At 40.6% G+C, this 217,690-nt stretch overlaps 2 protein-coding genes, 1 long non-coding RNA gene and 2 other non-coding genes across 15 annotated transcripts; 3 read left to right on the top strand and 2 right to left on the bottom strand.

Annotated features, from left to right (window-relative positions):
* The first annotated feature begins 4,410 nt into the window (after nt 1-4,410).
* TET1 (tet methylcytosine dioxygenase 1) lies at nt 4,411-136,555 on the top strand. 7 transcript variants are annotated; one of them, XM_073353481.1, is made up of 14 exons: nt 4,411-4,660; nt 11,387-11,462; nt 22,107-23,933; nt 30,039-30,089; nt 51,188-53,744; nt 57,999-58,089; nt 58,716-58,809; nt 91,410-91,618; nt 93,401-93,551; nt 96,397-96,486; nt 96,889-97,026; nt 113,665-114,004; nt 124,606-127,490; nt 128,973-136,555. In XM_073353481.1, exons 3-13 carry the CDS (start codon nt 22,233-22,235, stop codon nt 125,745-125,747), a joined length of 6,564 nt encoding a protein of 2,187 aa, XP_073209582.1. In that variant the 5' UTR covers nt 4,411-4,660; nt 11,387-11,462; nt 22,107-22,232; the 3' UTR covers nt 125,748-127,490; nt 128,973-136,555. The 7 variants fall into 7 exon arrangements, with proteins under 7 accessions (XP_073209582.1, XP_073209583.1, XP_073209585.1 ...); XM_073353484.1 differs by lacking the exons at nt 11,387-11,462; nt 124,606-127,490 and having other exon boundaries at nt 4,414-4,660; XM_073353483.1 differs by lacking the exons at nt 11,387-11,462; nt 124,606-127,490; nt 128,973-136,555 and adding an exon at nt 123,040-123,131 and having other exon boundaries at nt 4,414-4,660.
* Nucleotides 9,997-10,068, bottom strand: TRNAQ-CUG (transfer RNA glutamine (anticodon CUG)). Its single transcript has one exon. It is a non-coding gene; the product is annotated as a tRNA-Gln (tRNA).
* On the bottom strand, nt 91,532-105,952 carry LOC140914804 (uncharacterized). The gene is made up of 4 exons (XR_012159995.1): nt 105,186-105,952; nt 97,268-97,345; nt 93,390-93,564; nt 91,532-91,670 (listed from the first exon to the last, which is right to left on the bottom strand). It is a non-coding gene; the product is annotated as an uncharacterized lncRNA (long non-coding RNA).
* A 22,611-nt stretch (nt 136,556-159,166) lies between the features above and the next one.
* On the top strand, nt 159,167-201,142 carry CCAR1 (cell division cycle and apoptosis regulator 1). 5 transcript variants are annotated; one of them, XM_073353489.1, is made up of 25 exons: nt 159,167-159,289; nt 160,845-160,963; nt 172,227-172,399; nt 173,085-173,129; nt 174,153-174,185; nt 175,236-175,429; nt 176,229-176,343; nt 176,426-176,618; nt 177,870-177,999; nt 178,282-178,443; nt 179,397-179,622; nt 182,553-182,666; nt 183,881-184,047; nt 184,785-184,995; nt 185,799-185,882; nt 186,761-186,946; nt 189,358-189,549; nt 191,501-191,734; nt 192,102-192,213; nt 193,614-193,696; nt 194,999-195,145; nt 195,450-195,570; nt 196,404-196,589; nt 197,191-197,396; nt 200,088-201,142. In XM_073353489.1, the coding sequence occupies exons 2-25, from the start codon at nt 160,891-160,893 to the stop codon at nt 200,145-200,147; spliced, it is 3,447 nt and encodes a 1,148-aa protein (XP_073209590.1). In that variant the 5' UTR covers nt 159,167-159,289; nt 160,845-160,890; the 3' UTR covers nt 200,148-201,142. The 5 variants fall into 5 exon arrangements, with proteins under 5 accessions (XP_073209590.1, XP_073209592.1, XP_073209593.1 ...); XM_073353491.1 differs by having other exon boundaries at nt 174,159-174,185; XM_073353490.1 differs by lacking the exon at nt 159,167-159,289 and adding an exon at nt 159,623-159,718.
* LOC140915438 (small nucleolar RNA SNORD98) lies at nt 183,643-183,705 on the top strand. The gene has a single exon (XR_012160175.1). It is a non-coding gene; the product is annotated as a small nucleolar RNA SNORD98 (small nucleolar RNA).
* Nucleotides 201,143-217,690: the final 16,548 nt, after the last annotated feature.

Here is a 217,690-nt window from a genome sequence, read left to right on the forward strand (position 1 = left end):
ACGAAGGGGGTCTGACAAAACTGGGCAACAAAATAGCAGGTGAAATTCAGTGTTGATAAATGCAAAGTAATGCACGTTGGAAAACGTAATCCCACCTATCCAAACAAAATGATAGGGTCTAAATTAACTTTTTCCACTCAAGAAAGAGATCTTGGAGACATTGTGAATTGTTCTCTGAAAACATCTGTTCAATACGCAGCAGCAGTCAAAAAAGCTAACAGAGTGTTAGGTAGTAAAATTTCAGGGAAGGGCATATTTCCCAGGCCCTCCTCTGTAAGTCACCATCCCATTCCATTCATAGATATGCTTCCCTGTCACTGTAAATTTGAAAACCTTTGTGGCATACACGTCAGTGCCAAGTCAGCTAGCTTGGAATAAAATCTCCCTTTGCCATTCTGGAACCCCTAGCATCATTATGTCCTTGAGAATGTGGAATGCCTGAAATACAGAGAATGCTTATGTAGTAAGCCACGGCGCTCCTCTCCATTCAAAGGTCTGCAGTTTTAAAACCAAAAGCAATACTAAATTGTCATTTGTAATACTAAATTGTAATTGTGTAGTCTTTTCACTGTGATTCACTGATTGGGGTCCATTCTGCTTCTGGGAGCTCAGGTGATCCTCTCAGAATATACTGAAGCTCAGTTTTACAAAATATAATTTTTTGGCCTTGAGATTCCATAAGGCACTTTTGCCTATAGATACCCTGAACCTGTTTAGAAGCACTGAAATCATAATGCACTGTTTGATTTCTACTTTTACTCCCTTCAACCTCTTCCAGCTCGGCTGTGTAGGCCCACTGAAGCAGGTCCTTAGGATACAGAATTGTCACAGACCAGTCCAATCAGATGCTTTTTCAAAATGAATATATGGAGGACATTCTGGACAGGGCCAACAAGCAGGTGAAGTACCAGAGGGAGAAGGGTTCATGACAAGAGGGAAGGCACAACCAGGCAGCAGAGCAAGAGGAGAGAATTTCAGCACACAAGGAGAGACTTGCAGCTCAGTTTCTGGAGCAGGAACATTGGCTGAGGGAGGATGTTAGAATCCAGCAGAAAGACCTGTTCAAGAGGCTACTGACACTTACGGCCACCAGAGTACAGGCTCCTGCTGCACCCAAACTACGTGCTGAGTCCCCTTCACAGTGCCATGTGCTGCAGACCTGGAATATTTTGGACAATTCCATGGTTGGGTGGACCAGACAAGCAGGACTCGATAGCAGCTGGACAAGGTAAATCTGTCCCATGCAGTCCTTCACCCCTACTGCATACCTCCACCCCTGTGCTGACCCCATACTCCCTACATGCTTTCACTCTTGTGCAGCTGGGTACCCCCAGGAATGCCTTCACCCCCCACCCCCTTCGCAACAGCACCAAGTGGGTGCTATAAATGTGGAAAGAAGGGAAAGGGGTGTAGGGGACATGCAACAGTAGGGGCTTATTTGTTGGCACTGGTTTCACTGTTCAATGTTTGGTTTATGGACTTTATTCTATTACTGGTTTTGTTGTTAGTTTATTACTGGGGTTTTGGTACGCTAATGGCGGGCTGGCAACGGTTTTATTTTATTTTTTTTCAAATTAATCTTAAAATATAAAGACTTTTATTTTACTAAGAAATGTTATTACTATTAGTGCATCACATTATATAAAGTGTATTTCAAATAATAAAGATAAACACATGATAAGGGACAACTGGTAAGTTGAATCCAATCACTATTTCTTAATACTTTTATCTACCTCAAGCCATACGCCATACTGTAAATCCACAATTCTTGCCACACATCCCTCTCCCCATTGCATAAGCAGTCATCTCATTCACAAGTACAATGCAGGGGAATCAATCCCCATCACCCTCATTTCATAAGCAGTTATATTGTTCACAAGTACAGTGTATGGCAGTCAATCTCCCTCCCCCATTTTTATATGATGTGGCAGTGCCCCAGTTACTGGAAATATTGTACAAGCACATGTATAAACATACTATTCTCCCTTTTCCATTGGGCCATGCAAATCCATAATGGGGCTGCACAGAGTGTCCCTGATCTGTATTGGCCCAGGTACCTCCTGTGCAGCTGTGATACGTGCACTTTCTGGTTAAGTGAACTGGTTCAGCAATCTGTTAGTGTCATAGGTCCATTCAGAGTCAAATGGCTCGCCATGGGCTTTGCAAAGATTGTTGGAGAAAACAGGAAGCCACAATAATGCAGACAGCATTGATGACACAGGAATCTAAATGGGTCTGCAGGCAGCACCAACAGGATTTCAATCAGCTGAACACATATATTCAGCCATCATTCTGCACAAGCTGAAAGTGTAATTAAACCTTTTTTTTTGGCCAGGCAAAAGAGGGTACATGGGGTCCCCCAGACAGTAACTCCATTTAGGACAATGGCAGTTAGTGGCAATAGTGTCCCAGCCTGTCCATGAATGTAGACTTTTGATAATCAGATAACCCTGGCATCATTAACTCTTCCAGAGAGCCCACATTGACATCCATAAATCAGCAGTTACTTCAGGAATATTGTTTATGCCCACCACTTTTGGGTAAATCACCCAAATCGTCAAACAGTGGTAGCTATGATATCTCCGAAACCTCTGTGACCGCTTTACCCAAGTTGACTTTCCAACACTGAACTGGTTAGCAATGGATTTGTAGCAGTCTGGGATAGCCAGCTTCCAAACAATTATAGACTCGCTTCCTGACCTACATGGCAGCGGCTATTTGTGTGTCCTGACACTGGAGGGTGGGGGTAAGCTGCTCACAAAGCTCCAGAAATGTGGCTTTTCTTCAAAAGTTCTGTACCTACTGGTAGTTATCTGAAGTCTGTATGACAATGTGATCCCACAAGTCTGTGCTTGTTGCCCTGCTCCAGAAAGGCTGGTCTACGTAGGGGCCAGCAGTGGCTATACCAAGAGTCACAAGGAGCATCGGCAAGTTCAAGTCTTCTATGTCTATATCCTCCTCCTCCTCCACCAGGAGTCTTTGATAGGTCAGAAAATGCCACCAGAATGTCCACCAGTGTCTCATGGATACTCTGCCTATTTGCTGAAATAGGAACAAAAACACAAGCAAGAAAAGATCTTCAAATGGTAACTCCTCCATGTTGCTGGCTGCGGTTGCTGAGACCATGTAGACCCAAAAGACAGATTGGCAGGAAGTGTTGGGAACTTTGTGGGTTGTGAAAACTTCCTGTAATGTACGGTTGTACAGTCAGGTTGTTCCACACCTCACCACAAACCAGGGGCTAGAGTGGCCACAGCTGGGAAGGCACTGGGAAGCTTGGGATATGGTGGTTTGACTTGAGTCAGTGTACTGATGAGTGGATGTTGGTGACCCAGGTTTGGGATCTGAGGCCAGAAATTGTAAACCTATGCTTCATGTTTTGAGGCTCTGTGTCACAGTCATAGGTAGTGGGGCTAATGACGTAGCCCCACTTGATTGTCATGTCTTTAGACTAGCCAACTCCAGTGAGGAGTTGATTAAGATGTTATATGGTCCAGGGAGGCACATGGGATTTATGGGGAGAGTGGGACTACCAGAGAAGCTTCTTATTTTTCTCCGTGGAGGGTGGGGACATGACAGAGCTTTTATTTTTCTTCCAATTCCCTCAGTATATTTGCATATCCTCCTCTGGATAGGGAGGGAATAGTAGCAGCTTCTCTTTCTCGATGAGTGACTAATTGAGCACCTATGGATGAGCATGCCATTTTTATGCTGGTTCTGCTATAGGCCATGTACACAAAGATGCATATTTCATAGGCATATGCACATTCTCTCCTTGTTTGAATTAAAAATAATAGGGCAATGTTTTAAAACCAACAATCACACCATCTTGAATACCAACCCAACATTGAACCCCCGGATCTAATAAATTCATGATTTGTACAGGCACATTGGCCATCACTTACTAAGAAGTGATGAACTTTAATTATGAAACCATAATTAATAGAATAATTTGTTTTGTGCATTTTTTAAAACCTAAAGCCAAAAGGTTGGGTCTAAAATGATTTTCAGTGTCCATTTTTAGGTGAAAGCTCCTATACACTGATGGCAAATGCCTGGTTAGAAAACAAAGTCTGGGGGACAAACCTGCAGTGGTTGGTCCCAGTGGAGGAACCAACAAGAACCTATTAGGTCTTTTCCATCTCTCCTCTTAATGATTCTGTAAAGAATTAGTCAATTTCGCTTTCATTGAAGGCATCTCTTGTATTATGGGAGCATTTGCGCTACACATGGTATTCTCAGCTAATTTCTCCTTCAGTCAGTCTCCTGTTATGAGAGAGGGAAAGGGCAGTCTCCTGCCTAAAGAGGCCAGGGAGGGCAGGGCAAGGAATCCCACTCCAGCTAGGGGGATCCAGCTCGCGTTTTGCTTTCTACTAGGAGGGGTAGGTCCAGCGAGAGCATAGCCGAGCCTCCCTCCCAGAGGGTCTGGCCTGGGGAGAGGCTAGCCGTCCGGGGAGAGCAGCATATTTTACTCCCCAGTGCCACTGGGTATCCATATTCCGCACGGGGCTTATTTTGCTCTCCGAGCTCGCTGCTTGGAGGGACACGCCGCGCCCCAAGAGCCATGGAACTCCACTTGCTCCTCTCCAGCTGTGGCTCGCTCAGCCATGCACGGATCGCCCTTTCCTGTTAGTATCCTACTGACAATGCAACAGCCTTGGTATGTATTTGGAATCAATCCCCGGAGCAGTTAACGCGCCCGAGTCGGTGGCAAAGCCCCCTTTTATGCGTGGAGCCGGTTTCCTGTCTGCTTTAGTGGGTTGGTTAAAGTAGAGTAACGACTTATTCGATAGTTCCAAAGTTTAGCTGCAACCTCCTTAGGAGAGACGTGGAAAGTGCAATCAGGGACACCCAGGCAAGCAGCTCGTAAAACTCACAACTAGTCGGTAAGCTGCCTAGGCGGTTCTCTTACGGGACGGTAGAGCTCTGCACGGACGTTTGGGGGGGAAATAAAGAAATATTGGCGTGTATTTAAATGAAAGACAGTTTGTTGGCTAAGCGACTGAGACCGTCCGGGCTCTGCTCGTGCTGCTGCCTTGTTTGCGCTACAGCAGCTAGCTAGAGCCTGCCTGGAAAAACCCGCCAGGCAAGCAAAGCTGCCTTAAACCTCCATGGAAGGGCAGGGAACAATTAAAGGGACACTGACCAGGAGTTTGGGCTCTAGTGTGCCTTTTAAAAAGAAAGGAACGGCCATGCAGCATCCTTTGGAGGTTGCTTTTAAGGTGGGTTTGGGGGTTTTAATCTAAGTAAATCTTTTTTTCTCTCTCTCCTTTCTCTTTAAAAGCCCTGGGGCAAATTCTGGTCTGTTCATTTAGATTTACAGCAGTGTAACTCCATGGATCTGTATGGAGTCTCTCTCGATTTACATCACTGTACCTGAAAGCCTAATTTGACCCATTGTTTGGCTCCTCTCTGCATGAAAAGATTTACAATAGTAGCCCGAGACCACCTCTGACTACTTTTCTACCTCTTGCAAAAATAAACCCCCAGGTATGTCTTGAGTAGGAACAGGGCCAGCTGCTTATTTTTGGGGCTGGCAGGTATTTTACACTGCAAACACACACCCCATAGCACTAACTAGAAAGGGCAAGTCATTTGCCCATGTGCTCAACAAGGCCTCTCATTTTAGGAGCCCATCACAATACAGGCAACTGGAGAAGGATAGCAACTTGCCTGTAGGGCTGGTTCCAGAGATTCCTAAAAGCATGAGCATAGTGAGCCAGCCATTTGCTTATGTGGCCAGTGAGGCCCCTCACATTGAGACACTTAGAATACATGCTGAGATGGAGGGTCAGCAGGGGAACAGGCCCTCCTACCACACTTAATTGTGAGTCACAAGAAGGTAGTTCCTATTGCTGCTGCTCCACAAACAGTTGCGGGGGATTACTGAAAATATTTCCCCTAGAAAGGTGTTTTGTTAGTAGAAAAGGAGGAAGACTGGGCCTCCCCTCAGAAGTTTGTTGCTGTTGAGTTCCAACCTGGAGAAATAAACTGAGGCAGATTGGTTGGATGAATTGGTAGGAGTCAGGAGGTTTGAATTGATGATGGTTTGTCAAGACTGGGAAGAGATCTGGTACAGATAGTTTACTGTGGGTCTGTTGGTCTTCAGGGAATTTAGAGGGAGTAGGGTAGTTTACTGGATAAAATTGATTGGGGCCAGGTGGCTTGTCTGAGAGGAATTGATTGGGGCCAGGTGGCTTGTTTGCGAGGGGGCAGAGGTTAGTACACTTAGAATTTACATCTCTCTACTATCTCAAAAAGACATGCTATTAAAAATGGGCCTGATTCATCCCTGGTGTAACATAGCAGAAATCAGTGGAGTTACACTGGGGATAAATTTGGCTAGTTACAAATTGACACAATCTGTGGAGGTGTTTACATTTATTACATCACTTGTATCTCTGGCTGCATAACAGCTGTTTAACTTAATGAGATACTATTCCTTTAAGGAGTAGAAGGAAGTGTGCATGTAGGCATCCAGAGCAGGGCATGAGCACGCTGATGTCACCATGCACGTGGAGTTACAAGAATCAGGCTGTGTAAACAAACTTGTCAATGGTGTTATACCAGGAATCAATTTGGCCTAATGTCTCCAATTTTAAAAATCTTAATATAAAATTAGGAAATTGTAAAACTGGACAAATATGCGCTTGTAATATGATGCATCTAAAATGCTTTTAGTAAAAACGCTGGTTAGAAGAATGACTTGTAGATTTGTGTCTTTTTAAACTTCAAAGCTAACAAAATTTATATAAAAATGAAGACTTCTAATTAACAGATCTCTCCGGTTGATTTCAGTAACTTTTTTTTTTTAAGCTAAGATTTATTCTGGTTTTAGGAATTCTTCTATGAAATGACCCAAGCTTGTAGGTGCCGCGCTCCTTCTGCTCCCAATCAGTTTACTTCTCTGTCTGGGCGGAGCTGGAGAAGTAGCCTAGTTAGCCCTAAAGGTAACAGCAGCTGTCTCTCTATGCAGCTGAGGAGTAGCATTGATGTGCCCTGAAGGGAATCATGTCTAGTCCTTCTTAGGCAGGAGCTCGACCATATTTTGGGTCTATAAGGATGGACTGATCATGTAAAGCAGGTAATCAAAAAATTAAATGAAAAGTGAGGTGTACAAAATAATTCTTTGACATTTGAGAGCTCTTCACAGCAAACACAAATCTTTGATCTATAATATTTTTGAAGTCTTTATTGATTGTGTGTGTTTTGCTGGCATGTTGCTCACAACTGTGAATGTTTGTCTAAGCATTTGCATTCTAAGCTCTGGTTTTAGTCACTTATTACTTTCCAAAACACTCACCTTTCAGACTTATTTTTTCCAGGCTTAGTCTCTGCCTGAAGGTTAATTTTTTTTTTTATTGTGGTTTATTTAAAGTGGTTCAACCACTTTTTTTTTTAAAGAAGAAAAACAGTTTCTCTGCAAAAATACATGCAATTTTTAAACTTTAAATATTTTTAATGCAGAACTAGAGTGGGAGAAAAAGCCTTATTTCTTAGTGGGGAACAGTTAATTCAAAAGTGCTTTGGACTATCTTAGTAATAACTAAAAAGAAAAGGAGTACTTGTGGCACCTTAGAGACTAACCAATTTATTTGAGCATGAGCTTTCGTGAGCTACAGCTCACGGATGAAGTGAGCTGTAGCTCACGAAAGCTCATGCTCAAATAAATTGGTTAGTCTCTAAGGTGCCACAAGTACTCCTTTTCTTTTTAGTTATTACTAACACAGCTGTTACTCTGAAATTAGTAATAACTGTTTTCAGTTTGAGTGATGCGCCTTTAAAAGTTACTTTGGGCCAATAGAGCAGTTGGTACCATTTTTTAGTACAACTTCACAACATTAGGAGCAAAGGTTGACTGTACTGAACATGGAATAAGGCAGAGCTGCACACTTCTTGTAAGAATGCACCAGGCCATGCTCACAAAGTGTACACATTTTAAAAGGATTTAATGCCAATATTTAAGAGGGTTTCTTTGTTCTTGTGGCACCAACTGTCGTGTCTTCCAGCCTTTTTATCACTCATACCTATTTAGCTAAAATTGTGAAAGGCTTTTGTAGTGTTATTTTCAAAACATTGACAAGTGTGCTTATCAGTCTCATTCACTGTGCATACTGTAAATTGTGGATTGAGGGCATAAACTTGCAAAATGCTAAGTGCCCATATCTCCTATTGAAGTCCTGCAGAATTAAAGGTGTTGAGCAGTTTGGAGGATTGAGCCAGGAATCAAGCAGCCTTGCCTTGCTCAAATAAATTTGTTAGTCTCTAAGGTGCCACAAGTACTTCTTTTCTTTTTGCCTCATCAGGGATGTGATCCTACAAGCTGCTCCACATGGTAGAACCTTTGCACCTGGGCAGAACAGATTTCAGGATCAGGGCTTTGGTGTCTGATCTAGCATGTGCCAAAGTTATTTTTTGCCATGGATTTTATGGGAGAACGATTGGTTCTTTGGTGCACATTGCCCACAGTGCTTCATTCATTGTGCACACAGTAAAGTCTGTAAACCATTTAATTAACCAATTTCTACAGTTACACTATTAGAAATTTTAGGAACAAATTCAGATTTGGCTGCTTACACCAAGTCTGGTGTATTCATGGAGAATAATATGGGAAATATGATGTCATTATGTAAGTCAGTGGTGAAGCCTCATCTGGAATACTATAAAGGACTGGTCATCCCATCTCAAACAGAATATTGCAGAATTAGAAGAGGTTAGGAGAAGGGTAATGAGTATAGGTAGGGGCATGAAAAACTCATAAGAAGAGAGCCTGAACGGATTGGGATTGTTTACCTTAGGAAAAGAAACTAATGAAAGGAGACATAATAATGAATGGTACTGAGAAGGCAGATCAAGAGCTTCTGTTCTCCCTGTCTCAAACACAAGAGCAAGGGGACAGTCAATTAAATTAGAAGATAGCAAATTCAAAACTGATAAAAAGGAAAAAACTCTTCACCACCACCACTCCTGCACATAATTAGACTATGGAACTCATTGCCACATTAGGTTGAAGCCAAAGATTTAGCAAGATTTTAAAAGGGATTGGACATTGATCTGGCTAACAAGAACATCCAGAGTGATACTAAATACTAACAAAAGTCTTGGAAAGGATATCAAAACCATATGCTTTGGGGCTTAAGCCAGTTGTTAACTGATAGACATTAGCTTGAGATGTAATGTGCTGGCCAATTTTCTCACATCTGCCTATTGGGAATGGGCAACAAGGGATGGATCACTTGATGATTACCTGTTCTGTTCATTCCCTCTGGAGCACCTGGTATTGGCCACTGTCAGAAGACAGGATACTGGGCTAGATGGACCTTTAGTCTGACCCAGTATGGCTTTTCTTATGTACTGCAGAATTCTTACATCTTCCTCTGAAGGATCTGGTGCTGGTCACTATTGGAGACAAAATATTAGCTAGATGGACCTTTGGTTTGGTAAAGTCCAGGATGGCAACTCCTATGTTCCTAATTCTGAATTTGGTCCATAATACTATGTACTTGGATTTTTGGTTTATATGAATGTTCCAAGGTATTTTTTTCCCCATCATGCAAATCTCTGACTTTTAAAAACATATGTATACATAGAAACAAAATGTAGTTTCATTAGTGCATCCAAGCATGGTAAAATTAGGGTCCTAACCTAGTCCTTGCCTTGTTTGTGATTGTTTCTGGTTATTTGCCTGGATAGTACTCTTTTTTTTTTTTTTTTTTTTTCCCCTTGCAGCTGTGTTTTTGAGGGGTCACTGCTCTCTTTCATGATGTCATTAAAAGACTGCTGTTATTTAAAGAACCTACATCTCATATAATATCAGGGTTGGAAGGGACGTCAGGAGGTCATCTAGTCCAACCCCCTGCTCAAAGCAGGACCAATCCCCAATTTTTGCCCCAGATCCCTAAGTGGCCCCCTCAAGGATTGAACTCACAACCCTGGGTTTAGCAGGCCAATGCTCAAAACCACTGAGCTATCCCTTCCTCCCCCCACCCCAAAACAAGGTCCCACTGAGATTTGAACTCAGATTACTGGATTCAGAGTCCAGAGTGCTAACCATTACACCATGGAACCAGCTGTAGTTCTTTTTAAATGCTTCCCATTTCTCTTTCTCCTCGTAAAAGATTGTATCTGAAAAACACGAGTGTTCTAAACAAACCTACTACTACTAAAATACTCTAGTATAAAGAAAATAGTATGTGGAGGATTTTTTATACTATATAAAGAATTAACGTAAATTCAAAAATATGACTTTGTGACAGCTTGTCTGTGATTTGGGGCCAAATCCAGCAACTGCTTCTCAAACAGAACTCCCATGGAACTCAATGAGAGTTTTTTGCCTAGGTAAGGACTGGAACAGGGGTGGACAAACTTTTTGGATCAAGGGCCACATCTGGGTGGGGAAATTGCTTGCAGGGCCATGAATGTAGGGCTGGGGCAGGGGGTTGGGGTGTGGGAGGGAGTGTAAGGTGTAGGAGGGGGTGTGGTGTGCAGGAAGGGGCTCAGGGCAAGGGGTTGGGGCAGAGGAGGGGTGCGGGGTGTACAAGGGGGCTCAGGGCAGTGAAGGGGGTTGGGGTACAAGAGGGGGTGCACAGTGCGGGAGGGGGTTCAGGGCAGGAGGTTGCGGTGCAAGAGGGGTGCAGCAGGGGGGCTCAGGGCAGGGGGTTAGGATGCAGGGTGCAGGCAGGCGGCACGGCAGGGGGTTGGGGTGCAGGCAGGGGGCTCAGGGAATTGGGGTGCAGGCAGGGAGTTGGGGTGCAGGAGGGGTGTGGAAGGGGGCTCAGGGAAGGGGCTTGAGGTGCAGGCAGGGGGCTCAGGGCAGAGAGTTGGGATGTGGGGTGCAGGAGGGGTTCGGGCTCCGGCCTGGAGCCAGTTACCTGCAGCAGCTCTGAGGTGGCAGCGGCATGCACCGGGGCCAGGGCAGGCTGCCTGCCCAGGTTGTGGCCCTGCACCACTGTGGAAAGTGACCAGCACCATGTCCATGCAGCCTTTGTGGGTGGGGGCAGAGGGCTCCACGCGCTGCCCTCGCCTGCAGGTACCTCCCCCGAAGCTCCCATTAGCTGCAGTTCCCTGTTCCCAGCCAATGGGCTGTAGTTTGCCCAACCCTGGACTAGGAGAATGAGCTCTTGGTTAGTTTCATAGCATTGTTATATTTATATATGGGGCATTATTTAAATCAGTGGAATCATTCCACATTTATACCAGTATAAAGAAGAGCAGACTGTAAGTATCTGGCATTTGCTCCTAGCATAGTGCACAAGGGGAGGATATGTTTCAAACTTAAACCCTTCCTTTTTTTCCTTTATTTTTAATGTAAATAACAAACCAGCATCAATCTGTAGTGGTCTATTCTAGAATTGTTCTCTACAGGACCCCTCATTTCCCATTCTAGTTCCTTCTACTTCAGGCTCAAACCCTTTACTGCTCCTGGAATGGAGACAAGAGGACCCATCTGGTCTGTCTGCCAGGTGAGTCATCAGAACAGCTTTACATCTCTGTGCAAGGTCCTAAAACTGACAACTTGTTAGATTGCCCCATTATATTTGGACACTGACAAGTTAGTGTAGACATTTTGAAATTAGATTGTTTACGGGCTACAAAAGTTAAGATGATGTAAAGTTACATTAAATTGCCCTTGAGAGGTCATTCCATGTGCCGCTTCTCCATGAGACCCTTTTATCTGATGCACGGAACTGCATTGGGTGAGTTGTCTCTCGCTCATTGCTGGAAAAGGGAGAGTCACTAATGCAGGAATACTGTCAGGTTAAAATAAAACCTTGGGGGGGAGGGGTTAATGCATAATCTGTGCTTACTCATAACACCAGATCAGTAAACAGAAATAATTGTAAATCATGTTTACATATGTGACATTTGACTAGAAACCAGAGGAATCTGAATTTGTAAACATTTGTTGACAGTAAAACTTCAGGGTCACGAATACCAGAGTTATGAACTGATTGATCAACCACACACCTAATTTGGAACTGGAAGTATGCAATCAGGCAGAAGCAGAGAACAAAATAAATAAATAAATAAATAAAGCAAGCAAACACTGCACAGAACTGTGTTAAACGTAAACTACTAAAAAAAAAAAGGAAACGTTTAAAAAAAATTTGACAAGGTAAGGAAACTGTTTCTGTGCTTGTTTCATTAAAATTAAGATGGTTAAAAGCATTTTTCTTCTGCATAAGTAAAGACTTAATATAGCTTTGAAACAATATTCAGTTGTAAACTTTTGAAAGAACAACCATAACATTTTGTTCAGAGTTGCAAACGTTTCTTAGTTCTGAACAACCACCATCCCCGAGATGTTCATAACTCTGAGGTTCTACTGTATCACTATTAAAGCACTTGCTGAATGTGCAGGATTTACCAGCTCCTCCCTGGGTGTGGGCACTGGCTGCTAGTAGGGGCCCTAGTGGTTTGAGGAGCATGTGCCAGTTCCTTTCCCAATGGTCTGATAGCAGGAAATGGTAGGGTTGCCAACTTTCTAAACATACAAAACTAAACACCCTTGCCCTGCCCCTTCTCTGAGGCCTTGCCCCCACTCACTCCATCCCCCGCTCCCCCATCGCTCACTCTCCTCTCCCCTCACTCACTTGCTTATTTTTACCTGGCTGGGGCAGGGGATTGGCGTACAGGAGGGGATGAGGGCTCCGGCTGGGGGTGCAGGCTCTGGGGTGGGGCTGTGTATAAGGTGTTTGGGGTGCAGGAGGAGGCTCCGAGCTGGGGGGTGAAGCTGAGAGGTTCAGAGTGTGGTAGGGGGCTCTGGGCTGAGGCAGGGTGTTGGAGGGACTGGGCTCCAGGCTGGGGGTGTGGGTTCCAGGGTCGGGCCAGAAATGAGGGGTTCAGGGTGCAGGAGGGGGGCTCAGGGTTGGGGCAGAGGGTTGGGCTGTGGGAGGGGGTTCGGGCTCCGGGCAGTGCTTACCTCGGGTGGCTTCCCGGAAGCGGCAACATGTTCCTAAGCGTAGGGATGGCCAGGTGGCTCTGCATCTGCATGGTGCACGTGCCACACTGCATCTGCGCGCAGGCGCCGCACCCTGCTGCTCCCATTGGCTGTGGTTCCTGACCAATGGGAGCTGCAGAGCCGGTGCACAAGGCGGGGGCAGCACATGGAGCCCCCCTGGCTGCCCTTGCACCTGGGAGCTAGAGGGACATGTCTCCGCTTCCAGGAGCCACACGGAGCCAGGTAAAGAGCCTGCCAGCCCCGCCAACTGGACTTTTAACAGCCCAGTCAGCTGTGCTGACCAGAGACGCCAGGGTCCCTTCCTGACTGGTTGAAAACCGGACACCTGGCAATCCTAGAAAGTGGGTGTAGGCAGTACTAGTGGGGCAGAAACTCCAAATTCCTCTCCTCCTGCATGAGAATAAGTGGTGTTCCCATCCCCATTACTTGTTGTTCCCCTTTCAATCTCTCCCTTCATATTACAAACTACAGGGAAAAGGATAATTTGTTAGGAAAAAAGAGTGTGGATGGTAGAACTTGTGATTTTAGGGCATGTGGAGTTTGTGTGTGTGTGTTGATACATGCAAGAAAGGGTAATCCGTAACTTTGTTTGCTTCCAAGTCTCTTCCTCGTTCATCCACCCTCACTCGCTCTACCACACTCAACTCTAAAATTCATTTGCTGTGTTTCCCCAGAAGCCACCTCTCCTTTTCTTGTACCCAAGCTATTCATTCTCCCTTTTTTGTCCTTCAGAGTCCAGTCTTTGAGGTGTTCCTCCTTCCCCGGTCCATTCTCCGCTTGTCCCATCATACCCCTTCTAACAGTTCAAGTCCACTTCTGTTTGGAAATATCAATTACTTCTGGCTTGCTCTTTCCCAGATACCCCCCCAGTTCATCACTTTTTACTGACCATCCCATTGTTTGTGTTTGCTTCTTCCTCCCCCACTATTTTATCAGCTCACCTCCTCTCCACACAACATTTAATCCTCTGCTCCCTCTTTATATTCCTCACCAAAGCATTTCCTCTCTGAATTCCCCCGCCCCAGCCCTCACGTCTCGTTCTGTTTTCCTTCCCATCCCAGCATTTAATAATTCCCCCCTCCCCTCCAACATTTAATTCTTTCCCACGTCAGACCTGCAGCATTTCATCTTCTGGCCCCTATCCCCTACTGTGGGCATTTTAAGCCTTTTTTCCATCATCTTTTATTTTTAGAATCTTATTTTCTTCCTTTGTTTGCCTTCAAGAAATGGGAGAGGTGTGGGTCTCTTGGCTTTTCTCTCCTTCCTCAGCAGAATCTTTGCAGAGAGGAACACACTGAAGTCTTCCTGCCTTGGTCCCATGCAAAATGATGGAGTATCTAGCCTGAACTCTCTTGGCGTGGTGATTGGGGTGTGCATGAGTGCGAAACAGTAGTCTGAGCCTCCCCCACTGAGCAACTGCAGCAAGGGAGATAAACTGAGATCTTCACTCACCCCTCCAGCCCTGAGAAAGTTAACCCTGGAGTCCCCTCTCACATTCTACACTGGGGGAGGTAGGGGGAGGAGGAGATGCAGAGTTAGTCCAAAGTAGCTGGCTGTAAGGGGGAAGGGAATTCTTGCAGATCTTTTTAAAAAAACAAACAGCATGTATGTGTGTGGGGTACTGGTTACTACACATGCTGGGGTATCAGGCAGTCCCCTCAATATATCCAGCCAGCTTTGATTGGTTGCAGAGGATTGGCAGCCACTTAGGCCTTGTCTGTATTTAAACATTTTGCCACTTTATCTTTGCTGTCATTGTGAAAGCAGCAAACTCCAAATCCCACCCCTTTGTAGACAGATATACCAGTGAAAGAATGCTTATATCAGTGGAGCGGTATCTAGACTAGGGCTTGTACTGGTATAACTGTATCAGTAAAAATCAGATCCCTTACCTACACAGCTATGCAGGTAGTTTTTAAGTGTAGACCAGGCCTTAGAAGGGGGTAAGTAATAATAAAATACTTTCTTCCTCCTTAGATGAATAACTACTCTGTAGATGAATGAAATATTTCTTCCTCTATAGCAGAGGTGGGCAAACTACGGCCTGCAGGCCACATCCGGCCCGTGGGCCCCTTCCCCGCAGCCTCGGCTCACTGCGCCACTGGTGCAATGCTCTGGGCGGCGGGGGTGTGAGTTCCTGGGGCAGCGCAGCTGCAAAGCCCGGCCTGACCCAGTGCTCTGTGCTGCGCGGTGGCGTGGCTGGCTCCAGCCAGGCAGCACAGCCGTAGCGCTGCCAGCCACCGGTGCTCCAGGCAGCGCGGCAAGGGGGCAGGGCGTGGGGGGATTGGATAGAGGGTAGGGGAGTTTGCGGGGGTGGACAGGGTTTGGGGTGGTCAGAGAGTGGGGAATGGGGGGGGGTTGAATGGGGGCTGTCAGGAAGAAGGAAGGTTTGTATGGGGTAGCAGGGGGCAGTCAGGGGTGGGAGTTCCGGAGGTAGTCAGGGGACAGGGAAAAGGGGTGGTTGGATGTGGCAGGGGTCCCGGGGGGGGCAGTCAGGAAGGAGAGGTGGGGTTGGATGGGGTGGCAGTCGGGGGCAGGGGTTCTGGGGGCAGTCAGGGAGAAGGGGTGGTTGGAAGGGGCAGGGGTCCCGGGGGAGCAGTCAGGAAGGAGAGGAGGGGTTGGATGGGGCGGCGAGGGACAGTCGGGGTGGAGGTTCTGGGAGTGGTCAGGGGACAGGGAGTGGGGGTGGTAGTGGATGGGGCAGAGGTTCCGGGGCGGGGCGGTGGTGCCAGGCAACAGGAGAGGCTGGATGGGGCAGGAGTCCCGGAGGGAGCATTAGAGGGTGAGAAGTGGGGAAGTCGGATAGGGGGCAGAGGCCGGACCACGCCTGGCTGTTTGGGGAGGCATAGCCTCCCCTAACCCGCCCTCCATACAATTTCTGAAACCCAATGTGGCCCTCAGGCCAAAAAGTTTGCCTGCCCCTGCTCTATAGCTTTCCTTATAGATTTATAGGAGGATCAAACTCTGTAGAGCTGGCCAGCCTAAGTTTACAGTTAAGTTTATAATTTCCATACTTTTTAATGTTTAAATTATATAAACTAGATCTCAAACTTTTTCCAAGTGTGGAATACCTTTTAATTTTACCACACTTGGTAAAGCAATCCCCATCCTTTCATGTATTTATACCTGCTCCTGTATTTTCACTCCATGCATGCATGATGAAGAGGGTTCTAACCCACAAAAGCTTATGCTCAAATAAAAGCTTAGTCTCCAAGATAATCTATTAAAAAAAAAAATGACGAGGAGTCCTTGTGGCACCTTAGAGATTATGTCCTACCTTTCAGGATCTCATAACATCCCTGTGACAACTACAGACACTGTTTTTGTGGAAAACTGTTCATACATTTTCAATGTCTTAAATGTGAGATTCACAGAATTTTGAAAAATTCAGTCACTGTCTACTTCTGCTCTTCTTTTATCTCTTCCCCTCCCCCTCTGTTCTGTTTCTCTCTGTTGCCCAATGATTCTCTGAAGAAGCTCCTGTGTTGCCTGGTCTCCTCCACATTCACAGCTCGGGGTGCTGCCACACCTCCTGGCTTAAAGTGGTTTCCATCATATACAGGGTTTACAGTTTGGTTCAATGGCTCTCAGCACCCTGACTATAAAAGTTGTTCCAGCACCCCTGTGCATACTTGTTCAGTCCTCTCCCCTTGTACACCTTCTTTTTCTGTTCAGTTTCCTTCTCCCTTGGACTTAGTTCCTGCTGGGCTTGTTCTCTTCTCCCCTGGACATCCCTCTCACACTAGTGGCTGACAACTCAGGTCTCTGAAAGTAGCTTGTATTTCTTTTACTACTTCTGTGTAGAGCACTGGCCGCTAAGGGCAACAGATATGCTTCCAGCTCCTTGTTTCAAACTGCTTCTATGAGTCTGGGCTCTTGATTGAAAAGAATAGCCTGGAGGCTTGCAAAAGCAGTTGGAAACTAGAGGAGAGCCTGCACCTTGTGATTAATTAGCTAGCTTTCTGCAAACTACTTGCAAGTGCTTCATTGACCAATGCTTTGGGATCTGCTGACATAAGCAATTCTGACATTAGTCTTGAAACTCAGATAATGCAGTCAAACAAAAAATTTCTCTATTACCAGCATTCAAACAACCTCAACTCCAACTCTGGATTTGTGTTGCTATTTTAGGGTTTGATCCAACTTCCACTGAAGGCAATGGTAGTGTTCTAATTTTGTTGGGTCCTGGACTGCTTTTATGCCCTTTTTAACACAAGATGTGGGTAATATTTATTCTAGCATCATGTTTAATGGCTTGCTCTGACAGGAATGGTTTCTTTTTTAATGCAGTGGACAGATATTTTTCTGATTTGGGATATGTTTGGCCTATGTTCATATGGTAAATTTGTTTCATTAGGTGTATATAGAACTATTTTATCAGTAAAAGACTGATATTTGGATGTGCTTACATACCGTGGAGATGTGTGCTTTATCACAGTAGTTCTCAACTTGGGGTCTGCAGACTGTGTCTAAGGGGTCTGCGAAAGGTGGTCGTTACCATAGAATAGTGGTTTTCAACCTAAGATTTCCAAAGGGATGCCCACCTCCATTCAAAAATTTTTAGGGGTCCACAAACACAGGTGCTGGAACTAGGGGTGCTGCTGCACCCCCTGGCTTGAATTGGTTTCCATTATATACAGGACTTACAGTTCGATTCAATGTCTCACAGCACCCCCGACTATAAAAATTGTTCCAGTACCCTCTCTGCAAATGAAAAAAGGTTGAAAATCACTGATTATCAGACCTAAAAGACATCTTTTAGTTTATATTTACATTTATATTACATAGATGACACAAGTACTCTTGAAGTGTTAACATATCTTTGATTGTTGTGGATTGTGTAAGGTAGTATGGAAGACCAGGCATTTTACAACCATTGTATACAAGTAAGTTATTACAGTTTTTATGTACCATTCTAAGACAGAACTATGTGATGAATAGATAACGTTTATTTAGACTTCGTATTTCTTGTGAACGTTCTTTTACAAGGGCAGCGTTGAGCATATTTGGTTGCTCACTGGGATGTTTCTGTTTAATAGTCTATGTCCATTAACTAAATGTTAAGGTTGGTGTCAGCACTGTTTAAGTAATCTTTACCTTGTCATTTCCAAACTATATAGTTGAGATTTTTTTTAAAATAATGGGTTTAAAGTAGGGCTGCCAAGCAATTGTGATTAATCCCAATTAATTTTTTTAGTTTTATTTGCACTGTTAAACATTAATAGAATACCATGTATTTAAGTATTTTTGGATGTTCTGTACATTTTCAAATATATTGATTTCAATTACAACACAATACGAAGTATACAGTGCTCACTTTATATGATTTTTATTACAAATGTTTGCACTGTAAAAAGATAAAAGAAATAGCATTTCAGTTCACCTTTTACAAGTACTGTAGTGCAATATTTTTATCATGAAAGTTGAATTTACAAATGTAGAATTATTTTTTGTTTTTGATTTTACATAATTGCACTCAAAACAATATAAAACTTTAGAGCCTACAAGTCCACTCAGTCCTAGTTCTTGTTCCTCCTTTTAGAGGAGTTTTGGCTTATCAAAGGGGTAGGATATTTTTATCTCAGAATGTCAATATTTTGGAGATGGGAGTGGTGTGAGTTGTGCAGGAGAAGGGTGAATTCTTGATGCTGCTCCTCTTGGGTTGGGTTTCTGAGCTCACTAGGCTCACCTCCTGTCTGAAGAGGAAGAGAGTTTCATTTTAGAAATCCGCATTCAGTGTTCGGGGAGGACTGTGGATGGGGAGCGAGCAATGACTTGTGCAGGAGGAGGGTGAGGGAGGTGTCTTGCTTCTGGAAGGGTGGTTTCTGTGACTGGGCTCGCCAGGATTGCCTCCTTTTACTGAGCTAGGTGGGCTTAATTTGTAATGAAAGAGGTATTGGGGATCAAGCAATTAGGTGCCGGGGATCAAGGAGATATTTTACATTCATAGCTGATGCAGCTAGCTCAGAGGTGCCGTGGCTATGAACTTCTAAATTAAACACTGGTAGGTTTCCTTCAGCTAGGTGAGCCCTTGTTTGCAAGGGAGCATAGATTTTTACCTCAGGGACTTGGCATGTGGCAGGCGAGCCTGAGCTCGCTAGGCCCCTATTCTCTATGGGGTACCTCCCGGAGCGAGGGGTTGGCTGGGGGCAATGAGGCATGGTGCTGGAGGAGGGGCGGTCCCTGGAGTGAGAGGCTAGCTGGGGCAATGAGGCAATGGTGTGAGGGGAGTGGGGTGTGTTGGTCCCTGGAATGAGGGGCAGGCTAGGGGCATTGGAGCACGGCGGGATCAGGATCCCTACCTTTCCATCAGAGCCGGGATGGGAGCCACTTCCTCTTCTCTTTCCACCCTCCGGAGGCAGATTTGGTTACTGTGCCTGACCAGATACTGTCCAGTCCCTCTGCAGCCAATGCCTCGCTCAGAGGTATGCGATTAACGCGGTTTAAAAAAATTAATGCGTTAATTTTGTTTTCAGTTAATCGCAGGCTTTAACTGCGATTAATTGATAGCTCTAGTTTAAAGATGTCTTTTCTTGAATTACCCTTGACAATATTTGCATTACAGTAGCACTGGGTGTGCTAGGCACTGTTGAAACCTATAGAAAGAGACAATCCCTGTCCCTCCAAAATTAGTCTAAATAGATCATACAGACAAAGGGTAGGGTTAGGAAAAACAGAAAGACGCAGACGCGAAGTGACTTGCCAAAGGTCATGTAGCAAGTTCATGGTAGAGTAGGAAAAGAATCTAGGTCTCCTGACAAATTCCCTATTCATCATACCACTGCCTCTGAGTTTAACGTAACCTTAATATTCATATAATAAAGTTTTTTTTATTTAATTGCTAATTTTTAAATTAAATTTAGCACTCAATACCAAAACAATGTAAAACTTCAGTGCCTACAAGTCCACTCAGTCCTACTTCTTGTTCAGTCAATCGCTAAGACAAACAAGTCTGTTTACATTTACGGGAGATAATGCTGCCCTCTTCTTATTTACAGTGTGTCACCAGAAAATGAGAACAGGCGTTTGCATGGTTGTGGATGGCATTGCAAGGTATTTACATGCCAGATACGCTAAACATTCATATTCCCCTTCATGCTTCGGCCACCATTCCAGAGGACATGCTTCCATGCTGATAACACTCGTTTAAAAAAATCTGTTAATTAAATTTGTGACTGAACTCCTTCGGGGAGAACTGTACATCCTCTGCTCTGTTTTACCTGCATTCTGCCAAATATTTCATGTTATAGCAGTCTTGGATGATGACCCAGCACGTTTTGTTAATTTTAAGAACACTCCAGCGCAGATTTCACAAAATGCAAAGATGGTACCAATGTGATATTTCTAAAGATAGCTACAGCACTTGCCCAAGCTTTAAGAATCTGAAGTGCCTTGCAAAATCTGAGAGGGATGAGGTGTTGTGCATGCTTTCAGAAGTCTTAAAAGAGAAAAACTACAATGCAGAAACTACCGAACCACCAAAAAAGAAAATCAACCTTCTGCTGGTGTCATCTGACTCAGATAATGAAAATGAACAGGCGTCAGTCCACACTGTTTTGGATTGTTATCAAGTAGAAGCCATCATCAGCATGGATGCATGTCCACTGGAATGGTGGTTGAAACATGAAGGGACACATGAATCTTTAGCGCCTCTGGCACCTAAATATCTTGTGAAGCCGGCTACAACAGTGCCATTCGAACGCCTGTTCTCACTTTCAGTTGACATTGTAAACAAGAAGCGGGCAGCATTATCTCCTGCAAAGGTAAGCAAACTTGTTTGTCTGAGTGATTTGCTGAACAAGAAGTAGGACTGAGTGGATTTGCAAGCTCTAAAATTTTACCTTGTTTTATTTTTGAATGCATTTTTTACATAAGTCTACATTTGTAAGTTCAACTTTCATGATAAAGAGATTGCACTACAGTACTTGTATTAGATGATTTGAAAAATACTATTTGTTTTGTTTTTTACAGTGCAAATACTTGTACTCAAAAATAAAGTGAGCACTGTACATTTTGTATTTTCTGTAATGTAATTTAAATCAATATATCTGAAAATGTAGAAAATATCCAAAAATATTTAAACAAATGGTATTCTATTATTGTTTAAGAGTGCGATTAATCACGATTCATTTTTTTTAAATTGCGCAATCAATTGTGATTGATTTTTTTAATCACTTGACAGCCTGATAAAAACATACTGTATATTGACTCTGTCCCCTAAACAATTCTGATCTGGAAATCAGACTTGAATTTATTACAGAAAACTTCAGACCAGGAGTTCTTTAAACTTAAAAGTTATGGGGGATTGGGAAGGCAGGATAAGCCTTATATTGAATATTGGCGGCAACAACCTTAATGTCTGTGGAGCAGTCACCACTGCCTACATAATATATTTATGTGACACTGACAGCAAGATTGTGTGCTTTACATATTGCACCATATTCAGTGCTAAGCCTAGTCACAGCATCCCAGAAGGAATTGTGACTCAGAATCCCAGTTCCTCTCCTGCTCTTTTCCAGCTCAACGAGAGGAGAAATAACTTGGAATATCCCTTTTGAGGATACAGGTTACTTTCCTCACCTTTCGCCTGGCCAGGTCTATTGGCCAGCATGTGGGTGAAGAAGCAGTAGCTCTCTCTGGCTGCTGCTTCGGGGTGGGCAGATGTGTGTATCAGGTGATCTGTTCCTGAGGTGTGATAAGAGTAGGTCCTACCTGGCCTTGTGGAGGGAGGTCTTAATCTTCTGTGCAGCCACATGTAACCAGGCACACTCTTGTCCTGAATCATATGGGGGAGGAGAGCTGTAAATTAACCTGAAGCAAGTTGCAGTGAACTCAGGCTTCATTGATATATTTGTGTACAAATAATGAGTCAGTAAAGTGTGAAGTTCCCTTGGTCTTTTGCTCTTTGTCCACTTTAGCAAGATGCCCACTTTGAAAGGATTATAGAGTATATGCTGTGTGTGTATATAATATATATATATATATATATATAACATTAATAAGATGTTAAATATTTGATAAAATTCAAATATTCCAATTTTTGCCTCAATGTTTTAAATATTTAGCTTTAACTGAGACTTTTATATAATACTGATATACAGACTTTTATGATTAAATTAAAAAAACAAACTTTTTTTTATTTCAGATTCAACTCTGTATTATGACAGAGAACAGCAATAAGAGTATGCAATTTTCTGTTGAAGTGAAAAATTCCTTCAAGAGCCCATGATTTTTTCCACTACTCCTTTTACATATCAACTCCTTGATAGACATGGCTCACCACGCCAGACCTTCCAGATTAGTCAAAAAGGAAGAGTTAGGCAAAAGGAAAACTAGTGAAGGCAAAAAGAAATCTAGCCAAGTGAAAAAGAAAGCCAAGAAGAATTCCAAAAAGGCTGTGAGTTCTGGAAAATGCAAAAAGTCAATGCAAGAAAAAAATGATGTAAAGAAAAAGCAACAAGAAAAGAAACCACCTTTGAGTTCATCAGTTAGATTTCTCAGGAGTAGTGTAACTAGAGCTTTATCTGGAACATCTTGGGTAAATATGGAGAAAACAGATAATATTCTCTTTCATAACCAGGATTCTTTAAACTTCAGTGGCTTTACAATGTCTCTTCGTAGCAGATCATTCTCTCATAGACTGTCCCAAACTGCAGTAATTACCAAAAAAAAGAAAGTTACAGCACAGAAAAGATTAGAAAAAACGGACAAGTATGAACAAGAAACCCTTACTATATTGGAAGAAAAAAAAGTTGAAGCTGCTGAAAGGGTTTCAAAACAAGATTCAGCACAAAATGAATTAACCCCTCTCAACATTCTATGTGATACAGACATTGAGCCCTCCATTAAATATGATAGTCAAGATAAAAAGATAGGGAGACCTGAATCAAGTGTCTCCATTTCAAAGCGTCTACCAAGCATTTACAATCCAGAAGTATTAGAGGAGGAGTATGAGTGTGAAGAGCCGCCCTGTGGGTGGACATCAAGTAAGATCAATACAGGAAGCTCAGACGAAAGTTTTACTCAGAATTCTGAGCTTGTTCCGGCACCTTTCCATTCTGACTCTATAATCACCTCTGAATTAAACACAAAAAAACATTTAGAAGATTCAGGCTCATTTGCAGAATCCCATGTAAAGATTAACTTAGATTTGAAGCCTGCTGATAAAGAACCCGATTCAAATTCTGACTCTCTAGTTACCACTGAATCAAATTCAATCGTATATTTAGAAGATTTGGGCTCTTTTTTTGGATCGCACATAAAAACTGACTTGGATTTGGTGCCTGATAATAAAGAACCTGACTCAAATTCTGACTTGTGCTGTAAAAGAGATGATTCAGAATCTGACACAAAAAATGTAGTCACAGTTTGTGAACCAGTTAATCTTGCAGTGCAGCAGCCTGTTAAATACATTGGTAAAGAAACTTTATTTCTGGACTCAGGTTATGTCCCTATTTCATCATCAAACACAGAAAAAAGCATAGTAGCCTTAGTCTCTACAACAACTGCAGTCTTCAAAGAAAATACTGGACATTCCTCTGAACGCTCTATTTCAGGGTTGTCCTCAAACACAGGAAGCTCCGCTCTTACCTCTGACAGAGAGAGAAATGTACATTCACCAACTGATTCAAAACTGCGGTATAAGGATTCTTCATTACAATCAGGAAGTGTTGGAATAAACTTGAACTCAGTTCAGGACAGCAAAAGCAATAGCATCAGTTCTGCTGAGGCTTCAGAACCATCCTCCTTTACAAACCCAGTTTACAGTTACCCTCTCTCATATTCATCTTTGCTCCCTATGTTAGAAAAAAAGAAACGAAGACGGTGTGGGGTATGTGAACCTTGTCTGCGGAAAACTAATTGTGAGGAATGCAGCTGTTGCAGGAAACGCAAAACAAGTCACCGGATATGTAAAAAGAGAAAATGTGAAGAACTGAAAAAGCCACCACCACCAATAATGCTACCTTTTGAGGTAAGCAAGAAACAGAAACAATACACCTTCATAAGATTTGAGGTCCATTTGTAAATTCTTAAAAATATCAGTCATTCTGTAGATTTGGACAACATATTAGATAAAATTTAATCGTAACAGTTGAATATACTTCTCCAGTTATAAGCCTTGAAGATTAGAGTGAGCTAGTGTTTCTGTTGCTCATACCACATGCATTCATATAACTAGAGGTGGGCATAAGTTTTAGTCTGCTGCAAATCTGGTCACACTGGCCAATGTGGAAAAGTAGGCCCAGAGATAGAACTAATCAGGGGCTGGAGAGAGTAAAAAAGATTTAAGTGGAAGGTTTGAGGTGGGCAGGATCATCCCTCACCACATTGTGAAATACCAAGTGCAAATGCCTGGATTTTACAACAGGAGGTTGCTTGCTCTGTATGTGGAATTATAGAAAAACATTTTGGTAATAAAATACGAACAAAACTACAACAAAACCCCCTGGCTCCATATTCTATTCACATTCTCCCTCTAAATCTCTCCTCCTTTCTAATTGCCTGTCCCTTTGTTTCTTGCATCTCAGTCATTCCTGGTTACTCAGCCAGGTCACATACCTCATCCTGCCCATATATTCTTTATTTCCCCAATTTCCTCTCTGGTCCCTGTTCTGTTCCCTCTGTGCTCTTTCAGTCCCAGTGGTCTGTCTTCTTGCTCATCCCTCTCACAAGTTTCTGTTCTCCACTCCCAGAACATCCTGAAAGCCTTCTGCCATTTCTGGAGGCTCTCAATCTCTTTGTCTTTTCTCTTCATCCCCCTGTTCCATCCTCCCTCACAATTGAACCCCCTTAATCTATCCATCTTTCGTCCCCTGAACTTCCTCTCCTACCCTAGCCCCATGAATTATCTGTCCCTTATCAATCCTCTGACTCTAATACATGATCTCACTACTCCCACCTAGTCTCTCCAGTCATCTCTGGTCTAGTTGGTGTAAGTTAAAGCAGGCCTGAAGTTACTCTATTTGATTTGAAGATCAACAAATAACAAGCCAGTGAAGAGAATGGAGTATGGGGAAACTCCCTGCTTCCTACAGCAAAAGAGTAATGTAGCAGCAACATTATGCTCTTCCTTATTTTTAATGAGTATGGACTTAGGAAGACCTTAAAAGAGAGCATTGCAGGAGATGAGATAATAAGGTGATTAAGGCATGAAAAAGGATTTTGGCAGAGGCAGGGTCAAGGAAAGAATGAATTCCAGCTTTTCTGTCAATCTTTTTTTCCAGGCTAAACATGGTTTTCTTTTATTTTCTTCTTGCATAGTCTGACCTTCTCTTTGTATTCCTGCTTTGCTTCTTCACCTCCTTTTCTTTAAGTCCTCTCTTTGCCTTCTTAATTATATCCCCATTCCCTTTATGTTCCTCTGCTCCAGCAGTTTCATTTTCTGGTGTACTTTTAGAAAAAAAGGGGTATATTTTATACTGTGCATATCAAATTGTTTTAAAACTACAACCCAAAAGGCCTCCTTGCCTCTTCAAGTAAATGGCAAGAAATACTTTTGACCTTGTAAAGTTTCAGAAGACTGGGTTGAGCAAAATGTGTACTTCTGCCCTTTGGGAACATACCATTGGATAATTTCTTGTAAAATTATATTTGAATGAAATACAGAGACTCTTACTTTGAATATTTCTAAACAACAAATCCTGCTATAGAATACAAAATTGTTTGAGGAACTGAAAGAAATTGAACAGTATTTCTGAAATATAAATATATGTCAGGGTCTAGGAATGTAATGTAGAGGTGCTGAATCCTAAGGAGGGTGGTGGGGGAGGGGAAGCAGTATCTTGCAATGCTCAAAAGTTACTTTTCAGATAAGAAAAGGTGGTCTTGTGGCACCTTAGAGACTAACCAATTTATTTGAGCATGAGCTTTCGTGAGCTACAGCTCACTTCATCGGATGCATTCAGTGGAAAATACAGTGGGGAGATTTATACACACAGAGAACATGAAACAATGGGTGTTACCATACACACTGTAACGAGAGTGATCACTCACCTTACCTGGTCACTCTCGTTAGTGTATATGGTAACACCCATTGTTTCATGTTCTCTGTGTGTATAAATCTCCCCACTGTATTTTCCATTGAATGCATCCGATGAAGTGAGCTGTAGCTCACGAAAGCTCATGCTCAAATAAATTGGTTAGTCTCTAAGGTGCCACAAGACCTCCTTTTCTTTTTGCGGATACAGACTAATACGGCTGCTACTCTGAAACTTTTCAGGTAAGGTAGACATATTAGCTGCTCAGAAGGGAATCCCTGGCTGGCAAAGGGTTTAAGACTGCTCTGGGAGTAGGTTTTATTTTTCAAGTGGAAGGGAATTGGAAAATGCCTTAGGACTCTGTCCAGGATTATTTATTTATTTATTTTTTTAAAGAAGGGAATCAGGCTAGTTTCAGTAGATTTCTGGTTGCAAGGAGTCATAGTTCTGTCGCTCATATAGATAGAATGTTAGTATTTTCTTGAGGTGATTCACTGGAGAGTGGGGGGATAGCTGTTTTCATCCTTAAACTACATTTTATGCAAGATGTTTTCCCCTCAAAAGAAGGATTCTCCCTTCTAGTTTCAACTAGACAAAGTGCTAGAATTACATTCTACCAATCACAAAATGCACACTGAAATCCGTGAAAGCCTGCATGTGGAATTACTTCAGGATATGCCTTTAAGATACAAAGCATGTCCTTGCTTAGTGCAAAGGAATGATGACTTTTAAGATCATATATGGATTTACCTTTAGAGACAACAAGACCCAGCTGGTAGAGTCCATGCCTGAAGTCTAAAATCTGAGTGCTGTTATGCATGCACAATCAACCTAGAGAGAATAATTTTCACATTTGGAGCCAATATTAGTTACTATTCTGTTACTTTAATTAATTTGCACATAATCGAGATATAAGATTTTAAAACTATATTGGGCAGGCATACATCTCTTTGAAATAACATCCACATAAACTTTCAGGAATATCTTACCTTGAAGGATGTAATAGATTATGCAGGGACATGACATCATGAAAATCTGGTTAAAGCATTGTGGGCTCTAGTTCATAGATTCTATGGGTAGCACAACTGTTTTTTATGTAATACACCTCATTCTGATGGATTAATGACATTTTGTTATGAGTTGGTAGTACAAAGGAAAGAATCTCAAATATATAGGCTAAAAGGTATATAATTTTTTAATATTTAACAAATACTGCGCTAAGCTTTTAAAAATACAATAAAGGTTTTATATTTAACAGATCTCACAATAAATGTTACAGAAATACTTTATTATTAATCAGTATTATTATGAATACTAACCTTTTTAAATTTTGTCTTATTTTCATTCCAATACAAATTGCATGCAATATAGATATTTTGGGTTATTTCACAGCTGTCCTCTAACAAAACAGGTTATTTGCTTTCATTCAGTAGTTTGTTGTGTTGCTGTTGAGTCTCAATGTATGTCTGTGTTGTTTGGAAATGTTGTAGGTTCTACTAAGCAACATTCAGCAGTGCTGTAAATGGTGGTATAAGTTGCAGATCAGGCTCAAGTGGCAGGGCGACAAAGTTGTGTAACTTGCTTTGATTTGGCATTCAGTGTACATGCAAAATAATTATAGTTTACACTAGTTTAGTATTCTATGTGGTATTGAGTGTTGAAGATGAGGGGGTATTCATTAAAGAGAAGCTGTGAACTTGGTATCTAATCATTTTCAAAGAATGATTTAAAAATAGTTCGAACATTGTAACTGCCTCTAAGCCTCTGTGCCATTTTTTTCAATTACAATTTGTTTATGTTAACAACAGGTAAGAAATGTTTTTTATATTAAAGATCCACACAAACAACAGGGGAAAGTGAAACCCAAAACTAATTATATACCAAGAACTCCCAAATGTACATAGCTAACAAATTAGGGGAAAATAGTATATTTCTCTTTTTTTTTTTTTCTGCCAGCCCGAATAATCTTACATGTTACTTCTAATAATAGGGGGTAACTTTTTTTAACTGATGGGGATGGTCCTGCTTAACCTTACACCTTTATCAGCTCTATTTCTTGCTGCACATACAAATCAATGCGATTGCCTGAATTAAAGAAGTGAAAAACACTTGGCTCTAAACAAATGAAAATATGTTTTTGTGGGACCATAAAATCTTAGGTAACTGAGGGTATTAGACAGAATTAAACCACTGCATCTGTATGTCTTTATAATTTTTAATATGGTTTACCAGGTGTATTATAACATAACATTACACTTGACGACTACCTTATGTCACCCTGTCCTATCAAAACAAATTAGGGTTTAAGTAGCTAATATTATGCAATAAACAAATGGCAACACTACGTCTAATTTAACTGATACATTTCAAAATGGATTGTGGGTGCACATCTCCATGTTTACACCTGTAGCGCCCTCATTTACACCCACAATCAAGTAGCTAGACATGCATATATTTGAATTTGTATGTGTTGTTCAACTGTAGCTGCAAAATGCAGGCAGTTCTCTGCTACAACTGCTACTGGATGTAAATTTCCCTTTATTTCCAGAGGCAGTGCACAAATGTACAGCCAGTTTTCTGCCTGAGAGACATTTATTGAAAATTCTTTAGTGAAGTTTTAAGTAAACAATAAATTGTAATGATCAAACTCGGCCTGATGAGATCCAGTCTGTTCCGGAGCCCCCTGCCATCAATCACAGTCTTTTCTAGAAGTCAGTGGGTTTTTGGGATCTAGGCCCTAGTTTATGTGCAATAAATGATTCCCTTTTTTAAAAGAAAAAAAATAGATTTCTGTTAAATCTAGTGAGAGAGGTCTGCAAATTTCTGTCGCTGGGACCCACGTGGAAAGTAGTTTCCTAGAGTACTTAATCCAGTTCTTCCCCTATACTATCCAGGGAAGGTTTTCGGTCATTAGGTCATGTATTAAAAGCAAAGTGGAAGTAGAGGAGCTAGTGAATACAAGCTGATGTGCGTCGAGAGGGGGGCTGCCTGGGGCCCAAGCGGCCTGAGAGCTGCTCTTTTGGGGCTCCTGACAGACTCCCTGAACAATAAAACCTCAGCAACGCGTGTTGAGCACGAGGGCAGGAGCCAGGACGGGGCGGGGGTGCTAGCAAGGGAGGGCGCGTCCCCTTGGGCCCCCGGCAGCAGCAGGCACGGACTGACAGCCCTCGAAGAGTGGTGGGCAGCGCGCCTGCTGCACCGAGGGGGGCTTGTCCAGCCTGGGACCGTGTCCTCGCCTCACCTCCGCCTCCTTTCAATGTCGCTAATATGTAGCCTTGCCTTATAAAGTCAAACTGCGCCGTACCTTGCCCGGGGGAGGGGGTGCGCCCAGCGGAGCCCGCGGCCGGCGCCCCGGCGGCAGGAGCGGGGCCAAGCCGGCGCCCGGCTCCCCTCACGCCGACCCAGGCTTGTCGCCTCGTCCCCACACGCGAGCCGGGCCAGGCTGCTGGCCGCGGGGAGACCGGCCCGGCCGCGGCGCTGCGCTGCGTTGGGGAAGCGAGCTCAGCCTCTCCAGTGCGCGCCGCGCTGGGCCGGATCCGCCGCCGCGAATCCATGTCGCAGCTTGTGCCTGCCCCGTGTCCTCTGCTCAGAGCAAAGCCCACATAGGAGACCCTTTGTTTAGGAAGGGCTAGGCAGGGAAGATCAGTTTGGAGCGGCTGGCCTCGCCTTGCCATTGGCTGGGCCCTTTCTGGAGCTCTTTTTGCGAGAGGCATGCCCAGCACGTCCCCAGCGTTGGCAGGCAGGGGCTGCTGCTTTTAAACACCATGATAATAATACCCAAAAAGCAGCCTCAAGAAGTGCTACACTGTAGAGGGTTCCTCTGCAGAAGGAAGCAAGATGGCCACCTCGTGGGTTTTTGCTGTGAAGAATGCAGAGCCTAATTAAGGCAGACTTTCAGGGGGGAAAAGGGTCTTTCCCTGCTACGTTTTTATAGCACAGCTTTTTGTTTTGGTTGCAGTGACTTTACAGTGTAAAGTCTCCATCAGTTCAAATGCTGCATATAAAGCATTATGGGTATTTACAGTATTACAGTTTTCTAATAAAATTGGGGATTTAATTTTTTAAGTTAAACTTTATTCTGCAATTTGATATTTTTTTAGGTGCTAACTGAAAACAAAAGGCCTCAGAGGAGAAAGCAAAGAGTTTTAAAGGTAACCAATCATTGCTTTAATAATACTTCCCTCCTCTCCCCCCTTCCCATTTTAAACCGTATTTTATTGTCACTTGGACTAGGAAGTCAAAGGGTTAACTGCTGGAAATCAGCTCTTTCCAGATTTTCAGAGGATTAGCTCATTTTAAAAGCATAGAAGGTTTTCTTTTCTGTCTATATATTATGTACATATTTGAATCTTTTTGCACAAGTCTGTAGGATACAAAGCTTACTTTCTTCCAATGTGTTGAAGATTAATTCAAATTTAATTTAGTCATAGCTTAATATTTATATATTGAGAGTAAAAGTTTAGTGATTTTTTTCAGAATATAGGTTTGATGGGATCTGAAATTTAAATACTTGAAGTCAGAACTATATCATTACTAAAAAGTTATATATAGAAATATTTATGCAGAAATTCTTTTCTTATTTTAAAACTACAAAATAGTTAAAAAGGATAGTAAGAACTTGTGTACAGTAAATGAAAGGACCTTACATAAACATGCTATTTATTTTTTATCCTACAAAGTGCACTTAAGTGTGAGAATGTTATTATTTATTTAAACATTGTTTCACCAGACATATATTTTTGCAAAAGCTTTGGCACATGAGGAATTTGGTAAAAGTACAATACAATAAAATGTAATTTTATAAATTTGGACGTTTTAAAAGGAAAATTTCACCTATTTCACTTGATGCATGATAAATGGTTCACAAGAAACTACACTTGTATAAAGGAATTATAACTTATTCAGTAATATAAAATTAAATAAAATGCTCAGATTAAGGAAAGAACAGAGTTTTTGAATTTTATTTGACTTGCAAATGTGTCTAACCTCAGGGGTCTGTTTTAATGTGGAAGCAGTTGAATGTGCATTTTAAAACACCTCCTGCATCTTTTATAATAGTAATTGTGGTAGTACAATAGCAGTAAAAGCTCCACCTTCCATTCACTAAATGAATTAATCAATTATAGAACTAACATGTTTCATTAAATCATAATCATGTGTTAATTTTTCATTTTAATAATTGCTTTTTGTAGAGATATTCAGAATTATAACTTGATTTCATTGTAGAAAATACGTGGTGAAAAATGTTTGGTTGTAGTGTGAATTTTTTTCCTCTGTTGGTGACAATGATGTCTTTACATGAATTAATTTTTATTCAATTCTATAATACTTAGTTGACATGACAAGTTACAGCAATGTTGTCAAAGTGCAAAAAGAACAGAAGTCTGGTCTCTGTCACAGGCAGATACATTGTATTGAATATCTGCCCAGGGTAGGGCTTCACAGTATGTTTTAAGATTTTATCTCATGTTCATTTGTCATTGTCTGTTTCTGATTTGGTGGCAGGTTGCTATAGAGCATGATGGCCCTTTTCTTTCTTACAGATTTATGCACAGTTTTTGATCCTTGATTTTTAATGGAAAATCTTATTGATAATTTGAGGAAATATTTTCATGCATACTATCATATGTTGAGCTTTGGATTGGAAAGTGCATTTCTGCTTTGATCTCTCCTCTGTTGAAGTGGTTGTACAGTTATTTCTCTCTGGTTTTATACTGTACTTTGTGTCTTCTAGTTTTCACTCCTAGTGCATGGTTACTGAATCTGTATTTGGTAAGATTTGTTATTGGTTTATGTCAAGTAGTGTGTTTCTGGATGTGTTTGTCATTCTTCTAAAAGTACTGGATATTGTTCTTCACTATATGTAATACAAAACTAGACTCCCTTTATATCAGCTGCAATAAACTTTCCAAAATGAAATATACATCATGTACAGTCTGATACCTGATACTCTGGTGTAGTAGTTTTTTCTGCCCCTCCTTTTTCAGTTGATGGCATTTGAAATGCCATAATAAACATTTCTGCAGTAACATGTATTGAATTATAACACCAAGCTTTTATTTAATGATTAATGGAAGATGTATGAATCCAGAAAGTGACACTTAAAATTAAATAATAATCTACTAGAAGTTTAAGGAGTTTCCTTGCAATGTGATTTTGACTGTAATAGTAATGTAAACTTTGTTTAAAGGAGAATTTGTAGCTTTCTTTGTTCTAAGGAAGAATATGATAGTTTGTGTTTCTAGTTTTTCTTAGGGTATGTCTACATTGCCCACATTACAGCATGACTGTGGCAGCGCTGTGACATGTGGGCAATGTAGACACGCTTTATTGCCGGGGGAGAGCTCTCCCAGCAAATTTTTTTTAAAAACACCCCGAAAGAGGGGTGGTTACTTTATCGCTGGGAGTGCGGCTCCCGGCGATAAAGCCCTGTCTATACTGGCGCTTTTCAGCGCTAAAACTTTTGTCTCTCAGGGGTGTGTTTTTTCACACCCCTGAACCACTAAAGTTTTAATGCTGAAAGTGGCAGTGTAGACACAGCCTTAGATATTAATGAAATGTAGTGCTTGTAAATATAATTACATGTATGTTTAAGGAAAATATGGATTAATCAATTAAATGTGTCTTTCAGATTAGAGTTGTTAGGACTCCCACTTTTCTTAATAACAGTACCCTACCCTATCTGGTAGAAAATAAATGTCTCAAAATAGGGACATATTTGCTTGCTGGAAATAGTTTGCACTGCTATAAGCATTAATCTCACATATGGGATATAATGTTACACTACTGTAGATTTTGTTTACTTCGATGAATTTACTATTTTTGTACCTTATTGCTACCATTTTGTTATCATATAAAGTCACTTCAAAATTAATTTTTCTGACACTAACATTCTGTTATTTTTTTCATAATTGTACAGATGTGTGAATAAAAATCTAAATGATCTGACTGTAAATTCTAGGAAACAAACACTCACTGAAGGCAAAAGTAATGTGTGTTTGTGGGAATAGCTGTTTAAAACCAAAGAGAGAATATTTACAATTTCAGTTGCAAACATTGCATGATGTCTTCCGACTGAAGCAAATACCTTTTTGTTATTAAATACCTTATGCATTTTGTTTCTGGTACATAAATGGAAGACATATGCAAGAGGACCTCTAACTTACTGAGGTGCCTGGTACCTGTTGATGCACTCATTTACACTTTCAACAAACAGAAGGGTGAGAGAGTGTGTTTTTTTCTTTTACCTATTTAATGGTATTTCTCCCACACTTTGTGTATAATGCACCTTGTTTCACAGTGAGGAAATGTTTACAATCACGCTTTAGTAAAATGAAAGCACAGATCAAAAGAAACAAACATTGAATATGGCATCATATTGTTAGAGAGAACTGCTATTATCAATACAGATAGAAGTGGAACAGTGAGGAACCCATGCACAGAACAGCAGCTGATGAAGAAGTACAATCCATGGTCTTGTCACTAGGTTCTACAATGCCAATGTTACCTTTTGAATGGCCGCAGAAATTTTCTACATTTATCGAGATAATAAAGGAAGAGCCTATGAGAGGGATCCAGAATTCATACAAGAGTCAACAATAATATAAATGCTGCTAAGTGAGTATTACAACTGCATGAATGTACTTTGTGATTTGGGTTTGTTCACATGTTTGTTTATAAACACCCTAAATATATTCCATGTGTGCCAGAAAAGGGAGAACCAGTGATTGCTGAATTCTGTAAAATCAGTTCAATCTAAGCTAAACAAAAAGCAAGCAATGATTAAATACTTAGTACTTTTGGTTTATTTGTTTATAATACTATAAATGTCACATTTCAATGAATGATGCAAATATGTATTTTAACACACTTGTACAAAATGGCTCATTCCTTCCCTATGCATGCATAAGTCTCTGTGTGTCTGCATAGGACCTGTTTTCAAATATGAAGATGACAAGGTTTCTATTAGCCTTGGTCACAGTGCAATTTTAGCTATGTTGCTTTAAGAAAACCCACTTGATACACATTTCTGAGATATAAATGTTAACAGAAGACAAGAAAAGCAGCTGCTAATGAATGTGATCATGCTTTTAGTGATCTTGGATTGAACTAGTCTTAAGCCATTTATTCCAACTTGTGATATATGATATGTTTTTAATGAAGAACGACTGCCAGAATACAGAGCTGAAAGTAATTCATTTTTATTACTTTTTTTTTAAGATATCAACAACTTGATGGATGGAGCCCCACTGTAATGGAATCTTACAGAGGAGGAAGATAGAACGATGCTACACAGTTAGATATAATACTCTCCTGAAAATTACTATCTCACATTTTGTGTTTTTAAAGGGACACTCTCAACTTAAAATCTAGCCAACTAAAAAATATTAGTGAAATTTTCAGCTACTTCTGTCTTTAGATCTCTCAGCCAGTTTTTGTGGCTTCTAAAAAAGTAGTTTTGCTCTGTTTGTATTGTGTGAATGGCACACAAATAAAAGAGAAAAACAATTGAGTATGTAATGCGAAGGAGCAAAACTAACAATATACAAAGTGTTTTAAAATGCACACATTAAAGAAATGGGGAGGGGGAAATTCTTCCTCTAAGATCTTCCATTTATAGTAAACTAGTTGTTGTTTGTAACAATAATAGGTAAATTTTCAGACAGCATGTTATTTTTAAGATGATGGTGTTCTATTATTTTATGGGTTAATTTTTTCCCTCCCTTTACGCTGGTGCTACTCAGTTGAACCCAGTGGGATTGTACTGGTTTAACTGAGGCCGTGATCCTGCCAACAGTTACAAATGTGAGTAATTTTACCTCTATGAACAGCCCAACTGAACCCCAAACACAGATCCTTTCTCCTGTGTAGTGTCCCGTTTACTTCAGTGGTATTTTGCAAAAGTCCACGATATTAGGTCACATTGCAGGGTTAGAGCTGCAAACGTTGCATGATTTTAGAAGAATAAACATTCTGAAATGTACTTTTAAAATTTCACAGAAAATGTTGTCATGATTCTGAAATGGAGTTTGACTTTTAGTATTAAATAAAAAGTAAGCTAATTTGCTGAAAGGAAATTCACAAGAAATATATGTCCAGGCATGGGGAAAGGTTAAAGCTTAATTCACAATTCATGTATCATTAGAAATTCTTAATGAAATTATGTTACAAAATAAACTTAAACTTTTTAACTCAAATAACTGTATTGTTAATGTTGTCTGCACTTATTATTGAATGTTCAATAAAAATGATTGATTCTCTTTTACTTAGCTTGTAAAATTTATGTATTAAGTTTCCTGAAACCGAAGAGCATTTAAAATTTCTTTCCAAATTTCAAAAGTGAGGTGTACATTTTTGTATATCTTTAAATCCATAAACACAAGCTTATGCATTAAAAATAGACATACTTCTGAAAATTGTTTTTGGCATTTATTAATCTTTTAAACTAATATTATTGTATTGACTAAGAAGGCCATTTATTGCCTTCACTAGCTGACCTGGGATGCAGTCAAAGGCAAAACTCCCATTTACTTCAGTGGGACAGATTTCATCTCTGGTGTTTGTTTTATTCCTTATATATTGTTTGGAGTTAGTGTATTTAGTGACAAAATATACCAAGGATTTGATCCTGCAGTTATTACTCAGGCAATGTTCCTATTACTTCATTAAGAGTCTTTCCTGTGTCAAGGCATCAGGATTTAAGTCAATCACTAATGCAGGATATTTAACCCATACAGAGAGGCTTTTACTAAGTAAATTATTTTTTCATAGAATCATAGGACTGGAAGGGACCTTGAGAGGTCATCTAGTCCAGTCCCCTGAACTCGTGGCAGGACTAAGTATTATCAAGAGCCATCCCTGACAAGTGTTTATCTAACCTGCTCTTAAAAATCTCCAATGATGGAGATTCCACAACCTCTTTAGGCAATTTATTCCAGTGCTTAACCACCCTGACAGGAAGTTTTTCCTAATGTCCAACCTAAACCTCCATTGTTTCAGTTTAAGCCCATTGCTTCTTGTCCTTTCCTCGGAGGTTAAGAAGAACAAAATTTCTTCCTCCTCCTTGTAACAACCTTTTGTGTACTTGAAAACTGTTATCATGTCCCCTTTGTCTTCTCTTTTGCAGACTAAACAAACCCAGTTTTTTCAATCTTCCCTCATAGGTCATGTTTTCTAGACCTTTAATCATTTTTGTTGTTCATCTCTGGACTTTCTCCAGTTTATCCTCATCTTTCCTGAAATGTGGCCCCCAGAACTGGACACACTACTCCAGTTGAGGCCTAATCAGTGCGGAGTAGAGCGGAAGAATTACTTCCTCTGTCTTGCTTACAACACACTCCTGCTAATACATCCCAGAATGATACTTGCTTTTTTTGCAAAAGCATCACACTGTTAACTCATTTTGCTTGTAGTTCACTTGTAGTCCCAGATCCCTTTTCACAGTACTCCTTCCAAGGCAGTCATTTCCCATTTTGTAATATACAAATCCATAGAAGTATCTCAAAGCATAGTACAATAAATATTAAAGTACAGTGTATGATATATCTAAATAAATTAAGTGGAATCACTTTTTATTAGGTTTAACAGCCCAGGCTTAAAAGCTATTCACCCACCCTTGCCGTCATGATTCAGCATTTTTTGGGGGGTGAAATTAAATGTTAGAATTTTCAGTGTTGGTTCAGTGGTCAGTAGTCTGTGTCACATCATAGACAGCTGATTATGAACACATATACATACTGCTGTTTCATTTCTGGTGTCTGTCTTGTTATATTTAATCAACATTGTCCAGTTAAACATGACCCAAAGTTTAGTTTTTGTAAAATAAAATTTTCAAGGAACCTATGACTGAAAGAAAAGTTTCCATGAATTCAAAAAAGTTTAATTTTTATACAAATAAGCATTGTCCTGCACTCTTACAGCATTGTTCTTGTGCATAAGAACGTAAGAGTGAAACTAGTTAAAAAGAAAAGTGAAAGTAATTGGTTCAGTCCCAGCAGAGTGCAATAGAAAATGGAAACAGCATGAAGAGTGTGCTAGCTGCTTTAGAGATATAAAAGAATACATAGTCCATATTTTAAAGACCTTTCAATCTAAGTAGACAAAATACAGATGAAAGATGTTGGGAAGTGCAGCAACACACGAGGTAGGTGATTGGTGACAGACACCTTGTCAGTCCTATGATATTTTTTTCATCTAAAGTATCTATAGTCAATCTTTTAGTTTATCTGTCACTGACTTGTTTGTTCCTTACTGAAACTGTAACAATGCCCTCATTTTAACCTTTTAAAAACAGGACTAGAGCATTACTATAAACAGAAATTGTTCAGGCCTGGAAAAGTGTGTATTTGATATCTCTGTTTTTCATGACATAAAACAAGTTCTCTCAAGTCTGCAGATAGATTAACATGCCTAATATGTATTGTCTGTGTGTGAAGTAAATTGGAGCCAAGTACATTATTGGAGTGGAACAAGTAATAAATAATAAAATTAGTGGCAGAACAGAAAAAGAAAAAGTAATGTAACCAGATTCAAAAGTATTTGGATTAAGGAACTAGATGGCTCACTGTTTGGTAATAGAAGGTAGAATAGGTCACTTCTAAGTCACCAGTTCAAATCTAAGATGTACTGACAGTGAATGGTTTCAGAATAGCAGCTGTGTTAGTCTGTATCTGCAAAAAGAAAAGGAGTACTTGTGGCACCTTAGAGACTAACCAATTTATCTGAGCATAAGCTTTTGTGAGCTACAGCTCACATGCATCCGATGAAATGAGCTGTAGCTCATAAAAGCTTATGCTCAGATAAATTGGTTAGTCTCTAAGGTGCCACAAGTACTCCTTTTCTTTTGACAGTGAATGAAAATTGTTTCTACCTGGTGCCAGTTTGGTGAACTATGTACAGTGAATTGTGGCTTCTGTTCCTAGTGAACACAGATCCACAATATGCTGACTATCCTACCTGATTACTTTACTTTTTAGCATTCTAAGTAGACAAGTCAAACTGTGTATTCACATGCTATTGTGATGGACACTATAAATATGTAGACAGAGAAACTAGCTTGAATGGCTGGATACAGAGACTGAACTTCTCTCGCCTCTAGAGGTAATCACTCCAAATTTGAGTTAAAGAATATTAGGAGGGTAATGTGAGGAAATGCACATTGCTACTGATCATACCACATTTCCTTTATGGATTAACAGAGCACTACATTTTCCGGTGTTGTCAGCATCGCTTTTATTTCACTACATTTCAGTTTAGAAAACAAATGCTAAAACGTATAAAAAAAAAAAAACACAGTTGTAAAAAGAAGACAAGACACGAGGTTGCATTAGCATCTCTTACAGTAGAAATACAGTTCTGTGCTCAGGTTCTCTTTTATCCTTGTCCTGAGCTGTGTGTTGGGTGACTGTCAGGGGAGGAGCACAATCCTTTGCTATTTGAAATTCTATCCTGCTCTCCCTGAGGCTTCTCTAACCTGGCAGGGAAGCCACCTATCTACTTAATGTAGCAATGGGTCTGATGGAAATAATTTTAAAGCTCAGTGCACATTTTTAATTCATAATCAAATACAAGTTTTCTCCTTACTGCAGTTACCTTTGAGGGCAATAATTTAGAGTCTTGGGAGCCAGAAATGGTCCAAACTACAGCATAGATACCACTGATACATATCATCATTTAGGAGCTGATCTTATTCATGTCTGTAGTCTCATTGAAGTTATTAAGCAAGAAGGGTAGCCGGATCAGGCCCTTGAGGTCTGATTGTGAGAGGTCCTGAGCACACCAAATCCCCATTGTTTTTAATGGTGACAGGTTTCATAGTGGTAGCCGTGTTAGTCTGTATCAGCAAAAAGAACGAGGAGTGCTTGTGGCACCTTAGAGACTAACAAATAAATAAATACAATTGTTAGTCTCTAAGGTGCCACAAGTACTCCTTGTTCTTTTTATTGTTTTTAATGTGAGTTGTGGGTGCTCAGCACCTTTCGGGATCAGGCCCTTAGAGAGAGAATTAGGAGCTATATGTGAAGAAAAGAGATTGGTTCTCTAATTCATTCTTTCTGAAACCAAATCATGCACAAGGAAATGGTTCCAAATAGTGAAAGAAGCTGGGAAGAAAAATCTCTCTCTCTCTCTCTCTGGAGAGACAAGCTGGGCAAAGATGCTTGCTATTTGAGGAGTATAGATAAAATGGAGATGAGATTGGAAAGCGGGGGAGGGAGGTAATAGCTACAGAGAATTTGTGCTGGATTTTGTAATGGACAGGAAGCTAGTGAAGATTTCTGGGGATTGGCTGATGTGTTCCTAATCCAGGTATGGATGGGATGAAACACTGTATTTTGGGCAAACCCGAAGTTTAGGGGAGTTGAAGGCCATAGAGAAAGAATTGTAATAAGAAAGGGAGGCATCAGTGAAAGTTTTGGCAGAGGGGCAGTCTAGTGTCAGATCTGGGCAATGTTCTGAAGGTGAGTTCAAGTGAATTTACTGACCCCAAAGACACAGGAAGCAAACTAGTTTGATGACAAGCTAAACATTTAGGACCTGACAGCAGGAATGAATATGAAATTTGTGTGGAAGGAGCAAGTAGAATCAGTGTTATATCTGAATACATAGTAGTACCTTTTTAAAATATTCAGATAAATATTAATATGAGGAGAGTCATTCTGAATGGTATTTCCATTCCAAACAATCTAAATATATGAATTGACATTGCTTTAAAAGTTCTGTTCTACCAGATCTATTGTCATTCCACTCATTCCTGGATAGAAAACTGGTTTACTAAGAGGAGACAAAGGGTATTGGAAACTTCAAAGATAGAAAGAGTTTGCTGATAGTGTGGTGTGAGGTTGGTTTTGACATTTCTGTTTTTTATAATATGGAAAGAAAAAATAAAATGTTACATTTGTAAATTAGGAATTATCCTTTTTCTCAGGTAGTGGGTGATCTCATTTGTTATCTTTAAAAGCAGCCAATACCAATATTTTGTCCATTTTGGCCTTATCTTGAGTCTAAATTTCTTCAGAATAAATTATTGTTTTCTACAGTAGTCCTTACTGGAAATGCTCCATTTCAAAATCCAGTATTTCCTCTTAGTCTTCAAATCCTCCATGAGTTGTTTTCTCCACCTCTTTCTTTTCTACAGTCTGTTCCCAGCACCCATTAAGGACAATATACAGTAACCAAAGATTTAAGCAGCACGGAGTGGTACACTGAGAGGTCATTTGCATGAACTCTCTGCCTCCCAGCCGGAGTTACAACATTGACCTAAAGAGGTTGGGAACCGTGGTTTTTATTTTTTAAATACGGTCCTACCTCAGGGGACCTTTTTGCTGAATAGATTTGCCAGCATCCATAACCTTTTGAGTGTTGCATGTCCTAAAATGCTTTGGATGTTTTCCTGGTAGACTGAGTCCCAGATGCAGGATAGGAAAACTTTTAAAAAGGTGAGATCTGGAATTGAAATATAGTTGGAATATTTTATTTCACTGTTTGAACTGGAACGGGGAGGGAAAGAACTAATAATGTGACTCCTTTCCTTGACTAGCACAGGTTTTGCTCCATAGATCACAGATGAGGTACACAGAACTCAATTTTGAATAAGTAAAATCAGTTGTCCTTGCAGGTTTCAAGGGTAGAGTGAGCACATTTATCAACAATGTGGGGATGTACTGGTGTACTAGCTGATTATATTGAAACTAAGGGATTGTCTCCATTTCTGCATCCTCAGTTGCCTGACCGCTCCTCCATACCTAACTTGAGTTCTGGTCCCAGCTGTCACTGGTCTGAGACCTGGTGTGCTACTTTCTGACTTCCTTGTGTGCCAACTGGGGAATTTGAAATTCTAATCTTGTGTTCCAGACCACACCAACAATTTGCATTGTTTCAACACATGCAGAATCAAACAGTGAGGTGGGCAGGTGATATACAGAGGCAGTTGCGTTCCAAGTTCATCATGAATGTCAGGGGCTGCTGCAGGTCATTGCATGGGAACGTGGGCTTGCATGGGCAGTGAGTTGGAAGCTAAAGATTGTAGGCTTCATTCTCCTCTCATTAATAACTTTGCACTGATGTGTCCAGTGACTCAAATAGGTTTTCCCTGGATTTACTCTGGTACAAGTGAGAGGCGAATCAGACACAGAAGCCTGTGTGGGTGTGTCTACACAACACACTAAACCTGAGTCTGCATGATGCACGCTTGCCCATTCAGTGTTTCCAAGCCCACACTTGAGCATCCATACTCCATTGGAAACCTGGGTCCCACAGTCATGCTGGTGCATCCATCCTGCATTATGCAGACCCAAGTCAGAACTTGGGCATATACCGCTGTATCCCAGGATTCCTAGTGCCTTCTCCTGCTGACGCTGCTCTAGGGTTTGGTTCATAGTGGCTTATGGGAGAACTTGTCTGTCTGTCCCACAGGAGTTGACCAGAAGTAGTTTAGGTGATTTTAGCTTGCAAACACATCTGGCCAAGCCATTTTGTGTTTGCATGCCGGAACCTGGCTACCCCAAATTGCTTCAGGTCTGTGGCTAAGCACTTTGGAGTTGGCAAATCAACTTTGCGTGGTGGTGTGGCACCCCCTGAATTGTCCAACTCCATAGTCTGCAGGACACAATAACATGGAGGGGACTCAGGGCACGGGGCTGGCGCAGGAGCTGAAGGTGCCATGGAGCCTGCACTCTGGTAGCCATAAGCGCAAGTCATCGCTCGAACAGCTCCTTCTGCTACACTCACAACCTGAGGTCATGCTCCATGAATCTGTCCACCAATCTCTCCTAGCTCTGTGCAGCCTCTGTCTCTCTTTCCGCCCTTCTTGCATCTTTATTCTTTTGATGCTCCATTTGGTCCTTCTGTAACTCTATGTGCCAATTAGTTTTATCTAGAATCTCCTCCATTAGCTAATCTCGGACTCTCTTTCTCCTTGCCCACAGTGGGTGGGTCTGCTCCTCCCGGTTGCTGATGCTTTGTGTCTGCCCTATGAATGTGAAAGGACCTTGAAAGGAAAGAGAGAGACCATGTTACTATCTGACCATGATTAAAAAATTACATTTTCCACTCTGTCAGAGAGGCCACTTTAATACAAGTTCACAGGATGATACTTTTTATCAATGGGCTTTATTTTATTCACACAAAAAACACTGGCCATTTCAGACGTCATTTGGAGCAGCAAAGAAATTAATCACACATCACAGTAAGATACACATGCAAAATTAAATTTAAATTATTTCTACATCCCCTTCATTTTTTCTGGGGGTGGAGAGGAACTATGAATAGTCTAGTCACTAGCTATGGTTTTTCAGTCCTTTCAGGCAGGACTGATTGAGAGTCAGGAGGTTTCTGATAGAAGCATGAGCTTCTCTTTCAGGCCAGTGGAGGACAGCTATCCATGTACTGGAACAAGATATTTGGGCATCTAGTGGCTGACCAGCACATTTCAGAATGGAGGGGGCTTATAAGTTAGGGGCAGCCCTAGTACATAGGGACTACACTGGATCAAAATCAACTATCTGGGGTTCTTACTCTGAGAAGTTCACTTTCATCACCAGTCAGCAGTGCTGAACATTCGTGGTAAAGTCAAAAAGGTGCTGATTTGACATGGAGATGCAGGAGAACCTCTTTACAAGTACACAGACAGACTGTCTCCCGCTGTAATTTGCACTCTTAATATTAAAGCAAGCAATGGATGAAATATACACTCTGACTGTATTTCCAATTGAGCAGGTCATGTGGAAATTAAGGATGAAACGCTGAGCAGCTGCATTTGAACCAGGAGGTTGCTCGTTCCTGGGAAGCGAGTGGGAAGTGTTGGGATTGAAGGACTGGGAAGTACAGCCCCAGGGGATTGTGGGATAGTGTTGGCAGACTCTACAGACCCGTGCCTGGCAACCTAGACTTGATTTGCATCCATACTGCAAGATGCCTGGGTTTTGTCCTAGATCACAGCGGGACTTGGGCTCTGACCCACCCCCCCAGCAGGGTCTGTAGACCCGAGTCCAGAGGAGTTCCCGACTTGAGTCTTTTCTGCAGGTGGAAGGGAGCTTGGGCTTAGAGCTGAATGAGAGCCTGATCTTAATGTGCTACGTAGACATACCCTGAATGTGTGAACTTCTTGCTGGCCCTTTCTTGCTCTATTTCTGTGAGGCAGGGAGAAAACAGGAGCAGACTGCTGTTTTCCAAATCTCCTATTTGTTTAAGACTCAAGCTTTTTTAAGAGTTCTTTGCTGGTGGGGTAAGGGTACTAAGTACTGCAAATGTAAACTCTGTCAGCTTAAGCAAACTTTCCAGCTGGAGCTGTAGAGTCCATCCTGAGAGTAGGTGGAAGAGGAGCTCTGAGCTCTTATCCTTTTTTTCTTTTTTAAAGTAGAACTAACAAGTGTAAAGAGAAGTGATTGGAGGAGGATAGTTGATCTATTTATTTACTTTGGTTGAATGTACCTTCTTTTATATATTTGAATAGGCAATGGTGGATACTTCTGAAATCCTGGAGGAAGGGAAGGTCATGAGTGAGGGCATCCCCTTTTCTCCCCCCAGTGAAAAACACCATCATCCCAACCCCTTCAGCAGCTCATCTCACCTATATATCACCAATCTGATCATCATCTTCTGCTTCCAAAGGCCTCCTCCACTCCCAGGACAAGTCTCCCCCACACTCACAAACTGACCTTCGTCTCTGCTAAAACACTTCCACAACTCCTCCTCTGTGTGATATTAAGAAATATTCCCAAATGATTAGGGTAAGGGGATATAGAACCTCGGTAATTTTTAGAAATACTCTTTTATTTTAGGAGTACTTGTGTGGCACCTTAGAGACTAACCAATTTATTTGAGCATAAGCTTTCGTGAGCTACAGCTCAATTCATCGGATGCATCCGATGAAGTGAGCTGTAGCTCACGAAAGCTTATGCTCAAATAAATTGGTTAGTCTCTAAGGTGCCACAAGTACTCCTTTTCTTTTTGCGAATACAGACTAACATGGCTGTTACTCTGAAATCTTTTATTTTAATATCGTCTGAAGTTGGAAGGGGTGTCACCAGCTTATACTGGGGCAGCGTCAAAAGAATAACATATCCTCGTCTTGAGGAGCAAAACATTTTGCATGTGAATTTTTTTAATGTATTGTCATAGGGCCCAGTTCAATATCTTAGCAAAGAAGTGCATAGATAAGCCAGTGTACATAGCAGCAAATATGCAGTTTACTACAAGATATAAAAGTTTCAGATTCACTGCCGTTACATAAGTGCAATATAGTTACTTAAAACTGCCAGAGGTCCATGTTGAGACATAGAGCATCAGCTAGTAGGTGGGCCCATAAATTCTAATCAACTGTTGTTCTATATTTAATGGCAGTCTGCCAACAAATCCTGCACAAGCCTCCATCATTGGCAGCAATGTGCAGCACGCTGTCAGCATAGAGACCTATCCCTGAGATACCACCAGCAGTGCGCCAATCCGAGTGGACGTGCAGGGAAAACCGTGTGTTCTCAAATCGTGTGGCAGTAGGTACAGCTAGAATACTGGATGAAGAAAAGTCTTGTGCACAGCTGTTCAGCTCCCACACGCACCAGTTCCCTGTGGATGGACACAATGTGCAAGGGAACAGTTGCACTCTCAAGTCATTTCTGTCATTCACAGGGGCTAAGAGTTTGTAGCATTCCTATGAATACCAGACTGGTGCCTGCATTGTAGCTCCATTGTGCAACACCTGGGCAGAACCCCATGCACCCTGTGAAAGGGAAGGGTCATGTCATTTCTTGTTATATAACTCTTCTGGAGTGTCTGATCCCATTAACCACTCTTGCCAGGATCTGGGTCTGTGTGTTATCTTTTATTCCAGGTCACAGAAGTAATTGTTCTGGGTTACATCTGCTTATCACGGTACCTCATGCTACTACTGTATGTAGGGAACAAAAGGGTTGAAACCAGGATGCCAAGGACCATCTTCTTTTACTACATATCATAGAGTTTAGAGATGGCTCTGGACTCCTGTGGTGAATGTTGGCCCATTCTTTGTCACAATATGTAAGCAGAATAAGTGAAGGACCTGATGGCAATATATCTTGAGAAAATAATTACGTGAACCCTGCTCTGCGAAGTCCTCTGTGACCATTTCTTTTTACAGTGGGGCATAGCAACCTGTGGAATTTGTTTCCAGGGGGCGTTGTGAAGGCCAAAACTATAACTGGATTAAAAAAAGAACTAAATAAGTTCATGGAGGATAGGTCCATCAATGGCTATTAGCAATATGGTCAGAGATGCAGCCCCATACTCTGGGTGTCCCTAAGCCTCTGACTGCCATGTGCTGGGACTGGACAACAGGGGGGGATGGATCACTTGATAATTGCCCTGTTCTGTTCATTCCCTTTGAAACATCTGGCATTGGCCACTGTCGGTAGATAGGATACTGGGCTAGATGGACCACTGGTCTGACCAGTATGGCGGTTCTTATGTTCATATAGCAAGCAAAGAAAAACCAACCTTAATTATTAAACAAGAAAAGCCACTAGAAATTCTGATCACAAGAACAAAGATCTATTGTATTTTTTGACTCTGTGTTGGTATCTTTTCATAAGTAAAAGAGAGAGAAAAATCTAGTGGTCAAATGGTACAGAATTTGGTTATTTTTATTGGAACATATGTCATGATAATTCCAGTTCTTATATGGAAAAATAAGATATAAACCAAACCATGCCAATGACATGATTCATCAGGATCTTTTTTCTGCTCAGTGCATGTGGATAACTTCCAAAAATGTTAGTGGAAATTATGGAGTACAGGAAATAGTTTGATTTTTAGAATAAAACCCTTTATTACTGAGGTGTCTGGGGCTTTGCACAGGCATAGCAGTGCACCTGTGCGCATTCAGTCACTTGCAGGCTTGGGGCCTCTGTGACTCTCCTGATGATTTTCAAGCCCAGCAATGATACTAGGTTTTCTAAAATTATTTTATTAAAGAACAAAATGATTGAGTGTATTGCTGCAAAAGAATTAAAGGTCTGCTCTGAAGAATCATGTAGTTCACATACTGTATGTCAATGGACCTTGTGTGTTGAAGGTGCGAGCTGGTAGGTAAACCAGTCTCTGGGAATAAAAGCAAATTGATATGTTGTCCTGTTCCTTTTTCTGTGCAACTCCATGATTCTTCAGAACATACCTCTCAATCTTGCAATGCCCAAATGTGTGACAATGACGCAGAATGTAAGGAATATAAATGTGTTCATGCTGGAATCTTAAATTGTTGGTGGATTCATTTCTTTAACATAAAGAACTCTTCCTTTACCTCAGTTTCATAATTCTTTGTTTCTAAAGGCAGAAGTGAGAGGACACCAATTTTGTGTAGAACATGGGCAACTTCGGAACTGATGTGAGTGATGTGCTCAAAATGACCAGCAACTGAGGGATATGCTTCAGAATCCCCTTGTCTCCTGTCATAAAGAGACAATGGGCATGCTCTGGTGTGGGATAAGGTATTAAAGAGTAGGGGTAGTTTTTTCTGTTGACTTCAGGGGGACCACGGTTTCACCCCAGGTCTCATACTCAATATGCCCACCTACAAGGACTAAGGTAATTGCCTTAGTGAAAGGGCTACCACTTTCTCTGAGCCTGATTTGCTCTGCTTCACACAGGCCCTTGATCAATTGTGAACCATCTTTTTCAGTTTAATTATTAAGTAGACATTATTCTCTTGTTAGATATTCTGTATCAACCGGCATAATATAATTTATAGTGCCCTTTTGCCTTCCCTAACAATGGTCTCCATTCCTATGACAAACTTTCTGTTGAACAGAAAGTACAGTTTCACCTTTCAGTTCACCTTCTGGTAAAATGAAATTATATAATAAAAAAAAGGCTTCGTTTAAATGCAGTTTCTGGTTCAGATAGATGGTCCGTGGGGTGCAGCTTGTAAGAACATAGGTAAATATCTAAGTTTAATGAAAGTTTGTTAAATAAGGTCTCATTTTTTCATAGCCTTGTTTCCCTAAATTTTGGTTTACTACATAGTTGCTGAATAATCTGTTTTCACAACCATGACCCAACAGGTCTTGTGATGCCTCTGATAAAATCAATGGTGTTATCTATGTGTACTTTAGGGTCCCTGCTTTCTTATCTTATTTTGTTTATCAAAGAGAAAACTGTTTTAAAGTGAACACCAAGCTCCATCTGGTGTCTGAGCTGTAAGTTTAGTTTTGAGTGGTGGATTTCTGGAAGCATTGTCTGCTGAAGTGATCTGATTTAAATCAAAGTGATTTCAGTTACCGAGTAGGACACCTTGATTTAAATAATGGATTTTAATCCTCTTTTGCATTTGTACTTTAGTTATTTTCCTAAAGAAAGGCTCATTCTTATTGTTTGATATAACCATTAAAACATGTTAATCTGTAATTAAATATAGGCTTTAAACTAAATTTGGTACTTCTTTTTACTAACCAGGAGATATACTATATGTACATTTATTTAAGAAATCATATTGCTTAATATAATTTATTCAAGAGTCTTAAATTTTACTTTTTTATGTTATGAAATAGTGAATGATCCATATTTCTTACTGGATGATCATTTTTTACTCAGGATTTGTGTCATGCTGCATTTGGATGGACAGTAGAATTCAATAAACATGCACACAGCAGCAAATAGTTTTTATGATTTAAATAAAACTACCTTAAATATGCTAGATACATAAGAAACTTTTTCTTAAAACATGTTTTGCATTTAAAACTAACGGCTTTATTAAGCAAATAAAGTATTAATTGTGTGTAGTGAATTGACAGTTTGTTTCTGGTCACAATGGGTCAGACTTTCAAAAGTATTTAGGTACTGTGGCAAAGTTCCTTCTGTGCTTTGGTGGGTGTGGCACTTTTTGGCAGATTTGCTCGCCTCAGAGGTTCATGGCAGCCCTCAGTTTGGCGACTTTGCTAGAGGCTCAAACCTGTCGTTCACTCAGCTAACTTCATCACTGTCCAGCATGGGGGAAACAGAAAACAATCCCCGCAGTCTCTGTGTCCCACCTAGTGGGTCAGGGCCAGATCCCTTTTCCAAATTAGACTTTCCCTTCTGGTGTTTCTCACAGACCAGGTCAACTCCTCCTGTCTCTGATCAGGAGATGGGGGGAACCCAGACCCATCCTCTACACCGGTTTCCAGCCCAGGGCCCTGTGGATAGCAGCTGTCTACAATGTCCCCTGTATCAGCTGCGTGACAGCTACAACTACCTGGGCTACTTCCCCATGGCCTTCCCCCAACACCTTCTTTATCCTCACTGCAGGATCTTCCTCCTGAAGCCTGATCACACTTGTACTCTTCAGTCCTCCAGCCGCACACCTTCTCACTCCTTGCACACCCCAAATGCTGGGAGCTCCTTTTTAAACCGGTGTCCTGATTAGCCCGCCTGCCATAATTGATTCTAGTAAGTTCTTAATTGGCTCCAGGTGTCTTAATTAGCTTGCCTGTCTTAATTGGTTCTAGCAGGTTCCTGATTGCTCTAGGGCAGTCCCTGCTCAGGTCACTCAGGGACCAGAAAACTATTCATCCAGTAGCCAGTATATTTGCCTTCGACCAGACTCCTGTACCTGGATCCCAATATGACCAGACTCCTGTACCCCACTGGTCTGGGTCTGTCACAGTGCCTAGTGGAATTTTATGAAGTGCCTAAGCAGGTTAGGTGTCTAACAGCTATTGAGATCAATGGGAGCTAATTAGGTTCTTAACCTACTTAGGCATTTTCAAAATCTGGCTAGGGATTGCTTCTTTAGATGCCTAAGTATCTTTGAAAATCTGGTCCCATGTCTTTTACATTTTTAGAATTAGTATATCTGATTCTTTCCCACCTGGTTTTTATTTATAGATCAGAAAACAAAAACAAGCTTTCCTGCTTTTTCAATTCCCAGCTGGTTTCTCAACTTTGAATAAAATGAAGAAAATATTGTCTCCGCACCTGTTTGCTAAACTCACACCAAAAGTAATTTACGCAAAAGCTTTTCTGCATGGAAACAGGAAGTGTTTCTGAATATTGTAAAGACTGAAAATAATATAGATACTTACTTAATGCAGTACATGAAAGTATGACATATTTATAACATGTGAGTTGACCCCAAAGTTAAAAATGTTTTTCTCCTGATTCTGTATATAATTAAAAATGCAACACTCTTTAACTTATTAAAATTTGAGGAGGGCTTATTCATGTAGCTTTTTTAAAAAAAAGTTAAATTATTTTAATGGGTTGTAGAAAGTTTAGGCCTTAACACAGGTAGTCGTAATTTCAAATTTAATTTAAATGGGTTTATTTTTAAAAATAAAAATGTATTTAATTTAAATAAAAATCCAATTAAAATTAATAATCAATTTCTTAATTAAAAAAGAAACCAAAACATCAATTTTTATCCACCCTGATTGCCTGCTTTAATGTTTTCTTAAATTATATAGATCCTTCCTTCATAACGTAATAGCTTGTATGATGCACATTATTAATGTTCTTCCCAGTATGAAACATTCCAACTTTGTCTCGTTACCTGACATGGCTCCAATAATATATGTGTAGTCCCAGTGAAGATGGAGAACGCATTTAACTTAAAAAAATATTATTAGAATACTGAAGTTAAAATGGAAAAATAAGAAAATTTGCTCAGTTATATTAGAGAATGTTCAGTGGTCAGATAGTGCTCTGCTGAGATACAATCCAAACATTCACTTGAGCCATGTATATGTACCAACTTTCCACTTGTCATCAGGAGTTCTCCATCAATTTGCCACAGAAAAGAAACTTCACGGTGCTCTGTTCCATTAAATATGGTAAAATTCACTCCTGCGCAGAGGGTCTTCACAAAGCCTTATACATTTGAGTCTTGCATAAACTCTGTGCAAAGGCTTAAGGAGAACTTAAGTGGTGTGTAGAGTTTTATATGCTCTGATCCCCCACCCATCTCCCCTGCTTTGAAAATGTTATTAATGTAGACTTTTTGTATTGTCCTCAGGCAGATCTCAAAGTTGAAGCAGTATTTAGCTGAGTGCTGCGAGTTCAGACTCTCTTAGAGCTTTCCATCCAAATTCTGCTGTCAGTTGCAACACTGTGAACTTGGGGTAGAATCTGTCCATTGTTTCAGGTTATCTGAAGTTTCAGGAAGACAGTCCTGCATTGTGTCATGTTTGTGTCACATTTGGAAGGTTTGATTTGCAGTGATTAGGACTAAACATTTTTTATTTTAAATCAAACTCTAAAATTCAGAAGACTTTGATTAAACTGGTGCAGCAAAGGACTACCCTCCTAATACTCTCCCTAAAGTCACTATGGTGTATGATATACAACAGCCTTGATGATGTATTGTGCAAGAGGTATTGATACTTAATGCAGCATTTAACTGGTAAAATATAGTTAATCTAAAATCACCATAAAAGTATTATTTACTGTTTAAATCTCTCTTAGAGCTTGTCTACATGGGAAAGGTCTAAAGTATAATTTAAGGTCTGAATTTAAATCAATATAGTTATACCTGTATAACTCACTATGTGGACACTTAATCAGGAATGAGTGACTTTTTGGGGGTTAGCTTATGTTGCATTAGAAGAGGTTTAAGCTAACCCCCCAAAAGTTACTTTTATGCTAAAATAAGAGTGTCCACATGGGGAATTACACTGGTATAACTATAGTGGTTTAATTATACTGGTATAATTATATTGATATAACTGGTAAAACTTTCTCATGTAGACAAGCCCTTAGACCAGGGTTAATCAGTTATTTTTTGTCAAGGTCAAAATTTCTTGGTCAAGGTATAGTCAAGGTCCAGACTCCAGAGAAAATAATAATAAAATAATAATAATTAATAATATGTAAATTAAAAGATTTTGGGGTCTGTTTAAAGTGTCTGGCGGTCCAGTTTGGCCAGTGGTCCACCTAGAGACTACCCCTGCCTTAGACTTTAATCCTGCAGTGAGCTCCAGAGAGGCATAAGGTGTCTGCTAAAACAAAGTTCATTGCAGGATTGAGGCCTGAGGGCCTGACTCTTGTTACACTAAAGCCCATTACATTTGCATTTATTGCCAGAGTGTTGTAAAGGGTCCTTAGTTTAAGTGAGACTCAAGTCCTTCGTCTTCAGATCTTCTTTTATGGATTGCCTGTGCTACTGGCTATCTGCAGCTGCTCTGTTTGTGAATGCTCAATCATGGCATTCCTTACATCATCCATGAAAGGGTTTAATTAGTGTAGGGTCACTGCTTCTTACCTTACATTTTAAACAGCTGATACAACTATTTTTTGTATTGTTTTTTAGGCAGATTTAGAAAACAAACCAGTAAATGGCCTCAGACCAGGACTCATGGAATGCAGTATATGCAGTCATGGTGAAAAATACAGGGTGAAAACAAATCAAACAGTGCCCTTTGAAAATGTACAGTCTAATGAAAAAGAAAGCATGACAGGCTTAGAAGCAGAGAAGTGGACAGATAATGAAAAACCATCATTTAGCATCTGTGTCAATGGAGATATCCATGGAACTGTGACAGATAATGAACACCTGAAAAATTCTGAAGAAGAAAGAGCAGTCTCTCCCAGTGAATTAGTTGAGCCAAAAAAGTTGTTTGCACAAACCATTAGAAATGGCATTGTAAACATACATTATCCACCATCAGAATCTGATGTGTCACTGACAAAGGTAATTGTAGAAGAAAGGGCAGATTTGACAAACAACTGCAGAGAAAACAACTCCCCTTCACATCAAACAAATACTGCTAATCTGAATAATGTTGTAAGCACTTTGACAACTGGTGTTTGCTGTGCTCATCCAGAAAAACAAGGAAATGTTTTCCTGAGGCAGAAGTCAAACTGTACCTGCAAGACCTTTCAGGGATCTGACAATTCAATTTTGCAAACTAATTCCATTGTGGATATACAGGAAAGGTCATGTTATACACCTGTGCCTGAGAAGGAAGTCCATGTTGAAAAAGGTGCTGTTAAAATACCAAACAAAGAGACACAACTTGAAAACTCCTCACTTCAGCCAACTTTTTTGTCCCTGATTAAAAACAGAAACTTAACTGTAGAGCAGGTTGTAGCTATTGAAGCATTAACAAAATTATCAGAAGCCCCATTAGAAGCATCTGCACCAGATAAAACAAAAAATATTGAACATGCAGAACAAACAACGTCCCATTTACTCCGTAATTACAAAAGGGACATTTCCTGCTCTTTGACTTCTTCTACATTGAAAGAAATCAAAGAGACTTACTTACAGAATGAACAACATCTCTTGAATCGCTGTGCTCGTTCACAGAAGCAGCTCCTTAATAAGGCAGTGTTGTACAATGGCCAAAGTACTGTTTCTGAACCCCATGATAAATCTGTTAATACTACCAGTGGATCATATAGATCATATGTATCCCCAAGAGAGACCAAATATTTATCTGTTTCAGTACCTAATGCAAAGTCATCTTCAGGTCATACTACCAAGAAAAACTCTCTGTATGATAAAGTTACCATTGCTACGTGTTTCAACAATTCATGTAATGCCCATCAAACAAGTAGCAAATTGGAGATTCTGAGCCAGTTTGAGAAAAACAAAGCTTATAATGATCTGAACTTGAAAAGTAATTTTTCAATGAAGGAAGGAGGAATTCACAGCCAGGATGAAGAAGATGTAGCTACACAGTTAACTCAACTTGCAGCAATAATTGAATCAAATCAGACAAGTCCAGAGCAGAAGAATGATGTAAAGACATCACTTCTCAGTCTAATATCACATGAGATTCAGCCAAAACATAACCAGGACCAGTGCTTACTGAAGAAAAAACAGTCTGTGTTTATAAGGCACAATTATAGTTCATTGTTAGTAAAGCAAAAACAGCCAACACATAAAAAAGGAAAAACTGTACCATGGAAACAAAGACACAAAAAGAAGCCTCAAGTACCGGACTATCAAGAAAATAATCAAAAACAGCAAGAGCAGTTGGCATACCAGCATAATGAGTTGCAGGACATTTGGATATCATCAAAACCACTTGGTCGTACCATGCCACGGGATTTGAAAATAGCTGCATCAAAAAAAAAATCTCCCAGAACCAAAGTACAGAAGGAACTGAATCAAAGTACTTTATCATCACAACAAAAAACTAGATTATTTCTTCCACAAACTCAGATAAAAATCCATAGACATCTACCTGAGGTACCATGGGAGAAAACAAAAGACAAGCTGTTTGGCTGTGAAGTAGTAACTGAGCACATCAAAACTGTAGGCTCCAATGACACACAAGGTATTGATCCACTGAAAAGTGACATTGTTGTTACCTCTTCACAATATAATGGCCTGCTCTCCAGTAATCCTATGGTTGCTTCACAACTTAAAACTGAATCGTGTTTAAACAGACCAAGTGAAAATGTACAGATGTTTACAGAAAAATATAGTAATTCTCAGGTACAGCAAACAATGAATGTCATTCAGATGTATCCCTTGCCTCAAACACTTAATCAGTCTAACCAGAGAGCTAATGAGATATCTGATGAAGACCATGCAAATTTTCAGGAGAATGCTGCAGAGCAACAATTGGATCAGAAGTTGCAAACACTCCCAGTTACCTGTTGTGAGACCCATTTACCACACACAGTAGAAACTCTCAGGAATATAGATTGTGCAGGTGAAATTACAGTTCTGACATCAACAAGTTTGGGTACTGAAAACCCCCAGAGCATAGGTGACTTGGGATGTTCTCCGGCAAAGAATACCCTCAGCAGTTTTCTTGAATCTCCTATGAAGTTCCTAGACACTCCTACAAAAAATCTGATTGATACGCCTACCAAAAAAGGACAGTCTGAATTTCCAATCTGTGACTGTGTTGGTAAGTGCCTATTAGGTAATTATTGCATGCAACTTTCAAATAATATATATTCACATCACTCCTCTTAATAGAAGAAAGCACCCTTTTAATATTTTTATGTGCAGACCTCTGTCTCCATGAGGCTCATTGTTTGCTGGGTCCTTGCCAATTAGGCATCAAGGGGAGGGAGGAAGGTGCTTTTCCCACCACCCCATCTTATGTGGGTAACTTCAGTGAGGTGGTTTTATGGGCTTTCTCTGCCTTGCAGCTGTTAAGTTTTAAGTCACCAAATCAGTGATTGGCCTGTGTGTGTAGGGAGTTCAGGGGCATGTAAAGATGAACAGTGGGAAGGGAGAGACATTCACTCATCCCTCCAGTTAAGGGCCATCTTCCCACTTTTGACTTTGTGACCACTGGCTTGGGGCATGGAAATGGGCTCCAGTTCATCAGTCGTTATTGTCGAGGTTAAGAAGGAATTTCCACGTGACAGATTGGCCAAGCCACAGGGAATTTTTTGCCTTCTAAAGACTGCTCGGGGCTGACAAGGCAGGGGACAACATTCATACCTAGAATTTGAGATAGGGCACAGATATGGGTGGTCATGATGTCTTAATTGGTGGTCCTTGTGACTGGTTTGTCCCAACTGTTGTGGGAGTCCTTACAGAAGGATTATGGGTGTCTGTTATCGCAGAGTCTGAGGGCTGGTCTACACTACAGGAGGTGGGGGTGGGAATCGATCTAAGTTACACAACTTCAGGTATGTGAATAATGTAGCTGAAGTTGACGTAGCTAGATCTACTTACTGTGGTGTCTTCACTATACCGGAGTCGACGCTAGAAAGATCAGCAGTCGATTTATCGCGTCTATAGTAGACACGATAAATCACCGGCCGCTGGATCGATCGCTGCTCGTCGATCCGGCCGGTAGTGTAGACAAGCCCTTACATAGGGTGTGGGAGATGAGGCTAACGGCATAACAGTTTGTATCCATGGTGTGGGACCTTGATGCCTTACATAGTCACAGGGCATCCTCACAGGGTGAAGTTGACTGTTTAAGGGTATGTCTACACAGCAATGTCGTCACTCAAGCTCTAAGAACGTGGTGCAACGTAGGGAAACTCTACTGCCCACCCTGTTTCTTAACTGTGGCAGTGCTGTTGATGGGACTCAGGTGCACATAAGGAGTCCCCAAGTACGTAAGCTGCATAATTAACTCATTTGGTGGCAGTCTCAGTAGAACCAATGGCTGCAGTTTGAGAAGGCTTTATATTAATCGACCATCTAATCTGAGAATTGGACTCTCCACCCCTTAGACTGAGTCACATTGGCAGAAACATGTTCTGAAGATAATTAGGACATCAGTCTCTAGGGTCGTCAAACTATTAAAATGAAACTTTGTCATTCTTAATTTTTAAAATGGAATGTTCAGTGAAGGTGTTTTGGTTTGGTTTGTGTTTTATTTGTTTTTGTCTGTTTGTTTTGAAATGTCACATAAAATGTAGGTTTCAGAGGAAAAACACACACAAACCCCAGCCTGTCTGCTGCCAGCTGTGAAACTGAGAAGTACATCTCCAGGTCTTGGAGTGCAGTGTGCTCCAGCACCCCTTCCCTGGAGGATAACTTATCCCTGGCCCCACCCCACCCCCTGCACACACACACACACACACACACACACACACACACCACACACACACACACACCAGGAGGCAGGGATAAAAGATCCCCAGGAGACTGTGGGGAAGTTTTGGGGCTGGCTCCCATTCACAGTACATGCTACCCAGGCACCTCTGCACACGCAACCTCAGGGACGGCAGGGGCTTCCTGGGAGCAAGGAACAGAAAGTAGAGCAGGATCAAATAATGGCCCTGCAGGGAGAGGGAGCAGCAGAGAGCCCAGCTCAGCACAGTTGGGGCAGGGATGACCCCCAAAATCCTGGCAGCTGCGAGCCGCGTACCACCTGTCAGTTTTGCTCCCTACTTTGGGCAAGCTCTGCACAGCAGCAAAGAGGAGCCAGAGCAGGAAGAGGGAGCACACTTGGCTAGGCAGTAATGGCGCTTCCCGCCGCTACACTGGTTGCCTGCAGCACTGCTTCTCTGCCGCTGGGAACTCTGGGATAGATCCAGAGGACTTCTGGGACCCAAGTTAAACCAGGGCCATGTGCACATAGGAAAGCAATAGGGCTTGGACCGTAGGTACCAGCTTAGCACAGGCTCGGACCTTCCAGCCCTACAAGGTCTTGGGACCCTGGGTCTGAGCCCGAGGTTAGCACAGGTGATGTGTGAGTGCAAAGGGAGTTTGGCTTGAGCCCAGGCTTTCACACTGCTGTGTAGACATACCCTACATGGGAGAATGCTGTGGGTAGGGATTGTGGACCCTATAGGCCTTCAAAGCTTACAATGAAAGGACACCTTCCGGACTCAGGGTGGCCAAGGAATAAAGCTGGCTGGAGAAAGGTAACTCTGCTTCATGGAAGAATTCAATATTTTGAAAATGGGTTTAGTTTTAATTCAGAACAACTCCCCCCTGCATCCCCCCAACATTTTGAAATTCACTACAAAAGGGACTGAGGCTGTGGCTCTGGGCATCTCCTTGGCAGGGCTTGCCTGGAGCCAGGAATTCCCTGCTCTCTGGGGTTTTGTGTACACTAGCACTTTTGTCAGGGCTGTGAAAAAATCACACCCCTGACTGACATAAGTTTCACTGACAAAAGTGCCTGTGTAGACAGTGCTGTGTCGGCGGGAGATGCTCTCCTGCTGACATAGCTACCACTGCTCATTGGGGGTGGTATAATTATGCTGGCAGGAGAGCTCTCTACCATCCGCATAGAGTGGCTACATGGGAGACCTTACAATGGTACAGCTGCAGCAGTTCAGCTGTGCCGCTGTAAGGTCTGTCCTGTAGATATAGCCTGTGGTAGTCCACCTGGCAGGCTGACAGGAGCCAAGCAGGTGACCTGGGAGAAAATCAGGCAGATTTCCATGGGAACACTGACAAAATCAAACTGTCTCTGCCGAACATTTCAATTTTGACGAATTGACAAATTTTGATGGAAAGATGTTTCGTTGGAATGTTTTTGACTAGCTGTACCAGGTAACTGTTTCGGTTGATTTGTTCTAAGGAGTGGCATTAAAAAAGTTAACTAAAGTTCTGGCTAGAGGCCTTCAGAACCAACATGGTGTTGAGAGATTTACTGATACTGCTTAACGGGTGGCACCAGCGATATGTAGTTCTTTCATGCTTTCTGACTTTCAAAGCACTCAGGTGACAACGATTAAGGGCATGTCTACAGGAACAGTTAGGCTCTGTCTACACTGACACGTGAAAGACAAAACTTTTGTCGACGACAAGCGCTGGTTTGAACAGCGCTTTGTCGACAGGAGCGCTCTCTGCTCTCCTGCTGACAAACAGAGGCTACACTGCGTGCCTTTTAGCGACATGGCTAAGTGATACAGCTGTGTTGCTAAAAGCTGTGTAGTGTAGACATATCATTAGTTCGTTGGAAGCTGGGGTGTAAATCTACCCTGCAGTAGTCTGCTGCAGACTAATCATCCTTGTGGACTCTGCTGATCCACATTAAAGCTTCATTGATTAGTCCTCTTTGAAAATGAACTAGATCAAAGTACATTAACAAACTGTTAATGTGCATCAGCAGCGTCCATAAAGTTAGTCTGTGGCAGGTTAGTGCAGGGTAGATTCACTCCCCAGCTTGTGTGAACAGATCAAACAATAGAACATGCCCATTGGGGCTGATTTCTTATTCTGGTCCTAAAATTCTGATCTTGTGCATAAAGCACCAAATAGTAAGGAGATCTGTGTCATGTTCCCAGTTCTGCTATAGGTTCCTGTGTGACACTGGGTTTAACTTCTCTATTCTTCAATTCCCCTATGTCTAAAATGAAGTAAGAAAATTTCCCTACTTCACAGGGGTATTGTGAGGCTTAATTCATAAATATTTATAAATACTGTAAATCTCTGATAGAAAGTGCTCTAGAAGTGCAAAATATTGTTATTATTATTATTAATTGATTTATTTATAGTGTCAAGGAAAAAGTCCATCATCAGGTTATGGAAGATAGCAAATTTCACAAAGGTTGCATTTTATTGCTTCTTTAAGAAGAGGCCTATTAATATACTACGTATTAATCATGATTAAAGGCTTTAAGATTTTATGCATTTAATTCAAGGGATAATTCTGTAACAAACTTGTATGGTTATTATTTAATGTTGTAAATAAATTTTGTAAATGCCAAATTTATTTTTCTCATCCTTCCTGCAGAGCAAATTATAGAGAAAGATGAAGGCCCATATTATACACACCTTGGGACAGGACCAAGTGTTGCTGCTGTCAGGGAAATAATGGAAAACAGGTGAGAAAAATCAGTTCACTATATAGTGATAAAAATGATTTATTATTATATAAACATAAAAGAAGAAAATAATATGGTATGGCTGACATTATGTTTGGCCTTTGCCAGCCTTCACTTCTTTTCCCCCCAGTAATTATTGGTACCACATCTTCTCTTTCTGATGTACGTGGAGTGAACTGTTGCATCAACACCAAATGTTGTCATCTTTTTACAGCAAAAGCTATTTCCAGTCTTGCCAAGTTCTGGGTTCTTTCAACTCCCAAGGAAGTCAAGATTTGGTTCTCAAGAGCCCAGTAGGCAGACAGGCAAATATATATATGCAGAAATAGAGAAAGGGGTCAAAATAACGAAAGAATAAATGAAGTTATAGAACACATTCTCTACATACAGAAATCAAAGAGATAATTTCTATTTCCAAAATGACACAACCCTAGTAGCAGTAGTTTGTTGGGGGAGGAAAGGAGGATTTTAAAGTGGTATTTGCAGATTTATTTTTAATGTAAAAAGTGCTTTTTCACATCTTAAAATAGATAAATATTTTGTTTCTTTCCAGTTCCCAGTTTAAACTACTAACAGGTGTTCAAAAGGAGTCTAGTTTATATTCATAAACTTTTTATTTTATGCAGGTATGGAGCAAAAGGAAGTGCTGTCAGAATAGAGGTAGTGGTTTATACAGGCAAGGAAGGAAAAAGCTCTCAGGGGTGTCCGATTGCCAAATGGGTAAGTTTTTCTATTACATTAATGTGTTTACATTTTGACATTATAGTTTTGCAGCATAAATAGCACCTGATTCTTGGCTGAATATCTAGTTCTTCATAGATATCTCCTTACCGTTACAGCTGAGGAAAACGTACACTCATGGTATCGTTTTATATTTTTAAGCTCTGGTTCATTGTGTCGTAATGTAGTTTACACTACAGAAAGACAGAAAGGTGCTCAAAGGAGAAGTGACCAAATCAAGAAAAGGAGGATCATGACAGTTTTTGGAAGGTAGAGTCCCTAGTGAACAAAGTTACTGTGAGTAAAAGAGATAAAGGAAGGCATGGTTGCTCAGGAGAGATGGAAAGCTATGCAATGACGTTTTAAAACCACCTTTCAGTTCTGTAAGTGCCTGAAGACAACAAACAAAGTGTGGTGGAAGTGGATAAAGAAGTGTAGCTTTGAGATACCGTGGCACTCACTACTATCTTTGAGGAAGTGAACTCGGATCTCAGAAATGTAGGTGCTATGGCATTTAGTTTTTACCCTATGATTGTATCACTTATTGTTTTATGGGAGCCAGGAAATGTGGTAACAGAGACAAGTTTCAGGAAAGAGCTAGGAAAGAACTGGTTGTCTTTATTCTTGCTGGAACAGTTAATGGAGGCAGAAGTCTTGCAACTAGGTTTTGGAAATCTTAATGGAGGTGATTTTAGAAATATTTTCATTGCGACATTCAGGACTATGTAATCAGAGGTAGATTTAGAAAGTGCATATTACTTATAATTTTGGAATGACCAAATCATTTTTTTAGACTTAGCACAGCGAGTGTTCCTTATTATATGTACATGTAATGTTTTAAAATTCATCCATTTTAAGTGAATTGAGGACCCCAAAAAAGATTGTCAAGTTTTTTTCATAGAGGAAAATAAATACTCTTTTTCGAATAGTGTCCCTATGATTGTATCACTTATTGTTTTATGGAAGCCAGGAAATGTGGTAACAGAGACAAGTTTCAGGAAAGAGCTAGGAAAGAACTGGTTGTCTTTATTCTTGCTGGAACAGTTAATGGAGGCAGAAGTCTTGCAACTAGGTTTTGAAAATCTTAATGGAGGTGATGTGGGTACTTCACATCAGCAAGTGCATTCATCAGCAGTGTCCGTGGGTCTGCCCCTGCACCCTAAACATGCTTGTGCTCGGATACGAGGGTATATAGGGAGGGGGCAGACCCACCGTCCCTCCAGTTACTTCTCTACTGCCTGTGGCTTAAGACAGTGTCTCAGTGTCTGTTACCTAACTATGCAGCTTGTTATCTCTCTCACTTAATCTTCCTTTCTTTTCTTTGGTATTTTCTTTCTTTTTCTTTGTTTCTTTCTTTGTTATTTAGCACAATTTAAGCTTTGAGGAGTGGGGTGGGCATTCCCTTCCCTTTTTCTTTTGCCCAGTCTGGGCCTTGATCTGCAGCCTTGTATATGGGTTATGCCCAACACCCTGGGCTTCAAACCCTGCCCAGTCAGCCATAGATCTTTTCCCCCCATGAAAATGGACATTCAAGTTGCCTCTGCTGCCTGGGGCAGTGGTTCTCAACCAGGGGTACGCGTACCTGGGGTACACGTAGGTCTTCCAGGGATTACATCAACTCATCTAGATATTTGCCTAATTTTACAGCACGCTACGTAAAAAGCACTAGCAAACTCAGTACAAACTATGCTTTCATCTAGACAGTGACTTGTTTATACTGCTCTGTATACTATATACTGAAATATAAGTACAATATTTATATTCCAGTCGATTTATTTTATAATTATATGGTAAAAATAAGAAAGTAAGCAATTTTTCAGTAACAGTGTGCTGTGACACTTGTATTTTTATGTCTGATTTTGTAAGCAAGTAGTTTTAAAGTGAGGTGAAACTCGGGAGTACTGAAGACAAATCAGACTCCTGAAAGGGGTACAGTAGTTTGGGAAGGTTGAGGGCCACTGGCCTAAGGTCAGACTCACATCCTTTCCAAATGTAAGATCTTCTCAGGTTTTAAAAGCAGATTTAAGAAACTGAGGGAGGACAGACTAAAACTCCTGTTGATAAAGCACTCTGTGAGACTTGGGGTTGGGGTGCGGGTCTGATTCACCCCCTATACTTTGGATCCAGTTGCTCAGAAAGCCCTGGCAACCATCTCTGCTGCAAGATTAAACAAAGATCCTGGGGGCCCTTCAACACCATCTGGACCCTCAAAAAAGAAAAGACCTCTTTCTCCAGAATGGGAATAAGAGAATGGGAAAGTCACCCTATCGATCTGGGTCTCAGGAGATCTAGTGTCCTCACATGGGTACAGCTGAAGGTCCCTCCCCTCCAGTACCAAGGCCACAGGACCAGCTAAGAAGACTATGCTGCATACCAAGAAGCCATCAGGTAAACAGAGTGGCACTGGCATCGGCACCAGACTCAGTGTCTTTGAAACACAAGGACTCCAGAGCCAAGCCAAAACTGTCATCAGTATCATCTTCTGTAGCCAGACATTAAAGGCATACCGATCACACTTCAGTACTGCCTCCAAAGCCACCTGACATACTGACTCCTGAGGGTCTCTATCCAGAGTCCCCAGTACCATCCAGGCTCCTGCTTCATTAGGACCTTTGAATTATGGGAAAGCATGAATCATCATTGCTGAGGGGTTCCAAGAGACACACTCAACCAGAACCAGCTCACCTCCTGGAGCCTACTTACCCTCAAGGATCTTCCCTTTGAGGGGCCCTTAGTGATGCCACGTGTCACTTCATTCTCTTAAAGATTCTCAGGTGACGCTATGCTCTCTGGGCCACCTGCGGCAAAGGGAAAATACAGTAGATTACAGGCGGCTCAATGGTCTCACACAGTCCACTACGAGCACATGAGAACAGCTGAACTCTCTATGAAGAAGCCCAGGTTCACTAAGAGAGGACCAACCTCTACAGCAGGGGTTCTCAAACTGGGGGTTGGGACCGCTCAGGGAGTTGTGAGGTTATTACATGGGGGGGTCCCAAGCTGTCAGCCTCCACCCCAAACCCTGCTTTGCCTCCAGCATTTATAATGGTGTTAAATGTATTAAAAAGTGTTATAGGGAGGTTGCACTCAGAGGCTTGCTATGTGAAGGGGGTCACCAGTACAAAAGTTTGAGAACCACTGCTCTACAGCGAACGCCCAGAAAGCGACATCCTCAAAACAACCATTTTGAACCGTTGGTTGAGGGTCATGAACACCCTCCTGGTTTGGATCCTATGCTGCACCTTTCCCCTCTCCACCTTTATGGGGACCATTGCTCTCATTTTCTATCTTCCTGGGGGCTCATCACCTCAGACAGGAGGATCTTGGAGGTGATTTCTACCGGTTATTCCATCCAGGTCTTGTCCTTACTGCATGCCCCTACCTACCCCATCCCTCTTCAGGTACCCTTCTTACAAGGTTCTCTTGAAGCAGGAGATACAATTCCTCCTAACACTGTGAGTGATCGAATGTGTTCCCCCAGATTTAGTCAGAAAAGGGTTTTATTCCCGATACTTCCTCATCCCAAAGAAAATCCAGGGAGAGGGGGTGAATGGGCGACCAGTTCTGGATCTCAGGACCTTGAACACCTTTGTCTGCTCTCAGCAGTACTGGGTTTACCATGGCGCCGGGCTCACATTCCAAAGGGACCCTGGCCTTGCCCACTCTTCTCTGACCCCCACTCTCTCCTGCGGGGGCAGTGGGCAGAAGCTTGGTCCTGCGGACTCCTGCTGCAACAAGGCAGGCTCCACCGGCAGTCAAGCTCCTCCCCCCCTTCCCCGAGCATGTTACTTTCCCGCCCCTGCCTCTCCCAGCACTTCTCCCGCCGCTGAACAGCTGTTTGCCAGCACGAGGGAGGGTGAGGAGCGGGGCCGTAGGGAGCTCGCCACTTGGGGGAGGAGGTAGAGAAGAGGCGTGGTGGGGCCTTGGGGAAGGGGGTGAAATCGGGGCACACCCCCTCCAGCCCCCTGCCGTGAGCCGCTCAGGGCTGGGAGCACCCCCACGACCCCAGCCCACATCCCCAGCCCCCTGCTTGACTCCTGCACCCCCCTCACACACCTGCAGCCTCCCGCCCTGACTCATTCTTCCTCCACCACGCACCCCCACGACTCCTGCACGCCCCTCACATACCCCCACAACCCCAGCCCTGACTTTTGCACCCCCCCCCCATCCCCAGCTCCCCCATGCCCTGACTCCTGAACCCTCCGCCCACATCCCCACCCCCACCCTGAGCACCAAATGGGAGCTCCTGCACCCCCTCCATTCCCATCTGCACCCCTTGCACCAAACAGGAGCTGCTCCAGGTAAGCACTCCACACCCCAACCTCCTGCCCCAACCCTGAGCCCCCTCCCGCACCCTAACTCCTGGCCAGACCCTGCATTCCTGTCAGCCATTCTCTGTGAAGACAGCATCACACCTGCCTAGCGCTCTGCAACAATCACACACCCTTATCCCAGCACCTAGATACTTAAGAAATGCATAGGGGAAACTGAGGCACCCACACAGTATTCAGAGAAAACATTAAGAACATTCCCACTTCATCACACTGGAGGAGGGGCAGCTCAGTGCAGAGAGAGACGAAGAGAATGGGTTAGAACCAGCGAGAAGGTAGGTACCTGCTCTGTGTGGGTAGGGACGGGGATGGGATCCTGCTTATCCCCTCCCCAGCCCTGCTATGCTTGCAGTTTACCCCCAGCCCCTCCCTTGCTCCAGGGACCAACCGTTGCTCCCACCCCACTGTGCTTTTGCCCCCGGCCCCTGCCTTGCTCCAGTCAGCAGGGACTAATCCTCCCCCCGCCCCATGCCCCACTGTGCTCATCTTGCCCCGGCCCCTGCCTCACTTCATCTGGGGACCAATTCTCTTCCCCCCCCCCCCCCCCCAAATCATTCCCCGCTGTCAGGGTGGATAAAAATCCATGATTTAAAAAAAAAATCTTTTTTTTATTTAAGTAGGATTTTTTTGGTAAAATGCTTTTTGAGGAAAAAACCTATTTAAAGATACATTAAATCTCATCATGGAATAGGGATTATAAATTATGATTCTATAGAATGAGACAATATATTCATGTAATGTTTAAAAAAGTTATGTAAATGAGTTCTAATAGTTCATGGATTAGGGACCCAATCCTATGGGGTTCCACAGGCTTCTGTATAGATTTAGATTAATCTTTCTATCTACCCAATGGGACTTGGTGCTCAGTCTAGAAGATACCATTAGAGATGCTTAGTTTTGCAGTTCTCAAACTGTGGATTTGTGTCTCCAAAGGTAACATGCTTGTTAAAAGCAAAAATGTTTTAAAATAAATAAATAATATATAGAGGTGAGAAATAACAGACCTCAACTTTATTGTCCCTCTGCAAATTTGTGTACACAGAGTCAATTCCTTACCTCTCTCTAAAAGTGCAAAGTTTCAAAATGAAATAATCAAACAATCATTCATTTTCTGATATAGCTGTAAAACTCATCTGAAAAGTTTTCAAAATAAATCACTGTTTAAAAATATATAGTGTACCTTCTAAAAATGAAACCTACATCTATCTCTGAGTTGCGAAGAATATGTATTAAGGTTATAACAACCAACAAGAATGCACTTTTATGTAGAAAAAACATGATTAAATCAAGTCTTCCTGAGTAGTGATTTAAATCATGATTTAAATCAAATTCACCCTGCCCGCTGTGCTCTTGCTCCTGGCTCCTTCATTCCACACGGGGGCCCACAAATATGTTTGGCGCCAGGCCCACAAAAAGTTAATCCGGCCCTGGCTCTCAATGCTTCAGGATGGTAACCCTAGCAGTGATAATTCCCTCTCTGGATCTGGGAGATTGGTTTGTCACCTCAATCTTCAGGACACTTATTTTCATATCACCATACACCCTTTGCACAGATGTTTCCTATGTTTTGTGATTGGCTGGGACCACTAACAGTATCACGTCCTACCTTCCTCCCCAAGGGTCTTTACCAAAGTTTTCTTGGCTCCCACATCCCATCTTTGCCAGATGGGAATAATTATCTTTCCCTACTGGATGAATGGCTCCTGAAAAGTTGCTCATTTCTTGAGGTACAGATAGCAACCAGCACGGCCCTCTCTCTGTTCCACTCACTCAGCCTTTGCATCAACAAGGAAAAGTCTACCATCACACGCGCTGAGCTAATAGACTTCATTGGGGCCACTCTGGACTCTTCCTGCGAGAACATATTTGCCAAAGGACAGATTTGCCACAATGTCCAGCCTCATTTCAGCAATACAACAGAGCCCACAAACAACACAAGGCTTGCCTGAAATTTCTGGGCCATATGGCAGCCAGTACTTTTGTGACACCCTTAGCAAGACTACATTCCTGGTGTCTTCAGGAATGACTGAGAACTGTCTACACTCCCAACAACCATAGTCTATCCAGGCAGGCATCCGTGCCTTGGAAGGTCCTTTATTCTCTAAACTGATGGAAGGATCCACAAAAGGTGTGTGTGGGAGTTCCATTCTTGCAGCCTACTCCCACGAGGATCATTACTACAGATGTCTCCCTGATGGGCTGGGATGCACGCTTCCAAATCTCACAGCTTAGGGGAAATGGACCCCACAGGAATTGATCTTTCATATCAACGAGGGCTGTCAAACGATTAAAAAAATAGTTATTAATTTAATTTAATTTAAGTTTACTTACACTGTTAAATAATCGAATACTATTTATTTACATATTTTGGATGTTTTCTACATTTTCAAATATATTGATTTCAGTTACAACACAGAATACAAAGTGCACAGTGGAATGGTGATCAAAGCATGAGGGGGCATATGAATGTTTAGCACATTTGGCATGTAAATACCTTGCAACACCACCTTCAACAGTGCCATGCGAACGCCTGTTCTCACTTTCAAATAACATTGTAAATAAGAAGCGGGCAGCATTATCTCCCATAAATGTAAACAAACTTGTTTGTCTTAGCGATTGGCTGAACAAGAAGTAAAACTGAGTGGACTTGTAGGCTTTAAAGTTTTACATTGTTTTGTTTTACATTTAGAAGTTGCACTTTCACGAAAAAGAGATTGCATTATAGTACTTGTATGAGGTGAATTGAAAAATGCTATTTTTTGTTTGTCTTTTTTACAGTACAGATATTGTAATATAAAGTGAGCACAGTACACTTGAGTTAACTGTGATTAATTGACAGCCCTAATTATTGTATAATGCAATACTTCCTAATCTGTAAAACCAGTGAGTATTATGTGGTGCAATAGTGAACTCTTTAAGTGTGGGGTTCAGCTTTTGGCTCTAGTTAGTATGAGAGCGTTCTAATCCTTGTCTGGCTAGTTTAACTGACACCGTGCAAAGGTTCTGGAAAGCGATTTTAGGAACTTCTTCCCTCTATTATTAAGTAGAGTTCCGTCCCATATAAAATATACTGTTTTCAGTTCAGATACTTAGGCCTGGTCTACACTACAAGTTTATGTCGGATTTAGCAGCGTTAAATCAAATTAACCCTGCACCTGTCCACACAACGAAGCCATTTTTTTTTTACAGAAAGGGCTCTTAAAACCGATTTCTGTACTCCTCCCCAATGAGGGGATTAGCGCTGAAATCAACATCGCTGTTTCGAATTAGGGTTAGTGTGGACGCAATTTGAAGGTATTGGCCTCCGGGAGCTATCCCACAGTGCACCATTGTGACCGCTCTGGACAGCACTCTGAACTCCGATGCACTGGCTAGGTGTACAGGAAAAGCCCCGGGAACTTTTGAATCTCATTTCCTGTTTGACCATGCAGAGCTCATCAGCACAGGTGACCATGCAGTCCCAGAATCAAAAAAGAGCTCTAGCATGGACCGAACGGGAGATATTGGATCTGATTGCTGTATGGGGAGAGGAATCCATGCTATCAGAACTACATTCCAAAAGACGAAATGCCAAAACATTTCAAAAAATCTCCGAGGCCATGAGGGACAGAGGCTACAGCAGGGACGCAACACAGTGCCGCCTGAAACTTAAGGAGCTCAGACAAGCGCACCAGAAAACCAAAGAATCAAACGGATGCTCTGGGACAGAGCCCCAGACATGCCGCTTCTACGCTGAGCTGCATGCAATTCTAGGGGGCGCCGCCACCACTACCCCACCCCGGTCCGTGGACTACGATGATGGGGTACTCTCCGCCATGCCTGAGGATTTTGCGGACAGGGAAGATGAGGAGGACGAGCTTGAGGCGTGCTCACAGCACACCGTTCTCCCCGACAGCCAGGATCTTTTTATCATCCTGACTGAAATAACCTCCCAACCCAATGAAGCCGGAGAAGGGACCTCTGGTGAGTGTACCTTTTTAAATATAATACATGTTATAAAAGCAAGTGTTTTTTAATGATTAAGTAGCCCTGAGGACTTGGGATGCATTCGTGGCCAGTACAGCTACTGGCAAAGACTGTTAATATGTCTAGGGACGGAGCGGAAATTCTCCAGGGACATCTCCATGAAGGTCTCCTGGAGGTACTCTAAAAGCTTTTGCAGAAGGTTTCTGGGGAGAGCAGCCTTATTCCGTCCTCCCTGGTAGGACACTTTACCATGCCATGCTAGTCGCAAGTAATCTGGTATCACTGCATGACAAAGCCTGGCAGCGTATGGTCCCGGTGTTTGCTGGCATTCAAGCAACATCTGTTCTTTATCTCTCTGTGTTATCTTCAGGAGAGTGATATCGTTCATGGTAACCTGGTTGAAATAGGGGAATTTAATTAAGGGGACATTCAGAGGTGGCCGTTCCTGCTGGGCTGTTTGCCTATGGCTGAAAAAAAATCCTCCCCACAGTTACCCATGAGGTGGGGGGGGCGCATTGGCACTGAGCTGTTCATGTTTGGCTAGCAGGGATCTTCCCTGATACCAGCCATGCAGTGGGGGGAGGGGTAAAGCAATCATCCCAGAGAATTGGATGGGTGGGGCCGTTAGTTTGATTTCTGCTGCTGCATGTTAACAGGAAAACTGCAGCACTAAATGGCTAACTCAACGTGCTTTGCTTGGTATGGGAGAGGACGGCGCTGCTGTTATGAAGGTTGCAGAAGCCGAAAGTCTATGGCTTACCATGGCTGCCTGCAAGCCAAATTCTGTTGCCCGGCACTGCGTGTGTGATCTCCAACACCAAAGCCACAGGCACTCGATATAAGATGCAAAATGCGATCTTGTACCAAAAATCACATGTGCTATGTAATGTGAATAGTGTTGTTCACCGTGAAAGAGTATAGCCATTGTTCTGTAAAATGTATCTTTTAAAATACTTCACTCCCTTTTTTTCCTCCAGAAGCTGCAAATGTTTCAAGCCTCCCTCCTCTGTCCCAAAGGCTATCTCAGATAAGCCTGCGAAAAAACGCACACGCAATGAAATGTTCTCTGAGCTCATGCAGTCGTCCGGCACTGACAAAGCTCAGTAGAATGTGTGGAGGGACACAATAGCAGAGTACAGGAAAGTGGCCGATGAACGTGAGGAGAGGTGGCGGCAGGAAGATCAGAGGAGGCATGAGGCAACGCTGGGGCTACTGCAGGATCAAACGGACATGCTCTGGCACCTTGTGAAGGTTCATGAATGGCAGCAGGATCACAGACTGCCGCTGCAGCCCCTGTTTAACCGCCCTCCCTCCTCCCCAAGTTCCATAGCCTCCTCACCCAGACGCCCAAGAACGCAGGGGGGAGGCTCTGGGCACCCAACCACTCCACCCCAGAGGACAGCCCAAGCAACAGAAGGCTGTCATTCAACAAGTTTTGAAGTGTCCTTTTCCTTCCCTCATCCCACACCCCACCCGGGCTACTTTGTGAGTTATCTCCCTATTTTTATAATCAGTTAATAAAGAATACATGTTTTTAAAATGATAGTGACTTTATTTCCTTTGCAAGCAAGCTGTGATCGAAGGGGGGAGGGCGGGTGGCTTATAGAGAATTTAGAGTCAACCAAGGGGGCGGGTTTTCATCAAGGAGAAACAAACAGAAGTGTCACACAGTACCCTGGCCAGTTACGAAACTGGTTTTCAAAGCTTCTCTGATGCGCAGCGCCTCCTGCTGTGCTCTTCTAGCCGCCCTGGTGTCTGGCTGCGCGTATTCAGCAGCCAGGTGATTTGCATCAACCTCCCACCCCGCCATAAACGTCTCCCCCTTACTCTCACAGAGATTGTGGAGCACACAGCAAGCAGCAATAACAATGGGATAATGGTTTCACTGAGGTCTGAGCAAGTCAGTAAACTGCGCCAGCGACCCTTTAAACATCCAAATGCACAGACCAGAGTTCCTGAAGACGTGAGCATCATGAACTTTTCCCACGTTGATGTTGGTGAAACACCCCTTGTGATCCACCAGTGCTTGCAGCACCATTGAAAAGTACCCCTTGCGATTTATGTACTGGCTGCCCTGGTGCTGCGGTCCCAAGGTAGAGATATGCGTTCCATCTTTTGCCCCACCACAGTTAGGGAATCCCATTGGAGTAAAGCCATCTACTATGATCTGCACATTTTCCAGAGTCACTACCTTTGATAGCAGCAGCTCAATGATTGCGTTGGCTGCTTGCATTATAGCAACCCCCACAGTAGATTTGCCCACTCCAAATTGATTACCGACTGACAAGTAGCTGTCTGGCATTGCAAGCTTCCACAGGGCTGTTGCCACTTGCTTACGAACTGTGAGGGCTGCTTTCATCTTGGTATTCTTGTGCTTCAGGGCAGGGGAAAGGAAGTCACAAAGTTCCATGAAAGTGCCCTTACGCATGCAAAAGTTTCGGAGCCACTGGGAATCATCCCAGACCTGCAACACTGTGCGGCCTCACGACTCTGTGCTTGTTTCCCAGGCCCAGAATCGGCGTTCCACGGCATGAGCCTGCCCCAGTAACACCATGATCTCCAAATTGATGGGGACCGCGGTTTTAGAGAAATCTGTGTTCATGTCCTTATCACCGTGCTTCCGTCACCTCCTTGCCTGGTTTTTCAGGTTCTGGTTCTGCGTAAACTGAACGATAATGCGCAAGGTGTTTATAATGGTCATAACTGCTGTGGTGAGCTGAATGGGCTCTATGCCTGCTGTGCTATGGCGTCTGCTCAACAATCCAGGGAAAAGGGCGTGAAATGATTGTCTGCCGTTGCTTTCATGGAGGGAGGGTTGAGTGACGACATTTACCCATAAACACCCTCGACAAATTTTTGGCCCCATCAGGCATTGGGAGCTCAGCCCAGAATTCCAGTGGGCAGCGGGGACTGCAGGGACTGTGGGATAGCTACTCACAGTGCACCTCTCGGAATGTTGATGCTTGCCACGGTACTGTGGACACACACCACCGAATTAATGTGCTTAGTGTGGACGCATGCACTCGACTTTATACAGTCTGTTCCCAAAAATTGACTTCTGTAAAATCAGAGTACTTTCGTAGTGTAGACATGGCCTGTGTGTCAGAATTTACAATTTATATTCTCAATGCAAATGTTCATGGAAAGTGGCTACATTTGGGATTTGAGCATGGCAGAAGAAATTTTGTTGTAAAATGTGTCTGTTTATAGAAAATGTTTGCACTGTTCTCCACCAATCACAGTCACAAAGTACTGTATGAAGCAAATAATGTTGTGAATGTGATGAGAGAAAACTAAATTTACAAATTTACTAATAGATCATATTTAACTCTGAGTGGACAAGAATAAGGAGTTTCCATTTCCCATTGACTTCAGTAAGACCATAATTTCCCCCTTTAAATTCTGTTAGCACTTTGGCTGCTGTCAGCAGTACCTGTAATACTGTTTTTATAATCAAATGAGCTAAACTGCATGAAGCAATGTAAACATTGGGCTCATTATATTCTTATACACTGACAGAATAACTTCCACAGACTTGCATTTTTGTGACTTCTGTTTATTCATCATCAAATTGTGTTGGCTTATTACATACTCCAGGTCAGAATTTTGCCTAAGATTTCAAAATTGTATGTGTAATAAATATGTGATCAGCTACCATCTCCTTGTTCTGTGCCATATTGACAAGGTGAATGCGTCCCTTTTAGTTGCTTTTTTGTACTTAATGTCATTACCTTACATTTCTTCATACTGAATTGATAAAGCATTTAATGCCAGTATTCCTGGTCTTAGTCATTCTGAATTGTTTTGTCCTTTTTTGTATGAATGGCTAGCCCAATTGTAGAGTAGAAGCAACATCACATTACTGCACATTCTCTATTGCAGGCCATTGATATATGAAGTGAACACAGTTGGTTCCATTATCTTATCAGTGTTTGTGACAAGAAGAGCTGAGTGAATCATTCATACCAAATGATTTACTCAGTTAATTCAGCCTTGTCTGATGGCAAATCAAGATTTACTGTAATTAATGTATGTGAAATATTTTGCTGATTGATTTTCTGTATAGGTTGATCATGAGCAGTTCACTCTGGGCCTGATCCTGAACCACTGTAGTCACTAACTTCAGTGGATGCAGCATCATGCTCTGTGAGTATCTGATACCTATCTTGTGAGTATAACTCTTTTATGTATAATCCACCTCCCATGAATCCAATCTATTGATTCCAGCGTGCGTTGGCTTGCGCCCATATACACTAAAGAGTCTTGAAGAAGCTGCTGGGGTTTTGCATGGAGGTAGCCCATAAGCAGAATTAGTGAACTGTAAAGAATTTTAAACCTGTTATTTTCTGTGTCACAGAGAACTTGGTCAGTGTATCACTCCTAGAATTCCTAAAACAATTAGATCACTTAACATTTATTGGCTAAGTATAGAGTTTAAATCCATGTTATTAGCTGCTTATGTGACAATGTGAAATTGGGTTAGCAAAATAAAGCTGCAGACAACTGTGAAATGGTACCAAAAAGTGAACTTTTTTCTTGTAATTTCTGTTTTATAAAACAAGTGTGAGGACAGAATTTTGCTTGTAAGATCTTTGTAAAATACTCTTTGAGTTCACAGCAATATCAATCTTAAATTATGAGCATTGGCATTTTAGGGCTGGTGTATGCTGCAAAGTTAGGTTAGCTTTACTACATTGCTCAAAGCTGTGAAAAATATTAAACCCTGTGTGATGTAATGAAGCTGACCTAAGCCCTGCTGTAGACACCAGTAGGTCGATGGAAGAATTGTTCCATTGATCTAGCTACCACCTCTTGGAGAGATGGGTTTACTACAGTGATGGAACCCCTTTTGTCCCTGTAGTAAGTATCTGTGCTACAGCACTGCAACTGCGTCACTGCAGCATTTCTAGTGTATACCCTAAGTTAGCTCCAGTAGCATCACTTACAGGTTTTCCATTGCAAACTTTGATATGTGGAGATTTTCTGACATTGTCATAGTCAGTCTTTCCAGTAAACTTTTCTAAACATATAGCATACAGGGCAGCCATCTTTCATAGTAGCCCGCTGGCTTCATTCCCAACAAAAACAATAGGCAATGGTTGGCCATCTTTACTAGGGACATCCTCACTTCCCCCACATACTAAGCTTTTAATGAAACAGCAGCCATCTTTTCTGAGGGCAGTCTGTGGCTATAGTCTCATGAGAAATAACAAAAAAGGGCTTTTTTTAGCCTGTCAGCTTAGTACAGTGCACACAAACTTCCTAAAACTAAGTTCTTCCTCCTTCTGTCCCCGGTGTCATGGAATACCCTCTTGATAAAGGGCATCGTATCTTTGATATCGCTTCTTGTTTCCTTTCCTATCTGCTGTCACAGAAACACTGATGTGCATTTAATTAAAGGTTTTCTGCCCCACTTTGACTATGTAAAACTAGCTGGAGGTATCTAAGACATTCACAAAAAGTTTAATCAGCCCTATTGATAGCCTTCATCATTGTTTGGAAGAGAATGTTTCATTACTAAGTAAAAGGAGCTATGTCCTTTCACAAGCTAACTGTCACGCAGCATAAATTACGAGATTAAAGCATAATTTATATAACACTAAATGTTAAATAAACTTACTATAGCTGATCCAGGTCATGTTAGGCAGACAAGACACTGCCCGTTATAGAATTCAATGGGAGAAGATGAAAATGATAGTATCTGATATGGAAAGTCTGAAGAATTCCATTGTATAATGTCTTTCAAGACTATTTGTGTTGGAGAATGTTAATTTCCTCTATTTGAAGAAATACTTTCTGAGACATTTTAATGGTGCTCTGAAAGAAAGCAAAGCAAAACTGTAATCATAATATCTGAGCAGCATTACTGAGAATGTAACAAAAAGTCTGCTTTACATAGAGGAGTCTAAAAGTAACAGAAATAGCTGGAGAAATCCTGTACTAACAACAAAGGAAGGAAGGAGAGAGGTTTTGGAGGTCAGTTTTGTTATTCAGGAACAGCTGTAAGTAATTGGTGGAGTGGAACTGCATCACGGCGGGGCATTTTCCTATCAAGGATTGTGCAGACCATAGTTCTGCCTCCACTCCACTCTTCCTTGTCCCTTTTAGAGTGGGTTATGGCTGTTAGAGCTCCAGGAAAGAGCTGTCTCAAGAACTATGATTATGCCTGGGGTTCTGACGTACAATACTATAAATAGGGGATAGAAGAAAACTTTGTAGAGCATAGAGTTCCATCATAATATGTCAAGACTTTTTGTATGTTTTGTCTGTTAGATTGCAAGCTCTTTAAGGCAAGGACTCTGTTACTATGTGTAGGTACAGCACCTAACAAAATGGAGCTCTGAAGTTGGCTATGATTCAGGACAATACTGTAATACAAGTTAATCGTAATAAGATAAAAAAGGAAAGCTAAAATGATAAATCATAAACTTTTACCCTAATCCACTGAAGATTCCATATTCTTTATATTCACTGGCCAGCTCTCCACCTGCAAGTATGGAGGAAGAGAAGAAAGGGAATTGTTTAAAGACAAAATATGATCAGAAACTGAATCTCGAAGACAGGAGATATATTGAATTTTATGTTATGAAGATATGGAAAATTGGCTGGTTTGTTGGAGCGATGACTGAATAGTTGTGGAAACAGATTTCTTTACAGACGCCAGAAACAATTTATTCCAATTAAGTTAGAAAAACTAGTGAATAGAATTTTAATATCTAATCATAGGTTTATTGGAGTTCTGGAGAACTATAAAAAGTCAACCGTATATCTTTTATTGAACTAATATCCTTACACTGTTTTGAAGATAGCTCCACTAATAATTCAGAAGGATTTGCTATCTCAGGCTTGCCCAATCAATTAAAAGAACCAAATCCTTCTTAATCTGTTTATATTGTTCACCATTATTTACTCTGTTATAAATACATAAGATCTTCCATAGTGAAGCAAATCATTGCTCAGAATTCTTTCCAGAATTCTTCCTCTTGTAGTGGCCTGTATTTGATGGTTTAGGGGAAGTCAGAAGCACCCCGTAAATATACCTATATCATAAATAATTCCTAATCCCTGTAAATATACACCTTAAGTACTGGAGCATAAAGGTACTTCCTTGTAACTTTTGACCTAAATATCTAGTGAGGATAAATTAGTGCATACTTATTCATATCAATATCATTTTTTGAATTCTCAAAACTGTTTGCCTCAATAATTTCTGGTAACAGTAAATTCCACAGTTCGATTATGTATGTATACTGTAAACCTGGCCCTTCCTCACTTTGCTCCCTCTTTTCCATAGCTTACTGGGGTAAATAGCAGCAGTGCAAATCCTGTTGTACACTGATGTAGTGGATCTTCACTGGAGCTTTGCACTAATGTGGACTGGTGTAGACTGGGCCTAAATGAATTTAATTTGGTAGGTTGTTTTGCGGAGGGGTTAACATTGTTTTTTTATTTTTCCACATCTCTGTAACTAATTATGTACAGATTGAGTTTTTGCACTCACTCTTGTGTTGTTCAGTGTTGCAGTGTGATCCTGTCCTATCTCAGTGGAAAGTAGCATTTTGGTCAGTGTGTACAGCTGGTGTTTTTGCTTTATTTGAGTCTACCTGTGGCTGACCCTGCATGGATTCGCAAGTAGGGCAAGGGATGGAACAAGCCTTAATCCCTTGTGCCTCTTCACAGAGAATAGTCACAATCCTAGTCTTTGCACTGTCTGAGTGTAAAGGCTAGGAAAGTCAGGCACCAGCCCAACACCTTGAAGGGGGAAGGAAGTGCCACATGGGTGAGTGGGGTGGAGCTAGTGTACAAGGGAGCACACTAAACCTAGATAAATTGTGTACAAGTGGCTGCTCTGGTATATGCTCTTTAAAGAATTTTGACTGTATCAACCAGAATTGCTTTGGATGGGAGAAGATATGGGAGAGGTTCCCATTGATATAGAGAGCCCACACCCTTCCCACCTGTGACTATGGCTTCAAAACCACAATCTAAACTGTTATGTGAGGACTTTGAAGCCCTTTCTAAATTGAAGATTAATGTGAAAATATTGCTGATAATATAATTACAATTACTCAGGCCATTCTTCCCCCTGTGGTTGAGATAAATTATATAAAGTTCAGCATTTTCAGGAGGAGTACAGGCAATAAAGGTATATTACAGTAAAGGTAAGGGCCTCAATACAGTTGAAGCTCTCTGATTTGGCGCTGCCTGAGGACTTCACAATAGCAGCCCAAATTTACATCCCTGGTACAAGGTCCCTCACAGGTCTTAGGCCAGTTGTGAAACAGACATAGTGGAACTCTGCTCAGCTATGAACCCTCCTCATCCCACATACACCCAGACGCACACCTTCCTTCCTCTGATGCCAGGGTAGGGAGCGGTTAGCAGAGACTTTGCCTGCCGCTGCACAGGAGGATATCTTCACTGGCTATCTCCCACCAGCTTAAGGTTACTTTGCATTACCTACAAGGCTACAGCAAACCAGAGAACCTGGCCCAGTGTATGCAATTTATCCAGAATCCTTGGCAAACTTTCATTTATAATATAGCTTCTTTCTAACAGTGAGACTGAGAGGATACTCTAACCTTTAAGCTGTATTAGTGCTCATTGTTGTTATTATTTATTAAGATCAGAATATATATATTTACTCAGAGGAGTTGCATTAAAAATGAACAGGATACACTGTTTTAGGGGAGATGATAATAACTAGCTAACCAAACTGTTAGAGGACCATTTCCTCAGAAATTCACGTTCCTGTGAACATATTTAGGAGCAGATTTCTCCTATTATTATTCCTCATGCAGGTGGAGCAGATAATGTATCTATTCCCTTACAGTAGTTAAGGGAGAGTGAAATTAGCATGTCTTTTTGAAACTTACACAGCGAGGAGACTTTGAAATACATATGGGAGGGCTTTAAAGTAAATTATGTTGGAGAAAATAATGTTCTCTGGATGCACATTGAAATGGAATTTGCAGCTCCATTCTCCCTGAATAGCTTATTGTCACTAGAGGTGTGTAATCTTGTTTAAAAATCTGAATATGATCCAGTTACGATCTCAAAATGAAAAGTCTTATGAGTTGTTAGCTCACCTTTCTACAAAATTCTCCTGTAGGGCCATGTCTCTCTTGCCATAACATTATAATTTATTTGAGTTTGTTTAGTGAGTATCATTTTCCTGCAAATATTTTTCTCACAGTTGATCAGCTTGTGGTACCTCAGTACATATGAAATTAGGAAGTTTTATTTTGTATCAAAAATATTTGATGATGTGACCACAATTGGAACTGTTCTTTCTTATGTTCTAGAATGCTGCTAGATGCAGACAACTAAGCTGTTTGTGATGACTGCAGAAAGAAATTAAAGTTTAATGTATACAAATGTAAAGTGTTTAAATATGGCAAAACTGCCCCAGTATTTTTAATAGAACGAACAATCATGCAAACAAAAGAACAAATGTAAGGTTTATGGTGGAAAAAATGCGAAGCCATTATTCTGGCTGCAGCAAATAAGGGAAACAGTTACTATGTTACATGAACCAAATGAGTGGATACAAATTCTGAAAATATGTTTCTCTGATGGTGCAAACTGCACTGGTTTGAAATTATAATACAACAGGAAGGGATGTTGTTTGGTAGCTGGAGTAGGGGCAGCGGGAGTTGAGACTGGATTCTGTTCCTATTTCTGAAAATCACTTAACCTGTCTGTGCCTCAGTTTACTAATCTGTAAACTGGATTCTTCTTTGAGTGATGGTCCCTAACTGTATTCCACTGTGGGGTTATGCATGCTCCTGGAGCCGGAGAATTTGAAAGCAGCATCTGATGGTCCACACATGCACCCTGGCTCACCTCATGCCTCTGACCGAGGGGATAAAGGGCAGGGAGGATCGACCACCTCTCCAGTTCCTTCTCATCACCGCATGGTTCAGGTCAGAACTTTTCCTGTTCACAGCTTTGGCTTCGTTCTACAAAATAAGAATCATCTAATTTGTAAATAGCTTAACCGTTTTTATTGTTTAGCATTAGATTAGTCTCTCAGTGGCACCTCCCCCCGCCTCGTACCCTGTTAGGGTACTGAACTATGCCCAAGACTCTGGGCTTCCTGGCCACAATCCTCAGTCAACAACAACCACCAATGCTGCCTGTATTGCCTTGGGGAAGCTCACATCTCAGCGAGATGCAGTATCTGCTGATTGTTCCCCAGCCATACCCGAGAAGGGCTGGAACTCCGTCTCCACGAACACCTCAAGGAGTAGGCCATGAGACTTGCATCGGACCCAGCCCAGGGAAACCTCCCCATCCTCCAGGAGTGCACCTCCTGCTGCGAAGTCCAACTCTGGTGCAGGAGAATCTATCCCATTCCATGGGGGGTCTTGTCGGGAAGCTAGGAAGCATTCTCATAAACATGAGACTAAGTCTTCCTCTAAGTCCATTTAAAAAAAAAAGTCAGATTTGGTAGTAAGCAAGCCAGCTGGCTCGGCCAGGAGGATTTAGGATGTCCTAAGTCCTCCAGAAGCACCACAAGAAAGCCCATAAGCATTGGGCTCCATAGATACCAAACTGTGTTCTGTCAGTACCAGCATCTCTGGCTCCTCCCAAACCCCGGGATCCATCCATCAGGGTTCCTTAGGGAGGTCCAGAATACCATTGAGGACCTACCCTTCAGTTAATCACACCTGTTCAACCAGAAGACAAAGAAGTCCCTCCATACTCTGAAGGATTGCAGGCACGAGTGCTGGAACAGTTTTTTTAGTGAGGGTGCTGAGAGCCATTGAACCAAACTGTAAACCCTGTATATAATGGAAACCACTTCAAGCCAGGGGGTGCAGCACCCCCCGCCACCCTCCGCATCTCTAGTTCTAGCACCTGTGATTGATTGGCTACCCTCTGCTTGGTGGGGATATACACACCTGCCCCTGAGAGGAAGTTTCACAACCCATCGGTCAAATCTAGACATATGGCTTTGCAGTTTTTCCATCGGAGGCCCTGTGAACCACCACGTAAAAGACTGAGGGTTCAAAAGTCTTGCTTTCCTACACATTATGCAACAGTTTTGAGATGTCAGTCTCAGCCCCTGGCTTAATATTATTTTTGATGTTATGCATGCGCCTGGAGCCGGAGTCACAAAACACTAAGCCCAACCGTTTCCAACTCCCACACAAAATTTGGGGGTCATCTAGCCCTTTTTTTCAACACCTGGAGTGTGATAACAATGAACAGATGTGTGCGGAATGTCATCCACTCTGACTATATGATAGAATTTGTATCCCTACTTCCTCCAAAACCCCCTTTCTTACCCCTTTTCAGGGACCACTGCCATGAGAGGATTCTCAAACAATAGGTGAACTCCTTACTGCAGTGAGGAGTGATAGAACTCGTCCCTCTTCAGTACTAAGGGAGAATGTTTTATTCAACCTACTTCCTGATACCCAAGAAAAAGGGCAGTTTGAGACCAATCCTCAACCTCCACCATCTCAACTGCTTCATTCGCAGACTCATAGAATCATAGAATCAAAGAATATCAGGGTTGGAAGGGACCTCAGGAGGTCATCTAGTCAAATCCCCTGCTCAAAGCAGTACCAATCCCCAATTAAATCATCCCAGCCAGGGCTTTGTCAAGCCTGACCTTAAAAACTTCTAAGGAAGGAGATTCTACCACCTCCCTAGGTAACGCATTCCAGTGTTTCACCACTCTCCTAGTGAAAAAGTTTTTCCTAATATCCAACCTAAACCTCCCCCACTGCAACTTGAGACCATTACTCCTTGTGCTGTCATCTTCTACCACTGAGAATAGTGTAGAGCCATCCTCTTTGGAACCACCTCTCAGGTAGTTGAAAGCAGCTATCAAATCCCCCCTCATTCTTCTCTTCTGCAGACTAAACAATCCCAGTTTCCTTAGCCTCTCCTCATAAGTCATGTGTTCCAGACCCCTAATCATCTTTGTTGCCCTTTGCTGGACTGTCTCCAATTTTTCCACATCCTTCTTGTAGTGTGGGGCCCAAAACTGGACACAGTACTCCAGATGAGGCCTCACCAATGTCGAATAGAGGGGAACGATCACGTCCCTCGATCTGCTCGCTATGCCCCTACTTATACATCCCAAAATGCCATTGGCCTTCTTGGCAACCAGGGCACACTGTTGACTCATATCCAGCTTCTCGTCCACTGTCACCCCTAGGTCCTTTTCCGCAGAACTGCTGCCTAGCCATTTGGTCCCTAGTCTGTAGCGGTGCATTGGATTCTTCCGTCCTAAGTGCAGGACCCTGCACTTATCCTTGTTGAACCTCATCAGATTTCTTTTGGCCCAATCCTCCAATTTGTCTAGGTCCCTCTGTATCTTATCCCTACCTGCCACCGTATCTACCACTCTCCTAGTTTAGTATCATCTGCAAATTTGCTGAGGGTGCAATCCACACCATCCTCCAGATCATTTATGAAGATATTGAACAAAACTGGCCCCAGGACCGACCCTTGGGGCACTCCACTTGATACCAGCTGCCATCTAGACATGGAGCCATTGATCACTATCCGTTGAGCCCGACAATCTAGCCAACTTTCTACCCACCTTATGGTGCATTCATCCAGCCCATACTTCCTTAACTTGCTGACAAGAATACTGTGGGAGACCGTGTCAAAAGCTTTGCTAAAGTCAAGAAACAATACAGCCACTGCTTTCCCTTCATCCACAGAACCAGTAATCTCATCATAGAAGGCGATTAGATTAGTCAGGCATGACCTTCCCTTGGTGAATCCATGCTGACTGTTCCTGATCACTTTCCTCTCGTGTAAGTGCTTCAGGATTGATTCCTTGAGGACCTGCTCCATGATTTTTCCAGGGACTGAGGTGAGGCTGACTGGCCTGTAGTTCCCAGGATCCTCCTCCTTCCCTTTTTTAAAGATGGGCACTACATTAGCCTTTTTCCAGTCGTCCGGGACTTCCCCCGATCGCCATGAGTTTTCAAAGATAATGGCCAATGGCTCTGCAATCACAGCCGCCAACTCCTTTAGCACTCTCAGATGCAATGCATCTGGCCCCATGGACTTGTGCTCGTCCAGCTTTTCTAAATAGTCCCTAACCACTTCTTTCTCCACAGAGGGCTGGCCACCTACTCCCCATGCTGTGTTGCCCAGCGCAGCAGTCTGGGAGCTGACTGGGAGCTCATATTTTGCATGGTCCCGTTGTCAGCGATAATTCCATCTTTAGAAAAGGGCACATGGTTCACAGCTCTCAGTATGAGGGATGCCTACCTTCACATAATCATTCATCCTGCCCATAGACGCTTTCTCAGATTTATGGTAGGTTCCAACCATTTTCAGTACAGAGTACTCCTCTTCAAAAGAGCGACTGCCCCAGAGTCTTTACCAAGATATTCTCAGCAATAGTGGTCAGACATCGTGGTCTCATTATCTTCCCCTATCTCAACGACTGGCTCCTTGTTGCCAAGTCCCACCGGGAAGCCTGTGTGTTAACTTCCATAATGCTATGTCTCTTCTATTCACTGGGGATCAGTGTAAACACCGAAAAAATCTGTTCTCATCCCCACACATCAATATCCTGGAATTGCAAGCAGTCCAGAAGGTGTGCAAGTCCTTTCTTCTATTCATCTGTGCTCACTATGTCCTTATGGTCAGACAACATTACGACTGTCTTCTACATCAGTGGGGAGGTGGGGGGTGAGAATTTCTCCCTGTGTACAGAAACAGTCACACTGTGGAACTGGTGTATCAGCAATCAAATCAGCCTATCAACAGTCTGCTTTCCACAAAAGTAAAATTTCACCTTAATTCGTCCATTCACTTCTCTGTGTTCTTTCCAAAACTGTGTGCTTCTGCAGAGTAACAAAGACTTCGCTCCCTCAATGTTCAGCAGGCCTTGGCTTTCAACCTACAGAGAACAAAACCAATCAGGAAATCCCCAAGACTGTTCTTTGCTATAGCAGAAGAATCCAAGGGCATGCCATTTCTACCCAGACAACCTCCACTGGCTGCATTCTGTTCTCCTGTCAGCTTTCAGGTGCCCACCTCGCCTGGGATAAGAGCTCATTCCACTAGAGTGCAAGCAACAACTATGGCATCTCTTCAGGAGGTGCCCCTCCTTGACATCTGTAAAGTAGCCACATGGGGCTCCATTCACATATTTGTAAGACATTATGCCCTGGAGAAAGACTCCTCTGCTGATGACTCCTTTGGGATGACAGTACTCTGCTGAGTCCTACCGTCTACATCCTCACACCCTCATCCTACTTAGGTACTGCTTGTCAATCACCCATGGTGGAATACAATAAGGACCATCACTTGAAGAACAAGAGGAGGTTACTTACATGTAACGGGAGGTTCTTCGAGATGTGTAATCCCTATTTGTCTTTCACTACCCACTTTCCTTCCCCTCTGCTTTGGATCTTATCTGAATTGCAGTAGAAAAGGAACTGGAGAGGCAGTCCGTTCACTCCGCCTTTTATCTTCTTGGTCAGAGGCACAAGGTGAGCCAGGGTGCATGTACGAACCAGCAGACACTGCTTTCAAATTCTCTGGCTCCAGGCACATGGTGCACATGCATAACCCCACAGTGGGGTACAGATAGAGACCCACATCACAAAGAACCTCAAGTTACAGGTAAGGAAGCTCCTTTTGGTGCTCACTGTAACTATCTCAAAGGGGTATTATGGAGCTTAATTAAATTTTGTAAAACACTTTGAGATCTTCTTACAAATACTGCTCTATAAATTCAGTATATTAAGGACAATAATCATGCAATGCTCACTTCTCACAGAGACTCTGCTAGTACTCTAGAGAAGCTTCATCATGGGTCAGATAGGTTAATTAGTTTTTAAACATCTCTGTGACAAGGTGAATGTAAAGATATATCACATATTCTCAATGGAAAAGATAAGAATATAACATGATTTAATAGATGTATACAGCGATTAATGAATAAGGGAGCAGAGGAGAGTGTGTTTCCATTTCCTCTGCTAAAAACAAAGTGATAGCATCCCTTTCTCACTGCCATGTAGGAGTAGCATCCCCTCCTCTTTGGCTGGAGCACTGAGGAATGAGAGTTCCCCTTCCTGTTTCAGTCTGCTTTAGCCACTGGATTTAGATGAACTGATTCCTCACTGCCTTGCGACTTTTGTAGTCATTTACACAAGTGCAAAATGAGTCCAAAGTGGGCATAAAAAGCTACCAGATCAGCCAGGTAATGTTTAATATCCATTTTGCACTGCTGTTGCATTGATATTTCATAAATGACAACAAAAGGTGCAAGGCAGTGGAGAATCAGACAGTATGAATGAGGTAGCTGAGAGATGCTGACACAAATAAACTGTTCCCTCTGCTTAGGAGAGTCAAAAAAATCTACAAATTAGGAAATTGTCACTAAACAGGCAATTCACACAGAACAAAGTCACAAATAGAATAGTTATGGGAATAGATATGTCTCCAATCTAATCCCACCTGAAAAAAAACCTCACAAGGAGATATGTGTGCATTTTTATGGGAAAACAAAGAGACAGAGAGAGGGAGGCATGCAGTGCCAGAGCAGAGTGGTGGGAGAGAATGGGGAAAATAAAATAGCCCTAACAAGGACTTGCTGGGTCACCCAATTTTTTTGGTCCAGTAATTTCCTGTGTTCTCATATTTTACTTGCAAGTAAAATTTCATATTTAATTGATTATTGTGTCCCATTCATACTGTATTTGAGTTTTAACTGATCCATATTGGTAATGTTTAACAAATTGCTAAGTAATTTATCATTCACGCAACAGTTCAGCACCTAACACATTAGGCTTCAACCAAAAAACCTAATTCTTAACTACTTATGTACCCTAATTCATGCACATGCTAATTAGATAGATTGGCTTATTTTAAGGGAAAATATACATCAAGTATTTTTATTCACAGAGAACTTATTCCTTATTCCAGAGCTCCTGCCAATGGTTGAGACAATTACTTCAACAATCTTAAAGAAATAATTCAAGTAAGTAGAACTAAAGCATTTGCACAGTTGAAGCAAATTGCAATAGCATTACTGAGCTGAACTAAGAAAGAGCAAAGTAGTTCTTATGAGAGTCTCCATATCACTTATATTCTTGAGCTTTTTTAGCAGCAGTGTAATTATGTCATGGTTGGGAGATGGGCTTTTCCTATTGTTTCTGTTATACTTTTTAGCAAGGAGGACCCAGGTGTAAAAATATCTGGAAGCAAAGTGATGCAGAGGGAATGGAAGAGACTAAGAAATACTGTTACAGATAAATGTCAGGAAGCAGTTGTCTTACCTAAAAATAAGAAAATGCTGCTGTGACTACTTTGATAACTGAGGGAAACAGAGCAATTATAATAGTGAAAATAATAAAAAAGGAAAGGAGCAAGGCATGAGTATGTGGTATCAGTAAAAACCTGCATTGAGAAAAGTTGAATGGCAAATGTGAAAAATGAATTAACTACAGGAAATAAATTTAGTTTTAAAAATATATTAGAGGTAAATAACAAGTCAGGCAGAGATCAGAACCAAAGCTAAATGAGATGGGTAATTCAAAATAAGAGTGTTCAAGTTTGCTGCAACACTCAGTAACTTCATCTCAGGCTTTAATAAGAGAATATGAAATTGGTGTTATAATTCTAATGAGAATTTTATCAGATTATTATTACTGCTGTTGTATGTTTGTAACATCAAAGTATGTTAGGTGCTTTCCAAACAAGTTGTTGGAAAGAACTGATAAACAGCTGAAAAAATACATGCATCTACGGTTTCATAAGGGCTAGCTAAGGAAACTGTTTAACTCTCTTGTTTAATTCACGTACAACAGTCAAATGGGGGAGAAGAAAATGTACTATTAATCTTCAAAATGCATGAAAAAAGTAATCCAAGAAATTATCAGCCAGTTAGTGTAACTTTAATTCTAAATCCAGTACTAAAGCAAACAATTAGAGATTCAATCTGTAAGCACTTAAGAGTAAACCTTGATGAACAATAAGCAGTATGGATTCTTATTTACAGATCATGCCAGTCACTCAGATAATTAGCCGTTTATAGTAAAATTGAATGCAGTGATCTTATGTTATTTAGATTTCAGTAAAGCATTTGATACAGTCAGGCATTTGAATGCAACTGAGAAATTAGAAATCCCTCTTATATTAATAGCAGTAAAAAAGTGTGCCCTAAATTACAAGTCATCAAAACAAAACCGAAAGTTACATTTTAAAAACAGTATTTTTTGTATATTTGATTGACAGTTACATCATACTTGTTCAGTGCAACAAAGCAAAATGTTGAAAAGTCTTAACATTTTAAAAATCTGAACACAGATACACTGTCTTGGTGTGGTAAAAGTAACTGAATGTTAGCACTTTACCACTCTACCTTCACTCTAAGTTAGACAATATCTAGGACCGACATTTGTAAAATTTGATTTCTCTACTTATCTGATAGGATATCACTACTCACTGATTTTTTTTAATACTAGTATTGATGATTGACTGTATTTGTTTCCTGTCACAGATGAAGTCAGTGCAGTTAGGGTTTTAAAGCGACATTGAGTGCCCAGTTCTCAGTCAGTTTCATTGAGTGGAATAGCACCCTTCCCTGCTGAATTGGTATATTTTGGTGAAGCATAAAGTTTTTTCCTAGCTTAGTTTGGGCAGGCAGTTTATTTTGCAGGCTACCAGATCTAAAATTCCATCTGTGATGATAATTTGTTAAATTCATCAGTCCTATTTTAGTACATATTTTAGCTTATTTATTTGGATCTCATTAACTCTAGCTGCATTAAATACAATTAAAAACAAACTTTACCAAACAAAATAAATTCTCTAGGTTATAAACCTCAAAACTATACTTGTTAATCTCCCTAACAACCACCATAATATCATGTCTTCTTTTGTAACCTTACCCTGTTCAGTAGCATCCTCTGTTCTGGTCAAGAAACATCTGGGATTACAGGTGAGTTTTGTGGGATATCCTGAAGGTTGTGAAATCTAGGTCCAGAGGAATCAATGCAGAAAGTGGATTCCAGAGCTCAGAATTTCTCACTGAAAAACCCTGTCACTGGCTCCTTCCCAATTAAATCAGGTACTGTTATCTTAAGTACCTCAGAATATCGTAACTGCCTTCTGTTGCACAGGGAGAGAGGTAGTCTCTTCAGTAGTAAGGACCCAAATCATCTAGGACTTTATATGTCAAAACGAGTACTTTTAGTGTTCCTCAGAAATCAAGTGGAACCTTGATTTTACTTGCTTTGTAGAATGCCTGGTCAGAAGTAAAGTGCCACATTACTTCTGATCTCAGAGTGCTTTGGAAAAGAATGTGATGTTGGAATGTTTTGGGGCCACAGTTGTAAGAGCAAATCCCATGGAAAGAAGGAGGAGCAGTCCAGCTGGCCAACACCCAGGATTCCAGAAGCCCATCCCTGCACATGGGGAAAAACAGTGGACAGCTGACTTGCACCTACATTATAATAGTCGAGGCTGTATTGTAAGCCCTGGAGAGGTGCATTACAGAGCTCAGAGTGCTGCACTTGGCCTGCAAATAACTCTTTGGGAATTCATGAATAAAAGGATGTAACAGAGCTCGCAGTTAAGTCACTCTGAGAGCTATAAGAATTTTCTTTCTTTCTTTCTTTCTTTCTTTCTTTCTTTCTTTCTTTCTTTCTTTCTTTCTTTCTTTCTTTCTTTCTTTCTTTCTTTCTTTCTTTCTTTCTTTCTTTCTTTCTTTCTTTCTTTCTTTCTTTCTAGATATTGTATTTAAAGGCAATTTGCCTTTCTAGAAGGGTAGATAAATTACAATAATTAGATAAATTCTTGGGAAGGGTTGCTAGAAGGGTTGATAAACTGCAAGAACTGCTAACTTTGTTTGCTGGATTTGTCCTCGAACCGTACAGACATCCCACTTACGTTTGCTGTTATGTGAATTAAAGTTGGATATGGTGTTGCTGTGGAATGAGTAGGTGTTAATAGAGACAGGGTTTGTTTTTTACTGATTTCAACCAGTCAGCTGTGGAATGTGAGCTGGTATGCTCTACTTATATGGGGAATTACTTTACACCAGAATTCTAGCTGCACTGTCACCATCTGCTGTCAGGGAGGAACTGTATTTAACTATTTAGCCTCATGGTGAATTGCAACTAGATTACCAGGCGAGAAAAGTACCTCATCAGCCAACTTACCAGACGAGAAAAGTACCTTACCTTGGATACAAAGAACAGAAGTCACTAAGGCTGCAGGAGTCAAACCAACACACTACAATTAAGATCATATGGTATACTCATAATTTCAGAAGAGCCACAAAAATAAAACTCAGACAACTGATAAATCTATTTGCCATCTTTATGACCTGAAAGGCAGTGTATTATAATGTGGCTTGGGGGTCCAATAAAGGTATCACATTATCTTTTGCATACATAAAGAAGCAAATTCCAGTCATATTGCACTCCAGGGAGGTATGATGGCTGTATAAATTATTTTCCTGTCCATCATATTTTCTGAACTGTACATTTGCAGTTTAGAAATGTATTAGAGCTCACAAAGGACAACTTTCTTTTGTACTGGTGTTAACCTTCCTCATACCAGCTATGAATCTGGAGAAAGAGAAAGACCAGGGAGACTAGAAACATCATATTTTGTGTTGAACAATTAAATTAAATACTACTTACTTCTCTTGTTGAGTTGTAAGAACTGTGTTTTTTAAAAGTTTATAAAATATTAACTGTCATGAATTCTAAATTATTTGTATTATATATCAGGCACAATAGACATCCTGTAAATAATTCCAACCTAGACCAGATGGAAAATGAAGTATTTTCCTACTCTTGTTATTTTGCCTATGTAACAAATTGTGATTGCTTAGTCACTACCAGGATTGTTTTTGAGGATTGGTACTGCAATTAGAAGTCCTTAGTAGGCTTTTTGTTAAATTTAAGGTATATCAGTGTGTGTTACGTGTTTTATTCAGATTTCAATTTAAATGATTTGTAGCTGCCTTTCTCTTAACACAAATGAGCACAGTGCCTGCTTTTTCAAGCTAAGCTAGCACAGTTTGCCTCTGAATCCATTAATATTAAATCTATTCAACACCCTCTGGTTGTTTGTGAGTTTTCAGGGAAACTGCAAAGGTGGCTGGCCCCTCACATTAACTAGTCAGAATGTTTCATATGCTAATCGATGACTAGGTCAAGGATCATGTACTACAGCTAGACTCGTGTGGCAACAACAAGGAGGCTGGGTCATTGACCTGATAGACAACCCACATGTTGACTCAGACATTAAAAGTATCATATAGGCAGGTGAAGGCCTCTTGCCTTCTTGCATTTGCAGTCCATCAGCATTATCTCGCCCACATGCTGAATGTTTGGGTTTTCTATGTAATGAATGATTGTGTCCTTGTATATTATTGCTTGTATTTCTGTCATGATGTCACATTTGCCATGCTGTGCCTGTACATGCTTGTTACTGCATTTGTGAATCATGACTTTATTACAACATGAGCTTCATATATATGATTTCTGTACTACTCATCCTTTGTAACAGATAATCCTAGCTAGTAAAAGGGGGTAGTCAGGTCAATAAACTGGTTCACTGATTCGCTGTCTCAGACAGATACTGGAACAGAGTATCAGCAGTTTAAGGATCAGATGTCTGCAATAGGTCAACATATCTATTCAGGGGACACCATCATAGGGCCTAATCACATCAGCCACACTATCAGAGGCTCGTTCACCTGCACATCCACCAATGTGATATATGCTATCAGGTGCCAGCAATGCCCCTCTGCCATGTACATTGGTCAAACTGGACAGTCTCTATGTAAAAGAATAAATGGACACAAATCAGACGTCAAGAATATAACATTCATAAACCAGTCGGAGAACACTTCAGTCTCTTTGGTCACTCGATTTCAGACCTAAAGGTCTCAATATTACAACAAAAAGACTTCAGAAACAGACTCCAATGAGAGACTGCTGAATTGGAATTAATTTGCAAACTGGATACAGTTAACTTAGGCTTGAATAGAGACTGGGAGTGGATGTGTCATTACACAAAGTAAAACTATTTCCCCATGTTTATTCCTCCCCCCCCCCCCCCACTGGTCCTCAGACATTCTTGCCAACTGCTGGCAATGGCCCACCTTGATTATCACTACAAAAGGTCCTCCCCTCCTCTCCCCCCCCCCGCTCTCCTGCTGGTAATAGCTCATCTTAAGTGATCACTCTCCTTACAGTGTGTGTGATAACACCTATTTTTTCATGTTCTGTGTGTATCTAAATCTCCTCGCTGTATTTTCCACTTTATGCATCCGGTGAAGTGAGCTGTAGCTCACGAAAGCTTATGCTCAAATAAATTGGTTAGTCTCTAAGGTGCCACTAGTACTCCTTTTCTTTTTGCGAATACAGACTAACATGGCTGCTACTCTGAAACCTGCAATAGGTGGGGGGGGGGTACCTCTCAATAGTTAGTTTTGTGTGTGAATGGACTTTGAAGAGGAGATTTGTCCCAGTATTACTCAGGAGAGGTCCAAGCTCCTACTATGTGCTTATTTAAGCTTATAAATGGGACCTCGACCCTTTATGACAATGCCCTATGGAGAGACTACAGTACCCCATCAGTTTTATTTGGAGAATACGAGTCCTTGCTAATTTTAATCTACCTGTTATTATTTAGTTACTTTGTTATTTATTACATAATGTATCTTTGACTCTAATTATGGTAAATACCTAATGAAGAGATAGGAGTAGGATAGCAAGCACATTTTTCCTTAATTTTGCATGTCTTATAAAGTCAATAGTGCTCCTGATTATCTATTATTATTTGTATTGCTAGTCATGGACCAGGACCCCATTGTTACTCCTGGGGGAATTCTGTGCCAAAAATTGAAAAATTCTGTGCAAAATGTTTTAAAATTCTGCATATTTTATTTATCAGAATAACACAATATAATCATGCTATTTTCAATTATTTTGATAATTTATTTAAAAATACTTGTCAGCAAATAGGTCTGTAATGCTACAGACAACAAAAAAGATTCAGGAAATGTTTTTTGACAAATAGATTCCTTACTAGGCATATTAATACAGAACTTTGAGTAACAATTCATTTAATCTACAATACAGAAACATATTTCCTGCCCCCCTTAGAAACAGTGCAAAGGCTTGGGAGAGTCAGGGGTAAAGGAGGAGCTGAGGTAGAGGGAAGTAATTGCTGGGAAGCAGCCTGGAAGTGAACCTAGAAGGTTGTTGGGTGTGGATGGGAGAAGTGTGGAACAGACAGGGGTGAAAGTAATATTAGTCTCTTAACAGCGGTCCCCGGAAGGGGCGGGGCTGGTGGTCAGCTTCCCCCAGCCAGCCCATCCACGCTGCTGGCCCGCGCTGCCAATGGCTCTGACGGCGATTTAAAAGAGCCCGGGGCTCCAGCCACTGCTCGTAGTGGCGGTGGCGGCCAGGAGCCCCTGGCCCTTTTAAATCACCGGCTCCGGGGCAGCTATACCTTTTGCCTGCCCTGCCTCCCCTCTCCCTCCCACCCCCCCGCCCTCCCGTTGGCGGCCCTGCCGGTAGGGTCCTTTGCCATAGCAACGCTTTAATGTTGCTGCCCCTTTTGCCCCGCCCCCCGCCCCCCCATCGGCGGCCCTGCCAGTAGGGTCCCTACCGGCAGGACCGCCAGTGGGGAGGGCAAAAGGGGCAGTGGCAGTGCTTCAACGTCGGCTGCGTGTGGCCCTTTACCAGCTTCTTACTGGTACACCGTACTGGCCTACTTTCATCCCTGGGAACAGGGTTTTTTTGGGGAGGAGTAGGAATTGTTAGGAAGTTGGGGATCCTCCCCGATACAGACCCTGGCAGACCCCTAGCCTCTCTCACTCAGTCAGGCACATCTACCCCTGTCCCAATGCATCCCTATCTTGCCCCATGGAGAGGATGCTGTGAGGAACACAGCCTCTTCTCTTCCCTGTCTGCAGCTGGGGCTTCTCCCGCCCAGGAGTAGCTGTTCTCTGTTCTGGCAACACAGCAGCCCATAGTGGGTGAAAGGCATAACGGCAGCCCCTCTCCAGCAGAACGTATTTTCTGCGGAGAAAAAGGTATTCTGGGGAGGGGCACATGACTTCTGCATGTGCACAGTGGCACAGAATTTCCCCAGGAGTACATTGTGCTAGGTGCTTTACAAACACAACAAAAAGATGGTCCCTGCCTTAAAAATTTTACAATTTAAATACAGAGGAATTAGAGGTATTTAGTATCCCTTTTTTCCCTTTCTGCAGCATCACTAATAATATGGTCCTGTATTCTGTCTAGTCTTCAGTATGTGGTATCGAATGGGTGAAGTTGGCTAAATTATTAAATTATGTGATCAACAGAACACTGTCTAACTTCCAAGTTCTCTTGAGAAGTTATTGTAAGGCCTACATTGATATAAACTGCATCAAGGAAAAATCTTACTCATAGTTTTATTGCAGAAAGGGAGAAAACAATGTACCTCTTTTCACTGCTTTCTTCTAATTATATGATCTCTGAAGGTGGTATGGTAATAATGAAAGAAACTATCCTAACACATATATGTAATTTTGTGATACATTCTTTTATGTACCTGCATTTTACTTTTTAGAGGTAGTCTTGTCAGTACAATATCAATTCACGGGAGAGGTTAGGTTTTCAGTCGATTGATTATACCAGGATTGTCATTTTCCCCTATAATTATTTTATTTTTAACCCATCTTCCTGATTGTTTCTACCCAATGGGGCACAGAAAAAATTTCCTCATTTCTTACACAGACCAGAATGCAATGCAGACACATGTTCCACAGAAGAGAATAAGATATGGTCCTCTCCAGAACCCATCACTGTGGGACCTCTTTGGGCAGCCGTGGTTCCTACTAGAATGTTTCAAATCTAGGCCATTCCAGCCTAGAGAATAGAAATTCACAATTAATGCAGAATGTTTCAATAATATTAAGCTTGTAATATAAATTAGCTAAAGTTAGGAAGTTCCAAGTTTATAGAACATTAACCTTGGCTCTTCCTGTTTTTGCTTGTTTAACAGTGTTAGGGCTAAATTTTGCTGTTAATTAAATGCACTCAACGTGCATTGGAGTTAATTGGACAGGTCCCAAAAATGACTCTTGTTAACTTCAATGGGAGAAGTACATACAGAGCTGTTGTTTAAGTATTTTGGTTTGTTTTTTGTTTTTGTTTTGAATAAATTTATTTAGTAATGCATAAAAAGATGATATGGTGAGTCAGTAAGGGTTTATTTTGTGAGTAAGGATGTGGCCTCAAGACCTTAGAAATATTTCCTTTCCTAATCTAAGAATGAATAAAATGATTTTTGCAGGTGATACGAAGAAGTAGTGATGAGGAAAAGTTGCTGTGCTTGGTACGTCAGCGTGCAGGACACCACTGCCAAACGGCCGTCATAGTGATTCTGATTTTGGCCTGGGAAGGGATTCCTCATCTTCTGGCTGATACATTATATAAAGAACTGACACAGAGTCTCAGAAACTATGGCTGTCCCACAAGCCGTAGATGTGCATTAAATGAAGAGTAAGTGACATTCATAGTGCCCGTTCATTTTCTCCTTGTTTTGTGTGTTGGTCTGCGTGAAAGGAAACACATTTGATTTAAAAATCGAAATATAAAAGCTTATTTAAAATACAAACCATTGGGTGTCATTTTAGTGTGATGTTCAATTCCTGTTATTCACTAAAGGCCAGACTGTGCACCAGGTATGCATGTGCTAAGAGAGTACACGGACTGCTCCCTCTATTTGCATCCAAGGCCTCTCATCACCCAAAGAGATGGGAAGGAGGTGACATGTGACTGCCACCCTGTATCAGTCTTGGCTGGACTATGAGTGGAAAGCACACTGAACCTTCCTGAGGAAGAGCATAGCGTGTACACTCATTCTGTGTGCTGGGAGTCCCAGAGGAATTGCATCTCCTGATGGTACAGTTGCTCCAGGACTTCCCCCTCAGACAGTGTGGCTCTACACTATTACCAGTGCAAGTCATATCAGGTACAATCTAGACCATACTGTCTCTAAGCGGGGTGGTTTTTTAATTATATGTAACACTTTTTCAAGCTCTCTTGTAAATGGAAAATTGTAAGTGTCTTACACTTTTTAGCTAGTTGTACCCACATTTTGTATTGGTTTTGATTTCTCCTGATTGGACTGTTCTATGGGTTTGTTTGTTTTTGAAGATTGCCATTATCTTATATGTTGCAACATGGGGCTTCTGAAATAAATGCAGACACTGAGATACTGGGGGGATGATGGAGGTCTCTTACTGTATTTTTTTTCTAGACAGAAATAGAGTGTTCTTTAGTAGTTTTGTCCTATGCCACATACTCACCTTGCTCAACTGTCTCCACAGTTCTTCTAACTGCCCACCTATAAAAGAACTGTCTGCTTTTACAGGCAACCATGGCTCAGCCATCCTCAGAGCAATGTTACCAGCTTGGCTTATTCTAGTCAGTTCTCGTCTCCCCAAAAGCCTGACTGTCTCTCTCTTTCTCCACGAGTTTTCTATGCAGATGTCCAGAATTTAAAAAAGACAAAAACAAAATCTTTGCATGCTCTAAGGTTCTGCATTAGTTGGACCCCTGCCTGCTACATTCTTACTGATGCTGTGCTGCTCAGAATAGAGTAGGTTACGATCAAACTTATTGAGCTTCATAGGTGAGAGAGCCTGGGCACTCAACTCTGGGATGTTCCTTTGCACGTCAGAAATGAAACTAATTCATCCCATTGGTTGGTAAATTGACTGGAAAGCTTATAGCAGCCAAATGAGACCGCAAGAGCAGCTCTGCCTCAGTTCAGATTCTTGGAGTGCCTGTCTCTAATCAGAATCCTTTTATAACTCTTCAGTGACTTAAATCTAATTTATTTTTAATGGTTCCTCCATGTTAGCATGCTTTCATTTCAAAATGTGGCTGACTTTTGATATACTGGTTCCACACACAGTCAGAGCTGTGGACAGTATTTATTGGGCTGCTGGACAGCTATAATAAAAGTGATATTTTTTTTTTAAATTTGTCAAAGCTGGAGAAGTCAAAATTACAGTAATGTGGGTATAACAAGGAGATGTATATTTTCATGTTAGATAAAAGTTTTGGGACTTGAGTTACTTGGGAGTGACTCTTTAAGAACAATAAACCAATCATACTTTCAAAAATAGATAATTATTGACAGAAACAGCTTTTCAGATATATTTATAAATCATTCTGTTATTTCATTGTGGATTATAGAAGTCATGTAAGTAATCACATATCTAAAGAAAGTTTCTGCTTTGGCAGCTGATTGTCATGCAATTACCTGTCTTGTAGCCGCACTTGTGCATGTCAAGGACTTGATCCTGAAACTTGTGGAGCCTCATTCTCATTTGGCTGTTCATGGAGTATGTATTTCAATGGCTGTAAATTTGCCAGAAGCAAAAACCCCAGGAAATTTAGACTTCTCACAGATGACCCTAAACAAGTAAGTTCTTTCTCTGAAAAGAATTTGATAGGCGTGTTTAGAGAACTAGTGGTAGAGTCTACAGATGTCCACTTACTCAGTCTACAGATGTCCACTCACATACATGCACCTTTGCCTGTGCCCCCTGCCCCTCCACCATAGAACTTATAAGTTTAACTTTCTCACCACTTGATGAAAATTCAGTGTATCTTGCTATGTAATGTAATGCAATGCCCTAGGAATTATTTTCATATGGCTATTATGTGTCTCTTGATTTGTTTCTGGGTGCAGGTTTAGCAACACTGTGTAATTTTGTTTGTGTTCATGTGAAATGTTCATACTATGTGAACATTTAATAGAACAAAAAAGATTTTTACAAGCAGTAATACCAGAGTAACACCTTTAGAAAGCCTGTTACATTCTTCACTCCTAGGTGCCTGTACATTGTGTCCATTCAGGGCTCACCCAAATAAAAAAGTGTAAAGCTCTGTTGGACACCTGAAGATTGCATTCCCGTAATACAGTCTCCCTATCTTGTGTTAGAATAAATAAATGGCATCCCTGGGTTGTGCCCCTTTCACCCTGCTGTCTTCCCAGCTGATGGACTGGTTCTCCTGTCTATCATGTATAATGGACTAGTTTTCTTCTGGGTACCATGCATCCGTGAGACCCTGAGAGAATATATGTCCTTAAACATGATGCAGTTAAATAATTGTTTAATTATTGCTTGTGAACATGACTGATGAGGGACAGCTTGTGTAGCAAAGGAAACATAAAAACTGATTATACAGAGTACACTACTAAAAAGTGTCTAGTGGATTTGTTTATGCTGTTGGAAAGCTTTTTACAACGAATGGTGAAGACCATTAAGCTTACGCTCCTAAAAATGACAGCCGACTCCTGTCTTATGCAGCGACATGCTTGCTCACCCAGCATGAGAGAACGTAAAAATAACCTCAAGATCTCTTTTTTTCTGATCTTAGCTGTCTCTAGCCTCACTTCTCTCTGGAGGGCTGAGGGAAAAGATTGTTTGCACCCTGACCAGATAACCTGATATGCTTGAAAATACATTTTGTTTAAACACATCATATGCAAGTGTCCGTTATTCTTAGTTAAGTGGATTCAACATATACTTGGTATATTATTTCGTCAGTGAACCTTTCCTACTATCCTGTCCCACCCACTGCTGGCAGAGAGCCCAAACACCCAACTTGTTCAGGTTCAGACAATAAGGGTGTTTTCATGCTTTTTTGTGTAGTTTTGACATTCATTCCTTCTCAAAAGTCAGCCTTGAAAAACCCAAATCTTCTGTATACCACTGAAGCTAAATATTTCCTATAAGTCCTGCATTTTTCACCTTTCCACTCACAGATAATGAGTTCCAATTCCAATTTAAAAAAAAAAAATACAGGAAAAAAATCAGGGGAAAGTCATCACAAAGCCTTTATTCCTTCATTTGGGTTTGTCACTAATTCTAACAAGTAGGTATTTCTTCGTCTTAGCTAAATGTTGGATATTGATCATTTTGCAGATGACATAAAACTAGGAGGTATAGCAAATAAAGAAGAAGATAGATTCAATGTACAGAGAGATTTGGATCCTTTGATCATTTGAGGCACTGGACGGAGTCAGATGAGGTTTAATGTAAAGAAGTGTATGATAATACATTTAGGTAAGAATAGCATATAGTATAGATTTAAACTAACGGTCTGTTGCCTAGAATACAGTCGAGAAGAAACATGGGTTAGCTGTAGATAATAAATTGATTATTGTATGAATTCACAGTGTGATGCCATTATGTAAATCTAATTCAAGACTGAAACCCGCATGTGTGTATGTAGCTACATGTGCACGCTCCGGAGGAAAAATCTCATGCAGAACATAAGTTATAATGCTTTGCTGCTTTGTAATGTGTTTGTAAGGCTGCAGTTGGAATTATGTGCAAAACTCTGGTCTTCACATTTAAAAAAATAATAGGGCACGTGTCACCCTATTCCATCTGCCTTCTTTGATTTTCCCCAGCCACTTGCCGATTTTCTTGGGATGGCCAGTCTTCAGGGAAAACACACACATTTTGGGACAAGTAATAGGGCTTAAATATTACCCTCTCATGGAAAGGCATCTAGTTTATCCAATTTTTGTATCTCTGTTTCTATGAGGAAAAGAGTCCTGTCCCTCTATTAGAAACATCCTCAGTCCCTGCCCTAATTGAGACCCCTGCATACCTCGCTAGGCAGTCATTATCAGATATAACAATCAAGAGCTGTGGTGCAGTGGAAGGAGCTATATCCCAAACAGGAGTTGAAGATGATGTACTAAACTGGTGGCATGACTCTGCAGATATAAAGCAGCAGTAATGAGTAGGATTTTTCAGGTGGAGCAGATCTTTTACCAACTGAAATCAAAAGGAGTTTCCACAAGCAAAAACATAATAAAAAGATTCCCCGAGATGGGGTTCTCCCATGGGTGTGCTAGCGTTCCCACAGGCATTAACGCCCTTCTGTCTCTGGAATGTCTGGTTTATTGCTCTTTCCAGACTACCTGTGCAAGTGAAGGGGAAAACGAAACTAAAGTTAACCCCTTGTGTACTGGTAATGAATCAGTGTCCCCTATCCACTAGCAAACATGAATTGTATACTATCCTATTATTTGTTTGAATATTTTAATTTACAGTGTTTTGACACTTTGCTATGGCAGACAGCAGGTTTATTTTAACCACAAGAAACAGAAGTAAAATAAATAAAATATAAAATTGAAACCATGTTAAGTTTGAATTTCCTGACTTTGATGGTTTGTGTCCCTACCTCTCCAAACTGAGCTAAATGTTCCAAGTAAATTATAACTCTGTAAATATTTTTGTCTGTAGGAAGAACATCTTGAAAATAATTTGCAAACTTTAGCTACTGATGTGGCTCCACTTTATAAGAAACTGGCTCCTGATGCTTTTCAGAACCAGGTAGGTCTGTGAGATTCAGGCAGTGGAATTTCAGGCTTTAAACTCTTGATAAGTGACCTCAATTTTGTCGTGCTGTGTCTTGGAAAAAATGTCTTCCTGACCCCAGCTGCTGTTCAGATTATGCCCTGAAGATTAATAACCCTTGTAAATTATTTTGTAACTAGAGAGTTTTTACTATTTATAGGAGTCGAATAATTCTTTAAATCTGGCTCAGCTGTTTCTCAGTAATGTCTTAAACTGAATGTCACATGTTAATTACAGGTTGCACAACAAAGTATTTAATTTCTGATAAAGCAGTTTACCTGATTACCTTTATTTAGTTAACAATCAGTGCTAATGTGTCCCATGAATCTGAAGTTTCCCAGTGCCATCTCCAAATAAACCTAGTTATTTTATTTTTAGGTGGAAAATGAACACATGGGCCCAGACTGTCGGCTTGGATCCCAGGATGGTAGGCCTTTCTCTGGTGTTACAGCTTGTATAGATTTCTGCGCCCACGCACATAAGGACACACACAATATGCACAATGGAAGCACTGTGGTATGTATATATCATTTTCTCATTTGTGCTGTTTTCTGTTGTGATTTTTAAATGCTGCTTCATTTAGCGATACATTTGCGTAAAGCATTTAAGGTGCTAAAATATTACGAGTGTTTTTTCGTATAAATATCCACAGGAGTTCGGTGTGTTTATTCTTAGCCTGCAGAAGGCTTATTATTATTCACCTTATTATTCTGAAGAATAAGAAAAGCAAGGGTGCAATCTAGGATAAAATACTTACAGCTATCTCAGATATACAAGTCCTGCGTGCTCAGTCTACCTCAGGACAGATAACGTATTCACAGTAAAGGTTTGATGTCTGAAGTAAAATAAAAGAAACATACACTGCAGCCAAGAATTGCATAAAACTCCTGCAGAAGAAGATCTTATGTAAATGAGCTTATTATCTGTCACATTTTATCACTTCCAGTTTTCACATTCACCAACCTCTCCTTCCTTATCTCCATAGTGCCTGACAGGCTCTAGGCTGGTGTAGCTATTGGTAGGAACATAGACCAGGTAATATCATGGAGCATGTGCTGGAGTTATTTTTAAAAGTCTTTCTGGTATTAATTAAGGGGAATAGTCTCCCACAGTCCCAGTGTGGAAGGAATCTAGTTGTCATTCTGTGGTATGTGGTTGATACCATAAGTGTTCATTGTATGATTAGTGGAAAAAGGTGAAGCAAGGAACACCATTTCTATTAAATAACCTTTAGAAAGTGAGGCCAGAAGACAGATAAGCTCAAAACAAAATAAATCCAAGAATGCTTCTGTACATGTTTTTTTTTTAGCAGTTTGAGCTTTAATTACAAGCACTTCCTGCATAGTTAGGATGCTTTTGTGAATGTCATTGGAAATCGCATTCAAGCATAATCTCTGTATTTAAAAGTATATGTAAAATCTCTGCCTTAATTAGGGTTAGTGTCTTCTTCAAAAACTGGAAAATTAAAATTTAATGTAATATATTCCTGTAGTTTAAGAAAGATAGCCCAATCCTGCACAGTACTTGAGCATGTGCCCAACATTAAGCGTGTGAGTAGTCCCATTCACTTAACTGGAACTACTCACATGCTTACTGTTAATCATGTGCTTATGTGCTTTGTTGGATAGGGGTCTCTGGCTTTAAGTCTGTAAGTGTCTTTAAAGGCTATCCATGAATAGCAATCCTGAATTGACTTGTAGTGTTTTGCTAATAGTGAATGCCTCAGATAAGATTATGAAATAGCTTATAAAATAATTCACAAAATATATCTTACAGAATAGTGTAAAACCAATATGTTATTAATACAGTGTAAATGTCTTGAACTAGAACTTCCTCAGTGTGGAAATTCAGAGGGAAGATTTTAGAATTCAGAATTTGAAAATGTGTATTGCCTTTGGAGAATAAACTGTATATTTGATATTTGTATGCTAATATAACTTGGTTATATCTCAAATAAGATTATTTTGGTACATACAATATTATTCTTCCTAAAAGATATAATTACATGGAACTTATGTCTACTACCACCTATTTTAGGAGTGGATCATGAAAAGAGAAATGATGATGATGTTGGAAAATACAGTGTATCAGAGTAGGAATTTCTTAGATGATCTTAAATTAATATAGGTTCCCTTTAAAGAACATATTGGGATCAACTGAATATACATTTATTTATCTAGAGTCATTGGTGTTACTTCAGCACCAGGAAATGTTCATTAGGGATGCTTCTGTATTTCTTTGTTGTATGTTTTGTGAATTTTTCCAAATCAAATTAGTTGTATAATCATATTCTTTATTAACTTCATCTTTAGCTAGAGCAATTTAAATCTAGTTTATTTTATGGGAATTGATTCTGTGGAGACCACTTTTGAGCAAAAAACTGAAGGTATTAAAACTATATTTATGTGGAAAAGCTAACCAGTGTGCAGCTGTGAATATTTCCTGTTTGCTCTCTAGTGGGGTAAAAATACTTAGAAATTCTACAAGGGTATGTGTATTTGGAAATACTGGATGTACTTTATCTTTACGAAAGCACCTTTTTTGCTCAATAAATATAGCATCCATTTTCATTCCATCAGACTCTTTTGTTATCTTTTTAACAGCCTTCTTAGGATGATTCAGGTACCTGACAACAATGGTGTTAAGGTACAGTGTTCCCTAGTGAGGTGGAAGCCATGATTGCAATTGAATGGCATGAGGACAGACGTATAAGAATTAAAGGTGTCAATCTGAATTTGTCTCAAGTATTTATGTTGCTTCAAAGGATTAGCTGAAATGGGTCAATTTCATGCCTGTGTAAATCCATTGAAATCAGTGGATTTACACAAGGGATTCATTTGGCCCAGCAGATTTTACAAAGAATGGCTCAAAAGTAACTAAAGAAAGCATGGCCAGTGCAGTAGTAGCTATCCTAGTCGTTCATGTTCACTATTGGACAGTGCCTCTGACAGTGGGGGAAGGGTAAGATGAGTGGGGAGACTAACTACAATTATATGTGACTACTCATACCATTCAGTCTGTGGCACTGGCTGTGGAAAAAGTAAAGGGAGGAAAGTGACTTTTTGGTCCACAGTCTGCTTCCTTTTGGCCTTTCTCAATAGGAAAGAGAGGGTTGGTAGAGTAGCAAAAGATACTTGCACAGAGAGGGTCAATGGCTGTGAGGAAACTGCCATACTCCAGAAGCATTCCCTAGCTTTGAATGAAGTTGAAGAGAAGAGATGATGGCACCTTTCAATTTGCCCATTCAGCTTCTCTTCACACTGTCTTCACTGCTTGGCAAGAGTGCACTTTCTCACTCTCACAGCAGCACAGGGTGCCTACAGATTTCTTCTTTACTAGCACAAATCATGCCACATCACTCTGGTTCATGAACAATAAGCAGCATGGAGGTTCATGAAGAATAAATCATGCCATTTAAGTCTGATCACTTTTTGTGATCTATGTAGAATACTAATATGGTACATGAAGCTCATACAGTGAGTGAGACATATTAGGACCCCTTGAAGCATTAGAAGCCCTGCCTTAATACGTTTATTACAAAAAATTAAATTCAAATAAACATAAGCATCAGTACTTTTTAAAAAAGCCTGAAAAATGGCTGATGGGGAAAGAATAATTATAAATGGCACTGAAATCAGTTTGGATTTACCAAGTGTTAACATAGGAGTTTTATTTTATTTTAGTAGTTTTATCAATAATCTGAAAGAGGAAGCAAAACAAATAAATTAAACTAAGATGTAACTTCTCCTGGCTCTGAATCCTCTGCAGATACTGAAAGGATATAAAGTACAAATCCAGGGCCTGATTCGCCTCTCTGTTACACACATGCACACAGTGTAAACCATAAGTCGGTGATTTGAAGTTAACAAAATTACACTTTTGTGAATCCGGTGCAAGAAGAGAATCGCACTCCAAATATCAAACTAGAGAGATTAGAAAAATGGCAGAGATTCATAAAATGAGGTTCAGGTTGGGAAAAATGCAGTAAACTTTTGTTTTTTGCAATAATATTCTGAACCAAAGCTACTGCATGTAAGGGAGATGCCATACATGCAAATGCATAATATCACAGGTTAAGAAGGCAATAATTCCTCTTTATATAGCAACTTAGAGACTAACAAATTTATTTGAGCATAAGCTTTCGTGAGCTACAGCTCACTTCATCGGATGCATTCAGTGGCCTGTGTGATGCTTTTGCCGGGGACAGAACAGGAATGAAGTCTTAGAACTTAGTAAGTAATCTAGCTAGATATGCGTTAGATTCTGTTTGTTTAAATGGCTGAGAAAATAAGCTGTGCTGAATGGAATGGATAGTCCTGTTTTTGTGTCTTTTTGTAACTTTAGGTTTTGCCTAGAGGGATTCTCTATGTTTTGAATCTAATTACCCTGTAAGGTATTTACCATCCTGATTTTACAGAGGTGATTCTTTTTACTTTTTCTTCTATTAAAATTCTTCTTTTAAGAAACTGAATGCTTTTTCATTGTTCTTAAGATCAAGGGTTTGGGTCTGTGGTCACCTATGCAAATTGGTGAGGATTTTTATCAAGCATTCCCCAGGAAAGGGGGTGTAAAGAAAGGTAAGGGAGGATTTTTGGGGGAAAGACGTTTCCAAACGGGCTCTTTCCTAATAATAATAATAATACTGGTGTTAGATGTTTGGTGGTGGCAGCGAAAGTCCAAGGGCAAAGGGTAAAATAGTTTGTACCTTGGGGAAGTTTTAACCTAAGCTGGTAAAAGTAAACTTAGGAGGTTTTCATGCAGGTCCCCACATCTGTACCCTAGCGTTCGGAGTGGGGAAGGAACCTTGACATGCATCCGATGAAGTGATCTGTAAGCTTATGCTAAAATAAATTTTAGTCTCTAAGGTGCCACAAGTACTCCTGTTCTTTTTGCGAATATAGACTAACACGGCTGCTACTTTGAAACCTGTTTTTATATAGCCTAAGTGTTACTTAATTTGGAGTACCATGCACGTTTTTCACTGTTCTACCAGTATTTCAAATGAGCCCTGGTGTACACGGGTGGGGGGAGTCGACCTAAGGTACGCAACTTCAGCTATGCGAATAGCGTAGCTGAAGTCGACGTATTTTAGGTCAACTTACCTGGGCGTGAGGACAGCAGTGAGTTGACCGCTGCCGCTCCCCCATCAACTCCACTTCCACCTCTCACGAGCTGGAGTTCCGGAGTCAACAGGGAGTGCGTTTGGGGATCGATTTATCATGTCTAGATGAGACATGATAAATCAGTCCCCAATAGATCGATCACAACCTGCCGATTCATCGGGTAGTGAAGACCTGCTCTGAGATTGACAAACTAGGGAAGATGCAGAGAAGGGAAACAAAGATGGTTAAGGGGAAGGAGGAATTGTCCTATGACGATCAGGAGAATTTTAAGTGTTGTAGAGATAAATATATCTTCCCTTCTTTATAATCTATCTACAAATTTGAAGTATGTTACTGTTAAGGAATGCAGAATTGTCCAGGTTTGCTTTAAGTGGGGAATAATAATTAACATTCAGCAATGGAAAATTTAAGCACGACCTTTGGAAATTTTTTGAATAATTTGAATAAAGGAAAGTGCTGGAATACCCATCATTGGAATTATTAAAACTTGGGCGAGGCAACTTGTATTTAGATGTTCTGTAGGGAACATCCCTGCATTAGCAGAAGGAGGAACTAGATGATCTAATAGGATTTTTCCATCCCAAGGATTCTAAAATGAGGTAAGAAGAGAGAAGATCAGAATAAAGAGATGGTTTAAATTGATTAGGACTCTGCATATTTACCACCAGCTGCAACCTTAAGATCTGAAGATCTAGCTCCACCTAAAGTCACATTACCTTCCTCCACTAATCTTGACCTCTGGTGTAGTTGTTAGAAAGAACCAATAAATGTCACCATTATAGGAGGCTGATACTGAGGGCTTTTGAAAGGCTAGCCATTGCATAGTACTGGCCAAATACCACCTAGGATTGCAGAGGAAGTAAGAGAAGCCTGTGTTATTAATGGCTCACAGGAAACTCTTTTTATCAGATCTTAGTGGAATCACTATGAGCATATTGTCAAGTGCTAGAGGAGTCATCTCAACCAAGTCATTTAAAAAAGCAAGAGGGAGATCAGGTGAGACTGGATTTATTTAACTGGTCAAGTTTTTTTAATATTAGTTTCTTAAGTCAGAGACAAAGACTAATTGAAGTAGCGGAACCTATGATATGGAACAACTATTTGATACTACCTGCAGTTTTGGAACATAAAGTAGCTATGGCCAGTTACCCTGCAAACCACGTACATGCCTATATTGTAGCTACCAAAGGTGCTCAGAATTGTGTTTGGCTACCACACCCCCTACAGCACCAAGTAAAACTAATAGATTTGTGCAGAATGAAAAACAGTTAAAGCCCTGAGGATAAGGACTATCAAAATATTTAAATTAACATTGCTTTACTGGGCATGTATACAGTGGGGCCAGAAATATACTGCAACCACTGTAAACAAAAAAAAACAACCCTTGTTGACCTTTGTTCCTAAGGAAATATTGCTTGTGTTGTGTGGTACTTGTGGCAGTTACAGATGTTCATTCAGTCTTAGTGGGCGCATGCAATTCACAAGTATCAGTTGGCCACAAATGGATATCCTAAGAAGAACTGAATTATAAGACTGGATGTGCTTTATTGTTAAAACTGGAAATGTGTAGGGATCAGCCCCATCCTAACTACCTCATATGGTACAAGTGCAGTAGTTTTTAAAGATCAGGGCCCACATTTTCAAAATGCATCCAACAAAAGAGCATGTGCTCAACTTGGATAGCGCCACTATCCAATCTACATATGTAAATTGTAGATTTTCATACACACTACCCTGACTTTCATGCAAGCATTAACTGTTGTGTGCACTTTTGAAAAATTTGGGTTGATAGTTAATCTGGTTAATGGCTGATAAATGGCTGATATTTGTTATAGTGGTTCTCAATCAGGGTTCTGTGGCCCGAAGCAGGGCCGGCATTAGACTAGCTGGGGCCCAGAGCAGAAAGCTAGGCACCCTGTGGGGTGGAAGCCTCAAGCCCCACCCCCTGTGGCTGAAGCCCAGAGCCCTACCACCCAGCAGGGAGGAAGCTCTGAGCCCCTCCACTGCACAGAGCTGAAGCTACAATGCACACACACACTCTCCCACCCCGTGTGGCAGAAGCCCCAAGCCTTAGTGCCCCATGGGGCAGAAGCCACAAGCTCCCCACGGCGCAGAAGCTTCTGTCGGGCAGAAGCCCAGAGCTCCCCTCCCCCACTACCCGGCCCCTGAAGCCTAGAGCCCCAAGCTGCCTCCCTCATGGCTGAAGTCCTGAGTCCCCCCTCACCTCTTCCCCTCAGTGGTCCCTGAAGTTTTATAGCATGTTAGGGAGGCCTCAGAAAGAGAAAGATTGAGAACCCCTGATTTTCTATAGTTTGCCAATATGCTTTTATTTAGCACTGTAAAACTTGGTGACTTGGTCACAAGGGAAATGAAAATTGTAAGGACCAGAAATTAACTCCAGGCAGTTATTTTTTCCTCATATGAGTGCCTTTTCTGTAATCCAAAACCATATTGTATACAACATGATAGCCAATAGGAGGACAAGGTGTTGGAAATCAAGCAGTTATTAGGACAGGGATTTGGTAGAAACATGTTCAAACTGAATAAATATGAACAATATTTCAAATATGTACAAATGCATCCACAGCAAGTTCTAGCTCTTCAGGAGTGCTATAGAATAGGATATATAAAGGGAGGGATGATTACTGCTGATTCATGCCACAGTCCCTCAAGAAAATTTGTGCATTTGGGCTGAAGGAGAATTGGTAGGCAAATACATACAAAGTAATTGAAGTTGCTCTACTTTGTGTGTTGTGGACCAATAAGACTATGACAGTTATCCACTAGCTTTGGTTGACTACGAGGGAATTAACTGAGTTTTCTTCAGAGACAGAAGGCACTATTGACAGGGCTGCATGATCATTACTCTGTTCACCTCTGGAAGGCATTGCTCTAAGAGTAAATCTCTGCAAAATTCTCTCTTTGCTTCACAAACTGTTTCATGGTGTTTGATTAGTGGAGATGTGTGTTAAGCACCCTTCCAGCTGGTGGTCTGCTTGGGCAGAAGGTTGTACCTTAGTGAACTAATTTTTGCAAGACTTACTGGTGCTATCTCCCAGCAATCCTTCTTAAAGATGTCTAGTGATGTTGCCTCAACATGTTGTAGGGTCCTAGCTATCATCGAGCTGCTGCACAGGGATTTAAGTAAATTCCTGTTTTAATGTGTGTTTTCTCAAAGTTTATTATTAAACAAGAAACTTTGAAGAACTATATTAAATAATTTGAAAGAAAGGGATGAGGGCAAATGGACTAGTCTGAGCCCCTGAGAACCAAATCCATGCTCCAGGACTTCCATAGAACATGAGCTGAAGCAGCGAAGTAAAGCTTGAGACAGCAGTTATATCTCTTGAGGAACCTGAAAGAGGAGAAGGGGTAATTTGAAGGTGAGATTGTGCTCATGTGACACAAATAGAAGGTGTTTTCAGGCTTTATTTTTAGTTCATGTTTAAAGCAAAGCTGGTGTCAATGACAGCTGTTTTAAAATGAGAGCCTTATCTGAATTAAAAAGACCAGTCAGTCTTTTAACAAGAAAAAAAAAATGTTTAAAAATACCTCTATATTTGGTCTTGATGATGACCCTCCATTAGTTCAATGCTGTAAGTAGGTCTTTCCACCGTCATGTTCAAGTGTAACTGCCAGAGCTTCCTGGAATTTCCTGTAAACACACTTGCAAAAGCAGAGCTGACTTGCACAGCTTTGCATGGTAAACATGTTAAAGTGTCAGCAGAAGAGAATAAAAAACCCATTCGTGCTACAAACATAACAACAATACTCTACTGGACACAGATCATTTTTCTTACATAGTAAAAGTGTCATAAGGAAGTGAGAAATGTCCTTTGACTTCATGATGTTTATTCTCCAGAGGTTTGGTTTTTGGTATTGTATGCAAAATGTATGGCAAAGATAACGTTCCACAACGTTAATTATTATTATTTTTTATCTGTATCAGCATGATGCTTTACTGAAGACATGTTTCTCTAAATCTGATTTACTGTTTGCGATTAATCATTAGAACCTAGTATCTAATGTTTTCCATTCTAGACTATGAGGACATAAACATGAAATTAAAACCAAAAAGCGTGAAAGTTCTTCTATAAAAACCACAGTCCACAGCGAAAAATAAAAATTGTAAACAATGCAACTTAAAATTCATTATTCTTTTCACATGCAAATCCATAAACTAGATTTAGACCGTCAGCTCTGCTCTCTAAGGCAAGGACTGTCCTTTACTCTGTGTCTAGCAGAATGGAGGCGTGATTTTGTTGGGGCCTCACGGTGCTACTGCAATACAAATTAATAATAATAATTAATACAGAGAACCATCCGCATTCAAAGACAGTCAAGTTAATGTGTTGTTTTAGTAGCAGTAAAATTCCATCTGCTATCATATCGCTGCAAGTAATTAGATTAATCAGAAGCACTAAATCTCTGTTAACGCACCTGATGAAGTCCAGCAAAAGTTCCACACAAACATCCAGTACTACTAAATCTAATACTAGTATTAATTCATTTTGAAAACACTTTGGTAGGACAGCTGTCTGCCTTGCTAAACCTAAGTGTCCTGTACAAATCTTTCATATTGAGTTTGGCTTCTTTTTTAGCTTACCATCAGCTTTTTCTGTACAGAAACCAGCAGTTAAAAATTCATTATAAGCACCTACTCAGTGGACCTGCAACAATTTGTTGTTTGCTGGAGATGGCCTGTAAATAAAGGTAGAATTTATAGTGCTAGAAACTTCAAGGATACCTTTTGATATGGTTACGTCAGTGAGTTGCTTATTGGAGGTCCTTAGTACAGACTTCATTGTGAAAACAAAACGAATGTCAATAGTAAAGTATAATAGAGTGATCTCCACCTGACCACCCCCCTTTCACTGTCAAGAGTGCCTCTGCAGTGCCCTCCCTCTGTTTTCCCATTCTTCGGGACTCCTTAAACAAAACTCCTGACAGTCTTGCTAATCCAATCACAGACCTTCTTGGGGCCTAGTTTCTTTATTAACACAAAATTGCAAAAAGCAAACAAACAACAAATCTTCCATCCAACCTTATGCTCCCTGAGGTACTCTCCCTTCCTGTTGTCTGAGCAACTAGACAGTGCAAGGCCTCACCTGCCCTGCCTTCTCCCAAAGGAAAACTAAACTTTCAGTTGGGGTCTTTGATCCAGCCCCAGCCCAGCTCCCTTCTGTAGGGGCCATGGTAGGAGACTTTCTGTACAGCTCTACAGCATAGTTCCCCCTTCAAGATCTGTCCTCACTTAACTCTCTTTGACCCTGTATAGCCCAGGTGCGGTTCCGCCTTCTTAATTGCTCAGCTGGGAGTACCTGTTCTGGTGTAAGGGCTCTGGACTATTTCCATCACACAGGGGCAGTCACTCAGTGTCATAGAGTTTAAAAGTTAAACATTTCTTCTTAGGCAAGGGGTCAGTTTCTGAATAAAATACCAATTTTACTAGGAGAACTGATTAACAGTTTCTTCAGCCTTTTCTACAGATAAAGCGTGAGAATTTCACAGGATAATATAGAGTATATTGTAGGCAAGATTCAGTAAATGTTGTCAATCAGTAGTTCCTACAGAAGAATCAGAAGGTTACTTTTCTACTGACATGCACTAGAATTAGTGTGTGGAATGAATATTTATCACCAACAGCTCATTGAATTTTTTTTGGTTGTGAATCTACCATATCATCTTTGCATGGAAGTTCAGACATTTGCAGTAGCTAAAATGCCTTTTGAGAATGGGTAAAGGTGACTGTATGTTACCATTCTGGAGAATATCAGTAATGTGTTTAATAAATTTATACAGTATTACAAACTGCAACATTGGATGGTTGTCAAGGATAAATGACCCGACATGATACACATAACTAATTATAGCTATTTGTGGAAAATGTCCCATGCTTTCTACAAATGCTTTTTCTGCTTGTTCAGAATACCATTATCATTTCAAAGGAAGGATTTTAATTGCTGCTTTTTGCATTTTGTAAAAGCAGAGGAGCTTCAGAAATGCTTTCCAAAACTGTTTCCATAACCTACTGTGAACTTATTCTGGCTGTAATAATCCAATAGAACTACATACTGTAGATCTTGTAAAATAGTAAAAGTAAAGCAAGCTAAGTAATTCAGTTGTGAAACTGGTGAATCACTCTTATGACTTGAGTGGACCTTAATGGATAGCTTGTCAAAGTGCTGAGACCACCTTAGCAGGCCACTGCAGAGCTAAATGATGATGCAGCATATCTGAGAGAATGAGCATCTGTTCTGTTTCCGAAGGACATCTATTCTGTTCCCTATCTACATAGAGAAGAAATATACAGGAAATTTAGTTTCCAAATTCAGAAATGCATTTTGCCCACTTTGCTGCATCTTCAGTTCAAAGCATCTGTTCTTACTAATGATGTAGTGGAAAAGGCTATATCAGATTCAACTCAAGAAGTTCAAGTGGCCAAAGACACAGATCAAAGAACTACAGGATTCAGAACTCTTTGGCTACAGATGTTTCTTCAAATGGTTTAATCATTTCATTCAATTTATGGGTGCATCTTAGAAAGAGAGCAGAAATTCACGGTGTCTCCACACCTTGAATACTGCATGTAGTTCTGGTCAGTCCATCTCAAAAAAAGATATCTTAGAATTGGAAAAGGTACAGAGAAGGGTAACAATAATGAGCAGGGGTTTGAACAGCTTCTATATGAACATGCAACTGTTAATAAGACTTCATTAAATCCAAAATAATTCATGGTTTTTTTTATCTTCGAGTTTATTGGATATCCAAAAACAAACAAACAATTTGGCCAGCATTTTCTCATTTGGCTATTAAGTATCCTTGATGATCCAACTAGTGTGTCTTTTGGAAAAAATATTTAGTACAGCAGGAGATGCAGCAGGACATAAATCATACTTAAAATCCAAAATAGTATAGCATTTTGTCTTTTTCAATCTGCTTTTGATTGGTTTGAAATAGAATATTAATAGTAATTCATGTAAAAAGCTACTTTGAATGCTCTCAACAGTACATTCCAAAGGTTTTCCAATGGATTACTTTATGTAGAGTCCACCATTAATGAAAGGACTGTCTACAAACTGGTAGAGCAAACTACTCTGCTTTGTCTACAAACTGGTAGAGCATCTAAAAGATTCTTAGATCATAATCTGCTGCCGTCTAGGACTAATTTTTGAATCCATAGAATAGTCTGGTCCACTTGCTATTTGATTCTTCTTTTTAGATGCACAGGTATATAAGTGAGGTGCTTAGAATGAAAGTTTACCTATGTTAAACTTTCCAGCACTGCATTCTGCATACATGCACAATGTCGTCTCTTCATTATTTTGTAAATAAATGTCCTGTTCTATTTTATATAGTCTTAATGCTTTGTGTTGTGGAGTAACCCTGTCTGTACCCACAGCTCTGCCAATGTACCTCAACCCTTGCCTGTAACGTTTTCAGTGCAAGTCCTGGATCTCATTGAGCAAAACTGCCACATGTGCTGAATTTTGTATTGGTTTTGTCATATAATTCACTTGGATGAGCTCCTCCCCTTCATATTTTTTTTCCTCTTATCTTTTTTTCACTTGGCCCTGCCTGGCAAAATGTTGGGCTAAACTAAATATTTCCCTGTCCCTACCTGCCCTATAGTGGGTCAGCTGAAAAAATGAAAATGGTTTAAAGAAGTGAAATTCCCAGAGAAAATTCCAGCATAGGAGATGAAAATAAATATTAAAAACATACAAGGCTTGATTTTTCAGGCACTCGTCTCTTGATGTGCAAAAATGCACGCATGTACACATTTGCCACCAGAACTGGCACCAGGCTTTTAATTTTGAAAATAGACATGCATTCTTCTCTGACTGCTGGTCCCTATGTGTATTCCATCTTGTGTACATATGCGCCCAGAGCCAGAAAATATTGAAAGCAGTGTCCATTGGTCTGAACATACACCCTGACTCACCTCATGCCTCCGACCATGGAAATAAAGAGCTGGACAGACCAACCGCCTCTCCAGTTCCTTCTCACCGCTGTATGGTCTGGGTTGGAACCTCAAGTGCCCAAAGCTTCAGCTTTATTCCTTAATGTGATAATATATTTAGATATCTGTAAATAGTTTTTGGAAATTTTGGAGTTTAAAAGTTTTATCTGTTAGTTTTAGAGTTAGCTTCCTCAAGGTGAGGACCCTCCCCCCCCCATACCTCGTTTTGGATACCCATCTATCCCCAGGACTCTGGGCGTCAAAATTTGTGCTTCCTGTCTCCGATCCTTCTTGATCAATGACTAACACCAACATTTCATCGTGCGTGCGTTTTTTTCGCCGCTTTATTTGAGATAGACTTTGGGACGGAGGAGGGAGGCTTGAAATATTTGCAGCTGCTGGAGGAAAAGAAGGGAGTGAAGTATTTTAAAAGGTAAGTTTTTACAGAACAATGGCTATACTCTTTCAAAGTGAGCAAACACTATTCACATTACATAGCACATGTGATTTTGGTACAAGGTCACATTTTGCATCTTATATTGAGTGCCTGCGGCTTTGGTGTTAGAGATCACACATGCAGTGCCGGGCAACCGAATTCGGCTTGCAGGCAGCCATGGTAAGCCATCATCTTTCAGCTTCTGCAGCCTTGATAACAGCAGCGCCCTCCTCTCCCATACTGAGCAAAGCACGTTGAGTTGGCCATTTAGTGCTGCGGTTTTCCTGTTAACGTGCAGCAGCAGAAACCAAACTAACCCCCCCACCCACATCCAATTCTCTGTGATGATTGCTTTACCTCTCCCCCGCACCACGTGACTGGTATCAGGGAAGATCCCTGCTAGCCAAATGCGAACAGCTCAGCGCCAATGCCCCCCCCCACCCCCCCAGTAGGAACGGCCACTTCTGAATGTCCCTTTAATTAAATTCCCCTATTTCAACCAGGTTACCATGAACGATATCACGCTCCTGAGGATAACACAGAGAGATAAAGAATGGATGTTGCTTGAATGCCAGCAAACACCGGGACCATACGCTGCCAGGCTTTGTCATGCAGTGATACCAGATTACTTGCTACTAGCATGGCGTGGTAAAGTGTCCTACCAGGGAGGATGGAATAAGGCTGCTCTCCCCAGAAACCTTCTGCAAAGGCTTTTAGAGTACCTCCAGGAGAGCTTCATGGAGATGTCCCTGGAGGATTTCTGCTCCGTCCCCAGACACGTTAACAGACTTTTCCAGTAGCTGTACTGGCCACAAATGCATCGCAAGTCCTCAGGGCTACTTAATCATTAAAAAAACACTAGCTTTTATAACATGTATTATATTTAAAAAGGTACACTCACCAGAGGTCCCTTCTCTGACGTCGTTGGGTTGGGAGGGTATTTCAGTCAGGGTGATGAAAAGATCCTGGCTGTCGGGAAGAACGGTGTGCTGTGAGCGCTCCTCAAGCTTGTCTTCCTCCTCCTCCTCATCTTCCTCGTCCGCAAAATCCTCAGGCATGGCGGAGAGTACCTCATCATCAGAGTCCATGGACAGGGGTGGCGTAGTGGTGGCGGCCCCCCCTAGAATTGCATGCAGCTCAGCATAGAAGCGGCATGTCCGGGGCTCTGTCCCGGAACGTCCGTTTGATTCTTTGGTTTTCTGGTACGCTTGTCTGAGCGCCTTAAGTTTCACGCGGCACTGTGTTGCGTCCCTGCTATATCCTCTGTCCTTCATGGCCTCGGAGATTTTTTTGAAATGTTTTGGCATTTTGTCTTTTGGAACGTAGTTCTGATAGCATGGATTCCTCTCCCCATACAGCGATCAGATCCAGTACCTCCCGTTCGGTCCATGCTGGAGCTCTTTTTGATTCTGGAACTGCATGGTCACCTGTGCTGATGAGCTCACCTGGCCAAACAAGAAATGAGATTCAAAAGTTCCCGGGGCTTTTCCTGTACACCTGGCCAGTGCATCCAAGTTCAGAGTGCTGTCCAGAGTGGTCACAATGGTGCACTATGGGATAGCTCCCGGAGGCCAGTACCTTTGAATTGCGTCCACACTAACCCTAATTTGAAACGGCAATGTCGATTTCAGCACTAATCCCCTTATTGGAGAGGAGTACAGAAACGGTTTTAAGAGCCCCTTATGTTGAAAAAATGGCTTCATTGTGTGGATGGGTGCAGGGTTAATTAGATTTAACGCTGCTAAGTCTGAAACTAGTAGTGTAGACCAGTCCTAAATAACTGGAGGTTCTTTGAGATATGTGGTCCCTATTTGTATTCCACTATTTGCCCTCTTTCCCCTCTGCTTCGCCTCTTCTTCGATTCACGGTGGAGGTGGAGAAGAAAGCGGAAAGGCGGTTGGTTTGTCCTGCCTTTTATCTCCTCAGCTGGAGGCACAAGGTGAGCCAGGGCACATGTGCGGACCAAGGGACATTGCTTTCAAAATTCTCTGGCTCCAGGAACATGGAGCACATGTATACCCACAATGGAATACAGATAGGGACCATGCATCTCAAAGAACATCCATTTACTACATGGTAAGTAACTTTCTCTTATGGATTCAATCTTCTTGATTTGTAGGCTAGAATGCAAGTTTTTGAGGCGAGTACGCAAGTTTGTGTGCAGATATACGGGGAGATTTTTCAAAGGCACAGGTGCATAACTCCCACTGAAAGCTAATGAGAGTTAGATGCCGAAATCCTACTTTTGTCTTTGAAAATCTCTTCCCCCTCCCCCCATAGTCAACACAGCCAGTAGAATTAAGTAAATGTGGACAAACGTAACAGTATATGCCACTCATCAGCTTCTAATTGTTCCTTCATCTTCGCTTCTGGAGAGCCCTTCTCTAAATCCTGTTTTAAAATATCACCTAAAAAATTCTCATGTCTTATCTATGCCTCTTAATTTCTCTCTCTCTCTGTTGTTCTGCAATCATTCAGCATTACATATAATTTCTTCATAGATCCCTAATTAGATTTAATTAGGTTTTTATTAGTTTCATTAATTATATTATTAATTCTATAAATAATTTTTGTAATGCTTTTGTATGACAAATGTGCTATAAAATAAAGGTTTTATTATTATTTCCTCCTGGAACTATGGGCAAGATGACAAGAGTCTGGAAATTTTGATTCAACATCAGTGATTGGGATCACATATAACCTACATACTTATGGAATGACATGTTTCTATTTAGAAAGCATCTCTCATCTTTGGGAGGTGCTCAAATGGCTATATGTGTGCAGTCAATACCTCACAGGACAAATGGAAAATTAGCTTAGCCATATCATTCATGCATGGTTTTCTAGTAATGCAGTATATTTTTGTGAAAGCTAATCATTTTCTTACGAATAATCACACATTCATCAATATATTGATGGTAATCATAGACTTGTTTATACATGTAGAGCAAAATTTATCCATTGAAGTGCATGGAATGTAACAAGATTAATTTAGTCTATGTTTCTCTTGTTCAGAAAGCTTCTGTAGTTAGGGAAGAAGGGTAGTGGCGATTTTAATCACTTTTTTTAGGGTGAATTTACTATATTAGTAATGGGCAAATCTCTAGAGGTCCAGAAGTTTGGAAGCACCTCAAAGGTTTGGTAATGGTTTTGAACTATTAGAATAAATACCCCCAGTATTTATTCAAAACTATGCAGTGGGGTCCGTATCAGGCTTGATCCAAGCAGGTTTCTCCTTTCAAATTTTGAATCTTAGAACAGCGTATAATTTTAGTGAACAGAGAGACTGCAGATTTGCTGGACCTCATCACTTTATTACAGTACAGAGTCAGTGCTGGGAAAAGAGGGTTAATTTAAGCTAACTTTTACAAAGGTTTGAATTAGAGTTGGGAGCCATTTCTTCTTACTCTGTAAGAACCAGTTAATCCATCCCTATTCTATTCTATTCTAAATCCCCTTTCAGATCATCACTGAGATTGTCAAGTGTTTAAAAGGCCTGTTCCTTTGTTATTATGGATCTAGTGGGGAATGGTTAGGGCCATAAATCCAGTTAAAAGGATAAATGATTAAGCATTCAGATAACTTCTGTAACTTGTAAACAGATGTTTATTTATTATCTTTTTTTTGGTCAGGTCTGCACATTAACAAAAGAAGATAACCGTTCAGTGGGGGTGATACCGAACGATGAACAGCTACATGTGTTGCCCCTTTACAAAATTTCACAGACAGATGAATTTGGCACTGAGGAGGGACTGGAAGCTAAGATAAAAGCAGGAGCAATACAGGTGCTTACTGCTTTTCCCAGAGAAGTACGAATGTTAGCTGAGCCACTTAGAGCTACAAAGAAAAAGAAGCCAGATATAAAGAAGACACAAGTTGAAAAGCAGACATTAGCAGATAAGAAATATTCAACACCAGCAAAGCTGAAAATTGGAGCTCCTGAAAATCTTGGTAAAACTTCACAGTATTTAGGTAAGTGATATTTATACTGTGCTATGTGTCTTATCTAATTTAGAAAACCAATTGCCTCCTCAGCGTTCACTTTTCTAGAAATATTTGCATATTACACCTTCTACAGACTTGTGAAGGAGTCACTATATTCAGATATTTTTGCAGAAGGGAGCAGGTGATCACACAAAAATTTATGTATAGTACTAGATTGTAAAAATTATAGATAATGATATGGTGACAATGGAAAAATTTCAGAGATCGCTTATTCTAATAATGACCATAGGAAGATCTTGAAATGTTACTTCTGGGCGAGTTCTCTAAATGTCATTTATACAAAGAAGTACGAGGACTGTTTCTCCACATGTTGTGTGGCAGCTTGTTTGTGATGTTTTTCTCTTCATAAGGAGCATGAATTGACTATAGTTTTCTTATTTGCATCACTGGTTATATGGATGGTGCAGCAAAGCAAGTGATTTGCAAAAAGACGTCAGTTTTACCAAATTTAAGGTAAAAGTTGTTTTAATATTTCTCATTCTCATTTTTTCCTTTAAATACTGAAAGTAAGACAGGGAGTGGCAGAATCTGATACTGGCTGAATAAAGCACACTTAGATTTTGCTTTGTATTGTAGAGATAAAAATGAGCACATCCCTCTCTTGGGAATCTCTGATCTCACTTTCTGCAGTGTAAATGTGGCATAACTCCACTACACTCTAAGTTACTTTAGATTTACACTTCTGTATCTGAGATCGCAAGTTGATACCGAAACTCCCCAGCCACAAGGATTGAAACCCTTAGGTGGAGGACACTGAGGGAGATCTATTCAGAGAGCTCAATGCACTGCATAAAGCAAGCCACAACAGACAATGCACTGTCCACAACCAGGTGACAATATCTGCAAAGCAGGCCAGAAAGGCTAAAAAACCCAAAAATAGCAAAAAGGAAAATAAAAGGCATAAAAAAAATCAAAGAGGTGTTTACCCTCTGATGAAGGATATGTCTACACTGCAATAAAAACCCATGACACCAAGTCTGAGAGCCTGGGTCAATTGAGTCCTCTCAATTCAGAGTCCTCTCAGGCTGCGGGGGTAAAAATTAAAGTGCAGGCACTCAGACTCAGGCTGGAGCCTGGGCTCTGAGGGTATGGCTACACTGCAGTAAAACAGCCGTGGCTAGCCCATATCAGCCAATTTGGGCTCATGGGGCTATAAAATTGTGATGTAGACTTCTGGACTCGGGTTAGAGACTGGGCCCTGGGACCCTCCCAAGCCCCATGAGCCCAAATCGGCTGACATGGGCTAGTGGTGGGTGTTTCATTGCAGTGTAGATGTACCCTCAGACACCTCCTCCTCGTCCGATAAAGGTAGCTCTCAGATTCAGGTTTTGAGCAGGATACAGAAAAAATGCAACGGGGCGGAGTTGCCCTGAAGTGTTCGAAACCATGTGCAAAAATGTTGCATCCACAATCCAGATCCAACCTGAACAGGTACTTCTGGGCAAACCTAAAAGCAGTCTAAACCTGCCTTCTAAATCTTCACCAGAGTCAGCAATCCCATCAAACATGAATGAGTGTTAAACAAAATCTCGCCTCTCCTGGATACAGGAGAATATATAAAAGGTTCCCTCGGAAGATTCTTACGACAATACTCCATTTTCTTGATTGTCTAGAAGTATACAGGGTGGACGGATGGGGGTGTTGAGCAATCTTGGCTCTCAAGCAGCTCAACAAATGGATGAAGAAAATTAGATTCCAGAAGGAGACCCTAGCTTCAACAGTAGCATCCCTGTCTCAAAGGGGACTTCCTTGCTTTGTGGATTTAACAGCTGTGTCTCTCCACATTCCCATGTTACCATGCCTTCACAGACTGCTGAGATTTGCATATGGCACAGTCCACTACCAAACTCTCTCATTTGGCTTTCATTGGAGCACAGGCTCAGGGTCTTTACAAAGGTGCTCCTGGTAATAATAGCTAGACTCAAGTCTCACAACACTCATCTGTATTCCTTCCTAGAGGACATCAGGATTAGAGCTCCAACCCAACCAGCACCACAGAGTGCCACAATTCCGACACTGGATCTACTTCAAGCACACGGATTTGTGATAAATACCAAGAGCAGTTCCTTGACTCCCTCCACAAAGATAGTTCATTTGGGAGTTGAAATTGACACTTCTGTGCCAACGGTCTGTCCATCACTGGACAGATTCCACAAGATCCAGAACCTGATACCCGTGTTGTTAAAGTGAGCAAGACTGGCCATAGGTCAGTGTCTACAGCTACTGGGCCTCCTGGTTTTGTGGAATCACCCGATGAGCAAGGTCCCATATCAGATGCATGCAGACTTTTCTGCGGAAAGCAGGGAACCACTCACCAGAATGCATGCAGGATTGAGTACTAGTCCCAAACTGAGTACCGGATTCTCTAAGATGGTGGACAGACCCACAGAATATCCATAAGGATTTTCCCACATGCCTTCCAGATTCACAGGTACTCACAACCAATGTCAGCTTGACGGGATAGGGAGTGTATCTCTGGCACAAGACCGTGCAGAATACCTGGAACACCAGAGAAAGGTACCAGAACATGAATCCGTTGGAACTCATAGCTGTCAGTCTAGCCCTATGAAAGTTCCTGAACTGCCTAAAGGGTGAACATGTTCTAGTCAAGTCAGACAACATGACTACTGTAGTTGTATATCAACAATTGCAGGGAAACAAGGAGTGTAACTCTACACACAGAAGCAATGGAGATAATTGAATGTGCAGAGGACTCTCCCTTCCATAAGAGCAGTACACCTAAAAGGAGAGCTGAATCAAAAGGCAGATTGGCTCAACAGATGCACAGCTCAGAATGGTGACTAAATCAGGAAGTCTTCACTTTAATTTTGCAGTTCAGCCTTCTGGCAGTCAATGTATTCACCAATCGCAAGAACAAAGGGCAATGTGACGGGGTTGGGACTCACCTCCGCGACACCTCCTGTTGGTCACTCTGGGAATTAGCTCAGTCCATGTGGCACACTCTCTGCTGGTGATGTCCTGTCCATCTCTCGCCCTCTGTTGGCATCTGGACCCACGTTGCTCCCTTCTCACAGGGTCCTCTTCAGGACACTGCCCTCCGGCAGCACCTCCTAGTCCACACTCACCCCCTTCCGGGGGGGGGGGGGGCATTATCAGCAGTTCTTCTCTTCACCCCAGCCGCAATGGCCAACCACACCCCGAAGTCTAACCCCTTTTGGCAGGGGTCTGGTGCAGTCTGTGATGGACGGTCTTAACAGCCAGGTAAGTGCAAGGGGGAAGTGGGAGACCCCGGCTTGCCCTCTACTCTGGGTCCTGACCCAGGGACCCTTTGGCAGCAGGCTTCCTACCTGCCCTCCTTCTCGCCCCTTCTCCAGCTCTCTCTCCCTGGGCCGTTTCCCCTTTGGCCCCTTTGCACCAGCTAAGCTCTTTTGTCAGGGCCCACAGCTTGGTAGGTACCGGGCAGGAGTTCCCTTCTGCTCCCCCCACCTGCACTGCACTGCACTCCTCACACAGGGGACAGACCTTCACCCTCTGAAGGCCTGGGAGAGACTGCCTGCCTCTTGCCTGGGCAGCCTTTATATAAGGCCTAGCCTGGCCCTGATTGGCTCCCCGCAAGCCCTCTCTGATTGGCTGCCTGTCTGCACAGCCGCTCTGGCCTGCTGTAGCCCAATCTGACCTAGGGGTGGGGCACCTCCCGGGTTTTCCAATAAGACAGGCAGTTGAAGTACTTCACAAGAGAAGCAGATCCCCAATCCCTGGGGATTTATCCTCTTTCCCAGAGATGGCCACAGGGCCTGCTGTACACATTCCCTGCCTTTCCACTTCTAGAAAAGGTGATCCAGAAGATCAGGTGAGAAGGAGCAAAGATGATAGTGCTAGGTCTGCACTGGCAAAGGAGACAAGAGTTCTCCAGTCTGATAAAGCTGAAATTGGAAACACCATTGCAGCTAGAAGTGAGACCAGACATCCTTTAGCAAGGCTCATTCCTCCATCCAGACCCAGACTGTCCACATCTGACAGCCTGGCTATTGAGAGGGAAGTGTTGCTGTGGTATATTGTCCTCCCAAGTGATTGGAACTCTGCACTCCTCAGGCACGCTCAGTTGCACAGTGGGGTAGTGGGCTTTCTGTCCTCCACAGAGGCCTCCTTTGGAAGAAAGGTGCTGCAAATGGTGGTCCAGTAATACCATTGGCATTTTGGCAGTTAACCCAGAGGGGAGGGGGTGTCTTCCCTATCTCATTCTGTTTTTTTTATTCCTCCCTAGTTCTGTTCACTGCTTGATACTTCCCCTACATATCAAATTTGTGGGAGATTCTGGGCTGCAGAATAATAAATTTCTTTACCTGATAATTTCCTTTCTGATAGCAGCATCTCCCACAATTCTACCTTCCCTGGATGGCTTCCTAGTCATGGAACAGTATTTAATTTTGATAGTTATGCTTGTAGGCCGTAGTCTACCGTACAGTTTATTGGTTAGCATTGACGTTATTGTTATTAGTTGTATTTACAAGTTTTTGCATAGCTTTAGAATGAATCATCTGGCAGCTGGCTAGAGAAGGAGTGTGACTAGCACGGGCTGTGCTACAGCTTTGAACAGCCTCTGGAAACTGCAGTGGAGGGGCATAGCTCATATGTAGCGGCATCTTCCACAATTCTGGCAGCAGACAGGAATTTATCAGCTAAGAAATTTACCAATCCCCACCTGAAATATTGTGTTTAGTTTTGATCACACACTTTAAAAAAAGATATAGCAGAAATGGAAGGGGTTCAGAGACAGGGAATTAGAAAATTATTAGAAGCATGGAAAAATTCCCCCATGAGAAGATAGCAAGGATTGCCTCTATAGTTTAGAGAAGTGACTTGACAAGAGCTAGACAAAACTATGAATGTTTCAAAGCAAGCAGCTCAGGCGCTCCTGTTCAATGTTTCTTATAATATAAGACCCCTTATAATATAATATATATATAATATAATATAAGACCTCTTATAATATAAGGGACATTTAATTAAATTGAAAGGTAGCAAGTCCAAAACTAATAAAAGGAAATACTTTTTTACATAAGGTATAGTTAACTTACGGAACTCCTTGCTTCAAGGTATCATTAAGGACAAGATCTTAGCCAATTTAAAAGGATTAAAAATGGATATGGAAAATGAGTCCAGCCATTATTACATTAGATGGGATAAGCATTTTAGCTAAAAGATACAAACTCCCATATTTCAGGACATATGAGGTTGACAACTAACAGAAGATGGTACAAGGGTTAAGAAGAAATCCTCCCTGCCAACAAATTAGAGAATCAGGGAGTAACTTTTTCACCGTAATAACTTTTTCCACCATAAGACAGATGTCAAAAAGTATTTGAGAAAGCAGTTAATATCTGAGGTATAACCTACAGTAAAATATCAGAAACCTGGAAATAAAATAGGGTGCTGGAGAGAGAGGAGCTGTAGTGATTACAAGTGTGGTGGATAACCACGGTCAGTTGGAGGATGCCTTTTGTACATAACCTGTAAATGATTTGGGAGATCATCAAAAACAAGATCTTCAAATTTGTTTAGTTTGACAAAACTAAAACTGGGGACAGAGTTAATAAGGAAAAAGATAACTATGTTCCAAAGGATTTGTATTTCCTAGGCCAGTGGTTCTCAAAACCGGTCCGCCGCTTGTGCGGGGAAAGCCCCTGGCGGGCTGGGCCAGTTTGTTTACCTGCCACCGCAGGTTCGGCCCAATGCGGCTCCCACTGGCCGCGGTTCGCCGCTCCAGGCCAATGGGGGCTGTGGGAAGCGGCGGCCGGTACGTCCCTTGGCCCGCGCCGTTTCCCACAGCCCCCATTGGCCTGGAACCGCGATCGATCCAACCTGTTTATGCGGCAGGTAAACAAACCGGTCCAGCCCGCCAGGGGCTTTCCCTGAATAAGCGGCGGACCGGCTTTGAGAACCACTGTCCTAGGCAACTGGGTCAGCAGATGGCTAATGCAGCTTAAAGTAAGGTAGAAAAATGTAAAATAATTAGTCTAAAACCAAACTACCAACTAACCAATAAATAATTAGTACAGGGTTAATAAATAATCCAATGTACTAATCAGGAAAAATGATCCAGCAGGTATATTAAAATCTCTCTAGGGAAAAAGTGTAATTTTTAGTGCCAAGCTTCAGGGACTCTCCTTAACTTTTTTAGGAACATAGAAATTGCCATATCAGATCAGGGTAGGGATTCATGTAGTCCAATAACCTGTTCCTGACAGTGGCAATTACCTGATAGTGAAAAATATACTCCTGAGAACGTAAATCTATTGCATGTAAACCACTGTTGTAGAGGTATTAATAAGTAAATTAATATTTACTTGTTTATATGGGATTGCCGGTACAAAGGAGTGGCTTTAATGTGAAAACATTTTCCATATAGTGTATCTTTTGCTTGCGTCTTCTCTGTGATCTTGGAAATTGTGTCTTGTATGTGATCTTGTTGATTAAAAGACGTTTTTTTTCTCCAAGTTGAAAAAATGTTTTTTCTCATAAGAAGTTGGTGGTGAGCAAACGAAACCCTTCAAAAACAGAAAGTATAGAAATACACAAAAGTTCTCCCAAACTCGTTTAATTTTTCTTTGTGAGCTTTATCGCAGAAAACCTGAAAACAATGAGAGAGTCCTCGGACCAAAAACTGCCCATCTTCATCACGTTGGTGGCTGAACATTGAGAAGTGATCTAACAGGAGTACCTTGCATTGTTGATAGACTAATGTTCATTAATTTAGCATTTACACCAAAACACACCAATCTTTGCAGCCACAGTTTAAAAACATCTTGAGTTTCACAATTTTCCCTGTTACTGTTTTACATTCAGGGACAGATGCGTGGAGTGAAATATCATCAGTAGGGTCCCACCAAATTCACGGCCATGAAAAAAGCGTCACAGACAGTTAAATCTGGTCTCCCCCGTGAAATCTGGTCTTTATTATACAGATTTCAGTGGAAAGAGGAGCATTTCTCAAATTGGGGGTCCCGACCCAAAAGAGGATTGTGGGGATGGGTTGCAAGGTTATTGTAGTGGGAATGCAGTATTGCCACCCTTACTTCTGCACTGCCTTAAGAGCTGGGAGGCTGGAGAGCGGTGGCTGCTGGCCAAGCGTCCAGCTCTGAAGGCAGCACCCTGCCAGCAGCAGCGCAGAAGTAAGGGTGGCAATACCATGCCATGCCATCCTTGGATGCCATACCATCGCTCACTGCTGCTGGCGCCAGGCTGCCCGCTAATCCCCTAGGCTGCCCTAAAACCCGCATTGCCTTGAAGCGCAGGGCCCCCCAATGCAAGGGGCCTGAGGGAGTTGCCCCAGTCCGTCCTATGGATGGGACGACTGCTGGGCACCACCAAACATACAAATGTGGTGCCCATGCCCTTAACTCCATTTAGCAAAGGCCTTTTTTTTTTGGTTTGGGAATACAATTCTTCAAAGTCTTCAGACTTCTTGGTCTTAGAATACAATACTCTGACTTTATCTTATGCTACTAATAATCAGAGTGCAACTTGATCATATTTATTTCAGTTTTTTTAGTCCTTTACTCCCCTCTTTCTTCATTAAGTAAATCACTGTAAACCTTTTATGGGGAAAATGAATGGTAAATAGTACAGTACTTTCTTCAAGTGTTTATTAAACCATTAAGATCAAAGTTCCCCTTTGAACTTAGCTCTACTTATTTTTTCACTGGAATATTCACAAATAGCTCATAAAACATCTTTTCTTCCTATTATAAAATGTATTCCTGCTACGATCATGACAAATTTTTCAATCAGATAAAATTTGCATTTTTTTTTAATATTGTGGTAGCAGAAGCAGATTGAGTGAACTTTGTTAAGCACATACTTTGCTCAGCTGAGACCCTAAATTATTGTAGTTTGTTGTTATGCTGATGAGGAAGAGTTTTTTTCAACCCTCAGGCCACAGATGGCAGCTTCCAACTTTTCCTGGGAGTGCTCAACCCCCACTCAGCCCCAGACCCTGTCCCCACTCCACCCCTTCCCCCAAATCTTCATCCCACCTGTTCCATCCCCTCCCCTGAGCACACCCCATCCCCACTTCTCCCCCTCCCTCCCAGTGCCTCCTGCATGCTGCAAAATAGCAGATCCGCGGCAGGCGGGAGGCACTGGGAGGAAGGGGGAGGATAGGTGGGGCCACCGGCAAGCTGGAGGCACTGCGGGGGATGAGGCAGGGAGGGGAGCTTGGCTGCAAGTGGGTGCTAACCACCCACTAATTCTTTTCTGTGGGTGCTCCAGCCTTGTAGCACCCATGGAGTTGGCACCTATGCTGCAGGCCATGTTTCAGGTGCTGCTTTGAGCAGGTACAGCATGCATGCAGCATTGATATATAGTGACTGGCTCTGGGCAGTCCTTTATGGATGACTAAGTACTAAATGAGGTTTTCTCCTCTCTAACCCCTGCAAATACCTCACACCTCCTGATCTGAGTACCTCTATACTTTAAGAACTTTTGTGCTTGGGAAAGATGCCCGTTTTGACAGCCCTTGAAATCATATATGCACAGAATAAATACAATAAAGGTAGAGATTCAGCAGACTTCCTCACATAGTCCTGCTAATCTGCCTGTATTCTGTTCTGAATGAATCACTTCTAAAGATGAAAGGATTACTCATAACCATTCAGTCCTTGGACTTTGCTCGCTCCATTTATGTCACCAAACTGCCATCAGATGGTACTGACTTTGTCGTCTCTACTAGGCTGAAGCAGAATTGAACCAGTAATTTAAAGATGAAAAGCTCTATAGCTAAGCTTTTCAGCTGGTTCCTATATGCCAGTAAAAATGGGTCCCAAACTGTGAGACCAAAATAGGGCAATATGCTGGCCAACTCCAGTAGTCCAGTTGGTATTTGGAGAGAGAGGGTCCCTGGAAACAGCAGTGTCCTACATGTACTCTTAATAATTTCTGTGTATCTAATAGTTTTGAATTAACTTTTCAGGCTCCTTTGTAATATTTTTTTTTCCAGTCATAACCATCTCTTGTCTCTTTTGTTTTGGTTTTATTTTCAGAGGAGTTTCTAGCTCCACATATTACAAGATCTACAAAAAATATGTTTTTGTGTTTCTCTGCTTGAATATGGATATTCTCTAGGTGGAAAATATTAACTTCTGCCACTATGTCAAATGTAGTCTCAACATGCACAGTTGCCTTTTCAACTGGAGTTCACTGCCAGGTGATTAAGAATATATACTAGTAACCACCAAGCAATGTCAAATTCTTTCCAGCAACTGGGCATTTAATTGTGATTCTTCTGTCTTTACTAAACTTAAATGTATTTTTGTTTCTCCCTTGATTTTATGGTATGTACCCACCATGTCACTCAGATTTCATTTTAATTACTAGGCTAAACTTACTGTGTTACATTTTTAGGAAGGCGTCTGTATTGTTTTGAAGTAAATGACTAATGTAGTTTTATTTTGTATTTCACTGAGGGGGTCTTTAAAAGAAAAGAACTATAAGATTTTTAATACTCAGAAATGTCAATTTAGATAAGTAACCTCCATAAATTAAATCACCTGTGTATTAATTGGATTATGTGTTCACTGTACCTCAGTTTCCTTTTCTTTCATTTTAGTTAGATATATATGCCTATCTCCAGTACTACTAATATCCAATTAGAAAGGCATCATTTACTAAAGGAAACAGTACTTCTATAGTTAGTATTCATTAGACAGATACTGGAGCATTCCATATATTTATGGAGCACAGAAGAAACTTCTTGAGAACCTGTCTTTATGAAAATGTTCAAGAATTCTCTATGGCATGCCAGTTTGTCAGCAAGGTAGCCATTAAACAATTCCAGGTCCTGATCCAAAGCCCATGGAAGCTAATGGGAGTCTTTCCTATGACTTTAGATCAAACTCTTATTTATTACAAGAACAAGCCAGCTGAGGAGGGCACCGCATGAAAGTGCACAATTTGCAACAGGTCAAGAAAGACTAGCTATGACTAAAGAACAGACAAAAATTGAGCCAAATATGTTTCAGACAAAATTTGGAACCACTCTAATTTGGCAAACAAACAGAAGACAGAGTCAAATCAGTTGTTGCCACTCTGCAAAAATGGATTTACCTGGATCATATCTTCAGATGAATCCACTGAACTGTGTGAATAATAATCCGCTATTTAATTAAGCAGTTATTGTAATAGAGGAACGTTTTTGTGTTGAATTGGAAACAAGCTGAAATAAACGTTTCTTGGATCATAATTTGGGGTAAAACAGTCACTGAATTATGATAGTTCTACATATGGTGCTCATTTGATAAAAGAATATTTCACAGAGGGATGAATAAAATAATTTAGGCAAGAAATATATGCATGTTTTCTGTTTTATACACCAGCATTGATCAGTCTGTAATGAAGTGATTAAGACCCTAATTCAGCAAATACTCATGCATGCTTTTAAGTCGTACAAATAGTCCCAATGACATAAATTTGATCATTTTGAAAAAATGTAGTCACTGTCCATATTTTCCAAATTATTGAACAAGTGGGAAACATCACTATAATAAGCTATATTTTGAATAACTGAACAAGGAAAAGATACTTACATTTTGGTATGCATTTTTTTTTAGGGAACAAAACAGATGCTTTGCAACCTGGAATAAAAATGGAGACTTCAGATCACCTTTATGCCATGAAACATACTTCAAATGCTACTAAAAGTTGCTCTGTATTAAAACAATATACTGCTTCCTCCCCTTTTAAGGTGGATAGTTTACATCCTTATTCGTCATTAACACATAAGCCTAGCATAACAGCAGTGACTGATATTCAACAAGATTTTTCAGTTCCCTACGGGTATTTTGAATGCAGTAGTAAGCAACCTCATGTCACACCTTATATTAAATGTAAGAATTTTGATGTGTCAGTTAAAGATTATACTGGAATTTTGCTGAATGAAAAGAGGAATGGTGTGCCACCAATTCTTCCAGATATTACTGTTTCAGACCACCCAACCCTTAAAGACCCCCTGCATAGTATACTTGAACACCTACCAGATGACAAGCAAAATTGTCAACTGCAATTAGAAAATGCTCCTTCGCAATCGATCAACCCTTGTGATATGTCGGTACCATTAAACTCTCCGACAAAGGATGTAACCAGAAATGAAGCTAACACGTCTCATAAATGTCCAGTGGAAAAAGGTGGCTCCCATCAAGAACAGATTTGTGATTCCAAAGCTAGCGATGAAAAGCAAAGAAATGTGCTGGCAGAACCAATGGATTCTGAAGAAAAAGCTGATGAAATGTGGTCAGACAGTGAGCACAATTTTTTGGATGATGATATTGGTGGTGTTGCTGTGGCACCTTCTCATGGTTCTATCTTAATTGAATGTGCAAGACGTGAACTCCATGCCACAACACCCATTAAGAAACCAAACCGCAGTCATCCCACTCGAATCTCTTTAGTCTTCTACCAACACAAAAATTTAAATGAGCCAAAACATGGATTAGCAATGTGGGAAGCAAAGATGGCTGAGAGAGCAAAAGAGAAGGAAAAAGAAGCAGAAAGATTAGGGACTGAAAATACTGAACTAAAACCTAGCAGCAGGAAAACCAAGCAGAGCAGTGAAACCAGAGAGATTTTCTATGAAGAAAATGAGTTCAACCAAATTCCATCACGCAGAGCGTTAACAGTAACTCAAGATAATGTAATAACAGTGTCTTCTTATGCCCTCACTAGAGTTGCAGGGCCCTATAACCATTGGGCATAGGTTTTAGTAGCAGATGCCTTGCCTTGGTGCAGTGTTATACAGTATTTCTTTAAGGTGCTGTTAAAGAACAGAGTCATGTGTAGTTTACTATTTGTTCATCTCAACCATTTTAAGGCTGAGGTAAAAATGGGGATTTATCTTAAACTGTGACTTTATATTTTAACATTTGGTGGTGCTTGAGCACATTTTAAGCAAAAAAAAAAATTGTATAGTTTTAATATGTTCTAAAAGAAGATTTTGGTTAGGTTATTAACCTTGATTGAATCATTCAGTTTATTACCTTTAGGAAATTATATTTTGGTGCTTTAAATCAAATCTGTTTACTACAGAACAAGTCATTTATAGGGATTTTAACAGATTCACATTTTATGATGTAAAATCAAATTATACAGTGATAGCTCTACACAGTTCTTGGTGCTTGACCACATCAAACAGTAAAAATAAGCTGAATTATTACTTCATGGTGCCATTGCTCTAACAACTTCCAATCATTGCTAAAAAGTCCAAATTACAGATAAATCTTTTAAGAGAACCAATGAAATTTTCTCTCTCTAGAGTTTTCATAATGTATAAAATGAAGTTATCACTAGTGATGGCTGGAAGTTGTTTGTAAGCTGTAAATATATATTTTAAAAGCACTTTCTATTTTTAAAATTAACTTGAACTAGTATAGTATGAGGATCATATTGTCTAAGGTTTGTGCATACTCTACAGAAGAAATCATTTTGTTCTTGCTGTGTAGATTTCCATACTGTTACAATTGCAATATGTATGCTAATGACATATGTGATTGTTTTTAGACTTTCCCTTTTTCCATTGAAGGTTTTTATGTTACATATAAACAGAAGAGTAATAAAATGCAGACACTTTTAATTATTTACAAATATGGAATGAAGAAACATCTTGTTCAATGTGTGTTGCTATTGGGGAATTAAATAATTAATTTTTTAAAGACAGAAATTATGATGATTTATTTGAGCAATAAGCACATTAGTCTGACTCATCTAAAGCATTGCAAGTTATGTGACACAACCAAATGTTCCTAATGCCTCAGGGGTAGGATCGTTTTGGGATTTAAAAAAAAAAAAAAAAGGTACCCCCTAGAGTTGCCTTACTCTGTTCCGAAAAAAAGTTATAAAAGTGACAAACTAAAGTAAGAAATTTTCAATATCTAATGTTTAAAAGCAAGTCTTATTTGATAATTCTCTTCCAGAATGTTCACTAGCTAATAAGAATGCTTTTTCAGTTCAGTGGGTTTTTTTGTTTTTTTTTTTACAAGCATGTTTTGTATCATTTTTAACAATGATTTATTTATACATTTCATATGGGAACAGTTGTTAGTTACAAACATTTGAATTTATGTTCTGCATTTCAGTTGGAAAATTCACACATCACCAAATGATTATGGTTACATTTTGCTAAATGAGGAAAAGTAGACACTCCATTCAGAAATAATGTAGCATCCATCCCGCTCTTCTTTCTCTGATTCTTCTCTCCTCCTCATTTCTGTTTTATTATTTATTTATTGAATCATCTAATCACCAGACAAAAAAGTTGTTTAAGTAAGGACCTTGTCCTGCAAGCCTTACTCACCTTCTCAGTCCAATTAAAGTCAGTGGGACTACCCACATAAGGCCTACTCTTGTGCATAATGGTTGTGGGATAAGATCCTACGGGTCAAGCTCTACCTTAATTTTACCTGTGAATACTCACAGTGTATGTAATCCCATAGATGTAACTGAGGTTAGTATTTTCTATTGAGAACTTATACCAGTAATATACTTGATAATACTATAATCCAGTGGTGCTGTAACAAAAGTAATCTGAAATGTCTAGATCCACTTTATCTAATACCTAGACAAGGTGCTTTTTTCTTTAAAAGTTCTATAATAATTGTGATATTTACAGTTTTGGTACAAAGAATATGTGAATTTTATTTTTTACACACAGTGCTAACTAGAACCCTGATCCTGAAAATACTTACAGGTAGGAGCAGGTCCAATGAATTCAATATTTGCAGGATCAAGGCCTAAAGTTGCAATCACTATGTAATGATATTGGGCTAAACCTAAAATCCTTATGTAGACTGACTATTGAAATTAACAGGAATTTTAATGGATAAGGACAGGAGGATTGGACCCATTCTTTGTATTTTATCTAGCTCAAAGTAAAATTTGTGAAAACCCCATATGCTGCAAATTTTAGTTTAAAGCCTGTTAGTTCAAGTACAGGATATGAAGGGATTATAAATAATAAAAATGTCAATATTATGCCATCATTTTGTACCAGCAGTTTTCTGCTTTTTGAATATGTAAAGTACAGTATACATGTAATCATTATGGTATATTGTGTGCCTTAGATTTCCATTTTAAAACTTGTCTATTTTTTGTGAGGCTAAAAATTACAGCTGTATATACAGTAAGTAGTATTCTAAGTTGCTCCAACAACATATTTGCTATCTGAGTACCCTTGTTTAGCACCAGGGTCAATTATCTACCAGAAGGATTACTTTGCTACTAGTAAGTATCACTGGTAACACTGATAGATTTAGACATATTATAACTTCACAATAATTTCACTATGCCATATGCATGTATAGTGCAGAATGAAGGAATTCTTTATTTCTCAGCAATTCTACTAAATACCATTTTTATTTCAAAATTTAGTAGGAAAAGTTTCAGGGCTGTTATTCTGCTTATAAGAAATTCAAGAAATATTAAAATGGCTGGAATTTCCGTTTGAATCCTTCCAGACCTTTAGGCTTGTGTGTGATTAGGCAGTTCAAGTAATAGAGAAAACACCAGCTTCCTCAAATACCTGAAAAGCAGAATAGGTGCATCTTAAATGGCATCTTTAAGTATGTTTGTCTTTTACAAGGCACTTCTCAGTTGACTATCAGTAGGGACTCAGCAAGTCCAACAGGGAAATCCAGCTCTAATAGATTCGTAATGGCAATGTTAAAAGAGAACAGTATGTCTGAAAAGCAAATATTTTCTAGTAAATATATTGCAGTATGAGAAATACATCTATTTACTGTATTTACAGCTGTGTGCTATTTATTATAACATTTCAGAATATTTATCAGTCTTGTGCACACAGATCAATGTTGTATTGAGTAAGATTGTACTTGCAAAAATATTGTCCTCTTAAAAGTTACAAATTTCTAAGTTATTCTTTCCCTTCAATCCCACACAACTGCTCTATGACTTCCTCTCACGGTCATAGACGCATAAACTTTAAGGTCAGAAAGGACCATCATGATCATCTAGTCTGACCTCCTGCACATTGCAGAAGCAGGATCTTTCCAGATTGGCCAGCCAGGTCAGGAAGCACATCTGAAGATAAAACAGCTAGGAAAAACGGTATACTTCCCTTGATCTGTAACAAACTTATATTGATTTCAATAGGAGTTTTTGTTCATAGACAGACAGCACTGTAGGGCTCCAAGTCTTTAACTCACAGTTCTTGACAGTTTGTTTCCCCAATACCACCACCTTTTATATCACCTCACAGTATACCACCAAGGACTGTTGCAACATAACATAGTAACCTTTGATTTTCCGGCAAGAATATCCCTATACACTCCCTCTACTAGGCCTGCACCATCACAACACCTCATTTTGGAGGAAAGGAGTGATGCTCTCTAGAGACAAGTATAAGGGGATAGCCGTGTAAGTCTGTATCCACAAAAACAAGGAGTCCGGTCGCACCATAAAGATTAACAGATTTATTTGAGCATAAGCTTTCCTGGAATTAACACCTCATCTATTATTGGGAGTGGACTACACCCTGATTGAATTGGCCCTGTCAGCACTGGTTCTCCACTTGTGAGATAACTCCCTTCTCTTCAGGTGTCAGTATATTTATGTCTGCATCTGTAATTTTCACTCCATGCATCTGAAGAAGTGGGTTTTTTACCTATGAAAGCTTATGCTCAAATATAACTGTTACTCTTTAAGGTGCCACCGGACTCCTTGTTGTTTTTGCTCTCTAGAGAGTATCACTCCTGTTTGACTCTCAGGGGTCACTGTTGCAATAGTACAATAGCTCCCATTGAAACTGTGAGTGTTACCACTGCAATACTCCTGCACATGCAGGTACCTCATTCCTTGGATCAAGCTGGGATCTGACACTTAGAACCCACAGATAGTAGCAGAGAGTATGACTATAAGGCCATATGACCAGCTCACCTCAAATATTGTAATAATACTGTACAAAATTCATACAAAGACTTAATTGCTCATAAGCTACAATTAAGATGTGATCATATCTTTCTGCAAATAATCCTGATTTTATAAGTCAATGTTTTGTACTTACAATGACCACCATTAAAACAAGTCATGCTTAGTTACCAGAATGTGTCCCTATGCTTCAAATAGGAAATAACTCTAGTATCTGAAGTAATATGGTGTGATAACTGTAGGTAAAAAGCAACTTTTTAATGCTTACTAGTATACATAACACACAATTGTTTTCTCCTCTAAAAACCTTTCAAACACCATTACAGTATTTTGCTAACTTTAGTGGGTCAAGTTCTACTCTCATTCACATCTGTTTAACCCCTCTGCAGTTAGTGGAGCTCTGCAGATGCAAATACAGTAGGATTTGGGCCAATATGTTAATGTGCTTCTAGTTAAATGTAGAATTTTTAGGAAACCTTGTAAACGAAATTGTATTTGCATTTTTATATTTAAAATGTAGGGCACAATCCTACCTTAAATTACACGGGGGAAGATCAGTATGACTCTGTGTGAAATCAGCTACCTGGTCAGGCCGAGTGATAAAACATGCTTTCTAATTTACAGGCTGCATAAATAATTCATTTCTTCTGAAATTTGCACAGAAATGCTTGTAGTATGGACACGTACTCCCTCCCAATATTTGAAAAATTAATTTATATGCCAGTTTTCAGACTATTTACATGTATCAACATTTGTGATATTCATGCAGTATTAAATGAATGACCTCTCACATCCACTGTGGCAGTTAAAATAGCATTTCTTCAGTAGTGAGATCTTTTTGGCAGGTCTTTGCAGTAAAATTGTCGTCGTGTTTTATTTCTCACATATGGAAGAGTTGGATGGCTAACCATAACACATTATAAAAGCCCTTGATCACGCATTGTGAAATTATAGATGAGGAAGAGGCCAATCACATATGGAAACTCTTCTAATTTAACCAAGTGGCTGTTCAACCAGTAACAGCTATAAGGCCACTTTATCATCAAAAAGTAAAGTGCAAAGAAATACAATAATTGTGTTATGACATTCTGGCATTGCCTTGCAATCTCTGTGCCATAACAATTTCTGTTTGATAGGGATGTGTCATCACATCATGTCACTATGTACTGATGTATGTTAATTCCATTCCTCCACTTCCTCTTGTGGAATCAATTTCTTCTCTGTTCTGTCTGCCCCAATCTGTACTGGCCTCTGGAAAAAGAGAAGTCACTCTTACTTTGATCTGCCTAATACATGTACCCTGGACAGAGACGTGAGCACTGCTATAATTGCTCACTCTGCCTCAGATCCAGATAGAGCAAGTGGAGGACTAATCGGATATATGAAGCCCAAAATAGTTATAAACCAGGCTATGAAGAACCGCATGCAGCTTGTGAACCCTGACTTGACTTGCTCCTTAAGCCGTTTCTTGGTTGCCTAGGTACTGTATATCCATATCACCACTGTTTATTTAGATATATCAAATTTTAAATACACAATCTTTTTTTACTAAAATGTAAAACTATGGCACATTTATATCCATCTCTTTCTTTTTAATCTTATCTTAGAAGCATGGTCAGTGTAAAAAGTACTGAGATTTTGACTGCTCAGTATTTCAGTGGAGTAGAAGTGAAACCACAGATCAGAGTTTTCTGGGATCACCTGATATTTTAGAAAAATTGTCTTGAATTATATTGTTTATATGGTACTGATGTATGCTGCTGTAAAACTATATGAATGCTATTTTCCTGGGACTCTGACAGAGGAGAGATATGTATCACTTGAGGCTATCCCAGGGACCAAAAAATCTCTAATAATATTTAATTAGGTACAAGTATGTAGAAGATTAGGAATAGCCTCTAAATGTTATGGGCCAGATTCTGATATGTTACACTCAGGTACATCCAGAGTAACTCTACTGAAGTCAATTGAGTTACTCCATATATACGCAGGTGTGACTGAGATCAGACTCTGTCCTCTGTCTATGCTAGAGATCGTCTATTTCCTTTGATGTATGATTCAAAGTTAGTACTAACTTCATGTTAACTTTATCATTATATTAAAATATTTTAGATGTTTCAGAGGAGTTAGTTAAATGTTTCAGTTTGAGTGTAATATTTCAGTGTCATTTGTGTGCTGCTTTGTTTTCTAAATAATGGAGATAATTCTCAGTGTATACTACATCTTCTCCCTCTAGGACATTTCATTTGCTAGCTTCAGCCCTAGGCATTAACTTCTGTTCTGTATAGATGACACTGAACTCTACAACTCGCTCATTTCATGCTTTGATTCCTTTGTAGCTCATCTGCTGTATTTACCCATTTTGTCTGTCAGTGCTTGGTGACCCTATAGCCTTCTGCTGTTGAATGCTTTAAAGAGTTATAACTTCCTGCATACAAGTCTTCTAATTCTCTTTAGCATGGACCTTTGCTCCCAAGGGTAGCAATGTAAGCATCAGCCTTGCTCCTGACTTTTATTTTTTAATCTCACCTCTTCCTTGTCTGTAAATCTGTTTATCTCCACCTCTGAAATTTACAAGAAATTATTATTAATGTAACTCTTTCAAAATCTATATTTCATGTCAATCATTTTCTGTCTTAACTCTGATAGTTGCCTTTTTTATCATCCTGTTATAGCCTAACTCTTCCATGGAGTGCAGAATGCTGCAGTTAAATTACTTTTTCATTACAAGAAAGAGGGGCATTTCAGTCCACCCCTTCACCTTCACTATCAATCTTCATATCCACTTGTAAACTGTCCATTTATTTTTCAAAACTCTTCATAAACTTTTGGCATCCTACCTTTCTGACCCTCTATCCACATATAGTCAACAAAGTCCGTTTTGCCAGTATTGGCCTCTTCTCTGCCCACAGACTCAGCTCTCCAGAGCTGAAGATCATTCTTTGCTTGTACTGCTACATCTCTGGCATTCTGTCTTTCCTTCTGTATGATTTACTCTGTTCAAATCTTGACATAATAGATAAGATTATGACTCTCCCTGCAAAGACCCACAAGCGGGAGAAGGTGCTTCTTTGTGTCTTCTGTTTGTCCCTGTTCATGGATCAGCCATAATCCCAGTGGGAAGTTCAAGGACTGCATAAAAGTTAGTGCCACCACTGGCCCTAGACTCTCCAAAGAGGAGTGGAGTTATGGATTTGCCTTTTCTTCCTCCCTTCACAGCAGCAAGCAGGGCTGATTTGGCTTGAGCAGGAAGGAGTAGAACACAAACTGCACTCTGTGAAAAGGTACAGGGGTTCCAGCTTTGCTGTGTGCTTCTCCACTCTGTTAAAATTCTCTTTGGGACTCCTACTATTCCCCAGCCTCTTCTTACTTCCCCCCATCCCAAATGGGCTGTAGCTTAAAGCCACAATTTAGCCCAAATCTTCCCATTCTCTTTAGCCTACAAATGACACTAGATCCTCAGTACTGCATCCTTCAGTTCTTCCCCCACCATAGCTAATCTGCAAGAACACTTGCATGTTTATCACTTTTAATGTTAACTGTTTTCTTTTCTCCTACTGGATCTTCATCCATGTCATTTTTCCTTTTATGAGTTGCTGTGCACAGCTTGAAAGTCTTCTCTCTTCTGCCTCTTTCTTTTAAGCATTTTATGACACTTTGAATGAAGGCTGCTATATCAAGATAAGTTGTACTGTTGTGTGATTCAGAACCTGCAGGGTTAATGCAAATGAAGTTAAATTGATGGTACAGTGACACAGTGTTCATTGGTGTCTAATTCTAAAATGCTTAAAGCTCCCAATGATTTATTTGCAGTGACTGCAGGATTGGGCCTTAAATGGTTTTCGATGTTGAGTCATACATCAATCACTGTTTCAGGTTGACAGCATTTTTAAATGTGGCTGTACTATCACTCGACTGTTCTCCCCACTTTGTATGCCATTACGGCCTTCCACATAAAGTCAAAGGGTACAATGCTGTTATAAATAGATGCCAAAATTTTCTGTGGGTAGGAAGTAGAACACAATTGACAATTAAGCTACATAGAGATGTCATATGCAGTAGACTGAATGTATTCAAAAAAATTGCTGTTGTAGCGTCACATTGGAACAGGTTTCAGAGGAGCAGCCGTGTCAGGCTGTATCCGCAAAAAGAACAGGAGTAGTTGTGGCACCTTCGCGACTAACCAATATATTTGAGCATAAGCTTCATGAGCTACAGCTCGCTGCATCTGATGAAGTGAGCCGTAGCTCACGAAAGCTTATGCTCCGATACATTGGTTAGTCTCGAAGGTGCCACAAGTCCTCCTTTTCTTATTGGAATAGATGTCAACCATTTGACACTTAATCGATATCACAACTGTTGCCACAGAACATTTTCATACTGTATTGTGGAAGATTTTATGAACTGTTCGATAAACATTTTCGATGTCTTACTTGTTTCTTGTTATATACTATTACAATGCAAAAGTTTTTTTAAATATAAAAATAAAGGGCCTTTTTCTCATTTACGCTAAGGCCCTTTAACACCACTCTGAGAGAACAAAATGACATTAAAGTGGAAGTGAATGAAACTGACACATAGTAAGGTGTCTTTACTCTACCAGGGTGGTGTAAAGAAATCCTAGTGTAACTGAGAATCAAGCTTCAAAATTGACTGTGCAATCATCAATGGATGATCTTCTTTATATCTCTACTGCACACATATTGGCCAGCAAGATCCAAACCATTACACTGGTGTTTAGTTTAGAGAAAATTAGAAATGTAGTTTAGAAAGATATTCTAATCTAGCTTCTTTTGTAGGATATCCAACTGTAGGCTGACCTTCTTTCCCCATCTTGCCTACAAAAAGAATGTGGTAAGGGGTTTGTACCTCAAATTAGTGCCCTGGCTATAGAACTGGTAGGATTGTGAATAATAAAAATTGCAAATTTGAGCAATTTTTCCTCAAATAATTATTCACAATGTTTTTATTATCATTATTAGACAGCTTTACTTGACCACTTGAAGCGGGGTTGTGAGAATTCACCCAGCTCCATTCTCTGCTGACATAAGATCCAGTGAGGTTTGTTATACTGTGTAATATTGCCACACTAGAGGGAAATGTGAGGCACAAAGCTAAAAGCCAAAGTTTTCTCACCACCCTAATTTTGGTGATATTAGACAGCAAAACCATTAGCCCAGTCCTGCATGCCTGAGTCATGAAAAAACTTCCATTGCAGCCAGTGTGAGTTTTGCATTAGCAAGTATTGAGCCTCAGAAGCTTACACTATTGTATTGGAATTATAAAATGGTCCCCTAAAAATAAACAAATGCTGAGGAGAAAAAAACATTTGCTTTTCATTTTTACATGTCTAAACTGTGGTGATACTGTACATCACTATAACAGACTTCTTTTTACTTTTGTGAATGTCACTTTATAATTCTAGCAAAACACAAGGCAACCTTTGCATTTTGAATGTTGTAAGCCTCTAGTCCTCAAAATATCTCCCAAGTTTAAAAAAAATATTACAAATCCAGAGAGGCAAACTGTATATTCCAATAAAGTTAAAAGAAAATCTGTTTTAAGTATTAATATTGGACATTTAATACTTTAACATTTAATTCTTCTACTATTTCTTTGCTGAGTTTGGAAGAGGACAGTTCTTGGTAACGTCACAATATCATGATATGTCATAAATGCTTTTTAAAAACTTGACGTTACCAGACATTATAATAATTATAATAACAACATTATTTTTTAAGGCTACAATGTCACATTCAGAGAATGCAGTTTGATTCTCTCCTGACTTTTATCAAAAAACTAAAAAGGTACAGTATGCCAAAGGAGAAAAATGGATTTTTGTTTGATCAATATAGTCTGTATATTTCTTGCTTTCTTTATATGGAATGCATTTAATATTTATTTTGCAGCTTTGAACTTCTGTGTTTTAGGGATTTGGTGGTGTTGTTTTGTTTATTGGTGTTATCAACCTACTGTATTTAGACCTGAAAAAATGAAATAACTTTTGAAAGACAAAATACAATTTTCTTTTTAACATTAACATATTTTTAGTTCCTAAAGGAGAAAAAAAAACAGAAAGAAAAAGCACTTCATTATGTCACAGTATGTACAGAAGAAAGTTTAAAAGTTACTTCATTTCTCATACATTTGGGACGCATCTAGTGTAAATCCACATAGCCCCATTCAAGTTAGAGAAGCTATGTGGATTTACATCAGTGAGTATCTGACCCTTGAAATCTTCTCTGCAGCAAAGGGAACTCTTACCAGCAGTACTTGAAGACTTGTGAGTTGTGACTGCATGTTACTTGAAAGACTTACTTAAACTCTGTTTTTGGTGCAAGCAGTTGTTGTACACAATTTCATGTTTATGTAGCAAGATGCATTGAAATGTTGATAATAGTGTTGAAACATACATGTAAAGATTGTTGTTGTGGAAATTGTCTGTTCTGTTATATTTTTCTTGTGTGTCTCATTATCTGTTTAGAACGTAAATTTTCATTTTTTTATCGTCCTAACTGAATAAGGCTAAATGAATACTGTAATTGAAAATATATTTTAAATCTTGTCATGAGTTTTTAAAAAAAGACTATTACAAATTGTATCATTCCTGATTACACAGAACTTTGTGGGTGGTTTTAAATAAATTTTATACTTCTATTTTGCACTCAGTTGTCTAATTTTTCTTTCCTATATTTAATAAATCTTTCTGTTTTGTAAATATACATTTCAAAACAATATTATTTTTGTGTTTCCAAACACAAATAAAAAGAGTAGATTCCTGATCATATGTGGCCCGATCCTGCTAAGACAAAATGCATGTTGAAGTCATTTAAGGAGGACAGGAGGACTGGGCAACGATAGGCCCTGATCCCATGCATCTTGTTCCAGGATCAAGGCCATAGTATGTAATGTAGAACAAAATCTTACACCCATATAATTGAACTTATTGCTCAAACAAATAGTATTTGAAATTTACTTTTATGTAAACTTTTATTTTAATCAAGCAATGAATACTGATTCCATAGCTAGGAATAGTTTAGTATTGTAGCACCTATGAGGATGCTAATAAACTTTCAGCCTAATATGATGGGCCTGGGAAGCAGTTATGCTCACCAAAATCATGGTAGTCTCTGGATTCTGTACACTGAATCCATCTTTTCTCTTTTATAATTAGTAAAATAAAAGCAATTCCTTTTAATCTTATTAAGGAAGTTGTTTAAAAAAAAACAACAAGTAGTTGTCATTAGTTTTCTTATAAAAGTACTTTCCGTTTTGTGAAGTATTTTCCCAACAAAATTTTCCAGTTTTATCATTAACACTTTTGGTTATATTTGGGTATTTATTTATGGTGAACACAAACTGACCGATTCACCCCTGCTGGAGTCCAGGAGTACAGTCTGATCCCATCTAACCCTCTGGGCTAGCTGCATTGGATGGGGGAATCAGCAAGTGGAATCAGTATCTCCCAGGATTCCTGCCCCTTCCCTCACCAATCCCTGCTTGTTTATTTGCAGGGCTGAGGTATCCAGTTCAAGGCCCCGCCGCAACAGATGTGGTCAAAAATTTTGAATTCTTGTTTTTCAGCAAAAAAGACAAAAATATTAGCCAACATTGTTGCAAAAAGTGTCCCACAGCAACTCTCAGGCTCAATGCTCTCCTCTCACTACTTCCATTAATACAGTACTATGTAGAAAGAAATTCTGTTCTGCTGATCTGAGGAGACTGTGACCATTCAGGTTATTTTTCTCTTCTTTTTTTTTTCCCAATTAAAAAATTCAGTCCAAAAAGCTTGTATTATCAAGTTCTTTCTGAAAACTGGAATCCCCAAAAGTTAGGAAATTCTACTTGTCTGAGGTTTCAGTTACAGGAAGGCTCCTTACCAATCTGGGCGGATACAGGCCTGTGGCTTTTTACAGTGACTGATCCACCAGCCTTGCCCCCACTTTACCTCCACATCATACTTAACAACTCTTTCAACAGATACATATTTTCTACAGCCAAATATACACTTTATGTCAAGAGTTGGAGGCAGTTAATTATCAGAATACGTAAGATGAATTTCACATGTCAATATTGTAAAACATGTTTGAAGGGTAATAGAATATTTATGTACCTTTAATTTGTTAGACTCATAGGGCTTTAAAGTGTAGCGTTCTTGTCACATATTTGGCATATGAGTTACATTAGTTATTGCAGCAACTCCAAGTTAATTTTTTTTTGTAGGGGCTATCTTTCAGTGTTTAGAAGCATCCCACTATCTGATAACAACTAGTCTGATGGAGCATGATACTGCAGTTCAAATACTGTCTGTGATATCTTAATGATTTTTATGCTGGTCATAGATAGATTTCCATTGAATATTGTTGGCTCATATTTTTGTAAATATCCCTCCAGATAATCCATTGTAGAATAATCCTAAAGATTGTTCATTGAGGGTTAAATTCTGCCAAGCGCAAAGGGCACACAAAGTCCTACATGCATCAAAACTTGACTTACAGCTTAAAATGAGGGTTAAGTAGTCGGCAGGGCTTTGCATGGACCTCCTGCACTAGAGTGAATTTTAAACTCAGACCTGATTTTTTTTTTAAACCACAAACAAAATTCTGCTTTAGCTAATGCTATTTTGGGTTAAGAATTGACATATGTGCTTTAATATAAAAAAAAAAAAACTACTAAGGAAGCCTGTTACGTGTTTTGGATCCATGACACACTGAAGTAAATGTAAAAAAAAATGTTTAAATCTAATCCCAGACATGACATTAGCTATTGGTTGAACAATGACCCTGTGTTTTCTCAAGAAGAATCTAAATCATTCCACCATCTGCTCACAATCTGATCCACTTTTCTGAATGGTCATAATCCTGGTAGAACTGCTTCTGCTTGTATAACACACAGAAGTTACCCAAAATTCTTAACAAAAGCACTTCTCCCAAAGGGCAGAATCTGAACCTTCATCTCTGCTATATTCTGCTGCCCAGTTGCTCTCCTGACAAATGGGTAGTATTTCTCACCTGTGCCATTCAAAGGAGGTCCAAGGTTGCTTATAGAGGCTGCAGGACGGAGTTGCACCTCTTTGATTTAGGCCACCAGAAATTTTGCCTCCTGCTGCAGAAGGTGGCTGTTCAGTTTCTTGTGACCATTTTGTTTTACATTAAATTGTATCCTTTTTTATATAATAGCAACTTTGGTTCAGCTTCTAGCTCTGCTGTCCCTCAATGGAGGAAACTCTGTAGCACTAAAGGTATAGCCCTTTGGTTCCTCAGGTGCAGCCCCCCCTTCAGCAGGCTCCCTCTGCGCCCCTACCACAGTACTGGAAAAGCCCTGCAAGCACTGAGTCAGGTGATAGTCCAAGAGGTGTTACAGACAGCTTTTCAGAAGCCAGGATGATCTGTGTCCTGCTGCTTCAAGCCCCAGCTCTCACTCTGTCAGGGCAGGAGGCTTTGAGTTGGACTGTGCACCAGGTCCTCAACACTCTCACCATGCTGCAGTCATGAGACATTTCAACCAGGAGCATGAAGATTCCCAAGGAGAGGAGAACCCCCCGCTGCCTGCTCAGGGGTAAGTCTTCCGGACAGCAGAGATTCCAGGTCTAAAAAGGCAAAAGCAAGCGTCCCCTTTGCAAGGAAATAATTTGTATTCTTAATGGGCAAGTGGTTTTAAAATCATAGTTTACATTTTTTCTCCGTTGCCCTCCTACCTTGAGGAAGTGTTTGCTGGGGTATTTTTCCTGAACAGAAGCTCTCACTGTGCTCAGTATGGGACTCCCTGCAGCATGTTTGGGCATGAGGAGAAGCCTGTTACTTCAATGAAGCCAGGTCTCCAGCTGCAGCAAAATAGGAAATGGGCTTGTCTGGCTTTCAGCCCCGCAGATCCTGACTCTGCCAGAGAAGGAAGCTCAGAATGCAGGCAGCCGCAGAATAGGAATTGTGCCACTCTGCTTCTCAGCCAACAAACACTTGATCTTCCAGGGAAAGAAGCTCAGATCTGAAAGGTGGAGAGGGGGGTCTCTCTCCATAAACTGGCCAGAACAGAGGCATGTAAGGACTCCATTCCCCATGCAGCTGTGTTATCATGGGATTACAGATGGGAAAGTGAAAAAGCCTTTCCCAGGTTCAAAATGGCTCCTGATTTACCAAGTAAAGCCCCATGAGGTAGTAGGTTTCTCCTAAAGTATTCAAATGTGTGCTAGCTTGGGGAAGCAGGCAGACAACCTCCCAGGGGCTATTCCCACAATCAGGGTACTAGTCCTAGTACCCTCCCTTGACTGTCTCTTGTAAATAGCCGATGGGCAGTACCAAACACATACCAACCCTGATCAAAAAAATCCAAACAAATCCCAAAACACTGTTGACTCTCCGAAGACAGTGGCTTGCATGAAATGTATTAATATTCATAATAATAATGAAATAACTTTCCTCTCAAGCAAAATTAGAAACAGGGTTTCCCATACTCTCCTCCTTTGAGGACATCATAAGATCCAAATGAAGTCTGCTGATTAAAACCAAATGTTAAACTAAAATGTTACATTAAAACAAACACATATTCATAAGTTTGTGAACCAATTGTTGGCTCAGCAGAACCTGTCCTAGTGAAAGGCACAGACACACCTTCAGAAGGTCACTTCCTTCCAAAAGATCCCATAAACAGTCAGAGTGAGAACATGACATTGAAATTTCAAAGCCATTGAGACCAAATGTATTTTCTATACATAGTAAAGAAAATCTATGTGGTGGCAGGTGGCTTTAATAGAACGAGCAGGCACAGGCAAGCCAGCATGCTCCGCTGTATGAAAGCCAACTTTCCATGGCAGCTGGCAGGGGAGCCTCCAGACGTGTGTGTGAAGTAAAGGGGTTGGGTGGAGAAAGAGGATTTTACTGATTGTCCTGCTGCTTTGTGACCTACAGTCCACTACTGCAGAGCAGAGATGTCTCCAGGCTGTATTGCTCCTGTACTACAATATAATTCTGTCCTGTTTCCACATAATGGCCTCTAAATAACTAACTGAAACATGTTAGATTTCAATTCCTTGTTTTTTTAAAGAAACCTGTCACTTCTTTTTGATTCCATTGGTATGGGGTTTTTATTCAAGACTTTATCATTTCAGCTCATTCACATTATTAATCAGAGCATTTGGGAGGATTTGCTCCATAACTGAGGCAACAGCTGGTCCAAATATTAATTGAACCTAGCAGGGTTCTATGCAAAAATCTGTACCTTGACTGTACTTGCACTGCTGTCTGTACTTCAGCTTCCCTGTGAAGAGAGGTCTTCATTGCCCAGAGTAAAAGCCTTCTCCTCTATAGGATAGCCGCCATCTTGAGCAGCCTTCCTCTGTTGCCTCATTCTCCTTCAATCTCCCTCTCTCACTTACTTTTCATCTAATTCAAAAATTCATCCAGAACCATGTTGTCTGCTCCTTTTAACGTTTTTCTCTACTAATATATTTATGTTAACTTTGTGGGCTGAGTCATCCCTGTTGTAATTCCATGGAAGTTAGTGATCAAACCAGGCAATTACTGCAATAATTAATTCTGTGAAATATTATGGGATACAGTTTGTATGAACAATGCTATATAAAATGAAGTCATATGGTATACTGACTTGGAAAATTACTTTGTGGGAAGTGGGTGTAATTTGGAAATCATTGTGTGAAACTTTTAAAGATTATCTGAGCAAGAGAGTTAATTATTTCTACTTCCTCCAGCATTTATTATATTTATTAAAGGTAAGCATACCTTGGCTACTTGGTTCTACCACCTGTCAGCTGTAGGAACTTTGCCAACTCAGGTAACTTGAGTTTTGTTATATCTGGGTGAATATTACATAGTTGTGAGGCAAGTGAGCTTTTCTTATGGTTTGCAGCAAGTCCCCTTCCATTTACCTCTTAACAACAATTGTAGAGAAGGCTGATTGTGCACTAATATATGCGTCTAGTTAAGGATTGCATCTGATTGGCATAAACTAGAGCAGAATGCAGCCACCCTCATTTTTAATACAGAGTTCTTATCTGGGGAAGCTGTGAGTACCAGCTGGCAATGCAATCTGCTACATCAAGATGGATCACGATGAAACTCACAGCCTCACTGAGTGTAACAGGGTGACTGTCTCCTTAAGGTAGTGAGGACTAGTGGTCAATCCAACACCTGTTTATAGTGTAAGGGCCTGGGACCAGGAGCCTTGTGGAGTGGGTGGGGCAAGGCTCCCATCTCTCCCAGCCAATCAGGACAAAGAAGTCTGGGAAGACAGCTGTCTCTTCCCTCAGAATGGAGGAGGGGATGAAAAATAGGTGAAGTGGTAGCAGACTTTTCCATCCTTGAGACTGGAGTTATGAAATCTCAAAGAATATATAATTTTTTAGTTATTACAACAGCTGAATTGGCAGGAGTAACATTAGCATTCAACTGGATAAGGGACATAAAGCCTAGCTGCACCTGTTATCTTTTCAGATTCCCCATCAGCTATCCTGGCAATTAAAGGAGGTACCTCAGAAAGCAGGCGTGATCTAATACATTAAATATTGTTTTTTACAATAGTGCTTCAATATGAACAAAATACTAGCCTGGATTACAGCACACACTGGGATACCTGGCAATGAAATGGCAGATAAAGAAGCAAAAAAAACTTTAAAATGGAGAAATTGATATAGATTCCTTTGAGTAAGGAGGAATTTAAGAACTTAGTTTTGAAAAGGATTTGAAAAGGAATGGCAAGAATTGTGGATCAAGGAGAAAAGAGGAAGAAGATTCTATGAAGTGTGCCCTAAAGAGAGGATAATGCACTACTCCAGAGTTATGAAGGGATCAGTGAAGTACTTGTATTTATACTGTTAACCAGTCACTGTGGTTTGAACAATCATTTTTATTGATCAGAGACACAAAGATGGGCTATGTAACACATGTAAGGTTAAAGAAGCAGTTGAATCCAGGAAAGAAAGGCTCTTTCTGAAGAATTCAGATGCTTTAAGGTGACAGAATATACTATGAGGGGTTTAGTGACAGTATTGGGAAAGTGGGGTAACATTAAAAAAGCTCTACTATTAGAGCAGGATAAGAGTGTAGTGGCATAAATGTACAGGGAATATCGTAGGTGGCAGTTATATTCAGTAGATAAGTCTGCTTCACTGTAACACATACGAAGAATGGAGGAGACAGCAGTAGGGGAAGGACTGCTACCAGTGGACCTCTTAGCCCAGGGAGATAAGGGAAAGAATGAAAGAGGCATCTGCTGAAAGAGTTCCTGGAGGAAGCAGCTGGGGAAGCTGCTAGAGGAGGTGCTGAGTTCAAAAACACAAGCCACAAAGAATGAAAATCATGCAACCCACATAGGGTTGCCAACTTTCTATTCGCACAAAACCAAACACCCTAGCCCCGCTCCCTCCCAGAGGCCCCACCCCCTCCCCTAGACTTCCTGTGTAATCTGATCTTGGTTAATAACCCAAGGCCCCTGAAGCCAAGGGGAGACACTATGCAACCTCTGACCCTTGAAGCCAAAGGGAGGCCAGGATTGAGAAACATGGGACCCACGGAACGAGGTCCGGGCAATGCCTGAACCAAGAGAAGAGACTACAGGTCAGAGAGCCTTTGTTTCAAGTTTATTTGAATTTACTAAAGCTGAACCCCAGCAGGGAAATTTTGTGTTTAACTCTGGACTGTGCCCTGCAAGAAGAGAAACTGAGGCAGGGTGCCACAGAGACATACTTGGCTAGCAGGAGGCAGTACAGGGCAGGCTCACCCTTTTACACTGTCACACCATGAAGGCAGCTCTGAATTGCATTGTAAAACTCTGTGGGCTGTGGTTCAGCCATCCTGCAGATAGTCTGACTTTCCTTCAGAAAGGAACCCTGTCTTCTCCTATCTATACACTTCTAATTTAAAGAAAAAAGTGACAAGAATAGGATAGATTACATGATCAGATCACCCAGGAAGTCTTGGACTGAGTCAGGAACCGAACCCAGGTCTCTGGAGTCTAGTCCAGGGCCCTATCTACTATATCATCCTTCCTACCTCCGTGGCATAGTAATAGCCAAAATACCTTTATTGGCTTAGTGGACAGTGAAAAAGTACACAAATATAGATGAAGGACAGGAGGCTTTGGGGAATTTTCTTTTTCTGGTTGAACACGATCTGGAATTACAGGGGAAAAGAGAAGCATTTCTGTGATAGTTATGCTCACAAACACAAGAACTTAGGAATTGGGCAGTATCTACTTTCACACCAAGGCGAGACAAGGCAAGGCAACCCCTTCCTCCCCAGAATATGCCTGTTGTAATAAAAGTGATCTTTCTAGGGCAAGTTCTGATACCTTTACTCATGCTGATTAGCACCATAGTGCATGAGTAGCCCCACTGAAATCAATGACTGAAAGTGGAAAACCCCTCAACATGAGTAAGTGTATCAGAATCTGGCCCACAAATGAGTGCTTTATTAACACCCCACTGGAACGAGTTGAATTGTTAATCTGTAAATTGCTTCTGTGTTTAAAAAAAATACTTAAGAAATAATGGTGGAGTTTATTTAATATTCTATCTAACTCCAGACTTGTAAAGGAGCAGTCTAAGAGTAATGGTGGTGTCATTAAAAGTTTTCCTCTCGCAGATGTAACATAATGGCAGAAATTTTCTGCTCTCCCTTTCTTTACCCCTTATCTCTCTCTGCTGCCTCCAGCCCTCTTTTCCTTACACCTGTGCATGGATATGTTCACGATGAATGACAACCAGGGTAGACAAAAACAGAAAAGTAAAGTGCATACACAAATAGGTTTTTATTGCTATCTATGACAGAAGCATGCAGATTTTGACTGGCAGACATGTAAAGAGTGATTCTTAATTCATTGGTTTTGAACAAAGATCACCTACAAATCTAGTGCTAGGCTAACTTATCAAACCTGTAGAAATTTTCCTCTACAAAGCAAAATGTAAGTCATACACTAAAGCAATGTGGTTTGGAGTATAGGATGCATACATGTGTGAAGACACTCAAATAGAAAGTTTTAGAAATGGGTTCCTAATGTTTACAGATATAATAAAAGTAATAAATTGTTGTAATTTGTATTTGTTTTTAAGTTTGTTTTTAAAAATAGCCATGTTTTTTACTTATGTAATGAGGGAAATGGAAGAATGAGCTAAAAGTTTTATGGCCCCTTAAAATACAGGGGGGCAATCACTGCAAGTGGGCTCTTGCAGGGACTGTGATCTGTGTGTACTCCTGTGTTGGGAGATGTAACTTGGAAGGATGCAGCCTGGAAGAAGCAGCTAGGAAAAGTCAGAATTCAAAGAACAAATAAAGTTGCCCTTTAAAAACAAAGCATGGTCAGCATCAACAGAAATTAAAAGGAATAGGGCAACCTAAAGGGATTAGAAATAAATACCACACATTATTTTGGAAAAAGGAGAATTTAAACATCTCACAATTGCCAAAGAAAACAAAGCGTCAAAGTAAATTTCATTAGCCACTCAAATTGAACAGAACATTGAAGCAATTGTTAATCAGCATTTTAAATGCTCTTCTCACCAAAATTAGTGGGAGGCAGTTTATCCATACTAGTCATGCAAATTATCCATCCCAAAAAGGATAAATGCAAAGGTGTAGCCAGAGACACTGTCTACACTGTGAATGGGGAAACCCAAATAATGTAAGCAAATTCCAAGCTAAGACAGCAAACACCATTCTTAGCTTACTCCATTTTGAGACTCTATGGCAGATCATTACATGTAACCTAGTTTCACAGCTCTGAAAAATAAAAGGATAATGTTAAGGGGTTAAACTTCAACAGAGCTTTTGTGATCTTCAGTTCTAATTTAAGATATACGTGCGTGACAGCCCCACCAAAGACAAAAAGAGCATATTATCTCCTGCAGTAATTTGGACTTTTGTGGGGGAGAGAGTTCCACAAGGTATTATCTGTGTGGGTGGGACAGAAACAACAGAGAAGTAAAGGGAGAAAGCCGATCAGACAGCCTAGAAGCACAGTAATGAGGCCTTGAGTTAAACCTAGGAGGAAAAGCTTTTTGGGTACAGAATGCTGGCTGAAAAGGTAGGTTTGGAACAGCAAAAAGAGGAACTGTCACATGCTATTTGATTCCTACTGTGTTCAGAAAAACAGGACTTTGTATATTCCTTGTAGATAAATCAGGCTGCATAGAAGAAAATACCAGACTCCCTTGTCAGTTTCTGCTCCCAACTGGAACACCTGCTGGGCCCTTATCTTAGATAAGCCACTCAGGTAAAAGGGGCTAACAGTAATTTTACATATGAGTTACAATCCCTAAGCATAATAAGGAAGGTTGAGTTAATGCTGATTTTGTTCTTTTGTCTGTGGCTTCAAGCCAGAAAGGACACACTTTTGTCAAATATTTAATATAATTCCATGTACCAAAATGTTTAACAATGGGTGTTTCATGCATTCAGGGAATATAACGCTTCAGTATATTATGCAATTTAAAGAAAAGCCTCAGATAAAAACTATTGTGCAAGAACACAACATAGTTCATTTGTTCAGCAGATTGTAAACTATTCCTGTTCTTTATGATTTCACGTGTAAAGGAAAAAAATACTTGCCTTAATTTTGATTGATGAAACGCAGGTTTCCCTGGCACTGTAGGATAGCTGGAAATGTATTTGAATCTGTTTTTTTTCCCCCTGATCTTTTGAAAAAGGTGCATAAATAAACCTATCAACAACTACAGAGAACAGGTTCCAGTAATAACACTTACGTAGCTAAGGAATAGCACAGAAATGTAACTCCATGTTTTTTTATTTGGGTTACACATCATAAGTGCAGTGAAATAACTAGCTCCCTGTGGTATAGCCAGTAGAGCTAGCTTAGCCTTTTATTTTACTTAGCAGTAACCCAAGCAACCTACAGGCCTGTATCCTGTAAGACACTGGCTTAAGCAGATTAGCATAAGCGAAGCAGGCCTAAAACTCTTAGCACAGATAAAATGGCCTGACAGTTAGACTAGATTTTGGGAAAGTGGGAATAGCTTGCTTAAGAGGAGAGTTGGTACATAACAATACCAGGCAACCCACTAACCCTTCAGTTCTTCATTGTGGTTATCTACCACTGACCTATCGGACTCATTTGCATGCCAGGGACAGAGCTGGTCCTTTGTCTCTTACCTCCAGATCCCTAAGGAAAGGTGTGAGTATATGAGCATGTGCAAGGAATGTTTGTTTATGTCATTTGGAGCTTTCTTGTCTTTACTGATTGTGTTAATAGAAGTGGCTAAAGCTTTGCTTTGCCATACACTCTGGGATTCCCAAGAGGTTATTGAAAGCGTTTGTTTAAATTCTGTTGTGCCTGATTCTTGGATTAGAACCCTACTCATTAAATTGGTACTAGTTGGTAACCAAAACAATCATTAACCATTAAAGAATCAGGCTACAGTGGTTTGAAAAATGTGTTTTACATCATGGAAGGAAATTAAATTAAAGCACATACTGATCATTGTTACTCTTCATGGCCACAGCCTGACCTGTTAATGTGAAACCATTGATTTCAGTGTTTTGGCAATGCATTTTATAGATTGCCAAATTACGTCCACTAGAACAGGGACATTTCCCCCCATTTTGTCCAAAAATGTTGATTGTCTGTCTGAAAATTACATCTGGTTTGGGTTTTGCTCAACAAAAACTAAGCCTCCTCAATCCATCTCTTATATGCACAGGGTTTCATTGCTGGGAGAGCTGTAGCTGAGGTACCTTGGAATATTCTTATTCTAGATCTCCATTACCACACCAAGATAATTAGGTAAACGTGGACTTTTTCCAAGGTGACCACTATACACTAGTCATGGCAGAAGTGTTCTGCCATATTATAGCTCCCATACAGTTGAGTTCTACAATCTCTGCTATGGGAGCTGCTTTTCTGAAAAGTAACTGCAAAACAGTTTGTACTTGAATAGGAATTAGGCATGCTTCTGTAAGGGGACTGTTGCCCCCTTACTAACATTCAGTGGGGCTGTTTCGGTTGGCTAACTCCCAGTACCAAAAGGGGAAAGTCTATGGGAAACCAGGACCCTGAGACTGATAGTCCCTAGGAACAATGGGGAGAGGCCAATGCTCCAGGTCAGCCTGAATGATAGGGTGGGCAGGCTAATCAGGGAGTCAGGAGGCCAGGCAGGTCCCATCCTCCATGTGAGCTGGAATTGCCTGGGTTGGACAGAGTGGGGCTGAGCTAAGGAGAAAGCAGGGGCCCAAGCTAAGCTGGGGAGCAGAGTTGTGCCAGATCCAGAGGGACCAGAAAAGCAGCCCAAAGAGAGCAGACCCTGCCTGTCCTGGGAGCAGAGCTGCAACCCCAAAGCTCGAGGCATAGCCCAGAGAAAGCAGACTTGCCCTGGGAGGAAAGCTGCAGCAACCAGAGCCAAAGGGTCCAGAAAAGCAGCCCAGGAAGCAGGTCAGTGCTGGGAGCAGTGTCACAGAAGCAGCCTACAGAGCAGACTTGTCCTGGGAGCAGAGCTATAGCAACCAGAGGCAGAGAGGCCAATGAAGCAGTCCAGGGAGCTGGAGGCAGAGCAGCAGCAGCAGTGCTGAGGCAGATTGGTGGAGCTGGGGCTGGAGCAGTCCGGAGCTTGGTGCGGTGAGCAGCTGGGGAGAGCAAGGGGGACCCTAGGCAGCGGGCCCAGCACAGGGAGACGCCTCAGCCAAGATGCTCAGGCTTGGATCGTAACCCTGACAGGGCAGGGGCCACACTGGGAAGAAGGGTCCTACCACTTAGAGCCTGAGAGCGTCTGGTCACCACCAGAGCAAGTGTCCAACCCACAGCATCCCTGCATCACAGCCAGGGCCTGAGAAGAAGGCCTGGGACTTACAAGGAACAGACTGTGAACTGCCCTGATGTTCCAGAGATGCTGTTTGTGATGTTCCCTGCCATAGAGCGGGTTGATGTGTTTCCTTTAACTTTTCCCATTTTTCCTTACTCTTTTTAAAATTAATTGTTGATTAAATAACTTACATTTGCTTTAAATTGTATGTAATGGTCAGTGGGTCAGAGAAGTGCCCAGTGCAGAGAGAGTACCCTGGAGTGGGGACACCCTAGCCCCTGTCCTAGGTGACCGCAGCAGGGTTGGGGGTCGAGCCCCCCAGGAATCCTGGGCCCAGCCTTGTTGGGGTTACGAGGACTCTGCCAGACAGGAGAGTGGAAGGGGAGTCCTCAAGGGTAGGGAGGCCACTGGGTAAAGGAAATGGGAGCGAGGACTCAGATCCTTTCGCTAGCCCACTTCACCAGGGTAGTGCAGAAGCCAGGAAAGTTCCCCACAATAGCGGGACTATTCCCCCACTTACACTTGCCCTTGGCACATATACTCATGCTTCATATCTTGTCCTTATTAAAAACCTGCCCTTGTTGTCAGTTTAAAAAGAAGGATAATCCATTTCACTGGTTCCTTGTGTTGCCCACTGCCTGGAAAACAGGCCCTCATGGTTCAGTAGTGTATGGTACAACTTATGTCAAAAGGCACTGTCAGCTGTTGTTTTATTTGCAGCTGAAATCCCGGAGGTCCACTTAGACTGTAAGACCCTCACGACAGTTGTAACAGATACAGCCATTTCCTGCAATATCCTTGGGAGATCTTATTTAATTAAGTTTAAGTGTCTTTGGGGGGGGAGGGGTCTGTTATATTAAGTGAATTGTTTATGTATTATTGTGGTCCAGGATTGTATGTAACCTCTCGAGGGGGAGGTTTGAGACCAGGAGGTTCAAAGGACTATATTGTGCCAGACAAGAATGGACTTTAGGAACAAAAAGTATTAAGTGGTTTTCCTGGGAGATATCTAGGGGGAGATAAATGCAAATGTCTTATGTGTTTATAAAGTATAAAGGCCCATAAGATTTATCTGGACATCTGTGACAGAATATACCCATGTTCACACTCTATACACTACTATAATAATGTTTGTACAAAGTCTGCCTTCTGAGGTACCTTTTTAACACTCATAAATTTCTGATCAATAATATTACTCGTGGGGGAATTCTGCATTACTGCGTGTACATAATTAATGAGCCGTGCACGGTTTTTTGGGTTTTTTTTGCGCAGAAAAAACTTCTGCTGAAAAGTGGCTGCAGTTCTGCCTTTTGCCCACCAGAGAGTACTGTAGCAATAGAACACAGCAGCAGCTCCCACCCATCTCGGGAAGAGGAAGAGCCTGCCTTTTTCACAGCGCCTGTCAGGCTAGGTCAGGAGACAGGGTTATAGGGAGACAGACAACATGGGATGCTGGAGGGGTCAGATGGGACTCATAAGGGCTAGTGTGGGAGGACAGACTAGGTCAGCAGTTGAGTGGGAGTGGAGGTACAGGGCCACATGGTGATGGGGCAGAGAGTGCAGAGCTACACAGGGACAGGGGAGTGTCTGGGTCAGGGCACAGAGACACATAGGGATGGGATACAGAGCCATGGGGCGGGGGATGCAGGGCCACATGGAGATGGGAGGAGTGGGCGTGGAGGGACACGTGGACAGGGGGTGCAAGAACACATGGGGACCAGGGAAGATGTGCCTGATTGAATGGGAGAGGCTAGGGGTCAGCCAGGGTCTCCATGGGGGATAGCTCCCTAACAATCCCTCCCTGCCCCCCAAAGAAACCAGTTCCATATTTTTCCCACCCATAGCCAGCAACCCTCCAAGTTCACACCCAGGCTTTTTCCCAGCAATTTACTTCCCTCTCTCTAAGCTCCTCCGTTATCCCTGACTCCCCCTAGCCTTTGCACTGCTTCAGGAAATACAGTTCTGTATTGTAGTTTAAATGAATTTTTACTCAGAATTCGGTATTAATATGCCTAGTAAGGAATCTATTTGTCAAAAAACATTTCCTGAATCTTTTTTGTTGTCTGTATTGTTACAGACATACTTGCTGACAGGTATTTTGAAATAAATGACCAAAAATAATTGAAACTGGTGTGACTATATTGTGTTATTTTGACAAATAAAATATGCAGAATTTTGCAGATTTTGAAAATATTGTGTGCAGAGTTTTTAATTTTTTGGCACACAATTCCCCCAGGAATAATAATATCATGGCAAAATGCATTTGGCAGCATTATACGAAGTTATAAAACATAAGCTGACATCATGACTAAAAGTATATATATTTTCCAGGTAAGTCTGGGGAGTGGCCAAACCAGTTCCTCAGCCACAAAGGGCAAGTTGATGCCTCAGTCAGGTGTAAACAAGGCTGATGGACCATTACCTGCTAAGTGGCCATTCTTTGGCAGGAAAGCAGGCAGGGTCAAAAATCTACATTTTAGCAAAGAAACACCATGGAGTTTCCTTCCCCATAGGCTCCTTGTCTCTTAGTTTTCAGCTAGAAATGCTTTTCAAGAGGAGAACTGAAACTATAAAAAAAAGGACAGACACCCCAAGGAACCCCTCTCTCCCTGCCTGCCCATTACCTTCTCTGCACTTTAAAAGACAGAGGAGGCAGCTATTCGACCCTGGGGGAGAGGTCTTGACCTGAAAGAGTTTGGTCAGTAATCTTGCTGGTAGCATGTGGTGAGAAGTTTTGCTTCAATCAATTAAAGTTAAATTAGGCACTAGTAAGTGATTTATCTTTATTTTTCTTGTAACCATTTCTGAATTCTAGGCCTCATTACTTGTACTCACTTAAAATCTCTCTTTATAGTTAATCAACTTGTTTTACTGTTTTATCTAATCCAGTGTGTTTAAGATGAAGTGTCTGGGTAAACCCCTTTGGGGTAACAAGTTGTGAGCATATTAGTTTAAAGGAATAACAGACTTGATATATTTATACTGTCCAGGAGAGGGCAGGGCAGTACAGGACAAATTTCTGGAGGAAAATTAGGGACTGGGAGTGTGTTGGAGTTACCCTGTAGTAATCTTTAAAGCTAGTAACCACCAAGGTGTGGCTTGCTGACTGTACCACACAAAGTCGTAGCTGGGAGTGACTTTCAGGCTGACAGCTATAGTAGCAAGGCTTTGTAAAGGGCATCCCAGGTTGCAGGGCAGGGGTGACACAGCTACTCATTGATCTGAATTGTGCCCTGATATGTCACAACATCTAAGGCACATTTTGAAGATATTAAAGATTTATTTAATTACCAAATGTTGCTAACCATGCCATGGGTGGTCAGGCCTAGTGGTGAAGGCAAGAATTTAGCCTATCAATAAGAGTTGTATCCAGAGTGGGCAGAGTCCAGGAAACAAGCTGAAGGTCAGTACTGGAAAGGCAGAAGCCAAATGCCAGAGCCAGAGAGGATAAATCAGAGTTGTAAGCCAAAGACAGCCAGGGATCAGCATAAGACAGACAGACAAGCTAGATACCAGAACTGGAGGGTCAACTGGAGTCTTAATCCAGAGGTAGAGCAAGGGGCTGAAGATAGAAGTCTGAAGCGAGAGAAGAGGAGACTAGAGCAGGAAAAGGGACTTGGAGCAGGAATGGAACAAGGGCTGTACCAAGCGCAAGCACAGCTGTAGCCATGGTACACATTGAGTAGCCGCTGAACTGCTCTGCGGGTCAAGCTTGTAAGCAGTGCTGCTAATCGGGGGCTGAGGCCAATCCAAGAGTACTAAGGCAATGCAGCTGGGTTCACTGGTTGCCTAGCAGTGCAGCTAGTCAGGGAGCAGGCCAGCTGCTGTGCTGTTCCTAACTGGGCCGGTCCCTGACACCAACCCTGTGAGGTTTTTAAAAAAAAAAAAAAATTATAATTTTTATTTATTTTTCCAAATACAACAAATATGCCAAAATATAAGATTCCCCATAATACACAAAGTAAATAAAGAGGGTTAGGATAAAGAGAGGGGAGGGGAAGCAACATATCTATCTGTAGGCTCTATGTTAAGCATAGACCTCTAAAAAGTCATTTCTGTGGAGTGCCAGTCGTTTGTTAGCTGTGAGATTAGCCATTTCACCGAGCCAGGCATCAATATTTGGTGAGGATTAACTTTTCCATTTTTGCAGGACTGATTTTTTTTTAGCTACCACAACTGTATGTTGGAACTATGCTGCTTTGTTACCACATAATCTCCACCTATCAGGTGCATATCCAAGAATTAAATTTAAGGGGGAAGGCGTCAGCTTAGTACTCCAGCTTAGTACCCAGTCAAATTGGTCCTCTGACCCACCTCAGACCTGAAATTCTTGATATGGGGGCACTCCCAAAACATATGAGCTAAGGTAGGAATATACCAAGGGAATTGCATTTCCAGGAGCGATCAGCATTTATGAGGCCCATTACTATTAGCCTCTGTGGGGACCAGTATAAAAATACGTTTTGGTGAATAAGCTGTAGTATCAGGTCTATAGTTGCTTTTTTAACATTAGATACAATTGTATTCCATTGGGTCAGAGATGGTTGCTGAAATATGCTTACACGACTGGGAAGCAATTTGACTGGGAATTGCCTATATTCTCAGATAGCATATGGAGTTTCCATGAAAAGGGAGATGCAAACGAAGAAAGCCCGCCATACACTGCAGCATCACTAGAAAATCCTGTCCCTGTGCCTGCGGTGAAATGGAGAAGGACAGAAAGACACATCACAACTTTATTTTGCCAGATTTCAGATGTGCACCACAGAGCCGATGCCTTTTCACAGCAAAAGGACACTACTCTGTGTTTCTCCAAATGCCAAACTGCATCCTTCTCCCACCCCCATTTCTCCTAGCTTGTGCAACATAGCTCAGTGTGGGGAGAGACCAGATACCAGGAACACAGACAATAAAAATTTCATAATCTTCCAAAGAAGAAAGGTCTGCTGTGACTAACTTTTCCTCACTTTTCCTCAAACGGCCAATATATTCCCTTCTGCTTTCAGGATGTAACCCCCATCCACCTCAACCCCACCCCCTTTCTATCTAGCTCCAGTTTGTATTGGGACAGTGTAACATGCTGCTGAAAACACCCAGAGCTCTAAGCCACTGTTACCTCTCTGTCTCAGTATGAGTGAGCTTTGTTGGAGATTATACTGTGTGTAGCTTCCTGCTACACGAGTCTGTATTCCTTAGCAGCAAACTCCTCAAGGCGATCCTGGCCCAAACTTGGCCTATCAGGTAACAATCAGTGAACTCCAGCCCTTGAGCTCCTCAGAGATGTTTCTCTGCAATGCATAGCCTCTATCACTGGGCATTCACAGAAGATATTCATTTTGCTGCTCTTTTAAAGAATCAGTACATTATAGCTTATTAATTGGGTAAACACATCCTTCCCTTCAAACACAGCACAGAATTGGTTTATAATAAAAATAAAACCTGTTTATTAACAAAAGGACATAGGTTAAATTATACAAAACAAAAGGAATAAATATAGAAATAGTTTTTAAAAAAGTTAAAAATATGGTTTCTAATGGCTAAGACATAACTTTAAAAGCTAAGGTTTTTATTCAAAGTTGTTTCCTCACAAATCTTCCTTTCCCAGCAATAGCTGGCTTACTTAACCAGGCTCCATATAGAGTCCAAGGTGCTGGTTTTCCTTGTCTCTTTAGATGAAGGATAATCCAAAGTCTTTTTGTGCATCCTTATATCTCAAAATCTGCCTTTGTTTCAAGGGTCACATTACACCATTGGAGTTCGGTCACCTGTCTTCTTTGGGGGGGCCAACTCCATCTTGAATAAAATGTCCTCTGCTGTGTTCCCATGTGATGCTTCCTGCTCCAATTTTACAATGTAAATGTTATCTTCATGCAACTTCAGCTACAGATTAATAGCCCATTGAATTAGGCCACACCTCATTTGGCCTCTTTCCTTTGTCTTTAGAAAACCTGTTATTAACTCACCTGATGTGCCTAGTTTAAACACTTTTCAGTCACAGACTGTAAAGCATAATATCAGTGAGTATCCATGATTCCACACACAGCATTCTCCCACACATTTCACAGTGATATTATTGATGAGTGAGTTATTAGTTTTCAGATGATATCTCACAAGGCATATTGTGTACAAATATAATTGCAGTAGTATTTAGGTCTGAACACAGGGTGCCTAGGGTTGCAGATGATAAAATTGGAGTGGAGGGGGGTGGTAGAAGTACTGAGGCTATATCTACACTACACAGCTTTTAGCGACACTGCCGTGCAAGCCATGACAAAACTTGGTTTTAAACTTTTAGCTCTTCCATATCAGCATTTAAATGTCCTGAAAAATAAACCTGTTGGAAGTTTCTAAGGTGCACCATAGGGCAGGGGAGGGCAAACTATGGCCTGTGGCGCAGATCCAGCCCAATCAGGGCTTTTAGTCTGGCCCGCAGGATTGCCAGCCCCGTGACACAGAGGGGTAGGGCAGGCTTCCTGCCTGTCCCGGCCCACACTGCTCCCACAAGCGGCTGGCACCATGTCCTGCGGCCCCTGGGTGGGGGAAAGGGCTCCGTGCGCTGCCCTTGCCTGCAGACACTGCCCCCTGCAGCTCCCATTTGGCCAGGAACAGGGAACCGTGGCCAATGGGAGCTTTGGGGGTGGTACCCACAGGTGAGGGCAGCACATGGTGAAGCCGCCGGCCCCCCCCAACCCCAGGAGCCACTGCCGGACATGTTGGCCACTTCCAGGAGCGACGTGGGGCCAGGACAGACAGGGAGCCTGCCTTAGCTCTGCTGCGAACCGCTGCCACCCTGGAGCTGCTCAAGGTAAGTGGCGCCGGGGCAGAGCCCACACCCTGAACCCCTCCTGCACCCCATACCCAAACCCCCTGCCCTGAGCCCCCTTACCCCCTGCCTTGAGCCCCCATCGCATCCCAACCCCCTGCCCTGAGCCCCCTGCCGCACCCCGCAACCCTCCTGCATCCCAACCCCCTGCTCTGAGCCCCCTGCTGCACCCTGCACCCCGCACCCCAACCCCTTGCCCTGAGCCCCTTCCTGCACACCACATCCCCTCCCGCACCCTACACTCCCTCCTGCACCCCAACCCCCTGCCCCAGCCCTACATTCATGGCCCTGCATACAATTTCTCCATCCAGATGTGGCCCTCGGGCCAAAAAATTTGCCCACTCCTACCATAGGGCAAAGACAAAGAAAGCCAGTGGCACTCCACTAATAAATTTAACTAATAAGCTGTATTTCCTGATGATCAGTTTCTTTCCTTTGTTCATTCTCTTCCCATAAATCCTTGTTATCCATCTGATTCTACCACAATGCATACAATATTTATTTAACCACATTTTCCCAGTGCTTTTTCCATGCCATTTCTTCTATTTGTTAGCACTAAAGTCACAACAACCAGCTTTAACTTGGAAACAGGAGGATTCAGAGACCAAATAACTCAGTATGAGTCTTGCCCACACCATACATGTAAAGGGCGATGCCAAAAACTTGCGAATGAAGGGGGAGGCTAATTTATATATTTTTTTTTAATTTCAAAAAAGAACTAGATAAATTCATGGAGGATAGGTCCATCAATGGCTATTAGCCAGGATGGGTAGGCATGGTGTCCCTAGCCTCTGTTTGCCAGAATCTGGAAATGGGTGACGGGATGGATCACTTGATGATTCCCTCTGGGGCAGCTGGCGTTGGCCACTGCCAGAAGACAGGATATTGGGCTAGATGGACCTTTGGTCTGACCCAGTATGGCCGTTCTTATGTTCTTACCATAGTTCTGGAAATTAGTTATATATCTAGTAAAATCATTGTTCTCTGGTCTGTTGGCCAAAGGGCCTTTTTATGAGTTATTAAATTGACCCCCTCTTATGGGGAGATCATTTAGAGCAATGGTTCTTAACCAGGAGCGTGTGTACCCCTGGGGGTAAATCAACTCATCTCGATATTTGCCTAGTTTTGCCTAGTTTTACATAAAAAGCACTAGAAAAGTCAATACAAACTAAAATTTCATACAATGACTAGTTTATATTGCTCTATATACTTACACTGAAATGTAAGTTCAATATTAATACTCCAGTAGATTTTATTTTATAATTATATGGTAAAAATGAGAAAGTAATTTTTTCAGTAATAGTGTGTTGTGACACTTTTGTATTTTTATGTTTGATTTTGTAAGCAAGTAGTTTTTAAGTGAGGTGAAACTTGGGGGTATGCAAGACAAATCAGACTCCTGAGAGGGGTACAGTAGTCTGGAAGGGTTGAGAGCCACTGATTTAGAGGTTTAAGGGGAATTACAATCTTGATTTCCTGCTGTCTCGGGTAGAGTATGACTATAACTATTGCTAATATGCTCAGAGCCCACTTTTGTATTTCTTCTGGATCCTCATCCTGTTCCACCAACCCACAATATTTTGTTCTCTAACTCCAGCCACTTTTCTGTGTATTCTTACAATTATATTTTATTTTATTAATTATTGTACATTCTTTGCCAGGTCACCATCAGTCCCCAGACTTAGCTCTCTGTCTTTGCCCCTCTGGTTACCAGCCCCGCACTGTACTGATCTGATACTGCTCCTCACAGTGACAAACAAGAGGCATTCCTTCCACAGATGCTAATTTGGCACACTGAAAACTATTAGCCTAGAAAATGCAATAAGGGAACTCTGTGAGTGCAAACAGCTCTAATCACATACCCCATGGCACGGCTAGTTTTCAGCTGAAATGTTTGGACCTGTTATTATAATGCTTCATAAATACATTGAAATGCTCCATAACTGAGAAGCATGGTAGGGAGTATTGCTTGTAAACATTGCTTGATCTCTTGAACTGTACCAACTATATTGGGGCCAAGCTCTGCAGTCTTTACTTGGGCTGAGTAGTTCCTCATGCAAGGTAGATGACTTCAACAAGACTACCTAAGGATTAGATTGTGAGTAGCATTATAGGATGAATAAAAAATTTAAATGTATAGAACTATGCTTAACAATGTAAAGATCATTCTAAATCATCAAACTTATTCAGTAGCTAAAATGCAATACAAATAAAGTTCTAAGTATGATAACTTTGCCTCTCTTTGAACCTTAATGAGATGATTTATTTATTTGAACTCTATATTTATCTAGAGTACTTTGTGGACTGTTGCTTGATTCTAGGTACTCTGCCAGAACATAAAGCAGTTTGTGCCACTTGTGAATGTGGAATGTGTCTCTTTGGGATGAAGCCAAAATATACCCTCAGGGAAAAATTCTGGTTGATGCTGTGCCTTTTAAGTGGATTTTGCTCCATCTCCAATTTAAAAATAAATAATCAGCAAAGTCTTTAAGAGTAACATTTTGTTTTTGTAACATCCATGTCTTTTTGGCCTCTTAATGAGATCAGCAGTGTCTTACATTGTTATGATGCTTTTCAGCCCAAAGCAAAGCTTGTCTTCCGTCAAAAGCCCAATTCAAGTAGCTTTTTGCAAGAAATCTCCATGTAAGTCAAACCTTAGCACACACCCCCTCCCATAGGCTAAGATGTCTGTATAATTTGTTTCAGAGTAACAGCCGTGTTAGTCTGCATTCGCAAAAAGAAAAGGAGTACTTGTGGCACCTTAGAGACTAACCAATTTATTTGAGCATGAGCTTTCGTGAGCTTCATCCGATGAAGTGAGCTGTAGCTCACGAAAGCTCATGCTCAAATAAATTGGTTAGTCTCTAAGGTGCCACAAGTACTCCTTTTCTTTTTGTATAATTTGTGTGGACCATACTGTCCAGCAGTTGCACATACTCATAGCGCCACTCATGTTTCTGTTCTTCCTCCATCCCAAATAGGCCTGTGTGCTGATGCAGCAACAACTGCTGTGAAGTGTGTGTGTACTTCGTGTGGAGTCCCCGTGCACAACTGCAACTTGATCAGCCCGTCTGCACGGTTAGCTCTGCAGTATTTAGTGCCTTGAATGCTCATGAAGCATATTTCTCTCAAATATTCCTTATCTCAGTACCAAAGTTCCACACAGATGTGATGCCTCATCACTATTACGTTGATATAATGTACATCATTAGTAAAGAATAGTTACACTGAGGTTCTGTAATGAGTCATGTATATAACCAGGAAAGAGTCATGTAGCCTTTGGAGTGTTGGGGCGGGGGGAGCTGTCATAAATTCAGCACAGCCAGGGAGAAACCTGTGGGGTCCACGTGAGAGAGAAATGGGCCGGATTCGCTTCGCTTGGCCCAACTAGCCAGTCAGGCGGGATACAACTTACGCTTCTGCCCGACAACAAGATGGCGGTGGCGTCGGCCTTTGAGCCATATGCCCCGAAGCAACATGGCGGCGAAGTGCCTCACCCAGAGCAACGGCCTACGCTCTCTCTCCGCGACCTCCACGGTCAGAGCCCGCCTCTTGGCGCGTGCGTAGTAGCGACGTCTTCCTTGCTGTAGCGGCGGCGACGCTTGCGGAGCACGTGCGGGGGGACGCACGTTTTAAGTAAACGTCAGCAGTGGGCGCCGTGGGCCTTTTCCGCTCCGGCCTGGGAGGCATGCGTAGTGGGGAGCCGCGGCAGCGTATGTGTGTGTGGGCTGGATGAGTTTGAAATGGCTCCAGTGAGGCCTAGCCTAGCCTGGCTCAGGTACGGGGGGGTGCACGCGGAGTTCGGACGAGAGGCTCCGAAGGGAACGATCGGGTGGTGTGGGGGTCTCCGGGCTGCCCCTGGAGCAGGCCTGTCTAGGCAAGACGGGATCCCTGAGGCGTAGGCCCCGCTCCAGCGTTCAGGCCCCGCATTGTTGGCGGGGAGGAGCTGCTTGCTTCGCCTGGGCCGTTTCTGAGCAGATTCCATCACTCGGAGGCCTTTGGCCTCGCTCGGTGCAGAGGGAAGCTTCCTTACGGCCACCTGCCCTCCGCTTCCCGCACCGAGACTCCCTCACTCGGACTTGTCCCCGCCCCCGCCGCCTCACAAGGGCGCGCAGAGACTCCCTCCGAGCAGCGCCTGCCGTGTTCACGGTCTGTGGCTGTTCAGGCTGCAGGCCCAGGCTTCGGGGCTTCGCGCGTTGTAGTTACTGTGAGTTGCGGGGAGTGCTCCCTTCCTCCTTAGGCATTACCGGGACTTTGCGGGGTGGCTCTTGGGGCGGGGTTTGTGCAGGGCCCACCGCGGTAGGGTTCTGCTCTATGCCGGGGGCCCCACGGTGCTAACTGTAATACAAATGGCAATGAATAGTAATGTTTGGTAGACCAATTTATGTCCCAACCCGGTACATACGTATGTGAGTCATTCCTGTGAGATCAGTGGGACTGTCTACATAATTAAATACATAATTAAATAAAAGTATTAAAGCTTTAGTCATTTTGCACATGACTATTCAAGTTAACAAATAATCTGAATTGAAAAAGTCTAGGTATAGGTGAGGAGCGACAGATAGTTTCTGTAGTGACTGTAACTGACCCGGGGGCTTTTAAAGCTTTCTCACTAAGCCACAAGAACTGTTTGACTGGATTTACCACTTTTTACTTACTTACGGTGTCTATGCTGCCCGCCCCCCCCCCCCCAAAAGTGTGTTCTTAACTCTGGTTAAAATAGCAGTGAAGGAAAGTACAGCAACTCAAGTTAGCAGCATGAGTTCAATCTGGCTTTAACTTGCACTCCTAACTCTAGTTAAAAGCAGAATTGCTGTCTGTTCACTTCTATTTTAACTTCCTATTTAAAGGAATGCTCTCTGGATGTTACTTTTGCAATTGTACTACAAAGCAAAAGTGAGTTATGCCCAAAGTTTATATATTGCATGTTCCTACTAACCGTGTTTGGGGAGTGTGTGACTTTGAGCACAAAAATAATTTTTGCTTATTTAAAAATTGTTTTATTCTTCTGTGAAGTCCCCCCCAGACGTCATTAGAAATCTTAGTTTAATTCAGTTTTCAGCTTTTCCTGTACATTTAAATAGTTTTAGTTTTGTTGTCAAGATGAAGGGTTCTTCAACGTCTCAGTGAGACTAAGATCTCATTCCATAATTTGTTAGACTGCACATAGATTTGACAGAGCTCAAAAGCCTTGCATGTTGAACACCAGACTCGTGTATAAAAAGGAATCTTTGACCTAGGAATGGAATAGTTAAATTTGTGGAACATGTTTTAAAATACTATTAATATTAGCTGACATATTTATAACAGTAGCTACTTATTCATTTTAATAGATCACAGTTATAGAAGATTAAAACACTGAGGATTTTGCCTTCCATCATGGCTCAGTTTGGAGGACAGAAGAATCCTCCATGGGCTACTCAGTTTACAGCCACTGCAGTATCTCAACCAGGTCAGTTTGTCCATCATTTAATGTTTGAACGCTGACATCTCATTGAATTGCAGATTCTACAGTTGTGCAGAGTTAAGAATGATATAGTGCTAACAGGATATTTTCCAAATAAGTCAGTTAACCTTTAAAGGTTGACTCTTATATTTGAATGACATAATAATAGTGATCAATTAGGTATCTTAGTGAACAACTTAGATCTACACAATGGGTGTTTGCTTTTTGCTTATTACTGAATGTATTTGTATATTATAGTAAGTACTACTTCTTTGAGAATCGCTTGTATAGATTCCTATTTGTGGGATGTGCTTGCAGTCTCTGTGCAAACTGGAGGCTTCTGTCAAAGATCCCTGCACCACAAGTCCCGTTTTGATGTTCAAAAGAGTATTTTTCAATCATCGTGGCCAAATTGCAGGCTAACCTGTTTGAAGCTATGTCAACCAGCTGTCTTTTAGGGCAGGACTCTTCTAGATGTAAAGGAGTATAAAGGTTCCCAAGCAGCAACTTGAATCTGAAGGTTGCTATATAGCAGTCAAAGAAATCAAGTGTTCTGGTACTTCTGTTACTGTGGGCTTGCTAGGACCCGAAAGAGGCACTCCAGAACTAAACATTGTGGGTTATTTCAGTATTAAGACTGCAAAGTCAAGCACTTGAAAGTTAAAAAAATGCTGGAATTAAGGTTACTTGTGCAACTTTAATTTGGTCCCATTGTGCATATGTATTATGATACAGGCTTTAATTACACAGTCACATACTATTTCATTCCACAGGGCTTGTGCCTCATTCAGTGTGCAGGATGGATGATGCTCAGTTAATGAGCAAATAAGCAATATTTTGTTTTCCCATTGTTCAGTGTGTGGCTTTAGTTTAGGCCTTATTTACAGCACACTATTCAAACACTTCTCTAAACACGGACTTATTAATTTTGTCATGGGCTTTTCTGTGAAACTCATCAGTATAATATCAGAGTGTTTCATAAACACAAATTAACTTGTCTCCCAAATGCTCTGTGAAATGAGGGTATTTTCATCCCCATTTTACAGATGAGAAACTGAGGCACAGAGTAAGATCAAAAGTATGCACTAATTTATGTTTTCAATTTGAGATGCTTAGGACTTGATTTCATAAGGTACTTAGCATTATAGGTGACTGTATATTCAAGCACAGCTCCCATTGACTTCAGCTGCAGCTGAGAGTGCTCAGCACTTTTACAAAAATGAGGTTCCAGGGTCTCAAGCTGGGCATCCACAAAAAAATAAGGAACACACAGTTAGTGACCATCTCCGAAAACTTTGGTTTAAGAGACTTGCTTAGCATCACACAGGAACTTGGTGGCAGAGGCAGGGTTAGAATCCAGTTCTCCAAGGCAGTATTTAACTGTCTTAACCATGAGATCTTTTTCTTTTGCCGTCATCTGTGTCACTTGTTACACATCTTCCAACTTCTGTAACAAATGAGGCAGGAATTCTGCAGACAAATCTCCTTCACTAAACAGTCCTAATTCAGCCTCAGAGCAGGGCCATCCCATGCACTGGATGAGGCAGGGGTTCTGTGGAATAATATAGTATGTGATCATGTAAGTGAAGACTCATTCCCCCAGTGCATAGTCACTAGGGGGCCAAATGAAGGTTACATAAACAACCTTTACTGGGGGTATTTCCTAACTTTTGAGTGCTTGACTTTGCAACCTTAATAATGTTCTTAGTATATTTTTTTGAATGTAATTTCCTGGCTTATTAAAAAAGCAAACTGAAAAAACAAATTCCATCGCATGGCAGTATATTGACACCCACGTGGATTATCACAGTTGGAATGTTAAATTCAATTGCACAAACCAATGCCATTTGACCTAATGGAGTAACTGATAGAAGATAACATGCAACAGTAGAGGGGGATGAAACCCATTGGCAAAGTATTTGCTGACAGCAGGAGGAATGTTGAGAATCAGAAATCTTTGGTTCCATCCCAGGCTCTATAGGGGAATGTGTTCTGAGGAGCACAGACTTTTCTGCTTGTTCCCCACTCTTGAAGTTTAACCCCCTTTGCCCTGTCCCCTCAAACTTGTCCTGGTCCTTTCTCTTCCCCACACCAGGTTCCTTGTTCCAATCCCATTTTCCTTGCCTACCTCATCCCAATCACCACTCTTTAGGCTTCTCATCCCCATCCTAGTTTCATTACTTAGCCAGTTGCAGTTCCTCCTCTCATTTCCTTGTCCAAGCTCTCTCCCCCTCCAGTCAGACTCTCCCAGCTCTGCTCCCTGTCTCCTTGTCTTCGTCTCATTCCCAAACTAGTGGTAGTCTCCCCTCTAGCTCCTCATCAGGTCTGTTTCTTCCTCCCCTGCCCTTCAAAGCCTATTGGCTCCCAGTTTCCTTCCTTCCCATTTCCCTCAAGCAGCTCCTAGTCTCCTTGATCAATTAATCTTATTTCTCTTCCTTCCTTTCCAATTTAGTCAGTTTCCTTCTGTCCCCCAGTCCTAATCTCACCAGACTTCTTGTCCCTATGTATTCCTTTCCCCTTTGCATTTGATTCAGATGGCTTCCTCCTCCACACTCTGACTGCCAGCAGAGGGAGCCATTGAGAGCACACAGGAGAGAGACTTCCTGCATTGTTAAAGTGCTTGGTCCTGCCCTGGTTCGGAGCCTCCATTGCAGGGAAGTACTGAGCTGCCATAGCCTACTTGGCCTGGCACACATTCAGTTGCTCTGTGGGGTTGGTGCATGCACAGAGCTGAAGGAGCTGAGAGGTGAGGGACCATGCTCATTCACTCTGGAGTTGGTACAAGAGCCAACTGGTCAACAGTAGGAGAGGTGAGAGACTTGAACATGCTCAGTGGGGATGGACTCTCCAGAGTTTAGCTGTTAAATTCTAGCAAGCCTTGAACTGAACATGTTTCAAAGGCTTATAACCTGGCCTAATTTGGGTGGATTTTCATGGGAAGGGCAAAAGGCACATTCCAGACTCAAAAGCTTCCACCTCTCAAATTTCAAGTGCCTGCTCCAAAGCATGGAAGTGCTAGTATTTTGAAGAGAAGGTCCCAAGGACTTTTTAATGTGGTCAAAATAAGGTATTTCCCCCATCTTCATTCTCTGTCACGTAAATTTTCAACTGAAACTATTAAAGTTTGGTGAAGTTATTGAAGAAAAGTTGCTTATAACCTTCTATGTCAAGATTGCAGCTTGCAACACAGTAAAGATACTTGGTTTCACAGCTTCCTGCATCTAATGGTTGCAAGACTTGGAATAAAGCCTTTCTGCAATGGTTTAGGGTAGATATTATGGTGATGAGCACTACAGAAAATCTTGAGAATGAGTTTCATAGATGCAAGCATATTTGCAGATCCTGGTAATAGTGCTGGACATGTCCCATAAATGCCTGCAAGGGTTTCCTCCTTTTCCATCAGCAGTGATTGTGACACTGGTTAGGTTTTGGCTGCAAACCTTAGTAGTGACCATCTTCGGAACCAAGATTTGTGGATAACCAGTGAAGCCAGATTTTTTATAAACTTCTTTGAATCTAAAACAATCTGATTTTGGCTTGAAAGCTTTTCTTTTTCTAATTAAAGGAAGGTCTCTGTAAATCTTACACCATGGCTATGTGCTATATCATTGGTTTTCAAACCGTTTGTATTCGTGACCCCTTTCACACAGCAAGCCTCTGAGCGTGACCCCCCCTTCTAAATTAAAAATGGGGGTAATTTAATGGGGGACAACCCCTATATCACCTTATGACCCCCAGTTTGAGAACTCCTGTGCTATATTAATTGGCAATGGGAAAATGAATCTTGTGGCACGTGGACAACCCAACTTTGGCAGTGATACACTCTATCTCATCTTGAACCTTGGGCTTTTCTACCAACTGGGAATAGTTTTTTTGCAGGCACTTTGGAGGACAGGATTAGAATGCAAAATGACTGTGACTAATTAGAGGATTGGTCTGAAATCAACAAGATGAAATTCAATAAAGACAAATGCAAAGTACTTCACTTAGGAAGGAAAAATCAAATGCACAACTACAAAATGAGGAATAACTGCTGAAAAAGATCTGGGGTTGATGGATCACAAATTGAATGAGCCTTTTCTGCAACTACATTACATTGCTGACTAATATTCCGAGGTATATTAAAAGGAGTATTGTATGGACTTCAGAAAAGCAGACTTTGACTCCCTCAGGGAACTGATGGGTAGGATCCCCTGGGAGAATAACATGAGGGGGAAGAGTCTAAACTGGGAGGAGTGGTAGATACGCTGGAGGGTAGGGATAGGATACAGAGGGACCTAGAAAAATTGGAGGATTCGGCCAAAAGAAATCTGATGAGGTTCAACAAGGACAAGTGCAGAGTCCTACACTTAGGACGGAAGAATCCAATGCACTGCTACAGACTCGGGACCGAATGGCTCGGCAGCAGTTCTGCAGAGAAGGACCTAGGGGTGACAGTGGACGAGAAGCTGGATAGGAGTCAACAGTGTGTCCTTGTTGCCAAGAAGGCCAATGGCATTTTGGGATGTATAAGTAGGGGCATAGCCAGCAGATCGAGGGACGTGATCGTTCCCCTCTATTCGACACTGGTGAGGCCTCATCTGGAGTACTGTGTCCAGTTTTGAGCCCCACACTATTGGAAGGATGTGGAAAAATTGGAAAGAGTCCAGCGGAGGGCAACAAAAGTGATTAGGGGACTGGAACACATGACTTATGAGGAGAGGCTGAGGGAACTGGGGATGTTTAGTCTACGGAAGAGAAGAATGAGGGGGGATTTCATAGCTGCTTTCAACTACCTGAAAGGGGGTTCCAAAGAGGATGGATCTAGACTATTCTCAGTGGTAGCAGATGACAGAACAAGGAGTAATGGTCTCAAGTTGCAGTGGGGGAGATTTAGGTTGGATATTAGGAAAATCTTTTTCACTAGAAGGGTGGTGAAGCACTGGAATGCGTTACCTAGGGAGGTGGTGGAATCCCCTTCCTTAGAAGTTTTTAAGGTCAGGCTTGACAAAGCCCTGGCTGGGATGATTTAATTGGGGATCGGTCCTGCTTTGAGCAGGGGGTTGGACTAGATGGCCTCCTGAGGTCCCTTCCAACCCTGATATTCTATGATTCTATGTAGGACCCAGGAGATAATTGTCCCATTCCACTGGGCACTGGTGAGGCCTCATTTGGAGTATTGTATCCGTTTCTGGGCTCCACACTTTAGGAAAGATGGAGACAAAGTGGATAGCATCCAGAGGAGAACAACAAAAACAAAAGGTTTAAAAAACCTGAACTAGGAGGAAAGATTTAAAAAAATGGACATGTTTAGTCTTGAGAAAAGAATATGTGGGGGGACCTGATAAGTCTTCACACATGCTAAGGACTATTATAAAGAGGACACCGATCAGTTCTCTGTGTCCACTGGAGGTAGGGACAAGAAGTAATGGGCTTAATCTGTGGCAAGAGCAATTTGTTAGCTGTAAGGAATTCCAAGAGAGGTTCTATTAGAGGCTTTTGAAAACCGGCTGCGCATACATTTGTCAGGACTGGTCTAGATTTACTAGTTCTTGTCTTAGTGCAGGGGAATGGTCTTGAATGACTTCTCAAAGTCCCTTGCAGCCCTACGTTATGATTTTATAATCTTCTGGGGAGGAGCACTAGCACAGTGGACAGCCTCATTCCAGAGTGTACATTGCTCAGTATAACTGGTCTCTCACGTCTTCAGTGTTAGCCTGCATATTTCAAAAGTGGGGAACACTTCCTTTAGATCGCTTTGCCTCTAAAAGAGAATTCATATTCCTTTCTGTTTTGATCAAGAGGACATAGTGGTTCAGATTCTTTGAAAGATGCTTTTGCATGTATTTTAGAGTCAGGAGCACCTATATGACTCTCCTTTCATTCTAAATTCAATCCAGAAATCTTAAAAGAATAGGACTTAAGTAACTTTCTTAATTTGCCAATTCCATTGCTGATTTGGTTAAGATTGTCTTCCTTGCTTGGGGAAGAGTATGTGAAGGAAAGGACAAATGGCATGTCTTTTCTGCTTGAGTTTCAATCAGTGTCACTCTCTGGAAGGTTTTGGGAGTAGTTCATCCATCAACTTGTGTTCAAGACCCATGTCCTTTGTGGCTGTTGACGGCCTATGGAGGAGAACTGAGTACATTATTGGTAGTGATTGTCAGCACATCTGAGGGTACTCTTGATGATGGACTGTCACTTTTCCTCTCGAGTAGCACTCTCCCTCTCTAGTGGTGCTCTTGTGTGGTTCTGTGGGGTCCCATCTCGTCATCTCCTCTTGCTTAATGTGCATGTGATGTTGGGAGGAGACATAAGTTGCAATGTCTGCAATATGGTGATTAGACACAGCTTGAGGACTCCATCCCTGCTGACAATATGGTTGATTGCATTACTCAGTGTCTGAGCGAAATTGGAACATGTAATGAGCATCTAGGACCTCCTATTAACAGAAATTGCTAAGACTTTATTTGAAGAGGGCAGTCTTATCACTTCCATTAAAGCATACAGTAGTCTAAATACTTGAGACGCTATTGTTTTGCAGTATAGATTACTGGGAATAATCATAAGATGACTGAGTCAGATACCAGCAATATGTGGATATTTCCATTACAGGTCATACAAATACCATCGTTCACTTATCTCAAGGCCTGCACAGCCAAGATCAATACATGGATAAAGAGTAGTTGGATGAAGTTAAACCTTGGCATGACTCAGATCACTTTGGAAGGGACAGGCAAAATCTTGGAAGAATATGCTGCCACACTAACATGAGTCTGTGGAGGACATCTGCCCCAGATTGTCAAATTCAATTGCAGTGTTCTATACCTTGTTGATGCCTTATACAATCCGGAATCTCATATAGTGACAACTATAAAAAAGCTACTTTTGCTGTGCCGTATCCTATCTGATGCAGTCCTTAACCTTCCATGTCTGTGACTTTGAGGTTTGATTTATTGTAATGCAAGATAACTTGGTAAGAGAGCACCAACATTGGGGAGATGACTTCTGGTGCAGAAATCAGTGACCTATCTGCTTACTAAGAGGTTGATGAGAGTACATTATCACTGTACTTTGTTCACTTCACTGGCTACCTTTTGAATATGAAGTAAAAATTATGGTGGTGATCCAATAAACCTTATGTGAAGACTTGTGCCCTGAAGTGGGAAACATTTCATTGTGGGCTCGGCTCGGGTAGTACTCGGTTAATGTCCCAATTCAGCTTATTTTATTTTTTTTTCACAATCAGCATACTCAGACAGAAAAGTTAACATAGAAGCCCTGTCTCTGATTCAGTATCTTTCATGTTTTCACATCATATTGAAAAGATTTTTTTAAAGGTCTCCTTATTGTCATTACTCTTCTATAAAAACATCCTAAACTTTCTGATACTTGAAATGACAACAGTATTAACTGTAATAAATAAAAACTGTTGGAAGTTGGTGTCTCTCCCATATTTTGTGGTTCTGAACACACATTTTCATTAAACTTTTTTTCTCTTTCCTGGTCCTGTGAAAGAGAACCACATAAAGAAGAATAACTTAGACTTCTCAGGGGAAACTGAAACTGACAGTACAAAAAAAGTACTGTCAAATGCACAGTCATATGAAATAGAGATTCTTCTTTAGTTTTAGTTACCTTAGGAGTTTCTTTCAACAATACTAAGAAGTCTACCTTCCTGCTCTTTAGATTTGGTGGTCGCAGTCCTTAATGGGATCACTGTTTGAGCCATTTGAAGTTTTTCTTGATATATGTAGAAGGACTGATTTGTTACTGACAGGGAGAATGGATGAAATCCAAGGTCTTTATATGTTGTTCCAGATAAATAAGAATGTCTTCTCACCATCCTGAATTTCTGACTTTAAAAAATCTGGTCTTTTTTTATTTGTTTTTTAAACCTAAACGAAACCTTGTTTTTCCCCTCAAATCCCCAAGAATTACCTGTGGTGGTAGATGGTTATGCAGCCTACGTTTTAAATATATTCTTGGTTTCCTTTAGGTAGACCTCCCACACTATTCGTAGCACACGGAGAGAATTCCACAGAAGACGGTCTTTATTTACTCAGATGTTGTCTAACTCAAGAACACTTTACATACAAACCTACTATAAGGGTACAGATGTCCCAGTAACTAAGTATCTAAGCTCAAACTCCAGTAAATCTAAGGCAGCAGTCTTTATGCATGAGAAATTTCTTCATCTTTGAGATTTATAAATCTCAACAGAAACCCTTGAAAGAGGGTAATAGTATTTTCACTTCAGAGGGGTGGGGTGATTAGACACAAATTAAATGACTTAGCCAAGTCACAGAGGAATTTTTTGACAGTTAGAAATTGAATCTGGATCTCTTGAATACCAATCCAGTGCCTTAGACACAAGACCATCATTATTCCATGGGTTTTTATGGTTATGTAATGTCCAATAAGTGGGACTCTGTATGTGAGATTTTTGAAGGAGAAAGAGAAGCTACTTAATAGTAAATGTAGTTAGTTGACATGATTTCTTATCTAGATGTGCACTTTTCCTCTTTGTGGAAAGGAACTGGGCGGTGCTGGGGCTCCTTAAGTAATCCTAGGATCAAAGTTTTGGTCCCATGAAGAGGGCATGTTTGTATAGTCCTAACACACAGCTGTTTTTAGAGGCTTCTACTTTGACACTCAAGCTTGCATAGGCATCCTGCAAATATAGATCCACAGAAGACAGTGGTACCTCTCCTTACCTCTCCTTTCTCAGTCAACTTCTGCTGTTTCATCTTGTAGCAAAGACTTAGTTTATTAATAAGGAAATTATTGTAATATTACAAGTTTAGAATTATTACTTCATTACTTGCTTAATGAAATGAGGATGATGTCTTTTGTTTAAATATACAATTCTGTTAATTTAAGTAAAAATTCTAAGACTGTATTCAATTTATGAAAAGTTAAATGGATTCTGGCCTGGTCTGCTTACCTCTGCAATCTTTAGATGATATTTTGTAGCTCTGAGGATTCCTTTTTACTTTTGCTGTATATTTTTCCCATCATATCATATCTTCACTGTCATAACAAGCCTAGAAGACAAGCTCAAAGGTGGATATGGTTTACTTCAGATCCCATTAATTCCACTCTGAAAACTTAGCCTCCTCTTTCTGTATTTGATTAGTGAGCTGTAATTTGCCATCAGTAATTTAGATTAGAAAAGTAGTTTTGGAACCCGTGAAGTATTTTTCCTACTTGAAACAGTGTTATCTACAGAGGTAGTTCTTTCAGTTTCATTTCTTCTGTTCTGCTTTTACCAGCATATGTGGTGTTGTGGCAAAATGCCTAACAAAATTTAACTAAAATCAACAAAGATGCAACTCTTTTAATAAAATTACAATGGTACAATTTCAGGTTTTGCCCCTCAAATTTGTATAATAGAAATTACTAAAATCCTGTGAGTTTCACAAACTTTCTAGTTAGATTTTCTTAGGATTGGCTTACATTAAAAAGTATTGGCATTTATGGTGTCAGTTCATGCTCATGAAACTTTGTGTCTACACATGAAAGTGCTTGAACACATTCTGAGTACCATTGTAAGTGCACTAGCTACAGCAAGGTTTACAACTGCTTCAACTCTGACCAGTACAGTTTGACCATTTCAGTACTAGTGTAGAATGAAAGTTTAGCCAATGTAGCTGACAGTATCATTTCATTTGGCTATCCTAGCAGAATTCCACGATGCTCTTGTGCTCTCTTCAGTAACAATTCAGATGACTGATTCTGTCATCAATGGTACTGAGAGTAGCCCAGGAAAGTGGTTGGTTGATGTATCTATACTCTTTATCAAAGCAGTCCAGGAGCTGTCAAAGCAGTTATCAAAGCAGTCCAGGAGCTGCATGAGGCATACATACCACAATGCTAAGGTCTTAGAGGAAACAGAGAAAGGGGGACACTAGTGAAAATAGACGAAGAATAAATGTCTCTCACCGCTTTATCCCGAAGTAAATCTTAGCTCTCTAACCATTACCTGGTGGTGCTCCCAGGTTACTTCTCTCATCTCTCACTAATGGACAGATATATTTGTTGGGGGTCTTATTGCATTAAGATTGTAGGGAGGGAAGGTGGTTAGGAAAACTCACAGAGCTGTATGGAGGAGTCCATTAGGATGTCTTCCCTCTGGTTCTGGACTTCTCCTGTCTCTGGTGCATGTAGCAAAACTCAGAACAGAATGAAATATTAATCCAGCTATAAAAAGTAGCAAAAATCCACTGAAACAAGGAAGTTAAGGTATTAATGTGACAAAATTAAAATTACACAAGTTATTAAAAAAAACTAGCAAATAATCAAGCTCCTTACCTCCTCCTCTTTGTTGTGGTACTTATAAAAGACTTAAGAAGAGAAGTTAGCAGGATAACCAGTATGATGCTAGTATGTCACACTGTTACGGAGTATTTTAAACTGCTCCTTTTTCTTGGGATTGTATTTATAAATAGTGGGTGGCAAGCAAATAGGAATAATCCAAATGGCTCATTTGATATAGAGGGGGCTGAATTATAAGTAAATATTTTAAATGATGCATTGTGCTGGTAATGACATCTCTGTTCATGCTCTCATTACTAAAACATGACGTCTTTCATCATCATCTTTATGTCACGGGCACTTTTGTCCTAAATCGGCGCTAAGTCATGAGAGTATATGTGCATGCTCTGTGTGGTACCATGTTCTTGATTTCACCTAGAAAAATGTATCTGGAACAGCACTGTTTGTCAGTCTGGCAGAATTGTGGTGGCTGTCAGTGCTGTGTAACGACCATCAGAAAATAACATTTTTCACTTCGGGGTGCCAGGGCAGAGCTTGCAAGGCTGAAGCTGTCCACCTTTTTGCCAATCGAGCAGCAAAAATCCACAACTAGCCCTTGATGCACTACCGTGACTATTAAGGCGTTGCCATGTAGCAGAATTGCAGCTGCTAGTGCAGCCAACCCCCTTACTGCAGAAGAGCTTGTTACAGAGGCATGAATTCCAGCAACTTCTTTTGTTGCTAGAATAGAAATTTGGTGGCTGGAGTATTATGGGTGTGGGTTCTATTTATTATGGATTCTAACTTAATATGAGGCAAAGAGTGATTTTTAAATGCTTGCTTTTTAATTATTTGTTGCTATCTAAGGTAGAGAAGGAAGGAAATGGCAGCTGGGAGTCAAGATTCAGGAGTGTCCCTGCCCCTTGAGAGAGTTAGGAGTTGGCCGGGGGAAGAAAGCACTAGCACTGATAGTAAGGACCCTTTTCTTGCCCTGATGAGTGTTTTAATGCATAACTGTTCATTCTGTTTTCAGCTGCTCTTGGTGTTCAGCAGCCATCATTGCTTGGAGCCTCTCCTACAATATATACCCAGCAAACAGCATTGGCGGCAGCAGGCCTCACTACACAAACTCCAACGAACTATCAGCTAACTCAAACAGCTGCTTTGCAGCAGCAAGCTGCAGCTGCAGCTGCTGCATTACAACAGGTAAAGAAAACTGTGTTTTAGGAGTGGTTTCTGCTGACTACACAAACTTTGTAATGTAGAAAACCGTTGGCTCTTCAAGCCTAAAGTAGCCTAACTTGAGGACCAGGTAGAATAAAATTTGTTTGCCTTCCCTGTACAAACCAGATCGATTATTTAAAAAAAAAAAAATTAAAAAGGGACAGTACTCCTAGAGCCATGAGTAGACTTATCAGTCCATGAAGATAGGCACTGTTTTTGTTGAATCTCATATCTGGGGTAGTGGTGAGTTTAGATTGAGATTCTTAGTGAAATGAGTTTTGCTGACAATAAGCTCCACATTGAAAGTTCCAAATCCTTCACTGAGCCACAATGCATAGTTTAGCAATATTTGACATAATTTCATGTTTTGTGACCTACATATTTAATTATTTTGAGTGGCAGGATTAATGGATGATGTTTGATCATGTGGAACTCTAAGGTGATCCAGGATGAATTTTTAATTCTAAAGATCTTTGTTATAAGAGTAATATATGTGGACTGTATTGGTCAAGTTTTGTATTAGAAGTTACTGAATTTGACAGTGTGTCCTCTAAAACAGATTTAAAGCAATTTATAAATGTTAGATTTTGTATTTGTTTCCTAAGGGATTTAGCAGCCGGCTTGCAGTTTCTGTTTATCAGCTGGCTTGCTTTTGTATGTTTTTCAGCAATATTCACAACCTCAGCAGACGCTCTACAGTGTACAACAACAGGTTTGTCTAATTCTTATTGTGTACATCACAAATAACTTCTACGGTAGTGTGCATGTCTTTGCAGGATTAGTCTTCAGAAACTTCTGCTGACTGAATATTTTCTTTAAGCAAACAATGTAAATACACCGGACCCTCACTAGAACGCAGGATTTGGGATCCATGCATGGTACTGAGTTAACGTGGGAGCTGCATTAAAATGAATTCCAATTAAAGTAATTAAATTTGGGATTCATGGCCACGACCACGTTATATGCAAATTTGAGCTATATAGACGCGTGTTCTAGCGAGGGTATGGCATAGTTTGTTTTTTAATTATAAAAGAGAATTTGAGTCTAAGTTCACATCCACAGAAAGAAATTCCTAAAGTAGGAGTCTACCTTTTGTGCTGCATGGGGAATTTGGAATACTGTGCCATGTATGTACAGTAGAACCTCAAAGTTATGAACACCAAAGTTACAAACTGACCAGTCAACCCCACACTTCATTTGAAACTGGAAGTACGCAATCAGAGGTGTTCATAACTGTGAGGTTCTACTACATATGGTTCATGATAAATACCATGCTCTAAATATACCGTGTAGTTCAACTGCTGGAATGATTTTGTTTAAAGAGGTTCCCTGTTGCATACATTGTTGTCATACCTGAAATTACAGTATTGTGAGAGAATACATGGATTGGTAAATGAGCAGTTGGGAAGGGTTAGGACTGTAAAACTCTCTCTTGAGACACTCCCTCACATGTCGTAAATGTTAGTGATTTATGATGGTGGAACAAGAAAACTGAAGTGTCTATTACTGAGTAAGTTTGGAAATTGTGGTCTTAATGAAATGTACAAATGGACACAGTTGCATAGAAATGCAGACTATGACTACAGAAATGACTGAATTCCAATGCATTAACTGTTTCCACTCAGATAACTAGGTCAACAAAGCAAAAACTATTTTTCCTTAGTTGTAAAGAGGAGGTAAAACTGTACAGTTTCCTTAAGTATATAAAATTAATTTATAATTTTTTTTATTTAAGTTGCAGCAACCTCAGCAGACCCTTTTAACCCAGGTTAGTTTGGCTGTATTGTTTGGTCTTCATTTCCAGACATAGGTAATAGGGCAATGTAAATCTCTGATCTTGGCCATTATTTTTATTTTAACAGTTTTTTAAAGATAATGGTGGATTTCCTGTATATGTGTTGTTACAATATGTAGTACCTGTGCTGTACTAATATGGTAAAGTTTTACTGGTACTGCTTTGTTGTATTGTATACAGCTGTAAAACTTTGCATAGTTTTAGTTTTAATAATTACAGTAAAGTAAAGATTTGTATCATTCAACCATAGAAGGAATAACTTGTTTTTGCATATTCTCATACAATAATTTAACTTGGACTTCAAGATTTTAAATATTTTACAGTATTATGACAGTTTGGGAAACTTTTCTTTAGAGAAAGGAATTTAATGCTCTGTATTTTTAGAAACAGATTGCATATACTGTTTTTAAAGGGATCTTACTGATCTTGACGGGCCCAAAATGTGTAATTCTTTAAAGTATTTTTAGTTGATTTTCTAGTGTTAGACCTTCAAAACAATGGGTGTTAAAAATCCATCAGCAAAAACAGAATACTGACTTCGTTACATTCACTTGTGTGCACATCATTCTGCTGACTGTTTTTATGGATACACAAGGAATTGAATTGACTAGTTAGAGTAGAATCTTGTTAGTTCCACCCTCTGCTGATTTGCAGAATCGAACCAGTAGGCTGAGTGCAGGAACTGTAAGAATGCAGTCCTATGTAACCCAATAGCTTGAGTGGGTGACCTGCTGACATGTTGTGGATTTTTGAAAACTATGCAGCCTACCTTTTTTAAGGTTGATTGGAGTTCTTTAGTGTCAGGGAATCATCTAAATTTGCTTTAAAGTTAATTGTTTCTTTTAGGAGTAATGTGTGGCTTTATATGTGCTTTTTGCTTTGAAAAGTAACCCTTTGTTTATAAAGTATTTGTTTAAGAAAGATTGTTCTAAAATTTATCATTTCCTTACTCAAGTAGCCATTCCTTGTGATTGTGTCAGTGGGATCTGAATGCTTATAGAGTTTGTTTTATTTTGGTTATAGCCAACTGTTGCCTTGCCTACCAGCCTGAGCCTATCTACTCCTCAGCCAGCAGCACAGATAACAGTTTCCTATCCAACACCGCGGTCTAGTCAGCAGCAAACCCAACCACAGAAACAGCGTGTCTTCACAGGGGTAGTTACAAAACTACATGACACATTTGGCTTTGTGGATGAAGATGTCTTTTTTCAGCTCAGGTAAGTGCACTTGGCTGTAGCTGTATTCTGTGATGTCATCACTAAGCAATGTTTCAGAATTTAGCTTGCAAATTCTCTGCTACTGGGGACCATTTCTGCAGCTAACATTATCTAGTAGCCTAATTTACGTCTAGCAGCAGTGAAAGTCAGATGGCTGGGTAGGATAGTGCCTGTTAATGCTAGGTTCATAATATGGACTTTTCTTACTCAAACCACCATGGTGGGAAGCTCTTAGGAACCTAAATGAAACTGCAGAACTTGGGAGTAGTGGAGCCAACATAGCATGCAGTTCCTCTGTCTTAACACATGCATTTGAGGCTCTGCTGGTGTGGGACCAGGAAGGGAAATTAATGGCTCTAAGTATACGCCCCATCTGAAGCAGGCATTATTTCCATTGGATTTTCAGACAGAAGTTAATGGAATGTGAAAACTCTTTCCTCTCCCCCCTCCGCCTTTGACTTGTTTTCCTCTTGCCCCTGAGTGGAGTATTTAAAGGGAACTCTGGAGATATACCCCTGGGTCCTCTCTCCCTTCAACCGTAGAATTTAACTGTCGTAAGGTACAATGTGACCCTAGATACATTTTGTAAGATATTTAAGGTATAAAAACAGCTCCCATATCTTCCTGGTCAGTTTCTGAAGTGGTGTACATGAAGTTGCTGAACCCAGAAGCACAGCTCTGTCTTACTAGTAACTCTTACATTTTCCCCTCATAACTAACTCTTCAAGTATAAAGCTAATTTTTGTAGCTAAACAGAACATTTTCTTATAATACAACTTTTTTTAAAAAAATTTTGCAGTGCTGTTAAAGGGAAGACACCTCAAGTAGGAGATAGAGTACTGGTAGAAGCTACTTATAACCCCAATATGCCTTTCAAATGGAATGCACAGAGGATTCAAACACTTCCAAATCAGGTATATGTGGTTATCCAATCTAGCTCTTGTTGAATTCTTTTGATTAAGTTAATTGACAATGCATTCCCTCTTTTTCCATTAGAACCAGACTCAAAGCCAACCTTTGCTCAAGACACCTCCAACTGTACTTCAGCCCATTGCACAGCAAACTGCATTCAGCGTTCAGGCACAGCCACAGCCACAATCACTGTTGCAGGCACAAATATCAGCAGCTTCTATTACACCTTTGCTTCAGACACAGCCTCAGCCTTTATTACAACAGCCACAACAGAAAGGTATTCCTCCAAAACATGAAATTTGTTTTTCTCCCTCTTGTGTTGATGTAGGTAATGTTTAAAGCTGTTCAATCACAGGAATGAAGTAACAAAACCAAAGAAAATTAAAATGCACGTAATTGATTGTAGAAAAGCAAGACCGTATCATTTTCCAGGTTGAAACATGGAGTTATGTGAAGAAAGCCATACAGTATGTGGAACTCATCTGTAGTACCTCAACAAAACCTGCTAAGGGAAGTTCCTCTGAACTGCTGCAATTCGTGTGATTTAGAGATTGGTTTTATAATCTAAAAACAAATCCTCCATAAAGTGTAAAAATAGTATTTATGCTCAGCGACAGTATCATGCGATTCAAAGTACAAATGGGAATGTAATTCTTAAAGATCCACTGAAATGTCCTGGAAAACTTAGTGTCTCAAGTTAGGAGAATTCTTATGTTTTACAATTTTTTTTAGTGTATTTGCTACATTCTGCTTATTCTACATCTGGGCAAATAATCCTTTAACATCGTATTTACCAAGAAGATTGTTGTGATGTCACCAGTATAATTATGGTGATATGACTGATAAGTAACAGGAGCAGTGCTCCAAAGGCATTGATTTCATAAACATGTTGCCAGTGATAAAAATTAGAAAAGAAAAACCATAACAACATCTTAGCAGAAATGATTCCTGAATAAAATATTGTCCTGTATTCTGGCAGGTACCATCAGGACACAATATTTAGAAATATTTTACCAAGTTATGATATTTCAGTTAAGTGTACTATTTTTGGACATCTTTTTATCAAACTATTTGGTGATTGGGTTAAATAAATGCAACTACAAATCAACTGTCCACTTGCTTTTTTGCAGAGAAGAACCCTAATGAAAGGTCAATAGAAATGTATTTGTTTTTTCCCAGCATATGCTTCGAAACCTGAATATATTCTACTGAGTTGAAGATAGTTCATGAATAATCCATTGCATTTTGTCAGAGTTTTTTAGATGATTAAGCCATTCAAATTTACTGCAAAAATTTAAAAATTGCTGTAAGGTACCTTCTATTTAACACCGCAAAGAAAGGCATCAGAATGGTGGTTTTGGAAACACCTAAGCTATTAAATATGTTGTTTTACAATTGGCTTATTGGTGGACAAAACACTATTAAGTGAATTTTAAAATGATTTAAAAATATTCAATATCAGAACAGTTTAGAATAGGCAATGGTTCTTAATTGTGTTTAAATCCTAAAAATTGTTTTAATTTTTTAGCTGGTTTGTTACAGCCCCCTGTCCGTATAGTTTCACAGCCTCAACCAGCACGAAGACTAGATCCTCCATCCAGATTTTCAGGGAGGAATGACAGAGGGGACCCTATGCCTAACAGAAAAGATGACAGAAGGTGTGTTGTTAATGACAAATCTGCTTATGGAGTTCATCAAATGTTGTTTAATTTTCTGAGAGTAGTTGAGCAGCTTAGTCCTGATAGAGAGATTTGATTCTTTCTTTACTCAGACTATACCATCAATTTGTTTTGGAGATGAAAAGTTCTGTATAAATGCTTCTTGTTGTTTGAGTACACTGTATCTTTGTAGAACTATTGACCTGTGAGAGGCCTATTTTCATAAAATTTGCTCTTGCTTCTAAAATGAGGAATGTTCATACCTTATATATTTTTTTTAAGTCGTGAAAGAGAACGAGAGAGACGTAGGTCACGGGAGAGGTCACCCCAGAGAAAACGCTCCAGAGAGAGATCACCTCGGCGAGAGAGGGAAAGGTCACCTCGAAGACCACGGCGTGTTGTCCCGCGTTACACAGTTCAGTTTTCCAAGTTCTCATTAGACTGGTAAGTTCATTGGCCATCAGTTTTTTTAAGTTAATTTTTATATAGTGATGAATACGGATTATTGTAAAATGCATGTCTGTAGGCTAGCTCAAAAAAACCCCAACAACTATCTTGAACTTTTCCTGAATTTAAACATTGTAAGCAGCTTGCTTCTAGACTACATAGAGAAAGCAGTAACAGATGTTGGAAAGCTGTTTGCCACATGTGTGACTCAGGCCAAACATTTTTTTGGATGTGTTTGATTTTTGAAGATGTTTCAGTTTACATTTTCCACTAACTGAAATTACTCTATTAGAGGCAAACTGATTGTTCACTTGGGTCACCCGTAGACCTGAGTGATGTGCAATGAGACCGTCCTCCAGTGGCTTTAGTCACTGTATGCCGGGCATACTTCCTGTAGAGCTGATCCTTTATGGGTTTCTGTCAAGTAGGTTTCTCCATCCTTCATAAGCAAATGTGTGGGTAGATTCTCAAGAATATTTTCAGTGAATATAAGTTTGTTCCACTTACAACTTCTTGTCAGTGAAAGCCATCAGAAAGTACTGACACTGAGAGACGTTTATTTATGCACAAAATCTGCATTAGAATAGGGCATTGCCACATCCCTCAGCGCAGGTGGATATTTCTCAATAGCTTTATGTAGTGTTGTAGCTGTGTCAGTCCCAGGTTAGTAGAGACACAAGGTGGGTGAGAGTAATATCTTTTATTGGACCAACATCTGTTGGTGAAAAAGACACGCTTTCGAGCTACACAGAGGTGTCGTCCTCAGGTCTTGGAAAGGTACACAGCTAAATACAAGATTTGAACTGATTGTTTAGCATAAGTAGTTAGCACATATTCTAAGGGACCCATTCAAGGTGAAGTGACCCCTTAAACATCTTAGTGATTAATTATTTTCAGATTAATATCCTTTATTACTGTACTTTTCAAAATACATTTTCTTGTTGTTTCAGCCCTAATTGTGATATGATGGAACTGAGACGACGTTATCAAAACTTGTACATCCCTAGTGACTTTTTTGATGCTCAGTTTACATGGGTGGATGCTTTCCCTATGTCAAGACCATTTCAGTTGGGGAACTACTGCAATTTCTATGTAATGCACAGAGAAGTAGACCCTTTAGATAAAAACACTGCTGTTCTTGATCCACCAGATGCTGATCACCTGTACAGCGCAAAGGTTTGTACGGCCCCTTATAGTTGAACTTTTCATTAGAAATTTTAGAAAACAAAAGGGGGAAGGTGTCAGAGAGAAGCTTGTGAATACACTTATGGAGTAACATTTTTCTAATTATTTTTGTCATATCTTTATATTTACTTTCCCTAGCAAATAGTTTTTCACTCTGCTCAAATGTTTTTAGTTGAGTCTTGTCTATAATACAGTAAAAGCTCTTTTATCCGGCACTTCACCAACTGGCAAGCTCTATAAACCAGCATTTCTGATCTGCGCTGAAAGTCCGGTTTATAGTGCCATTGGTGCAGGGCCGGCAGGGGGCTGGGGCTTGGGAGGGGCTGCAGGGGGTGCTCTGGGAGGGAGTTTGGGGCCAGGAGGGGGCTTGGGACAGGGTGTTGGGGGCCAGGAGGGGCTCAGGGGGCTGGATTGGTGGGGGGCTCACCTTTGGCAGCTCCCTGCAAGTGGTTCCCCGTGCCTGCTATTGCTGGCGGAGGCACAGCCAGGTGGCTCTGCAGTCCCCCCTCCCCAAGCGCTGACTCCACGGCTACCAGCCCATTGGCTGGGAACAGCAGCCAATGGGAGCTGTGGGGGGCAGAGCTTGCAGAGCCACCTGGCTGCGCCTCCACCAGGAGCAACAGGAACAAGGAGCTGCTTGCGGGGAGCCACCAGAGGTGGGTGCCCCCCTATCTAGCACCCCTCCCCCACTCCCATACCCCTGCCTCAAACTCTCCTCTCTCCCCCCCCCCCCCCCCACTCCAAACCCCTCCTTTGGAGTTAACCGGCATTTTTAATTTACTGGCACCCCCGTTCCCCCAGCATGCCGGCTTAAAAAGTTTTCACTGTATTAATATTTAGTATAATAACCTGACTGAGGTTTGAGTGGATGTTAGTTTTCACTTTTCTAGATCTTCTAACTTAAAGGTGACCTGCAGATACTTCAAAAGAATCAGTAACTGTAGGATAATGGTTGATGGTTTAGTAGTTCTATCTTTTGGCCCCTGGTTTCTGTCTTCAGTGCTGCCACTGTGTGACCTTGGTTACATCACTTAACCCCTTTCTATGCCACGGTTTCTCATCTGTAAAATGGGTGTTATGATGCCTGCCAACCTGAGAGGGGTGTGTTGAAATTAATGCTTGTAAAGGATTTTGAGATCTTTGAATTAAAGAGATTGCAATTTATCTGTTACCAGACAGAATACTTAAACTTAGATATTTACAGCCATTTAATGCCATATATCTGTTACTTAACATCCATTTTCTCAAGAGTTTTGCATTTATCTTGAAACGAATAGGTTAGACGCCTGGAGAATTCGCAGTATGATTAGTCTCAAGGCAAGAGTAAGGTAGTATTGAGTCACTGATGCAATTAAGATACCCTCTGTTTTGAGGATAAGATGGTTTCCTGGATATCAGTTGTTCTTTGAGTAGTGATACAGCAGTAGAGTTTAGGCTGTTGAATGGCCTTAGTTGTGCTTTTCCATAGTTGTGTACTTGTTTGGTGTGTTTACATTTAAACTTTGAATTTCCAAATGTTTGAAAATCTGGGGGATTTCAGAGAAGTACAGCATTCTCAAAGGATTTTCCCATAAATAACTGGTTATAAACTTATAATATATAATATAATGAACTTAATCATGTTTTTTGCCTCAGATTTTCTTCAGGTTTGTAAGATTGCTTAAAAATGTCTTAGTGATGGCAGTCAGTCTGATGCTTATCTTGAGATCTCTCTCCTTCTGATCCCCAGAATAGACTGCACCTCTCATCTTCTGCCACCACAGGCACACCAAATGTTGACCCCAGCATCCCATTCTTCCTGTTATGGGGAAAAAACTAGCTGTTGAGAGAGGGGTGCATTTATTAGGGAGTGGTCTCTAGATGGCTAAATGGGACTCCATTTTCTCTCTAGACTGGTCCCTCCCATATGGCTTCCTTCCTACCTTTCCCCATGTAGTGGTGCTTTCTTTCCCACTGCTCTTAAACTACCTCCCTTCTCAGTTGAGTTCTCGGCCAGCTATTTTATATGTTGGGACAATTGTGAGTCCACAAACTGCATCAGGACCATAATAAATTTTAGAATTTCTAGACCAATCTGCTCTAGAGTTGCTGTAAGTGTTAACATTTTTGTAAGAAAAGTTGTTTCTCTTTTAATCCCTATGTTTCCAAAAAGCCTTGTCTACTTTTCCTTAAACTTCCAGAAAAGTTCTACCCCTGTGTAAAATCTGTCTAAAATTTCACTTGGTTCTTGTGAAGTTAGGGCTGAGAGTCAAAATCAGGAATATAGTGGAAACCTTGCTTCAAGCTTAATGATGGAACAACTTTTGTGTTTCCATAATTAATGTTGGTGTAGGAAATAAGTTTGTTAAAACCACACTAAATAATGGTTGAAAGAACAGAGGTGCTATTAGTATCTTAGGCCAGGTTTGTAACAAAATGTGATGACCAAGCATGTTGTGGTGGTATTCAGAAACCGAGATCCTGATTGAAACTAGAAGTGTGCTCAGTGCCCTTCCCTGTGTAGGACATTGAGTACATAATACTACAGTTTGTGAAGGTGTTGAGTAAACATTAGGTTTTCAAGTTACCTTTTGAAATATAGTGTCTTAATTACATATCCTAATAACTCAGTGCTTTTATATAAACATTAAATATGCTGACAGTTGCACTAATATAGACAACTTGCTACCAGACTCAGTGTTTCTTGTCTGTTTTGGGTGTCTTAAAGGTCATTAGGATAAATTAGAGGTAGTAGGGTCACTCTTGAATTGGTACTTTCGGGCCCAGTCCTGGAAATACAATGCACATTGTTACTCTTACACACAAGTAGTCCCGTTGACTTCAATGGGAATACTCAAGGGGTTAAGTGTTGGCAAGATTTGGGCATTTTACAGCTGTTCTAGGGTGTCTTAACAAGGCTGGATTAACTGATTTTGTAACAGGTGATGCTGATGGCTAGTCCTAGTATGGAAGATCTTTATCATAAATCTTGTGCCCTTGCTGAAGATCCACAAGAACTTCGTGATGGATTTCAACATCCTGCTAGACTTGTCAAGGTAAAAAATGTATTTCAGCAGGAGATACCATGGGAATCCAAATTGATGGGACAAAGGTCTAAAATTTGTGTATTCAGACGGAAATATCTAGAGAGGCCTAATCAGCAATATACTAATTTTATGTAGTCCTTTTTTCACAAGCATTATTGTGTCTTTCAAGTCTCAGGAGTGAAAAATACCCAGTTGAGTCAACAGTTAAGTAAAAATATTTTTTCTATCCAAGTTGAAATTTAAAAAAGATCCTTGGAGTTAACACGCTGTTGCTGCAGAATATACTATGAAATTTCTAGTGACTGTAAATACTTGTTGTTTTACTCAGTAATTGATGGAGGTGCTTGAGCCTGTGGCCTTTAAAACACTCCCATGGTCCTTTTTGCCATAAATAAGCATATTGGACACAGAGTCCAATCTGTATTGCAGTTGGGTAACTTTGATTACTCCTTGTGGGACTGGATGACTGGAGTGGGATCATTTGATAATTGCCCTGTTCTGTTCATTCCCTCTGAAGCACCTGGCATTGGCAAATGTTGGAAGGCAGAATACTGGGCTAGATGGACCATTGGTCTGACCCAGTATGGCTGTTTTTATGGTCTTATTTGGAGAAGGTACAATACTCACTTTCCATCATGAGCTGTGTCATGTAGTGTTGCTGGATGGTATTTGAAAGCATCTGCTTGTACTTCAAATGTGGTGGCATTTCAGTAGACAAATGAACCCTATAGTTTATCATTTGTACATCAATCAGTAATGCACTTTGGGATTTTTGGATGAAATCTGCTATATAAAAATCAGTCAGTAGTAGTTTTACTAGCTCATTTTTGTAAGACAGTATCTGTTTATTTCTGTTAGAATTGAGACATTTTTACCTTTACATAAGGTTTGTCTGCATGTTACCATATTACAAAACTAATGTTCCACAGCATAATCCTCTGCCCATAAAGTAATTTTTGAATGGAAAGTCTTGCAAATCAAGAATGAGTAATGATGTTTTAAACCTATTCCATTTCTGAAATGCTGTGGAAAAAAATTAGCTGAACTCTTTCTTGATTGAGACTTTTAATTTTGGATTTCAGAATAATTCTTTGTCAGTCTACTAACAGATTTCAAAGTTAGATGTATATTTTATGCTCTGTGTACCCTATAGTCTTATTCTCATAGTTCGGGGAACTGTTTTTCCCTATCAGGGAAACATTCAGGAGACTTTTTTTATCCAGTTTTTAGTGGGTATGAAAGGAAAAGATGAAGCTATGGCTATTGGAGGACACTGGTCCCCATCACTGGATGGACCTGATCCAGAAAAGGACCCCTCTGTGCTGATTAAGACTGCTATCCGTTGTTGCAAGGCTCTAACAGGCATTGACTTAAGTGTGTGCACACAATGGTAAGTACCATTCTCCAAAACAGAGCATATTATAGAAATAAGTGTTTTCTGATTATTCTTAGAACTGTTGTTAAAAACCCAAACCATTTTTTCTTTATTAGCAGCCTGTGGTGGTGTAGGTAAACTGCTTGAAGGGATGTTCTCTTTTATAACAAGAGTTTGGTGCCAAATGTGTTCAATAATGCATCAAAAACTAATTAAAAATTCTGAATTTTGTACATGTTATGCTGTAATTTTATAATGGTTGTATGTTGAAAATATTTTCCATTTCATGCATAGCTGGAGAAGATCGTCAAGAGAACTTCATTTCATTATTCTTTTGTAAATAATTAGCTGTTGGTTATATAGCCATATTTTTTCTTGATGAGTTTATTTGTCCTGTGTTGTCTAACACTTACCACTGTGTTACCAATTTATGAATGAAGTTTCTGTTTCACACTAAATTTAAAAGTGTTTCAACTTTTCCTTTTAATTGAGGATTATATTTCCTAACACAAACTGGCAAGTACATCGCTTTACCTATAGCAGTCAGCATATTGTTCACTCGTTCCCATTTTATCTTGGAATGCATTGTACAAATGTGCCAAAAGAGAAAATATGGCTTCCATAACTTTTTCTTTAGATAAACCTCAGATTCTTGCAGCAAAGTTTCTTTACTTGATGTGCTACAAGTGAACTAGGCTCTTTAAAATGTATTGTAGAATTTTTTTTCCAACATGCTTCTTCCCTTGCAACAGGTACCGTTTTGCAGAGATTCGCTACCATCGCCCTGAGGAGACCCACAAGGGGCGTACAGTTCCAGCTCATGTGGAGACAGTGGTTTTATTTTTCCCGGATGTTTGGCATTGCCTTCCCACCCGCTCAGAGTGGGAAACCCTCTCCCGAGGATACAAGCAGCAGCTGGTCGAGAAGCTTCAGGGTGAACGCAAGGAGGCTGATGGAGAACAGGCACTGAACGCTAATCCCTTTTTCTATTTCTGCTTCTCACAGGCACAGGAACACAGGCACAAAATGCACACCACATACTACACAACAAACATACATAGGAGGAACATAACTGGTAACAATGACTGGTAAACCAGCTTTCAGCAGTATAGTGAATGTTTTTTATTTCAGCTAGTATACTAACTTTTAATGTGTGTGCTGATACCACAAATGGAAGTAAATTGTGCTTTTGATGCGCAGAACATTGTTTTTTATCTTAGAACTAGTTGCTGGAATCTGGAACCAGTTGTTGAGTGAGATTCAGTATTAATAGCAGTCTTAAATATTTTGCCATTTTCTAAAATTTCTAAATTTTCTCCGGTGGCCAGTTCTAATGATTGTATTTGGAAATTGGACAAGAATTAGTCTGAAACACTTGAATTTCAGGCCACATGGCTGATCAGCATCTTGGGATATTGAAAGGTCTGACTAAATCAAGAGTGACTATGGATGTTTGAAAATTGGGGCAAGATCACACACTGTATGGTTAGCGGAGACCAGCAGTGTCTGTGTATCCCTGACATTATTTGTGGTGTTATTTATCACCCTTTTGCGTTTCACAGATCTGGCTTTTATTGGCTGATGAGTGGCACTGTGATCAGTTATGAAGTGGTAGAATGTGTGTATGTGGACTTGTCTAAACAATAACTTTAGGAGAAGACTGTCTGAAACATTTGTGACCTTGCCACAGATCAGCAACAGAATTTTAAAATAAATAAATTACTCTTAAACTTTCTGAATGATGATTTCTTAATTTTATTTGCCAGGATGAAGAGGAAAAGGATGATGGGGAAGCTAAAGAGATCTCTACTCCTACCCACTGGTCTAAACTGGATCCAAAAACAATGAAGGTAACTGTTGAATGTTTTAGGTTTCTTTAATTATACAGTGTATTTTTATTTTTAACATAATTTTTGGTATTAAGAGCTGAAGTTGTGATACATTTCTTCGCTCAGATTTTTAAAACTAGTTCAGTGTTTTTGAAAGTTAAACAGTGCTTCTGTTTTATCTTCTTTCCTAATTTTATAGGTAAACAACTTTTTTACTGTGATATCCAAATATATATGTTGTGTGTTAGTGTCTGTTATGATTCCTATAGAAGAGCCTTAACTATTTCATTGAAAGTCTTCAAACTGGGTACAATTTAAAGAAATCAATTTATTTTATTTAACTGAAAGTGAAGCGTCTACCGTAATCTGGCCTATATACTTATACTCAAGTGAGATTTCCTACTCAGGGGTTTAGAAGACAGTTAGTTTAGGAAGATAAACAGAGTTCTTCAGTCATGTTTTCTATGGAAATATTTTATTTATATAACATATATTTTAATGTAAACAGACCTAAAAAGTAATGCCTACAACTTCCTCTGGACCCTTACGTAATTTAACTTTCATAATATATATGATACTCAACAATATACAAAACTATACTCCAGTAGACATAATAGTGAAAAATAAATAAAAGAGCTCTCCAACTTTTTGCTTACCGCTACCAAAATACCTTCTAGAAAAGGGGGAGGGGCTTCAGGGCGATGAAACAAAAAACGTAAGAACTAGTATGTTTTGCAATCAATACCTTTTTTATATTTAGTTTGTTCCAATGTTGATGAAAAAGGATTTCATTAGCTATTAGACAGTAGGTAATGTTTGCATTTCTGACTTCAGAATGATTGATCATGTATATTGCTATGGCACAGATCAGTACCACTTACACAACTTCTGTTTACTAGGTAAATGACCTTCGCAAGGAATTAGAAAGTCGTACTCTTAGCTCTAAAGGATTAAAATCCCAACTGATAGCCCGACTGACAAAGCAACTGAAAGTAGAAGAACAAAAAGAAGAACAGAAGGAGTTAGAGAAATCTGAAAAAGAAGATGAAGAGGAGGAGGATAGGAAATCTGAAGATGACAAAGAGGTTTGTATTGAGATGTACTTGGTTTAATTTTAAAATGTTATGCAGTGCAGTAGAGGGAAATCGTTAAATCAAGATTTTATAGTTCTCCGCTAGCCGGGCTGGGAAAGGCTTTTTTGCTCTAACTTGAGCTGCTGATTTGTGATGAAACCTTTGTCTAAACGAAGTCATTTGGATTTTTTATCTCCGTAAACCCAACTCAAAATATAAACTCACTGAAAATAGATATGCTGGAGTTAAGTTATGCCGGAGTTAAGTTATTCAGACCATTTAAAAAGAAACAAACAAACATTGAGGGGAACAGGAAGAATAAATTATTTTGTAAGATTTTAACTTTTTTTAACATTAAGAGCCTCAGGGAGTTCAAGTATATTGGCTCTGCACATTTTTCCTCTTATGGGCATATGCACTTCTGGTGCTACAAGCTTCAGTGAACCATTTTGACAAATGTTCAGAATTAATCCTATAAAAAGCTACAAGACCACAACTACCTTGGTTCCTTTCCATTGTTAGTTGCAGACTGAGGGCTGTCCTTCCATGTCTTGAAAATTACATTTTAACTTTTGGCCAAATAATAGTAGTTTTTAATTTTTCATCGTGTAGTAGTGGTAGTTTCCATATTCACAATGTAGTTTTGTTCAGGTTTTCTTCTGTTCCCTATGGTGCTGCACAGATTGTCTCTAGTTGGCCTTTGGCCTCAATAAGACAGGCAATTACAATTCATCTGAATAAAAAAATCTGGCTTCCAGGAGTGAGCATTCCTGCTCTCCTGGGATGGTCATTCTGACGACAAAACTCGATGACTCATGTCTGGCAGAAGGCAATTCTCTAGTGCATTATTCCTTGTGCCCTGCTTCTATGTCATGGTGCCAAACGTAATTCAGGGTTGGGTGCCAAATAATGAAAAAACATGTAAGAAAAGACATGCAGACATGGTTTCAGCTCTTCCTACTGAAGTAGATCTTAAGAGCTGAATGCTCAAGTCTGTCCTTTTCGTAAGCATTTGAAATCATGCTTTAAGCAAAGGACCAATTGGGAGCCATCGGCCCCAGACACTTTGGCATCTTTGTAAAGTGCATCTGTTGGCACCAGAAAACTAGTTGCCTGTTTCTTTGATACCAAAGACTGCCTCAGTGCCCAAAACTGAAACCCTCACTGCCACAGGCATCATGGTTACTGAAAAGCCTGCTCTGAGAAGAGACTTGGTCAGTTCGATGTCTTCCACAGGCCCATCTCTGATGGTTCATTTGAGTTCTCCTTAGGTAGAGGCCTCAGTTCCTCTTTCCACAGCTCTGGAAAAGATGGTGTAGCACTGAGGAATCGTCTGTACTCCCAAGACCCAATGCTGACTCTCAAAAAAGCAATGAGGCACCATGATTCCAGGGAGTACTTTGGTGTTGGAGACCTTTGTGCTGTGAGTGACTCTGGTCCCTCAGTTTGGAAGGTGACTCCTCTTTCCTTAGTGCCAACCCTGAAAACCTTGCTGATTCCTTCTGCTTTGAGGGATATTTGTTGCATGTCTCTGGCCACTGATGCTGCACTGAGGGACAGTTTCCCCAGAGATGACAGTCTGGTATTTTTCCTTCCTTTAGGTTGAATCCGAAAACAGTATATTAACAACCAAGTTAATCAAATTCAAGTTTGATTAACTTCAGATAGCAATCACATAGTATCTTGGAACACTGAGTAATGCACTGTTTTTAAAAGCAAGCAGAGACTGTGCTTGAGTATTTTTAAACAGCAAAACTTTTATGTTCTTGGCCTAGCAGTTAAAAAGCTAAAATCTGTGCTTTTTGCTGCAAGATGAAATTTACTGCAATCACAAATAAAAATACCATTCTTTTTATATCTTTATTTAATCCGTAGCAGTTGTATCTAGAGTTGTTGCATATAACGTGATACCCTGTTTTTAAAAAAAAACAAAACCAAATGAAAACCAACCACTTAGCATCTAAAGGTAAATCTGTGCTGTTCATATGCACTGGGGGAAGGTGGTGAATGGAGCTTTTACTCTTCTCATATAAGAAATTTAAGGGCTTAAAAGAGCCCTTGGAATGTCTGCTAACTTGCCAGTTTGCATATCATACCTCTAAGGAACATAATTTGGTCCCGTTCCAGCTATCAAGCAAGTACACTGCAGTTAGCACTGTGTGCTAATAAGGGTTTGTATGTTGCTCCTCACAGAGGATGTGGTGCTCCTGCATACCCTGTGGAATGTTGCCTTGGCTAACAGGATTTCTACAGCAGAGGATGACACTGGACAGCATCCCTACTCTCTCTAGGAGCCACTGGCCCACAATCTGTTAATAAATTTCCCAGCACTTAAGCCTTCTATCCATTCTGTGAAAAGCAGTGAGCATTTAAAGCTAATATATGGTTTGAAATTTCATCTCTAAAATGTGTTTATTTTTTAGGAAGAAGAAAGGAAACGTCAGGAAGAAATGGAGCGTCAACGACGAGAGAGACGATACATCTTGCCTGATGAACCAGCAATCATTGTACATCCTAACTGGGCAGCAAAAAGTGGAAAATTTGATTGTAGTATTATGTCTCTTAGTGTTCTTCTGGATTACAGGCTGGAGGATAACAAAGAGCATTCTTTTGAGGTAATTTTGTTTACTTTGTATCTAGTACAGCATAATGAAATGCAATTTTAGTGAGTTTAATGTAGTAGGATGTTGTACTGAGAAATACCAACTTTTCACACCAAATATTTGAATAAATACTTTTTAAATGCAATAGTTCTTAGACTCTGTATTTCTTTTGCAATGAAAGTATTACGTAATATATTCAAATTCTGCTACAACTTACTGCTACAACTGAATCCTTATTTTCATGTTAGCAACTATATCCTAAAATTCTAAATATTAAGGTACTAGTGTAAAAAGAGACAAACTTGAAGTTTAATCCTTAGTCCATACTTGGAAAAACTGTGTAGGTATTGATACCACATTTATCACTGCAGTATGACTGCTCTGTAAATTCTAAAAGAAACACATAGGTTCTAATTTCTCCCTTTTGTTTCTCTCTCTCTCTCTCTCTCTCTCAACGAAAACTTTTTCCTGAGGCTGTAAGGCCAATTGAATGTTTTTTCTGTACTCATGAATATCTTACATAGTGATAAGACAAGAGCATGTTAACACACTACGTGTTCAGAATGTTGTGTCTTGCATATTAGTACATAAGCAGTTCATGGAACTTACATGGTTGTCTATGCTAGTCACTTTCATATGTACTGTAGTTATTCATCTTTTCTTGGTGTATAGAAATACCTTGGTATTTGAGATACCACATTTTGATAACTGTAGGTAAATATTGTATTGGTTTTATTTAAATGACAAGCATCATGTTCAGACATCTGTAATTACGCTTTCTTTATGTCTGCTATTTTAATGAATTTATACTCTTGGGTTGGAATTCGTACTTAATTGTTTTACTAGGATATCTAACTAATATTTTATGACCTCTTTAGATCACCATGGTGTTTGCGACATGCACTATACATTTTCAAACCTCTTTAGACTATTTTGTTTTTCCTTTTCCAGTACTCCTCCGTCATACCTCAAACTCACTGGTTTATAATTACCAGGTCTCTGCTTTCCCCTTTCAGCATTTTCCAAGGTCAAGTCTACTGATATTTTCCTTATGTTCTTGATATATCTTGATTTTTTTTTTTCCTTAGGCTTCTATTTTTAACTGGCTAACTGGTACTATTTTCCTTGCACAGGTTTTCATACAATCCCTTTTTGTAATACTCAGTCACATCTTGCTTTGTGGACTAATTCACAAGCCTGCTTTTTAGTAAAAATAAATTAATAGTTGTAGCCAATCTTACAATTCTTAAATTATGTACACAGGCTTTCTGTGAAGTAGATATGTGAACTGACTGTTTGCTCGTGGCTTTTGACTGATTTGTGTTTATTTTTGTGTTGTGCTTTGCAAATCTGCATTTTAAAAATAGTTTTATTCACATGTTCTAAATGCCAGTACCATTTTCTTCTATGATACAAAAAGATAGTATTGTCTTTTATTTTTGTGTGGAAATAGTTTGCTTTCTGCAATTAACTTGTTTTTAATTATGCACAGTTTCTTGATTCCCTCTCCACATCCCACACCCCCAAGTTCTTATGCTCTGCATCATTCTTAACTTAAGGAACTGGTGTAGCTTAAACTAAGTATTTGTTACAATAGCAAGTCATAGTATCTGCCTCCTAGTACTATATGAGTGTTTGAATTTGTATAGCAAAACAAAAATTAATCTGGGACCTGAGGGCTGCTCTGTGTGTGTGTGTATGTGTGTGTGTATATATATATATATATATATATATATAATTTTGTAATTTTAACTTTTCTTTTTCAGATGGCCATATTCAAACAAACTGGGTTTTTTAGATAAACAGTATGTTACTCTGATACAGTGCCATGTTTTCGATTAATGTGATATGAATTTTGATAGGGAAGCAGTGATACGGTTACTTAAATGCAAATACAGTATAACTATATTTTTAAAATATCATACCTCTCTTCACCAGTTGTCTCTTGTGTTTTTTGATTCAGGTTTCATTGTTTGCAGAACTATTCAATGAAATGCTTCAAAGGGATTTTGGTGTCAGAATCTACAAAGCACTGATATCCCTTCCAGAGAGAGAGGACAAAAAAGAGAAAAAGAGCAAAAAAGAAGAGAGAAAAGATAAAAAAGAAGAAAAAGATGATGAAAATGATGATCCAAAACCTAAGAGGAGAAAATCTGGAGATGATAAAGATAAGAAGGAAGATAAAGAGGAGAGGAAGGTCTGCAATTAGTTTATGTAAAAATACATGATGTTGCTTGGATAAGCAATAATCAGTTTACTGTGTTTTACTCTGCAATTTCCAAAACTTCATATTTTTGTGTTAATTTTATTTGTCTGGATCAAGATTGTTCGGATAGAGTAGTTCTTAATCTTTAAGAACTTGACAATTACACATTTTCTCAAGTGTCTTCTTTAAACAGCGTTCAGCCGTGTCATTGTAAAATTATTTAAATTCATTAGAAATACTAATTTGGATGAATATATATATATATATTGTATTGAAGTTTTTAATGATGGTGAGATTTTTTTTCATTTTGCTATTGCCCATCGTTGGATTGCTTAATTTTTAGGCATTTTCATTACAGAGGGAAGATAAAAGGAAAGATGATACTAAAGATGAAGAAGAAACTGAAGATGACAATAATCAGGAAGAGTATGATCCAATGGAAGCGGAAGATGCTGAAGATGAAGATGATGGTATATTATGTGAAAGTTTTTTGACTTCCTCAACTTTTGTATTGTGTCTGGATATGCTTTTTGAACTTGAGAGCTTTAGAATTAGAAAGTATAAAATTAAAGTATTAGTATAATTAGAGACACTAATTTGTTTGTGTTGTCGTAATTCTGAGTGGCCAAAATCAGGATTGAAACCCTATTGGGTGGATAAAGTTAGGCACTTAAGTTTGAAAATGTTGGCTTGTATTTTTATGCTTTTTCCTGGGCCAAATTATCACAATCCAGGGGTTCTGGCACACCATAAAATAGAGGGTTTCCTTGGCTCTACGTCCCTTCATTCCCCACTTGAACTGGTGGCTTCTGGTTCCATCTCCTCCCAAAGAAGCAGGAACAGTGGAATGAAACCTCTTCCATTTTCCAGGAGCAGCAGCAGTGGCCCTCTGTCCCCTCACCCATAGATGTGGGAGAGGATAAGTGGGACTGTCCTATTCTGTACTCTTTTGCCACATGAATGCTCCTTTGTTGGAGAGGTGTAGGCAGAGCCCCTCAGTTTACTGCGTCTTGGAGTAAACACCCAGTTGAGATGTATGGGGCAGTTCACACTTCACGGAGCTAGTGTCAGGCTGTCAGCAGATTTGAGCAAACACCATTGCAGCAGTTTACACTGTCAGATTCTTCACAATGAAAGCTAAAAAATAAATAAATAAATTTCAATTGAAACTTGGATTGGGAGGTGATCCTATGGCCCCCAAGAACTGGGTCTCAAGGTATGGATCTACAGTGCTATATACCTTAAACCAACCCTGCTTTTGTCAAACTTTTCTCCCTTCTATTTCAGATTTTGATGGTACTATATTGCCTACCTTACAAAAAGCAGTTTATTAAAAAGCTTTTAATAACTCTGTGTTTGAGAACCTAAATGTCACAACCAAATGAACTGACAGTAAAACATCAATCTTCTCTTCCTACCCTTGTCTCTCATTTGGGTTAATTATTAGGATATAACTTTGAATCTTTGAAACTCTTGAGTCTTAGTAGAGGAAGTTGCATGACTTTCTTCCTCACTCACATGGTGGCACCTGAACTATGTTAAGGTTAGCTTATCTGATGGTCTGTCCAGCTTTCCATGTGAAAACCAGGCCTATGTATGAAAATTGGAATGATATATTGAGATAAAATGGACTTCTTTGAGTGCATTGTGTCAAAGTAGGCCAAAAGAAAAAAAACAAAATTGTATTTTAATTATAATCTTGCAAAATAACATTTTACCTTTCAATTTCATGTTTAGGAAGAGCGTGTCATAATCTGATCACTTTTTTTGCAAACTGTATTTTCTTTAAAAATCATACACAAGCATTTGAAATAGTGGTTCTAGATTCTAATTCACTGTGAATTTGCTGAATTCCACTTTTGTTTTTTAGACCGGGATGATGAGGAAATGAACAAGCGAGATGATAGAAGAGAGGGGAACAGACATTGCAAAGAGAGATCTTCTAAAGATAAAGTACTTACTGCCTGTTTTATAACTATACATAGCCTTAATGTAAAAGTAGTACCGGTTAAGGTTGCTCCTTAGTTTTCATTATAAAATCTGTTTTCACTGGTTCATTTCCCTCAAAAACTTTCCTTTTAGCCTGAAACTTTACATCTAAATAAGTTAGAGGGGAGTGCTTCTGATGACTAACTTTAAATATGTTTTCTTCTAAATCTTGTAAGTTATTTTAAATTTTTCTCTCATAATTAACTTTCTCAGGTGGGATACTAATTAGCTTGAAAGACTTGAGAGTAAGTCCTGCCCATCCATAAAAGAGGCGACTGGTCTGACTTTAAGTGCCAATTTGAGGCAGGCAGAAATCCAGTGAAATTGCCTCAATCTATTAAGGAGGGTAGGAAGAAGTGTGGCCCAGCCCAGCCTATGCATTCATGCCACTTATGTTTCTTTTGGACTTTTGAGGTTTCTGTGATTTAATCCCAAATTGGTTCCTTTTTTTGAAGCTGTTTCCATGTTCATGTCTCAGTAAATCAGATGTTCTTTTAATGCTACAAAATATTACGCTATAAACTAACTTTTCCGTAATAATGTCAGGAATCCTTTTGGAAGTCTCCTCATACACAAAAAAGAGAGCCTCTTCCTCAGAAATAACCATGGCTTTTCTCCACATGCCAAATTCAGAACAATGAAAACTAACCATAATATAGTGAATCTAGGATTTATTTGCCAAAAATCAGAAAGTAAAACAGATTTTTAATCCCATACCCCTTTTCTCCTCTTAAGCTAAGGAGGTGTAAAAACAATATTAAGCATGCATGCAGGACTGCAAATCAATCCCAGGATCTTACGTGATTCTGATGTTCGTTAATCATAGTTGATGGGTGTTCTGTTTTGAAAATAATTGTCAGTTCAAAGATTTGAGACTGTTTTTGAGGGGGCATTATCTATGAACACACGTGTACCATTGGTGCGGGGATGTTTGTCGTTTGATAAAGCCATGCTAGCCTGAGCAAAAGGAAAAAAGAATATTTTCCTGTTTACATGTACAAAAACCTGTCTTCTGTGCTTTAATTCTGTTAAGAATTTTTGGATACAGCTTGTATGAGAGATGTCCTACTAAATAAAGCTATATTATACTTATGAGCCTAATAGGTAAAATACTGGCAATAGTAGTAACTTTGACTCATAAAGTAAATGGTAAAATTGGTAGAGGGAATCTACCTTGTTAACCCAAGCACTCTATTAATTATTTATAAAGACTAGGAAACACTGATATTGTAACTTACTAATTAATATGCAATGTATTCTCTATAGGAGAAAGATAAGACACAGATGATTACAGTTAACCGGGATCTTCTCATGGCTTTCGTTTATTTTGATCAAAGTCATTGTGGATACCTTCTTGAAAAGGACATGGAGGAGATACTGTATACACTTGGACTACATCTTTCACGTGCTCAGGTTCTGTTTTATAATTCTATAGAAATGTATTTTGCAATGAGGCAGGAATGCTGCAGAAAAAGAGTGTATAATATATTTAAAGGTTGTTGCATATTCATTGTGGGCAAGTTAGTGCTGTTTAAACAAGTCAGGGAAAAATTTATAAGTTGCAATCAGTAACCTTTTTTGCATTTTAATGCAATCACTTAATTTAATATTTTAAATCAAATATTTGTTTTAAAATACTATTCTAAATATATGAAACTATTATAATAGAATTATTCAACAAAGTAACATAATATTGATTTCCTTTGTTATATTTTAGGTTAAGAAACTACTTAATAAGGTAGTACTTCGAGAATCTTGCTTTTACAGAAGATTAACTGATACCTCAAAAGATGAAGAAAATCAGGAAGAGTCTGAAGCCCTGCAGGAAGATATGTTAGGTCAGTGATCCCCAAACTGGGGTGTGCCATCTATGGGGGGTGCAGAGAAATGTTCAGACGGGCGTGGTGGGACCCGGGCCAGCCCACAGGGGTGGGAAGGGAGTGCCACCCAGCTCCACTCTACCCCTGGATCTGCTTCTGGCCCCGCCCCCAACTGTGGCTGGCGGGGTAGGGAACACAGACAGGGGTAAGGTGGAGGCACAAAAAAGTTTGGGGACCACTCTGTTACGTAGTTAGTACTAATTTGCCTGGTTGCAAAACTTCACCTAAAATCACTGCTATATTACAGAGATAAGAGGGGATAAAACATTTATTCCCTTAAAGTTACAAGTTCAGCACTTCAAACGAGTAGATCCTGTGAGGTCTGCATAGATCTTGGACAGTTTGCAGAACCCAGGGCTTCTGGCTCCCCATGCTCCCCGCTATGTTTACTGTGCAAACCCTGTATATTGGAACGGGAAAGTGGATGAGCTTGCTGATTATAAAGATTACTTTCCTGTGGGGAACGTGTTTGTGGGGAATGATACTGCAGAGGGCAGCCACTCTATCCCTCTCCCTTAGCATGGAATTCAATGCATGCAGCCATCCTTCAATAAATGGAGGATGGGAAGAATGTTATGCAAGCGGCTTTTGCTCTTCTCAGGCCCCACACCTGACTCTGCCTGCTTTTTATCTCCTCCCTCACATATGCAGAGAGCACCTTGGTTCTCAAATATTTAGATTAGGGTCTTTTTAGAAGGTTTTGAACACATTCTTCATATCCTGGTCGGTTGAAAACTGACCCAATTTTTAATGGTTTTACATATTTTGTAACATTACTTAATTTATTTTAGGCAATAGATTGCTGCTACCATCCCCTACTATAAAACAAGAATCTAAGGGTACAGAAGAAAATGTTGGCCTAATTGTGTACAATGGAGCTATGGTGGATGTAGGGAGCCTCTTGCAGAAACTAGAGAAGAGTGAAAGAGTGCGGTCTGAAATAGAACAAAAACTTCAGTTGCTGGAAGAGAAAACAGGTTTGAGAATGTACTTTGAAGATGTACCATGATTTTTCTGAAATGTTTATTATAAAATACTACATATACAGTACATAACATTCAAACCTTCTCGAATTTGGTTTATGACCCAGTGTTATAAAACAGTTTTGCATTATTAAATTCTGTTTTCCCCCCTATTTCTCTCCCACACTTTGAACTTGCACAGCGAACACTTGATTGGCCAATCAAATAGGTTGGAGTACCATTGTTAGCCATGTTAGTCCTTTGTGGTGTTTGCCTTTTCTGATCAAATTAAGTGCAAATCCATGTCCGACAAAGAACAGACCTGCTCAGAGTTCAGTATTGAATTGCATAAAATATCAGGTTATTTCACCTGAGGACATTTTCTGGGGAGTGAATTATTTAATGCCCCATGTGGAACAGTATAACGGAGACTATTTTACTTCTCAAACTGCGAGGAGCTTAAATATTAGTTATCACATTTTATTAGTGCTAATGCTTAATACTACCTTTTAAAAAATTGTATTAATGTTTTTTCTAGGATGCAGAAAGGAATGGTAAGGGGCATATTATAAGGTATTTGAGATGACTTGAGATTGTCTGTCTGTCTTTTTTTCAGATGAAGATGAAAAGACCATATTACAGTTGGAGAATTCTAACAAAAACCTGTCTGGAGAGCTTAAAGAAGTAAAAAAGGACCTAAACCAAGTACAAGAGAATTTGAAGACCTCAGAAGATACCAATTTGCAATTTGAGGGCCAGCTGAATAAGACAATCAAAAATTTAGCCACAGTTATGGATGAAATACACAGCGTTCTTAAAAAGGTTAGAATCTTGCAACTCTTCAGTTATATGTATTGCTTTATAAACTAAGCTATTTTAAAATGAGTTTTCAGAATATTCCCAGACACATGTACATATGAATTTGTAGTTAAGGCTCTAAATATGTATTGGTCATTTAAGGGAAAGAAATTTTAATAAGAGTGGTGTAGTTCAAAAAAAAAAAAAAGAAAGAAAACCAGGAAACTATTTTTAGGTGTAACCTTAACTATGAAAATTAACAGTTCAGGTATCTAAAACCACCATAATTGTGCCTTTATATCACCCACTGGCTGAAATCTGCCTTACACCGCCTTAAATCTTATGTTGAGCAAAAGGATCATATGGGAATCCTTGTGATGTAGGTAGGTAGAGTATTTCCAGAGACTTGCATGGGAGGCATTCTGGTGTGGTGAATAAGGCCTAGAACTCTGGGTGTCAGGAGGCCTGGAATCTAATCCTTCTTGTGACAATAACTTCCTTTGTGGCCTTGGACAAGTAGCTTACATCTGTAAACATCAGTTTCACTTTATTTATAACTGGAGTGATATTATTTATCTACTTCACTGGGATGTTATAAGGCCTAACTAAATAATGCTTGCATAAATGTAGGCTATTTCTGACACTTAGTGGTGTTATTAGAACTGAAAAGTTTCTTGCTTTCAGCTATAGGTTGATTCAGTGATACCATTTGGCATGTTGGAAGGGTCCATTAAAAATAAAGATTAGGCAACATGCCAGATTTGTTTGATGTACCAGAAAAATTCTACTCTACCATAAAATCATTTAAGTGAAATTTCAGGAGAATTGTAGTTTTGAAGATGAGGGCAGTGGACAAAGTTAGACTTATAAAGGAAAGCTAGCTTCAATTTTATCCATGAAGAGATGGTAGTTTCTCCATAATTTATTTTCACCACAGAAATGTCTCTGTGGGAGGCCTCACAGAAGCTGCTACTTAGATGTAGTGCTGACTTGTGAATCTCCTACTTTACTCCTGGGGGAATTCTGCACCACTGCACATGATTTATGTCCCCCGCAGATTTCTTTGCTTCCCTGCAGAAAAATTACTTTTTGATGGGGAAGCAAAGGGAAGCCACAAGAGTGGTCATGTGCCCCTCCCCAGCAGTATGTTTCAGGTGCCCAGGGCAGCTGGCAGAAGGTAAATCACTGAGGCAGGGGACAGGACTGGGGAATATCCAGCTCCCTACCCTGCGCCAGGCTCAACTGCTAGTCCTGGCTGGGGAGGACGAGACTTCCTCATCCCCTTCATGGCATCTGGGGCTGGGTCAGACCCACCCCCAAATTTCTTCCCCAGCTGCAGGAAGCTCTGCAAACTCCCCTCATCCCCACTTGCTGCACTCATCACTCCTCAGCTGCAGGGGGAGGGATCCTTATGCAAGGAGCTGCTCCCCCACCCACCCAGTCCCTGTTCATCCAGACCCTCCTGCTGATCTGCATCACCCTGATGAGCCACCCACACCCAGATCTCCACCCCACCCCGAACCCCAATCAGCTTCACCTGGATCCCCTACTCCCCCAGCATCTGGACCCTCCACTGAGCCCCAGACACCCCTGCTGAGCTGTCTCCCCCCACACCACATCCAGACCCCCCCATTCTGAGCCCCAACCACCTTCACCTGACCCCCCTGCAGAGTCCCATTACCATAGCACCCAGAACCCCCAACAAGCCCCTGTGCATCCAGAGCCCTCCTGCACCCGGATCCCCCACTGAGCCGTCCGCACCTAGATTGCCCCAAACAGAACATTCTCAACCCACACCTGGATTCCCCCATACTGAGCCCCTCCACACTTGGATCCTGCCTTGCTGAGCCTGCCAGCCCACACCTGGTGCATCTAGCATGGAGGGGGGGCAGGGTGGGTGTTTCTGGGGCAGCCCAGTCCTTGAGCTGTCAGGGTTGGGTGTAGCCTCACTGCTGAGTCAGTGTCCGGGGTCGGGGAGCTGCACAGTGATCTCCCACCTCTGTGCAGCCAGTAGCCTGTGCTCCCCAATGCCATGCTGGAGCCTCCACATTTATGTAACAAATACAATTTGCAGAATTGTGCAGAATTTTGAAATATTGTGTGCAAAAATTTTAAATTTTTGGTGCAGAATGCCCTCCGGAGTGCTACTTTCAGATGAGAGGAAGATGATCAGTAACTGAATGGACCCAGTCATTTAAAGTTATTTTTTAACTGTAATTTACATGTTAAAAACAGCATCTTAGATCATTAAAACTGAATTTTAAGAATCCAGTGTGCTTTTTATTGTTCATGATTATTTCTTTTTTACATTTTACTTATTTTTAACAATGAAAATAATCAAGCCAATTTAGTCAGTTTTGCTTTGATTCTCATATACTGGCATGAGGTAACAGGGTTTGGGTTGCAAAACATTCCACTCTAGATGTTTTGGATTTCTTTAAAAAAAAAAAAAAAAAATTCTATGGGGACATAAAACAGGTAATTTAAATAAACCTAATTTTGTGCCTGTCTTAATCTGTGGGCCCTTAATTTTTCAGGAAGGAATCGTGTTGCAGCTTAGAAATAATAGTTTTCATAAAACACACCTGACAGTTTAACAAGTAAAACAGTGTACCTTGTTTTCATTGTAAGTTTAGGGCCTTTAAATTGGTTTTAGCTTAGGGATACTGCTGCTAATGGAACTTACACTACTGCCTTTTCCCCCCCTTTTTATAGGATATTGTAAAGAATGAAGATAAAGATCAAAAATCCAAAGAAAATGGAGCAAATGTATGATAAAACTGCTGCTGTTTAGAAGAAAGGTGTTACATAATGTAATATAAATCATGATATCAGAGTGTATGGAAGTGATGCATGTTTGGTTTTTTTTAGTAGTATAAATATCTTAGTTCTAAAAAGATGTATAAAGTTTTATGAATGTGAGTCAGCTTCTGAAGATTGCTTGTAATTCATAGCATTCAATTTATTTAGACACTCCTTGAGAGAAAATAATTTTGCATTGCAAAATGTTTTAGGATGAACTTTGTTACAGTTTTAACCCTAATAAAGTTCATCAACTTAATGGACAGTAGCAAGTATTTAATTACCAAATGGTTTTTCATTAAAGTCTAGTGAAATCAAAATGTTCATTATTTATAGAATTGCCATTTTTAGGGTTTTATTTTTATTTGTCTAATTAGTCTTTTAAAATTCAAATATAAATCATACAATAGCATGTGGCTTAATTTTGCAAGTAAAGATTTTTTTAAAAATGCTTGAATTTTTTTACTTGTCATAACTTTCTTTTCCCTTCCAATTGTAATTTTCTCCCCCAAGGCTGCTCCTATTAAAGCCTCACAATATATAGTAGTTCAGATGAATTAAGAAAGCAATAGAAACCCTCTACGGTGTTGGTAGTAGGGCTGTGGGATTTATATGAAAATATACGGGCCTGTTTTAATGTAAGTCATCTGTGTTCCTTTAACTGTTCTTATTTCCCGATTGATATATATATGCTACTTTTTAAATAACAAATGTGGTGTATTAAAATGTATGGTTGGATACCAGGCCAGTGGATGTCATATAATGCTTTATCTGGAGAAAATTTTAAATTGTCTTCTTTAATTGAATTTGACTTCTTTTGTAGCTTGTGCAATTCCTTCTAAGATTGAAACAGTCCTACAGAAGAATGGATAACTAAATATTAAATTATAAGGGACAGGACAGTTCTTGTTTTGATGGTAACGGTTGAGGTATAGTGTGTGTGTGTGTGTGTGTGTGTGTGTGTGTGTGTGTGTGTGTGTGTAAAAATTACCAGTGATCTAAATTAAAAGTTGACTTGGCATCTTTGTCAATGCAACGTATCCAAATATGAAGTATGAGAAATCATAGTTTGATGCAACTTTTCAGAAAAAAAACAAAAAAACGTTGGGGGTAAACAAATTGTTTTTTCTTGCTAGAATGGAGAATTTTAGCCAACTGATTTTATACCTAGATATCCTGAGTAACTAAATACCTGTTAAAAGATTCGAAGTGCCATAATATGTATAAATAACCTACATGGAACTTGTGGTTCCTTAAAAAAATGTATTAAAATGCCTGAAATTGTTTTGTTTAAAAAAAGTCTTAAATTGGTGCTTTTATCACTTGTTTGTGTTTTGGTTATTTGAAGCCAAACTAGTGCAACGTTTTTAACCATTAAAATAGCATGCAAAAACTCCCCCCTCTCCCCCCAGTTTTGTTTCAATTAAGATGAAATAGTATATGCAACATCTTAATACCTTTTTATTATTTTGTTTTAAAAAGCAAAGACCTATAATCAAGACAGGCACTAATTAACTTGCATTAAACACACACACACAGTGAGTAAAAAAGATGAAAAGTCTATTTCTTGCCTTTTTCAGTGTCAGGTTTTATTTAACAAGGACAATAATGAAATCAATTTTAAAAACAATCTAATGAAATTTTAGTAGACTTTGATAAAAGCTTCACTGGCTAAAATTCTTCTGTGGCTAAAAATAAATGTTCATACTTTTTTTACCTTCGTACCGTTTGGCCAATACAGTATATGTGTCGACTGAATTTTAAAACTAAAGATTTTGCACACTATGCTTTCATAATGAACTGAGAGGAAAAAGTCAGTTTTTGTGTAACTTGTTTTAATTTTTTCAAAAGGAGTGTTTTAACAACTGCTATATAGTATCCTAAAAGTTATTAAATCCATGATTGGGGAAGAAAATGGAACCTTCATAAATACCTCAGAAAAGCTAGTTCACTTAAAATCCATCAAGAAAAGACTAAGTTGGTGATGTGGGTAGGGGTGAAACATCTGTGAGAATAATTTACTTTGGACTTCTAGGGTGCTTCTCATGTGAAGATCTGAAAGCACTCAGAAACATAAAATCATCAAGCCTTATCTCAGTCCTGTGAGGAAGGCAACACAAGATGGTTGACTTAAAAAGAGAAGCATTGTGTCACTGGCCATAATGGTTATAGTCCTCCCTATGCTTTGATGTGACCACATCTATAATACTGTGAACAGTTCAGGGTACTACTTTACCAGAAAGGAAACTGAAAGGCAAGAAGAATGAAAGACACATTGTTTGAAGAAAAAATATTGCTGTGTACACAGAGGCTGGCCAAACACTGGAGTCCTGGGGGAGGAAAACTGAGGATGAACAGCAGAAAAATGCTTTCTTCCCTAATCTTTCACCAGAATAATCTTTGTAAGGAAAGCAGTGAAAATTGACCTTTGAATTGAGTTTGCTCAGTTAGACTGGAAACCATGCAAATGTATTGTAGTGAGCAATCCTCAATTATTGGGGAAATGGGTAAGATCCCAACAGTGAGGATTTGGACACATCATCTTCCATTCATTGTAATGGAAGGTGTCTGTTTTGTATACTGTATGCTGGGTAATACCATGAGAGGATCCCATGTTTCTAAAACTAAATTGGCTCTTTATTGAAAGAACTATTTACAAAGATGCTGCAACTGCAGCTACCATTCTAGCAATGAGCATACAGACTGACTTAATAGTGCCTCTTCTGCAACCTCTGCTCTTCCAGGTTCCATGCAGGTTGCTACGCCTACATTCAATAGTCGGCTTTAAAGTATCTCGGCCACTGTCCTCTGTATCTGTCATTTCTATGATCTTTATCAAGGAGGGTATATCTGCTGAGGCAGACAGGCTGGTAAAAAGGTGATCATGAGTAGGCCTCATTTTGAGAGAGAGAGACAGACACACACACACACACACACACAGAGCTTTAAAGAATGTAGTCAGCAGGCAGGATCCTCAAGCTGTCTGAAATCATTTATCAACAGGTTCCAATTACTGAAAATCCAGTTCATTTGAAGTTCTGGACAGTTTCTAGAAGAAATTTTCACATTCCAAAGCAGTAAATCTAAAGAGACTCTTGCTCTGGGAAGCAGGATAAATCTGGGTCAGTATTACGGTGACCAGATGTCCCGATTTTTGGGTCTTTTTCTTATATAGGCTCCTATTATCTCACACTCCTTGTACCGATTTTTCACACTTGATGTCTGGTCCCCCTAGTCAGTATGGTGATGCAGCAGTCCAGCAGAGGGAGTCTGAGCCCCACAGAAAGGGATATGTCTGATTAGCCTCCATTATGAATTTGAATGAGCAAATTTAACTCTTGAGTAAGGTCCAAGCTAGCGGATGTCTGTGTATGATAAAAGAATTCTGAATGTTCAGTATATTAATACTGAGATATAAGCTAAGTGCACTAGAATAAAACTCAACTTACTTGTACTATACACTTATTGCAATAAGGAAATTGTAAACATGCATAATTTTCATCTGTAAGGCCACAGTTGTATATACACAAAAATAACTTGTGAACAATTGCCTTTGGCCTACATATTTTGGAGGTTCAGAGGTACACAGAAATAAAATGGAGGAGAAAAAAGCTGAGCTGCAGTAGGAGGGGACAAAGACAAGTGAAGACAGCACATGGATGGGGACTTGCATGTTGGAAGCCATGATGGTGACTTTAAACCACATTGTTGTCCTTGATTCTGATATACTCTGTCTCAATGCTTGTGGAGCACCACAACAGACTGCTGCGCGTGGGTGACTGTGCCGCTGTCCTTACACCCTTCACCTCAGCCTTTGGGACTGTAGGCATGCTATTTATGGGTAGGTCCTGTGTATTTTGTGATTCCATGCTGCAAAGTTCACTCTTTGATGTGGAATTGTGCTCCAGAAATAAGATTGTTTGAGAAGATAATCTAAAAAATATGATCTGACTAAACAAATACAGATCTGAGTCTGCAGATGGATTGTAACTACTTCTCTGAATAGTGAACTTCCCATTCACACTCTAAGGGTCACACTAATCCTGACCCTTGAGAAATGACTTTAAATAATATGAATAACTGTTTCACTGCTGATTGGTTGATCAGAAACATTCAGGTAATATTTATAAATATTGTACATATTTTTATTATTGTCCCTCTCCCACTTTTTGGCTTTGGGAGCAAAAAAAAGAAATGGAACTAACGTGACATGCCTGTCGTTCTGATTACTTTCTGTTCTGTTCCTCCTCCTTCCTCTATTTTTTCTCTTTAGAGTGTAAGTTTTCCATGATAGGGACATTTGTTCAGCACTTGGGGGTGGGGGGGGGAAGGGCCTTGACTGAGGCCTCTCAATGGTATGTCTGTGCTGTATTGTGGACCCAAGCTCATGGAGTCAGTATTTCAAAGCCCATGATTGAATGTCCATGCTGCATTGTAAACCCAGGTTTATAATTTCTGGACACAGGTCTCTCAACCATACTGCACTATGTGGACCTTCTGACTCATATCTGGGGCTTGAGCTGCACCCACCTGTAAAATGACAGGGCTTGGATCAGAGTCTCAGCAGCACTTAGACTTTGACTCACCCCCACAGATGTGTCCTAGAACTTGAGTATTTGCTAAACCTGAGTCAGATGGATTTGCGTGTGGATGGTTGGGAGGTTTGAGCTCAAACCTGAGCCTGGGTTTACAGTGCTGTGTAGACATATTCAAAGTACTATTATAATAAAAATAGTATAAATAGTAAATGCCTCTTTGCCAGTTGCTAAAACCTCCAGCTTTCCCCCAACAAACTTCTACAATACAGTTTATATAGTTATCTATATAAAAATCTGTTTCATTGAAATCATTACAGTAAAATAGTTCTAATATCAAAACATGTTGTTGTGCTGAATGTATTATTCATTATTTAATTTAATATCTTCCATAAAGTACGTGTAACATTGTCTATGATCATCCTGATGTTTTTCAGAACTTTGACTATTTTGCTGTTGTTTGAGTCAGGATCTGGAATGCAGAAAACCAATTTTTCTTTTTTCTTGCTAGACTTTGTTAAACCTTTGCTATCTTTAACAGATGTAACATAGGAATAATCCATATTGTATATAGTTAAGGATGTGAAGAAAATGTTCCTTTTCCCTGCTCCCCCCCCCCCCCCCCCCCAAAATAGCTGTATGTATATTTCAGCAATCCCCTGCACCCATAACTTGACAATTAATAATACATTAATAGTTCGGTTCTCCTCTTCCTCCTGCTTTCCAAAAACAGTACAGAAAAATACTGATCATCTGATTTGCTTGCTTAGTATTTTCTGCCATTCAGTTTTTGGCCCTCAATGGCAGGTTATTAGCTTGAACAAATAATAGTTTGATACTACAACAAACAACTGTCTCATACCGCAGGTGTTCATGTAGCATTTCACCATGCCATATGTAGAGTTTGTGAAGCACACAACAAGCAACAATAACTGGAAATAGAATTCAGATTACTATCACTTCTATCTGAGTACTTGCATCGCCCCCATCATTGCTGTATATGAGCACTTTCCTTATACTCTGTACTGGAAATAATGAAATCACTCTTCTTTGGCAGCCTGTATGAGAACTAACTTGATTAGTTTAGAGGTTGGTGTAGGAGAGTGGGTGTGGTGTGTAATGAATGTATGAGTTGCAGTAATCAAGTAATCAAGGAGATCATAAATGCATGGATTACACTGGCCATGTCTGTGCCTGATAAATGAGCGCAATCTTCTGGCCAGTCATGGATGAAAGTGAAGTTGGTTTGCTATTTGGGGGTGGTTGGGGTGGTTTGGTTTGGTTTTTTTGCTACCATGGCTGTTTGAGGATGCAACAGCACTGAGGATTCTAAAAGAACTCCAAGGCTGCTCTCTGATTTAGCAATGGGAGGGCAGATGCATTTGATAGTAGGAGAAATTAATATCTAGCTCTTTTCATCATTAGGTCTCAAAGGGCTTTACAAAGGAGGTAAGTTTAATTATCCCCATTTTACAGATGCGGAAACTGGCAGAGAGAGGTGAATTGCTTTCCCAAGGTCAACCAGCAGGCCAGTGCCAGAGCTAGGACTAGAAACTATCTGCTAGGCTACACTGCACTGTTAGAGTGTAGGTGTTCTTCAGATTATTTCCCTTTTCTTACCAAAATCATCTTTGTCTTGTTTTGGTTCGGTTTTAGTCAGCTGATTTTCATCCAGATGCAGATCTCAGCTACCCATTGAGAAAAATGGGGGATGGTGCTGCTTGTATTTATACATTCTGATAAACAGAGCATGTAATGCCATCTGCAATAGTGCCATCTAGTGACACTAATATTATTTACAAGGGGAACTGTTGCCCTGTTTAGATACCGAACTCCTAGAATCAAGTCAAAATGGGGAACTAATGTAGTCAGCCATAATCTTGACAATTTTGCTTAACTTTTTAAAGATTGGTAACATTTAGCTTGAGGTGTTTTTCAGATTTCACTTTTGGCATCAGTATCTAATGTCTTAACAGAAGGGTTCTTAATTCAACATCTGCAAGCACCACATGTCCTAGGACTAACTTCAAAGCACGCAATAAAAGTTTTAATTTTCCTCTTTCTTGGGCTACTGCAGTTTCATTATTATTAACACATGTGTTTTTTATTAACAAGTTTCCTTTCCACTTCAATGCTTTTTGAGTGCTGAAATTGTTTGTATTAATTTAGGTTTTATTAGAATTGAAAGTTCCAATATTGGTTATTTTAAATGAATATTTTCAGTCAGTCAGACTATGCTAGAGGAGCAATACTAAAAGATAGTATTCTGTCACATAAGAGTCTATAGAAACTAAATTATCGTTATCTTAAAGAATTAATATATTACTTCATTAGAAAGGTTAGTTTTACAAGTATCCTTTCTGGATTGATGTCTTATCGCACCGTCACCATATCTGGGGCTGTATAGAACACAAGTCAGTCCCTGTCCTGAGAAGCTTTCATTCTAAAAGAGGTAGTGTGACATTTTGGGCTTCATCCAGGCCAGTTAAGGGATTGGGTCACCATCTGCTGCATATCTTTTGGCTGTGTAGTTGTGGTCCAGAGCTCTGACTGTAGCAGCCTATCAGCAGCCCACAAGCCTCACCCTGTCTTTGCCCGACCTGATAACTCCTTGCAGGCTGACCTTAGTACTCTTCCAGCCCTGAATTCACCTCAAAATTGTCCTATTGCAAGAACCACCAGTCCCTCTCACTGGACCCTCAGAGAGAGGGTGTTAGGTTCTCTGCCTTTACTGTTGTAAAACACTTTAGTTTAGCAAAAAGAAAAGGAGTACCTTAGAGACTAACCAATTTATTTGAGCATAAGCTTTCATGAGCCAGAGCTCACTTCATCAGATGCATACTGTGGAAAGTATAGAAAATCTTTTTATACACACAAAGCATGAAAAAATGGGTGTTTACCACTACAAAAGGTTTTCTCTCTCCCCACCCCACTCTCCTGCTGGTAATAGCTTATCTAAAGTGATCACTCTCCTTACAATGTGTATGATCAAGTTGGGCCATTTCCAGCACAAATCCAGGGTTTAACAAGAACGTCTGAGGAACGGGGGGGGGGGGGGGGGGGGGAACAAGGGGAAATAGGTTACCTTGCATAATGACTCAACCACTCCCAGTCTCTATTCAAGTCTAAGTTAATTGTATCCAATTTGCAAATGAATTCCAATTCAACAATCTCTCGCTGGAGTCTGGTTTTGAAGTTTTTTTGTTGTAATATCACAACTTTCATGTCTGTAATCGCGTGACCAGAGAGATTGAAGTGTTCTCCGACTGGTTTATGAATGTTATAATTCTTGACATCTGATTTGTGTCCATTTATTCTTTTATGTAGAGACTGTCCAGTTTGACCAATGTACATGGCAGAGGGGCATTGCTGGCACATGATGGCATACACATTGGTGGATGTGCAGTGAATGAGCTTCTGATAGTGTGGCTGATGTTATTAGGCCCTGTGATGGTGTCCCCTGAATAGATATGTGGGCACAGTTGGCAACGGGCTTTGTTGCAAGGATAGGTTCCTGGGTTAGTGGTTCTGTTGTGTGGTGTGTGGTTGCTGGTGAGTATTTGCTTCAGGTTGGGGGGCTGTCTGTAGGCAAGGACTGGCCTGTCTCCTGAGATTTGTGAGACTGTTGGGTCATCCTTCAGGATAGGTTGTATATACTTAATAATGTGTTGGAGGGGTTTTAGTTGGGGGCTGAAGGTGACAGCTAGTGGCGTTCTGTTACTTTCTTTGTTAGGCCTGTCCTGTAGTAGGTGACTTCTGGGAACTCTTCTGGCTCTATCAATCTGTTTATTTAGTTTAGTTTAGTTGTAAACAAGTTTAGTGTTGTAAAACACTCCTGTCCGTTAACTTTCTAGAAGCACACATTTTACTGAACTTACATAGCACTGATGCTTTATAATGAAAGCAAAACAAGTTTATGAACAAAAGAGTGTGGGTTAAATGATGCCAAGTAAAAGAGATAAAGGAAAGTGCAGCCTCAGGATATGTTTGTGACTTTAGGGATACTTAACCTAGTATTTGATAAGCCCTTTGCAGGGAACTGCTATATCAGAACTCAGTTTCACACAAAGATCATTTACTTTTTTTTACTGATCAAGTGTTACATGATTTAGCAATTTGTGATATTTTTAGACTAGTGAAAGGGTTTTTTATTTTTAGAAATTGAATATTTGGTTTAAGATTACCAAAAAAAAATCTGCAGATTAATCGCTGACTGACCATTCCGCTAGTCCTAAAGTTACAGAGCAAAAGGTTGCTATAAATTAGTTTTTACAGTTTTAGGGCTGGGGAGGCAGTGGATAATCCCTAAAATGTCCTCTTCAAGCTGCCTGGATAGAAGTTACACAACCTTCATAGTAAATTAGAGGATTTTTGAGAGAGTCCACTGATATCAAGCACAATGAGGGTACTGGACTGGAAGCTCAGTGCTGGTGATGAAAGAGTGTTGAAAGCTACATGCCATAGCTGCTAGAAAAAAAAAATTAGGGCACTAAAAATTATGCCAAGATTCTGCCATAGGAGACAACTCACAAAGTTTCTTTAAGCCAGTGCTGCATATCCAGAGGATCTGATGAATTATTGTTCCTGGACAGACATGATAGAAGCATGAGGTGCTTGTGGTAAATGCTGAGAGCATCATTTAGATTAATGATTACAACAAAAAGTGAACAATAGCATCTAAGAAGTTGCATTTTCTGTATGAAGACTATTTGTGAAACCTTAATTTCTGCGTCCACTTTTATTTTTTATTATAGAGAAACTATTGGGGGGGGGGCAGGAGAACTCCAACTGAATCACAAAGTAGCCCTTGTGGGATCATAGCAAAAGCTTTGTTATGCTATAGGCAAGAGAATGCCTAAACATTCAGAGGAAGAAATACTTTGGCAATTAAAATGCTTGATTGTGTTTTCTTGTCTTATTAAAGCCAATTCTCTATATTTTCTCTGCGTAGGTGCCAGATACTTCCCGAAAGCCAATCACTGCACAAAATGAAACCAATGAACCAGGAAAGTTGTCTCTTCTTACTGTTTACTTTTTTCATTTGCTTTTTACATTTTTAAAGGAAAGTATCTTACTCTTAAAACATACCCATTTTCACATCCTGACTTAAGTTTTTTATATCATTTTCTTTGTCATGCTGTGGTCCCTCCTTACACACGTTGACTCCCATTTAGCCTTGCTGCTTAAATCCCAAATATCACTGATACATTTGGGTTTACTTTGAGCAAATAGACTTTACTTATAGTTCTGAGTGTTTTTCCCCCCCCACAGGTACATCAAAAAAGTTGCTGTTCTTAATTTTAAGCTCTTTGTCCCTAAGGCTTGTCCATGTTTTCAAAGACTAGATAAGACACAAAGTAATGTAGTTATCAAACTACAAATCTGTTCATTTCAAGATGTATGTGTTCTTGAAGATATGGGATCTATCATGGAAGAATAAGTAAGTAGTTTCTTCCTCAAGTGGAATCTGACATCAGTAGTAGAAGATTAGTCCATATGGTTCCAATAACAGGTCCTCAGAAACCGTTGTGAAAAACCTGCCACTACTATTAGTGTGATACTTTTAAATTTGTAGAATGTATTGATTTCTTACCACTATGCCTTTAGTGCCTATCCTAATCATAGCACAATGCTCACATATAGTTAAAATAACCCAAATTTGGGAAGACTGAATAGATCAGGGAATTAGGACTTGTCTGGCTCCTTTGCTTCTCGGTCACCAGTTAAAATCCAAACCAGTTTTGAGCATGACCAAAAATTGTAATTCTATGGCTGTAGAGACTAGGGCCTGAATGTGGGTGGGTCTCAGTCCAGCTCCTGGCCGATAGCTGTCCACTTTTACAAAAGCTACCAGCACACCTGGCCCCCTCACAAAGAGATGGGCAACAGAAAGGAGAATGGGGCACTAGGGCTCACTTTTCCTCTCCACCCCAAACTAGGAAGCTATTCTAGGAATACTGCTTCTCCCACTCCCCATACTCCATAAACAGCATCAGCATTCTTCCAGGACTAGTCTACAAGAGGCCCAATCTCATCAGGCGTAATCACCAGCAACGTTAGCCTCTGTATTGTTTTGCTGCCCTTCTGACACCATCTGCTCCAGGAGATAGCCTGGCCTGTTCCTCTTGCCCTACTTAAAAAAAACCCTAAAAATCTCTGCCAGAACCTGTCTCCAACTTCTAGGCCACATGGCAGTGGCCATGGTCGTGGCCATGCATGCAAGATTACACATATAATGCCTTCAGGCTTGGTTCTGTACAGTATATCTTCCTCCAAACACAGCCTCCACAAACTCTTATCCATGCCAATGTGAGACAAGAACTCACTACTGTAGTGGACACAGCCCAACAATGACTGTGTCGGAGTTCCTTTCCTCCAGCAAACACCGACTATGATCTTAACAACCAATGCCTCCCTAATTGGTTGGGAAGCGCATCTCCACAATCTCACAGTGCAGGGCAGATGATCATTAATAGAATCCACCCTACACATCAATCTCCTAGAGCTATGAGCTGTCTACAACTCCTGTTGACGTTTCTTACCTCTTCTCAAACATCATACCATCAGAATAACGACTGACAATCTTGCCTGTGTGTTTTACATCACCAGGCACGGTGGAGCGAGGTGCCACTCTTTATGCTCAGTGGCACTTAAACTATGGAACTGGCTGTATCCAGAACAACATCTCAATTTTAGCAGCATACCTCCCTGCACACCAGAATACCACTGCAGACATATTGAGCAGGAGGATCTCCCACAATCACAAGTGGAAACTGGACATGTAAACACTTCAACTCATCTTCAACTGCTGGGGCCACCCCACCATAGATCTGTTTGCCACTCAATGCAACGCCTATTGCCCTCAATTCTATTCCACAGCAGGACTGGGAGACACATTCCCCATAACATGAGATGCACCACTCCTTTATGCCTTCCCTCCCTTTCCCCTCCTATTCCAAGTACTTCACAAGATACAGGAGGACCAAGCTTATGTCATATTCATAGCTCCAACATGACCATAGAAGGTCTGGTATACTTATCTCCTCCACATGATGGTATGCCAACCAATCTCTCTCCATCTCGCACCGCAGCTCCTTTCACAGGACACATCCTCCATTACAACCCATCCATACTCCACCTCCGCCTCCCACCAAGGTGATGCAGCATGTACTCCGCTACCGGTTATCCTGGACTACACTTTAAATAGACAGGATTATCCACAAGCTCCATTCAGGTACACTTGGCGGCAATCACTACCTTTCACTGCCCTATAAACCATCATTCCATCTTTGCACATCCACTCACAAAATGTTTTCTGCAGGGTCTTCAAAAGCTTTATGCTCATATCTGAGACCAAACCCCTGTCTGGGACCTCATCCTCCTACATTCCCTGACTAGACCCCCATTTGAACCAATGGCAACTTGTTCTTATGTGCAGCTATCAATAAAAACGGCCTTGTTGCCATCCCTTCTGCCCGGTGAGTTGGTGAAACAGTGGCTCTTATGGCATATCCACCTTACACATTGTTTTATAAAGACAAAGTTACGCTATGCCCACATCCAAGATTTTTACCCAAGGTCCCAACATCTTTCCATCTCAACCAACGAATACACCTTCCTTGTTTCTTCCTGAAGCCTCACAGCAAAGAGCAGGAAGCAGCTCTACACATCCTAGACATGAGACAAGCATTAGCCTTTTACTTAGACAGGGCTAAACCTTTCCAAAAATCACCACACTTATTCCTCTCCACCACCAAAAGATCCAGAGGCACTGCTATCTCTAAATAACGCCTTTCAAAGCAGATTTCGCAGTGTATACATTTATCCTATGATAGACAACCTCCTACCTCAATCAGAGCACGTTCCACACCCTCATTATCCACCTTAATAGCCTTTCTCGATAATGTCCCCATTGATGAAATTTGCAAAGCAGCTACATGGGCATCAACTGACACTTTTGTCTATCACTAAGCTATTACACACAAAGCCACAACAGACACTCTCCTAGGACATGCTGTCCTATCATAGACACCCAATGTCACTCCGAAACCCCAGCCTTCCAATTAGGGACACTGCTTTCTAACCACCTAAAAGTGGAGAACCCAGCTCAATAGGTGGACCATGGGCCAAAGCCAGACCGCCAGACCCTTTTGAACAGACCCCAAAATCTTTTCATTTACTTACTATTATGATTATTTTATTTTCTGTGGATGCTGAACCTTGACTATATCTTTGACCAAGAAATTTGGACCTTGACAAAAAATAATTGATAATCCCTATGATATGGACATCACTTGAAGATGAAGAGAAGGTTACTCACCCTGTGCAGTAAAGGAAGTTCTTTGAGATGTGTGTCCCTATGGGTGCTCCACTACCCTTTCTCCTCCCCTCTGCTTCAGAGTCAAACATACTGTGACGTTCCTCTCTGGTGTTATCTGGACCGGTGATTGGCTAGGTCACTCCAATCCTTGACTGTAGGAGCCAGATTTACTCTACTCTGCTGTGAGAACCCCCAGTCCTGGGCTGTTAATGCACAGCCTCTGGCATGTAAACTGCTCCCAGGTACTTGCAACCAAATGACACTAGCCAATTCCTCCAGTCACAGACACAACTCTAGGAACCTCCATCTTGCAGTGTCCAATTATGCCCACTGGATGCTGCAAGCTTATATGAGTTAGTCATCTATTTCTTTGTTAAGTTGTGTACCAGGCTTGTTATCCCAAGGGGAGCCTCTGATGTGCTTCAAACCAAATGCACTGCTTCAGGTAGAATAAACAAATGTATTAACTATAAAGAGAGATTTTAAGTGATTATAAGTCAAAAGATAGGTTAGATTTGGTCAAATGAAATAAAAGCAAAATGCATTCTAAGCCGATCTTAACACTTTCAGTGCCCTTACAAATTTAGATGCTTCTTACCACAGGCTGGCTGGTTGCTCTTCAGCCAGGCTCTCCCCTGTGATCAGAGCTTCAGTCGCTTGGTGTGGTGTTTGTAGATGTAGGTGGAAGAGAGAGGAAGAGCGTGGCAAATGTCACTCCCTTTTATCATATCCTTTCTTCCCTCTTGGCTTTGCTCCCCCACTTCAGAGTCACGTGAGCATTACCTCATCGCAATTCCAAACTGACTAAAGGAAGGGGGGTGATTCCCTCCAGAGCCTAACAGATTTTTTTGTTGCTGCGTAGGCCAGAGTCCTTTGTTCCTGTGAGGCTGGGCTGGGTTTGTCCCCTACCTGCCCTGATGAGGTGTGAACTGCCTCTCTGCTCTTGGAAAGTTTTTGTCTGGGCTTGCTTTAAGCCATGAGGATACATTTTCAGTCTCATAACTATATATATATGACAATATAACCTATAACATTACTGTAACAATTACTATAACACCAATATAACAACCATGCTTTGAAGCCTTCTGAAGACACCCAACATGACAAACTTTGCATTGGATACCACACAATCATTTTACAAGGCTGAACATGAGGGTGCTGGGTGTTCCCCTGAGGTACAGAGCATCACACGTCACACATACATTCTGCCACTGAGAAGGAACTGGAGCAGTCGGACCACAGAGCACTATATGTCCCATTCACAGCATGAGAGGGGAGAGGTGCGAATGTGTGGTCCGATGGGCACTGCTGATGATCTCCGACCCCAGGCACAGGGGGTGCTGCTGCACCTAAAAGTGGAGCACCCATCATAGGCGCCGACTTTCTAATCTTCTGCGGGGGGGGGGGGGCGTGCTCTGCTCAATCCTCACTTCCACTCCATCCTTTCTCCCAAGGCCCCACCCCGCCTCTTCCCACCCCTTCCCTTCCCAGCCCAGTTCTGTCCCCTCCCCTGAGCATGCTGTGCTCTCACTCCTCCCACCCGAGCACCTCCTGATGCTGCAAAACAGCTGACCTGCTGCAGGTAGTAGGCACTGGGAAGGATAGGGAGGCGCTGATCTGTGGGGCCTGTGGAGGGGCAGGAGGTGCTGGGGGGAGAGGGAAGTTCTTGTAGGGGGGCTGCCGGTGCTTGCTCAGCACCCACCATTTTTTTCCCCATGGATGCTCCAGCCCCAGAGCACCCACAGAGTCCGCACTTATGGCACCCATAGAGAGACACATCTCAAATAACCTCAGTTATTGCACAGGGTGAGTAACCTTCTCTGTAAGTGACAGTAAATAGGCTCTTTCTTTACTTACAAAAGAAGCATTACACAGTTTTCATGTAAAACAGTTAAGCAAGCAGTCTGCTTGCTGCATGTTATGAACAAAGAACTGAGATGTGGAGGGTACCAAGAATCCAAGCTCTGAACAACTTCATTGTTTCCTCAAATTGCAAAATGTTTTCTAAAATGTAATTTTTTTTTATATATTCACCCCTCAAATAAAACAACAGAACAACACTCCCTTATCACTGGTGTGAAGAAGGATTTGTATATGTGGGTGGTTTTTGTTCAATATGCTCTCTTTGTTCCTTTCATTCATATTAACAGAAGGTCATGTGGGTAAATTCCTGCTCTGCTCAACCCACACTAAGGGCAGAAAGGACTAGAGAACAGTGACCTTGTTTTCTTAGTTACTTTGAGACAGGTTGGATGAGAGCCAGCCATATTTGCATATAAAAAAGCAGAAATTGCTGCCACATGTCACACCCGAGGGATGCACAATTGGAAACCAAAGAAACATGTATTCTAGTCTCAATTAACTACTTGCAATCTCAGTCTGACTTGATTTATGTATAAATTGACAATTTTGCCTGTAAGAGTGGGGGAGGAGATTAATAGGTAATTTTACTATATATTCCTTTTAGTACATCAGAAGGAAATTTGTAACGGAAATGTTTACTATAACTGGGAAAGCTGATTGAACTGTCCAAACCCAGACAAAAGGAGGAACTACATTAGTTTTGAGCCTAGTCTTCTATCAAAAACAGAGAAAACTTTGGAAACCAATTGACGGCCTAATCCAACTCTTATTAGATCACTGCAAAGAGACCCATTTACTTCAACTGCCATTAGACTAGGCCTCTAGTGAGTAATACCTTCCCTTCTGACCCATCTACAGTATCTCTTAAGTTAATACAATTCAACAAGTTGAATATTTTCTTAGCAAAATTAGTATTCTACCACCCACAAATTCATAAATATCTTGGGAATGTGTCCAGGTATACAAGGTTGAGCAAATAACCTTAACAATGTCATATTATCTGAAAAAGATATATATTTGTGTTGTGTTTTTGTATCAATTTGATATTTGTCAATTACCTTGTCTTAAAAAAGAGGCATCCCTTTAAGAGAGAAAACCCATGAACCATAATGTTTTCTCACCCTAATATCCTTCCTGAAATAAACATAGTAAACTTTTATGTTTGGATTGGAAGCTCTCAGTTGTCCTTTGGCATCTGTTTGATTTTTTTTCAAACATACTTTCTGTACTGAGGAAAAATAAAAGATTCCTGTCAGACAGAAAAAGGGCTGATAAAGTTGCTGGGATAGGGTGGTTGTAGCTACCTTCTCTGATTCTCGACTGTATTCAATTTTATGTCTGCAAGCAGCATACCATTCACTTTTTTTCTTCTTCCTTGGTGATGGATAGCACAAAAGGGCACTTACATAGCCTAATAAAAGTACATGTTATGTAATTATGATCCACTGACAAAAACAGAAGTTGCCTTGTAGTGTGTAGTATGACCCGTCGCGTTGCAAGGTATGGGTGCGGGGGAGGAGGGGTAATGAGAGGTGGCAATGTTTTTATTCTGTGCAATAAATGTATCCTTGCATTTACTTGACATAAATGGAGTCAGTTAATCTTTTTCTTAGTGAATCCACTTCAGAGTAAATTTAGATCCTGTACACAATAAGGGCAGCTTTGTGGAGAGCGAATTAATTTAATGGAAGCTACAACTTAATGTACAACCCCCACTCCTCTCAGTACACTTTACTCAGAATTTAAAACACCAAACAACCCTAACACTACTTTCTAAAATGAAAAGTGTCATTATCACTTCCTACAATAACAAACTGCTAGTAAGATACACTGTGTGAACAGGATCTGAATTTACTTCAAAATGTTCAAACAAATTTTAAGAGCTTCCTTAAACCACCAACAGCCATGAAATGTATGGTTAAGGCTGGGACAATGTTGTTAGCTCATAGTTTGGCTAGGTCTAACAACACTAAGCCCCTGATTCAGCTCAGCACTCAGTCCTACCCATAGCCACAAGTACTCTTCTCTCCCAAAACTGCATTTTCTTCCATTTCTTCATAAATAAAAGGAACCTCCGAATACCACAAAGGACCATCTCCCCCAGAATAGTAAACTCAGTCAGGGAGGTTGCTCTTCACCATTTCTTGGCCCCTTCATGCTTAACCCAATTTATTACACTTTAGATTCAACACATCAAGCCAAATTCTTCCAAAGTCATTTAAGGATTAGATTCAGCCCTGACCCCAACCAGTTTCCTATGCACTGCTCTTCAATGAGTGCTAGGTGGATGTCCAGTTGGACCATTCAAGCAGTGCTTTTAAAAGTGCAGCTAGAATACTGTACCAGTTTCAAAAATGGCTGAATGATTTGCTGCTCAGACTTTCCAAAATATTTGCTTTGGGACAGAGACACAGTGTGGGAGATTCCAACTTCACAAGTGATTCCTTTCACAAAAGCTAAGAGCATTTGCAAGCAAAGCTTTGATTCAGGCTGTGTGTTGCAAACCTCCCTACTACTGTCTTTATCAAGGACCGGCTGGTGGGGCTGGAGTTAAGCAGATTCTTTAATGAACAAACTTTCTAGGAGGGACAGGGGCGGTGGACAGATACCAACATGCCTGCCCAAGAAAGAAGCCTGTTAGTCCCCACTGCAAGTTTCCCTGGATTTCATGCCAGGACCGGTCTGTAGGGTGATCAGCTCGCAAGTGTGAATTGGGACACTTTTTGGGGGAGAGGGGGGGTTTGAGGCTATAGTTGCATATATAAGACAAGGACCCAAATCTCAGATTATCTGGTCAC

This window comes from Lepidochelys kempii, chromosome 7 (genome assembly GCF_965140265.1).
Source record: "Lepidochelys kempii isolate rLepKem1 chromosome 7, rLepKem1.hap2, whole genome shotgun sequence".
NCBI lineage: Eukaryota > Metazoa > Chordata > Testudines > Cheloniidae > Lepidochelys > Lepidochelys kempii.

Bases quoted from the DNA above. Each gene is read 5' to 3' on its own strand.
- TET1 (XM_073353481.1), top strand. From the start codon at position 22,233: ATGGCTCACCACGCCAGACCTTCCAGATTAGTCAAAAAGGAAGAGTTA. The intron at 96,487-96,888 runs GTAGGTCTGTGA...TTTTATTTTTAG, and splicing joins CTGATGCTTTTCAGAACCAG to GTGGAAAATGAACACATGGG. The intron at 97,027-113,664 runs GTATGTATATAT...TTTTTTGGTCAG, and splicing joins TGCACAATGGAAGCACTGTG to GTCTGCACATTAACAAAAGA.
- CCAR1 (XM_073353489.1), top strand. From the start codon at position 160,891: ATGGCTCAGTTTGGAGGACAGAAGAATCCTCCATGGGCTACTCAGTTT. The intron at 195,146-195,449 runs GTTCTGTTTTAT...GTTATATTTTAG, and splicing joins TACATCTTTCACGTGCTCAG to GTTAAGAAACTACTTAATAA. The intron at 197,397-200,087 runs GTTAGAATCTTG...CCCTTTTTATAG, and splicing joins TACACAGCGTTCTTAAAAAG to GATATTGTAAAGAATGAAGA.